This window comes from Amia ocellicauda, chromosome 17 (genome assembly GCF_036373705.1).
Source record: "Amia ocellicauda isolate fAmiCal2 chromosome 17, fAmiCal2.hap1, whole genome shotgun sequence".
In the NCBI taxonomy this organism is placed as follows: domain Eukaryota; kingdom Metazoa; phylum Chordata; class Actinopteri; order Amiiformes; family Amiidae; genus Amia; species Amia ocellicauda.
The window spans coordinates 17,310,182-17,598,539 of NC_089866.1; the positions used below are offsets into that span (position 1 = coordinate 17,310,182).

Consider the following 288,358-nt stretch of genomic DNA (forward strand, 5'->3'; position numbering starts at 1 on the left):
AGTACTTTATTTTATTTAAAATTAGTGCAATAGAGGTTTCAGCAAGACAAAAACAACAATATGTATTGATTTTGATCATCTCAGTGAGGCTGATAACACCTAATTAAATACTTGTCAATTCAAGTAATTTACTTTAATGGTAACAGACAGCATGTTGAATGTACTCTGTGAATCTAGGCAGCAAATACATAATATTTTAGAATAATTATCTTGAGTGGGCAAACGCAACGTTTTCATTATCAACTGCGCGAATTGTACATTTACACCCCACAAATGGTGTTGAAATGATTGCTCAAGGTGAACATTAATACTCAATATGTGTTCAATACAACAGATACAAAATTCAATTGGAAAGAACGACGCCACACTGTGTTACTTGAATAAAACTGTATTTGTACAGGTCTCTTTACACTTTGTTACAAAACTGTATAGTACTAAAATTTAAAAATCAGTTTTTGGTCAGAGAATATTTAATCTTTGTGTGCAATTATCATGTATTTACAAAGTCTCATGTTAGTGATTTCTCAAACAAACAAAAAAAATGATTTCAATAACGTTCATACACTCTCAACATAAGACATGGCTTAAAGATAAATATATTAGTAAATAAATATTCAGAGAACATATTTCCATAAATGAAATGTGCTGCTATACATATACAGAAATATACACAGATTGATTTTCTAGCCTTTTAAAACATTGTAAAATGGTAATGACGGAGAAAATAATTACATTAAAAAATTAAAAATATTACATTTTTATACAATCCTTTTAAGTGCTACAAATAAAAAAAAATTAAATAGTGCCTGAAGTACCCAAAAATGTTATATTTGTAGTACAGATCTCTAAGAAAAGGCAAGATTAGATTCTTATAGTAATCATTAATTACAGCACTGAGTTATAAATAGGGCATTTAAAACTGGTAGTCTTTTAGCAGTATGGATACATTTCATAGAAACAGTATAAAAAGTCTGCAAAACAAACACAAAAGGCATATACACTGACAACATCTGAAAGGTTTATAATGTTAAAAAGTGGAGACACTTTTTCGAAATCCGCCTTTGGGGATTCATCGGTCTTTCAACCATCTCTCTCGACTACTTGACTTTGGCCTTTTTCTGACAATCAGAATTAAGCTGTGCTTCTCTACCTGTATATATTATAATGACTATACAACACAGACTTTAAAAAGGTCTGGGGGCCCAGTAGAAAAAGGCTACGCAAAAGGTCAGAAAGACACTGTAGAGAACGGACTGACACACCCAAACTGTGCTATGAAAGTTAGACTTGCAAAATTAGTCTATTATTTCCCTGTTACGCCACTGCTATAACTATTTGTTACCTCTGTTATACCATTGTTATAACGTAGCTCTATTTGTTACTCATTAGCTCTTTTGTTCATCACAAAGCTACAGTGCTGAAACCAAACTACACGAATCGACGACAAACAACAAACACTATTAAATGCTAGTTTGCTACTAAGGCAGCAGTAGCCCTGAGTGTACGGGAGGGCTGATGCTCCCAAGAGCAAAGCCTGATGTCCTGGTGTCACCTGGTTTTCCTAACTCAAGCAGAGCACATCTGTAAGACTGGTTTTCCTGAAACCCAGACGAATATCAACAAGAACTACAACGTGAAAGGGCACAACAATTCTGGGTTAAAGGAAACGGTGCTAAATTTTGGCATTTCTCCATATTACCACTTTCCTGTGTTTGTCAAAGCTAAAAAATATATATATTCTTTATACATATACATATATACACATATATATATATATATATATATATATATATGTATATTATATAACAAAAATAAAAAAACCCTCAAAAAAGAAGTCTTACACAAACTGGAGTCTTAATATTAATGCATGAAAAAAAAAAAAAAAAAAAACTTCCCGTGTAACCGATCTTGAAGCCTCACAGGCTCGGCTCCACTGTGCAGTCTCTCTCCACAGGGTGTGACGGTCCCGACCCTACACACAGAGGACACTTTGTTAGAGAGGCAGGTCAGAGTGGTTTCAAAGCGTGCAAACTGTTTTCAAAGTCCACTTTAAACACACGCACACACACTCATATCTATCTATCAGTCTATAAACATTTTATAAAAACAAAACAAAAAACGTATGAGCTGTCAGAGAATATGGTTCGATTTGCAGATGAAAAGCTAGAATGGAATTAATAGAAACAGCATGATACACAAAAATTGTTGTCCAGCAAAAGACTCAGATAACTGAGGCAAAAACGATCAATGCAGCACTGCTCTTCCTTGTGAAATGGAATCAAACAGTTGCCTTTTTATTTATTTTGATATATTTATAAATATATGTATAACTAGCTGACAATAAAGTACTTCAATGTAAGTAAAAGTACAGTCAATGTACTGACTGCCTCACAGGCTCATTGCTAATATAGTCTTTCTTTCTGTCCCCTCCAACATGTGTCAGCGTTCGACATTCCAAACATAGCTGTGGTGACATACGGCCCCGGAGTTTATACTTCAGTGTGGCTTGTCATGGGCTCAAATTGGTGGTTGTGTTCTTTCTAGCCACTTCAATTAGCTAATCCATAGCTCCCTTCATCTAGAGTAGAAATATACAACACATTCACACAATAACCACTAGGATACAGACTCCAGTTTCACAGCGTCAGCTCCCAGCATTCGCAGACGTGAGGTAAACGGAAATCAACCAATCGGAAGTGACGATGGTGGAAACTCCTCACCTGCAGCTTTGCTGTTTCCGTGTGCTTCGTGGAAACTGGAGCGATTGTTGTGGAAAAGAGCCCGTGCTTCCTCCTCTTGGGGACATATCTGACCCCCGAACTGCCCAGAGGGGAAGTAGAGTTCACTGGGCTCTTCCCGGTCCCCGGTCAAGCTCTCCCCTTCCTCAGGAAGGTTGGCTGAAAGCAAGCCAGCCTGCAGCCCTGGGGCAAAGCCCAGCTCGCAGTCCACGTCCTCGGGGATGATAGGTATCCGCTGCCCAAGGTCACAGCAGCCCTGCATGGCGTGCGACTCGGCGTTAGTCCGTGTGTACTGTACATTCACCGCATAGTCCTCAGTGTAGCAGCCCCCATTGCTCTGGTGAACATCTGTCTCCTCGTAAAAGCAGCAGGGCATTCCTTCGTAGTTCCCCTGCTCTGCTGGGCACAAGTGGTCCGTGTTAATGCTATACAAGTTCTGGGGGGAGGATCCTAAAGAGGTCCTAGAATCAACGCTGTGGACACAGTGGGTTGTCCCCATGAGCTTGGCCCCACACACCTCCTGCCCTTTGCCCTCCGGGGCAACAGGAGGGATCTCAAAGCAGCAGCTGCAGGCCGCCCCCTGCTCCCCTTCCTCCGGCCCCTTATTCCAGCCCCGAAGGTCCAGTCCAGTGCCCTCGGAGGCCCCGGCTGAGGTAGTGGTATTGGTTTCCCTGGGTTCCAGTGAAGAGTGGCAGCTATAGTTGGGTTCCAGGCTACAGCTGGACAGCTGGTCCCCTGAGATGAAGGAAGCCCCAGCAGGCAGCTGGAGGCAGTCTTGGCCAGGAGGGGCCGGAGACTCGTCGAGGGGGGCGGAAGCGCAGCTGGGTCCGGCCTCGCCCGCTCCCGCACGGCACGGGCTTTTACTCCGGTACACGTAGGGGTCATAGTCACTGCTCAGAGAGCTGCGGAAGGTGGAGCAGCTCCCATACACCCCCTGGTTGCTGACTTCAGTACAGTCCAGCATTGAGTCACTGGAGGAGCAGTGGCACTGGCCCGAGCTGCTGCTGCTGCTGTCGCTGCCAGGACAGTCGGCCAGGTAGCCGCTGCACACAGAGCGGTGGCCATGGTAACAGCTGAAGCTGGAGGAGCTCCCGCTCTCCCCGAGGCGAGAGGAGGAGGCGGGGGCCATGTGGACCACTGTGGGGTACAGCATGCCTTGCGGGAAAGCTCGGGCGTGACCTTTATGGGGCCCAGGGCCTGGCTGACCCTCGGTTTGAGGGTAGGTCAGGCCCTGGAAGAAGTAGTGCTGGTACATGGTCTCATACTGGGAAAAGCAAGCAGCCCGGGAAAAGCTGCGTCCATTGAACTTGGGCCGCTTGAAGGTGTGGTGGGGCTGGGGGTAGGCCGCGGCCCGGTGCTCCATGCTGCAGTGATGGGGGTTTAGAGAATGGTCCAGGTGGATGGGAGGGTAGCTTTGGATGAAAGCAGAGGACTGGGCTGGATACAGGTTCTGGTCGCCGTGCTGATCCACAGTCAGAACGGTGATGGGGTTGCCGTGGGGATCCATGCTGGTGCGGGTGGGGTAGGCGGTCATCTGGCCGGCTCGGTGCACTCGCCCAGGGTAGTGAACAGGGAGAACGACCCTCTGCTGCCGGCTGTGGGCTGGATTCCCTGGATCCATACAGATGGGCCCCGGGTTCCCCTTCTTTTGCTCTGAGAAAGACAGAATAGATGCAAATGCTTATAAACATGGAAAACCTTCACATATTTTGTGTATGAATATATATATGACTGATATTGACAGCCAATATTATGGAGCACTAATTCTGATTTGAAATGATATCTTGAAGTACACTACAGCTGTAGGTCTAAATAGCAGATAAGTTATCTGGCTAACTAGCTCCTCCTTCTCACAAGATGGGTAAACGTATGCCTTTGAAACTGGCGGAGCATCTGCATCCATAAATGAAACGCTCACACAAATTGAAGGCAATACCTGCCTTCATTTGCATAAACTCACCAATTATATTATGCCGGCAGTGAGGACAGGTGTGATGTTGAAGTAACCAAGGATCCACACACTTCTTATGGAATCTATGAGCACAAGGAATCACACGCAGCTCCTGTAAAATAAAAACGAAATGAGGTGAGAAACTAGCTCAGCAAATCAGTAGTGTAGTCTGAACTCAACCAAGCATCGCTGTAAAAGTAGGGTGTAATTCAGAGAGGCTTTTCTAAGCGATCAGACTCTCAGTTTTGCCAGAACAGCAACAAAAACATTCACATGTAATAAGTGCAATATGCAAATTAAACTCTACAAGGCATAAACCAGCACACAAACAACAACAACAAAAATTAAGTCAAGAAAACACATTATTTTCTAAAGAAAACAGGTCCTAAACATTCCAGCTAATTTCCTAGCATGGTTCTGGTTTAAAAAGGCTGGCAGGAAGTATGAAACCATCTGCCATTTCTTAAATTAGAGAGGAGCTTGGGAATGAAAGAAAATTGTTTCCACCTGCCAAGTAATTCTCCACGGGTTAATTCTAGAGCTTTGTATCTCTCTATTCAGGAAAATAACCTGTTCCAACTAGCCCACTCTGTCGCCCTCCCAAACTGCATGCTTTTTATGCTAAGCACAATTGATTGCATGTATCCATTAAACATTCAAGCTTAATTGTGTACCTTAAAATAAAACCCCTTTCAATCTCCGTAGTGAGTTACGCGCTACCCATTTGGAATCCAGCCCAAGACAAATATCACACTATTATTATTATTATTTGTACTATAATTATTGTTATGATCATCATCAACAATAATGTAACTCCATTGCATCTTATTCATAGGAAAAACTAAAAAATATCTTTGGGGGGTTAATTGAATCCAAAATATTTGCCAATAGCAAAGGAATAAAATTCACAAACATGGAATATTAAAATCAGATACTGTTCCACAGTTTAGGGTTGCATCCCTCGGGGAGAAGTCTTTATGTTCACCACAGACATTAACAACTTTCATTCCTGTTTACTTCTTTGAAATTTCTGTATTTTTTTTTTTAAATGCACAATTATTAGAAAACGTGCCTCTGTAGAAAAACACGCAGCTTCACAGTTTGTTTGTGACACTGAATTAATTAAAAGCTGTTGTATTCTGTTTCTAGCCTTTCAGGTTTTAAAGCCTGAACAGAAATCTGCTTACACATGCACTGCTCACTATTTCCTTTGATACTTCATTTTGGGAAGAGTATATTTATTGTTCTGGTACAGTAACTAACATCAATACCCGTATTTACAGAAGAACAGAAGCGCAGACGTGCAGTAATGTGTTTATACAGCAGCGCCAGACTGATGTTCGCTGCATTAGATATTTATTATTGGTGGATTCGGCCCACACTCTCTGTGACTGGCGAAAGATCTGCCTCACCTTTGGAGCAAGAACCACTTGGTCCAATATGAGGCCCTATGATTACCATTAACAATAGATCGAGAGTGCACTTGCGGTTTCCCCTCTAGAGGGCAGTAAAACTATGCACTATATATGCATTGGAAAGGTTTTGTGGACTTGTGAAACAGCCTTCCTGGAGAGCAGAGCACCGTCAAACCAATACAGAAGAAGTCTAATTACATTTTACAGGTGTTTAGTCAGGCTACTCTGGGAAGTTCATGGGTGTGAAGGCAAGGAAAGGAGGATGATGAGAGTGTCCCAGCGTCTGACAGTGAAACATGCCCTCAGCATCCAGTGAATGATGGGCTGACAATACCACTTGACGTGCTTATTGGTCCGTCTAGGGAACATCTGAACTCGTGACCCTTTTCTCTTATTCTGAAGAGTCGAAAAGATCTTTTGAAGCTTAAATTGGTTCAGGGATGTGACTGGTGTCCTTTAAGCTGCTGATAGACGGCAACAGGGCCAACTTTCAGAGATTACAGAGCACCTAGTTAGTAGTCGGAGTGTTATATGAACACACACTCAATCACACACTCTCACACTCTCACACACAATGACTCACCGGATCTTCCTGTGTTTTGTTTCGTTTTCTTTAAAGTCTTTGATGCTATTCATCCTTTTATTTCCCACTTCCTATTTCCAGTCAATGTGACTTCCTTTGCTTTTTCTTGTCCCCAGATGACAACATATAAGCCACACAAGAGCGATCCCTTTGGGCCATGCAGGCGTGCCCTTTACATATCTCGGCACATGGCAGAATGCTTGTCACGTACTGGGCAAAACCTGAATGTGTATGTGAGGCTCGTCAGCTGAATGAAATACTAAAATAAGTAAAAAAATAACATGCATAGTCTTTTGAGATACCTCAGAGTGCAATACAACCAATCTGGACCGGGTCACATTAGCGCAGGTTGCGAGTAGTGAGGAAAGCCTAATTTCTCGCTGAAAAAATCTCAGATTGAAGATTGATGAATACATATTTTGAGCTGCGTTACTCACTCTATTGATCACAGTTCTCATTTTCATGGTTGCAGAGTCACAGAGTAATTAGATGCACCTGCCACAGGCAACGTTTGTCAGGACGCTTTTCTCTCCTACCTCTCCATCGATGTATTTCTCCAGACAGATGGCACAGTCAGACGTGGAGCTGCTGCTCAGAGAGTCTGACATCCCACAGCCGCCCTCCCGGTGACCTTTACTCTTGGACTTGAATTTCCGCGTTTCCATCTTTTCCAGCGCTTGGATGGCCATCCTGTTCATGGAGCTCTGTCAGGAGACAACATTGAGCAACAGATCAGCAGCATTCTTGAATTAAACAAGATGCATATTGAAGGTTGTGCAACATCACAGAACAATAATGACTCTAAATAATGAAAATAATATTTGTATTTTATATAGCGCCTTTCGTGAAAAGATATCTCAAAGGGTTCTCAAAAGTGTATACCGTAACGTCTCGGCATCAGACAACCCACGATTCGGACTAGGTATTGGCTTGTGTGCTAAAGTTCCTCTGCATCACCATGGTTATGCATTTCTTGGTCAAATTCAATGTGTGTCAGTCACATGCCAGAAGTATGGACACACGCCTGTCTGATTAATTTAGCAAAGCAGCTTGAGAGGGAGAAAGTGTATACAAACATCGGTACAGTTATTCGCTCCAATTATTCCTTCACGCCTTCATTGGCGGGAAAAAAAAAATGCTTATGATGTCACCACTCAGGACATGCTGCTTCAGGGAAAGTCATTTGAGAGAATCAATCAAGCGAAACAGGTAAGTCTATTCCCAAAATGTTCTCAATTTTTTAATTGGCTTCATTTTAAACACTGGCGTCTACAGAGATGGTTTGAAGTGTTCTGCATATCAAAATGTATTCACGTGAAGGGATTATAAATCAAGACTCGTGTTTGTTTGAATAAACAAAGCTTGATAGCTTTTTAATAACTTCATTAGCTCTTACCTGACTTCTCCGTTGCTTTAATTTGATCTTAATGAGTAGAACAAGGCACACTAAAGACACCACCACGAAGAAAGCCAGAAAGATCCCCATATCAAAATACTCCGTGGGTTGCTGGTGAAAAGATTAAGAAAAAAAAAAAAATGTCATCAGTATATATTCCATGAATAGTTAATTGATTACAAAATATCTACTTTTGTTATTCTTTTAAATGAGCAATTTAAGACGTACTTCTTTTTCAGATTTTTCACCAGGATACATTTAAGGTTGTGAATCATAACACTTGGATGAAAAAGGGTGCTGGAATAAACATATTTGTTCCCTTCCAACTGAATCTCTTGATTTTAAAATCCTGCTTAGAGTTAAACCCAAATTGCTTATGCATATTGACGGCAATTGGACTCATAATCTGTCTGCTCCGATGTTTGCGAGTATAAGAGCATGGCTGCACATGTTCATATGTATTTCTGTGCATGGCGGAGCCAATCAAAGCGGCGGGAGCAATGTTTTTGTTGTCGCGTTCAAATCTGTTTATCTTGCCGGATTAATATGAAATCCTATATTAGCTGGAAGTCAGTGGGCCAACAAGTAGCTTAGAAATGAAATTGTCCCTTGTGATTAGCAATGGCTGCTCTTCAAAAGGAGATTTGCCCCAGTAATCCAGCTAATTTGCTCTCTGTATGACAAGCTAAAAATTATTCGAACAGTATAACTGTACTCAGAACTGGTGCCTTCTTTTTTTCTTAGATGACTTCAATGTTGCTTTGAAAAACAGTGATAAACTCGCTGTCAAAAGAAAATGTCAGGATTGTAAATTGGCGGCTGTTGTTTTGAGGGGGAGAAGTTATATATATATAAAAAAACAAAACAACCACTGATGTTTCGTAAAAATGGACGCATTCAATTAGCAATGGTCTCCACAAACTGTATGGAAGACAACATCCCATAATACACAGCAAACCTGTCCCTAGTTTCAGGTTTGAAAGTTCCTCCTTTTTTCTGTTTTTTTCTCCCCCTCACAACAAAGGTTTGTGAAGCCTCGTGCCTGCGGCGATCTCAGTGTGTTCCAAACCACTACCTTGCAAAACTATTCTTTTGATCTTCCGCTCCTCTTATCAATCAAACGGGGGCCAACTGAGCCCACGATAAAACAAAACCAAACTACCCAGAGACCAAAAAAGAAAAAAAAAAAAAAGGAAAGAACCAAACAGCAGGATAAAGACTTCAGCACTCTGCCCGCCGTTTCAGGAAGCAGAACTCCGAAGAACAAAGTCGAGCACAAAGCATGATTTACATATAAAAATAAATTCATAAGCAAAAGGAATCAAATCGTGGAAACAAGCCTTCAAAAAGCAGTTCTGTATTCAATATATGGTGGTAAGTAAACGACAGGAGTGGATTGAATTGCCGTGATGTGAATCTAGCGGAGATAATTAGGTGATACTCTATCCAAAGCACCAACATACAAGACTGAAGTTTATTTACCTCATTGCAACACAACCTATAAACAACATCCAGGTAAACTCCTTAGAAACAGCCTTGATTTGTTCAATATCACAGAAAATGAAGACGTTAGTGGATGAATAATATATATATATATATATATATATATATATATAGATAGTTTATTTTATTTAACAATAACGTATTACTATAATTTTTTTTTTTTTTTTCCTCTTCCTTAAAGATACAAACATGCAACACGCAATCTGAATATTGAATGCTTAATAAGTCAAGGAAACAGGCCTGCATTTGTTCCCAGCACTCTGCACCGGATCATTCCAATGTGATAGACTATTAATCCAAACTCAGCCTGCAGGGAATGGAGGCTTTAGCTTAAAACTCAGTTCACACTTTCGTATGGCAGAAAAAGAAAAAAAGGCCCAAAATCGGGCCATTTAAGGATAAAGTCAAATTTCACTGTTACCCGTGGCGGTCTGTGTTGGATCCTGGCTCGCGCCACTTTCTGTTTGTTCACAATGTTCATAAGCTTGACGGCGTCCGCACCCTTCACGTACACAACAGGCCTCTTGAGCGGGTCTTCTGAGCCTTGATTCAGCTGTAGGACAAATGCACAGGAGTTTGAACATTAGAAATGGCTGGCAAACCCCTCCAATGCAGTCTGCACTCGCTTAACCTCATTCACATTGGGATTTCCACGTAACACTTCTGTATAAACGTTTACACTGGCATGGCTTATCTATTAGGATGCTACGTGGGCATTGCATTGCCCTTAAGCATCAGCTCGTTAGCTAGAAGCACAAGTTAATGTAAAGAATCAGGCATTTGTATTCAAGCCAGGGGGAACATGAAACAGTTTTCAAAGCTCCAAAATCTACAAATCTCATTCTCCTTTCTACATTTCCCTAATTAAAGTACACTGAGCCTCAGAATTGTAAGAATAATCACTGTCAATTACTAATACAAATATCAAGAGCAACCTCACATACTGGGCCCATCCTTAAATGAAATTACATCCACAATGTTTTTGTTTTTGGTTCTGTGCTTCGAATTTGGATATATTCTACTTCCACTGTATACATTCTCAGTTGTGTCAGAGTCTGTCATTTAAAAAAAACTATAGGGAACGCCTGAAATTAGTGTATATTTTATCATTTTCCTCTGTCTGTGTAATATCTGTCATGGGTTCTACGCTGCCTTTTGCCTGTTGTGTCGATGCTATACCTGGATAATACATTCAAGATACAAGAATGCCTTTCGGTTAGCAAAACGAGCTCCTCCCAGTAGGAACTTCAAACACGCCTCAGACGGTTAATGGCGTGTTCCCGTGTGTGCCAGATTGAGGTGGGGGTTTTGAAGATATACATCTTTTATTAATGTGGCTTTTAATTTGTGCCCAAGGATTTTAATTATCACTCATTCCAGCGCGTCTCGTTTTCTTTGTCCTCCTACAGTGCCCTAGCCTGGCCTTTCAAGTTATTACTTCCAAAGCAGATGTTCGAAGATAGAAAGTCGATATAAAACAAAGAGGGGGAGAGAAAACGTACTAAGAATCACACATTTTAAACTGTTGTATACGGTTGCTGCAAAAGCCGTGTATCTGCACAGCTCACGGTTTATAAACTGCAGGAAATAGCACGTCAAAGTCTGGGACAGAAAGTATCAAAATAGAATAGGTCTGACGTCTGCTTTGATAGGAAGAAGAACAACAAAAATCACACTTGAAACATATTACTGTATTTGGAGTCACAGAAGTAATGTTCTTTGCTATCGGCGAACAATTCCAGCCCAGTTAAGAGTTCAATTAACTTGTCAAGGACGTTTAGTAATCGTATAGTAAGGCAATCCATTTTTAGGATTGTTATTCATTCCCCAAAATGAGCTGCAGCCAAAACGCACTCTGGAAGCAGCCAAGCTTGCCCACAGGATTTACAGACGCAAATCTGTGAAAGGGAAGATAATTCTTTTTGAGCAATCTCTCTACACGCTGCCTGGATGTTCGCACAGGAATGTCTCTGCTCGGCAAGTAAATGTACCATCTTCCAATAATTGAAGAATCGGGTCTCTCTTGACAAGGAAAAAGGAAAGAAATAATAGAAAATATCCATCACAAATCAGAGGCATCTCTAAAGCACTACTTGATCGGTCAAACAAATCGTTTGCAGCATCAAATTGTAGTTGGTAGCTGTTTAGAAAAGACAAATATCCCGTCACCGCCTTGTGCTTCCTTTCAAATAAAGTACAAGGCTGTGAAGACCTTATACTTCTTGAGTCGGTGCTTTTAAAAGGAAAAGAAAAAACGAACAAGCCAACACACAATCCACACCTGATCAATTGCGTCAGGGTTTTCAGAGACATCAAAGATGACAGCCGTTGCTCCCCTCTGGACCGCGCGTTTTGCCTGTAGGAAAGGAATAGGAAAAAGAGAAAAACTTAACGGAAAACATCAAGCAAAAAGGAAAAAGATGCTTTCATTCTAAAAATACACTTGTAGTGACAGAATGTGTACAAGCAGATTGCCAGGAGCTGTGATGATATTTTGATACTTTGCAAACTGTATAGGTTAAACTTTTAATCTCTGCTAATATAGGAACTGCTCTGGCATAGTCTCGAGGTAAAGTTAGACTCATTAGCCTTCAAAATTGATCTGTTTGTCTTGGAGGTACTTTAATTTCATTGAGAGCTGCAATCTTTATTATTGAGTGACCTCACTAATCAATCCACTGATTCATGCATTTATTTTGAGCTGTAAACATTCCTTCATCCAGCAGTGGATCGATAGAGACTGATGATGATGATACACATACATAAAAACATACATATATATTGATAATAATACAAAACATTTCACGTTCAGTGCTATGTTGTTAAGTCTGTGTACTTCATGTCCTTCTTATGTCCACTAGAGGTCACTCTTTCCTTTTTCATACACATACAAGTTGTCATTCATTCCCTGTAACGCACTTTCCTTTTCCTGAGTTCAACAAAGTTTATCTGAGACTGCTAAGAAAATAACCTGCATAAAAATGATATCTTTTGATCTTATAAAACTACATCAAGGATACAACGTCCGTACAGTTTTAGGTCCAACTTTATTAAATGTTACATTCGATACTACATAGCATGCATCTCGTAAGAAAGAAAACATGACACAAACACACACATACGTATAAATATAAAAAGTATTACTAGGAGCTAAAACAAATAATTAAAACTATAGTGTGGGGTGTCTAACAACACATGACAATAATTCAACAATATTCAAAAGTTATTCATTCATAAACTACAGAAGGTAACACCTATTTATTTTCTTCCTCATTAATATTAACATAATATGTTATTAAATAAGCAGTAAACTGTTGACCTTGCCTGCCTTTGTCAAACACTGGGAGATATTTACCAACATTAAGATCAGAAAGCAATTTTATTCAGAGTAATTTACATAAATGTAACAAATAATAAGCCTAGCATGCACAAAAAAAGCTTTCTATTTATATTCATTTCCACCCTATATTTGTTTAAGGCATTCCTTGACTGTGGAAATGGGATGGGATGGTAAGGATGAAGCTGATCCCTGTATTATTGAGTTTCCTGGTTTCATTCCGGCTTGCTCTGCGTTTAATAAAAATGTTGGGAGATCAAAGTGCCTGTAAGAGACGTGTTTTAATTCCATTATCGCTCGAATGATAAGTTCTGGAGGCCCAATTGGAAGAACTGGAGGACAGAGGGGGAGAGTACAGGGTGTTTGGAGTGGATGTGTTAGAGCAGACGGATGCCTAAAATGTTACATTTATCTGTGCGTGACACCGGATTTCACAGTTCCACAGCAACGTTGTTTGATTTAGTGCCCAGGAGAACGCTTCCAGCTCTGAAATAGATCCCCAGCCATGAGATCTCTCAGTTGTAGAGAAAAGCGCTTTTATTTAATTTGATATATGTTATTTGTTACTGGCACTTATTTTTCTTTTAAAATCCTTCCAGTTTGGTACTGAAGTGAAAATCAGAGGCGTGCAGTTTAGCATAAAAGGGTTTGCATAGCCAAGAAATAAATCCAGAAGCACAGGTTCGGCAAAGGAAAAATGAACCCATTTGATGTGCGTTTCCATCTCTGTGCCACTACTCTGATTCACGCTGGCCTGTGTCCACATGCTCTCACTTCATCACTGGCGAAAGGAAGTCCGTGGTCTGAAAACAAAACTGATAGACCAGGCTTCCCATTATTACAGGGTTCAAGGCGGAAGCAATTTGTGTATAGAAAGGTTTCTGTGACTGTACTAACAGGTTTAAATAAACTGCTGCTAACTCAAGGCGGATGATTCACTTGGCACCGGCGAGGAGGAGTGCATGCATTCTTGCTTCATGCATCGGCTCCTATCTTTAAACCGCTAGCAAGACAATGGTACCCATTGTTGCGATGCAGGCATTCTTTTAATTCCTAGAATTTAAATATTGGGACCTTCCTCAGCCAAAGAATGGGGAGAAGACAATCCTGAACAATTTCATTTTATACATATACATATATATATGTTTTGCAAATAATATGTAAGAAACTAGCATGAATTAACAATAAATGAACATATTAAGTATTGATTCTCAAGCTACTCCATTCTTTGGAAACTTGAGTTGAAGAAGTACAATGGGAGAGGTTCTCGCTCTCAGAAAAGGTAGTTTTCACTTCAGATAGACACTGTCGCTTCCTCCTCTCGCACAGGAACTCAAAACCACTGCAGTTTATATTACCGCCACAACAACGCATGGGAAACCAAGTCAAAATACAAATAAGACACACATGAAGCACAAGCCTTAGAACGGCACTAACCCCCGAAGTTGGAAAAGTCGTGTCCAGCTAAAGTTCAGTGAAAACAAACTAACAGAAAAGTGAAACAAAAATCAAACCGAGTGTAACTGGGCTCTGATATTTGAGCTGCTTTTCAATGTTTTATCTTGCTTTTTTGAATTATGTTTAAAGTGTTCCTCCTTTTAATTTGATATACCTCATGATCAAAAAGAAGCTGAGAGAATTAGCTCCCTCTCTCTCCCTCTCTCTCTGCCAGATCATTCTCGGCTGTAGCCCATTGAGCTCTGTCTGAGTCTGCCCCTTTGATGTTTGCTATCCCAGTTAATAATTAATAGCTCTTGGTAAAAGAGCTTAAAAAAGAAAGAAAGAATCTACATTTAGGCAGCCCCTGCAATGCAGAGACTTGCCTGACGACAGGAAAAATGCACCTTCAGGCACAGTGGGCCACACATAACTTATTTTCCCCCCAACGCTTTCAAAAAAACCTCTTTATTGTAACAAAAAGTCATCAGACTAAAAAGTGAGGAGGTTGTAGAGCAAAGTATGTCAATAATTGTCACAAGCTTACTCAAAGAAGAGCTAATCCCTGCTGCAAATATTAAAGAAAAAACTATGAATTACTGTATTGTCAAGGTTTAGGCGCAGAATTCATGGAATGAAATGTGTTTATCGTCTTTTTTGTGTGTAAGTTCTGTTAAGGAAATGCTGTGTGATCGAAGAAACATTTCTTTTCTACTAAATTAAGAAATAGCTTATGTCCCTTCTTAAAATATCGGACCCCCCGGCCAAAAAAACTATTTTATCTGTTCAACATTCAAAACAAAAATACACAGCATATGGTTTTATTTTTGTAACTGTTTCAGCAGGTTTATCTCACAGAACTTCGCCATAAAACACTGACAAAAGATCAGTCCAGGACTACACATATCCATGCATTTCCATTACGAGTTCCACAGGCTTTGGTGTATTTATAATAATGAAAATAAACAAAAGCCTATTTTCCCTTCCTGCCACCCTTCCATTCCCTCCAAATCACGGCCATTTTTTTTTGGTTCTGCCACGCAGGTAGGTTGGGCTTCACTGGAAACACAGTCCAGGGGGAAGCTTGTACTACCTCCAGATGGAAACTATCTTGTCTGAAATGCGAGCACGGTGAACGGCGAGAGTAGAGGTGGAAGGACCTGCTAGTCCTTACAAAGATCAGAGGAGAGTTCAAAAGGGAGAAGCCCAGGGTCTCTTATAACCGAGAAGCATCTCACAGAGCGAGAGCTATACATGTAAGCAGGAACACACCTGGGCTAACATAACAAACAAACACACAAAAACCCTACCGAACACAGTACACTCTTGTAAGATCAGGGGTCAACAGCGAGGGAAACCGGGGCAGAGAGATTTAGCACTTGGCAGAATGGAAAGGTATAGGTATGGAAAGGAATCCACACACATTTCTCTTCCGAAACAGTCGTATTGAAACTCCTGGCAGACAAAAACACAGCTGTTCAACACGATGAGACTTGGAGGGACCCCGTTTTCTGTCCGCAAGTTCTCGACACGCTTACTACGTCTGTCCAAGGAGAAGACCAGAATGCAACAAGTCGTCTGCGATAAAGTCAGTTTTTCTTTGGCAGAGAGTTCAAACCGCTTTGCTCGGATGCCAGTGCGTGAAGGCCACGACGAAAACAATGGCACAATAAAAGTTAGGTTTATAGTCGGGTGAAATGAGAAACTTGAGCATTACTAAAACGATGGTGTCACCAAGTTCAGTTTGTATACTGTGAATCCTTTGGTGTGTGTGTGTGTGTGGGGGGGGGGGGGAGCCAACTCACATGAAATTGCACGGTTAAAAATTAAACGGTTCAGAACCTACCCTGAAATTATACATAACGTTTACGTTCCTGAATCACAATCCCATTCACCACAAGAGCATTTAAAAAACTAGAATCAGAGGGATCAAAGCTCAGCGATCAGTAACTATGAATTAGTAATGAAATTAGAAGCCGTGTAATCGACAACAACACCCCATAATGACAGATTCCTCGTCAGCCTCTAGACCGAATCTAGACTGGAATGGCAATCCCAAAGACGGTACCTGCGTTGCCTAGTGGTATAGTTAGTTCAGTACAAAGGGAATTCATCCCATGTTTTCTAATCACTGATCTGCTCTCCAGGATTTAACTTAGGCTGACCTTCCAGATTCTCTTGGCAGGAGATCAAAGACTTTGAGCCGCAAGTCGAGCCCCCCCACCCCAACCCCCACCACCTATAATACTTTTTTCTTTTCCCTTGTATTGGCCCTCCTCCCTCCACCGAACAAAACCCCGTTCCCCTGCCTCCTGAATACCCCCGCTCCTACAATCCCCAATACCACCAAAACCATGTGCACGGACGCATATAATCCCTGTTTCACACGTACACACTTACCCACTTTGGTGATTTTTTTTTTTTAACTCCAAAAAAATAAAAGACAACAGTCTACCTTTCAGGGCCACAGCCTGTGCAATGACAAGAGAGAAGAAAAAAAAAAAAAAAGGGTTCGTGTGTTGAAGGAGAGGAGCTTTTTAATTTCGACACACAGCACTACACCTGCACAAAGTGTGTGTGGAGGGGGTGGGGGGGGACATTCGGTAGTGGCTCTGTACACCAAATTCTTTTCACGCTACTATAATAGGATACTCAACCCCCCCCTCAACTTCTGAAGTCAGAGAAGCCTGCTTTTAAGATCCAACTCTCTCACTCTCTCTTTCTCCACTAGTATAATTAAGGCAATTAAGTCTTCAGAAGGTTCTCCTCTACTATTATATTGTAATTTTATGTTGCCTCCTGGCTCTTCAGTTTATTAAAAGATAAAGGCATACTTCTGGTCCTCAATTCCAAGTTACCTGAAAATCTGATTCTTGTTTTCTCTGTCTTTCTTTGCAATTGTGGTGCCTCAGAATTATGTACATTCCCTGAGTAAAAACCAAGAAGGATGGAAGTCCTGGCCTTAACTCTTTTCATGCTGAATCTCCAAACTTAGCGTCATATACGTACATTTAGTGATCTATTTGGATTTGTTCGGTTGACTTCTTAGCCGGGGAAAAACAATAACAATCCAGATTACAGCATTACAAATGTATTGGAATCTTAAGTTAGAAATAGAGTGGAAAACAAAATTAAAAAAAAATCACTTTTAGGTCATACTGTACATGGTGAAAGAGGAAGGGAGGAATGCAATAAAACTTCTAAGCATCTTCGGTCTAGAATCGGGGCATTCGTGTGAAGAGGTTACCCCTAATCCTACACCCCCCACCCACCTTTCCACTGGAGAGGCGTTAATTAAAATATTACCAGTCCAGGCATGAAATTGCATTTGATATTTGAATATGGAAGGACCGTGTTAAGGCTACACAATTAACACCTATTCAAATTAAACTCTTCACAATTGTTTGCATTGATCACTGGGCAGGACCGCAGCGCCGGAGGGTGAATACATTCCACTGAACAGAACTGAAAGCTCCATGAAGATAATGATAATTTTTGAATATTAAAATTACTTTTGCTCACTGTCACCCAAATTTGACGAATACAAAAAAGGACCCACTTGTGATTGCCTTTCTTTTCTAGCGGTCCGGCACAAAATCACACACCAAAAGTTTTTTTTTCGGAAGGTCGCAAGAAAGATGGATTGTCCTTCCGGTGAAGCTTAATGTGTGGATGTGGGGAAAGTAACAGCAAGCTCTAAAAATGGCACAGATCTTTTGCAATTCCTGTAAAAGAGACAAAGGCCCTTCCATCTCCCCGATGGTATATTTACCGTACCGCAAATGTTGTGCCAAGTTGAGCACAAAATGAAGTTTGCCCAGTGATGCAAGAGCAGGTACAAAAGCTGGACTTTGTATGCCCTTTGCTTTAAGAAAGATTAAAAAATAATTTCACTATTTAATTTTGCTTCAGCGGGTCTAACAAGTTGACCAGGAAATTTCCTTAGTGCCAGGAGAAACTATTTCACACATTGAACTCCAACCATATTGACCAGCTTCATTGATCTACTACTGGTTGAGAGGCTTCACAAGAGTTTTCTACGTGTATCGATGTACTTTTCACCAACATAATTTCTTATTTCATCTTCCCATCTTGTATGTGTTTTAACTCTTGGGATCCATTCTATAGCTTCAATTGTCTATCTTTTGCATTTGGTGGCCAGGTAAGCACTGGTAGTATGCATTGATCAAATATTTTTCTATTTTAGGCAAATTGGTAGATTTCATATCTATCTATACTCAAATACACACACACATATATATATATATATATATATATATATATATATATACACACAAACATACAAAATATACAATACAACACTGTATATATAGTATACATACAGGAGCACTAGTAGAGTATTACATCTCAGTGTTTTGGTCTCCTTTGGCCAATGAATACAAATTGGTCACTGGCTCTTTAAAAAGTTGTAAAAGGCAAAAGCTATGACCTAGTTTGATAGTGATTCTTCCTGATCTGTGTATCACAGCAGAAAGGAACAGTATCTCTGTAGGGCAGCCATGTCACTAACAATTGATACAGTGTTGTGACAACCCTTACGAAATGTGACAGAACGCCACCCAGGCCTTTTCTCCACAGGTCAAGAACTGTACACACAGGTAGACTCACAACATCAGTTGGCTTATTCCGTTTTTTTCTTTTCATTGGTAAACAAGGAAGTTAACGATCACAGTTTAACGACGCACACTGCAGTTTGGTAGCCGTCTACCCAAAAGCTGTATACACATGTTCATTCTTTAATAAGATTTGACATTTATAGGAGTTATTTATAATTGTACCCATCCCCTTGGCCTAATACACAGGCAGAGTCTTCCAAATTAGGTGCCAATCACGTTGGTGGCCCTGTGAAGTAGTGCATAATTAACGTACAATAATTTCCGGCTAGGCTTCAGGAGTTTTAACCCTGCAGGGCTTTGCTTCATTTCAAAGTCCTGATACCAACTCGGGCTACAAGCCATCTTGGCAAAAGTATCCATCGAAAAGTAAAATCAAAAGCTTTGTTACCAGCCCCTTCATCTCTGAGAGAGATACTGTACTGTGTAGCAGGCATGTGCTGAACACAACAAAAAAGTCATCGGAAGAGCCCAGAGGGATAAACCAAAACGAGTCCTCTATCAAAGGCCTTTATTAAAGGAAGTTCTCTGCTTCAGCCTTGGTTTGAGAGGGAAAAAAAAAGTAATCTTTTGGGAGAAGAAAGAATGCATTGCGACGACCAAAGAGAAACGGGCTGTTCATCACATCAAGAACTTTTTAGAAGTGCAAGACTTTCTCTTTGACAGGGAGACATGACAAAGTCTTACCAAGTCCTATGAGACATACATTTTTCCAAAGTTTCTTGCTCTTCTTTTCTTAAGTGATCTATTTCCTTTTATATATAACTTAACACTCTCTCTCTCTTACATATACATGTGTGTTACACGTTTTGTTATAAACAACACAGTGCATGTGTGTGTATGCATTTATACACAAATATATTATATATATATATATATATATATATATATATATATATATATATATATATATATATATATATATATATATATATACACACACACACACACACACACACACACACACACACACACACACACACATATATATATATATATATATATATATATATATATATATATATATATATATATATATATATATATATTATAAAATTGTCTGTATTGTGTTACAGGTATTCTCCAAATCATATTACAAAGGCCTTAAACAAGTTAACTAATCAGATCCAGCCAAAGGTAACAACCATATATCCTATTTCTCACAAATGTAATTCAGTTTTCTTTGCTTACATTTTCTTTTAAAAAGTTATATTGATCTCACACACACACACACAGTGAATATATCTCATATATATATTAATATAAACTCCCTGCATTTTTACAAAATACATACATACATACATACATAAATCTCCCAGCTTCTCCTGTAAAATATGTATTCTTAAAACAATCTATAAAGATTCAAAGTGCTTGTTACTATAAAACGGTCTTCCAAGAAACTATTTGGTTGTGCCTTTTCTTTAAGATGTATATTAATACAGGAAGTGCACAGTGTCTTTAAAATAACAATTGGCAAGTTGTGGCGGTTGTGAACAGTCTGTGATCCAAGCTCTGAGACATGTTCTGTGTTTGCGCACAACTGCTTAAGAAAGCTCATGGCAGATTAAAGGGAAAATGTAAGGAATGTCAGAGTAATTATTTACAACTGCACGACTATTTACCCTACATTTGTTTTGGGCAATGGCAGTGCTTCTCCCGAGCAGCACAGTGGACACATGGCTGATTGCGGGAGGGCTATGAAACTGCCTAGAAACCTGGCATGCGTTCTCTCTTCAACAAGCCCCGATGCACAATCTACTGTTGCTATTCAGCTGCAGTTGCATAATCAAAAATTATACAATTGAGTTTCACCCTGCATGTGTGCTGGGGGCACCTCCAAAGGCATGTGAGTGCCACTTGGCAAGCAAAGAGCCCAGTGCGATCACAATCTAAACAACCCCAAATTCCCAGGACTTTGTAAAAAGCAATAATAATAATAATAATAATAATAATAATAATAATAATAATAATAATAATAAAAAAAGTAGTAAAAAAAAAACATTTAAAAAATACATTACTCTGTAATCCCACGCAAAACAAGATAGACAAAAAGTGATCGATCAAATTAATAAATTTACAGTACAACACACTCAATTTACTTTAACATAATATTGAAATATTGCATATTCTAGTTCAAACCTCTTTCTTACACTTTCTTCATTCCGGGCGAATTTAAAAAAAGAGAATTTGGCATTTTCACTTTGTCTTTGTTGTGCTAAAGCCTGCTTTGGTACTCCTGTATAAAAGAAGGCCTTTGTAGGATCCATAGAGGAAGGTTAAGGAACACTTCAGGGCAGAGAGGAGCACAGACTATAAAAAGAAGAGCGGGGTTTTATTAGTCGCATGCCTTGTTATGTAGTTTGCCAGGTTCAAATGCTAGCATGGAAGAGAAAACTACATTTTGAATAGAGGAATATAAGCATCACATGGGTTTTACTCATGCGTTGATTCAATTGGTACACTTTCTTTCCTCCTATACATTCTGGATATACTGTCTTATGTCAATAGGTATGGGTCTCACACCAGACCTCCAATCATCCTACTCTTTTGGAAGTGAGGGATTGTGTGTGTGTACACTATGTGACCGTGTCTCTGGGAAAAGAATGCTTCAAAAAACTAATCAAAGTCATAAAAGGTAGAAACCATGGTATCACCCACACTTTCTTTGCATCCTCTAACCAAGAATCCAAAACAATTGCTAATCAAGCTGGGCAGAGCCTTTGAGCTTGTAACTGATGCAGCCTGACGGAGCCCTGACAGCCGGTAATGGACAACTGCTAATTAAATTTCCGCTCTGTATTTTGGCGGTTCGTTCTTCCAGCACTTGTTTCCATCAAAAACACCCTGGTGTGTACAGAAAGGAACCAAACTTCCTTTCCTGTTGGTTATTGTTTTAAAGATAATGGCCCCTGTATCTGCTCCACATCAACAAGGAATAAAACACTTTTTTTTTTTTTTTTTTACTTTAATTCATAAAATATCTCAACATTTTTTTCCTTTTCTATAATCGCTTTGGAAACCTACAGGGAAGGGTCATGAACTCCTTGCTGAGTAATGTAACTTGAAAAGCAGAAGGAGGCTATAATATTTATTTTCAATTTACTTTGAATGTTGCTTTTATAAGCACAGACACAGAACATATGCCAAAAAAATTTAATATTTTATGTTTTTTCCATATCTCATTGATGCTGTGGATACAGTCCATGTTGTACATTTGTCTGGGATTCAAGAGTTGCTCTTTATGATAAGATAGGAACTATTAACATATCAAACTTAACAGACGGAGAAATAGTAATTGACCTGAAACAGAAAGTCTCAGGTCTAGGAATTTAATAATTAAAGAGAGGAATAAGATATGCAATATTAATAAACTAAGGAATGAGATTGCCCAGCATGTCTAAAATGGGTCTCATGACTCATGTCTCTGAATAGAGTATATATCAACTGTGCCATTCATAAAATAATTAAATACACAGGGAAGGATAATCTATACCGTCTGTTGTCTTGGTCTACATTAATGCAAGGGGTTACTGATTAACAAATCAGAGACTTCAGTCTGTTAATGTACAATTCACCATCTGCTTTCAAAAGTTTTGGATTGCAATTGCCACTCAGTTTTCAATCTACACATCTAAGGCCCAAAATAAATGATTAAACTGACAAATCTATACATCCAGATTTGGTTAATGGCAGGAACATCTCAGATTTACCATAAAGATACTTAGGGAATAATATGGCCTAACCACGATACGACACAAGGCCTGTTTAGTGTCCAGTAAATAAAATGCTGTATGTTTATTGTAGTCGGCAATGCAGTAGAATGCTGCTAATTACAATTTAACGACTGTTCAATAATTTACAACTGGTGTAAACTAAATAAATAGATGACTCACTGGCTCGAATAGATTGGTGAGTATGGAAGAAATGTAAGGTGGCATCTTGGGATGAGGGGAGAAGAAGTTTAAGATTTCTTCCCTTATTTAACATGATTCCATTTACAACCTCAAAACACCAACTTTTTTTTTTAGCCTTTTGAGGTTGCAATGGCCTACAGAGCGGGCAAACATCCTCGGTTAAAAATAAATAAAGATCTTTTGGCGTTTACACAGTACTCCTTGCATCTGGAGAGAAGTCTACATTCCAAGTTCTTCACTGCCGTACTGTACAACAGTAGCCACTTGCAGCCACATCTTTGGAAATGCGGTCGTTTAAAGTGTGTGTGTCGGTGGGGGGGGAGGATATATATGTTCAGGTAGTGGAATTATGGCAGGCATCTGAAGTCGCTAATTAAAGGGGGATACATTCTGCCGCCTTCTTTTCCTAATCTTCTCCCTTGAAGCTGCCAGAGGGACTGTGTCTCTGCTTGCATGAAAGAGGTTCCATGTCCCTTTGTAATGGTATCTGCTTTTGGAAAGGAGTATTCTCTGGGCAAACACAGCAGGCCAGGACAGTGCCTTCAAAACTTTAGAGCCCTGTTCCTCCAGAAGATTTAACCCCTTAGAGACCAGCACAGTCTGAGAAGATGGGGGGTGGGGCAGAAAGCATCCATGTCGCTTATTCATGAAGTTTCCCTCGGATTCTCTCCGCTAAACGCTGCTGTCGGAAGCACTACTACAGGTCAAAATCATAAAAAAGAACAGTGTAATAGCACTTGTATTAGTGAAATGAAAATAAACTGAAACCTGTGAAGTTTGGCTTGCATGACAGGCATCAAAGCCTCGACTGCCACACCTAATTGTTCTTCATAAAGCATCAATCTGGACCCACACCCCTGACCCCCTTTCCCTCCACCTTGTGTTAAAAACAATCCATGAGAGTTTGTTTTTCGGTCTTCTTTAATTTGGCAAGTGCTGGTGGAAGCAACTTCCCCAGCCACGATAATAAAAAGGAAACAGGCCTTCAAGATTAAAGCAGGATGGGTATGATTGTAATTAAAAAATAACTGAAATAACATGTGGCATGCATATCAAAGGTATACATCAAAAACACTGTTCCTCAATCAAATGGGAACACTAGTCGAACTAGGAGCTGTTGGTTTTCCTTCCAATTAGGGAAAGAAAACACCAGAATCAAGAACTGGAACACACCGCACATAATGACTGCACCTGGAATTTCTGAATAATTCAGAATCATTTTTCAGGTTTACTGTATCACAAAAAACTGGTTTTCCAATATAATAAGTTTCTCTCTCTTTTTTATTTATACAATTAGTATATATAATATATATTTATATAATTTATATAATTAGTCACAACAAACCGAGCCTTTACATACTTATTTTTACCAGTATGTAACGTGCAGCTTAATAAAGATGTTTACAGTTCAACGCAATATAGAAAATTGCTTCTTGCTTATACCAATTTATTATGGTAAACAAGAAACATTTCCACAAGGAATCAGCAGGTTTGAATAGTAAAAGCGAAAGCCTGGGGGGATTTTAATTTACTGAACCCTGCCGAGTACTGCACAAAATAATCAGACTGAACAGTAAACTGCCTTGGGATGTAGCAGCATTACTGTTCGGGTTAAGTGGCAATAAAGCAGCATTAATATGGTCTAATTCCAATAGGATAGATCGCATTGACTATAGGGCAAATATTGATGAACGGTTACAAATAAAAATAAGTGAACAATGTTTTCAGTCAATTGATAAGACTTGCTTAACTCTGGATAACTGACTGCAAACCTGTTGATTGTGATACCGTTTGTGGTTTATACACCCACTGGGGACGGGGGGGAAGGATAGACATAACTCATAAGATTTTAATCAGACATTTTACAGAAATCATGAGGTAAAAAAAGTTCAGGTAATTCCTATGAGATGCACTTGACTCTCTCATAGCACCAAACATCCTTCCAGAGGGACACAGAAGTCTGATGTAACTTAGCCCTCATCTCACACACAAACACCCTCGCACACAGTAAATGGGATCTGGAAATAAGCCCAGTTTCCTCCTCTCATCCAGGTGTGTCTGCATCCCATTCTCCCAGGTTCTCGCCTCTCCCTCCATTAGCTCAGCCTCCCCGGTCACAGCTGGTCTGCCCACCCCCTCTGCATCACAAAGGAGGGCTTAAATCATGGGCCACCCTCCCCAGAGGAATCCCCCTGATGTGAGCCTGCACCGAGCGTGAATGGGGTAAGACCCGGCGCGGCAGGGTTTCACAGCGAGGAAGCGAGGGGCAAAACAAAGCTCGGGCTTGTGGTGAAAGCGGCCAGTAAAGATTGATTAACCCCCCACCCCCCACCTCCCACCTCCCACCTCCCTCACTCTCGTTTTTTTTTTATTTTCCTTCTTTATGCCCATCCTAACCTGCTCAACTCTTCAAAGCGCTCCTCGGCTTCCCAGCATGCACAGCCATCCCGGCTCTCAGCTGCACATTCCCGTCTCGCTGTACACCGACCACAAAGTAATGAAAACAGTTCACAACATAAGAGGATCAAAACGGTGCATTTTGTTTTGGTCTGTCGTCCTCCATTTTATAGCGCACCTCCTCTCCTCCAGATCTCAGGTACTCCTAAAGCGTTTTGAAGACACGAGAGTGGAATCTAGAGACGTTTAGAACTGTAAACTAAGTCCTTGTCCGAAGTTGGGTTTAAGTTTACCTCATGCGCTGTGCTTTTTTCCTTTCATTCCGTTTCTCTTTTTCTCCTTAAGTCCCCATGGTTTCTTCTTTTTTCTTCTTCTTCTTCTTCTTCTTCTTCTCCTCCTTCTTCTTCTTTTCTTAATAGAGGCCTGAGCGGCAAAGTATAATAATACTCATTGTGCTTTCTATTGAAAGCAGAGTAATTCTACTCGGGGGACGGCTCACTTTGAGCCACATGACATTGGGCGCTTCCCAGTGACCATGGCAACAGACTCAGTGGGTTCCCAGCTTGTGAACCCGTGATTTCATACACGGGGCCATGTGGACAAAACACGGCCTACGGGGATAGAACTCCGTCTGGCAAGGGGACGTTCGACACCCTGCTAGGAAAATCTGGCAAGATAATATCGGCAAGTCGAGGCAAGCACAAACGTGAAAAGAAAGCCCGCTTCAAAGTTTCGGGATATATCTCCTTTGTCAGCACACCCTATCGACCTATTCAAAAGCTCATCAGATCAATAAATCGTGAGGTCATTTCTCCGACAAAGGCCAAACCGAGGCAAAAGGACCATAAAGATTAGTTGGAGAAAAGAAAAAGACAAATTCCCAGAGTACATTGATGTACTTATCTCTCCGCATGAGAACTTTGATTACTCTTTAAATAAAAAGTTATCTTCCGCTGTCGAAAAAATAAAAAGAAGGAAATCAAAGACGAGAGTGGTTTTTATCCAATGACCAAAAAAGGGAGAATTAAAATAAACCTGCATACTAGGTTATATTATTACTTCCATAACACGTACATGGTTCCAAACTGTAATATGCAAGTACAGGACAATACAGAATATATTTTGGAAAGCTCCTTCACAACAGCAACAACAAAGCAAGCTCTACAGATACTTCAACAACTACACCTTCCTCCACTTGCCCACCAACAATTAACTTTTACACGCAAAACTGAAGAAAAACGCACACTTGACACAGCATTGCGTCTGATTCAACAGTTGATTCTTAGACAATACAGGAACACAAATGCAACGATTCTGTACATGGGGTAATATTATCTCGTCGTGTATTTTTCTTTGTTGTCGTTTAGTTAATGCTGGAACTTTCTCCACTTAATTATATGTAATCATGGCAGACAAATAACCTTTAAACGAGTATGACACAGAATACGGAAATCATTAGGCGTCTAATTTAGGCAGGGAGAAGCCAGCACTAATCATTTGCAGTACCATGTCCCTGTAACAGCAGGAACACTCTTCCACAAATGACCTAACCATCAAAATGACAAACCACCCTCTCATCTTGCTGTCTGAGCATAACACCACACAAAGAATCCCCAGGAACACTAGGATTAATCTTCACAAAGGACAAAATCATTTAAAGTAATGATAAACAGTAAAAGTATTGTGTATTTCCCCTCAATGGGTTATTGAGAACTGAATATGCCCTTATTTCGTGGTATGTAAACCCATCTGTACTGTAGAGCAAAACGCCTAAATAAGAAATGTACTGCATTATGTTTTGCACATAAAATATCAGCACAACAAGTTGTTGTAATAGCACAGAAGTGAATGCACTGACTAGTTGATTTAGGTGAATATAGAAAACATAATTTACACATTGAAGGCTTGATGTTTATATCCTCCCAGCACAGACATAATATTTTTATCAGCTGTATTGATATAAGAGAATTGATTTTATTATGCTTCATAAAAAATAAAAAAAAATAAAAAAATTAAAAGCATAAGAAGTCATTAAAGAGTAAAGTTTTTATGATGCTCTTTATTTATCTTTTCCTCACATTTTTTTATGATAGACTCCTTGGATGGAGAAAAAGATTAGAGATTCAAAGAACAGACTCTGGTTAATTATAGTGTCTGGAAGCCAAGCGTTTTTGTGAAGAGTCCTTTTAACTGTGCTGGTAAGGACAGGGAAGCGAAGCGGAGACTTCTTCGATACAGGTTTTTTGTTTTGGCTACACCAACAATCTGTTTTCAACCTAAATAAGAAGACATCAACACCCTCATTCACATATCTGGTACAAATAATCATTAGCAAAATGGATCACTGTTATAAACTGTTCACCCAAATCAAATGCACCGAACTTCTGGTAGTTTCTTTTCTTCCAATTCCAGAAAAGGACATGCAACTATAATCAAAAGGACAGCATGAGTGCTCTTTTTATACCCGGTACCTATTGAGAAATGCATGGCCTGCAATGCAATTTTCAACACACTCCAGAACAAATTGTTGAACACAAAACTTGCTGTATGTTGAGCTGGCAGTTTTCTACAGAGATAGTCATTAATGCCGAGCACTAATTTGAAAGGCAATTTTACAGTAACTAGTAAGGTACAAGATAAAGAGTTCATAGGCTACACTGTACACCCACATCACATAATTACAGCAAAGTGCTAAAATACATCACAAATTCAAAATAGCCCTACCCACATCTGTAATTAAATCAGAGCTGTAACCACACACGTGATCACTTCAACTGGAAGACACTGTAGGCACCAGCTCCAGGTGGGAAGATTTCCAATGTTTCGTGTCTCCCGCTTTGAACGAGACACGCAGCAAGAGTTATTACTTTGAGTAACGTAACCAGTGCCAGAAACGTATCAAAGACCCATAGAACGTTTGATAAAAGCCATTTATCTCAAAGGCTTTTGATTAGTCTAACCTGGAAAAATAAACTTTAAAGATAAAACTCTGGGGGAGAGCAGGGAAAGAAAGTTTCGAAAAACCTCCAACCCGGCTAAGACGTTGAAAGATATGTAAAGCCAATGTTGACTGCTGTGTTCTTGCTGTATTATTTTTGCTGTGTATGAAACGATACATAGCTGCTGTGTGTGTGTAATGGGAAGTGGCAGTTTCACATCCAGCTAGGCATTCATGGAATTGGTGACATATTGTGCTGTAGGGTTGTGTCCCCGTCTCAATCATATGCTGGTCCAAAATCGACATGGTTTCCCATTAAAACATCATTAGAGAAATAATCTGGAGCTATAGAGGAAGAAGACATTTACCATATTGATCAATACAGGCTTCCTTGAACTAGTACATTGGGAAGGATCTGTCAAGTCAGTTAAGCCACTAAGAAACATATTCAAGTTGAGGAATAAACACCATTTATTTGCAGATTTAAAAAGTACTATATACTTTATCAAAACAAATGTGTTCTTCATACATGGCAGACCCTAATAGCTCTTGTAAAGACTAGGAGCCCACATCCTTTACATCTTAATGATGTAGTGATGTACCAGGATAAGCGGTTTCAAAGATGGATGGATGGAAGTTTCAGTTCCCTTCATATATTTTTGTAAATGCACCTTCTTCCAAGGTGGGGAAATGGGAGCAGCAGACCTAATTTCGGTGTGAAAGCTTTACCTGCATAATGCCTATGGAAAACCTCTCTTTTTTTATTGTCATCTCCCTTTCTAACTGCCCTCTCCCCTTTGCTGTGTGCCAAAAGTGATCTTGATCTGAAAGCCACTTAGGTATGAAAAGGAGCAGCTGTTTGCTTTGCCCCATCATTAGACATGCTAACTTGTCTGTGACATACATCACACTGTACAGGGGCGCTTAACCTCAAAAGAAGGCAAGTACATGATCTATAATTAATAGTGATTGATGAACAGTTTTGGTGGCCTCAGATGGCCCCGGCAGAAAAGCGCAATTCCTCCGGGATCCTGAAAGACATTCTAAACACAGCTGCCTGCCGGCCAGCAAATTCACATGGGAAACGTGGGGTGTGGGGGGGGGGGGCGGGCATCAGGCTTTTCTGATGGCACCCAATCCGATCCTACAGAACCGTCCGCTACGTGCCAGGCAGAGTCTAATTGGGTTCCACTCCCTGCCTACTCTGATAGAGATAAAGTGCCCCCAGCCCACATACTGACACATATCTGCAGACATTGTCGGTCGCCACTGTAATTAGGAGATAGAACATGCGCCCGGGATAAAAAGAGCCCATTTGAGACTCGCCTTATGTGTCAGTTGGACTGCAGTGATGCTTGGAAAGGACGACATCATGCTGGCAAACTACAAAGGGGCCCGGGCCGCTGTAATGATGCCATGATTTAATATTCCAGTCTGACTTCAGGTTCACGGAGGGCCATTTGAGGAAAACAGACGCAAATACAAGATACAGATTTTTAGTTTCTTAATAAGTGAATCCACTGCTTATTAAAATATATTGCATTATTATATTATATACATTTCTTTAAATGCATTGGATTTAGTCACATTTCCTTCAGATTTACAGTAAATTATATAAAGTAAGAAGGGACAGCTGTCAATATTATTACGGCTAGACCAATAAATCCTTAGCACGGAACTGAAATACTTCATCACACATTTCACATTAAAGCAAGACCACAAAAGGGTTATGTCTTGGTAATGGTTTATTACCTCGATGATGATGATTTTTTTATTTGAATTATTCATGAAACTGAGTCCACTTGCTTTCAGGATGCATTCATTTAGATAACATCCTAAATGAGTCAAATGTCCAGTGAGACCTTTATCGTAAAAGAGCTTATTCTTGACTCGTTCTCTTGGTGTGCAAGAGTTGGAAAGGTCGAAGGTTAACAATGATGCAGCTCTTACTGGTCCACAGCAGGATGGTGAGCAGAATAACAGGATTGATATGACACCAGCATCAGTGAAGCACCTTGAAGAGACTCCAACAGCAGCTGTAATTTATTTATGTTTTGTTTGTGAAGGAAATAATTCAAAAGCTAACACTTCATTCACTTGTGATTTTGGGGTGAAAACGGTGAGTATTTTTTGGCTTCAGTTGTCTTTTAGATGCTTGTCGGAATAGAGCGATTAAAGTTAGCTTTTTTTTTTTTCTTCATTTGAGTGCAACGTACTTTTACTTATACTAAAAAAAACTCCAACCTGCAATGCGTCTGTAGTGTGTTTTTTATTTGTATGCATCTTCCTTTGACTCTCCTGTCCCATAAGGGCTTGTGCACACACCACTGCTGTACTGTTTGTCCTCAAAAAGTGGCAGCTAAAGTTCAGGAAAGGGCCACCATCGCTCTCCACACTGGGATGAGAGCTAGAGAAACAAGCTTTATGCAAAGACTGGCAGAGACAGATTAGGACGTCTGGCAAAAGTGGCTGGGAAACTGGCCTCCAGCTGTGCAGGTCCCAAGCAGGGATTGTCAAGATGTGACAATGAATTCCTCTCTAATTATAGCACTGTCCTAAAAAAGGAAGCCGTTTTGTCTGTTCTAATGAGGCTACTGATGTTGTAATGAAGATCATTTTCAAAAGCTTTGAGCAGCAAGCGCTGAACTCGCCTCGCCATACCAGGGAGGCCGTAAGAAAAGAAGGGACACACACACACACACACACACACACACACACACACACACACACACAAAAAAAAACAGTCAGTGTTTTGAAGATTTTGATTCAGAAGATCATGTTAGGGGACCTTCGGTATCAATGCTTAGTAATAGCACCCATCATTACAGGATTAATGGTAACAGTTACTGTAAATCACTACAACCATAGAAACGTGCCTTTAAAGCCATGTGACTTCAGTAGTTCAGTCTATTGTCTCTACTGTCACTAACAGTGTGAGCACTTGCACAAGAACAGTGGAGAACTATACTGTATGCTTGATTAAAGTAACGGTTATAAAGCACCATTCTAACTTTAACTGAGTGTGTGCAGGGTGGAGGTGGATGTAGAATAAAACTATAAAAACTGACTCGTATTTTCCAGCTCTAATAAATACAAATAAATAAAAAATAAAACTGTCTGATCATAAATCAGTCCCCAGGAAGCGAGGGAGGGACGTCAGTGAGATGAAGAGGCAATTAACCAAACGAATGGCTTCCTGAACCACACAAACCAACCTCACCTGCCCACCTGCAGCAAAACAGTATCCAGAGCGGGCGCATTCTTTCATGCTGAATCGCTCGGCTTTTAATTTCTCCTGATTAATTAAGCAGATACCAGCTGTGTACTGAGGCACACGAGGAAGGGAGCTTTTACAGAGCAAAACCTGTCTTTTAGCAGCACCGCTTCAAACGAATGCCTGGAACGGCGGCGGTTTTATCCGACCGGCACCGAAAGTCTCTCCCTGTAAAACAGTCCACAGCGACGGCCCTCTGCCCTGTTTTGTAATAAGCCTCTCGGTTCCATTCTCTTTATGTCGCCCTTGTTTGTTTTATGAAATTGGGAATTATGTGCTTAGGATCGTCCACACAAGAGAACACATTTTCCTCATTGTCTGCAGATTTCATGGCAGCAAACACCGTTAATCCCCCTAAATCGTACTTGACTTCCATCAGCTCTCCCGCCTAATTCTTCCCCGTCTGCTATGAAGCTGATTTGTGCAACCGTACAATAAGTTTAGCTCCACGCGGATGTAAAGAATGGAAACAAATAAAAACAAAGCTCCACAAATGGATAAAAAAAAGTCAAATCGAGAAACCTGTTCTTTCTATTAACCACTTATGATCGTCCGCACTTGTTGCCGGATTTGAAACCCCACAACACCCCAAGTTTTCCTTCATTAATATTTTTGATGTGGATAAGCATTCTTTCCTCTGAAAGAAAAGCAAACCACCAATCCTCCATACTGGTAGTAAAAACCATCTTCTTACCTTTCCCAGGACAGTAAGACAGCTTGGATCCAGTTCAGGCTGTTCCAGTTTGACCACACCAACCCAGCCATATTCATAGAGGTCCTCTTCGTCATTATTGTTACACAGTCCCAAAGGGTGCATCTAAAACGGAAGAAAAGGAGACAAGATTACCCACAAATCGTTCCCTTTAAATGCAGGGTCTCTGAAACGCGTGATCTGCAATATTGTCCTTTGTAAAGTAAAGATAAGTTCTCAATCCTATCATAGAAATTGTCACCCACAAATTTCTCCTCAAACTGAAGTGGTGCAACTCAAGAACTACTTACTGGGGAAAAAAAAAAAATTAAAACTTTGGAAGAGCAGCCAGAGGTACTAACTTTGAAATGTTATTTAGCAACACTATCAACGCTTCACACACAATTGACAATTAAACAGACTCCTCCGCACGGTTTCCAAGTACTCTCGACACACACAAAAACAAATCTCTGTTCTGAACCGGGTTTTAGATGACACGGGCGCCACACAGACTGGACATTAAAGTGGGGGGAAAAAAGCGTATCCCATGTGAATACCTTCAAAATCAGTGGGATTGTGCACTGTCACCGTCTGCAAGAGGCACCTTTCCAACGGTTCTTTAATTAAATAGCTTTTGTGTGTGTGTGTGTGTGTGTTTTTTTTTTTTTAAATGAAGTTAATTAAAGAAAAGCTTTGAGGTTTCCTCATCAAACACATACCAGTCAAACCCTATCAGACTATCTAAAGTTGTGCCCCCTTGGTCCTATTCTAAATTGCCTTTAATTTCTCCACAAAACACATTAAGCGCACAGAGGAGGTTTGCCTGGGAGATTAGCTGCTGGAATGAGAGACAAGACTGATGCTGACTCATTGGGAAGGCTAGAAAATTGGCTGGGTTTACAATCCAAGACAAATTTTATGTGCCAATAAAAATAATTCAATGGGCATCAGAACAGCATGGTCAGAAACAAACTCAGAAACATATGTTACAGTTAAATGATCAATATCAATCAGCTCAAGAAAAACGAGTCACTTCAAAGGAAGCGTATTGTGTCATTGTTCTTCAGCGTACAGAATTGTGATTTTTAAATCGCTTATGAAAAAAAAACTTTGGGTTAAGCGATTGTTTCCTAAAATAAACAGGTGCTTAGTTTGGTTATCCTCTGAATGAATAATATGTATGTCCCCCAAATCCTAGCCTGTGAATATCCATGTATAGAGTAACCAAATAAAGTGTCGTGCTGTTAAGGGGCACAAGATCTTGCCTGAGACACTTCTTAATCACTTCAGGCTTTGAAGAGCACAGTCTTTTTTTTTTTTTTTTAATCAATTATTAAATGGGAGGTTGAGCGGGAACATTCTCAAGGGCAATACTCCAGGCGATGAAAATGCAAAGACGTGAACACAATGCCGGGCTGTTTGCATGACTGGCTGATACTACGGGCTCTTTCAACATACATATTGAACATGCTGCAAAAAAATACTTGATTTCTCACACAAAAAAAGGGAAATGTCCGAGCACTTTTAGAGCTTAAAATAGAATGTGCTTTTCAACCCGCTCGTTCAAATGAACAGGCAGCAATCACCACCCAACATCTGGCAGATAAAAAGCAGGTAATTTTGTCATCTAATAGAAAGAAATGGATTAAAGCCTCAGTTAATTCTAAAGCTGATTAATGGCTAAAGCTGCCTTCTGTTCCACGGCTTCGCTGCACCCTGGCTTAGGAACACAGAGTTACTGAATTTGCATTAAAGTTGCCAAACTGACCTGCTCTCATTTATCCTATTAGCCCAGTGACCAAACAATCCCCCTCCCTCCCAATAAACCAGCTTTGTAGCAGTGGCGCCAGAACAGCTCTGCAGCCTTAGGGCTACGGTTGACCTCTGATGCCCTTTCCATCTCTGACCCCAAGACCCTTGTCTATCACTTTAAAGCTCATTGGGAGTGCAACAAGCCAATTGAAAAGGCATTCAGTGGTCGACCACTTCCAAGGGTCCCTCCTCTCCATGCCTACTATTATGAACTCTTGACTGTGTCCTACTATCTAAGGTGCACATTGTGACGGATTATTTTTCTCCCCCCACGGCAGAGGCAACAGAATGAATTGTTCACATAAAGAGTACTTCACACTTAATACTGAATTGTTATTACAGTGTTATAAGTGTATAAAATGTATAGAACAATCCCAAGTGGGTTTTTTTTCCCCTGTGGCACGCAGTTCAAAGGTTAAAAGACGAATAAATAAATACCACACCTTCAGGTCAGAGAAGAACAACAACAATAACAACAGAACAAATTAAATTCAAACATCCCTTTGCCGAACATCCAAAGGGCCCCAGGAATGACAGCCGATATTATGTGTCGCAGAGTCACAATGAGAATAGGAAGGGGAGTGGTGCCCAGCGCCAATTCACACACAGAGGTTGGCGGCAGACTTCTCTTATTCACTATCCTACTCCTTTGTTCAATCGGGAGCCATATTAAAAACTAAACAACACCCCGGACAATGGCAAGACAAATAAAGGGCTTGCAATATTGATATGTATCGAGGATCGGGCTACAGTTCAGCAACATTCCTGTGCTCTTTCTTGCGTGTGTGTGAATGCCATGACTGGATAAAATCACTCGTATAGTAAAGAAGAATGTCCACCTTAAAGACACTGCTGATACAAATAATAATAACAGAATAACAAGACAAGGGAGGCAAAGTTATTTTACATAATTAGAATTATCTGCTTTACTGAGAAATTCTAATAATCAATACATACGGACTATTTTGCATCACTGACAGTCTGGTTGTAAACTCATGCTTTCTTCAAATGTATAACTGGATCCTGACTTAAAAGCTGCATATCTGAAATTCTTAAACCCGGCGGTTTTTGAACAGATGGTGATAATTAGAGCATAATCTAAATCTTAACTATTCAACACTGAAAACTTCATCATGTACGGCCCGTGATTTATAAACACATATTGAACAGCCCTCTGCAGCAGTCCAGGAGTACAGTCCGAGAGGGAATCTACCCAGCTTCTAACCGAAAGCAGAAACAAATTAACTCCCATATTAAAAAGGCTGGAGATTGATGTCGGCACCCCCAGCTGCAGGGAAAGGAAACGATGCATCTCAAGAGATAGCGGCAATATCTGTTTAATCGCCAATGCTGCATCTTTGAAGTTGACTTTGCAGAATACATGCCTGCATAAGCAGAGCAGCCAAAATGACATTGACCACAAAAAAATGTGCAGAACCTGCTGAATGGGCCATTATGCTCCGTGTATTCTGAGGGAGACGGGCATCTTTTGCAAGTCGATCAAAGATTAGGCCTGTTTCAGAACCCAAATATCAGCCGTGGAGTCGGGGGTGGGTGGTGGGGGTACAAATAAACATTGAGAGGCCCGGACAGGAAGTAAACAGTGCTGTAACCTCTGGCTTAGACTGATAGAGCTCCGCCTGCCTCCATAGTCGGCAAACACTGCCCTATTGTGCTCCCCCTCACTCAGAAAGGGACGTGCTATTGCACTATCATTGGGTGACTGATCTATTTTTCTAAGAGGGCAGGCACCAGGATTCAGAGAGATAAGAGGGAACCATCACCTGAAGCAGCATCCTGAAGGACCCATTTACCCACAAGGTGGCCACTGCTTTTGTTTCAGCAAATGGCTTTCTACTAAACTCCCCGGCTTCCCTACACGACCCCACAGGCAAACGAGTGATGATCGCTGGGTCGCAGGCTTCTCTGGCCTCTTTTACTACGAGGGGTGTCCCGCTGGTCTCTCCAAGTCTCCATTCTTTACATGCCTGAGGGGACATTTCGTACTTTAGAGTCTTTCACATGGCTATCTCATTACACGGGCAACACACTCAATGAAATTGCAGGGAGGGATCTGAACTTGGCTTGTCAATCAACAGGAACCTTAATAAATAAATACATAAATAAAAACTGAATGGTAGGGTACATATTACATTAATAAGTCCTTTCCTCCACTCTCCATCTTCAGTTTTTCAAAGATGCTCATGAAACATAATTGGCAGAGTAATACAATAGCAGAGAAAGTCAGAATTCAGTTGTGCTCTTTGAGATTTGCTTAGAATTAATAAGTAGTAATATAAATTGGATTGGATGAAAGGACAAAATCAGTGTCTAACCCAGTAAAAGATGCCCCCATCACAAAGGATTAACCTGATTTGAATTCTTAACGGGATCCAACCATGTGAACTTTTGGAAAGAGTAGTTTCTCCCCTCTATGAGGAAAATCAAAATGAAAGCCACACCACTCATCCATTATTCTGTGTCACAAATGTTGTTTTTTTGTTCTTCTTCTTGCAACACTCTGAGGTTCTATTGTCTGAAAGAGCTCATCACAAATTCAGAGGGAAATTCTTAGCAGTGAAGCCAACACAAGGAATACAGCATAACAGGGGTTAGAAATGTACTCCAGTATTGATCCTCAAGCAGAGTTGGACCAAATTGATTTAACAGTGGATCCCAGTGAGAAGACAGATTAGAAAAAAAGCTACAATTGTAAAACAGTTTTAGCTGAACAGGGAATACAATTGATTGGTTTACTTCAGTTATTTATGGCAGTCAATTCCAGTCTTGAATGCACCCAAGGCATATTACATTTCTATATTGTGTTATTTATTTCTTCTGCATTATTCTTTCACAAGAAATGGAGTACAATACCAGAAATGAAATAAAGAGATTCATTCACAAAGCTTCTAACTGCTTCTAATCTAATTCTGAATTGAAATGCTATCAGGAGATATTTCATATTTCAACCAAGCATATTCTCTTCACATAAATAAGAATCTACAATGATATGCTTTTGATTCAACAAACTTATTTTCAGCATTTAATTTGCTAAATTGCAAGTGCAACCTCATCTTACTTAAAACACAAAAGCCTGGAGAAATCCCCTAGACCAGTGGCTCCCAACCCTGGTCTTTGATCCAACGGCACTCTCAATGAATTAATTGAAACCTTAACTGAACTTATAATTATCTTAATTTGACTATAAAAATATTTTAACCTAGAAAAAGTTTGAGAATATTGGTGCCTTATATATTTGAATATTTAACGTGACATCTCCAATATTTTAAAATTATTAATAAGCTCTGATTAGGCCAATTTTAAGTTCAGTTAAGGAATTGAGATCTCGGTGGTAACAAAATCTAGCAGGACACTTTGTCCTTGGGACCGGGGTTGGGAACAAGAGGCCTAGACTTTAATGAGTGTTGGCTTTAAGTATCTAAGAAAAAGTACAATAGTCAGTCCCACAAATTTTAAGTTTTAGAAAAAGGTGCAGCATATTCCTCAGCCTGTTATCAGTATAATACACCTTCCTTTGCAAGCTGGCAAATTACTTCTGGATTAACATAAGAAAACTAGTGCACTGTGTGTAAATGATCCCCAGGAGATACTCTGCCAACCAGTATGGCAGCTTATAAATGATATGAGGCTTTCATTTGCATTTGCATTGCACAAATTAAAAATAAGTAGTTTCAAAAAGGGACAACAAAACCTTTTATATTATTAGTTTTCATAACCACAACTAGGTAAGCTTTCAGTACGCATAACAGGGTAAGCACAGAGGGAAAAATGGGGACTTTAATTAAACTATTTCAATCGTGTGTAACAAACAAACGTCAGTGACTTCTCTTTACAGGAAATCTGACGAATAGACATTGGGATAAAGATGCTTTTAGGGAATTGTTACAAATGAGATATGGAAACAACATAGAAGTAATGTTGAGACGCATGCAGAACAAAACAAGACAAAAATAAAAATAAAAATAAACAAAGGGCAGACAAAAATTCAAAGCTCAGAGCTGGTATAATTGTCCTAAAATAAGTTACTATCCTCAAGTAGATAGGAGAGTAGGAGCCATTTATTACAGCGGCTTGCAAATTTCAGACCACTGTACATCGGGTAAAGCCCATGGGTGTACCCTTGGTGCTGAATAGGCATTTTAATACATCTACAGTAATAAATAGGCAGAGTGATTGTGCAGCTTTGTCACATCCATCCTGATAGACCATTTCACAAAACCAATGGACGACATCACACACAACGGACACGCCAACATTGCTCTGCAAGATGAATGAATAAATAAATAAACAAAAGGATTCTGTTAAGTATACCTCAAGATCTCTCTCTCAGGCAACTGTCTCTAAAGAGAAATGTGCCAGCTGTGTGCAATGAGGAGCGGGGAGGGAGAGAGCAAAGTAATTCTCCTCATAGAGGGCACCGTGGATGACACTGAGGAACTGTGGCTTTCAAGCTAAAAACCCTATGAATTACAGTTACAACACACCGCAAACACGGTACTGCTGTGCTGACAAGCTTCAAAATGGAACTGGAAATGTAAATCTGCTGCACTCATATATACTTCTTTAAAACTATTTACACATAAAACCACAAGTAAACTATCCCCAACCGCTCACCCACTAACTCCTACGAGTTCTTCACTGTGGCACGTTCAAAGATAAGCCGAAACAACACAAAGATTCCTTCACTTCCTTTTAATTAAGTGCGATCGCCATGTTTTCAGCCTGCAGTATGTGAGCTGTCCACTCTATCCCCTCATGTTGATAAGCAACTGTATGAACCTGAGAAGTTAAATCACCCTGCTAAGCCCGCTCCTCTCCTCTGACACGAGCACCAGGCAGGCAAGAGCAGATGAATTGTTTCCTGAAATAATAAACTGTCCTGCCAGGAAAGGTTTAAAGAATATTTGATCAAGGCCACAAGTCAGCCCCATGGGCCCTCAGAAACTTGGAAACACAAGTCTTAAACCACAACACCCTCCGCACTCATTTAATCAGGGGAGAATTGGACGACAGTTGCCTAGTGCACTGTGGCATTTGCAATAGTCTGCCACTTTCATGAATTATACTTTGCACATTTTAACCTCCTGCCCTGCACTCACACCTATTCTTTATTCTTTACAGTTCCTATATGGTTAGGTATAAATACCAGACCTCCTGTTCACCAGGATTAGGTAAAGCAGATTTGCAAAGCAGGGGTTAATTATTTAACTGGCTGTTAAATTAGCCCTGTCTTACTTAAAGTTAGTAATTTATTAAACTGTAACCGTAATTATACATTTATAATATCACCATCAGCCTATATCGATCCACTATATGACTCTTTGTCTTCATCAGTCAAGTTGGTAGGCAAAATATTTACTTTTTTATACAAATGAATGAAATAAATTTGGTTTGTTTATTAGTTGGGATTCGATTTGTCTGAAACATTAAATACCGAGCTCCTAAATGCCCCAGACATACTATATAACACAACTTAGAGTCAGCACTTGTACGTAATCCACAGAGAGCTACACAAGCACATGTTTTAACCAATTAAGTCCTTGCCCAAGTGTTGGAATTCATAAGCACTGACCGCATGAATAACTCTTCCCACTAGGACCACCAGTTTTCTGGGGTATAAAAGCCTGCTGACAGATAAAGACTTTAATGCAAGTCATATTACAGATCAGCATTCACCCTTTTTATGTGGTAATATTTTTTGTAAAACAGCCTAAGTCTTAAAAAAAGTAAAAGAAAACTGAACTAATAACAAATATCACACTTCAACTGCCAAGTACCTTTGAAAGAACCCTCTCCAGATGAACACATCAAACTCGCCAATTTCCAAGCTTCGGGATAATCATTTAAATGGGGTTCAAAGCTGCTGACATAACCAAGGCTTTTAGTTTTGTTTCTTTCTTTCGGATTTCTTTGGAATACGTTTTTTTTTTTTTTTTATTCTGTCAATGCACAAAACCTTAATCAAACTATTACCAGCCTTGGTGTGTTTTTTCTTTTCCAATGAGAAGGGAAAACTAAACTCAGGAGTTGCTATGTCTCCCGACAAACTGATTCAGCTACCAGCATTAAGACGACGACACAAAAGTGAAACTCAATTTAAATCATTTTGTCCGAGATTGGGGGGGGGGGGGAGCTGGATCTACATACATATAAAGACACACACACACATTTTTAAAACAATGTCCTCTCCCTGAGCAAGTTCAGAAACAGCAAAGCAGGGTGGAGCATGACTATCTGAGCTTTAGTCTCTCTCTCCCTGGTTCCCGAGCACTCGAAATAACTTCAAAGGCTTTCGCGGCCTTGAACAGCTCAGCTACAGTTACACCAAAGCAGCTGGAGGAGGCCCACAGGTGGAGCGAACATTTACTGTGTAATATTATCTCATAAAGGTTCCGTTGATTTAAAAAAAAAAAAGAAAACTTCCTCTCTTTTGTCCACGCTGCAGAAAAGATAGGATGACACAGTAACAAAACTGAAACTTTTCCCAGTCACTGCTGCCAGGGTCTTTCTTCTCTAAAGAACAAGGTTTAACACTTCTTGTAAACCTAGTAGACACTATTTTTCCCTCATAAAGAGAAAGGAAGTAGAAAGAAAGAGGAAAACAATGAAAAGGGGTATATGGTGGTTGAAGGGAGGAGGGCTGCAGGAGAACAGCTTTGGACTATTTTTAAAAGTCTCGACCTGATCAGAATCACTCAGACTTTATTTTTCTCGACGTCAAGCTTTTTATGCGGTCTCCCTCTTCGAAACCTCCTGTTTATTACATTTATAGAAGGAAAGACCCACATCAAAGACCCACCTTTAGAGGCACTAACTTCATTGTAATGTTGTGGTGCGGTGCTCGGTTCGCATAAAAGACGAGAGGGAAAGAGAGCAGAAAAAATCTGGAATGCTGCTTTCCTTAGCCTAATCTTACAAGTAGCTTGTCAACAGAAAGCTCAGAGCTGCACCAAAGCCTTCCCGTGAAATTACCACCACACGCTGTCCTCATGGCAACCGTGTAAGCAAACACAGCCGCGATGTCAGTGCTGGAAGAAGACACTCGGGACGGTCACTTAATATCATGTAAATATGCCAATATATACCATTCGGCTCGGAGTTGACAGCTTTAAAGCCAAGGCAAGTTTCCCCGAAAGCTTGCAACTCTATTAGCCTTTTTGGAGCCTTGAGTGAAACCGTCAATGGGGTGTAAGTCTGTGAAGCCCCCTATCAATTTCAGCGCAGCCAATAGTTGAAGGAGCACAAGCTGGACAAAAGGCAAGCCGATGCAGTTAATAAATCAGTCAGAATGCTGTTTATCATTGGACTGCAAATTTCCCCTTTACAAAAAGGACGACATCTGATCCCTTCATTCCTTTCTGGGGGGTATCAAAACCCTCATTACACAGCCTCCCGTTTCCCCACCCCAAAATGAACACATTGCTCCAAAAAGTCCAATCCAGCTTGCTCAGAAGAGTCACGCACATGCATACACCAACAAGCACAGATCTATCCGATAGGCTACTTGGAATTGAAGACGCGCTTCTCTTCAGATTCATACAATCGCAAACTGACTGTTTATAGAAGTCGGCAGCAAAAACCACAAACTTTCTCAGAAAAATGTAAAATAAACATTTCACATTAACAAATGAAATCGATTGCTTCCCCCTCCTTAGATTGTTTGTTTCTGTCCGACAAACACATAAGAACCGCATCACTTCAGTATGATATTACCCTGTCTGTGTGTGTGATATAAGATGTGCAAGGAAGTCCCTGCAGGTGTCTATTAGGCTGACTGATGCTTTAAAAAAACTGCACGCCACTGCTGAGATAAAGCAAGGGTAGAAGCTTATAACTCCGGGCAATCATATTACGATATTAATAGCAACATCATCGTTTATAAGCATTGCACATTTTCCATATTATTCCTGTTTTATTGCCTAAAAGGCCTTTTTAGCGGCTTTGTGAAAAAGAAATTCCGTTACAATTCAGCTGCCAGACCTATTTTATTTATTTATTTGAATATCTATTTATTTTTCACCAGTTAGTGTTTTTTTTCTTTCCACGGCTACAGAAAAGCAAATCATTTTGAAGACTAATCCCCTGGTGTAAAACAAAGTTAACGTCTGAGTTAATAGGATATGAGTAATGCCAAAGGAAGGCGCAGGCCGGGAACAGATCTTCAGAATTACTCTTGAAGTCCAGAACGCGCTAAATCGGTACCCTGGAGGATAGGAGTCATCAACACCTTGCTTCTGAAGCTCCTTTGAAGTCCCCCTCCCTTTGAACACTGTAGCTCTGATAAATCCATCCCCTCGTCACTTGGAAAGCCCCCAGAATCCAGGAATGTGCTACAAGCTGCTGCCTGGCCTGTTGGAATGTGATTAGACTACAGCCCCACTAGGAGCTCTGGGCAGAGGAATGAGAAATATGGGCACAGACTCCGAGGCCAAAGTGGCATCGCACAGACACACAGGAGAGTGGAAAATAAGAACTGATTTAGAGAGGGGAAACAACTGTTCGCATACAAGTTTGGATTTGGGGGGTGGGAGTGGGGGAATGGAGTGCTCTCTTCTGTAAATAGTTAGATACACTCTGACATATACATAGTTTGACGTACGAAACAAAAGTTGAAACGGTTATTCTATAAAAATTCATTCCTTCTACAGATTATAGTGCCACCTTGGAAAAACTTGTTTTATTATAATAATAATAATAATAATAATAATATGCATTGCAGTTTCTTTATAGTTTTTTTTAACAAATACTGTACAACTATTTAATTTTGTACTGTGCTTGTTGTTATACTTCTACTAAACAGCAACACAGAAACCAGTACTTGAATCTGTATATTAATACAGATAGATTATGTTTTTTAAAAGCATTGAGAACTAACATGTCGATTCAGGAATTTTATGAATACAAGCAATTTTCTTAATGGTTTAAATGAATGTAATTTGATTCAGTATTCTAGCTTTCAATAAATTACTTTGGATGTTGAGCAACTTATTGGGCATAATTAAATTAATTAAAGCAACAGATCACATGGCGGGAAGCTTTTAATAATCTCCTCCTAACAACCATAGTGTTAAAAGCCATAACTCAACTATTTAAAGAACAAAAAAATACAATTAAATCATTATCGCAAATGCAGCTCCAGACAGATTTTCAAACCCAAACACATTGCGGTCCTTGAAAGACAAGTGTCTAATGTTACATATTCACCCGAGAATTAAATAAGTTGGACATATTTCAGGATCAGATTCAATTATGAAGAACAGTGATGTGACCTCTGCCCTTCTGAAGGAGTTTGGTCACAGTTGGTATTGCCCATCACTGCACCATTCGCTATGGTAGTGTCTACGATTTTCTTCATTCATTTCCTTCACTGGTTTCTTGTCGTTTCATCAATTTACCATCGCATGCACTGAACCAACCAACAGAAAATTAACAGACAATTGCATTAATTCTGGTACATTTCAAAGTCATCTCTTCTATAAGAATGGATCTTAAAGTTCTCCGCATTTTATCAGTACAAAATATACTGTTACTGAATAGTAGATGCTATACTACATGTAAAAAAAACAATCCTAAACTTCAGTACTCATTAATATTTTACCAAGATCTACTGTAACAAACATATTACAAGGTCTGAGATTTTAAACAAAGTTATGAATGAAGTATGTCATTTATTATTACACAAACATGTGGCATAAATCAGCTACAATTATACCTCCAGTCATCAGGTCACGCTGCTATTTTTCTTCCGTTTGCCAAATTCTCCATTGCAACATTATTTAAACAGCAAAAGTTAATGATCAAATCTCAGAACCAGAAATCAACAAAAACCCAATCCGCACTCAGAGAAGCCATGGTGTCGGCTAGTTTCTCATTCCCTGCGGATTTTTACAATCTCAAGAGATGGATTTCTTGGCTCTTACTGTATTAGTAAGAATTAAGCCTTGCTATTGAGAGGGGCAAAGACAAAATGAAAAGTAAACAGTCGTGGCGAGTTGGCACTGGGTGGAAAATGTTTTTTGTGAACAGCTAGCAGTGCACAAAATCAGTCAATTCATTACTAGAACAGAATACTCAATACAGAAGTTGTCCACATGAAGTCCCTGGACGAGAACTGCATTCGTTTTGTTTTGTTTTGTTTTATATCCCACTACTTTTTTTTTTTTTTTGTCTTCTCTTCAAGGAAAACTGGCTTCCAGCTGCCTGGAGCTGAAAGTGAGACGACTGCCTCATTACCTCTCGGCTCGGGTTTCACTGCTCACATGATTGTTTTCTTTGGGAAACACTAACTGGTGTTGGTGTTACAGAGGAAGAAACATTCACCTGCCTCACTTCCAGTCTGGCCCACTAAGGTCATAATGTACTTTTGAAAGTAGACAGGACGGGGGGGGTGTGGGGGGGGGTTCACACAGAGGGTACAATGTCTCCAGAAATCTTGCCATTTCGCACAGTTGCTTATGCTCTGAATGGTTTTCAAGCATCAACAAGCCTTGAGTTTTATGGCAGAATAAGATGCAAAAATGTATGAAAAACAAATACCACAAATGGTGAAATACCATACATTTGTGAAACACACTTCATACTTAACTAAAAAAACAGTGCATCATAAAAACAGAAGAGTATAAACCCCCCAGGGTACTTTGGCACTGTTTTTCTCACATTCCCTCCAAAAGGAGGGAAATTAATATCTCCGCTTCACCTCCCCCCCCAGAAACTTGATAAATACAGGAATACAATCCATTACAAACATGACATGTAACTTAAACAAAAATGTGTAACAAAAAATTGAGGATTTTTTTGTTTTACCTCTGCTATACCTTTGGCCTGCTCTGTTAGATGTGTCCCAATTAGGCATAGAGAACATTTAAGACCAGGTATGTTGCTGAGACCTTCACTGTTTTTTGAAGGAAACAATCTTCAATTTATTTATCATAGAACCCAAACAGAAGATTGCTCTACAATGGAGGTTGTTTTAAAGCACTTTCCATTCCTAATCTGTGTCGTGTTTATCATTTGTACCAGATTGACATGCTGCTCTTGCATGATGCTTGAAATTGCAAGGAATTTGCTTGCACCAAACCATGACAAAGTGAGGGATAAAATTGTTTTGCAAATATTAAAAACATATTTATGAATTCAAATGTGGTCGTGATATGGGAAAAAAAACAAAAAAACAAAAACGCTATTACCATAATGTCAACATCCTCATTTTCATTTTTTAATCAAAATCTTCTCATATGAATGCAGACAGTATTCTAATTGATTAGTAAGGAGAAACACAATAATACGCCTTCCATCCTTCATCCTTCGCTACCTTTTCTCCAAAGCAAAATGCACAAACCTTCAACTCAAATTCAGCACAATCACCAAATCTAAAGCAAATGAACACGAGTACATATGATCCTTTGCACCCAGCTGAATTCATACACAATCTAAACACATCCTACAGCAAGAAATGCACAATATTAGACAGCACCTACTGCAATGTAAATGAACATCGCAACTGGAAGATAAATCACTTCTTATTACTAGAATACAATGAAAGGCATTAGCACAGCAATCTATTGAAAACTTATTTATCCGGGAAGGGCTTACTTTTTCAACCCAATGTCATAAGAGTATTATACGCAACATCCAGTCTTGCGGGATCAGAAAGTATTCGTTTCTTAATAGAGGTACTATATTTCAGTTTGTTAACAGAAGCAGGAAGGTAAAATGTGTATTTTGATGAGATGTAAATTCATAAATAGGTTTAATTATAATATTTGAAAAGTATGAAGTGTCTTAGTATGTTATTAATCAGCCTAGTTCACTTAACTAATTACTAAACCTGGAATCCTGGTAATCAAATTCTCCTGAAGTTCCCTTTTATTGCTCTACTCTGGAAGGAGTAAAACCTTCTTGGATGGCTATCGCCGTTTCTAGAAATAAAAAAAACCCTGGAAGAACCATAAGCCAGGGACTCCAGCTCCCACTAATGATATTTCAGGGGAAATCTGAAAGTGAATAAACAAAGCAAAACTATTTCCTGGAATTACACATTGAAGCAGGCAAGACTGGAAGCAGCTCAGAGCGGCTGGGGTCTCCGGTTATATTCCTTGAGGGAGAACCTTGGACGACACTACCAGGAGCTCCGGAAACTGTTTGGAAGCACTTCAAACCTGGAAGTGCTGTCCCAACGCCACAACATGAGGGGAAGAAAGAACAGCAGCTATCAGATCTGCTGTATTACATCGCAATATGGCAATGAATATTAATGGATATTCTGTGGTGCAGAGATGTGTGCGTCTGGTGGGGGGGGCATGAAGGAGCAGAGGTAAGCTCCCGTGTTGATAAACTGTCAACTGAACGATAACTTGTTGCAAAATAATAAAAATAAAAAAAACAGCAAGAGCCCATGTTCTGTCAAAAATCTGCCATTACTTTTATCACCTAATCTCTGCAGGTTAAACCAGGCAGGCTTATCTGTCATGAAACATGAAAAGCAGGAGACAGCAGCCACAGCCATAACATCACCTTTTCAGCTGCATACAAAGTGCACTAGACTGCATGAATATTAAACATACACACACACAAACACATGCATATATACATAGATACACACACACATTTACCATTGCCAAGATTATTATATGGTGAATTTGTTCTAGAGCATATACACCTTCAGTTAATGCATTTAAAACTATTAGCATACAGTACATCATATATGGAACGTTTATTATTATCTTTATATATTTTTTATAACTGAGAATTGATGCTATACACCCATTAACAGATTACCTACTACATTTAAAACTAACAGCCTGAACACAACCCTAGCCACTTCTAAAAGCTACGCCACAAAAATCTACACGCAATTCGGGTGCAACTCAGTACAAAAGTAGTCCTAACCATAACGCAAGGGGACTTTAACCCTAACCCTCACCTGATCTGTACATTTCATTTCGATGCATAATTTAGACACATTCATCATAATAATGTTGTCAAAACAACCTAAATTTAACCATAAAATCATTCCTGCTTTCAGCTATGCCCCTAATTTATGCTCAGCTTGGTCTAATAACTGAAGGAGCTGTAGAATGGATCCCAAGAGATGAAAAACAAGAAAACGGGACAGTGCGGTGAAAGGAGATCAGATCAGGAGTTTTTTTTTTTTTTTTTGTGTTGCCTGGAAAAGAGTCACTGTAGACCAACACAAGAGGAAACACGTTGGGTAGACATTTATCTACCAGTGGATTGACAAAGGCTGATGATGACGATGATACATACTTATATAGATGCATTTTTATTTTCTTGAAAACAAAACCTTGGTTTATCATTAGTGTTGATTACTTAGAATACATCACTTAAATATGAACAACACAAAAAATATGATATGTTCAGGCTTTTTTAACCACTGGAATGATAGTTAAATTAATCATTTACTTTTCCTACAAAATTAGTCATTTTTTTTATGCTAAGTACCTCCGTCATTGTCCTAACCTTCTTAGAAAGAATTTTGTTTAAATGAAAAGGGGGAAAAAAATAGTATCAAACAGATTAATTCACAGCACCCAACTGAGTCTGTCCTGTGTTCAGTGGCTCAGTAGCCCCTATCTTATCCACCAGCCTCTTGTTCTAAAGTAAAGCATGTCTTTGATACTTGACTGGAAGGAATCTGGGGGCGTTAAATGTTTCTTTTGTACTTTGCGCTGAAAAAGAGAGTTGTGCATGGGTTCATGTGCCAAAGCTGAGATTTCTTTTTATCCTGTTTTTTTTTTTTTTTTTTAAATACAATCACTGAATAGGAAAGCAAACTTATTTTTCCCCTCCCCGGTTTATATTCTACAACTTTTCAGGATGAGTTATTGCTATGTTAAGACAAACCTGGCATCAAGGAAAATACAGAATGTGGATTGCTGGATTAAAAGTGTGTGTGTGTGTGTGTGTGTGTGTGTGTGTGTGAAGGAGGGGGGACACTTAACTTCCTGTAAAGTTGTTTTTTTCTTCTTCTTTTTTAAAGTCATTACATCAGCTTTTTCTCTGCTTCACGAGTTCAAAGACATCGCCTTTTGTGAAATAAGAAAATGACCTAAACTGATATGTGCCAAAATGGTAGCCTTAGCAGCCACTGCATACTTGAGGTTAGGGTTGGATACAAGCAAACATCAGTGAGACAAAAGCCGAGCCAAAACCCAGAACTCTTATCCATTCAGATCAGATTTCTAGATTACACTTTTGAAAACGGTTTAATTAAGGGAACATGTATAGATTTAAACTAGGAACATGTTGGCTATTTACTTTTTTTTATTTCTGTAGAAATTCGGCACACTCTGAGCTTTGTGACCATGACAGAATGGCAGGTGGTTGCCAAAGCCATGTTGTCCCTTTATCTTCTGCATAAAGAAAATCAACTTCAAAGAGCTGTGACCCATGATTACAATACCAATGTTATACACAGCAAGAGAGTAGATGAGACCTAAACTATCAATTAACAGGACAAAATCTGAAATGCTCAAAAGCAAGAACAGAATTTGTTTAGAAAAAGGTATTAGATCACTTTTAGCAACTCTAAATAACACATTATTTGCTTACAAATACCACAAAACATTTACATCTGTGCAGTTTTATAAATTAACAGTTATTGATCACTGTTATTTTTACATTCATATGAATTACATTGACTTCCAAGTGCTAAACTATAGCTAACCAGAGTTAACAAAAAAACGCATTATACATTCAACATATATATTGCAACCACAACACAGAACGGCTTCAGCTATACTTCCAAGATCTCAAACCACTGCAAAATTAACATCCTGTAAAGGAAATGTTAGATCTATTTAGTAGTTTAGTTTAGTTTAATTTAGCAATGCCAAACTGACACACAATCTGTTGCGTTTCACTGCCGTACAAAAACCCAGCACACACCTCCCATGCTTTCTCCCGCTCCTGCCCTGAAATCACGCCCGACGCATTCAGACTCAAAAATAAAATTAAAAAAACAGCATTGTTATGGAAACATGTTTTCGCATAATAGTACGGCTGACATTACTTGGATCTTTGGCTATTGACCTTGCCCACCCTTTCTCTTTTCCATGTACCCTACAGCCCCCCTCACCACAGTAAGCAAACCAGAGGTCAGGAGCAAAACCACAGCTATTCCCAGCAGGAATTTCATCAGAACTCAAGAGAAACCGCCAAGCAGTGTTATATTCCGCTTGCTAATTAGAGAGAGAGGCAGCGAAGGAGAGAAGACCAGAACAGGTCACAGGATTTGCTTCTACGACTGTAAGGATACATTTGGAAGCAGGACTGTGAGACTTCCGAAAAGTAATGGTTCTCATATGTCATAATAATATTAAGAAGACGAATAATAAAAAAAACATAGAACGTTTTAGTGCCTTAAGGGACCATTCTTCAAGTGTGAATTGAGGAGATGGTTGCTATAGTACAAGAAGGTGCTCTAAATACACGTATTTACACTTTTAGTGGAAAACAATCTTATTAGATAGTAGTGAGTACAAGATATGTTTATTTTTGAAAGCGTAATAGTTAAAGTTACCCTTCATACAAACATGCATGGGCCATCCAGCAAAAATACATAATTCTGGTGATTCATACAGTTTCTTAACCACAAACCAGCCCACTGCCATATCATTTGTCTTCCTTTTCAAATAAAGTGTTAAAATATGAACACAACCAGCATCAGCAAAATAAACAATGGGAGGACAAAATAGGATTGTGTTACTTAATATATAAACATCTGGCATGTCTCAATATAAAATACATTTGAAGAAAAAACTAAAAACAAATTACAATGTTGGATTGTCTGAAAGAATTTACAGTAGAGCTTAAGGGATAGAAATATAATATTATACAGAAGATTACTCAATTGCATCCTCCTGATCTGTTATTATTCCCATACTCATGCAAGGCACTGAGCTTATCTAAAATGTCATGTCAGAAGAATTAACCTCACAAATGAGATTCATAACTTCATGCAGATCGAACCTAATGCTGAAGGCAGCACAACTCGGGTTTTTAAATCTCCCTTTGTTACATTCTTAGCCAATATATTCCCGTCCCGGCTCTGCTTATAAGCGAGAGAAGCGATCAACTTGGGTTACATAAAATATTGGTTTTGGAAAGCTCAAGAGAAAGAGGTTATCTGCTGTATTTGAGTCTGTGTGTATACAGTATAAGTGCCAGTACACAGTCTAGTCTATGTTAGTAGATGGGTATGAAATATGATTTGCCCAGCAGTTCTACAATTAGGATTTCAAACCTTGAAGAGATATTCCCCAGGTAGGAAATTTCTGAGTATTAATGTGCAAATTAGTCATTTTTCTCATAAAATACAGAGAAAATTCAAACACAAAGGCTCTTTAAAGAAACATGCATTGTATTACGAGAGATAAAACAAGTAAAAGCCTTTCACAGACAGACAGTTGAACGAAGCATAGTATAATGCACGATACTAATGGAAATGAGAGGTTAGGGGTTACATTCATAATCTAACATGCGATAGTTGTGAGCCGGCATTCTGCTCATATGAAGACCTAAACCTAAAAGCCTGAAATGGATTTGGAACTCATTTCAAACTAAACTATTCTGTCTCTTAAGTGCAGGCAGCACAAAATCGACCATATCAAAAGCAAGGGCCGCAATGCATCACCCTGTGGTGATCAAACAAACTCTCTCCTGAGAAGAGGAGCTCGGGCTGAATGGGGAACTGGGAGCTCCATTGGGGAGCCGCCAGCAACTGGCAAACACTAGACCTCATCCATAACTTGGAAAAGGAAAAGTCTGCAGGCAAACAGCGAGGGGTAGCGGACAAAAGGAGCCGGTTGCCTGGGAGAGGGAGATCCAAGGCAGCAACAATGTCCACATCAAGCACCAGGCCGCTGGCAGAGCTCAGTGGAGGTGCAGTTTCATTGCGCTTGGGGGTCACCGACTGGACAATGAGAAAGCACTGGTGAGCAGCTGGCCAGTAGAATGGAAAGGCTTTGAATTAAGAAGGGGAAAGGAGGGATGGGGGAGGAAGGATAGACTACTAACCATAGCCACCCCTTCATCCCCCTCCAACACCCTTCCCCCCCACCTTTAAAGCTAACCAATATCACCACCACCCTGTCTCCGAAAAAGGGGAGGGGGTTGGGGAGTGTATCTAACAAACACTGCTCTTGGAACTCAGCCGAGTGCAGCTATTGTGCGTCCATGTCACACAAAAGGGGGCAACAATCCCTTGTTCCGCCACGCTGTCAGATAAAAGTGAGAAAGGTGCTTGTGGGAGGATGGGGGGGAGTAGGGGTATATTAATGCCACTTATTCAGCATGGCTTGAGCAACTGAGGAGGAGAAAAGCAATTTTACTCAACGATTTTGTTGGTTAACACATCATTTAAAAAAACAAACCCACTCGGGAAAATATCTGACGCCACCCAACGGAGGGAAGAAAACTTCAGTCACGACACACAAAGACACGTGTCAACATCCTCTATATCTGAAGGGCAAATCGCTTGGAAATCTGTGCCTTTCTGAACTTCGTTTCAATTAGACAATATTCTGGAAACAATATAAACCTCTGAACAGTGCGCTTCAAACATTGTTTTGTTTTTCTTACGTCAAGAACAGGTGGAGCATCATTACGTCTCCAGCATGATTGCTTTTATCCAAATGTAGTGGTAAAGACTCCGAAGCTGCTGAAGATACACGTCACAACGGTCCGGCCTCAGGCCCCACGCTCTCCAACACCCCAGTACAAAACGCACACATTTCATGACACAACCTGACTGGATCTGTGTCAATTTATTAAATTAGCTTCATCTTATGGGCCTCAACTAGTAGCCATAAAGCTGAATCAGTCATAAAAAAATATATATATATATATATATATATCAAAGGCCCTCGATTCCTGTTGTTTAGTTAGCTACATCTATAAATCAGCCTTGGTAGAGAAAGCTCCCCGACTGTGCAGGTCAGATGAGCTGAAATGAAGGGGGAAGGGGGTGTATTTTAATGTGAAACCTGATAAGGGACCTAACCCGTATTCAGTGTACAGGAAAAGAAACCTAGCCTCAGTATTCGTAAGTTGGTCATAGTTAGTTGAGTTTGTGAAAAAATAATGCGCGTTTCAAAATTGCATTTCCATTTCTTCAGAACAAGTGCCTAGACTATTTCTAACAATGTTTCAAAAGACCAGGAGTGTTTCACAAAAGCTGTCAGGCTTTCATGTGCTTATTATTAGTTATTTTACCTTTTTTGTTTTTGTAATTCAGGTTTTAATCACAGCCATATGAGTCATAGTCTGGGAATCATCTGTTACACCAAGTTTATTTCAAGGTTAAATAGGAAGGAGATGTGTAGTGGCTGAGATTAAAAATCCCTTTATTGCTTCTCAAGAGTGCGACTGACTCAGCGTTCTGTCCGGAAACACAACGCATCTGACATCAAGTATAAATGTGACGACAAGCTTCAAAACAACACGTCTTAGTAATGAAAACTATCCCGTCACAAAAACTTGTTACAAACTTCAAATGTCATGAACTCTTTTACGAAATGGTTTTCTGGAACCGAGAGCTCATTGTGACCACTAATAAACAAATCCAGAGTCTGGTTTACCCGATATGTTTAAAGGAAAACTGAATGTGATCATTTTGAACGACACAGTTCCCAAGGGGTGCTGGGAAAACAAAAAGAAATGGAAGTGTGGGCAGAGTGAGAAAATTAAACTCTAATTGGTGTGGAAATAATTCCATTACCATATAGCTCTCCATAAAGACTGATCTGTTCTTTTAAACGCTTAAATGTTTATGAACTCACTGCTATAGAAACCGGTATAATAGCTGCCCAGCAGAACTCCCGACAACATTTATTCAGCGTGTTTATCTGCAAAACCCATACAAGGTGCTATATTGTTCACTTAACTTTAAAGACTTTTCCTAACCTACAGTAAGGAAGGGGGAGTTAAACATTAACCCATTTTACATTTCCAATTTACTCTCACTTAAGTAATTAAACTCAGAATGATACATCTGAAGAGATAGTGGCCAATTCAAGAAAGGAACAACAACAAAGAATTGAGGGCAGGGATTAATTGGGTTGGACAGTTTTGACAGTCCTCCAGAGAAAGCTTGTTTATTTATATGGTTGGTGTCACTGGAAAATTCAAAAGCCATGCAAAAAAACATTCTTACCCGATGATAAAATAGAATATACATTTCATAACACCCAGCAGTTCACAAGTGCACACACAGTCCATTTAAATGCCATAAAATTGTTTGAAGCTTTCGCCTTCTTTCTTTTTTTTTATTAGAAACAAGGAACCATTTAGTGTGCAATATCCTCTTGGGTATTTGGCTTAAGATAAGAGAATGCTTTAAATTGTTCAACACAGAATAATTTCAAGGGAAATGTTAAAAAAAGAAAAGTACAGTTACTGCCCTTATAATGTTGGGAATTTTCAATGTGAAAATTTGCATATTCATTTTTTAGAGGCATGTCGCAACTCCCATGAAATGGAATTGCCAAATACATATAAATGATTACACTATATTACACTATCAGTAGGTAAATCTTGCTCAAATTATTAATGAATCACGTAAGACGTAATCTGTTAGCAGTGAGAATTAATAATATATTTAAAACTTTTTTCCTAGTTTTTAATCTTTCAGAAAATAGCCTTGGATGTTGCAATGCTACATAACAACTCTCTCTTATTTGTTTGGGTACTTGGCCTATCTAACTTCCTTAGTGCTAAAGAGCCCTATTTACACAAGATTGTGCACTGTACAACCCCACTTTAATGAAACTATAACAGGTACATAAAAAAATTACTATTTCAACTAAACTGGGCCAAGAATTCATCATGAAGGAATGGTTACATAGAGACAAGAGATGCATGAATCTTTCAGTGACATTCACACTATTTTAAAAGTAAGTTTAGTGACAAACAAAAAAAAGGGACACAAGCAGATATGGGGGCAGCAAAAAGCAAACTGAATTTAATTTAGGAGTAGAGAAATAGGTGCTACAAGTTTGCCAAAGCACGTCTAGCAAGAACACAAAAAAGAGAGAAGGAATTTAAATTAGAGCTCATTTATTGCTTTCACCTTCCAACAAAGGAACGACAAAATGACATGGTTCAATTAATAAATAGACACACACACACTCAGACACATCACGTAGTTCCTTATGCATATTCAAAAAAATGTTTGACTCGTTTAAAATAACTAATAGGAGAGAGGGAAGAAAAACAACAACAGAGACACCTCAATTAGCATAGCCATTTGCATTTCAACCGCTCAAATGAATTTCAAATAGTACAAATCCATTTACATGTAATGAGGGGAAAGGTTGCTTTGGTGAACAACCTGAAAGCTTTCATTAACCTGTGGCCTACAGTCTGCTGCGGCAGTATTAATGATCAGGTGTTTAACATCTTAACAAGCTAGCCGGGGAATCCAGAGAGTCTCCCTCACTGTGAAGTCTGCAGCGCTTCCACATGAAGAGACACTATTGGAAAACATTCGCTTTGACCCTTTTGACATCTCTCACTTAGACGCAGATTTAAATCCTTCCAGTAAAATCATTCTCCCGCTTCAGCATGAATACCATTTCTATTTTTAATGAATTAATCAAGTCGGCAATTTATTATTATTATTATTATTATTATTATTATAAATTTGAAAGATAATGAGAGCAAGGGCTAGACCAAAGCAAAACGTTCACCTACCCACGAATCGCAAAGTATAAATCGGTTATTAACTGCTAGTTAATACTTCTGAAAAATAATTTATACAGTTTAGCATAATTGCATTCTCATACCAACACATTAACTATCTGCATTCAATCTTTTATTTCTGTCCCTTGAAAGACCTGATGCAGGGAGATCTGTGAAGGTTTTAGAATTGGAGTCAAAACAAAAGAATGCAGAAATGACTTTCAGATGTAATTAACCTGAGGAAGTGTAACGTCCGGCGAGACTGATCAGATGTTTAGACTGAAGAACTTGACTAAAATGCCAAACAGGAACGTACTTCATTAGTCCAGCAGGAGAAGGTGGGGTCCTTCTTCTCTGGCCTATTATGGAAACTAATAGCTATATCCTTTATGAACAGCGGCACGTCTGATTGAGTCGGAAGTGCAGTGTGTGAGGCTCAGGGTGGGTTAGATATTTCCAGGCCCTAGTTCAGGTCCTGGTTACACTAATTATGCAGATATTGGCTTTGGATCCACCATGTATTTTGAAGATGAAGTTCTGAGTTGTTTTTGCGGTCAGCTACATTAGAACAACCAGAGACTTAAGTTGAAAGAAATGCAATGCCCTTCAGACTAGGGCCAACCAATCCTGGATAGATTTACAATCAGTTGCTCTAGAGATTGTGTTCGCCGAGTAGAAGGAAGGTAGTAAGACATGAGGTAGTGAGAACTTGCACTTATATTTGTTTCTTCTTCCTCAAAAATGCTGAGGAGAAACTCAAACTCAGAATAGCTCAAAATACACTGTTTGCTAAACAATGTATATTATACAGACCATACTCTTGGAAAGGATAAGTCTACTATACACAGCTGTTTCTATTGTATTTCTTCCACAAGCAATTTATCACAACCACTGAATGGAGAGTAATCTTTTAGTGTTAAAGTTAGAGAAAAAAAAAAACATTATATATGTTTATTTATTTATATCATATGTATAAGTACATACAACAGCTTCCTTCTCATATAATAGTTTAGATACCATGAATATATACATTTGCTCCATAAATATGTGTATGACTTCATGTTACTTGCACATATAGGCAATTTTCAGACTTGCTATAAAGCGAGTGAGGTACAGCTACAAATATTTCCTGCTTCCACCATTATAGACTCCACCCTGTGCTCCACTGTGCTCTGTATTTAATGTATGTTCAGTCCACAAAAGTGCTGTTTGTTGCCCGAGTTAAAATCACCTTTTTAATGCCACTAACCAGACCATGTACAGATGGAGAGGAAGCCCCAATGATACGGATGCCTACAGTGATAAAAAGTGAGAGGAAAAGCTCAAATTAGATCATAAAAAGAGACCCCCCCACACATACATACACACTCACACACAAAAAAAAAAAAAAAAAAAAAAAAAACACACCACACAACCTTTCAACCACAGACCCCTTCAACATTCAAACAGGAGCGTCTATTCATGCCATGAGACAAAGAGGAAAGTATACACCAACTATCCCAAGTATCCCAAGCATGTATCCAAAGTAGATATTTGCGAGAGATATCATTTTATTCTTTGTGTGCCCCGGCTATCCTGCTCCGGCCTTATCTGGCATCTTCCGATTCCCTTGCTCCGTTTAATTTGGTTTATAATATCAGGGCGCAAGGTGGCATATTGGAGGGGAGGGTTGTTGTTATTGGTGGTGGTGGTGGTAGGGAGGGTGGGGGGAGAAAAAGGCCTTTGTTTGTCCCTCCTCACCCATCCATACCCGCCAGGCCCGGGCCTGCGCTCATGCAGAACGCAGGCAGTGGGGGGAGTCTCCCTTGGCGCCCCTGTGTGTGCCGTGATGCCGGGTGAGGACAGGGCCCTTTGATGTGCCGTGAGCTTCGTGCTCTGCGGCAAATTCCCGGCTCGTGATAGCATCGGTCTCCCAGCTCTGGGCCTGTGTGCAGGGCTGTGATAAAGGAAGTGCAGATAAGAGGAAATACAAACTGTGATGAGAAACACATTTTGCCAGACAGTGAACCAGAGGGGAAAAAAAAGTCATTCTGAAAGGCTGCAGTTCTGGGGCAGAACAAGAACGTGGCATCCAGGGCTCGAGCTCATTTGTTGTGTGTGTATTTATTTTAAATGTGGTTTACTTTAAAATCTTGTTAAAGGACTGTGCTAACAAAAGCAGAGTTTATCCAAAGCTGGAAGTTATTTAAATCAGACTCCCAAACTCTATGAAACAGTGGAATGACATAACTGCTCTCCATATTAAATCGATACCTAAAAGCCACATATTGGCTGCACTCGCTCGCATGTAAACGGGAGTCAACAAAACCATTTTCATGTTGGACAAAAGTTGGAGGCTTAGACCATTTCTAAAACAACATGATGCTCGCTTCAAAAGTACGCTTGAAACAGCTGCATTCCCCGAGAACAAACAACAAAAATATAAATAACTGCTGCTCTGTGCTGTTAACTGACAGAGTGGAAAAGACAGGTGTTATAGTGACAATAGTGCTCTTAAAGAAAAGTATCCATTTATCCCAGTATCAGCTTACAGACGTGAATGAGGAGGCAAACCGATTGAGGGGCGGGAGGAGAGGATTGTCACTCTATACACTGCATTGTTGTTTTGGATCAGATCCCAAAGGCACTGCAAGCCAAGAGCATGTACCCATGTGCTAGTGAATGGACAACGGCATAGTTTCCAGATAAAGTAGGATGTTGCATCGAGATCTAAAATCTCTTCCGGAGGTGAAAGCAAGTAAAAAAACTGCACCGATGCATGCATGCTTTCGGTTTCTTTAGTAAAACGTATTTTTATATCCCATTGTGGTTTACTCTGGTCTCAAATGTCTGATGCACGTTTCGAGGAGACTTCAATTAGGGGTCAAGTGGTTAAACCAAAGAAACAGGTTTAATTTTGCTTGAGATCTCAAAATAAATACCTGTAGGAACCCAAGCACCGAGATCCGAGACTTGTGCCTTGGCAGTGAATTTATGGCTCACCAATGACAATTCAAAGCGATAGTAATTTACAAATGAAGTGTAAAGCTGGCCTCGGGCAGAAGCAATCACATCAGGTTATTGAATTAGCCCTATAATTAAGCTTACCGGATGACAATTAGTTATGCAAACTTCTACAAGATGTATGCAATCCATTTAAATGTGTATGCTGCCAGTTCAATTACAGAATAAATATTGATTTCCAGTGATTCCTGGCATGTGAAGAGTTTGTTTTTGTAATCCCAAATCCCACCAACTCCAGACACCCATGAAAATATCTATATGCCTCTCTGAAAAACATTTTTGGGATATTTATTTGCTTTATATGCTGATGTAACAATGCAGATGAGGATACCCAGCCCTTCCATTTACACCTTTCTTGGGAATAATTGATCAAGGATTTGGATATAAATCCGACCCTGGTTTACTGTTCCTTCCAATTAAATACAATACGAGCAGGTAGTGATCGGAGGGTAAGTCCCTTGTTGCTTACTGCACTTGTTACACGCATGCTGCAAGTCAGGACAGCGTTCTGCCGCGGATTAATCCTCGTGTGTCAAAGTGGCCGAGCTCATCCCTTACAGCTTTGTGCAGGTTCCTGGAAAATGCAATCTGCGAATACACTGTTGCAGATTGCTACAACTGGGACTCGCTCCCTCATCTCTTGAAAGCGATGAGCTACTCGTTGTAAATTACATTTGCGCAGGAGGAAAAAGTTGCATCATAATTATCACCAACATCTAGGGCCTGTTGTTTTTCGATCCAAAGAAGACAAAGCACCTGGGGGGGGTTAGAACAAGTCTGACGTCGGTTTGTGGCCTCAGAGCAGCATGTAACCCTTTGAAGTGCGTAACCAGGTGAAGCTGCAGGTTACGTACAGGTACACAACACAAACACAATCAAACTGCTAAGTAATAGTGGCGTATTCTTTAGCCTTTTGTGTTGTTCTTGTTTGTTGGTTCGTCTTTCCACAACATTCAAATAAAGATTATATTCTCACGTACGTTGCCTCTCTCAGACATAGGAACAAAGGTCAGTTGTTAGTGATAAAAAAAAAACACTATTACACCCAGGTTTGAAAGCTAATACAAATGGAAAGAAAATGAAAAAGGGTCTCTCAAATTCCAGAAAGGAAAGAGTCAAAGCTTCAACTTTTTTATGAAATATCCATTACAGTCTGCGACATAGGCGCATGGGAAAGTAAAACCAAAAACCAGTCTCAAAATCATGGGGTTCTGCTTCTTTAAGAGCATAACAATCCATAGCAACCTAATTACAGGGCCTCGTCTGAACAGAGGCAGTTGTGTGCGTGATACTTTCGTTTTCCACATGCAGCCTCCGGAATTTTAGGATTATACATTCGGTGTTATTTTATTTTCTCTTCAGAATACAGAATGAACGAAAACCCGCCGATTATGGTCGAAACCAAAGGGCCTTTGTAAAGAATTAGCTCGATGATGAGCCGACAGGAAAGGGTGGGAAAGCAGAAAGTGCAGGGATTCGTTGAATGCTACAAGTTAATTCAGACTGAATGTGTGTGTGTGTATGTATCACCTTGAGAGCAACTCTTGACGTCTGTTAAGTGATTTTAAAAGGCACAGAAGCATGAAGGCGCACAAATGCAATCACGCCGTCCCTTCAGTTTGACACGGTTATCCTGCCCTGGCAAGAATTTCATCGCAGCTGCTCTGTCAATAATTTTGTTTCATCCTTTTAAGATGCTCTAACATATTTGTGGGATCTTGCATCCAACAGATTAACATCACGAAAGCAGAAAATCATATTCTGAAATGATGGCTTTGTCTCCTTCAGGCAGAGGATTGTATGGTGATCAGTTTAGCGATATATTGTTGCATCACTAGATAACTAGATCAACACTAAGGTAAGATCATAGCAGGGCAGACACTTATAATGGAAAAAGAGGTTTAAGAAGAAAACAAACAAAACATTAAACACAAATAAACAACACAGTAATTCACGTGTGATTGCAACCAAGTAACAAAAGGAAAGACAGCACCTTCTTGCAGTATATTTAAGATTAAACGAATAGTGCTGACCTTTACATAAGCAGGGTATCAGATCCTGTCTTGGGGATATTAATGTGCACGAGGCATTCAGTTAAGAAAATGTCAGAACTATTCCCATGTCACTTTAATCATAGCCCAAATCGGCACACCAGATTAGCATTCTCCATTTAGGTTCTGCCGACTTAATCCCCAAATTCTTTATACTTAAACCAAGCATCCACAATGGTGATCCATGCGGACCTCACAGACTTTTATCCGAAGCCATAAATGTCTTGCTCGGAATTGAGCTGTAAAGGTCAATACTATATGCCAAAAGCTATATAAAAGACAGTGATTTAAAAGCATCTCACCTGCAAATGTCATAGCTTAGATAAACACCAAATGACTACATAGAGACTTTTTCAATTTCCCTTTCATTATATATATTATTAATAAACAAACACCCTTCAGATGTATAGCCCTGCTGCACAGGAAGAAGAAATACAAAATAAATGTTTTATAGCATTTTCCAAACAAAATCAAGTGCGGGTGAGCGGAAATTCAGCACTATACAAAAAAGCAGCATACCTGTATAAACTTTACACAGAATGGAGTCAACTAGGTTTCACCTGTTGTGTACTTTGGGTTCGCCCATTGGATAAACCTTCTTTAAAAGCAGACAAAAATGTAAGCAAACAACGCCCCCCCCCCCCCCATACACACACACACACAATCCCATTTCACCCCCCTATCCCAGCTTTCAGAACATACCAATTGCCAGTAAGTAAACAGATTAATGAAAAGAAGGGGGTGCAGAAATCAATAGTTTAGAAACAAAAGAAATGAAAAACTCTCCCCTCGCTCAGTGAGCACGAACAGCCTTTGTTTCAGATGTGTTTTGCTTGAAGGACACAATTACATCATCAACAGTTTTTAGCTTTCTGTATCAATCATGCATTACTCAGACGCTACTTTGAAGAGCCTGCGCTTTGCTTTGATCTCGGTGCTCCAAAGCCTAAGAGCCAGGTGATCATATCTACTTATAGTGCACATTCGGGCGGCTCCCCGCGGCAAGATTCCAGCACCCATTCACACCCAGCCCATCCCTAATTGCCTGCTTGTTTAAAACTGGAAATCTATAATGATAGGTAAAGAGAGAGGAGGAAAAGCATTATCCAACTAGAGTTTTCATTTTCGCACTATAAAATGCGGAGTTAATGAATAAGCACTCCCAGTAATCACCAGTATCATCTTAAAGACTTCGCTTGTGGTATATCCCCAACCGTGATCCCTGCGCTTTCCTCGACTGGAGTTTAACTACAGAGGAACAGAGCGCAGGAGGGCAAGCACAAACACATTCTGGAACAGCAGCAGAACAAACACAGGTTCTAAGAAGGTTGGAACTGGAATTAAAAGGAGTTGGATCCATGAAGTCTTGATTACTGGGATTGAGATCATACGATTTCTACTCCCATCTCACCCTAACACTACAATAGACATTTTCCCTGCGCTTGTTTCAAATGAGAAATTCTTCTACATGACAACAAATCAAGAACCACAGACGCAGACTGAAGTGAAGAAAAGTATTAGGACTTTTGTGTGACAAGAACCGTTCCACTTCCCCACAATGATATTACATCCAGATACAGTTAAAGCTTGTGAACTAAAACAGCAGGTATTGTTGCAAACGTTGACCCTTCGGAAGCAGAAACAAAGCTGATCGTATTAAAAGACGTTTTAAAATAATTCTCACGATTTCATATCTTACCAAATTCTCAATTATTAGGAATGATTGATACACATTAAGAGGTATTCAATAATGGAAGTTGATTTTTTTAAGTTCATTTGTTGGAGATGTTGATGACAATGAAAACTGAAAGGTTCAACAAAATAAGAGATCTTGGTTTATTTTATTTTTCTGCAAGTTATCATGAGATTCTCCAAAGCTCTTTGTGACTTTTACAACAATGACATTCATGACAACCAAATAGAGAAATAAATCCTCTCATTCAGCACAATACTAAAGTGTTATGGCAAGCATGTCCCTTCATTATTAATCTGTGATCTGTCCCCTGAATGACTATTATATTCTGATTAGCACATTTTACACTGTAGTGATCTGGAGACCATACTCCCAGAACATAAATGTAAGAAAAACAAAGACACAAAAAGAAATGAAACAAAGTGAAATCACATCCTCAGCTCCTCCAAGTGAAACATGCGAATGCATTGGAAGCAGCAACTCATTTATATGTCATCACCAGGGAATTAAGCACAGAGACAACTTGCCATATTTAAACAGCAAACGCAATTCATCATCCTGCTGCAGCCTCCTCCTCATTAGGAAGAGCCGCCACTGCGCTTCAGACCCTGCAAACGTGTTCGAGAGGGTGAGCGGCAAGATGAACAGCCTGTGCAGAAGAACGCAGCCAGCTGAGCCCAGTGCATCTGGCCGACCTATAAATTACACAGGCAAGCTGTCTATAGGTATCCATCGACACCGGACCACTACCTACAGAAAAAAGAAAAACTTCGTACCAGCTTGGAGTAATAAGCCTAATAATGACAAAATGATGTATATAGATAAGCAGACTGGTCGACAGACAGATTAATAGATAGAGAAGATGTCAGGTGCAGGTAGGAGACCGACTTTAATACTGATCATTATTAATATTGACCTTTGCATTATTTTGATTTAAGAAATGCTTGCCCCGTCCTGGCAGCGAAACGTACATCGAATCCAAGTTTGAGGGAGAACTTATTAAAAAACGCAGCTCATCGTTTTTTAATTTCAGGGACCAGAGGGAGTCGTTGACTTTCTGTCTGGAACAAGGTGCACACACCTGAGATGATAAGTTAAAGTCTGCAACGGCTTACCTAAAATACAGGCAATGTTTCACGTAAAGCATGGCATTATGCTAAACATGGATTGAAGATGCATTCAATCATCCTGTATCTCTCTGAAGAGATTCACAATAAGACCAACCCAGCAAGAAGCAAGAGTGTAATATATCACCAGTTGATACAATTACATTCAATCGTACACGATGCTGGTTAGGCATCAAAAGAAATATGACTAATATAGAGCAATTATTTTCAATTACCATTAGGCAAGAGGAATATGGGTTGATTCAAATGTCAGATGCCCTTTTGAGCGTTGTTTTCTTTTCTTGCATGCGCGTTGTTTTGGTTCAATATCACCAACAAAACATGTCATAGAAACATTCAATGGGTGTATGAGAGACACTCCATTAAAGCAATAGACATTATGACTAAAACACATATGCAATTATGTCAACAATGGAGGCAATTATACACTAAGAAAGGTCGAAACCTGTTGCAGACTCCCCATATGCCTGAACTTAAGCCCAGAAAGTCAGTACTTATAACAGCAAAGAACACAGCAAAACAGCACAAAAAGTACAAAAGAGAGTGGACAAAATAAAACAAACCGGTTACAGAATGCATTTCATTGAGCTACCTTCAACACAGCCAAAAAAAAAGGCCAGCATTTTGGACTGGTACCATTAGTCAGCACATTCCTAACTGACACCAAAGCATGCCTTTCCCTAACATACTATTGAAAGCATTGTTACTTCATAACTCTCTCACATCATTGTGTGTTTTTTTTTTGTTCCACTCGGTGCTGGCGACTGGAAGCAGGGGAGGAGTTGGGTTTTTCATCACTTTTTAATAAAACGATGATGACAGAATAATTCAGTGGAGAAAATATTAGCCTGTCGCTCCTCACAGGACTCAGCCTCCTGGTAAAAACAGCAGCGTGCTAAAGTGGCAGCCCATTTCCAGACCCACGCATTATTGGGAGCGCAATGAGAAGAAGCATCTTTAATCTCGGTTTAGTGCACTGTGTTGCTAGAGCTACAGCAACTCACATCCCATGCAAATTATGAAAATCAAAATCTGTAGGTGAACGTTTCGCATGCTACCGTCATTGACACCTGAACTACGAAGCCACCAAATCGCCAAAGACAAATGTTTGCTAGTGATGTAAAAGCTCAACCGTGTTTCCAGACACACCAGACTGTATTTATTCACATTTAAACACAAGGCAACCAATGCACCTGAAAGAAAGAAACACTATAAAATGTCAATTAAAAAAACAGCTTGCCTTTACGTTCGTACGGAGGCCTTCATTCCAAAGCACTCCAGAGTGCCACACAGAATCAAAAATAAAACAAAGCTCATGAGGGGCACACACTCCAGTTACAAGTCACTTGTGCAAACGGCACATTAAAAAAATATATATTTTCTTCAGCGCACACTTAGACTCTAGAGTTTCAGCATTCCTGACGTCAACTGGACAGGAGTTCTGCAGACAGGCACCGCAGCAGCTGTAGGCCCAGGCCTTGGCCGATTTCTGACGATGTAGCGGGATAACCAACAAATCTGCATTCGTGTGATCTTAGTGGAGGACTTGGACCACATGTGGTTCAGAGCTTCCTTGGATTGGGATTGCCTTTGCCCATGAAGGACTCGCAAAAGAATTATAATCACATCACACTGAAGGAACTGGGAGAGCAGTCTTTATTCCATGAAAAGAACTGTTTGTTGAGTTATGGAGGGAAAAAAAATGATCTTTTGTATATTTCAACCCTAATAAATGATACTCATACAAAACAGTATGGATCTATTTCGCACACGATCCATGTAAATTTAAAAATGTTAAATATCTGAAAGAGATTCACAAAATGGTATATATTATTGAAACCAAAAAGGCTATATTGTCCTGCTTCACTGGCCATTTTCACAACTAAGATTTAAAAAGCATAACCTCCTGACAGTCACATTGTCTTACTGCTACCATTACATGCTGTGAATACCTGACATATACATATAAACTTAATTGAACTTGTGCTTAAGGAACTATACCACACTTTCATTTGAATATGCAACAGATTTTGAATAAGTGCCGGCCAGAAAAGGAATGCTTGGGAGAACGATCAAACGTGTCTTGTGTGAAAAACTAATTAAATGTAAGTGATCAGCACCACCTTACTATGAATAGAAGATTCCACCACAGCTATTCATCACTGGAGCCTAATTACGTTTGTTTTTCATTATGTTGTTTGGTTGCTGTAACACATTGCCAATCGTCCCTGCAAACGATCAGCTTCGGCCACAAAACAGTTTAAAATCATTTTGTACGTCACATTTAGTTGGTTACCTGTATTTAGACACTTCTGTTATGAAATAGCCTTTGCACAATCCATATAATCTTAATCTCAGATGCATGCATTTGACTAATTTGATCAGCTCTCTTACCATAGGACTCAAAATATATAAACATCTAATGCCTATTTTGTCTGGTTATGCTCCATCAGTTTATTTGTCAGACTCAAAAATTGTGAATTCCTTTCTTACCTACTGAAACAATCTACTGACATTAGTAACAAGTACAACAAGAAGCCTGCAAAAAACACCTGAAATAACCTTCACAAGCACTTTGGATTCACCGAGCAACCCGAGTCAAAGTGCCTCCATCACACGGCTCAGGTTGTTGGAGATATTATTTTAATTCACCTTGACAATAAATCAATACGAGTTCAAGGCGAGGGCAACTGGTAGTTCAGGCTTCAAGTGAGGAGACGGCACTTTTCTCATTTCGTATTTTTTAAGGGTGCACAGAGAACTGGAGCTGCCTAAAAATATTTCAGAAACATCAAAGCAGGACCTGTTAAATTAAAAATGCTGTCACACATTTTCAAAAGTAGCCTCCAGCACTGCTAGCTCTGACATGTGTCTCTTCCAGGTTGAACGTAGAGGAGAAGCCGGCGATTGAGTCCCTCTGCTACACAACAGTGCCAATGAAACAGGCAAAATCTAAAATGTTCAGTAGTCGCCTTACACATTAGCAGGGAAATCAGCTTCGAGATGAGCATGTTACGCAAAAGGCGCAGGTGAAATGTGTAAGTTCAACAGGAAAGAAAACTTTTTTTGGGCAGCATACACAGACAGGAGAACAAAGGCCATTTTTTTAAACCCATGTTTGGTTGCCAGAGTAATTCTCCCTTGACTCATAGACGCACTAAAAAAAGAACATCACTTGTACGTTAAAAAAAAAAAAAAAAAAAAAAAAACTGATTTATGAAATAAATAGAGATGACCAACTTACAGTGAGTTTTCCTCCCCCTATCCAAAGAGAAAAAAGACAGCTTCAAATTATGCAGGCTGGAATATGAAAGTCAAAGTGGTGGCGGTTTTAAACGATAGTACTTAAAATGTAACTGAAACCACAAAACCAATAAATGGAAAAAGTAGTCAGGCTCCACTTTAACCTTTTAAAACCATGCTGAATGTGGCTACTGTTGGCTGAGGCTGGGAGTGGCAGGATTATAGTACGTCTTGTCTGGGAAAGGACTGTAATGGATTTATGTACTCCACTGGGGAAATCTGGTGCAGAATCAAGGAGGACACATTACAAGAAACGACCGAGGAATTTATTTTGAGCACCTCTCTACTCTGGGGAATCACGACATTTTAAGCACAACTGCAGACTTCAGTTCATTCTGCCTTCTTCCTAGTACAAAACATGCTTCAATCTAGGAAAATAAGGAAAGCGCTATTGACTTCACGAGTAATCTTTTCTGACAGGGATACTTTGCGTATAGTATTCAGGCTTGAATTAGCCCTCCACTAGATCATCAGCAGCAGGAATAGGCCAAGCCTCCCCTACCAGAGACGTCCTTCAATATTCCCCATCCGTGACATGCACCAGTCTGTGCCTTTGATCGTGTTTGACGGTGAGAATCTGTATATACCTACCCGTATCACAATGCAACTGCTGGGAGCAAAACATTAGTTCAAGGGGAATAAGTGATAAATACATTTTATGGCCTCACCAGACCAGAGTCCTTAATCCCATCAAAAACCTTTGAGATGAAAAGCAAAGGCCAACCAGGAGGAGGTCGCAGAGAGGCACGTTTACAAGAACAGGCTTACTTTTACATGTTGTGTTAATCACTATGTTGTACTGTTCGTTTAATCTGTGTAGTGCTCGGTGGCAACATTGTGAGGGGTGTGATAACAAATAAATGCAATAAGAGGGAATTTAAACTTATCCCACTATAATAGAAAGTATGCACCATGTTATATATAGTGGTCCCAATATCTTTGCAGGTTTATAGCACACTACACCACCGGAAGGGAGAGCATCAGCTGGCACTGATTTAATTGATTTCTCTCCCTTTTTTGACACCTTCACAGCTAAAATTGGCAGCTGGCAGGTAAACAGCGAACCCACTTGCCCACTGCAACACCAGCAACCATTGCTCACACTTCAACAATCCCAACAGAGTCAAAGACAAGTACTGGTTTTCATGGACCTCACAGTGCAAGATACATTTGAGAACACAAACACTAAATTAATTGTCTGACTCAAGGAATTCCTTTCGTTACATATAACTGATCTCTGCATGTCCTGATCGGACAGGCAGAGGGGTATTTTGTTATTGATGTTGTTGTATTTTTCTCCCACGAATTACATCAAACTCTAATAAAAAATGCAAATGATCTGATTACGGTTTAGCACCCTTGTCAGTCGATGCTGCACTTGTACTCTGCTGCTGGAGAAGATCAATACTGATCATGTGATGCTTTATAAAACTTAAAAAAAAAACACAGAAGCAATAATTATCACACTTCCTTATCAGGCAGCACAATGGGCTCTTTTATTTGTTCTGTTTTTTTCAAAATCTATGGTAATACAGATATAAATCCACAATCTGATTTGGCCTTCCAACAAACAGCCATGGTCTGAATGCAGGTTTATAGGCACTACATCAAAGAAATCTAGGAACAGCCTTTAATTTTTATTGAAGAGGCAAATGGGTTAACGCAAATCAATGTATGTGGGTATTAATATCCCTGTAACGGCTCGTCTTAACAGCCTGTAGCAGTGGAATAAATGTGTGACAATCTCCTTTTAATGTATCTAAGTGGCTCAGACAAGCAGCCACTAAATTAAATTGCCCCAAAAGCTTTCACCTCAAACATCAAATTATTACATGCCCGTGTCAAAGTGGACAACCATGAGGAAGTGCCTACATGATACAGCTTTCTGTTTATTAAAATATGTGAATGTATTTAACCATTCGATCTCACACTTAATTTGACATTCGTCTGTATGTACTGGTTATTTAAACAGTATTTAAACACGTAGGCCCACTTTAATTGAAGTAAGTAAGTTTCAAACTTGCTTCGATGCATTTAAAAATATCTCCATAGAAATATCCATTCCATCTAACAAAACAATATCCTTAATCTTTCATTTCCAACGATGCAACAATAATACTTTAAACTGAGCAGCAATATAGGACAGATCTTTCATACAGTAACTTAAGAGTTGCTGAAATCATTATATAAACAGACATCAATTCCCTGGTCATTACGAAGCGGAATTAGAAACAATTAGAGGATTTGCCAGAAAACGTTAGTTTTGTGTATCAGCCAAAATAAGTCATAGATACTTTCATCTAATGGGAAGCAAGTTGAAAATGGAGTTAACTTATTTGTTTTGGCACAGCAGGACCTCCTAAATTTTCACACGTGTGGGTAGGGGTCGTACCAAAAGACTCATCTTCCCTTTCTTAAGACAAAGGACTAGATGTTTGTTTCCACCTCTAAGAGTGCAAAACGAGTTATGAGAAGAGTCATGTAGCAGAGATGGACTTTCTTTGCCGATATATAGATAGGTCACAATATCTAAACACACGGGCTGGACGCTGGCAGATCGACTGAAAACAGTGCCATACAAAAGTGGAGAAAAAGAAACACTAGATTGGTCCGCAATAAAGAAGGACACAGTAAATGAAAGGTCTGAATAAAATAGTGGGGAGAAGCAGCAAACATTCATGGTACAGACAAGGACTCATCCAGCCCAACTGGGTCCCATAATCCCATTTCAATTTGAACTACAAAATATTTAGTTTATTTCTTTCTTATCTCCAAATTAGTGTGACTGTAATTACAATATCATGATAGGGCAGGGACTCTGCTTCCCTTATATAAAAAGTATTAAAAATCTATTTCATATCCACTTGTGCATATAAAATTCATTTACAAATTCAGCTTTAAGAAATATTTCATTTACTACCTTAGCTCTACTAGTGAGAAGCTCTCAGAAGTAATTAAAATAAACAGGTTTACTTTCTACAGCTTTACAACCACAGAAGCTGAAGTACATAAATAATGACTGCAGACAAATCCACAGGTGAAAATACAAAAAGCAAGGCCTGTAATGAGAGTTCAAATACATTCAGCAATGAAAACGCCATGCAAGTCCATATTCCCAGCAATGCTCTTACACAAGGGACTTTTCAGGATAATGGATTATTGCAAACTTGATAATGAGCTTGAAAAAAAGAAACGTGGAAAAAAAGAAAAGAAATCTTCTTTAAATATTGACAGACTAATCAGAAAGGGAAAATACACAAAGCAAGTTCTATGTGCAAAGCAATTACAGCAATCGCAAGTTTGTCAATTATCTGTCATTTATCACTTTTTGAATTTGTTGCGAGATTGCTTGGTTGTGGATTTGATTTTGCACAGTGTAATCCCTGCACAGGGGCCGAGCAACGTTTTCAAGGATTTGCACCAACACGGGCATGTTAAAAAAAAAAAAAAAAAAGACAAAACTACTCCGTGCAACAACAACATTACTAATAATGCTTGCTATGGCATGCACACCATACGAGATGCTGAGATTACAAATGTGAGAAAGTTGCAACTTCAGCCGGGAGGACCGGCATCTCACACAGGAGCCCCAGGGGCCACAGGGCCCGTGAATGGATGCTGTAAGCAGGTCGCATCTGCAGCGGCTCTGCTGCTCAGATAACAAGCTGACCTTGAAAATGCCCAACGCAGGAGCTCGCACACTTCATGCAGTGCACGTCTGCCAGTTAACAATTCAACTTTTATCTCGCAGCAAACGCTTTTGTGAAAGATTGTTCCTCCCGGCACTCCTTTTTAATCACGCCAGACACATTTCACGAATACAATCCGCTTGTTCGTGTCCACCGATCCGGGGGGGGGGGGGGCATTTTTCTATAATAATATGCACATTAGCTCGGGTTTAGCTCAGTGCGCACGGAGAAGCACACATCACACGTGGTTATTGATGTAGCAGAACTGCACACCTGATGATATTAATAAATACATTGTTCTTGCATTGATGCTGGAATTGGGATTACTTTGTAACTCGTCTAGACACACCGGATTTAGCTCCTGCCTTTGAAGGCAAGACAAGATGTTTTAGCTCCACTAAGACACTTAATAAACTCTCCAGAAGGGGGGATCCATCCAAACCATCTGATCAAATCGTTAGGAGAGTATCCCTGAACTGAGCGGCGGCGGTGCTGTAGGACTGCCGACGTCACAATGCACAGTCACCTGTCAAGCTTAACTTTAACCCCCTGACTTTGTCTCAACAGAAACGTCGCTGGTGCCGCAGTAAATGCTCTGCCTGTCCTCCGGCGCGACGCGCACAGAAACCCCTGCCGCAACCTGTGCCGCCTCCTCCCGCATGTGCGCCCGCCGTGCTCACCCCCACCCCCGGTCCAGACGGGGCGAAAACATCCCGACCAGCTTCCCCGACACAGGGCCACACATCTCCCGCAAAACAAAGTTGCACAGAGCTGTTCACTGTGAGGTCCACTCTGCGCTGCACTAGATAGGAGCCATCTTGTGACCACATAACTAGTGCAACCCCCCCCAGCCCCCAACACCTACACCCCCCCCCCCAAACAAAAAAAAGTTACAGAACAGAAGAGTCCACGCATCCCACCCAGGTGAACCCCCCAGCTCAACCCCCGTACCTGCACGATCTCGCCCTCCGCACTGATCGTGGCCCCCGCTCTGGAGAAGCGCCCCTGCAGCCCCGTGGTGTACGTCGTGTAATCTCCATTGGGACTGGACTCGAAGAGCACCACTTCCACAAAGGCAGTATCCTTGGCCAGGATCGGTCCCGGAGACGTGGTGGCCACCAGGAGCACCAGGACCACCGCATCTGCGAAATAAGCCCCCCCTCGCCGTGGTGAAATCATCTTGCCGGCTGGATCAGCGCCGATCGGAACATAATTTCCAGTTTTTTTGGGGGGTAAAGCCCTGGGCTGCTTCTGCAAAGGAGACGTCGGGGAGAAAGTTGGAGCGCACAGGGGAGATCTCTCTCTCTCTCTCTCTCTCGCTCTCTCTCTCTTTCCCTCTTCTTCTGCTTCTGGATTGTGCAACGGGAACTCAATGCCGCAGACTGGACGTGTTTATTTCACCATTGCAGCCTTGTCAATTGCAAGGCTCTCTCTCTCTCTCTCTCTCTCCAGCTCTACAAAGCGGATCTCCTTTGATCTCCAAACACGTGATTTTTTTAGATTTTTTTTTCTCTCTCTCTCTCTCTCTCTCTCTCTCTCTCTCTCTCCCCAAAAGGGTTATCCCCACCCACCAATCTTCCTGACCCTACACTTTCCACTCCCAGATCTCAGCTGCCTTTCTCAGTTAAGGAGGCTCTACGGTGTTTGAGTAGGAGCTGCGTGGAGAGGAGATACAGAAATAGATTTTATTATCCCGATCGGCCCTTTTGTGATAGGATTCACATGCTGTTTCGCATCGCTGCTGTACGCGTTTGGTGCAGCCTATGCAGGATAAACACTTTGCATTGTGTTTGGACTGGATCGGCCTGGATGCACGGTCGACTTCAGCGCTTAAACCAACTCCCATCAACTTATACACGGGAACTACCTTAAACGCCCCTTTCGAAACACTCGTCGGCTCAGGCAGCCTCACTTTGCGAACCCCTTCTCGGCAGCTTAGGTTTTGCATAGCTGACGGCTTTTCATTTTCTGCCAAAATGTCTCCGAGAGTTTCTTTTAGTAAGCGATCTTGCCTTCTCCACGGTCACAATGGGGCCGCCTTTAGATGTAGCCTGCGAGCCCCATAGGAATTAGCCAACTTCAAAGCCTCCGCGCTTTTCCTTCGTTTTCCAGTTCGGAAATCCAGTTTTATTGAACAATCTCTGCAAATTGGATTTGTGCGCGGGAGAGAAAGGAGGCAGCCCAGGATGTGTCACATCTGCAAACGCAAGCCTGTCGCATTAAGTTGAGAAAGTGGCTCACACCGGTCCCAATAGTGCACATGCGCACTATAGAGGCCATGCTCTGGTTTCATATTTGTCACACTGTGATCAATAATAGGTATTGGTCCCGGAGTTGGGTTTTAGCTCCCCATTTGGGAGTGTGTGCCTGAACTTCATTGCCAATAAGAGGTGCAGCAGTGAGTAGGGTTAGGATCAGTGGTGAGGAGGCCAAGTGTTGCTCCGATTTGGTTTCCATACCATCCACATAAATGAAACCCAAAATGAGAAAGTGTTGGTGGTGGGTTCGTTTGAAAGACTGCCTCGGGGGATTGATGGCCGTGCTGCATCCATCATAGGGCGAGATCAGATCACACCAATGGGGAGGGGGATGAAGAACCTTGCTGACACTCAGTGGCAGAAGGCTGGTCTCCAACCTAGACATCCTATATGACGTGGTGTCAGTGTGATGGATAGGGAGCTGATTCTATTATAGTGCGGGTCTGGAAAGAAGCAGGGTGAGATTAAATGATAAAATGACAAAGCTGCCGTTCTTTGTGACCATAGGCATCGTGTGTAGGTGCTACCGACTTCAGTTGCACCGTTTACACTAGCACATGCCTGAAAGCGAATTGTGAATCCAGACACGTGGATTCTGTTTTGTCTGTTAAATTATTGGATAATTATAATATAATAAAAATTATATAATAATAACAAGAATGTACAATATCTGAAGACACACGTGTTGATTATACATAAATATCCCCAAGTCTGTTTTTACATCAAAACCCCTATTATTTTAATATACAAATGCACAAAAAAGGAAAACACAGACAAAGCATTGTACAGGACAGTCAAAAAGTGTCATAAGCAAACAAAATGTAATAGGGCAGCAAAAAAAAAGGCTATAAGGGACCAAAAGGGATCATTGTGATTAAAAAGTAGAATACAACCAAATTAGCATATATTAGGATGTATTAGATGCGCATAAACCATTAATAAAGAGAGCAACAGCAACAAAACTAATCAATTAGGCCTATATGTAGTAGGCAACTAATGAAAAGTTATGGGACAGCCAATGAGTGTCGTATAGGACGTGTCGGTATCAATTATATTTTTCTTCTTCTACAGTACAAACTGCATTAATGACCAACAAGAAACAACTGATTGTAACTTACTCCCATGTAAGCTATTGTTTGTTTGAGCATTGATGTTTATATATGATTTTGGTTTTCTTGGAGGTTTATACTGTTATGTTCGCCGCCTAGCAATGGGAAGTAGTCGTAACTGATCTCATTTCCTTTCGTAAAGTAAAATAAACAAACACATAAAAATAAAACATCCGTGTTTCAAACTGTCTGTGCATGGTTTTTAACCTGTAACCTATTTGTGCAAGTAAATGCCATTTTACATAGTTGTTTGCTTTTTTTTTTCTTCTCATATCCACAAATAAGCAAACTTGATTTTTAAACTTAGATTATTAGATAATTATAATAATAATAACAATACAGTGATTTCATATGGTAGGGTAAACGTATGACCTTTGTAATCATTTCTACTAATATATTTTGTTTGCCTTCACCTTTATGCTGTATGTGTAACTGGAAATACATGAGTGCCCAAACTATCGACAGACTGAAAACAGCAAATACCTTGATGCTCTTCTAACAGCTGCCTCTAGACCGACTGATCAATACTGATCTAGTCTCTGGGGATTTCATCATGTTACTGATTGAAGGGGAATGTTCCCATTTTCTGTTGTCAGTCAACTCAGATACCTTATACATTGTGTAATTGATTTACTTAATCTTCTAGGCGGAAGACTTTTTTGTCATCAGGATAAAAGGCATGACCTTATATTGTCATTATCTTATCAATCACATGTGATGTATGTTTGTTTTATGTTGTTTATTTTCTTACCTACTTTATTAAAAACTATTCAGACCTCAAAAACACCTGGCATATAAATTCAACAGTAGGCCATCAACATTTCTGACAAACGAAAATCAATGCAAGTTAATATTTTCAGAAATAATAGATAGTTAAGTTGTGTCTTATTTGTGTCTTTAAAATGGAAATGAAAAAGACGGCAAATAAAATGGGATGGTATGAAAAAAATCTGAGAGATAGTTACAGTTATTCCCTGGGAGTGTTAACATCCTTTAATAGCTTCCGTACCCTCCACAATTAAACATCACTGCACTTAAATAAAACTAAAATAAACATTTCTTAAGAAACTCATTTGAAAATATTAATTACAACAAAGTATAAAGATGTTTTATTTGAATTTGTTACTGTCTCAGAATTCAGCTGCACCTTTTCCCGTGTGTATTTTTCATTTTTATAATGAATATGTTTTTCATTCAACTGTAGTTATTACATGTGCAACAAAGCGGGTTTTGTGTAACAATCTTTAGAATGGCATCTCTTGTCGACAGTCTTCAACAAAGTCTGTGGGCTTCACTTCTGTGAAAGGCATTTGTTTCTGTGGCCCTGGCACTGCCTGGTCATGGAAATAATGAATCACAGCATCTTTGTCTGAGGAAAAAAAAACAGGCAATAGGATAAGAAAACAAACACTTCAGAACATTGCAGTGTTAGCACTCCATCCATTGGGAGAATGTCTAAGGTTACGTACACTGGAACTCCAACCTGATAAACAAACACAAAAGCAATCACATCCAGGGCTACTTTAGAAATGTTTGATCACAAGATTGGCAAAAGCAGAGTTGGAACAAATTCAGTGCTGAGCGAAGGAAGACATTTCCCTTTGATTCATCTTCACCTTGCAAAAACAGCCTGGGACTGTTGGGAAAGACAAACAGGTTGCATGTTGGTTGATATGTCTATGCTTTCATTCTATTGTAATGTCCGTGTGAAAAAGCTACCAAGATTTGACTGTCGTTATTACGATTTTCTAGGATAAACAGTGACCAATAAATAAATAAAAAATGATGAACACAGTTTTTATTTTCAGAAACACCCAAAAATAAAATTTAATCTGTTTAATGTCAGCTGATGTCTCTTATGAAAAGCAACTGCTGGGCCCTTTCAGGTCAAGAATGCAACTGTCTAAAACAAAAACATAAAAAAAAAGAGTCAAGGAGCTTGAAAATGGTACCCATATGTTTCGATTGAGAATGGTAAGTTAAGCAAAACAAACCGAAGAGGCAAGCTTGCATCTCAAGCAGGGATTTGAGCCTCGAGCACGTCAATTATTAGCAGGTCATGTTTCAGTGATATCATCCAAGTTCTAAATCGTGATCAGCTCCATATGTCCTATCACGCAAAAATCCACCCGCTTTCCGTTGCTGGCTATTGAAGTGCGTCAGAATGGGCAAGAAACGTGTCATGCGGACAGTGCGAGGGAACCTCAATCTGGAAAATAAGTCTTTCACAAATGACGAGGGAGAGAGAAACACAGAAATAGTAGAAGAAATTCATAGTGTTGCATTCCGCCTGCCTTAAATGTTTGTGTTTAAATGTTCAGAGCTGAGCAATATGATATACATGTTCCTTTAGTTCAGTTACTGAGAGAATATTACTGTGCCATCTCTTTGGGAAATATGAAAGTTATTAATAAGAGATTTAGCCTTTGGGTGTGAAAGGGGATGAGCTAATACTCAGAGGAAAACTTTAAAAGCGATGAGAACTGAGACAGGGCAAATTGGATGGACCAAATACACCCTTTCAAGAGACAAAAATAAAATAATTTTCACTGGAGGATGGTACCATTTGAAACGCATAGATCCGGCTTCATTGAAAATGAGTAAAATCTTCACATTTCTGCTGTAATCCACAAGCTTTCTCTCTTCACTTTGAATTTCACGAGTGCTTTTTGAGATTCTAACATCTTGTGCTGCAAGGGGAAGGATGAAAGCCTTCATTACATCAATACTTGTTTTCCACAGCAGTGCAGAATTTGTAAAATAAAATATATATTTCTACATGCATGTCACATTTTCTAGTGTGTTTTATGTGATCTTATCCAATACACCAAGTTATTGTTAAAACATGAAAAAGGTGAGATGTCACCCCCAGCTGCAGATTCCCCGAACAGCTCAATGGAAGAAACTAAAAGGAATCAGCATTAGCATGTCTAAATATGTATATTTATTTTGATAACACATATAGCCTTCTTTGCGCACACAAATATTGTGAGAAGCAGTGCACAGTTTGTTGTTTTTCTGTACAAGATTGAGATAGATGATGTCATAAACATAGGACAGAGATAAGTACTGGTCATATTTCAGAAGAAAAGTTCAAACACATAAGGAAGCCAGGATAAACTCGTAGGCATCCTCTTCTCTAGAATAATTTTATATTGTCTTTGAATCATACGTCTCTGGACTAATTATGATGTTGATATGCAAGCACTGGAAACTTCACAGAGCCATGCAATCATGCTTCGGTAAATGACAGGATGGTGCGGGTAATAAGCAAATACAGAGTTTACCCAGGAGGAGTAGGGCTGGCATAATTGGCACAGTTTGTTCGTAGCAAACTTATGTATTGCTAGGGATATGACCTTCCCTTAGGAAAAATGCTGATTGTCTTTTTACACCGAGAGAATGGTCACATTACGATTGTGTATCACAACAGTAAGAATATAACATGATGCCTTGCACTTATACTAACAAGAACAGGAATAAAGAGGTCATACACACTTACATGTACATAAGATTTCAGAATTCTGCAAAAACAAATATCCTAAAACCAAACAAACATACATTTGTTTAGGTTAGTCTTGCAACATTAGACCAAAAATATGCAAGTTAAGATGGGCCTTCTCCCAACAGCTCTGAGCGGACTGAAGAATATGGTAGATATCCTTCATGATACCTCAATGCATTGTAAAAGGAGTGCTTTAAAACTGACGCTCTTTTAAAAGGGTGTCTTGCTCTCTGGCAATCTTCAGACATCACATTATTAACCTATGGCACCCTTGTATTCCCAGAATTGCCATCGCTGTACGTACAGGGCTTTCGGTGACGATGTGATGCCCAATCCTGCTCGGCTCTGTTTATTTGCTCATCTCATACGTCTTCATTTATTTTATTTTATACGACAGTGTTTTCCCTCAGTACATGCTTTTTGTATTGCCTCAGGGATCAGACCCAAGGTATTTTTAGACATTTTGTTCCCTCCTTTGTAAGAAGAAATAAATATATATTGAAATAGGGGCGCACTCAAGATATTATGTAGGTCACAGTTATTTCAGCATTTAAGGGAAGCAGTAATTCAAATTCACAGTATTAAGAACATTCCATATTGTTATTCCATTATTGTTGAAAGTGTCTGCACTTTGCATGCATAAAAATAAATAAAAGTTGGAGGAGAAGAAAAAATGACTACTTATCACCTCTAATCGTCCTGTTCACTCTAGATGAAAAAACAACAACTTGAATGTAAGGTCTAATTTTATTAATTACCCCTTGGATGGTAGGTCGAGAGATTAGGTGGTTCTGATTCAATATAAAAACAAAACCAGCAAAAAAACTAAACAAAAAAGAAGAACAGAAAAGACTCTCAGGGGGTGATTGCAACAGAGTAATACCCCCCCACGCATGGATGAAACAATCAATTATTTTCATTTTCCCAGCTCAAAGCTTAATATAATAAGAGCCTCTGGAGAGAAAGTAAATGCACTATTGCCTTACAACCAAAAAGAACATTATGATGAAAAACTGAGCTTTTCTATGGGAAAAAAGTGTCTGTAATTCATTAAAAACATGTCCATTTATCTAGGGAGGGAATGCTCTCACATAAAGCTTAAAATAAAGCATCATTTGGTAAGAGAGAAAAAAAAATACTTGTTTGAGAACTTAGTTATGCTCTGCCTACTTTTATAAAATCTTCAAAACGCATGATGCATTAAAAAATGCAATTGATGTGGGCGTACATGAAAAGGAAATTATGAAGTGAAATCCTCTGAGCCTGTTTTTGGTAACTGAATGCCTTTCTCTGGCTTCTATATTTTCAAACAAATTCCATGTCATGCCACAGTGGTGGCTCAGAATGCTGATGCCAGATATCTAGAAGATACCATTTTAGTATCTCTTTCTCTTATAATAACCCACCACATCCTCCTGGCATTAACCCAGCGTGAAGTGGGACACCGATCGGAAAAGACTGGTCAATTTGATTTTAACCAGCTTTCAAAAACCTCTGGCTGACTTCTTGTAACAACTGATCAACTACTGGTCAGAACTTGCCAGTGAAGAATATTAAAAGAGGGTATTTAACTGGCACACTTTTCAATTGCTGATATATTACACTCTGTTGTATAACACACATCAGTTAATTCAGTTAATGCTCTCCCCCTGCATCAGTTTCTTAATACCACTTAATTCAAATGGCATACCCTCTGAAAGAACTGTATATCATTAAGGACTCTTAATTCAATGATGAGATCAATCTTACTACAAAAGAGTATTTTACCTGTTTGACAGCTATTTGATTAAGTAACCTGCGGTGCACCAATTTGTTTAGGAATTGTAGGCTTGTACATGCCTGGCGATATTTAATTTTAATTAGTCCACAGGATAACAGCGATTTCTTTACTTGTTGTGTTGTGCTTTTTCAGTAACCTAAGGGCTCGTGTGCAAAAATTGTACCAGTGCAGTACTTATTATGCCAGGCCAGCAACTCTGAATTGTGCATACAGTAATTATTGCCACAGGTATATAACACAACCCATATTAGATCAAGACATCATGCATTATTTACCAGGAGTTTAATTAATTGAAAGGGCATCACATTTTTCGTCTTATTAACTTTTTCTTCTTTTACTTGCATCTCACATTAGCAATGCCTCAGATTGAGAAATGTGCATTCTTCTTTTGCAAATATTAATACACGAATAGATATATAGACAGACAGGTACTTGTAGGGGATCTGCAGTGTTTCTTTACATTTCTAAATGTAAGAGGTGGGAAGTGGGTTAACCACACTTCAAAATCAATGGTATGAAAGAAACAATCAATAAGTTATCATCGTTGCTGACAATCCCTTCTGTCCGACTCAGTGTACATTCAATTCACCATTGTGTATTTTCAATCTAATCTGCCTATTAAAGCAGACTATTTGTTATTAGAGCTATATACTCTGGTCTATGTAACTAAGGCAGTTACACTAGATTGTACTTTTACACAAAGCAAAGCCTGAAATATTCAATATTAGATACATTTTGTTTTATTTTTCTTACAAATACACAAAGAAAAACATTGATTGTGTAATGGGGCAAATAAAACTGAAAGAAATTCAAGATATTATCGACATCATGGGTGTCACTTATATAGTAGCATCATAGTATTGTGTGAGAGGAATCGATAGCTGAACGCTAAAGGGAACTCAGAGGATTTGGTAGTAACTGTGTGCCAGTGTCAACCGCTTTGACCACCGAACCAAGACAACAGGGTAGTGATTATTCATCTTAATGGGGATCATTCTCTCAGAGCTGTGAGCAATATTTGTTGTTGACAGTAATACATTAGGATTTGGAATCGGGAAGTTGGGATTTGGAAGGGGGTCCATACTTTGCATTCAAAAGAAGTCAACAAAATGGTGCACGTCACAGGAGCTACTCTGTATAATGCAGTCATCATAAAATAACTTCAGCAATACCTTGAACATCGCAGCCCCGACGAAAGATCTTAAACTGCTCACTGGAATATTCACACACCATTCACAGTGTTGACACTGCGTACTCGACGAGGTGATTTCTTTTGTGGCGAGTTTTTGTTCATGTGAGGTAGCTCCTGTTGACTTAACTGACAACTGCAACCGCTGTAAAACCTGGCTCTTTCCAAACAGCTGGGTGGGGAGAATAACCCCCCGCCCGGCTGGCCCTCTTGTGGCAGATATCAGAATAATTTGCATGGATGACACAGAACAACACATTTTTCCTACATTTTGTAGCAGGATTGTCCCATATTTTAGTTTCTTCGGATGACACATCTTCTACCATTTGTATAAAATAAATTATTTCAACCACAAAATGAATACATTGTTTTTCGGTTTTGAACTTATTCTGCATTTTCTCTAAATACATAATTCGTCTGAGCTTCATTCCTAGCATTGTTCTATATACTGAAAAAAGACAACAGGATCTGCTGTATTCTCAAGTTAACCTCATCAAAGATGATATTATTGTGATCAAAGATTTTTCAACTGCCTTGCGTTGTTTGCTGAGAATGTGTTATTTATATAAACAATAATTATTAGTATGTGTCAAAACATACAGCTGATTTAGGAATTAAAAAAAACTTCTATCATTGACTTTTTTATTTTTTCAATTTTTATTCTCTATGGGATTCGTCAATGTCAGATTACAGTGGCGGTAAAAAGAAAGACCGCATGGGATAAGTGTGGCATTAACTTTGGACTACACAAAAATGTTGATCGTTGATGTGGATTTTTGTTTTTTTCGTCCAGTGACATCTGTTTCTCATCACTCGGAGAAACAAACAGAAAAAAAAATGTATAGAAATCAGAGAATTAAATAGACAGCACAAACAGGATTACAAACTGAATTCACACACACACACTGTTTGTCAAACTGGCCTTTCAGCTTTTGCTTCATTTCTAATACATTTTTAATAATGTATTTCCTACACTGTCTACCAGTTAAGCCTTTTGTTTCTTGTTGAAGTGTTTTTAAATTATTAATCATCCCCAAATGTTTTGTAATACACGACTGACAGTCTTAACGACAGTACATCAGCAAGCTCTCAATTAAAATTCCCAATGTACCTACGTCTAATTTTGACACACTCCTTGTGGCTGGGCTCCTGTCCACCCTTCCTGCAGCACTTCCTATAACCATCAATTGATGCTACACGCTCCTGTCAACAGATGAGTATGGGCCAGAAAGTATTCAAAGCAATAGCGAAGTGGCGGCCAACGACACCAAATAAATCTTAACATATGAGTGGTCACCCCTCTGAAATGGAAGACCACCAGATAATCAGTCAACTGGTCCCATATCCTTTTGACATATTATATTTGTTATGTCGGACTCTCCTGCTATGGTAATGATCCATGACTTTGCAATCAAGGTTAGGCTATTTAGAGTCCTGTGATGTGCTGTTGGGCTGGCCTGAATGCAATCTTCTTGTCTTATGAACGCTGAAAAATATCACTGCCCCTTTACCCCCCCGCCTCCACCCAATGGTATATATCCATTGTCTTCTGCTTTTCCCTTGTCCTTCTGGCAGTAGCCCAGGCACTATCCATCAGAGTTTTTATTACCAGGTACAGGACAATATAAGGGTTCTGGGGTCTGCTTCCAGTAATGCCTCCAGTGCAAATCTCTTCCAGCTCAATGGAAAAGACAAGGTCAAGATATTCGCTCAGAGAAGGAAGGGTTCTGATAGCACCTGAAACAAACCCTTAAATGGCAATGGAGCTCAATGACAACTTAATGGCAAAATTTTTTTTTTTTTACAACCACAGGGAGATCACTGTAAAATATGTTTGAAAACAACAATTAATAAAATGTATTGATGTTAGGGTGAAGCTGGGTGTCCTGCACAGCACTTTATCTTGCAAGAGTCACATGTTTGTGACTGATGTTTTTATTTTTACATAATGTACCTTTATATATATTAAAAAACCTGACTATTGGAGAAATCAGCCATTTTCTAGTTCAGTATCAATATATGTCAGTAATAGCTTGAGATAAGCAGGCCTTCTCAATCTAGAATGATTATTTCATCATGTCACAAGGAAAACATTTCCATTTGTAGGTATGGGCCCCTTAATTGCTTTATATAATAATAAAGCGCTGTTTTCCACTGTTTTGGGATCTGTGAATACAAATGCTTCCTCGTCATCTCTTTTCTCCATTAAAGCCTGATCTCATATTTAACCCAGCTGACTGCAACAAAGAAACAATTCACATCCTGGGCTTTTACCCTAAACTGTCCGAGCAATATCTTGTGATGCAAGGATTTCAAATGTTGTAAATGTTCCTTTGTTATTCATCCACTTTTTAAAATTACTTGTAAAAATCATTACAGAATAATAGGGCCATAGGGGTGGATATGACCAATCAATGACCTAGCATGATAAATCACAACTGCAATTTATTAAAGCATGTTACGTCAGTACAGTTAGCTTAAATGATGGCAGGAGACCATCATACAATCTACAGAGAGGTTTTGGGCTGATCAGTGTTGATAAAGCATTTCACTAATACATGTACTTATGAATAACTCCGTGGTAAACAATATTTAGGAGAACAATGGCAGTAGTTGTGTTATTTGGGAAAAATATACCAAAATATGCGGAAGATTATATAATTTGTTGGATATTTCCATTGCTGGAGATGGTGTTTGCAGCAATACCAAGATAGTAAACACACAGTTACATGTGTATATTATTTATTATAAGCCTTATGCTTAACTGCTGCTTTCCACTGAGAAGGAGACCCTGTTGTCACACTTTATGCTGGTATTTTGAGGTTGTAGGAATGTAGGTCAGGTTGAAGAATGATGAGCATCCACACACACACAGAAAACTGCCCGATAGACAAGCGACGAAGACATACTTTAATTTCTGTTTTCATTGGGGTCCAGATTGCTTGCAAGTTCAGCTATTTATCTTCTGTTTTCCCCAGGGTTGCCTATTAAACCACCAGAGAATTTGAGATACAATAATATGTGCTTCTGCTTGGAGAGTTATAGTACTGAGAAGGCAGAGATAAAGTACCACACTGACTGGCTTCATACCCTAAAATCTTGTGTTGTTGTTGTTGCTGTTCAAAGCAATAGGACTCCCAAAAAGGAGGGAGTGGAATGATAAAGGAATAAGGAAGAATAATAAAGTATAAACTGATCTGGAAAGCTGATTTTTGGAGCATTACTCTGAACAGACACAGTGGAACAGATGTACTGCCTTGCAGATACAAATTAACATGGTACAATGGGAACAGTCAAAGTTGCCAGCCAACATTCAAACACAAGATCTTTCAAAGCAATTTGTGGAAATCTTATACTCTAATACTTCTGATTTATGATACATGTTATAGCTTTTTTATTCATTTATTTGATCAATAGTAAATTACAACTTTCCCAAAATTCCACAGGCCTCCTTTTATAGGACTGATGTCTCAGTATATTGGTCAGAACTTTAAGCTTTAAATGTTCTTTTATTGCGTTTATTTCCAAATTCTTTAATTATATTCCAGATCTAAAAGTTGAAAAATGCTAATCTGTCAGAGAATACTCCACCCTCATTAAAGATTTTACCCTGGGGTACTGATGTCTTTGAAGTGTGTATTATAGAGAAGGTTATTTTAATAGGTCTTAATACACTGGGGAGCACAGTCTCTAGCTGTGTCTTGTGAAAAAGAGGGTCTTAAAAGAGCAGCCCTGTAAAGTGGGTGGAGAATTTGGTACTTGCAGCAAGCAAGGGCAGGTATACTTTCAGGGAAAAAAAGAAAAAAGAAAGCTCTGTTCAATTCAATAACCACTTTCCATAATCAGACCCCAGGCTTACAATAATAAGGAAATTTGTATTTGCAACATCAAAAAATATATAAATACAGGGAAAGAAAAGAGAGAGAGACAGAGAGAGAATGACAGAGTTAAATATAAGATCAACAATGAGAGTAAAGCATAATGCACCTCCCCACTAGATGCCAGTACTCAATATAGCTCAATATAATGCAAATCTCAAACTCACTGGAACTGCAAATGACATCAACAAAACAGAACTATCCCCTCCCTCACCAAACACATCCAAAATACATACATTAATAAATAACAAAAGCAGACAACAAAAGCAGTACTGTAGTACAACATCATACAAAAGGAGAACTGCGGTCATCAGAAGGCTATTATTCTGTAAAGATACATTTTACTCATTTATATTTCAGTTTAGACATCCCTACTTCTTTTCTATGTCAATGTAACTTTTCCACATGATTGGTCGATAAATCTGTATTTCAATTCCCCTATGTGTTCAGTGTTGAATTTTACAATAGTTCAAAAGCCTAAAATGGGATCTCTAGGTCTCCCTCTGTTGGTCAATGCCAGAATCAGTACCTGGATTTTATTGCTCGATTGGATATGTTGCTTGAAACTGGAACTTGGGGTGACCATATATGTATTTTATATTTATTCATTCAAAAGATTGGTGTATTTGAAGGGGAAGTTCCTAAGAACTATATCTAAAAAATAAAACATGAATACAAGAAAAAGAGAAGAAAATTAAGACATTTAATTACATTTTAATCAATGCATTCTGCATCCATAATTCAGCCATTACTTTGACAAAACAAACTATTGTTACCTGTGAACAGACAAGTTCTGTTTTTTAACAGAATAGACATTTATTTACTTACTTATTAAACAATTTATTCTACGCCCATTCAAACCTAGGGGACCAATTAAAGCAGGCTAGAGGTGTTGGCTTTGCTATTATGTTTACTTACTAAGCTCATGTTCTTTAAAATAAGTTAAATAATATAAAGATGCAAAGGGGGATGGGATGGGGGGGGAATCATCCTGGGAAAAACAGATCTAAAAGCAACACAACCTGGAGGAGATCTGTGCGTGAGAATAACAGTCAAACTTTCTCCCTTTTAATCCAAATTGCTGTAAAACATGTTACAACACATGTAGCTGGGCCTTACCCCCGTCTTCCATCTCTCTTTAACTCTCTCCTTTGTGTCAGCTCAGCTCCAACGCCACACAAAGAAGCAAAAAAAAAGGAAGGAAGAAAGAAAGAAATACAGATAGAGAAAGAAAGACAGGGAAGCCGGTATTCCCGCCATTGCTATTTAGTAATAACAGTCCCCTCAACAACAGGAACATAGTTGCAGAGACTTATATTCATTTCATCAGTAGTCTAATTCATCGATATCTATTAAATTAGCATCACACACACAAAAATCATATATATCTGAGATCCTAAGCTGTACCTCCAAACAGCACCGATAACTAAAATTCAAGACATCACACTGCAACTCGATAATTGGTCTTCCTACAATATTTGTGCATCTCTGGGGGCTTGTGTTCTCTTAAGTTAAACAGTGCAGCGCATATTATCTGAAGAAAGGACAACATTGCCCCCAGCATTAGAGAGCTTTGTTCATTAGCAGATTTCTGGCTTGGAGTACCATGTTAAACTAATTAGTTTTACTGCACTTTAAATATATACAATACTATGAGAAACATTTACTCAGCGAGGGCGATATACGTCTAAAAGAGCGTTTCGATTAACAATCATGGTTACACAATCACCCCCAAAAAGAAAGCCCGGCACAGTTTGCAATTAAAACTATGTGCTAATGGGGGGATGAAAGCAAATTACTTAAAAGGCATGTTCAAACGAGCATCACCTTAGTCCTGACTTAAAACGTCACTCCCTGGGGAAACCTCCACCAAATCTAAATATGGAACCATAACTCACACATGTCTTGAAGTCACTGGCAGGTTTATAGGTTGATATATTCTCCCCCTTATCGTTCTCAGGATTTACAAGTACTGATTAAGTGCTAAAGAAAAAACAATGAATACTATTAAATTTATCACACATTTGAGGAGCGAATGTGGTGGTTTAAAGAGAAGCACAATTTACTCTTTTAATAATTGATCAGCAGGAACCCAAATAAACCAGAAGAGGTTACAGTGTTGCCATAAAGTAACATAACATAGCTGCTTAAACTTACACACAATAAAGAAGTGTGACTGGACCCCACAGGGAAACGATGCGCTTGTTCTTGGAAACACATCAATGTAGTTTTTGCCTTAATGCCATTAACAGATACTTATTTCAACAGGTCAGAAGATGCCTAGAACTAGCCATCCAGATGATAATAGCTTATTGATTATAGAAGGCAGTAAACCAGCAAATAGTCTTGGGCTGGTGATTTGGTCCATACAACCATCCCTCTGTCTATGAACTCCCTCTTATATTACACTTAATTTCCCAGACAGGGTTATTGTCTCTGCACAAATCAGACAAATTTGATGGCGGGGTTTTGTTTTCAAATCCCCTTGAAAACTGGAAAGACCTCCATTGTTTTAGCTTCTGTGTATGTACACGAGTTATGGCCCGGGACCCAATTTTAAGCTTAGCTGCAGTTAAATTAGAACATCTGTGCATTGTGAATTGCTTTCAATGCGGCCGACTGTAGTCTGAAGCCTGTGAATGCAATGTGAAATGAACTAAATTGTCTGAAAATGTCAATGCCTTATTAGAAACTTGTTTTTTTATTTATTTTTGGACAAAGTCTAATGAAAAAATATAATAATTCTGCTTAATCCTGGCCTGAGGCTACTTGGGACCCTGGCTGAATCATACAGTGGAGCTAAACTAATCCACAGTACAATAAACCATCTGCTCCGAAGTGCTTCTGATAAACAGCATCATCAAATGTCTTTCCCAGACGGAGAACTCTTCCATATGGTGTAACATTCCACAGGTTTAACAAACTTGAATTTCTTCATTATGTTGACAAAATACACAATGTGTATTCCACGGATTTATATGTTTGACTGAGACTTTCTGAAAAGTTCCACCTGGCAGTATTTTTGGTTAAACATTGGATGCGACTCTAAGTAAGACAAAAGCCCGAGAGGTTGGAAGGGAGGTGTTAAAAAGAGTTTAAGCACAAGCAAATCCTGTATTTCTGTCAAAATAGAAGAATGATTCATGCGCGAGATAAAGGCGAGAGTTCTGTGTGCGATTAATCATGTGGAGTACAAGGCAACGGGGATTTAGACCAGCACTCCAAAGTCGATGGAAAATATAAACAATGCGAGTTTCAAGTGAGGTGTCTGTTTAGGCGATCTCTGAGTGAATGTTACATTAACATGCTTGAAGAAACCCTAGACACTTTGAAAAGCCCTCCCGAGTGTTTAATGCAGGCAACGGCAACAAAGGAGAAAGGACAGAACCAAAACAGGGTTGTTGATACACAGACAAAGTCAGAAACACAATAATAAATAAAACCACCCAGAACACTTTTGAACTTTTACTGTTGGGATATTATGAGAAGCTATACAATTTCACTGTATAACACACAGCCTCATCAAGATCCAATTTCCCTGTTCTGTTAGGGCAATGTTTTGACAGCCTGCACAGTTGTATTTATTCGGAATACTGTGAGGTGGGATAAAATCAATTAACTGACTATTTCTTCATTATATGCACCATTTACTCAAATTAGAGACATTGTAAAAAGATACTGTGTAGCCACTTACTTTAATAGATAGCAATTTTTCAGCCATTACATGCATTATTGTTTGTAAATTATGTATCCACAGACATCTTAATATAATCTCCATTTCACTGCTATTATGTAATGTTCAAGTGGAAGAGAACAGATACTACATGACCTCTATTGAGTCGTAGCCCATTACCAGGACCTGCCTTACAAACAATCAGCGGTATATATAGTGCTCATTGGATGTTAATATTAATTGTACTTGCCCAGGTACATTTCATCAGTCTAATATTATGACATGAGAGTACTTGGATGCTTTTCTGTGTTTTCTCTTGGGGTGGGGGGGCACCACTGTTGTACTCTTGAGCAAGGTACTTAACCAGTAAAAAAACAGCTGTAAAAATAGGTAATTGTATGAAAAAAAATTATGTGATATATTGTAAGATGCCCTAAGAAATGTGTAATAATTCCAATCCACACACAACATTAAAACAAACTCTGTTCTAGGAGTCAAATACAAGAGCCCCACAGCACCCCAATGCATATACAGTGACTCTCCACAGCCAAATATCATCAATATACCTTTTACTACGAAGCTGCACTGGCATGAAGCTCACAGACCGTTCATAATTGCTCTCTTAATACCTACACATGCTCACATGCTCTTTGAGACCTGGTCCAAAATTAGCACCAGTGAACAAAGTCCCACTCCTATATGCCTTCAAGCATCTCCCAGCTTTAGCTTGCCAGAATAAACACTCAATTAAATTTACCAACAATTAGTTGTTTCCAACTGTGTTCCATTAGTGTTTTTGTGCTTCTAATGATGAGGACAGTCAGCCGACTGTGAAGGCAGCTGTAGCTAAAGGCTATCATAGGACCTGACCCCACATTTAGGCCCTCTCTCTCCATCTGGGCCTTTTGGAGTGTAGTACACACCCACTCTCTATATTCCCAGCTGTCTATGATACCTTTACAACAACATGGACTATTCCATGTACTGTGGTGCCTTATTATGTTTCTCTTGTGTTCTTAACCATTGATGTTCCTTATAATGGCCACTTTTAATTTGAAGTCACTGTCATACATTCTCAGGTTTTCTGAACACTGCGAGTTATAATTGTATGTGGAATTGAAAATGGATGTATATTTCCTGTCATGAATCAGACCAGGAGTATCGACCGACGCTGTTCTATTTTCAGTTTAGACCATGGCCGTACTAATAGATATTAAAGATCTGTTTTGTCACATATGGCACCTAATGATGAAGGTAATGAACATAGCCAGTCACCATGGTGAGCTATGATCCCAGGTCGATATCCTCACTGTCCTGTGCTGAAAACATGAAAAACTGGACAAACATCTGGTAGAAGGCGATTGTCCTAGATAAGAGTCTCTAAATGCGTTTGTTTGTTTTAATGTTATTTTTCTAATTCTGGTTTTAACCCAGCTTTTGGAACTTTACTAGGTAATTTATGAATTCACACGTTGCGTAGAAACGTCAGTAATTATTCACCATTTATTTTAGTCCAAGCTCAGAAACGAAATTTAATATATAAGTAACTTAACACCGAACAGATATATTATTTTCTTTATTATGCTAGGATCTAGAATCTAGGAATATGTAAAAACGAGCAATAGAATCTTTAGCTACAAATAAATGTGTTATCACTATGCACTTTTATATTCATAATGTACTTTACAGTCAATTTTGTCTTGATGAATAGATGTAATTGACAAATGACTTCCATTACTTAAACTACACAGCCTTGTGTGCCTACGTATGTAGTGCATTTGTGTTGTGAGTAGATGTTACTGAAATGAAAGCCTGAACATAAAAAAAAAATCTAAAAAGCCCCAACAACTTATAAAACAAATAGTTCTGCATATAAAAAGGTCATTAACAGCTTTACATTTACGAACAGCTCTTTTCTTTATCCTTTTTGAAGTACTTGAAGTTTAAAATCACAGTGGTGCAATAATGTAGAACAGGAAATGGCAAAAAAAAAAAAGTATGTGATCAGCCAAATCTTTTATAAAAACAGATTCCTTTGAACAAGGTCTTTCAACGCAAACCGATCTCTGGGAAATTGTCACAAAATTGATGTTTTCTGAGCCTCCGTCGCTTCCTTAGCCAAGCGAGATCAAGCCAAATCTAAATACATTATTACTCTCCATCCATCAAAGTCTGATAAGGGTTCAGCCAAAGCTCCTGAATTTATTTTTATTTCATAATATTATGCATGAACACAAATAAACGTAGTATACTCATCTAATGGTACAATATATATAATGGTATAATAACCACATTATCAAAAATAAAAAATAGAGATAGTTTCCCATATTGCAGCACATCATGTTAGTATTATTATATGCAGTTAGTACTGTCTCGTTTCAGTTTTGTTACATAATATCCCAACTAAAAAAGACAGCTCTGTTGTACAAAGGCAATCAACTGGTTATATCAATAGAATGGAATAAATGCTATAAAATTTCAATTTTGCTGATATCATGTGAAAATGTTGACTCCATTGAGAACTGAGCCTAATTCAGTCAAATACACAATCAAAATATGCCTGTACTTATTGTATAATTATGTATATACATGGGGAATTGCACATCACTTAACATGTTGATCTTTGGAAAAGTGTTTGAAGCCTTTTTAAAAGATTGATTTCATTACAGTGAATGCCAGTTGTCTTGATGGGAGAAGACAAGCGCCACTAAACAGCTTTTTGTTTGTTCCTGTTAAATAATGCAGCTTCACTTACTCCATTAAATGCTGCAGACACACAATTCTCTATGACTCCATGTATAACCAACAAGCACTGGTACTGAGGATTTTAATGATTTTAACCTTTCACAAGGAAATGGGACCCTTCTCTAGTTTATAAAACATGCAACTGCTTTTTCCAAGATGCCACTAGACTTCCCTTTTTTAATGTATCATGTTCATCCCCATATACAGGACATGCTCGTCTTAAGACTCTTTTCTTATGCTTGAGAGTTTGTGAGGGCAGTCTGAAAGTTGTGGATTTACAGATAGATCTTCTTGTCATTAAAACAACAGAAATGACACTGTATAGTTAAAAAGATAAAATAAAAACTCTGGTATTGTAAACAAGTCTTTGGGCTGTTGAGCCACTAATATCGATTTGTTCCTCTTCACACGATTAAAGATCAGTAGAGTGATTTTTAAAAGCTGTCATGGAAATATGCACATTCTTAATTATTATTTTGGCAATAATTGAACAGTTAAACATTGCCGTTGAATGATTTAAAACAGGCTAAAAGGGCAAACTGTAGTCTTACATTTTATTCATGTTCAGGGTGGAATTAGACACATCCTGAATTAAAATAATTCATAAAATGGCAGTGCTGGAAACATGTAGATGTCTAACTCCATCTAGGGGACAGAATTCTCATACGCAAACCAAGATTTCTTCTTCGCAGCCATGTGAAGAAAAGACCCTCTTTATTTGGTGTTCCTGGTGAGGTATTTTAAAGGTATGTATAGCATATCAAGATCTGCAGACAAATACATCAAGCAGCAGGTTAAAAGCTAGCAAGGACAGCATATGTGCAAGCAGGATTCACTCAGAGTGGAGTGGAGGGGGATTGATTCTGTCATTCATTATTGATAGTGATGGGTGCCATACAAAACTGTGGCTGGCTTGTCCTCATGTGCTAGTATTTTCACAGTAAAGAAATTACGAGGTTCAGAAAGAAATGCAATACCACAGAAAACTTAGAACTGACTTGTTAACGATCTCTATTGAATGACAGAAGGCTTTAAGCACCGAATAGGAAACGCAGCAGCATAATTTGCATTTGACTTTCTTTCACAACAGCAAGATGACCCATCTGTATTTACGGCAGCACATCAGAAGCACGAACCATGAGCACAGCATGGCAAACATGGTACGTCAATTAGAATTGAATGAGTGATGGGGGCTTTGAGTTTAAAATATGAGAAGCTTCTCTCCCATTCCCAAGGTTTCAGAAGATTTCATTTGTGTTTTTTTTTTTATTCTTTTTTTTTAAACTTCAGTTTATGGTTTACGCATTTTCCAACTCATTTGAAGGTGTTTACATGATGCTAAACGATGCATTGCCATTTATATACTCATTTTCCTCAGTACATTTGCTGGCATTCATTTATTCTCTGCAAGGGTTCACCGCATTTACATTTGCTGTGAAAGGCATCATGTAATTGTGTCATCTGTCTTAAAAAGACTTGTAGGAGTCATTGCACTTCATGGGTAATTGGCATGGCTGAGTGATTCACATCTGCAAAATGAATTTGAAATTAAAGGTAATGAGATATGTTAATAACAATGAACTTCCATGGAGCCACAGCACTAAAAACTTGCATAGCACAGTGTTTTCAATATTCTCTTTTATCTGCATCTATTCATCTCCCGGGTGGGAAAGGTCGGCTTAAAGATTAGAAAGTAAGTCGGAAACAGAATAAACGCACAGGGACAGATTTAAAAATGATTTTTAAAGACAAATACATTAACATTTAAATCAGGCATTAGGGTTTGCTAAACTGAATACCATGAAAAATAGGCTGATAAGGCATTTGCATCAATATTCATCTGTTTAGGCTACTTATTTTGCCACTTATTACGCTACTAACCTTAATATAATAATTAAAAAATCTGAACACACCAGTTCTATCAGTGTAGTATTAAATACATATTTTATTTTTATTATGAATAGCTGGACAACTTTACACTTTAACATTCAACAGAGGATTTTGTTGTGTCCTTGCCTGCATTAAACATTACAATATAAACTACTCACTGCACACCAATGTCCTGAGGGTAACAATTTTGTGAGTTTTAGAGGGATCTTTACTATTGCTTTAAAATCTTAAACGAATACTTTATTCTATTTATGAATGCCAGTTTCAGGATTTGCCTCAAGAGGGCAGTCTCTGCTTATTATGGTTACACTTCTCATCTGAAAGCATCCACGTTTAGCACTGGGTATTTTTTCCACTTGAAAACAGATTCTCAAAAAAGGAAAGTTAAATTAAACTGGGTACTTTAATGTATTTCTACAGACTCTTTCTTCAGTTTTCAGTTATTAAACATATAGACGATCCCTTAATACCATGTATACCATTTATACCCAGATTCAGCCCATCACTGCTTTCATCATATCGCTGTTCCCGGTGAAAACTGTATGTGAACAGTAGCTGAATCTCAATGAAATCAAACACTGTCCTTAAATCACAAGGTCTGTTGTAATGCTTGCACATTTATACCATATTCTATTGAGTTTTAAATATATATTTTTGGTTGTTTTTTTGTTTTTGTTTTTTGGGGGGGTGGGTTGAAGCAAATCACAAGTGAGTGTAGGATGGAATTGCAATGTCCGTGGAACAATTAAAATGTTACATCAGCCATTTGCACACAAAGCAGGGATTATTCTGTTTACAAAATGTTTTCTTCTTGCTACAGAAGCTCCAACAATCATTTGCTTTGACAGTAACCTCAAACAATAGTTTTATTCGTGTAAATTATTTCCAATTGCAATACATTTACTGCAACACTGCCACAGTATCTTACTGTAAAGCGATTTCTTTAGGTTTCTAGAATATATATGAATATCAGTCCTTGAGCATAACTACAAAAAAAGTGTGTCTTAGCTTAAAAACGCAAGGAAATATGATGAGTGACTACACATGAAAAACCGTTCTGGGTAACTAATCAGTTTGAGGCTTGATGGGAAAACAAACAATGAACAGATGTCTTACTTGAAAACAGACCACTATTTATAAGCAAATCTTGATTGTATATTATTGTGGGACTGTTGCATTACGAAAATGCCCTTTAGAAAAGCTCATCTTTACATTCTGTAAACTAATAATCTAGGAAGGAGACAACTGTATAGCTTTCCGCCCTTTAACATTATTTGTTACAAACAAAGCCACCACATTTTTTTCCAGAATAACTAATACCAAGCATCAGACCATCAAGTCAAAAAGTAAAACAAAGACTAAAGAAGAGATCAGGCTAATGATAGGGAAAAAAAGCCATTATGCAACAATAATTACAAATCAGGTGTACCATACGTGCATTTCATTTTATTTCTACACTTCTAAACTTCATTTCATATTCCATTGGTGAGAAACAACTTATGGTTATGTAACAAGGAATGAATATTCAAATTTTAGTCCACACTTATCTCTGTGCAAACCTGTTTGGGCATTCTACTGAACATTTGCATGAAAAATGTGTTTAAAAGCTAGTGCCTAGTTGAGTCATTAGTAAAAGCACTTGCACCTATCTTCAAAAGATATATATGGTCAAGAGGAGTAAAGGCACCACTGGAAAACAAACAAACAACAAACAAACAACAACAAAACCGATAAAATCACTACTGATGTTTGTAAAAGTCACAATATGTATTGAATGGAGTTCTAAAGTAAAGTTCGGGAGGAGGACAACCCACTATCATAACTACCACGTAATCTTCTCTGCGTCAGTAGCTCACTTGCTCCCTCTCGCTTAAAACATGCAGAACCACATCCCTCCGCCTCCCCAGCCTGGGTCCAATGGCCTCTTCCTCATGGCCAGGCCGTCGTTCCCTCAGCCGAGTGGGTTAAGGCCAAATAAACTTCACTTCATCATTACGATCTTCAACCTGCTTCTACAAGTTGTTGTCTGCACTACTGAACACTGCTATCCTCTAAGCCACCGCTGAGCCACATCTGGAGACAGCTGGACTGCTCAGGGCTACCCAGTTCCCTTCAATAAGCCACACCGTGTAAATCGGATATGGAGACAAATACATAAAATCATATATTTTGAGCTCTCAGCAGCTCTTAATAAGTAGATAGTCTTGCCTAAACCTTGCATTTGTACAGTATCTACTACTTCATATGTCCCGTTTCCATCCCAACCAAATTAGTATCGTTAAGGGTGAGTTACTTATATTTGGTCACCTTGCTTTTATGATCTGAAATTGTACTCTGTGTTATCATTTTTCAGGAATAAAATGGTTGGGAAAGCAGCAGCATGGGAAAACATTAAGGGATCAAGGGAGATCTAGCCTTGAATCAACACAGACCCAGCCCATTTACCTCCTGTAGGCCGGACAGTGCCAGGTGTTTATTCCCACACCCCACTCCACCCAGGGCCATTGTGTCAGTATGATCCCTGCTGTGAGAGTCTCCACCCTTGACATACCGAATGAATGCTTTTCCATGGCTTTGTGTATTGATTGGAGGGGTTGGCAGTAGAACTAAAACAAAATCTAAGAGAAGAGAAGGGAAAAAAGCAGTCAATATTTAATTAATATAACAGGTTAGGATGAATCTTGAAATTACACGGTTTAAAACCTAGCATTTAATAATTCTACATTCATAAATAAGTCTGCACCGTGGGTTTTGTAAGTAATATAATTACTAGTTTTAGGAAGATTAAATTATTGCTGATCCACAAACCGAGCTATGGGCTGGTCCTCTCAAAGACATTGCCTCAAATAACATCCCCGCCTTCATAATTGTAAGACAACATGCGCGTGTAAGTGTGAATTTGAACTTGTAACCCTAAGAGCTGCAAAACTATTAGATTATGATGTGATAGATATTGAGGGAGAATCATGAGATGCACCACCCTACAGTGGAAAAAATAAACCGTTTTAAAAGCTAAAGAAGGGACAGCATTAACCATTAACCATACATAAAAACTATGTCTTATGGGTTTTAGTTTACTCAGTCCTTTAGAACACACAAGCTACTTTATCAGAGACAGCATAACCACAGTTTAGTGGAGGAAATGACTGTTAAACTTCTGCTGGTGTCATATTCACTGTTAACTGCAATGATGTAAACTAGTACGGATAGAGCAGAGACCGAAAAAATGTATGGTTCATATTTTCCAATTTCCATTAATTATATGATTCTTTCTGTTGTCAGATTTATCTGTAGTTCCCTTGTAGATGTAAATGTAGATGAAAAAGCACCAGAAAAAGATATTAGGTATTTTTCTTTCCCTTGTGACAGCCTTGTTGGTGTTTTGATTGGTGTTTGGTGTATGTACAGTGAGGGAAAAAAGTATTTGATCCCCTGCTGATTTTGTACGTTTGCCCACTGACAAAGAAATGATCAGTCTATAATTTTAATGGTAGGTGTATCTTAACAGTGAGAGACAGAATAACAACAAAAAAATCCAGAAAAACGCATTTCAAAAAAGTTATATATTGATTTGCATGTTAATGAGGGAAATAAGTATTTGATCCCCTATCAATCAGCAAGATTTCTGGCTCCCAGGTGTCTTTTATACAGGTAATGAGCTGAGATTACGAGCACTCTCTTAAAGGGACTGCTCCTAATCTCAGCTCGTTACCTGTATAAAGACACCTGTCCACAGAAGCAATCAATCAATCAGATTCCAAACTCTCCACCATGGCCAAGACCAAAGAGCTGTCCAAGGATGTCAGGGACAAGATTGTAGACCTACACAAGGCTGGATCGGGCTACAAGACCATCGCCAAGCATCTTGGCGAGAAGGTGACAACAGTTGTTGCGATTATTCGCAAATGGAAGAAACACAAAATAACTGTCAGTCTCCCTCGGTCTGGGGCTCCATGCAAGATCTCACCTCGTGGAGTTTCAATGATCATGAGAACGGTGAGGAATCAGCCCAGAACTACACGGGAGGATCTTGTTAATGATCTCAAGGCAGCTGGGACCATAGTCACCAAGAAAACAATTGGTAACACACTATGCCGTGAAGGACTGAAATCCTGCAGCGCCCGCAAGGTCCCCCTGCTCAAGAAAGCACATGTACAGGCCCGTCTGAAGATCGCCAACATCTGAATGATTCAGAGGAGAACTGGGTGAAAGTTTTGTGGTCAGATGAGACCAAAATTGAGCTCTTTGGCATCAACTCAACTCACCGTGTTTGGAGGAGGAGGAATGACCCCAATGACCATCAAACATGGAGGTGGAAACATTATGCTTTGGGGGTGTTTTTCTGCTAAGGGGACAGGACAACTGCACTGCATCAAAGGGACGATGGACGGGGCCATGTACTGTCAAATCTTGGGTGAGAACCTCCTTCCCTCAGCCAGGGCACTGAAAATGGGTCGTGGATGGGTATTCCAGCATGACAATGACCCAAAACACACAGCCAAGGCAACAAAGGAGTGGCTCAAGAAGAAGCACATTAAGGTCCTGGAGTGGCCTAGCCAGTCTCCAGACCTTAATCCTATAGAAAATCTGTGGAGGGAGCTGAAGGTTCGAGTTGCCAAATGTCAGCCTCGAAACCTTAATGACTTGGAGAGGATCTGCAAAGAGGAGTGGGACAAAATCCCTCCTGAGATGTGTGCAAACCTGGTGGCCAACTACAAGAAACGTCTGACCTCTGTGATTGCCAACAAGGGTTTTGCCACCAAGTCGAAGGGGTCAAATACTTATTTCCCTCATTAACATGCAAATCAATGTATAACTTTTTTGAAATGCGTTTTTTTTTTTTTTTTTTTTTTGTTATTCTGTCTCTCACTGTTAAAATACACCTACCATTAAAATTATAGACTGATCATTTCTTTGTCAGTGGGCAAACGTACAAAATCAGCAGGGGATCAAATACTTTTTTCCCTCACTGTATTAGATCAAATTATGCAGGATTTAATAGCATGAAAGAAACCCTGTGAAAGGTTTTAATCGAATTATGGCACTGAAAGAATCATGAAAAACAAAGGAGTTTCAAAGCTGCAGACAACAGAGTGGAAAAAAATGCAATTAAACTGACAATGAAGTGATTTGCAAACCTGAAACAAAATAAGTAGGAAACAAAAAAAGTAATTTACTATGAGAGAATACACTGAAATCTGTTAACGGGCTTCTGACTCTTACAAATCCTCTAAAATAATAGGGAAGCAATTTGAATGTTAAGGAGAACAAATTCAAAAGCAGCAATTCTCAGACATGGCCAACATTATAAGCCCTCCGGATTGGCTGACACCATTGTTCCCAAGAAATGAGAGAAGGCATTCAGAAAGGATATCCAGGCACATCCATTGTCATCAGCTTGCGGGAGTTTTCTAGCTATTTGTAAAGGTTCAGTATGAGCCTTGTTTTAAGAATGATAAACCCAGGTGTACATTTCAAGCCACTAAAACATCAAATCTATTAAGATGCTCATACACACTAAAAGGCTAGCTATGATTACTGACAGGAAGTTTAAAAATACCAACCTCTGAGAGCCTTTTTTCCATAGGTGCGTGTAAACCAACACTCCTCCTACAGCCTGTTTTGTGTTACACTAGTGCCCTTATAATTTAATTAGACGAAATATCATCTGTGAGAAATCCACCTCTTATAAGTGTACATCTATTCTGAGCACAGCAGAGATATTAACCCGTCCATGCATAAATTGACCTTTTTCATGTATTTAATGTATCTGCTGTTGAAAGACTTCAAGAACGAATGCTGACTTACTTTCAGTGATAATCTCACCATTTAAACTCGAATGAAGAATGTCTAGAACACAAGACAAGACCTTAAATGTGAATTGGAAACAATCTGGCCCTTAGTTCGAAGACGTCTAAGTAGTCAATACTAAAATTTCAAGCTACACACATACAAATGTACACCCAGTCCAGTTCACTTAGTAGAAACTCAAACCTAGCCTTCATGGGAGCCCAACTTCACTTCACTCTAATCCTAACCTTCATCCAGACCACAATGAAATGCAGCTAAATTACTGTACAAACTATGTAAAAAGTTAAAACATCCTAAATGTAACTGAGACCATTTCTACCTTCATCTGTGTAACACACATATATAAATGTCCATGTCATGGAAGAATAAATGAAGACTTAGACGACAAAGTTGCCACACCCCTATATCACATAATATAAAACCGGTACTTTAGGAAAGCTTTTTGTTTGTGAGAGGATTTTTACCTCGATCTTAATCATACCTACCATCAGATACTCAAATTACAACTTGATGTTGGGGGTGCCGAAGCTAAGGGAGGCCTTTAATTTACTCATTAAGATTAGCCAAATGTTTTGCATCACCCTGAAATTATAGATAATGCAAAACCTTTCCTCCAGGGCATTTACAACTGCACACATAGAAACAGCAATGCGCTACATCCTGTTTCCAGCTAAAACATGTCAATATTGACTGAACAGGCAGCCCTGCTGTTCTGCTCGTCTCTTTTTAAACGTCGACACAGTCTTCCATGGGAATGTAAACAGGCGCTGTTTGCACTTTTCACAGCAGCTGTCCAGATACCAAAAAATAAAAGTAATAATTTGGAAACACATTGAATGAATAAGGATCAGCATTTGTTTCATACTTTAAATTAGAAACCAGTAAGAAAATACAGTATGTTTTGTTATTTTGTTGGACTATAAGGGAAGCTGGCTCATTTAACAAGGCAAGATTCCAGGTTAAATTAGTCACTGACTTAATATATTTTGTTACCGGTGGGTTTCACATTATCTGTTACAGTAACACATGACATAAATCCGTACTGTACAGAGAGTGTGGACTGGACACTGACCTGTAGGGGAATTTGCTGTGCTCTGGCATACTGTTCAACAGAGGGGACTGGGAACGAAATCCCCGCAGATCTAAATGGAGAAAACTCTTAGCTCATTGTTCTTCCTGGCTGAAAAAGTCCAGAATGACTTTCAAGGCAGTTGGCGATGGTGGCGGATTTTAAAACAGTCCTAAAAGATAAAAACAAAATGTTGAACACCTTCAAACAGTGTATGGGGCTATAAATATATCTTTAAAAAACAACCCAGATTTTCACAATCTTTTTATGCACGATGAAAGTTTGAACGACACATGAAAGGAGAAATGTGCTTTTAAAACTGAATTTGCACCTGCGAAAATCGGACTTTCAGTTTGGGGTTTCAGTATGTTGAAAGATAATACCACATCTGAATATGATTTGTTATGATATTATATATATATATATATATATATATATATATATTTTAAAAGTTGCTTATATTTAACTTTGAAACAGGAGTGCTACTACTTAGAAACCTGGGGGAGGGGGAAGGGGATTTAGGCTTCCCACACACACTACTTTGCTGCTTGCTAATCACTACTGTGGCATCTCAGCCGCCTGCATGTGGTTACACTCTTTTAAAAATAAAATGATGAAATTCTGTGTTGAGAAGATAAGGGTTGCAGAAGAGGATGCTGCTGTTATACTCATTTGAACGTGTCGCCACCGGTTTCATGACATTGCATCGAAGAGCATGAAGCAATCGTACACAGAAACCCAGAGTGGCATGGCCCACTGTAGCTCGGGCATTGTCTCACCCAGACGCTCGTCTGGCCTATGTTTTCCCACACATAGAGAGCACAGATCTCATTTTAAAAGAAACCAGCAACATCTAAACTGCATCAAATCACACATTAAAGTCAACAGGCGGGAGAACTGTGAGAGCACTATGTAAATAATATGAAACAGCAACTCAAAACTAAAACTTCAGATGTTTAGTGGGGGGTATTTTTAGTCAGGAAGGGGCTACAGACAGGTTTGTGCAATTAAATGACATAGGGGAACATATAGCCAAGAATCAGAGCACTTCAGACAATGATGAAATGAATATACTATATAATATGCATGTCATGAAAATGAATATATTAAACAGATTTTGATTATGTATTATAACGTTTTTAAGATCTACATTGTGCTGTATGCAGCCTGTATATTTATAATTATATATATATACTGTATACATTTCATATTTCAGTAATTACAACACAACTTAATTATGTATTTCTTAACGGACTCTCAATTTAAGCACAGTCAGACTGTAAAATGATCCTCACACCTACATGATAAATGAAATGTATATTGGAACAGATCCCATTGTACTCACATCTACAAGTTTTTAAACTAAAGGAGTAATTATCTATTAGACCTAGTATTAAAACACACTTAGTAGGATTATAACATCAAAATGTGTATCATTGTGGTGCTGTAATATTTCCATTAAACTTCCATCAAAACTCAAGTGCAATAAAGTATCAAACTCCCTTTTCAGAATATGCATGCAAATGTATTGTGCTTGAATTCTAATGAGACCCACATGGTCAATGATGAAATACAATGCAAGAGTCTAGACAACATCAATTGTATTGATTCAAGTGGGAGGACAGTTTTAATACAAGCCATCTTAGATCAACATGTCATAAAAATATTCACAGCAAATAACACAATAGATAAGGGTGGTGTGTGCTGTGAGCCAAAACCACCATGAAGCCGTCTCATCTGAATGCAGAGCTGGGCCTGGCGTGTGAAGTGTGTCAGTTTACTGATGGTCATTGCCATTGCATTGTCTCTAGTGCAATGTAACACCTTCACTGTTGCACATTATAGAAACAGCCCGTTTACATAATAGTAAGTTAACCAACTTCTTCCCGTCGTTGCACAACGAAAAATAAATGCTAATATGTCACTCAGCAGAAGACAACAAGTGTCAGTTCATGCTGTTTTTGAAAGTCGTGTAGACGTCTTTGCAAAACAAGGATATTAATAACTCTCAGCTGCAACTTACTCGATGCATGTCTGCTTCGGGACACATTAATATTAAAGCTTGTTATCTGGTGACTAAAACAGTTTTAATGTTATTTAATACGTATAGTACCAACATAACCTGGGAAGCACCTCTCTCCTCCTCGGGCAAAAACAACTTCATCCTCAGCCTCGTCAACACGTCTGATGCCACTGTGATGTAAATTTCATCAGCTGCGTAGCCAATCGCTGGCCAGGCCGTGTTGACGTCACCGCGCCTACTGGCCAATCGGGTCGTTACACGACAGTAGAAAGGGCAGGCAACAGGAACTGGCTTTTAATATCGCGTAGCTGTCAGCGGAGGAGGAACTGCGGGGAGAAAGCAAGCCGTGACATTATTTCACCCCCAGTTCATCGACAGCGGCTCTGATTCAGATCCACCGGGGGATACGGCATGGTGGTTGTGACAGCAGGAGCGGGAGGCGCCCACAAGGTGCTGTTAATCTCCGGGAAACAGACAGCACCGTCCGCCGGCTCTCACGGGGGCTTCAGCCGGTCCATTTCGGTCATGTTGCCGTCATCCGGGACTCCGGCTTCCTCCGATTCGGATTCAAACGGATCCGGGCAGCCCCATCGGAAAAGGCAACGGCTCACACACTTGAGCCCCGAAGAAAAAGCACTTCGGAGGTCAGCATAATGTGTATATATACTCTTTTTAAATCCTCCTCCCATTGTATTTTAAACGGTGAATCCTAAAATGTGACGTTCTTAAAGGGGAGGGTGTGCAGCCGCTACTGTATGGTCTACGGTGTTCTTTCAGTCCATCCTATGTGGCAACGCATTTTGTATCGCTAGGATATTGATTATTATTTGCAACTGCTGTCGATCAGTTATTGTTTGCGATCGCATCTCAATTTCCCGTAACGATCTGGCTCTGACTCCCGGCTTACACAGCGGAGGGGTTTGCGGATCCGGCTGTGCCTGCGTGGCAACATGGCGGCGGGTTGCGCAACCGCCCCTTTAAGTGTGATCGGCAGCAGGAGAACAAGGTCTGTCGGCAAAATGAATGACCAACCCCTCTGTTCCCCCTTTGTACAGGAAACTCAAAAACAGAGTAGCCGCCCAGACCGCCAGAGACCGAAAAAAGGCCAAAATGGGTGAATTGGAGCAGCAGGTTTTGGATCTTGAGTTGGAGGTAATTTCAATTTCTAGTTTAAATCAATGCAGAACTGGTGAAACCCTAATGGGTCGAATCCCAATTTGAATTGTTGTATGCATGAATAAAGTTGTTGCAAATGCCAAGTTATGATTGCATATGTGCTAGGTAGAACTGCATAAAAAAAAAAAAAAAAAATCTGAGCATGCACCACATCTTTTGATTGAAGTTTCTAGATCTATAAACTGTGTGGTATCCACTAATGTAAATAAAGGCCAGAATTAGATTGCAGGGAAGGATTCTAAATGGTTTTAATATCCTCCCACAGAATCAGAAACTTCACATTGAAAACAGACTATTGCGTGAAAAGACGCATGGGTTGTTAACCGAAAACGAGGAACTGCGCCAGAGGCTGGGGTTGGACACCCTAGAAGCCAAGGAGAAGGTACAGTCCTTGGCTTAATCTGTTCTGATCAGGGATGTGGTTTAATCCTTTGTGGGGGGGGAAAGGACTTTGAGACTCTGGAGTGTGTATTTAACCCACCTTTCTTTTCTGTGTTGCTCTGCAGGTTCAGGTATTGCAGTCCAGGGTGGATGAGGTCAGTTTGGTGACCGGGTCTTCTGAGTCCGCAGCACTCAGGCTACGTGTGCCTCCGCAGCAGGTGCAGGCCCAGACGTCCCCAAATCTGAAGAACTCCACATGGATACTGACAGTCCTAACTCTACAGACACTGAGGTGAGTTTCCCTGCCTCTGAACCACAGTGTGAAAATGATGCTGAAAGGACAATTTGACGTTCTAATCTTTTAACTAATTTGCAAGACTGTTCAGCAGCAGATAACTAGTAGCTATGGAGGAGGACAGTAATTGAGCCGGCTTGGTCTGGTAACAAAGCTATCTAAGGGTGAGTCAATAAAGAGAATTGGTATCATCCCTGATTGCTGTAGATCAATAGTCTCTCAGCCAGTATGTCTGACTAGCAAAGTAAAGGGACACTATCTTGCATGTGCCCGTTTAAATATCTTGGTCAAGATTACAAGCAATTACATGATCAAGCTTTAATACAATGCCTCGTTTGGTTTTGTTCCTCTCTGCTTCTCCTATTCTGATGCCCCTTCTTTCTCCGCAGTCTGATATCTTGCTTGGCATTCTGGACATCCTTGACCCAGAAATGTTCCTCAAGTGCAGCGACTTGGAATCCAAGGAGCTGCCGCAGCTGGGAGAGGACGGGCTGGATTCAGTACCTGCCTCCCCCTCTCCATCTGTGGGGTCCCCATCAGTTAAGCTGGAAGCCATTAATGAACTGATCCACTTCGACCACATCTATACGAAGCCTTTAGAAGAGGTGGTGTGCGTGGAGCAGAACGAAGAGAGCATCCCCGAAGTGAAGATTGAGGAGGTTTCCTTGGCGGTGGAGGAAGTGGTAGAAGTGGAGCCCGTGGAGGTCAAGGACGAGCCTGAGGAAGTGGAGCTGATCTCGGAGTTGAAGGTCAACGACTTCCTCACCTCGGTGTCTCCCAGCAACCCCGAAAAGTCATCTTGCCTGATAGATGCGTACAGCGACTCCGGATACGAACGATCCCCTTCTCCCTTCAGTAATATGTCCTCCCCTCTGTGCTCAGACAGCCCTTGGGATGATGTCTTTGCCAATGAACTATTTCCCCAACTAATCAGTGTTTGAGACCCTAATGTACAATTTGAATAGTCTTTTATGTGAAGTCTATTTTTGTAAACGATCATAACTACCTATATTTTGCTTTGCTACCACCACCCCATATGATTGGGATTATAGCTGCCCGCTGTAGACGACTGTTCGGATTAGACCAATACTAGCCAAACCATTGCTCTGTGTAATTGCCACAACCTAGTGAATTGGTCTTGGTCGGGTTCTCCTTCTCAGTCGAGTGACCCGCTTTGGGTTCCTATAAATCAGCAATTAAGTGCTGAAAAATGCACCTGCACTTGCTAGTGGTTGTGGGTAGATTCCAAATGTTGGGGATTTTAATATCCAGTATTCTGTAAATCCTGTCCTGTGTGGGGGAAGGGGGACCTTCTCGAGACCACTTTGTAAGAAAAAATAACTATTTATTTCTATTTTTTTTTTTTTTCCACGCCATTGAGTAATCAATTTAAACCTTTATTCCAGCATGTATAAGTGCATACATGTCCTTTGTTTTCCTCCTAATTTACGATGTAAATGTTTCAATTTTCATGATTTAAGTGGTTGCTTTCTTTACGGTATATTTAAAGTTCTGCAAAATTAAAACATGTGCAATGAATGATGTCTCTGTGGATTTATGACTTTTCTCTATTCATTCAAGGCAACTGTAGACTGATTACAGAGGAAGGGTAATTAAATGGTTGCCTAAAGATCTACTCGGAATTGTAGTCCTTGGCTGTCAATGTCTGTAATCTACACTGTAGTTTCTTTAGGGACCCCACCCAATTTAACTTCCCCTTCAAGGCTATAAACATGGCTTTCATGGCTGGCATTCCAGGATTGTTGAATTACATTATTCAAGTTCCCTGCTTAACTAGTGAGCCTTCATCTTGTCAGTCTCTAGGTCGTTTTGGTTTTGCTGGAGTGCTATTTAAAGTGTGATGACAAACGGCTTGAAGGATGGCAGTATGTGTATATAATCCATACTAAAACAGTCTTGCACTCAACCTGTGAAAGTAATCTACAGTTTTGCTTTTGCAGGATTTTTTTTTTTTTTCTTCAAAGGACTATGTGAGATGTCTGTTGAAAGGCTACTCAAGTATAAAATGTAGTGTGATAATTGTTAATGACCAGAAATCTGGAAACTTCCGTAGTGCTGCCCCCTATTTCCATTCAAAGTAGCTCTGTGGTGAGAGCGAATTACTACAGGCCGATGAACTGCAATGCATCAAATACCATCTTTAGAGCATACCTAATGGAAAATGACACCTCCAGTAATTATACCTGGTCAGACAAGGTCCCGACTGCAACCAGCATCTAAGGAAACTGCTCGTATGGTTGTAAATCCACTGTTCCCCATAACATTACATTTTTTACACAACTTCACAATACGTGCTTGTCCTACTCATTGTCAAATGTTAGTATCTAATCTTGTGTGTACTATCAGATAGCTGGTGAATAAGTAGACTATTCTGGCTAATGAACCTAAAACAAGTTCTGTATCTTTTGAAAATGGGTTATTCTAGAACTTCGTTGTGATGTAGAATGTAGTTTCATACGTGTCAATACATGACAAATCATTAAATGAAGTGAAAAGGTCATCTGTATGTGTTCTCCAAGATTTCAACATGTATCAGTGAGGCGCTGCAGTCTGAAACATGAGAATTTAACCACGCATGCTTGCTCTTCATTTCTGGAGCTATGCTTAGCAACTTTATTCCCCTTCTCCAGACCTCAGAAAAATATCTAGCGGGGGGATCCCCTAATCCTCGGTGTCTAACGATACCATTGCGGGAGTAACATTAGTCCGGCACATAATTAGAAATAGCATTCAGAAGAGCAACACCAATATCTTGAAATGACTACATCGTCCAGGATTGACTGTCAAAGCAGTAAGCACAAAATACAAAAACATAACGAAGAAATCAAGACTAAGAATATCCTCGGGGTGTGTATCTAGAGAGCTCTATTGTTCACAGGCCTTCTGTGTGTAAAGAAATCCTTTCTATAGGCATGTTATTGTTTGACCCTTTTTTATTATTATTATTCAACCTTCTAAATCTGTGTACAGCTAGATTTAAAAATAAAGGCTCTACGATGATAATCTATCATCAGAGCTGTTCATTACATGGTGAAACGGTACTAGTCAACAGTTCCTATTTTTCGGTACTGCCTCGAATGGGGGATTTTTACGGTTGTCGTAGTTTTCCATCTCAGCTGGTCTTGGTTTTTTTTCTACTTTATTTTTTTTTCATTCCTCCTATAGTTCTTGACACAATTGTAATGATATGTCCAAATTAAATTTTGAATTGCTGTACCTGTGTACCTTTTTCATTGCTGATTTTTGTGTGTGCAACAATTCTGAAGTGTTTAATGAAGTGTTTTTTGTTTATCATCACCGTCATCATCAGCCTATATCGATCCACTGCTGGATGAAGGCCTCCCCAAGATTTTTCCACTTGCTCTGATCTACAGCTTCTCTTTTCCATATAAATAGATGTAGATAAGTGCCCAGCAGTTTCCATTGTACGCTCAATATGTTGCACCTTCGAAGTTTGCATTCAGTGAGGTTATCATGCAAATGTTCAACCGCCTCACGCATCTGTAAAGTGTCGCTTGTGATCTAGCCTAGAAATATATCAAGGACCCATTTCACATTCACCTTCCAGCTTCTAAAAACACAAAACACAGCCGCTCTGAGCAATACAAGTAATCAAAACTTGGTAGAGGCCTACAGCTGTGGTAAAAAGTGTGACGTACACATTCCACAGATTAGAAATACTGCGATATGAAGTATTGTACTGAACAAAAGAAAAAAATATCTATGGTTTGGATTTCTTGATTTAAAAAAAGTAATTTGTAAACAAAAAAAAAGGGAAGCCCTCCCCCTCAATAGGCACACGCACTGTAACACTGACAGTCTAATAGTGAGGTGGATTAAATTATATCAGACTGAAATCTTTATTTACACAAAGAAAGCAACTACGCCAGGTATGGGAGTCAACAAAATACAGCAGTCTTTACAGGTGGACTCAAATCTACTTTAGGATAGTGAACAAGAGACACCTGAAGCTTGTAAATGGCTTTTGGTGTCAGAAGAAAGGGTTAAGTTAGGCAAAGCAAGACTCTCTCTTATAATCAATTTAAATTAGTGATGTCAAGTGGCAATACCCCCTGTCAACACCCAGGGCAGGATTATAGTAAATCCTGAAGAAGGGATCATGTGACCGTACCACAGCTGAGCAATTCCAGAAGAAGGATTTGTTGCCTGTATTAAGAACTCAATATGAAGGACACATATTTAAAATGTGTTCAACTCTGGTGGCTATTTTAAGAAGTTGAAAAAGGGAAAACACAACAGCAAATATATGCATCTATTTTTTCATCTTCCATGTGAACCCAATAAAGTTGTGACATAGTATCCATAGTAGCCATTCATATATGTAAAATAACTTACAAACCCTTGTCCTACACAATAAGTTAGTTTCACAGAACTCTCTCTCTCTCTTTTTTTTTTTTTTTTTTTTTTTTTTTAAATTATCCTGATTTTAACTTTTCAGTAACTGGAGTGCAAGCATGAAAACCTGATGAAAATCTTATTTCTAAGGCCTTTTCTGATCAGCTGACAGGGGAACTTGTATTTTCCATGCAGTGACATTCAGTAAGACAGTTTAATCTCATCAGGAAACGAGGACAGCCAGTAAATAATTGAGCACCGGGCAATTGAAAACTAAGCACCCTCCTCACCCACTCACACAAGCACGCAGGCACACACTCCTTTTTCCGCTCTTTAAAAAACATGAGATGCACCCGCTCATGCAAATGGATACAATTAACCTGTTGCTTGTGAATGCTTAATGCGTGAACATTGAGAACAACTGCTTTTAGAAGCTAATGTACCTGCCTGGAACAAGCATTTACCACATTTGAACATGTCAACCCATTAAGAGCTATATTTATGAGCTATATTTCTCCACACATCTTATACATTAAACCCCTCCTTTCTTGTCTACTTGACTGTCTAAAAATAACCATTGAGGTAAAGCTCAAATTAACCTTCAGCTGTGACATCCACTTTTAAAAGTGTTTTTGTTGAGCTTTCCTTAATCCTTAATACATAGACATCTCATCCCAGCACTCGCAAATCCTTCAAAGCAACGAACTATATGTTGGAACAACCCTGCCCAGCATATGGAGACTATCAGGTTAACAATTCTGACGTCTGAAATTCCTATTACAGGCTTGAATGCTCTTGACTCATCCCACCCACAACCCTGCATCCACTGACGCAGTTTGATTCTTCACCAATAAAGCACTCCACTTGGGGCTCAGGCAGGAATAACAATAACAACTGGAAGTTCACTTATCTGATGTTTCCACTAGAAACTAAGAGGATTCATTATACGCAGGGCTGAATGACTTGTCACAGTACGAGAGTAGTTACATGCATAAAAATAAGGAGGGTGTGTTTATGCACAGTAGGGACCTTTAAAAATATTTATTAGGTTTGATTCTTGTTTTCCTAATGAGATCAATACACCTTTAAATTCTGTTTGTTATGAAAGTATACACGAAGTGCAAATACTTATAAATTCCCTTTTTCTTAACACTGATGTAACATTCTAGGACTGATACCCTGCTTATACTGTGAGTGGGTGCCTGGGTGGACTGTGTCATGTCTAGACTATAACTGATTAAATTGCCATTCAAAAGAAATGTGAAAAACAGTGCCAGACAGGCCTGTTAACAATGAAGTCAGTGCAGGAACACTTCAAACAGAGATATGAATAAATTAACGACATTTCTGGATGTGTTTTAATTCCCCTGTACTGTACCCTCCTGTTTTAGGACTGCTGCTTTTGAAGCAAGAAAAAGTACAAATGAAAGAAACCAATTACAAATCCCCCCCACCCACCCACCCCGTCCAAGACAAAAAGGGCCGAAAGTACCAGGTGACGGAGTGCTTTAAACAGGTCACCATAGCCTCAGTTTCCCCTTGTGTTCACCAGAAAACAAAAACTGTGACCTCACATCATAAATTACAGGACATCTCCTGGGTTGCTATAGTTTCATTTCCTGCACATGTGGCAATGTGAAGAGATGCTCTGGGTTTTCTATGAAACCTCAACCACTGAAATAAAATTATACATATATGCACATTTCTTTCTTTTCAGTTTCAAGCGAAAAAGCTGGTAGCAGCTATAACAGGTAACAGCTGTGAGTTAAGTCCCTGTAAGTGTTTTGCTGTTTTCATACAAAAGTCAGCCTGTAAACAAAACAAATGTCTGTATGACTGCAAGCCTATATATTATTTACTAAATTATATTGATAGGTAACAAGTTTTCCAATGCCACCACTCCTTTCTCGAGACTCGTACATGGGAAGATTGTGTTTGTTTGTATATGCAGACTTAATAGTGACCATTCAGTAATTTAAAGTCAGATGACCACATTTTTTAATGACTACTTTCACCTAAAAGCAGTACTGAACTAAGCCTTTAATGAAGCACAGTGTGTATCTGATTAAATATGGATTTAATGCAGATGTTATGTAAGGAAATAAGGTACAATTAGTTCCTTGCTGTGAGCGTCACCACGATGCACAGAGAGAAACAGGTTTTTACTGGCTTCACACTCATGATTGGAATCTGGAAATCAAGTAAGAACAATTTAGATATTTCAATAGGCAGGACTGAAAGAACTCTAAAAGCATTTTCCTTTTGATTTCTGACTAAAAGAAGTGAAGAGAGCTTTTTGAGGATCAGACCGACTTCAGTTATAAAACATTTGTTTCTCATTTAAATGGAGGTTGAGTCAAATTAGCAGTTGGAAATGATCGAGGGCCATCAGATCAGAAAAGACGACTTCTTCCCTATGCTTGTATCGTAGTTTTACTAACTAGTGAGATTAGGGATCACACACTGTAACCACAGTGACAATGCAGTGCTTGTGCAACTTGTATAGATGATATTGCACAATAAGTGAACATAAAGGAACAAGTTTTGTTTCCTAGTGGGAATTCCAAACCTCTAATCAAGGAAAGTGGAAAGTTTTGCATGTTGAATTTCCAGTTCTGGTTATCTTAAATTGAAATGTATACATCACACCCATTCTAATTACTGAAATTCTTTACATCTGATTTTGTATCTGGACCAGACCTGCCAGGGCAATATGAATGTTCTCAGCATGTAAAGCAGTAGAGACCATTTTTACTCTAGCTACTTGTGGTCCATGTTAACTACATCAAATATATGACTTATGAACATGTTGAGAGTGTTATATTGCGCCATATAACATGACTTTTTAACTTTCACAAGTTTGAGGGTACTGTGCAAGTAAGCCATGCATAAATAATGGACTCACTTTTAACGGCTCAAAAAAAAAATTAGAACAAATATTGTTACAGTGCAACTAAATCAATGATTATCCTAGCATTACAATAAACAAAACTTTGACTAGTAACATGCTAAGGGCTGTTTTACTGGAATACAGCTTAATAAACAGTTTTTGTTTTTTACCTTTACTAATTTTACGAGCTATAATGTGTGGCCACTTAGCATGAGTATAGCTACCAATCCCAAAAAAAACCTCACGTTAGGACAATCTGAGAGCTACAGGTTGCCTAAAGAAAGTGCACTGAAGACCCGTAGGCCTGTATGCATCTCTCAAGTTCAACTCAAGTCAAATCTCCATCCTACCCCATTCTGCGATTGTCTCCACACATGCAGAACCTCAAGACTTATTTGCTACACTCCCGGCTAATTGGCTTCCCCTCCCCCGATCCGTGAACCCTTACAAACAGACAACATCCCTCTTCTGTAAATGCACTCTTGGCCGCCAACACATGTCACTTTCCCCGAGAACTTCTGCATTCCCCTCGCACTTTTCAATAGATAAACAAGTTCTCAATCCTTGTTGCGGAAGTCGGCAGCTGAAAAACACAAACACAAAAGCAGAGCACAAACCCACACCCTAGACATTCCTCAACACACTATTTCCGTCTTATTTACTGTACCTCTGTTACCTCTCCTTCCCCGAACACACACATTTTCTCTTCCACATTCCACTCCAGCCCTTCCCCCATTCCTGCTCTCTCAATTGGTCTTTGTATCCCCCTCTCCACTATTATTATCATCTGACAGGCCTACTCTATCTTATCACGTTGCCTCTTCAGCCTTCCAGAATTTTCCATATTCAGTCTAGCCTGACCAGAGGTCTGCCGATTTCATTTTTAATTTATGAATCGTTTCCTTTTTTCTTTTGATCACTGTCTTTTGTTCCACATCTGTTTCTATGGTAGACGACTCCACTGGAGAGAGACACCCTGTAAACAACCCCCCGGACGTGTCCAGACAGTAGGGGACATTCAAGTGGAAAGTTACTGTTCTCCATGTTTAATCTGTGTTTCTGTGAAAATGAATACATAAATACATAAAAATGTGCTAAAATTAACTCTAACAGTGATGTACAAGAATGGCTATATTTAAAAGTCTTAAAAATAACACCTTTCCCCCCCACATTGATAAACAAAATATACAAAGTACCACTAATACTAGGTTAAAACTGCATGATTCACTGATGAAAGATTGTAGTATCTTGCCCATTGGCCTCAGGAATGTTAAGAGTAATAACCCAGCAGCCTCTCTGGTGTGAGCAATAGAGACATTTTGCATTCAAGATAATTAAGTGTGACAATTATCTTGTGTTTTTCCAAGATCCAGGTCTCTAGGCAATCGAGTCAGTGATGTGGAAGACGCCTCGGTAAACTAAAGGCAGAATAAGATCACTCACACATTCCTGCCCATACTTGCGCCGACACACACAAGAAGACTCTCTTATCCTTTCATTAACTTTTTCTAGCGAGATGAATCCTTAACAAATCAGTGGGTCCATTTTGATTCTGTCCTGTGAAGTCTTTGAAAATATGATGCAACTCTCCTGCAAACTTTCAGACTTTGTTTGCAGGAGACTTGCATCAGTGTAATTTTCCACCTTTCCTTACGATACAGAGATCTACTTCTACTCTGCAATTCTCAATAGAAGCCAATAGGATATTTTTTTCCCCTGCTTGGGAACAATATAGGCCAAGGTTACATCAACATTTTGGGGTATTGGGTTAAAAAATAAAGTTTAACACAGGTCAAAATCTGATTAAAGAAGTTTACATGTTTTCTAAATACAGTGCTACTGTCAGATGGTTGGTATTATGATTCCTTAGTGAAGTAAAATGGAAATCTGTGAAGAATGTGCAGTTGTGAATATTGCTATCGGAAAGTCTTACGGTCAGCCGTATTATTTGCTCACTAATGGTTTCCTCAGGGACATCTGGGATTAAATGTTTTTGCCCTTTGGGAAGGAAGATCAAAAGACTAGTTTCAAAAGGCAAACAATGCTGTTTTTTAAATATCCCTTTGATTTCCAACACATTTTATTCTCTCCCTTGTGGTACAAATTACTCGCATTGTGGAGATGAAGTTGCAGACCTAATTTAGACAACATATTAACCAAACTGCTGTAAATAACTGGAAAACATTTGCAAAACTCCAAAATATAATGCAGACTATTAATTGCAAGCATGTCTTTTTTTGAGGGACAAATACTCCTTTTGTGCAGATTTTGTATGGATAGATAACTTTAATAAAACGGTACAGCACATTGCACTGCACTGACCTGAAATTACTTCCCCAAAAATATTTGCCACAAACATTGGAAGCATGTTTTTTAAATACAGAAATAGACTTATTCAGATAAAAGTCTCAGAGAAAGACTTTGAACAAGGGTGTGCTTTGAAGAAACTCTAATTATTACCTCAGAATTGTTGCTGGTCATAAATGTCGCATTCATAAAACCAAATAGCTTTGCAATTAACTCCAGGAGAATTCAAAAAAGGCCAAACATGTCTCGGGATTCCAGATCACTTAAACAATCTTTAAACAATATCATTTTTGTTTCTCATTGTGTTAACAAATTGAAAGCAAAAACATTAATAACAAAAAATGTTATAAAGCATGTAAACAGTACAGTACATCATGTACAACTAAGATATACATAGAACATCCAGATATTGTCAGAGAATACCTGTTGCTAATAATGTTGATCTTCAAACAAACCTTCAGTTATTCCCCAAACATCAAATATACCTCTGGGCACCATGTGACTTTTTATAGCTAATATGTAAACTACTCTAAAACCTTCAGGTTGACTTTGTTCATTTTTCTAATCTGCATTTGAAAAAAACATTTTGAAGATATACGGCCATTAAAATTAAAAAGTTTAGATAACCTGGTGTATTTAGTGAAGGTTATATCGAGCTGACAATGTCACTTTGAACAGAAATCGATTGGCTTCTATTCATAACAATGTAGCAATATGCTCTCCAGCTGGGGCACAATTAAATAAACAAATAAATTATTGTGGCTGGTTATTTATTGTTTATTAAATTGCCCCTAAAACGCCTGGACCCGCTCTTGCGATTAAACCAACTGCTTACGAACAGGGAGTCTGTTGTTTTCAGTCTTATGGGAAAGTCATAGTGCTAGACCATAAGTGATTTTGAGTACACTCTGTTGCACTTTATTCTGATTACACAGATAAAGCAGAGCCAAGTCCTGGGAGACTAGCCAGGCATGTTTCTGTGAATTGTAACCTTGTGCGCTTATCACTTTTGGGAAGCACAGGGGTAAAGGTCTGACTACAGTCATGCAGAACACAATGTAACTGCACAGTAATAAATGTTGAATTCAGCACATATTTACAGGCTTATGATGGGATTTACAAATGCTGAAAATGTAAAATAAATATCAATCATTTGCCCATTTCTAAATATTTAGTCAAAATCTTGTTGGTGTGAAACTAAGAACACTAGATTTCCTGTGGGTTCTTCGCATTTACAAATGAAAGGGTCTCTCTCAAAAACATACCTTTGAAGAAATGGGCAAATAAATAATAATAATAATAATAATAATAATAATAATAATAATAATAAAAGAAAGAAAGTGCAATAAAAAACAAATTCAAATATTAGTCTAATAATGTCTGAAAAATAAGTTATTTTATTTTTTGTAAGCAATTACATTAATTAACATATTTCTGGATACTATCAGCTATTACACACAGTCAACACTTTGTATCGTCGTACATTTAACATTTCCAGTAACGTTTTTTTGGTAGTTTTTTGCCATTTCATGATTTCACAACAAGCCCTGCTCACAAACAGGAAACTCTACACCGAACACCGCCAAGTCAGCTTTCACAACTGTCAGCCAATGTGTGTTCTGATAGTAATTGAAAAGCAAATATTGAATTTTCCCCCTACAAACTATTTACATGCTGGGAACATAAAGATACATAAGAAAATTACTTTCCACTTAACATAATCACAAGTTTCCTTTTTATCATACATGTGCAGTTTGGTTTGCTCTTATAAATGTATGCCTTTGTGCCCATTCACTCAGCATGTTTTATATACACAGTAATGCTAAAGCGCCCCCATGTGAGTATACCATAAAATTACACCAAAGGGAGCCTGCCTTCCAAAAGATACCCCTTACACAGAATTTAGCACATACTTCTGGTGTATAGCCATCCCGTTCTTTTAAAATCATCTTTAGACACTTTACTACCATCTTTAAAGAAACAAATGTCTGCTTACATTTATACGGGGGTCAACGTATCAGCAGTGAGGTTTTATGACAGAATAAATAATTATTGAGTGGCATCACTGAAAAGTCTCAGTTAATGTCAGAAGATACTGAAAATTGGACTTGTCAAGTTAACGCTGTGTGAAATAACACTGCAAGAAACGGCTGCCAATTATAAACTGTGAAGCATCCTGGAAATGAAACCTTTTGAAGTCACTTTCAGGTGTAAAAACTGAAATGTTGTCCAGCCTCACAAAATGCCATTTATTTTCGTTTCCCAGAGGCAATGTATACCTATTTGAAGATATCACCTGACTCAAACGTGGGGTTAATCTAAAATTGTCACGTACCCTTGCTAGGACAAAACTCCCCCCCACCCCACCATCCAGAACAATTTTGCCCTCAGAACATAAGCCTTCATCTTTGTCTTCACTTGATCGCTTTAGCCTCCCCCCCACACAAGCACTACTTTAACTGCACTGTCGCTCCTCTGGGCAGCGGCGACCTTTGACCCCCTTGACACATTGCCCTGGAGACTAATCTGCTGCCAACAGCACAGGACAGCTTCTCACTGGGGCAAAGACACACTGCCGGGCGAAATCTTTCACACTAAATTGTATCACTCACCCTGAGATACAACTCATACAAGGGGAAATCACCAGAATGATGAGAGAGAGAGATAGAGAGAGGGGAAGGAAAAAGCGAACTTGAAATCCAATTCTCAATTTCCTCTTTAATGCTTAACAGACTTTACCATATACATAATTGTGTCTCAACTTTTACAAGTTAATTATCTGCGGTTGGAATTGTTAAGTGTTGATTTTGACAATTAACAGAGCAGAAACGAATTTGAAGAAGTTCCAATAGATTACGAAACTACACAAAAGTATATTGGTTATACTGTAGTTTTCTACACAAGATCTTTACGGCAGACCCACATTCACAGATATGTCTGCACTGTTTTTATGAGATATCTTTCACCATCCTAGTGTTACACAAGAAGCAATTTCCATTATCGGTTTCATCATCTTGTGACAAGAAACAGATCCATAGTATCAGAAAGCTGAAACACTGGGAAATTTGCGATTCCCTTTAACAGCTGCACTGAATGCTTCATGTGGGTGTCAGAATCCATGTTCGGAATAAATGTCACCATTTTATCTGTCATTACAATGAAGATCACCAGGTTAGGGTCTATTTTCCCACTTCTAAAGAAATTATAATTTGCATGAGATTCACCAGCATACTGGGGAACACTATCATACAAACAATGCAATGCTTGTGGATTCAATTTAAGATCAAGCCCAGACCAAGCCCTAGGTAAGTTATCTGAGCATATATCAGTGCCAGCTGGCCATGGGATGCAAGGCTGAGGCCAGAAGATACCTTACTCTTGGAATTTGGCTTCTAATCCTTTGATTCATCCTTAAACTGGACCAATCCTGATTGGCAATATACTCCCATGCCCTCCTGAGAGATTTACCTCAGGGCAGGAGCGCTCTGTACTCTCGGAGGCACAGTGACTCGAGACCACAGCCACACCTCGTAGTCCGCTTTCGACATCCGAACAATGTGCTCCCGGACCATCTGAGAACAAAAACAAACCCGTATTTATGCCGGCGGAGTATGAATACTGATATTGTGCACAAGATCTGATGACCTGGAGACGTACTGAAAGCAGGGCAACAATGAAACCCAACTTCTTAATAATGCAATCGTTTTGCATCAGTTGGGACATCAAAGAGTTCATATTTTACTAATGTAAAGGCATCATACGGGTATAGAACGTGGATAAACATCACAGAATAGGTATACAACAATGTAATTATAGCATTCTACACACTGGCTTTGTTTTCCAGATATAAATATTACCCCCCCCCCCCCGAGTGAAGATGAATGGAAGGGAATGTGATAATATTTCATACTGCAGATGCCAAGGCCTTCATTTAGAGAGTGAAAGACAATACAAAAGTCTCCTTTGTTTGAGTGGAGAGTTAGCGGAGTAAATGTGAAAGTGGTCCTCGGCAGATGGAAGTAACTGGATCAGGTTCCTTGAGTAAATCTAAGAGAGATTACAGATTCCACCTTGGCACACACAGGGAACTGCTCCTGTAATATGATTATATAAATCCTAAACACAGACAGTCTTCCTGACAGCTCAAGAGTATTTTAGGCCCGTTTTGCTGTGGTTGTGTAAGTCCAGGAAACTTGAGAGCAGACGAGAAGCTTCGTCGCCAGGGGAGCTGACAGGCAGTTCATCCATCACTACCCTGCCTTCCCGAGATAAGGAAAAGGGACAATATGCTTCTTGTCTCGGCTTTCTCCTGATGGTTTAGTGAGCTAGATATACAGTACTTTTATTCTCAGCTTGATTCTGGTCCTCACAGTGGGGCGAGTAAAAGAAGAATATGCTAGTATTGGAAATTCATGATAATAGCTTTAATGCCTTGAGGGGATACCGTTCCCGACAGTGTGCCGATTGATTCATTGCGCTGATACTAGTTTCTGCAAGATCGCACCAGGAAAGTCCTGTAACGTCAAGCACTCTCTTACTCTTCCCCCGCCAACCACAAGTGGCAAACCCGTTGCTAATTGCAGGCTTATCTAGGAGGAAGTGCAGAAAATAAAGTACTGGGTCTGACATTTCTGGGTCAAAAGACAACAAGGGAAACTGAAAGGTTTATACAAGTTTTATAACGGTTAGTAAAAACCGGAGGGACGAAAGGGATTGTTACCTCAACAGCCACGCAGAAATCGGGGGAACACAGTTCCCACAGGCGCAAGCCACTCAGGACCTTGAGGAATTGGTTGGGCCTGATCCTCAAACTCTGCCCATCGGCGAACCTGACCAACTTGTCCAACACACAGCGAATGCTGCGATCTTCCAGGATGGTTTCCGGGATGCTCGACAACAGCCCTGACATCCTGTAAAAGTACACAATCAAATAAAGCCTTTAAACATTCCAGAAATGACTTGGATAACCCAACTGACAGCGACGTATAAAACCATCAGCAAAACGTATCACATATTTATATATCTGAAGGAGAGGTGAATGGCCAACTGACTTCTGAACCTCAAACATTAAGGAAAGTTTGTGTAGCTAAAGGACTCTCATAAAACACACCCGGCAACCACTCTCACCAGGTGTTACTATCCTGATTTTCTTTGGTTTCGGCGGTTTCGGGTTTGACTGACGGAGTTCGGACTGCATGAAGGTCAGGCTGAATTTGCGGCCAGTGTTCACATGACAGGAATTTACGGACACCGTTTTCCCAGCGTTTCCTAAAAAAATAAAGAGACCGATGGATCAAAACACTCCAGGTACAGCAATATGTGCACACAACTCTATAATCTATTCATGTTATGATGTCTCGTATAGATCCAAGTCTTCGTGACCTGTGAAAAAGCCAGATTAGAGAGATTTGGTAGGACCTGTAGAAATCATTATATTACATGGATAGGGTATTGTAAATTATGTTGTTTCTTCTACAGGATACAATATCACAGTGATTCTTACTTAGCTTTGTTTTCCAAGGTATCATTCAGACTCAAGGCCACTTCCTCTGCCTTCTCCGAGAATCTTGCTCTCATCTCAGACGACAATGAGGATTTACTGGCGATGAACTGACTCACTGCAGAGGGCTGACACATGGGAGAGCTCCAGACATCCATAAAGAAAGCAGGAAAGTGAATGGAAACCCAAATAATACCTTCCATTCTGTAACTGTCAACAACCACTTTCTGGGTACTAATATATCCAGGCTTTACACATTTGTTTTTGTTGCTCTCATTCTTGCAAAAAGTTTGAAGACACATAGTTAACAAGTATATGAGATGCTATTCCTCTTTATTCTTGAGACTTATCTCCTCTCGCAAGTCTTTCAATGGAACCGGGGACACAAATGGAAATTGAGCTTTTTTTCAAGGCATTGAAGACCGAAAACAGGAGACACTTCTTCACACAGAGAGGTGTCATAATCTGGAACAAACTCCCCAGCGATGAGGTTGAAGCCACAATTTGGGAACATTTAAAAATAGACTGGATAGGATCCTCGGATCACTTAGTTATTAATGGACACGAAACGAGCACGATGGCCTCCTCTCGTTTGTAAACTTTCTTATGTTCTTAATTGTTGGACTGTGAAGCTCAGTTACTCAGAAAAACAGAGCATACCTTTTAGGTCTTGGAGTTTGTGTGGCAGATCCGGTTTGTTTTTTCTCATTTCTTCCAGGGATTTGCTTGGCTGGAGACAAGCTGGGAGTTACAGAAATGTCTGTTATCATGGGAGTGCTTAAAAAGTGTAAAACTGGAAACTATTTTCTTCCTGTCACCAGTATAAAAGGTTTTATGTGTGCATTGTTTCTTTATTGTAGGAAAGGCAGTGGCGCACAGCTCTTCAGTCCAGCAGCTTTTATAGGTCATTTTAAATCATCAGAACCCAAGGAAAGGGTCAAACTGGTTCAGTTAAGCAAATGATTGGTTCAATCCAATTCGGCTACAGCAGTAACGCATGGGGACCCTTGGGGACCGTGGCGGCGCACACACTGAATTAAGGTGTTCACTGATTTTCAGGCAGGCGTCTCAGGCAACTCAAACACAGTGTGCCACCCTACCTGTCACTGGGATTCGCACCCGGCTGTCCCGAACTCTGCAGCTCTTTGGCAACACTCTGGTGAACGGCTTCTAGCAGCTTCTCCAGGTCTGCAATCAAACCAATACAAAACACACCATCACTTTCAAATGTTCTTTCAAATCCAAATGCCTTTTTATATACATCAACATTTCTGGAAAAGAAAATATTGCAGTTTGGGAAAAAAACTATTAATTTTCAATTAAAAAACTCAAGTGATAACACACATTGACTGAATCTAAAATACTTTAGGAAGGATGTGTTTTGTTGAAGCTTGAGGAAATATACGTTTTTTTCGTATGATTGCTAGAATTATATATGGATTCATTATCCCTAGGTATCTCCAGAAATTCTTAATGGGTATCTTCAAGTTAGATTTCATAAAAAATATATATACTTGACATGTTCTTCAACACGTAAGCTTTATGAGCAGAAACCTTATGTTCATCTTTAGTTAAATGTTTTATATTACGTAGTACAACCGTGCCCTCTGGTGGCCACCACTGACTTCAACACTATAGCTGGATTCATTTCTATCCAGTCCCACATTATGCATTATTGCGTTCTATTTTATAGTGGTATGAATACAGCACACTGGTGTGTAGCCAAGCACATGATTCTATTAACACAGTACAATTCATAATTTATAATTTATAATAGTTATTTAAGGAAGTCAGTCTTCAGGGTTATGGAATTATATTACATGTATGTTTAACATCTGTAACTCCAAAATTAAGCACATGCTAGTATCACATTAAGGCTGGTTCATTTGCTCATTTGTATATATTAACAAAACACAATCTTGCTAGTTTCAAAACAGTAGAAAAGGGCTTTTATTATTTCTAAATGTTTGGAGGGGTGATATTCCTGCTGTCAGGGATTACTGACAATATGGTTCATTTCTACAACTACTGGGGCAGTTTAAAGAGTTACTCCCTCACAAATAACTAAAAAAAACAAGCAAACAAACACAGATGCACAATTCAATCATTTAAGAAAGTCCTGCCAATGCTGTTAGAGATGGTAGTACTTCCTCATACTCATATCCTTTTTGCAAAGTAAAGTCCTTGAAAAGGCAGTTGTTTAAATCACCTTTGTTCATTGTTCACAAAAACAGCTTAACTCTGTGCCACAAACAGGTATTTTCTATGAACAGATCTTAGCGTACAATGCAATATAAACAAAGGAAGGTCCAGGTTTCTTTCCGTCATTTCAACATCACACTATTCGTAGACGAGTGAAATTTTGCTTTGCTATTCCCAGACGCTCTCAGATGTGAAAACGTATTAAAAAACAAAGTGCAACACATCAGTTCATTCTGTAATAAAACAACACGGGCCAGCAAACCTGCCCCCCCACCTGTCCTTCACTGCTTTAATAGTGTTCCTATGACAACCATCTCTGCTCTTTGGCGTATGCAGGGATGTTCTTGTCCACTAGCATCCGAAATGAGAAGGGAGATGAGAGTCGGATAGGCCATATTCTCTGCTTCAACTGAGTGGAACAGGCTGAGAAAGTGAACATCAGTTCTACAACCACGGCTGAAGGTTATCGTGTGAGCCCGTGTCAGATATATGTACATACGAGATAGGAGGGAAGCATGAGTGTGATTTAAAACTTATAATATGTTGTTGTTGTTGGTTGGGATTACTAATTCGGATTGAGAGAATTCAAAAAGCAGGGCTGTCTTTTTGTTGCAATGCATTGTAGATGTAAGTACTATTCTTTAATTTACTGCATTGCAGTTTTTAATTGTTCATATAGAAGGGATCCCATTCAATCATATTTTGACCTACCTTCTGACCCCTTGACCTCACTTAAAACAATGTAATATTAGGGGTTGCCTAAAAAAGCTTTTAAGGCAGAGTGTTATCTAAAGCAGAAAATGTATTACGGGTCGAATGGGTCGTTTGTCATGGAATTACGCTAGGGAAGAAAAACGCAGAATATGGTACAGAATTATGTACACCTCTACCCCGATATAATACGAAACAATATAATGTGAATATGGACAGAATGCTGTAGAGCAAAAATGGTTTGGAAAGTCAAAACACAAAGCCGAGTGCATTTACAGCATTTTTAAACTTTCCCTGCAATCTTCAGTGCATAAAAAACAATCCTGTCTGCAAGTTTTAAAAGTTATAATGTTGCCAGTTTAAATCAATCGATTTCCTTTTTAGCTTCATTTTAACCTTTTCTATAAGTAAAATCTCCAAAATGTTTCCAGACTCTTTAATAGTTAACAGTTCATATTTCTTAATCTATGTATAGCATAGTTGGCTAAGTGACAAAGTGGCTCATACTCCTCTTAGCTACAATACTCAAATTATTTTTTTAAACCATTTGTAAGGCTGTGTAATTGTGTGATATTTTGTGTGAATTTTACACTTTTCGAAGCATTACACGCAGCCCAAATGATGGATTTTTGATGAAACCTGTCAAATATGGTTGCATTTAGCAGTACTTAGTACCAGTGTTGTTAATACACTGTGTTTTAAGTAAGCTTATAACATAAGCGATATAATTGAAGAAAGGATTTACAATCTAACCACTTTAGAACACATTTATTTACTGCATAAACCCTGTTAGCTTTAACAAAATGATTTGCTCACTATTAATAATGGAAATGCTCGAGGCCAAAGGAAGTTCGATATAACGTGGTTTTAGTTTTTGGCTCCCGAGGACTGTGTTATATCAGGGTACAGGTGTAGTTTTCTGTTGCCAGTCATAGTAATGTGCTCTCCATGTTTATTTCACCCACAGAATACACATCTTTGGAGTCTTATATGCCAATTAATCCGAAAGAAACATGCACTTCAGGATGCACAGTTACTCCACATTGCGACCAAGAGCCCATGAGCATCACTGACATGCTTAGTTTGACCTGTTTTGTGTAGAGGAAATCAAAGTGACGATTCTCTGAAGGAGCCACTCGTGTGCACCACATTTGTTTTGTACGCATCGTACAGGCCAACCTTTTGTACCTACAGTCTGACACCGGAGCCTGGGCCTCGGAGTCGGCTTTGCTGTGGGCAGTACCGGCGCTGGCTGCGGGATCTCCGTCCTCTGAGTGACCGACGCCCCTCGGAGTGACCGGCTCAGCTCCAGCTGGCAGGTCGTCAGAGCCGGGGGGCAGCGATGACATGCTCCCCATCGTAGGGGTAACAGCCGAAGACAGGACACTCAGCCGAGAGCAGCTGAGGAGCGACGTTCTCCAGGGCCTCACAGACAGCTTGCGAAGCGCCCTTGAGGGAGACTTTTTGGGCTAAAAATACAGAGCGTAGTAATTATTCCTTTAATGAAACATGACTTTTTAGGCACAGTGCATTTTAACCCTGTTACAGCTCGATAGCTTGTGACATGGATGTCAGTCTAATGTCTACAGGAAGCAGTGACTCGGTGTCAGCAATCTTCAGAGGCTTTTTCTTTTTTCCCCCATTTGCCCCAGCTGACAACAGCAGTCTTTGTGGTTAACCCTTTCTTGATTGGGAAAAGAAAGAAGAACTGGAAAGCACAACTAAGCAGCTATTTCAAACAAACATCTGAACACGTTACACACGGAAGGAACGAGTTGCAGAATACGGCCATGGTCTGAATTAATATTACACTCCCTATTTCTACAGGCTACTGCAGCGATAAATATAAAACCTGAATTGCCCTCAGGGACCAGCAAAGCTTGGCATAAAAAAGCAAATCAGAACAATACCTTTGGTTGTGTTATAAACTGGTCCCATTTGATCTCAATTGCTTTTTCTTTATTCAGACGCTTTATTGTCATCTTGCTTCTACCAGGATCCCTAAGTGAGGAAAATAATGAACATGTAAGACCAAAGCGACACCTAAATTATTTCTATCCCTCTCACCAAGGCCTCTGTGCCCCCCCGCAAGGTAGCAGGGGCACTAAACTAAATAGGAATGATAATTCATGGCAGGGAAATAGCGGCCGAGTTTACAGCCAACACCACGGCCACAGCAGGACTATAATACCATAATAAAGGTTTACATTTCTCAATAATATTTTCAAGCTCTGATCCAGTCCTATTTTCCCTTCAAGCTTATGATTTAATAGAGAATTTGAGATTGTGCTGGCACTGCTGCATTAAGAGCTTTAGGCCATAATATGGAGCTCACAAAAGTTTCTTCTTTTGTTGCATCTCTTCCCCCCATGTCGCCAATAAGAGTTGTACAGCTCTGCGAAGATTAGGGTTTCATTTCCTGCACTTCTCTAGTGTTTCTTCTATGTGAGGAACAGTTTAATTTATTTTAATGCGTCGGCTTCCCTATGCCTTCCTGTGCCATCCAACCTATTTGATAGCATTACTTTGCCTATTATATTTTTTGCACTAAAAATAAAGATTGTCTGGATTCTTCAGTGGCCTACTTGGAATTTGTGAATGCCTCAACATTTCACAAAACAGGGCCTGAACATTTTCAGTATGATTCTCTTATGAATGTGTTGCCACTCTTTAAAAGAAATATAGTCCATTTGTTAATTTGAGTAATATATGTATATACACATTTTAACCTTTTAGCCATTAGGTTTGTTACATTCAAAGACCATACATGAAAACAAACCAAGCAACAACTTGTATATAAAAGTGTCAACAACTTGGCTTACCATTGGTTGCATTTGTGCAACTTGTGTAACTTGACATTGATATGGTCCTTACACGTGACTTAGGCCAGGTTCAGGCTATTAGTGACTTAATCCTTCCAGGAAGGGTGAGTGTTAAAATCATTATGCCCCCACACCCCCATCAAATTGGTTCCCGGAAACAAAAATGTAATAGCTCGACAATGCCGGGACATTTAGTAGAACATAATTTATTCCAAAGGGCAGTTAAATGTACAATGTCAAGGTACTGTTAATTAGGATTTTTGGATTCTTCAAGCAGACTATAGACCCGGTATACAGCTAGAGTTATAAGGTGAGACCATTAAAGAAGGCCATTAACTTACCGAAACTGTAAGGTCATGTCAAAATACATAACTGAGAAGAGTAATTAAGACTCTCAGTCCCCGAGTTACCTCAGAAGCCCACATCAATACGACATCTTGAAGGGGGGGATTGTTTGGTTTTTTAAAGACATGCCCTAACTCACCTAACCCAGTCTTTCTTTACTTCATAATAAATAACAAAGAAAATTGAAAAAAAATAGAAATCTCTCAACTTACTTTATATTCCAGCAAGATGAGACAGGCCCTGCTCTACCTGCAGGCTCCAGTGTCAAAGCCTCTAAAAGCCAATTCAGACAGCACAGCTGGCGAAAAATGGTTTCCCTGCAATAAAAGGACTTGAAAAGCTGAAACAAATCAGATTTTATTTACCCCTTTTTCCTAACAGTCTTGATACTCAGGAGCAAGGGATTGTGGTAATAAAAGTGAAGCTCCCAGTCACTCAAATATGACATGTTAATGACATCTTAACTACACCCTTTGCTGTAAACACTAGAGTGTCTACAGGGCTTTTCTTGGGTAATTATTCCAATAAATAAATCAATACTTTTATCAAAGGAAACCTCAAGTAAAAATAGGAGGCAGTTAAAATGATGGCTGCTCTCAAGGAACCACTGAAACATAATTCTGACAAAACCTCAACAGCCAAAGGCCTATTGACCCCCTGTCCCCCACCCTGACAATGTATTTATTTATTGTTTTTATGTATCGGAGAGAGACAGAGAGAGAGAAACAAATCTTCTGCAGGTCAATGTCAAGTTGTTCTGACAGGGAGAATGAGTGGCAAAGCGAGGAAATACAAATAACAGTATTGAAAATGAATTGTGGTTCATGTGGAGGCCTTTGATATTTTAACAACAGTGTCAATATATGATTGCAGTTTGTCATCCCGACTATCTTTTAGAGAAAATGAATCACATTATTGTGGACAAGCAAAAAGAGCAAAAGCGATGGATGGTTGTGTTTCCTTGCATGTAAATGCTGGTCTGCAGGGTTTCTCCTAACTGCCTTGTTCGGGCAGTTCTGGATTTGATATGGGTACTTCTAAATTCAAATATGGTGCGTTTGGAAATGTTTGTTTTCTTACTTACTTACTTATGGGTACATACCACGCACAGGTAGTTCAGGCTAATTCCCTCACGTGTTTGCTCAAGTGTTAAAAACAATTCAACATAGAATTTCCAACTTCAGCAAAGTGCGTCAAAAAGCTCCCACTTCAGATCCTCGATATTCCCTAAACACACTGACGCAGTGAGGAGATTAACATTAACATCATTTACAGTTACTAGGAAAATGTTGTGGTTCGTGAGCCACTTTCAAGAGTAAAGATCAACTTTAAATCGATTTTTCTCAGAAGGATCTATAACCTGATGACCTATGAATGCATGCTCACCCCAAAACCATCTCCATTCCATGAAATTAAGGCGCAATCAATCAACATGACACATTTTCTGTCTATGTTGATCCGTGATGAATGCATTTACTCTATTACTCCACTTGATTAACTTGCATGTCTCAAGCATTAGCTATCAGCAGCATTAAAATGCTAATTATACTTCCCTGTTCAGCACGGCTATTCATATTAAATTGAACATTTACCAACCAAGGCAGGCAAAGTATTTCCGATTAAGATCCATCAAAACATGGATAATGACCTTTGAAATTGCTGTTGTTTTCTTGTTTCTTACCAGGGCAACAGTTTTTCATTATACTGGGATAAAGCATTAATTTGTGTGTGCCACAAGGAATAAAGCTATACAACTATCAAACTACATTTGAGTTTGACACTGAATAATGTACACTGCAAGCCCCATCATTCTCTGATTACCATCCGCATTATAAATAGCTGCACACTGTGTGAGGTGTTAAAGGACTATGGCCCCCGCTGGACACACAAGCCAAGGGCACACACAGATTTTAAGCTTTAACAGCCAGCTATAACAAACACCAACATTTGAAAACCAAGCCCTAATCCAATTGGTACCAATCCCAAACCCTAATGGAGGTCAAAGCTTACTGGGAAATCCTAACCCTGGTTCAGACCACTGTGTAACACAACTTTATTTTAGTGCAAATTGTAGCCAAGACTAAGAGTAACTGTAAGACCATTTCTGAGATCTGTATCTCTAATTAAAATGACAACCTTTAATTTTTTTAATCGTGACATTTCTTCTTAAATATTCAATATTTCAACTAATACAGGGACAAATATTAATCGGCCTAATCAGTTCTTTTTTTATTGAAAATGTGGATGTTGAAAACACAAATTAAACACATCAATCAATACACAAGAATAAACTTCCATTACATTTAATATGATTATTCTTTCCATATGATGAGTTCAGGCTTCTCCACAAACATGCTGTTGTAATGTTTATGATATGGTGAGCAAAAGGGATTACTGTGCCACAAAAAACTTTAAAAAATAGGTGTACCCCTGAAAAGGTTGGGAGAGAGGCAAGAGAGGCAACTGGAAAACTATAGGTTATAAATAAATACATTATAGTAACTTGAGTTAACGGAAACAAAATCCTAAAACTGAATTTGACCACAAGAATAAGAGTCGAGGGCCACAATTCACTGTAAACATAAAATAACGCCACATTTCCTTGATTCGTATAGTGGAGACCTTGACGTCATGGCCAGAGAAGGTGTACAAAGTATGTATTTCTTTCTCTGGGGCTAATTATTTTTCATCGGGTCAGATAAGATTAAATGAATAGGTGCTCAACTTTGTGTTACATGCTGTATATTGATACTAAATATCCTTCACAATGGCACTTGGATGGAGAGTGAATGACCGTGAAAGGGCTGTACTCACAGGGGTGTGTCGGCCAGCTGTGGAGAGGTCAGAGAGCGGTGAACAGGGGTGAAAGTTCGCACGGCTGAAATCTTCTCTCTTTTCGAATGTTTCCCAGATAACCGTCTTTGTTCTGCAGGTAACGCGGTTCTGAAAAAGCTAAGCACATTCAAGCAGTTTCTATATTATTGAACACATCTACCAGCAATGTGCATACAGCCTCTCCCATTGAGTCCCATAAACCTAAAACAAACTAAAATGGCCGTGAAGGCATTACTGCTCATTTCACAGCGGGGGCAAGGAGAGCATTGTAAAGTGTCTTGTGCTTCCAACTGCATTCTATTCTTATTTTTTTAAATGAAACTACAACATAGCAATCACAGAAATAGCGAGTCATCCAGAATGGTCAATTTGCGACATCTTTATTTAAAAAGTCTCCGTTTTCAATGTGTGCATATTACACGGACTTGAGGTAGGGAAAGCTCACTTTAAGGTCGTAAAGCATTGAGGTGTAACTTTAGTGTGGGCTGGTAAAGAAACGGACCATTTCTCAGGTAAATCAACAATGATGTTACCTCTGCGTGGGTCCGTCGCTGTCTGAATCCTCCTCTGAGGAGGGCAGGGGGGGCTGGCACTCAGTGCGTTGTCTCTCCGCTAGTCTTCTCTGCTCCTCCTGCTGAGCTCTTTGAAGATCCACGGCCTCCTTCTGCAGCATCTGAAAGTACCCCCGGCCCTGCTTCACCGCAGACACCAGACGCCTGCCGCCACACACAGGAATTTGGGGTGAAATATCATGTTCTGTTGTTGTTTTTTATATATATACACTTCAGCATGGTGCATTGTACATTTCTACTGTTACCTAGAGATAATTACTTTTTGAAGGAGAAAAGGGTGGTTGAATTTATTATAATCAAACTAATCTGGGCTAAGAGCATTATGTAAATACTAACAAATAAATACATTGTGTATTTATTTTTTGTTATTTTACTATGATTTTCATTGCTTTAATGTATTTGAAATGCATTGATTCTTTATGCATCAGCTTAACACAATGCTAAATGTCTAATATTTTTGCAGAGCGGTGTAAATACACACACACACAATTTATAGATTAATCATTACACCAACTGTAAACATCCGCTCTATGGTTCAGTTCGTTTTAATTTTAAAGAATACCAAATTATACAGTACAATTACCATTGCACTTATAGTACTAATTTATGCCAGAGGCACACATCTCGTGCCCAATGCTAAACAACAGAATACATTAATATTCCTTCTCCTACATTGAGAATTACAATGAAGCATTGATTAATAAGCAACTGTTGATGCCGGTAGAATAATTACTTTATTACAGAAATTTAGCTCCAGTCAGTAGTCATCTTCAGATATCTTGTTTGCTGGCATTCTGAGCAGCTTTTCAGAGTCAATATGTAAATTGCTTTAAACTGACATCAATACGAAAATTAAAACGCTGCACAGACTGCTGGCGATGCGCAACAATCATTTGACTTTGCAGGCGAAATTAAGGTGATAAGAGTTGACAGAGGTTTCTTCCCCCTCATTTTCTTATTTTCAAATTAGTTATTAAAAAGAAAGCCGCTACTTTTCCCTGATATGCAGATTGAGTTCTGCTAGGATCAGGCTCGAGAGAACTGTCTGATGGCTGAGACCCCACTTCCAAAGGAAGACGGCTAAGATGTTAAACACTTTACAATACAGAGATACGGAGAAAATGACAACCCCATCTGATTTATTTTTAATGTATTATACTTTCAGAGTATAATAAAAAACACTACACTATATGTATGTTAAGACACGGTACTCTTGTTGGGTTTGTACTTCACTATGGACAATATAAAACACAGAAGGAACCAAGCACAGAAAGATATAGCAATTAGGTAGGCTTTGAAGAGGGGGTTTTAAGAAGGCAGCCTATATGCTGTACTTTGACACCTGTTACTGTAACAGTTTCTGAAACGTGGCTGGTATTTCTTGCCATACTTAAAGAAATCTGGCTGCATAAGAATTACCTATGTGCTTGAAAAATGTACTGGAACCTCTAATTTATTTTTAATCTCAAGAAAGGTACGAAGTATAGTTAAGTGTAAAACAGGATCCCAACAGAGAGTCTCTTCTTTAAAGTAATCCCTCTTGAGGAATGTGCTTGTAGTTAACGCTTCAGAAAAACTCATTCTAGTATGAGCCTAAGGCCCAGCTATTCTATTTGAATCATTAATTGTTATTTATAATAAGCAGCTGGATGGTAATTTTCGCAATAGAAGTCTTGCCAAAAATTAAGTTCATTAATCATGAATGAATTATTTCTCTCGTGCTTTGCCGATTCCGAGAGCTCATACATTTCATTTCCTGAATAAAATGTCTCTCTTCCTTTCTAAGGCGCCGTACCACAGAGATTTCCTTGATTCTCAAACTTCATATGCAAAGCACAGCCTACTTAAATTCCTGGCGTCTGCTTTATCAACCCTCACAAGGTTTTGCAATTTTTTCTCTTTAATAGTTTATTTAATTGCTACCACACAGCTTCTTGTTCTAGATATTAAGAAAAGGTTAACTTATGCCTGGCCATGCATGACACACATAATTCCATTGCAAAAAGGTAGGAATCTGCATAGCATTTCTTTAATGGGTTTCAGTATGACCTGTAACTGAAGACATGTTTTGTTTTTAGTTTATTTGATTGTCACACTGGCTTCAGTTACTACAGTGTTTCTTGTTAACAGTTTTTTTTTTTCTCTTTTTGCATTCAGAAAGCAAGAGAAGGAAAACTTTCGTTTGAAATCCTGCTAGACACAATACTAACCGCGGCTGAGAAATGCCAGCCACTGCAACCTTCTGCTGAAAGTTGGGCAGCAATTGGATACTGATCTCTAGGCAACAAATGGCATGTGTTGGCAACTGGTGCGCAGAATCAACACACAGATAACACTGAGGGACCGGGTCTCAACTGGACTAGTCAGCATTTTGCACAGTATTGCTGAACTTAAAAACAAACATTCTTAAGATCAAACAAATTGTGTTTTTTCGTTATAAAAGTGATGTGATGATGCTACTATTGTATGAAGCCTTACTGGAGCTACAGCCTTTATATAAGTAAGACTTTATAAGCATATTTATAGAGAGAGAATGTCTAATTATTGTTCTCTATTCATACAGTACTTAAAAAGATAGGTTCAGAGGATGAGAAAATATTTTAGTTTTAAGTCTGGTGAATATGAATACTTAAGGACGAACAATTAAGAATAAAAAGGGATAAATAAATAAACAACAATGAGCAGGATAAGCAGTAGTAATTACAATCCTCTGTGGAATGCATCTGACAGTAAACTGATGAATGGGCAATCTCTGCGCAACACTAAATCATTCTTTATTGTTTACTTTACACATGGTGAAGTACAAAGGATGTATAATTGAGATATTGGTCGGGATGTTCTACTGTGGGTTAGCTGCCCATCTAATTCATTTACTGTGGAATAGGCAGTTTGCCCGCGGTGGAAATCTAAGCACCATCCTGATTAATGTTTGTGTTGTTTTCGTAGCAATATTAAAAAATAAGTGATGTATAGCAATGCAGAAATGTTCAAAGAGGTTGACACGTCCCAGGAATAGCGCTTGAAGCTATACGGTTTAGAAGTAATTCAAGCCCAAACGCACCGAGAGATGTGTGTGTCTGTTTACTCCATTAATTTGAAAATTGTAATGAAATTCACATTGCTCTCTCTCAAGGTGACAGAGAGGTCTTTCCAGGCATTATCACCCCAATCTATTAAATGAAATTTCCCAATGATTAGCAAGCATAGTCTCACTGCCAAGCTGTCAGATGCACTCTCTTTCATTTGCAGGAGCGCACTGTCAATCGGCTGACAAGTGTATCATTCTGCAACACGCAGAAGTCTGTCAAGAACGCAGCGCATCTCTGACCTGTGACATCGACGCTACGCAGTGAGAGATCACAGTTTATGGTTTCTGCAAAAATTCTGGGTTTGCCCTGACCACCCCAGCTCTTACAGTTGCTGAAATGGATCTACCTTGTGTAGTTTACTGTAGTTTTAATATAATGGTACAATTATAACCATTTTATGAATTTCAATATTGGGTAAAAACTATTAAAACACCATGTAAACTGCACACATATACTACACACTCTTTATGTTCTAGTCCTGCCATTTTGCAGATCTGTAATTGTATGCATTACACCATGAAGCTACCCAGGACCCTGATTCAGCTAGTTGTTCAGACCCAGAAAAAGAAAGATTGGTGGCCCAGGGAGTGCTGACAGTTGCAGTTCATCACAGTTGGTTTGACGCTGTAAATATTTTTGCAAAACAAAAGCCGCACTGGATATATTTCACAGCAAGAAATACAGCGTATTGCTTGAAAGAAAACAGTCGATGATCAAATCAGTTTTACGTTTGACACTTTAGTTTGATTCATGACACAATCCCTTTTACCCCTCTAATCTCAGAATTGCATGACTAATCTCATGTTCTATTAAAGAAATTAGAAATAAATGTCTTTATAATGGTTCCTCTTGAGAAAAAAATTATATTCAAAGATAGGGCTCCTACAGCCAGTTCATTAGGGGTAATACACCAGTACAGTGAACAGAGGACAACATAGAAAATGTCTGCATTTGTTGCAACAAATTATTTTATATTATCTGTATTTATTGTAGCAGTGAGCTGCCTTCAAAAACAACATGTGATAGTTGGAGGGATTTAAAATTAAATTAAAATCTGCCAAGTCCAAATCAAACCCCTAATTGCATAAGAAAAGACAGATACACAATTAAGCTTCTAAAACACTGTGCATGGAAGCTCTGTGATAAATTATTGTGCAGGAATTTCCCTTGTAAAATCAGCCCAAGGATGCCATGTTTAGAGCTGTTCTGGCTTCGGTTTTTAAATTAAATATGCAAATAAAAAAACATCATACGTTTTGTTCCATCTAAGAACCGAGAAACCACGCAGCGTGATCTCTCTCCATATGCGGATCAAAACCATTAAATAATAAAAGATGCAGCTATTTTACGACTTGTTTCAGTTTCAGATATTATTTATAGACCAACTGACACCCGTGACAAGGGCCAGCACTTAGTAACATGAATCAGCTGTAAATGTTACTATGCTAACCACCCTTTCGACATGTAAACACAATCTTAGACGCATAAAAGCCAAGAGATATTTTTAACTTATCATAATAAACAATGAACCTACCATGCAGAGTTCCTCATCTACGTTCTGTTATATATTGTCTTTCCTTCAAACCACAAAATATATGGATTACTTTTAAGTACCTTACAATCTGTAGCCTAGTATATAGTGCAATATATTTTGATTCCTCACCTTGTGTGAGACAGATGTCTGTGGAGATGTTTCACTTCGTCCTCACTCTTCTTCAGATGAGTCTCATTTGATGTCAAGTTCTTAAAAGAAGAATACCAGCTTTTAAACAAGTTTTGTTAGTTATGGGTCACTATAAAGGGTTATTACCAAGCTATCCAGAGATATGACAGCAATATTTAAATTGAGATACCTTACTCTCCTCTGATGCCTCAGGGAGCGCTGTGTTGGAGTCATATTCTTGATTGTCCTCTAGTCTTCCAGAAGGTTCTTCCACACCAGTCTGCAAAATAATTTCAACACAGAGCTTTTTAACCCACTTACAACAAGACTCCACACATATAAACTGAAAGTAATCGGACAGTTGTGCTGCTTCTTGCAGCTCTTGAGCTGTATGTCAGAGACAGTACATCATTTCCCTTTACAGTCAAACAAATATATGGTGCCCAGATAATGTTTTTATAACAACAAAAGTACAATCATGAACAATCAGTCTGGCTGAAAGGATTAATTGTGGCAGCGCACAGTTGAAAAACATTTGGTCACTGTCATTAATTTCTTAAAGTCAAGAATTTCATAAGCAAAACCATAAGCTTGACAAACCTTTCATTTTTCCCAACAATGTATTACACACAATGGTCACCAATCCTTTCCAGCTTTATTTTATGTTTCCCTCATACTACAGCTGATGGATGATCTAATTTGCAGTAAATCTCTTCACGTTAATCCTAGATTTCATCGGCATTTTTCGGTCCAGTGGTTAAAAAGATTTTTTCCACCTCTTCCCAAAAATACTTTATTGTACAGTATGTTTGTTTGTGTGTATGCGTGTGTGTGTGTGTGTGTTTGTCTGGGCAACTATCCAAATGGTTTTGTTATCTTAAGAAAAATTATACCCTGTACTGTAAATTAATCATATGTATTTACACCCTACATAACATTGTACGTGTGCAAAGAAAGATGAAATGCAGTGCATTCTGGGAACTCCACAATGAAGTTTTACAATAAAACAGAAGTAAGTCTAAAGTCTTAAAACTATACGAGCAGTTATCATTGTCTGACCAGCAGAGGAAATACAGAGAATGATGAACAGTAAAAAAAATCTGACTTTGGAGAATGAGGGCAAACTTCATGCTAAAAATAAAAGCTGCCCAGTGGGTCAACTAGTTAAAATGTGCCCTCAGAGCAGGTTGGCTCTATCATCCAGAGACTGCTGGTTCACAATCTGGGCTATGTTGTTCCCTCCATTATCATTGTCCTGTCAGAAATGGGGCAGATATCATAACCCTCATTAGAAACAAACAAAGCAGTGTACCGAACAGCAATGCAACTCTAGAGGGGCTCATGCATGCATATCTGTTAGTCAGTACAGTTCTTGTATTGCAGTTAGCTGGGTTCACAAGGGCCAGCTCAGAGAAGATACAGAACAAAATAACAAGGCTGAATTAAATCTATTTTCACCTAAAAGGGTGCCACCAATCACAGAGGTGCACGTTATGCCATCATTCTCCATTAATGTAGTTAGTGCCTACGTACTAACGGCAACCTGCTTGCATCAGCCACTTTACAACAGCAGTAATGATGATGAATGCAACGTCCACAGAAATAAACCATCCATTTAACATCAAATCTCCCATGATCCATTAGGTGGTACAATAGCACACACCTGCTACGGCTATTTAAAGCACACTCTCGCGCACAATGATCATTTTCAAATCGAAACATTAATGCCTGCCGACCCCAGGTGTATTCTCTTGTAATCCAGGGAGTAAAAGATTGAGCAACTGAATATTACTGCTGATGCGAGACCGTTTTCCATGGCCTTTTGTTACTCTGAAAGTGTCGGGTAGCATTTGGAGGAGGTTCTTTTGAGTTCACACCAACAGCAGATCAATCCAACATCAGGTCTCAAGATACACAACGATACAGGTTTGAGTACCTTAAAACACTGTTTTTAAAATTAGTTCAATTATGTAACCAAAAGGTAGTAGTTCACGGTTTTGTCCTCGGTATGTTATTGCTCTAAATATTGAGCTTTACTCCCCTCCCTTCAAGGAGAATAATAGGCCTGACTGAAAACAATGAGAATAAAAGATTGATTGAAAATTATGCTGTTGAAATGTTCATTATTCGAGCAATTTACTCCTGGTTTCTGTTTTTCTCTGTGTGAAATACTTAGCCACACTTTTACAGAGGCTCTGCATTTCAGCCCAAGCTGGAAGCCAAATTAAAAGCTGCCAATCTCTACAGTTCCTGATAAAAACCGCTGAATGCAATTTCAAGAAACATATGATTGTGACAGCTGCTCGGTTGAGTGTCAAGGATTTATGCTCGTTAAAACCATAAATGTAGCATCAGTGCCGGCGCCAGATGGAAACATCTTATCCATATCAAAAAGGTACTATGCACTGCTCTGCCACCACGACGGCAAATTAAAGACAGCCCGCCGTGAAATGAAGCTCCCTGCAAGCACGTCCAGCAGGAGGACAGCTCTCTGATATGGCAGCACATTTTATAGGAGAGGGGAACGGCAATGTCAAACTGCCCTGCTTTCCGAGTCTTGTCAGATCTTGGAAGATAGCCAGTGAAGGCCAAATCGGTACAATTATAAAGCGCTTTCAAGGGTGACATATCATATGGATAACATCTTCCCTTGGTAATAATAATAATGATGATGATAATGATACTAATACACATCTCTACTGTAATCTCTCTCTTGTGTTGTTATTGTGGCGCCATGACAAGGGAAACCAAGGAGAACAGAAGAACATGAGAGACCCAAACCCAGAGATTCATTTGAATTAAGAAAATATTAAAAAAAAAAAAAAAAAAAGCCTACTGGGGAAGACAGTGCATATGTGTGGTCGTCATAGTTCAAATACGAACAAAGATGATTGTTCATTGAGCTTTGACTAGTCCACAGAAGGAATTGGCCGAAGGTGAGAAAGAGTTACATTCAGAGGTTACTTTTACATTATTATTGTATTTCATTGAGCCCAGGCAAGACTGTATGCTTTTGACCAGTCAATCCTCTAAACAGCCGCAAATCACCTGCTCTTCTAGTTGTCCCAGGGAGGTGAGGATCAGTTTCTCCGCCTCCAGGTACAGGGGCTCCCCGACCTCCTCGTAGGGCCTCCAGCTGGCCGCCCGGTAGCCCTGCCGGCTCAGCTGCCGCAGTCTGCGCTGGTAGTTGTCCCTGAACACTTGTTCCCGGCTGGGCTCCCGGCTGCTGAACACCGTGGCGCTGCGGGCCTGCAGCTTCTCCCCCACGGGAGGCGCGATGGGCAGCGGCTTGATCAGCACGAAGTTGCGCGGGTCCAGAGCTTTGCTCGCCTGAACGGGCATGGCTGCAATCTCTGAAAACACATACATAATTAAGTAGGGTCTCGTTGCTTTTCACATACCGCAGCAAAGAGCAGTTTATACTTGATGCTTAACAGGGATTGCTGGTGTAGTGTTTGAGGTAGAAGTGTAAAGCATGGAGGTCTGCAGCACAACAGCCCTCTCTGTCGCCGCCTGCGCTCACTTCCCCGGCTCCAGCGTTTTGTTTGGTCGCCCACGGTTACACAGGAATGCAAGAGCCGTGCAAACTTCACAGAAAGGCATTGCTTTTGAACACAGCCTTATGGATTAAAAAAAAGAATAATCAGTGAATGCATCGAGTACCTGTAGGGTCGTTGAGTGCCTGTGTGGAGATGGTCGCACTTTGCCTCTTGTCTCCTGGTTAGAAATGACCTCCTGCTGCTCTGTGCGGTGCCACCCAAGGTAAATGGTCACTAGTGGAAGTCAAGGGTTTAAAATGATCGTTTCCTGTAAGCATACATATCACTTGCGTCTGACGTCATGTTTGATTTTATTAACACCTACTAAACTCAGTGCAAACAGCAATACTTTATATAAAATATGTAAACTGCAGTAATTAGTACACATTCCATTAATATTTGACAAAACCATGCACTTAGTGTGGAGTCTATTTATTATTCATTACTTAACTGAATGTAGAATGGAGCAACGTTTTATAATCTAGGCTGGGTGTATTAGTCAGACTGGCTTTCAATGGACAAACTTCACTTTTGCAAACAAGATTTTTCATAAATACATGACTGCATTATCAAATCAATAAATAATAGAAAAAATATGTATTACAAAATAAAGAATTAACAAATCCTGCATGTGTTTTGTAAGAATTCTATTTATTCATTGTGGGGTACAACCTGCATGTGTGTAAACCTGAGCGTGTCTGTAAATAATAAGACCCTATCAATGGGGCATTTATTCCTCGAAGGCTTTGTAGGAGGTGGTGTGGTCTGATTACCTATCAGCAGATCACTGTCTGAGAACACGAACATTATGATTTGCATAGCATGAGAGTAGGTGTTCCAACGTCATGCGTACTTGAACTCAGCCCTCACCAAAATAATTCATACTTACCTTTACAATAACCTAATGTGATCCATCTGCATGTGAGAACTAGAACATCTGCGTCTCCAACCTCTTATGTGTCTGATGATGTAGATGTATTTCTGCCTGGTACTGATGACTGCAGTGTAATGCTGGCTCCTGGGATCAACATAGTGTGGTCTCCCCAGTGCATCAGCATGACAACCATCTGGACTGAGCTAAGTAGGGTACTTCTCTGGGGTCTTCAAGTGGGCACCTTCTGTCCTTGATGTTTCAACGACTAGCCAACGACACCTCAGAGGGCTCGACTGTCCCCCTCCGTCCCCCACTCAGCTCAGCCCTATATACTCGTGCTTCAGCTTTCTTACTGTGCTCGAGGACCCCAAGTTTATAAGCTACAGTTTACAAGTGCCTGCACTTGATTGATCTTCTTAGATTGCTGCTTGTTAAATTCTGCACTGTGAATGAAACAGTCCAGAGATAAGTTTCCAGTTTTATTAGCCCGCTTAATAAAATCGCACCGTTTCCAACATTTCCACATAAGCACATGATTTGTCAAACGTGCATCACATAATATAAATGTCAAAGTAGAAACAGAAGCGATAGATAAAGAAATTAATGGAAACAAAAACGTGACATAATTGAAAGCTGGAAAATGTTAAAATGGCAATGGGCCGGATACACTGCAAGAAGAACAGATCAAAGATGGACAAAGGGAGCTATGGAATGGACCCCAAGAGATGAAACAAGAAGACCACATAAAATATTAGAAGATTCAATAATAAACTTTTAGAAAGTTGAAAGATCTTGAGGAGGCCTGCTAACAACAAGAAAGAACATTCAAAGTGTGTTGAACATTCATTGTGCAGCTCTTTAAGCAAGAACTTTCGCTGAATCCTGTACAGTGCCGTTCTAAGCGTCACATAAGAGAGCATCATTTCTGTTCTGTTCTCGGAGGGTCAACTCATTCTTATTAGTTCTCCAGGCCATCCATTTCAAAATGCCTTTTATTTGATTGCTTCTCATTACTGTTTCATAGCAGGGCTTTATTAAATTCCTCTAGAATTTGCTAGGATGTGTCTAGTCCATTAATAGTACTCAGAGGAAGCAGTGGCATGAACTAATTAGAAGGAAAGAAATACACGGGGAGGAGATGGCAAGCTCCTTCGTTAGCGAAATTCCTCACAGCCCTCAGAGGAAGACGTTATCGCTTTAATTAGGATCCGGGGTTTGTTTTGCCACTCACACCCCCTGTCCTGTATCGAAGGAAAATAACCTTTCATTGTTATCGTTAAATGGTTTGACTACCTTTCGAAAAGGGCTTATATCAGAGTCATGTGTTTACAAAACTTATTACAGCTTCTTCCACACAAGGAAAAGCTTGAAGAGAAGAAGAAAGCTATTGCCGTGGAGATCACATTTCAGTTGCCATTGGCACCACATCTGTAGAGATTTGTTTTGCTATAAATTGTATTCCTTTCCCTGCTCTCTGTCTCTGTTTTGTTACATAAGCAAAATAATTTATTCTCAATAATTTACATTTCACATTTTGTCCACTATTGTGTCAAGTGTTCTCTCCAAGCTCCAGAGCTGATTTGGTTCTGAAATGGTATAAGGAAGCTATAAAGTCCTTAAATAGACTGTAAAATTAAAAAGTACAGAAGCAATGATTACCAAATTGTTTTACTTCCCATTACAAGTGACTTCATACAGTATATTTTCAGAACAGAGTAGACTCTCAAGCTAGGTCTATGAAGTTAAGAAGATTGGGAGTGGGAATTAAGTGATTGACACCCATTAATAGTGTAGGTAGTCTCAAAAGGTGAAATGACATTGAAATATTTTTATTTTCTGTATACCATGGATAAAAAAACATTTTCTCCAAATGACACATCTAACCTTGGTTTTCTGTTGCAGAATAACACATTTGTCAGCAGTGCTGCCTCACAGTTTTCCTAATAAATGTCATTTTATTCCTCTGTAAGGGAGTGGTTAGACAGGCCTGCTTGAATTTCCAGAGCCCCGAATGAAAGCTGTTATTTCCAATCCCATTTCCCATTTCTCTTTAAGTCTGTCATGATATTTAATATTACACTGCATATCTCTCACACTGGTCTAGTTACCTTAAGGAGCACTTTCAGCAAAACAACTTTCCTAACGCTCCAATTAACTTCCGATTAGTTATCCACTCTGGAGAAAGTGCTTGGTGTAGAGGACTGACAGTGTGTACAGAGCAACAAACACGCAGCCCCATTACAGAGCTGACGGCAGTGGTTACTATGGAGAAAATAAAGAGCACCAAGATGTGACAAGATTGCTGAACCTGTCAGTGAAAACAACCTCACCAGTGTGGCTGTAGTCATCCGCCAACTATTTGCCATTTTCCCTTTAGAGCTATAAATACAGATAATTAGCTTCTCCCTTCCAAGCATGGTCTAACATAAAAGCAAAAGTACTGTCTCCCAGCCCATCACCTGATTCATACCTTCTCATCTCATAGGACAACTATTAGTGCTTAATAAGTGTTAAAAGGGACGGTTGGGATATATAAGAGGGAGAGCAATGTCTCTTAGCTGCACAAAGCTTTAGTAAGATCTAACCTTTCCGATTATTAATCAACTCCCCCAGGGCCTGAAAAATAAGTCACGCCGCTTCTATTGTCTTGCTACTCTTTCTCATTAAAACTGAGACGTGCATTTTAATTGCTTGGGGATTGAACTTTTTAAAAAGTAAGAAATCCAACGAAAACAAAGCGAGGGAACTGGTATCAAACTTAAAAGGGCTGTGGATTTTTTCTTCTTCTTCTTTTTTATCCCCATCTTCTGCTCTTCTCTGTTAACTCTTTGCCAACGATGTCAGAACGCAGTAGGCCTTGTCCCCGACCGCTTTTCCAACGAGACCTGAGCTGGGACCCCTTCCGAGACAGGGTGCAGCCCAGCCGTATTTTTGACCAGGATTTTGGCTTGCCCCCTTTCTTGACGGAGGGAGATCTGCACTGGATTGACTGGACGAGGAGACGGCTCTGTTCTTCCTGGCCAGGCTACTTGCGCTCTCCCCTGTTTGCTCCCTCTTCCCTGCACACACAGGCCGGCCTAGGTCTTCAGAGGCAGCTGACTGGGGGGGTGTCAGAGATTAGAACTGGACCTGACAGCTGGAAAATCACGCTGGACGTCAACCATTTCTCCCCAGACGAAATCTCCATCAAAACAAAGGAGGGCTACCTGGAGATAGAAGGTAGCATTAATCTATGAGTCACTGTTCTTTCCTGTAGATGTGATCTTTACATTTGTTTTACCCGAATGCATTTGAATAAAAAATAAGTTTTGTATTTGTTAGTTTTATGTATCCAAGGAACAAAGGCACTGGGTAGCTTTTTTAAATATGCATTCCCATTCAAATTGAATGAATTTACATTGTAGTTGTTTGGTCAGTTACTCAGTAATGCAAATATGTTTAATATCTTTTTATACAACAATAGTGACCAGACAGATCGTCTTTTTAGCTGAGATATGAACTATTGATTTTCTTTTCCTTTAATCCATTTTCAATTATATATTGTATATTTTGTCTTCATTAATTTACAGGAAAACATGAAGAAAGGCAAGATGAACATGGATTTGTATCCAGATGTTTTACAAGGAAGTATAAGTAAGTGAAGCTTTTTTAATGTTCAAAATCTGAATTTTATAATACATAAACAATGTTCTGTCAGTTCCATCTAGTGCAATAACTTCTGTAATTTTGCTGCATCTGTTTTCCACTCGAAGTTTCTATTCCTTCTGTATTATGCATAATTAGTGGAAATAAAAATGAGATTAAAGATTAAACACAGATTAAACTATTAAGTGTGAATGGAGGTACCCCACTGTGAAATGTATGCTATACTTTCTGTAAGAATAATGTATCCTTGATATTGACGTCTGATTTTGCCTGTCAGCCCAAATTAGTGGTCTTACAAATCAGTTTTAAAGTGGTGTATCAAGCAATACCAGCTGAAGTCAATAACCCAACTTTCTACATATGCTTAAAAGTGATATATAAGAAAATAACTGCTATTGCTCTTCCACAGATGATAAGATTACAGAGTTCACCTTAAATTATTGTCTTCAGTTACTTTCAAGTTGCTATAAAACCTGTATAGTCGAATCTCCTCTGTGTTCTGTGTTCAACTGTCATGAGGAGCAAGAAGCTCTTAGATTTGACTTTTTCTGCTTGGCTTGTTCCCTTGACTATTGAAGGCTTCCTTCTGAGGTTGAAGCTCAGAATATCAGCTCATCTCTGTCCCCTGATGGGATCCTGTCTGTGGAAGCCCCACTCCCAAAGACTGCTTCCGGAGGCCCAGTTGAGATTGTCATCCCTGTTCAGGTCAAGAATTGTTATACATATTATTTACAGTATCCCCTTTTAATGATCCAGAGTGGCATTTTGTGTTTCAACGTGTTGCTCAGAAACAGCCCTTTTATCTGTTCCCTCAATCTAATTCAGATGTCATTCTCATGCATGCATCTTGTTAGACCTGGTGAATTTGCAAGCACTTGCTTATTGATTAATTCTTCATTTTGACAATATTTGTTGTTAACGTTCACTTGGTAAAATTCACTTGGCACCTTAGCAAATGAGGTAAGCAATTACCACGCTACAAATAAAATGTCATGATTGTTTGGTGTTGTAAAAACAGGTCATTTGAGGTAAATCAAGGAGAGAGAGAGAGAGAGAGAGAGAGAGAGAGAGAGAGAGAGAGAGAGAGAGAGAGAGAGAGAGAGAGAGAGAGAGAGAGAGACATAACTGATGCTATTTTTTTCCCTTTAGGATCTGCTTACTTAATTGGGCTTTGTTTGCATCTAAGAATATTGGAGTTGTTGAGAAATCCATTCAGGTCATAGGTAGACTTTCTGAAAGGAGTAATTTCAAGCACATAATCTAGTTTTTCAAATCAAAGTGGTCTCTAGTTAACTTCATACCATTAAAGTGTACTTTCAAACTGTCTTAAATTAGCTTAAACGTTTAATGATGTGTTTTTAAATAAATGTTCTTAAACTAAGTTTTTTTCACTGTAATTGAAAAACATGTAAATGAAAGACAAACCAAATCTCTGTGCAGGTGGAGAACAAGACAGAGACTTTGAAAGAGGAGGAAGAGGAGGAGGAGGGAAAGCACACACAGCAAACTGGAGAGACTGAAGAGCAGCCAGGAGCTGCTGAGGGACAGGAGGACAGGGACCCAGCACCACAAGTCCCTAGCGACGAACCAGCCGACAAAACCACAGGGGAAGAAGGAACTGAGGTAGAAGAACTGCCTGACACCTCAGAGCAACAAGCTGCACCCACTGCCGCTGAGGAGGAGACCCCGGGGCAAGCAGAACAATGTGCAACTGCAGACCCAGTGGAGGAAACCGGTTCTCCACAGGGTTCCAGTGAGAAACCAGCAGCAGAAACTGTACCTGTCCAAGGTGCCAGTGAAGAACCAGTGCTGGAAACTGAACTCCCACAAGACACCAGTGAAGAACTGGTGAAGGAGGGTCCAGCAGCCCCTGAGGAGCCTCCATCAGAGTCCCAGGACACCGAGGAAGAGGTCCCAGAGAAACAGGACTCGGAACAACCCGAGGAAGCTAAGTAATAAGCCTAATATTTCTGGATTGCAGTAGACCTGCTATTTCCATCATCCTGGTTCAAATACCTGTTCATCAGCATCCAACTGCATACGCAATAAACAACAAATATCTATGTATTGTTGACTGAAGTACTAATAAAAGGATTGCACACAAGAAATCAGTTTTTCTTTTCCTTTGATATTTTCATTAAACAAAAATATTAAATGATAGCTTAAGGGTCCCTTTTCTGGGTTTTGCATCATTAATATGTTTGAATAGCCTTGTTTTTCTGAAGTCCACCCCTAGCAAGCTTTAAAAAAAAGTCACTCACTCAATTAGGCTTTGCTGCAGTTTTATGTCAATACATCTTTTGGAAGAAAACTCCTGCGGTCCACAACAAAAGACAAACATGTACCAGCGCTTGTCAAAAGTGACAACAGGTTTTATTGCGTAAACGTTACGAAGACATCCAGCACAGTTCCATCAAAAATAACAGTGTCATTTTTTTTTTAAAATCTCACTTGGCATTAAGGCATTCGTTACTTCAGGAAAACAACCCTGAATCTCATATACAAATAGAAAAGCAAATAACACAATATTGTAAGACCTCTATAAAAAAACAAATATTTAAACTGAACATGTGTGATTTCGTAAAAATATACAATATACAGTCAGAATAACTTCATTACAAGCAGTTCGCACTCCGTGGAATTGAAGGCAGTGTAAAGAGAGCTTCTGTGTGCTTATTTCTATTTGCCTAAACCCATGTAGATCTGAGTACTTCAACGTGGTAGTGATGACTTACATCCTACTTAATAAGAGAAGACAATAGATTTTTCCTACATTTAACTATGCATGGCTTATGCGTTTCAATTGATACTGAATATCCGTTTTATATACATGTACATATTAAGCCAATCCCAAAGGCAGCTGCTGTGTGATGTTCTTCAAACTGTCCAACCAAAATGCCTCCACCTTGTCACACAGGGGCCAGACTAGCGCACTCTGTGTGTCTTCTTTGGCCTCTTGTCTCAAGACTACCTTGATTTGTGCCCAATTTAACCAAACCAGGTGGTGGTATTTTTCAACGGAGTAAACTCCTCTGAGGGTTAGGTGGAGACCAACAAACTCACGTCCAATATGGCTTTGTCTTGACTTCATCCCAACCCTCCAGAGGTGGAAACCTATAAACTACCATACTCTAGCCAGCCCCGTAAATCAGACCCGATATGCTGGTTGCCTAACACTACATGTTGCTGGGTCTGCCATGTTTCCTGGAGACCGGCCCTCACGGACATCACATTAAGCCACAGTTGTTTCCTGAGCTGTAAACTCTGGGTCTTCTCCTTCGTTTCCTGGGAATTCACTGCCAAAGAGGTAATACGGAGGCGTCTGAGGGGCTTCGATTATGAGAACACCTTCAGGGGACAAGGAGGCGAAAACCGTGAGGGGATCGACATCTCCAGGTATTCTACAAAGGAAAAAGAAAATAAAGCTTAACAGTAAGCACAAAATATACTCTCAAATACAAAGAGGCTTTCTTTACACTCAGAGGTCCCAGGGCTCAAAGGGAGTAAAGACTTCGAAAGAACTACATTGAAATGAAGAAGAATGTGTTATATTATAATCTTGAATTCTGAACTGTCTCTCTGTACAACTCTTCTTCCCCTACTGCTATTTCACTTGACTTTGTCAGATAAGACTTGACATAAAAACTCAAATTTTCATGTTTTTTCCCCATGGTAGATGGTGTTGAGTGATCCACTGCCATGGCTCAAACACCAAAAAATAAATAAATAAATCATCCTGGACAGAAACTCTCACAATGGGATATTTTCTGATTGACAGCCAAACCGTGTCTTCTGTTCCAACACTACATTGTTTTCCTCAGATGGGTTATGCCATTAATCAATCCCAGCTCCTATCTTTGAAGTCTGAAGATATATATATATATACAGCTCTGGAAACAATTGAGACCACTAGGTGCATATATACATTATATATTATTTTCATTAAAAACTCACGGAATCATATACATTCCATGCTTATATACAAATATTTAAATATTAATATGCATTTCCTCCTTCTTTTTTAGCACCATGACAATTAGATCATCCAACTCCACAATTTTTTTTTGTCTTTTAAAACAAGACGTGTATGAAATGGAATCTGTATATTCTGAAGGGTAATGAAGTCATACAAAAGACCATGATCAGACAGACAGTTTCTCAGCTCAGCCCTCTTAAAGAACACAGAGTTGCGCTGCCGAGTCCTGCTTTGAAAACAGTCGAAACAGCTGAGCACTGCATGCCAGCGCTTTGTCAAGTGCCATTACCTAATAAGGACTCGCTGGAGTTTCCACAGACGCTGCCAAGTTACCGGGTGCTTAAATAAACTCTCAAGCCCTTTCATAATTCATACCCACACACTAACTCATTAACATGGTCTCTCTAAAATCCACACTGTAGCTGGGAGGCTAGAAAAGGCAGACCACGCTACTCCCTCCGAAATACCACTTTCTTTCTTTCTGCACTTTTAGCAGTGGTGATATTACTTGGAAGAGTCATTATATTTAGAAAGTCACAAACGTCACATATGTTATTATTTCGGACACCAATATGGCCTTATTTGTCCTGGAGTATATTGTGTTTACTATGGGCTACAGCTTTTATAGCTCACATTGATTTTCCAAGACGGCCAGAGGGCTTTCAATATATCAGTGTGTTTTGGTGACAATGAAAATTCAGCGACTGGAGAAAAACACACCACAGAAAAGAGAAACACACCGACTGAAAGTCAGAGAGAGGATTGCTTTACTCAACTTAATACACATCCACTGATTGAGATTAATGTTTAGTGATGTGATCAAGCGATCTGCTGGTATGAATTGATTGCAGAAGACCACTTTTTTAAGATGTGTGGGTTGGAGCTTCCTTCCATGAATATGAATAGTTAAACCACTGGACATCAACCTCTTATTAACCTTTTTCCCATATCTAAATTCAAATACAAATTGTAAACATGCCACTTGTTTTTGGCTTGGATGTTCTTGCTCACACCCAATAGGAAACAACTGCTTGTTTTCCAGTAAAACAAATTGAAATCTTGATTTAAAGCGTTGGTCCTCCTCTGTTTTACCATTGACACCTGACTTCCTATTTGCTTCCGCTCTGATTTGCATTTTCTTCTTATAATATATTTTTTAGGGAATTGTTTAACTCTGGTGTAAGTACTGAAGGCAGTCTACTTTCCTATCTGAATATGCGTTGCTCCAGGAGTACTTTGCTTGATGAGATCTGAAGTATTCTAATTAGCATGATAGAGATATGAAGAATTCTAGTGCGGACCAGATAAGTAGTAATTAGTTGACAGGAAATTAACAGTGTAGAGGAAGTGATACTCTAGGGCAGCCCCTGGATTACTGATTAGCATTGCTTTTCCAAATTCTGTAGACTGCTTGGAAATGAACACACTGACTCATGTGGTTTGCAGTGTATTGGAACAACAGAGAATCACAGCACAGTGTAGCAAAATAAATTGATTTGAACGCCCAGCTAGACCATATCTGAAGCCATTAAATAATACTATGATTGTAAAACAATTTTAGCGTTTTATACGGTTTGACTCAAAGGGAAAATAGATTCACATGGAACACAAAGTACCAGAGGCACTCAGATGCAGCCAGATGTACTGAATCACAAAAGTGTCTTAAGCTCTTCCTTCGGGATCTTTAGGGAAAATAAAGAATACTCACTGGATTTTCTTAGTGAAGTTTTTCGAAACAATGCCTCCTTCTTCTTGCTGTTCTTCATGTTTGCCTATATGCAGAAAACCAAATACGTTAGTTTCACTGCAGAGATTCAAATCGAAGAATTTAAAAGCATTTTCTCTTTCAGAAAACTCTTTTAACTGCGGGTTTTACTTCTCCCGGTTGCTGGCTATATTTACCAGCAGGGAACCTGTTTACAATGACTTATTAGATTAGCTTCCTCCCATAAGCATTACGATGTCTGTCCAGCATGAATGCTCCATGTGGATAATGAAAAGGAATCCAATAGTGAGATCATATATCCAGAGAGGTGACTGAGAAAGAAATTGGTTTACTCCTTTTCACAGCAAACCAGTTAAGGCTGTATTTAGGTTTATGAACTGTGAAGACCTCTTTATAATGCCATCATCATAAGACTTTTAAAACAGCAATTTTACTATGCATATCACATATGGTCAAAAGATGAAAGCAAACATTTATATATATATACTTGGTCATGGATGCTTTACCCCACTCTTTCACCGAGCTCCTACAGTTCGTGTCTAAAGCTACTTAAATCTAGCCAACTTTGAGGATGGGTGGAAGCTGCTGAGCCCCCTTACACCCAACTACACAATCTTTGTTTCAATTAATGGGAAAAGGGGGAGATACAGACAGCAATATACACAATATTGAAACATACATACTAATCTGTTACTCCGAGTCATTTGTACAGGAAGAGGGGCCTGTGCTTGGGTTGCTGTACCATTTAAAAATGAGATAACGGGAATGCACTGCCTCCCCACAATAGCATCGTTCCATCGTGCAGAATTGACTTAACAGCCTTGTCCCACATAGCACTGTGTCATGAAGCCTCTATAAATGGTCCTAGCTTGTGCTAAATACTTTTCTATATATGTGATCCATGTCCGTGCTTTCAATGACAATATTGTGCATTGATGTAATGGCACATCAGGTCACAAATGTGCGAAGTCATATTCCGTTTGTGCGACTGTATTTGAACATGTTTACACAAAAGAAGCACATTGTGATCATATCCTCAATGAAATGTCCCATTCTAAAACGGTAGTTTCTTTACAGTGACAAAACCCATACTATATTCACTGCTATTGTTTTAAGTTCTCCTTAAAAGACCCCCTGATGGAACTGCATATATGCCATTTCGGCAGTGTCTGACAGAACTCCCTGTGCTTTAACACATTTAAAAACTTGGATCAAGAGAGACTGTATGTCTGAAGTCCTCAAGAAGCAAAAAAACCCACACACACTCATTTACATAATTCAATTATGACACGTTCCTTTTTTACAGTCCTATTCTACACCTGCTTCATTAAGCTGACCACAATACCTCAATACAGGGTCTAAAATTGTGAATTAAATGATCAAATGATTACAATTGCCTTGTTACACATTGGTGTCAAATTGACGGTGTAAATGAAACCCCCCTCATGCTTTTGTAGCTCCATGAAGCAGATCACCGTCACGTGATGTTTATTCCTCTTCTTGGAGTGGGCACTTCAGACTACATTTCTATTGGCTGCCCCTGATGAAAACATTTTAATCTGGTGTCAGTAGGTAGGGGCATAAAATGATATGAAACAGTACAGTGCCAGTATTCTGCAGCACAGCAATTGACACCAGACATTAATGTTGTTTAAAACCAATCTCAGAGCTCTGCTGGAAACAAATACAGAAGCCCGCCCTTTCGATTGTTCCAGCTCTTGAACCATTACAAATATGGTTTCCTCTGGTGTGAATTGACTTAGTTGACTAAAAGGCTTTACTAATTGCCCTGACAATGAAGGGGGAAAAACTACAACACTGAAGCTACATATTTAACCCTTGCTGAGCATTTAAGAATTTTCTAAAGGATTCCACGAATACATGAATCCATTCTGGAATCCAGTGCCGTGACCCAGCCTTAAAGTTCAGCTCATGATTTCATTCAGCAGCTGTTTATTTTTTCCATCTGTTGCTCCTAAATGTCAAAGCAGCCCCACCCCTCGGACAGCCAAGTTATTTGCAATCCCAAACTCTCAGCGGCCTCTTGGATTACAGAAAGAACTGGAACGCCGGCTTCCAGAAAGAATGGAGTCATGGACAGAATTCATAATTCCTGTGTGCTTGCAGGGGGGTAGTGCTAGATATTAAAAATACCAAAGCGTGTGTATAACATGTTCTTAGTTTCAGTGTTTGTTAAATTCTTACCCCCTTTCACTTGCAATGAGTAATAGTTATGTTATGGTTTACGTCATTATATCAGCTGTGGTGACTGTGATGAACATTTGAAGAACATGCTTGTGGGAGAACTGGAGATACTACTGGGATTTAAAAAAATAATAAAAAAGGTGAAGTGGGGGATTTAATGTTGGCCAAATGACTCCAATATTTGGGAATACAATTAAATAACTTCAAATAAACACAGGTTTCATGTTCATGCCCCTACAAAAAGCGGAGCCTACACCATAAACAACAAAAGTGCAGACACATGTAATATGATAAAGGCTTATTAATGCATTTCGGACCTTTAGGCTTTCCATAATTCATGTCAGACTTCCAAAACTTGTTTTAATAACATTCTGGTGTAATTAAAAGTGGTAAAGTGGACTTTCAGAGAAGTTGCAGTAATGTACCTGTCATTAAGTCATACAATAAAGATGGTTTAAAATTAAAATCTCAAATAGACTCCATGTAGAGATCTAAAACGTCATTAATCTTACGACAACAACACCATCTTGTTGGCACTGTATGTGGGGAAAGCACTCATTAAATGCAACCCATCCGTGGCACACTCTCCGACAGGGCAGGCTATAGTTATGCGCCTGGATTAAGATGCCTAAAATTGTCTGTTTTAAATAATGCAGACGTTAGTAATCCATGAGGGATCCTGGCAGGTGTTTTTCAATTACCAGAAGTGTCACAAAGCAGACTAAAGTGAGACAACTATATACGCACACATCTATCCAATGTGCGGTATGGATGTAAAGCGCAGTGTATTCCCCATCTATCCCATGTTGTATTCAGTTTCTTTTCCCTACTTACCCGACACTTCCACAAAGCCATCCTTAGTCTTTACATTGAGCTCCTCCGGTTTAAAGCTGTGCACATTGACGCACACTTTCCACGGCTCGCCCGGGACGCTGGCTGCGCCGCGGGGCTCGCTGTACCGGCCGCCGCCGTACCCGGGCGCCGCGACCGGGGAGGAGCGAGAGAAGCCGGAGCGCAGGGTCCCGGGCCAGGCGGAGCTGAGTCGGGGCCTCGCCCAGCCCGGCCAGTCCATGGACAGGTCGTCCGCAAAGGGGGTCATGCCGAAATCATCCTCCAGGAACCGGGAGCCGAGCGACTGATCTCTGAAGGGATCCCGCGGAGTCCTCTGTCTGCCGCCCGTCGTATAAAAGTGTCCATCCGCCATTGTGTAAAGTGTCACACAAGCAAACTTACTTATTCTGCTACACTGGCTGCACCTTCAATATACTCGATCTGATGCTGGTCTAGCTGTATATGGAGTAGGCTAAGGCCACATCAGAGGTGTTATCCGACCCCCTGTATGTGTTCAATCACAGCAACCCACTTTGTGATGTTGAATCTCTGCTGCAATCCCTCCTGCGTCCGGCGACTGAAGCCCGGGACGATCAGGCCGTGTTGTGGGCCGGCGGCGGCGGGGCAGGTTTATATGCCGGGGGTCCCCCAGCAGGTGCGGCTCTCTCGGTCACTGGGGCTTAAACTGGATCATGAAACACCTTGAGCAGAATGTGCGCCGCGCAACAGCTGACGTGTCCCGGGGACCATGGAGGGATGATGAGCATGTGTCCAAGTTTAGCCATCTGCCCAGTGCCGGTCTTTCACAACTCCCGGCGCTCGGCACTTTGGCCAACCCACTTGTAACTCATTAGCTCTCTCTCTCTCTCTCTCTCTCTCTCTCTCTCTCTCTCTCTCTCTCTCGCTTTTATAGAAATGAACTCAAGGCTGCAAAGAAATAGGGAGCCAGAGAGAGAGAGAGAGAGAAAAAGAGAGAGATGATGTCACTGTCCAAATCCAACAGGGTCCATTTATCACACTTACTACACGGCTGTTTGTTGCTGTGTTTGCACTAATTAAGGAGCTAATTTGGAAATATTAAACACACTTATACTTAGCAGGTACCCCTATGTTATTAATAGGACTTATTTGACTGCTGATGCCATCTTTGATCACTGTTTAAAACATGCGATTGGGAATGCTGAGAACCTTAACACTGACAACCCCATACTTGTCACAGTTGTAACTTCAACTGTAGCCAGACCTGGAGAACTAGCAGTCACCGTTCATTTACACTCATACAAATTAACCTAATCTAGAACACTCCTGGGTTTCTGTATCTGAACTGAGTGTGAGTTTGTGTAGGGACCACAAAATGATGTGTAGTTCTTGAACCTATATGCCTCTCAAATGTGTCACATAAGTGTGGCCAGTGGGCGCTGTCACTTCGCTTTCAACCACAGTGACTTGGTAAGTAAATAGGCTGCAGAAAAAAAAGGCACAGAAGGGGGTTTGAGATAATCAGTCTTTATTCAGAGTTTACTTCTTTACAGGCTCACATATTCAATCCAAGAGGAAGACTAATTTAATGGAGGATATCCCATATCTTTTTAATGAACAACAATCAAGGGAAGGGAGATTGTTAAGGACAACCATTTACAATAGAACAGTTTCAAATTCAGTTCAAAATGACACACGCAACAAGTGCACTGGGATTTTGATCAATTGTTTTGTTCCTCTCAGGTTCTTGTTCATAAAATATGTCATGTCTAAATGGCCATGCCAGTAAGCTGCATCCCCCACAAGACAGAAAGAAAAGGTTATTTACAATATTAGTTTTTCTCTTGGGAACAATGCTGTTCTATGCAGATGGCCGTTGGCTCCTTACCCTAAAGCATTGGCCTTCACAACGACTGGTAACTGCAGATTCTTATTCTTGAATCTAATGGATGCCTAGCTTATAATGATCTCATGGTAATGATCACATTCGCCAATAAATAAATATTATTATTTGTATATTTTCCTGGCCCACGAATTCAGAAGCAGTTCACAGCTGCGGAATGGGTGAATCTTTATTTGAAACACTTGAAAGACTGTTACCTCACTAATGTAATCTGAATAAACTGACATTAAACCTATTTTCCAGACAGCCCCTTGCTTTGTCGTATGAAAACAAGAGCGCAGATATCTACAGAGCTACTGAAATGACAAAACTTTCTGGAAAAAGGAAGATGAACCCCAACTTTGTGTAAAAAAAAAAAATTACGGCTGAAGAGAATTTGCTTGACGACTAGTTTAAAGAGGTTTTGCATAAAACCCATAACCACAAAGCCACACCCACTAAACAAAATTTAAAAAGTTGTCTTTCTCTGATTTAGATATACCGATGCATATTTACACAACATTTAATATATTCCAGCATCTTTTATGCCAAATGGCCCTGGAGCATTTTAGAAAATAAAAGTCAATTTCAAAATCATCAAGTGTCCCTTGACATCAATTCAGAATTATATGTTTCTGTTTGCCCCCCACTACATCCCTTAAATAAGTAACAGTAAATACAGTAAAGAAATATTGTCAGAGAATAGCCTTGGCTATGCTCAACATATTTACAATGCATAGAGAACATACCATTATTTCAACTCCTTTGTAACATTTTGGTACATCTCCTTCACATATTAAAACAAGACTTGCACATTCTGGGAAAAGGATACAGTATAAAAAGTGCTGACATTATTTCACAAATACAGGACATGTCCTTTTGTTTTCATTAGAAAGAATAACAGGCAACTTAAACTTCTCCCTTTCTGCATAGCCCGTGGACCAATACACCCACTCAAGCTTTGGGATTTTCACACAACTGTATGGGGTATGTGTCACTGATTTAGATACAGGTACTATTTGTTTTCTTTTTAGGTAAAAAAATAAGAAACCAAAAAACATTTTTGACAAAACTACCCCTTGCTGATCTTTCTTCAACTTAATCAGATGGTCATAGGTACTGCTGTTTTTAAAAACAGGAAGCATTAAACAAATAACAGAATATAAAAATAAATAATTGCTGTATAACAACACCAATGGAATAATCAATCAATCGATCAAATAATAAATAAATAAATAAATAAATAAATAAATAAATAGACATAAATAAGTACATACATTTTCATTGGAAAGGACCCTGCAATGGAGAAAGCAGCGATTCAAACATAAAATAAAAATAAAAGAATTGCATAGTCCTATTTAAGAAACAACAATTAAGATACAATACATACATAAACAAATAATAAATAAATAAATACCTAGCAAAACAGTATTCAAGAACTTTTTCCCCTTAGAAAGAATAGTGCCAATGAAGGGCACACCTTTGTTTCTATAGCTCATTATGTTCTGAAATGAATCAATCATTCAATAATTAAATAAACACATATCCATACATACATACATACATACATACATACATACATACATACATACATACATACATACATATGTGCCGACATAATAACAATACCTGAAGCAACCAACCAGTGTGATACTCATAAACCCAAATGATAAAGACATTCAATCATTTCATTAAATGTGTTACACATAAATTAAATTGGTTCACACAGATTCACATAAAAAAAATATGATCAGGAATGTAAAAACATGGACATACACGAGAAAAGCAAAATAAATTGATGACGATATTCTCTATTCTGTAAGTGCTTTTCTCTAATGCCCCCAGAGTTGTAATTTGGTTTGTCTGATCCTTTTAAAATAATTGAATAGTATTCATTGTCTTAAAATGATGTGTCTTGGTCTAAAAGTGGTCTGGTTCGACTGTTCTGCTGTGCAAAGGGTTAAAAATCCTTGCATACCTCTAAGGGGAACTAATTAGTTGTTTGTAAGGGGTCCATATAATGCACATGGCTTCAATCTGCAAAGAATTCCCGAGCTGCTTGACACATTGTGTACGAGGCAATTACTGCTCCTCACTGCTTCTCATGGCTACATCCATAATTGAATCTGACCGGACAGGTGAAACATTACTTGCTACAAGTAACGCCAGACATAAAAGTTGGAGTTTATGTTAACTTCATTATAAAGCACCTCCTTCTGCTGTTTCAGGCTTTCCTGCTCTATCAACATTGAGTGTTCTTCCCAAAAAGCTACGATCACTTTCCGCCTATAATCGGTAGGGTTTCAATTAAGTTTCAACCAACAGAAACGATGTAAGGGAACTCAAATCTTACTTCAGGCGTATTATCTGCACACAACTCACAAACCGCACCACATGTTGGTGGAATTAAGTGTGCATAGTGATGGAGATGATGCTGAAACTTGACATATTTTGCACCACATGCTATTATCATGAAATGTGAAATTTTTTCCACTTGACAGTTGTCAGATGTCTTTGCTTATTTGGATTTTCTTTTCATTAAAACATCGCATAGCACTTTTTCCACTTTTCAAGTTTTTCTGCTTCTGTAGCGTCAAAATCGATTAACTATTAGAATGCTATTCGTCAGATTTAAAATGCTATGGTTTGGGAGTTAAAACAGATATAAACCACAGTATGCATGATGTGACTGAACTGTATACCCACTATATACCTATAAAACAGCTAAAGCAGTTTCAGAACGTGTTAGCAAATTATCCATTACTCTATGCTGAATGCTGGTTGCAATCACTATCAACTCACATGGAGAAATAAAGGAAATGCTTGAATTTGCTGGTGTTGGCAAAAGCATTTGCCTTTGATATTGAAGTTGGTAGCAAACGATTTATATTGTTAACCGTATCCACATTTTAGGTGCAAAAATAAACGATTGGCAACCTGATAGTGGAGAAATGATCGGAAATGGGAACTGAATTGTAATTAAGTTGCCATCCCTTTTCTCCTTTGCCCTCAATGATGATTTTACATGACTAGGATTCCACTCATACTGACAAGCACTGGAGAGGACGGACAGACACAAAAGGCGGAACAGACTGGCTGGTTTGGAAAAGAAAACTCCGGGATCATTCCTGGATCTGGTCTCATTTTGTTTTGTATGGAAAAGATCTTGGGTAAGATCTCCAGAGAGGCTGGCACCACACCTGAAACACAGCGGCAGGACGGTGGCTTAGACTAGCATGTAAAGGACAGTGAACATTTATACATTCCTTGTTTGTGGTTTGTTTGTTTTTGTTTTTTCGCAAAACACTGACACCATTTTCCTAACACAAGCAATGTTAACAAGAACTTAAGGTACTAGAAAACATTGGTGATTTCTTCTGGTTTGGCTGTCGCCGGCAGAAGCAAATGGACAAATCGGGTTCTGATCTCTCGAGGGCCATGGTGCCGTCCCTCTGGAGCCGGGCCGGACGCTATCCACGACCGATGGGGAGCAGGCTGGTGCTCAGACGGGGAGATTAGCGCCGCACCCGGTTGTAACTGCCCACAGAGTCGTAACTCTGGCTGCGGCTGCTCCGGCTGCTCCGGCTCAGCGTGCTCCAGGTGGGACTGCGGCTGCGGCTGCGGCTGCGGCTGCGGTACGTGGAATAGCTGCGACTGCGGCTGCGGCTTCGGCTCTGGCTCCGGCTCCGGCTGTGCGTGCGGCTGCGGCTGCGAGTGAAGATGCTGTACCAGGAGGTGCAGCTGAGGGAGCGGCTGCTGGAGGAAGGGCTGGGGCGGTAATAGGGGATCGGCCTCTTCCGAGCACTGCGGGGGTTGGGCAAGAGAAACGACAGACTCACAGACAGAGCCCCGACTGACACGGCACCATACGGAAATAAGCAAAATTTTCAGGAAAATTCAATTTTTTGATAGAACCGTATGTTTTAAAAGGTTTATTTTCCAAGAATCCCAATAAAGAAACAAATATGAGTCATAGAAGAACAAATGCCACATGTCAGTTACCTGTAGACAACAGTGTTCAGTGCAAGGGAAGGAAGTGTGTGAACGTAGTAAAGGGCTCATGACAAACCTGGTGATTCTGCGCGCCTCTAGGTGGCTCGGGGAATCTCTCCTCCGTTTCCTCATGGGCGAGTAGGACCTGCGCCTCCGTCGTTCCCTCTCCCATTTAGACTCTTTCTCACACGAGCCGTACTTCTTATGGTCTCTCTCTCTCTCCCTGTCCCTGTTTTGTGAGACACAAGAAAGGGACTTTAAATATGTTATATGTATATATATATATAATTACACTTCTTCGTTCTGTTGTGTATATTCATAGTCATATAGTCTAATATTACTTAAAATGTATATTAAATCAGTCCTGGCTGCACATTAATGGCAAATTTTTCAATTAAGAAGGCATCACATTTTCCTGCCTGCCTTTGTCATAGTTTACAATGAGAATCAATCTGCCCATAAACTAAGGTTTGTCTAGTCGGTTCCTGGGACAGAAGAGGAGTTGCTCTGTACCTCTCTGGGCTGTATCTGGAGTAGCTGGGGCTTCTCCGCGATCGTGAGCTTCTGCTCTCTGAGCTTCTCGGCCTTGATTTCACAGAGTAGCTGGGTGACCTGGAGTACGACCTGCAATCAGAGAATGGCAATCAGGTTAAGTTAATGTTAGGGAAACAGGAAAAAACAGATTAAAGGAAAACATCAAGACTGGTGCACCTGACAATTGAAAAATTGGTAGAATCCTCTGCCATGAAGTACTAGGTTTTCAATTTTGTGATTTGTGTGTTGGGTTGAAATCATGATTTTAAAGAAATGTTATACACTAATGACGCACCTGTTTCCAGAGGAGAGTGATCTACTCCTGGAGTAGTACAGCGAGGGTTTGTGTTCGGGCGAGCGGGAGTAGTGGCTGGAGCTGCGGGAACTGTGGCTGCGACTCCGGCTGCTGCGGGAGCGCGTCCGGGAGCGTCCCCGAGGAGGCAGCGCGCTCCTGACCAGTGACCCCCGAGAGGACTTCTGCTCCTCCGCTGCCGTCCTCACAGGACACGGTGAAATGAAATCCCTACAATGGGCATAGCATTCAAGTTAAAACAACCTGTGACAGGTCACTGTACTCATGCTTAGAGAATAATGTCAAATTCTCGTGCGTGGGGAAAGCACAGGCATTTATTTGGATTCAGCTGTCGCTTTGAAGCACACAAAATTAACCATTTTAGCACTCTAGTCAAAACAGTTATGTAATTTGCCCTCTCGTATCACAGCAAGGGTCAGGTTGTGTACCATAAAAAAATCACAGGGAGAATAATATAATTCTTACTAATGTGTTGCGGTACTGCTTTGCCTAGTAAATAAACATCTTCTTATGAGATATTTTGCTATAGAAGTATTTCATTGTATATGAAAATACCTTATACTACACATCTTGTGGATATTACAAATACCATGCTTTTATGCTACAGCAGTTCTCTGTAATTGTCCTCATAACCTGTTTACTATGTAACACATCTGATTTTACATGTTGGTTTCCACCTGCTAAATGGTAAGAGTGATGGGTTAAGACACCACATACACACAGCACAAGGGTCAGATTGAATCATTGTCTTCGTTCAGCACTACGGTCATAGAGGGCATCAGATTTCAGAAGACATGCCTTTCTTATGGTTTGAAATCATACAGTAAAATGCAGTAAAACTACCTGCAATGTTAAAGCTACTGTTCAAATCTAAAAAGCAATTCTTCCATAAAATCACAAGCATATCAATGTACAGAACATACATTTATATCTACCTTTATGAAACACTTCATTAAACTACTGTAGTGGAAATGTGTGAAATGGCTGGCATGGACTCACCTTTTAATCTTCCTGTTCAAAAGACCGTTAGGTGATGAATTTGCCAAGGGCAATGGCTTACACAGAGATGAGTAACTGGTCACCGAATTCCCTGAATCAGAGGCGTTATCTGCATCTGTGAATCTCAATTTTTCGGGGGAAGGTAACTCTACTTGAAACAAGGCCTTTTTCTCCTCGTTGCCCTTTGACCTTGACAAGCCTGTTTTGGTAGACGGAGGGGAAGATGTATCGTTTCCCGAGTCATAATCCTGTCGCCCCTTATTCTGATTGGACAGAATGTCATGGTTGATTTCCTTTTTGGTAAAAATTTCAGCTCCAGACTCTGACTGCGTAATCTGCAAACAGAAACACAGGGGCTGTTGCTTTACTGGAAACAGACATGATTGACAAGCTTAAGCATCTACCTGCATGATGCACTGAAAAATACTCTAAAAAGGCACGTATTTCCCTACCGAACACAGAAAAAAAATATTTTCGGGACAGGAAAACTTGGAAAGATTAAGACGTCATGCAAATTTGTAGCATGCGAACAATGTAGAAAGAAACAATATATCAAAGGAAAAAGAAAACAACTGAGAGGTCAAATAAATTAATCTGGAATGGGGAAAAAAAGAAGAAAAGGAACAACCAAAGAGAAATGTTTGAAAGGAAAGAAAATATGTGCGTATAAAACTACATACTGCTTAATCTGAGAGAGAGAGAGAGAGAAAAAACAAAATGAAAGAAAAGCCCCAGTAAAGCGTGGTTTTTAAAAGGACATCGAACAAACATCACAAAATGGGTATTATGTACAAATTAAAAGAATCGCAAACAAATATATATTCCATCACTCTAACTAAAAGCCCTCAGAAAGGTACAGCTTTTTGTGCTTTTTTCCCCTGTAAGAAGAAATTTATTTCTCTCCAGCGACCTCAAATAAATCCCTAAGTCTGCGGATAGCATCGACTTACCAATCAAGATTTCCTCCTTAAGTAGGTAAGGTGTAAGAAAAAGGGAAGAGCGGGCAACATAAGTGCATCATTAGAGTCGTAAATTACAAGAAAAAGACAATAACCCTCTCTTCAAAGTCCCTGTGTCACTTTTCTGTTCTGGCACCTTTTCTTTTTAGTGTCTGTGTATCAGTATGAGTTTACAGGGGTTGGGATTGGTTTTGTGGGAACAAAGTGTGGTCCACAAGGCATTCAATAGTTGAAATACACCTTAAGAAATAGGAAACTTGGACATTTTAGGTAGTGAAAATGAAATAAATAATTTCCACAGTTTTGCAGTGGCATTGACTTGGCTTGGTACATCACATTTGTATCTTAAATGGTGTGGAATCACCAACACATGCAGCTGCTATGAAGGCCGAAGAGTATAATGTTTAGGAAAGTTGTGACAGGTAATTAATTAAATCTAGGCTTCTCTTGGTAATAATTCACCGAAGGTCAGGTACGGTCAGTTTCAGTGAATACACATGCGAGATTAAAAACATATAAATATTGTGCAGCACTGATTTATTTAATACTCTTGGCAGGGAAAAACTCAGAGAAGCAGCAACAACTTATACAAATTTGTCTGGAGGTAGATTACAGACGGATAATTTGTATATAATAGTTTCCTGGTACCATATGAGATCCTTTTGCAGGTAAATGACTGCACTACCAGCATTAGCATGCCATAAAATGTGCTTCTACAGATGATTCAGAGTCACTATTGTACTGTATAGCTATGGATGTATCAGGTTCCTCACAACAGATTTAGTTTAGACCGTGAAACTGACACCTTAAGTAGTATAAAGGAACTAAAAGTGCAAAAATACTTGAAGAAAGAAAACAGGGTTCTGGGACCAAGTGACTTGGCGGACTTCTCACCAAGAAATAATTGATTGCTTTCACTTACATATCCTTGCAATTAAGCATGCACCCTTTAAGGAGACGCTAAGGAAAAGATGATGATGCTTCCCCAATTGGTATTTTTTAGTCATTTATTATGATAATCTTTTGATCAAAGCTTTTTGTAGTTTTAAATTTAGATTTAAAATAACATAAAAAATGCATAGACCGATAGACTGATCTGATCGTTTATCTGACTGAAAAATACACAATTGTACCAGTGAATATCTTTTCCTTAGTCATTTTTTGATTTGGTTTCTGGGCAGACTTTATTTATTCACATACACACATACACACACACACACACACAAGTAAATTTTATAAAATAAACAAACAAATAAATAACGTTTCCTCAGTTCAGTTAAATGCATTCATTTATAGGTGGTCTCCTGCTGAAATATGATCTACATAAATACAGACCACCTCAATCCTCCCAGGGTAGTCACAACCAAAACTACATTTTACAACATTTACAAATGAACACTTTGAAGCAATATAACCTAATTCTATTGAATTAATTCAGACTACAACTGCAATAAATGTCTCACAGCTAAGTGGGCAAAATTCTACTGAAGTGCAAATTTCTAATTTGTAATCATACTTGCGTTAAACCTGTATCTGTTTTGATTTAATTTAGAACAATACCCACCTTTGCCTTATTCATGTGGAATGCTTTATCAGAAAGGAAATATAAACAAAATACCTAATTTGGATTGAACATACCAAAAAGCATGAATATGAAAAAAATTGATTCTGCTACGTTACACATTTAGATTTACTTGAAAAAGAGTATTTCAACGACTGACAATTGCTGACACTTGATACACATGGGAAGTAACCAGAATTGAAATCAAAGATGATTTCAATGCAAAATGTGCTTTTTGGGGGCTAATTCTGCACAAGGTTTAGAGATCTTTGACTAGAGATCTTGAACTATCCCTGTGAGGTCTGAGAGATAATGGATTTTAGGTGATTGGCACACTTGAGGTGAAGCAATGAAGATGCAGAGATATTGATAATAAATGACATTTATGAACAGTCTTTACTGAGCACTGCCTCACAGGCCACTAATGTGGGAAAGTAGGTCAGATAATTTACAGCAATGATACTTATTTTATGTTGGTTTTCAAAGTGGAATATAAGCACAAAACACCTGTAGCTTTTAATTATATACATATATTTAAATTAATACCCATAAACTTTGTTTTTGTCAAATGTCAATACAACTAAAATCAATTTTACATGTTAAAGACTGGTATCAACATTTTGGCTGATCGTGTTACTAATCCACATAGTGCTTCAAATGCTATAGTGAAAGTTGGGATTCTTGGTTGCACAACCAATAAAGCCTAAATGTCATGCTCTGTTGTTTGTGATTATATTAGGCATCTGAAGGAAAAAATCAAATAAAAATCACATAACTTAATAAGTGCTGTAAATGGTCTCTCATGCTTCTCCAAGCACGCCCAGCACAGCACTTCACTGGAGAATACAGTTTAAATGGCAAGTCTCCAGTAACAAAAGACGCCACAATTATAAAAAATAAATGATCTACTGTTTACCTAATAAAAGGACGCATGACTGAGAACTATACAGAGGAGTATAAATCCTTTATTCTTTTATTTTTATTACTTATAGAAATCTGCTTATCGTTCAGCTCATTTTTTCAAAAAGCTCCCAACTGCTCCCAACAGATTTTGAGGTTGTAAGTCAACATTACATCCAAAAGTCAAGAGATATAACTGCAGCAGGCAGTTCCTACAGTTTGTTGGCGTAAGCCGTTAAAACACGATATTGAAATTCGGAAGCAACAGTTTATTTCTTTTGGAACAATGGGACAAAAGCCAAAAATGTTACTGCTGCTCATTCATGGCATTGTTGTTGGTTGGCAAAATAGCACTCTGCATGTTATTAAAGAGTGTAGATCACTACAGTATTGTTTTAATTATCCTATTGGTGTCCGAGCTGGTTATCCTGTTTGGGTTTTACCTGGACTGGCTAATGAAATGTCTGTGTATGAATGCATATTTAATCACAGATTTACATTTGTATCTCCTCTAAATGTCAATCAGTTTGTTTCCTGACAATGCGGGGAATTCTATAATTAATGATGATATATAAGAACAGATGATTTTTACTGGAAATAAACAATAATAGAAAAGGGATAAGGAAACACAGGTTAGGCCATGTAAAATGTATCAAACTACCACACCATTGCATGGACACCTCCACTCGAAACCAACAACGTGAATCTATGTGTCATGTAATGTACGTCTTTATAGTCATTTGACAGGAAGAGAATATGTTTGTGTGTAAACCGCTCTGGTGTTCAATATAAAAAATTTCATCCTTCCAGTGATTTCAATTTAAAAACAAAAAACACAGCTTTGAATAACAATAGCTGTGCCATGCGGTCTGTCAGAGGCATTTTGTGAAATGTATGTTCGTTGATCAGAGGTATAACAAAAAAGTAATGATGAAAATATAAAAATGCTGCAGTAATAGAAATCTTATAGCCACTTAAAAGAAAAGAAAAGTTTCGCTCTGCTTCCGTTTTGGTTTGATGTATTTTGCTCTGTTTTTGTTCACTTGTTTTAAATTCTAGAGCTCAGTTTTGGATGACTGATGAATACACCAATGTGTCTGCATCATATTCAGAAGTGCACGCTCCCATAGTTCACCTCTAGCCTCTCTCTCGCTCTGGGGGTGCACTGATCTGTCTAGAGTGGAAGTTGCCAAACCTTTATGTAGAGACACACTTTTGCATATTTATAGCTCTTTGGAAAATGTGCCCCCAATCATAAAATTGGACGAGCCACAGGGGACGTGAATGAAGAAACTGAGTGACAAGTAATGATATTGCATTATTTTCAGGTGGGCATAAGAATGTTAAGTACTAAAAAGAATTTCAAAACCAGCTTTGACCTTTGCTATCCTTATTAACTTATGAACCCAAATCCAGTGTAGGCTTGAAGTCTATAAAGCTGCACTACATCTCAACAAGAGTTTATGTAGATTCTGGATTCATTCTTTCAGAGCAATTATCGGCCCAGATGGAGGTTACAGCTGTACATCTTATTAGTCCATTTTTTGTTTTTAAATCAGCTGCAGGATACGGAAAAAACGCAGTCTTCATTTCACTTTCTTTCTTTCTTTTTTGCCGCTAATAGATGACCTTTCGTTCTTGTGTAAGGTTAACATGAATATGTAATACCGAGATTAACCAGCTTTGTTTTACATGGCCTTAATAGATATTATAAAAATGCCATTAACACATTAGTGACCTATGAATAATCTGAGGAACACTTACGATGGCGTCAGTGGAGATGGAGCAATGGTTCGGGGGAGTTTTGGAAGCGGATTTGGCGGTCTGCACCCACTCGGAGCTGCCCTGGGCTGTGGGGATTTGTGTGGTCTCTGCGGAGCTGCTGTGGGCGGCCGGACCCCTGGACAGCGCTTGCTCAGCAGACTGGCATTTGTATCTGCAGGAACCGAAAAACAAAACAAAACCCTTTTTATACAGCTGGACAAACATAAAACAATGATCAGTGTTGGTTTTGAAATTAACGTACTAGAATTATGCTCTGTAATTTCTGATTTGGAACGGCTACATTATTTTTCTTTTCATCCCCATCAGCTCCGGAATTGCTAATTGTTAATTAACTTGACTGGCAAGTACAGCTAACATATCACTACAGGAGAAGCGACAGTAGAAGACAACAGACGCACATCCTCTGAAATGTACCGTCAGGCCATCTTCTTCCTCTCACAGTGAGAGACCCCTCAGTGGACACAACAGAGCTAAGGTGCAGAAAAGAGAGCACAAATCCCCCAAGCTCAGTGGTCCGACCACGAACGGCACATGCAGTATACTACAGTAGCCTTGAATACCCAACAAATAAAAGTAACAGCTGTTCTGCCCAAGCGTCCCCAGAGCTGGTTCGACCCCTTGATATTCCTAAAGACTATCCTTGCCTGGAAACACGATCACTTCCTACGTTGTAAGACAAATGTAGTGAAGTGATTACTGATGCCCCCAGGGGATCTGTCAATCATAACGACTTCCAATATAAAAAAAAAAATGATGCCGTGAGGAAGAAGCGTTTTACCCAACAGCAAGGGATTCTTTCTTGTCCCCTCAGGAATAAAAAGAGCAAGCGCCTTTTCACATTAAAAAATATATATAAATATGAGATGTTCATAGTGCGTGCCCTGGGCAGCCAGACTGGCACAATTATGATACTGACCCCATCCTTGTAAATGAGTGGGACAAAACAACAACCTTTAGCAACAGCCAGTAGCGTTGACTGCATCTTGAATCAACTTAATGCCATATTCTGCATATAACTGATTTCATAATTTAATAAAGCTATAATTTGATTGAAACTGGACTTAATAAATATGAACAAATCCGGGATTATCTGAAGATTATTGAGCCCATGAGCCTATATTCCTAGTGGTAATTCTTCCAGTTACTTTTCCATATCCTGCCTCATCATCGATGCAGTCCATTACTATAGTGTTAAGCCACGCAGTATACATTTATACAATGCTTTCTTGTGCCGGCTGTCCCATTGAAATTCCAAATAATAGAATGATCAAGGGGGATTTAAAAGCAATCGTTTGCAGCTTTAGATCTCTCAGATCAGTTATGAAAGCCACCCTCTCATTCAGACAGTAAAAAGGCAAACAGTTCTCTATATGAGGCTGGTATATTGCTTTAAACCTGATAAGTAAAATCGTAATTAGTGAATTCCTTGATTTAGACTCTTTCTGAATTCACTTCATGCCTTCTTGATAAAAAAGACTCGCAGTTTCAGACATATTGAGCTACAATCACACAGAAACGTCTCGGTATGCTCTATTTATTCTGCATGTATTTTAACTTCTTCTCCAGTTGATTTAGGACTTCGAACTTCATACAGCAACCTTCTTTGTAGCTGATTAAAGGTTATGGACATTATAATTCTTCTTCTCCTTTCAGAATGTGACCTTTTCCATATCAGTCATCGATGGAGCACAAATGAACTGTCTAAAGATAAGAGACAGGGTTCATTCTTCTCCTACCTGCTATCATTGCTGGAGGAACGCCAGACGGAGCTCTCCGACTCTGACCTCCGATAGCGATGCCTCCGGTGTGAATGACTCCGAGACCTGACCGTGACATGAGACACAAGAGTGGGTGATGAACTAACAGTTTCTGCAGTAGGTGTGGGAGCGCTAGCTTGCTCTAGTTTGAAATATGTCTGCACAATCTTCACCAGCACCTCAATATCGTCTCCATTCTGAGCGTATATTTTCGTTCCATACTGTGTTGTGTGTCCCTTAAACACAGGCAAACTTGTCATCATCTTACAAAACCATACAGTTCACCCTGTGTACGACATACAATACACAACTTGAAAAGAAATACAGCAGCTAAAACAAAGTCAGTGCAAATTTAAGCAAACAAGATGTCTTTCATAATAAATATTATTTAATAATATTTGCAAACTATAAACATAAAGAATATTGTTTTGCTTTGCTTAAAACTGTAGTTTCTACAAATGTTTCTGCACAGTTCAGCTCAGAGGAATATAAACGTTGCAGTTTGCAGTGTGAAATTGCTTTCTTCCTCTCTCAGAGTGGTCTCGTGGTGCTTGCTGGCATCTCGCCACCGAGTTGGCTGAGCTAAGCTGCCCCACATCTGTACCGTACAATGTCTCTCTAAGGAATACCAGCCACATCACGCAGCCACACAACTATTTACAGCCAGATCCACTGGGGGGAGCTTTGGCTGAGAGCAAAACAGGGAATAGCTCCCCAGACACGACTGCCAGCAAAATATCCGGCTGCTGCTACTGTTCCTTAACGGAAAAGAGGTCAACCATCTTTTCTCACCAACAATCCACACCTACTGCCGATTCTATATAAGATGACCTTGTGTTCCTTAAGTCTGCAACAGATGGAAGTGTGTAAATGTGCACCCCCTGGCAGGCAGCTTCCCTTGTGGATACTGCTTATCTGCAGTTTCAATCATAATTAGTATCCGAATCAGTATAGTAAGATTCCCAATTGCCTTATCTTTGTGCAGCTACATATTAAAGTATTTTTTCACCCTATCAATGACTCCTGTGATTGCCTGAAGATGATGAGACACCTTGTTGGTGTTGTAAGTGGAGGTGGGAGATGAGGCTTGTGGTAATTAAGTTTTCTTGTGCAGAAAATGTACTGATCACGGAAAAAAGAAAATGCATGTATGCATAATTTGTTTTTCTGCTTATTTTTTCCGGTGGGATCTCCAGTGATGGGGTTGTGGACTATATTTCATCAGGATTACAGTAGTACGTTCAGAAAAGAAGTGAACGAGTGGCCATTTAAAATGCAAGGAAAAAAATCAATTCATTAAAAGTAACCACATTGTTTAGGAGTGGTGATTCAAACAGTATTAATGTACTCTTTTTAAATTGAAAACATAGATATATCCCTTCGATGACTTGAGCTGCCATGTAACAGAGGGATCTATGTGTAATTACCCACATGTAATCCTATTAAGAATTGATTTTCAAATCCTTCTATAAACCTCATGAATTCATTAGTAACAGGTCCTGTGAATGACAAGAGTGAGCCAAGAAAGAAGCACAGGTATAAACAATATAAAAATGAACAGAAAACCTTATACAATATGCATGTTTTTCACCGCCCATTTCTTTTGCTGTTGGACTTGAGACAATGTTGATTTTCAAAGCCCTGATATGTTAAATGGAAACCATAGGCTAATGAAGAGTGCTGCAGAAGCCCATACATATCCATAATTGAGCATTTTATAACGAGAATGAAGTGTGGCTATGTATTCCCAGACCACACAATTAAACTGACAGCATGTCTCATGAAAGGCAATAATATAGTCATTTTGTGTTTATGGTACACCAATCCTGCAGTTAAGAGTCAGCAGATGGAAAGAGAGAAACAATGGCTGGATGCCTCCCTAGACACTTTGTACCGGGTTAGTATAGGCTGAAGCCTGCTTAGTACTTTTCACACAGGGCTTTTGGAACCAAGCTTCACTGGAAATCGAATCACTTGGGTTGCACATGTTTACTGTTGGATTCCTGCTTTTATTTGTACTTTGTAATCAAATAATTGACAGCAGGGCTTTTAAAAAAATCAGCCCAAGTCACCTTCCAAAATTAAGAAGCGAATGCCAAGCTGGAATAAAGTTAAGGATTATATGCTGTTTTATATATACATATTCATATTTGACATGGATTACTTATACTGGAATATATCATGTGCAGGAAGTGTGTCAATTCATCTTGCCTACAAAAATATACACATTGTTTAATAATGACAATGATTTCTATAAACATATTTCTCACTCACTAACAACCATAAAAGGCAGTTTAGACACGTTTGAAAGGACCTAATCCAACTGATGCTTTTTTGCGCCACTGTAAGGTCTAACCTAACTCGATTTCTGGGAATTAAATATATGGCTGTTAACAAAGCTTTTCTCAGGGGTGAAGATTTGAATATGTGCAATAAAATAACTGCAGTGACATACCTTTTCTTGTGCTTTCTCTCGTCTTTTCTTTTACTTTTTGGGCTTGATGAGCTAGGCAAAAGAAAAGAAGAAACTTGAGATGATAATACTGAGAAAACAAAAAGGCTGGCATTTCATTATTGTAAATCACTTATACAAAACTTACCCATGCCTTCTTTTTTTTGACGCAGACCTGCAGAACAGAAACAAAAGTCTTCATTAGAAATAGAAGAAATACAGAAGCAATACTATGAAGCTGGGAATGATGTAATAGACTAATTTATGTGAGCAATTTATGGTTTATGATTTTCAAATATCTGTTTTAATACAGACAAATATTATTTACTAATTTACTATTTAGTAATCCTACAAACACAGAAATCAAGTTGAAAGGACATTATTATTATTATTTGTATATATTTGTTTTAATCATAAATTGCAGTTGAATGTGTTACACAGCATAAAAATAAAATTAGTACTTTTCAGTCTGCATGCACCACAGTAATGTATATCAATCAACAATAATCACATTTACAATAGACTCAATTTACTTGAATAAAATACCTATTCCTTTTTCTTTTCTTTGAGCTCTTCTTTTTCTTCTTCCTCACAGGTGATAGACTGTATGAAGGAGACCTAAAAAAGCAATTAAGATGAAGTAGTGTTTTTGAAACCTGGCTTATAAAAATAATGAAATTAATCTGCACTTTCTTTGAAATAAACTGACACGTCAAAAAAAAAAAAAAAACACTTTTAAAAAGCACTGACAAAAACCACACTTGATGCGCTATGTTTAATTTATAATTCATGTTTCTTTTCTGTAGTTCATGTTTTTCCTCTACCTTAGAAAGCAATTTTCTCTCGACAATACAATCATTGTAATAGACCTACAAAGGACACGTTTATAAATATTTTAGAAACTGACCTTTTTCTTCTCTTTCGATCGGATTTCTTCTTCTTTTTTTTCCCTTTAGGTGCAGGTCGAGGTGAGAGATCCTCATCAAAGGATTGGCTGCAATAAGAAATGAATGTAGTGGTATTTATTTCATGGCTGTTTTGGAATGGCAACAGCATCTGTTTGTAGTCTATAAACATTGACACTGTGTCACCAGATATAAAAATGAATTGAATGGTGATAACATGGCAAATGTGCTACTCAATTAACCCTATCCTGCTGTAATAAAGTTATAACATAACTGGTACAACTGCACAAAACACAGCAATATATATGTTATATATAGATATGTAGTGGCTTATTATTTCTTCCAAATGTCTGTAGCAATATTTTCTTTAGCGGGCTGTGGCTTTATTCTGAATGGAACAAACTTCATATTTCTTATTATTTCCAAACCTCATTTTGTATCAATACATCTTATCCCACAGTGATGGTCTGAGCTGAACTTCCAATTGTGACATTATTTTCAATTACATTTTGAGAAATAACATGAGGATTGATTAACTATATCTGCTCTGTGAGGCCACCACATAAGCAAACAATGACTTTCAAGGTTTAGGTGTCACAGCTGAGATTTATAGTTGACAGGAGGGGTGAAGTAACATTTTGTACAGCTGGTTTATACTTTAATATTTCTTTATAGCTTAAAAAAAATAAGGTAAGATTGTACTTCAATAGGAATCCACAACACTCCTGATTTTGTGGATGAGAGTTGGGGTGTTTAATTATTATGCGAAGGATAAATAAAACAAGAGAATATAAATGTGTCGACGCTGAGGGAAAGCACGGCCACACGAACACACAATGTGACACCCTAGGCATGGAGGTAAATGAATCAACTGCCATGGAGGTTCACTGGATTTTATTGTTGTTCTTGTTGCTTCCTTCACTGTCATGCTGTCATGGCTTCACAGTTACTGGGTTTTTCCACAGACAAAAGTGCATGCTAATTCTTTTCCTCTTCAGAGTCACTACGATATCGAAACACCCCAGTCTGTGAGCAATGCAATCCTAACAGAGACCCCCCTCGCACTTTTTTTCCCCTTTGCCAAAACAGCAGCATTGTTTGTTCACCGTGCTAATATGCTAATACAGCTCTGTGTATTTAAATGTGTCCATATTTAAATGAGTCTCTTGTCTAATTCCAACTGTTCGGCTGGATCTGCGATCTCCAAAGGTCCACTTAATTTGCACCCGGTGAATGTCTGGTGCAGAGAAAGCCCTTTGAAGCAGTTCAGCTTTATTAAATTGGCCTTTCAGGTAGGAGGGTATGCAAGAACGGGACTTTAGCCGCAATTCATTTGGACAGCATCACTCAGGCAATAATGAGGTAGAAAATGAGAGTTATCATGAAAATTCGAGAGGGTGTTTTGAAAAGATTAAATTAGATGCTCTGAATTAGGTAGGAGTCACTGAACATTTATAGAGGTGCTGTGCAGTAAATATATCTGTAAATGTGAAGACGTCAAGAGGGGAACGGCAATGACTGTGGAGCCACTATTAAAAAAACACGGCAGCAACACAACACATCCAGAGTTCCAAAGGCTGCCAGTTTATGGGCTCATTATAAAAAGTCATGGTGAGAAATATATATTCTTAAACAGCACTTTCTGAAACACGCCGTCTTCTTTATTTCCGTTATTTCAGCCCTCGATACTAATTTGTTATTTTGTATAAAGTTCTCTTGGGATTGGCATGGTTTTCAGACATAAAAATACAAATCTTGTTCTCATAAAAGTAAACTGTATATTGTATGCAGTGTAATCGATGCCGGTCATTTGAAGTCTATAAAACAAAACATAAAACAGATACTAGCAAAATGCAGCGGTTATTTGAAACGAGAGAAATCCTTCTGGTTGTAGAAACTCTTTTGATTAAACCACAAGGCACTGTTTAGTGCGTACAATTTGTGCAATTTGTGGCGTAGAGAAGGCATATTTGTGGACGGTTGAGGTTGTTATCTCAGCCAAAGAGCCAAGCAAGAGCAGGGGACGGAGGACAGAGACAAAAAAAAATTTAAACTAAAAAAAGTGCTTTGCAACCTTTAGCTGGACTCAATCAAAAGGTTCTTTTACTCATTTTTTAAGACTTGGATCGTTGTAAGCCACCAGATATGTAACATTCCTAGAACTCCTTCACACAACCTTTAGCTGAGTCTCTGGAGCCCTTTTCCCTTCAAGAGATTCTTTTTGGATTCTTGTCTTGCCAGGATACATCAAATAACAATTTAGAGGATTATGGTAACAATTATAACCAAGTTGGGAGGAATAGATGTAATTAAATATTGTAGAATATAAATAACCTACGCACACTATACATAGTTTGTAAAGACATATACATACAAATAATACATAAATAAATACACATTGGTAATACAGAGATAATGATAAAAAACAAGAAAAAGATTAGCACCCCGCAGCAATGCCTACTGTTATGTGAAACTTATTGAAACACCTTATACTAGTGGTCTATTGCAATCAATGTTTGTTAGTGATATTGGCTGTTCTAAAGATGCCATTATATGTGATTGCAGCAATAGGGTGCACTGTTATTGAATCTGGATATGGCCATTTCACAGTGTAATAAATGGGGCTAGTACAAGTAACAAAGGAAATGACATTAACAGCTGAAATGCATTATAGTTGATTAGTGGCAAATTAAACACAGCTCCTTGTTATTGGGAATGCATTATTGTTACTCATTAAAACGTTTTTCTCGGTTAATCACATGGAACAATTATGCTCAGTTTCTTTCACAGACTACAAAATGTCATTTATCCTCCATTTATTGTTGTTAATTATTGTTCCAAATAGGAAAGAGACCTTACAAGTTCTATGCCTGAAACTACCTACAATGAGAAACAGTTTTAGTGATGGGATTTTCATGATCTGTTCACACGACTGTAATAATGTATTGAAATATATACCTGATTTAGTTCAAATGGAGTTGAGCCCACAGTAGACTTGCTTAACTTATATTTATTTACAGAAGATGACTGAGTCCCCTTGAATTTGGCATCGTTCAAGCTTTTTATACAGTCTGTAATATATCAGAGCACCAGAGCTTTGTATTTCATTTCTAAATGTATTTTCCTGATAATAGGCTTAAAATCACACTCTTAAACAGCAGGTGCCCCTTTTCCAGGAACAAAGGTATTCCAGTGTTTTTGGAATTCACAGATAAGGAAGAGTGTGCTTTATTGTGGCAGAAACAGATTGTATTCAGCGCAAGTAGTGGAAGTAACTTCAGCGAATACACCATTCACCTCCCGTGGAGCACGTTAAGGCTTTGCTTAATCCGCTGTTTATTAGACTACTATATTAAGTCAAGCTAGTCACTGACAGTTATACTATAGTTGAGTCCTGAGTGCAGGAGCTATCAGGGTCAATACTGCAGGGGGCAGTACTGTTGCCATCTTAAAGCAGTAAACAATAAAAAAAAAAGTATTATTTGCAGTGAGGCGTTGTGAAGATTTAGCAATTGTTAGAAGTTGGCGAGTGATGCATCTTAAATGCATAGTACGCTGCCACCAGCAACTCTTCTCATGCGTTAGTCCTTTAACTATAATGGGCTTGTGTCAGAAATGCTCCAGCTTTAGTCTTCTGTATTCAGTAGTTTGACCTTGAAGGCAATGCTCTAGCAAACACACTTCTAATGGATGCCATTACTTTTTCTGTCTCTGGTTGACACACACGGGGAGCTTGGTAACGGATTTCAGAAGGGTGTGCTGCTTCACTGCATCCAACCACTTGTTGGGGTCCTTGTATTTAGAAACAGAGAGTCAAAGTCTTATGCCAGTTTTGTTTCACTGGTTTCAGACAGTAGACGTGCACAATGACTAAATTGCATGGTTTGCACATGACAGCAAACTGCAAAACAACACAAGAAAGGTCTTAAACAAGAGGAGACCTTTTGGCACCTCTTGCTGGTTTAGTTTTCTAGTAGCTACTCAATGCCAGAATCCAATCCATATTTTAAATGCAAACGTTTGCTGTATTATCCAAAATGTTGCTGTCTAAACACTGAAATGTAGCCCTTGATCTTGATTGCTTAGTTTTCTGGTTTGCAGTTCTTCAGTTAATACAGATATGGTAATAAATTAGCCTAACAGCTCCATAGTATTGAAAATCTTCATGCTGAACTGTGATACTGCATTGCACGGCAGAAAAGAGAGACATTTCAGTATAACCCTTTGTAATACAAGAGTAGGTTACCTGCCCCAATTTAAAGCCAAACTTAATCCTGAACCCAAACCCCAGCTAACACCAAAATATCGAGCAATCTCTATCCGTACCCCTAAGCAAATCATAATTTAGGCAATATTTTTCGTATTTTTAATCGTAATATTTTTTCTAAACATCCAAATCTTTAGTTAATACAGAAATGGCAATTAGTTTGCCTAACATCTAAATAATATTCATGCTTTATGCTGAAAAAGATGACAATATCTCATATTTCGCAAACATGTCTACCAGCTTATTCATCATGCAAACCAGGGGGCACTGTCTAAATGATAAGTTAGTCCTTAATCTATCTTTGAGAATCCTGAATGAAATGTCTCTCTCCTGTGGAATACAAACACAGCTGCTCAGCATGTTTGCACCAGAATCTATCACAAGGCAGATCTGAGCACTGCCTTGCAGGGGTCTTTACTTCTAAAATTGTTAAGATCCCCAAGGCAAAAACAATCTCCATTCCCTGTGAAGACATTTGGTGAACTTCTCTCTGAAATTTGCTTCTCCACCATTCGGAAACATTCAGTCCTAATTCGGTCCTGTCAGAGTTTGAGGAAATGGGAGCCGTCGCCCACTAGATCGTTAAGGCAAAAATATATGTGCTGCTTCACTTCATAGTGCATCTCATTTTGGATTTTTTTTTTTTTCAATTTTTGCCAGGGAAATAAAAACAGCATTTAGAGAAATAATGCTCATCCTTTCAGAAATTTCAAGAGGCAACAATGATTTCCATTTTATTCCAGATCAGCCCTTTTTGGCAGAGGTACCTGCTGTGTAAGAGTGAAGATGCTCAAGGTAACAGAATGATACTGTTTTGAAAATCCTGAGATTGGAAGGACTGTCGAGACATTTCAAGCTAAAAGCATGAATTCATTAATCAGAGTTATAGTATAGTAGGTGCTCAGCAAAGGAAATGATCAAATACTCACCTTGAAATGTACTATTAAATGTTCAACTAACAAGATCCCATTACACAATACTGAAAATACAAGGTAAGAATAATTATGTTATAACACAATATGTATATGTTATAACATGATATATAAAGGTGCACTAAAGGTGCATATATACACTAAATTTCACCCAGTGTATGTGGATTGCCCTGAACATGCCACCGTTCTCACAGTCACTGCCATCTTTGTTCTTACACAGCTGCCTCTTCATAAACAGTAAGAAAGTCATTCTGTTTTGTTTTTTTCTATTGTTTTATATAACATGATAAATGGCGAAGCTCTCCGAGATGATGGTTGCCCTGAAAAGGCACTCAGTTAAATCAAAACTGACTCATTGATTTTAAAATGTAAGAAAGTTTTATGCTTTTACTTCCAGAAGGCCTGGGCTGCGATATCGATTCACTTTCAAATAGGAAAAGTTAATACAGTGACAAGGGAGTGCCTCGGAGTGCTTTAGTATTCTGGCATGGTGCTTCTTTTGGGAGCCACTCACCTGCGTGATCGGCGATGGCTGCTGTGCTTGTGTTCCCTGGCTTTGATACATCCGTTCCTGTCTGAGGTTTTTTCTGGCGGGTCTACAGGCTCGGGTTTCCTCTCTTCGGCTTTGTAGGCTTGGTAATTTGATGTGTCGGCACTATAGAGAGATAAGAGAGTCAGTGAGTTGTGCGGCCGGCACAACAGAAAGTCTTCCCTGTCACAAAATACTCCAGGGGACAAAGGTTTATGCTCAGCAAAACAATATCTAATCTTTTCATATTACATGTACAGTGGGGGAAAAAAGTATTTGATCCCCTGCTGATCTTGTACGTTTGCCCACTGACAAAGAAATGATCAGTCTATAATTTTAATGGTAGGTGCATTTTAACAGTGAGAGACAGAATAACAACAAAAAAATCCAGAAAAACGCATTTCAAAAAAGTTATAAATTGATTTGCATGTTAATGAGGGAAATAAGTATTTGACCCCTTCGACTTAGTACTTGGTGGCAAAACCCTTGTTGGCAATCACAGAGGTCAGACGTTTCTTGTAGTTGGCCAGCAGGTTTGCACACATCTCAGGAGGGATTTTGTCCCACTCCTCTTTGCAGATCCTCTCCAAGTCATTAAGGTTTCGAGGCTGACGTTTGGCAACTCGAACCTTCAGCTCCCTCCACAGATTTTCTATGGGATTAAGGTCTGGAGACTGGCTAGGCCACTCCAGGACCTTAATGTGCTTCTTCTTGAGCCACTCCTTTGTTGCCTTGGCTGTGTGTTTTGGGTCATTATCATGCTGGAATACCCATCCACGACCCATTTTCAATGCCCTGGCTGAGGGAAGGAGGTTCTCACCCAAGATTTGACGGTACATGGCCCCGTCCATCGTCCCTTTGATGCGGTGCAGTTGTCCTGTCCCCTTAGCAGAAAACACCCCCAAAGTATAATGTTTCCACCTCCATGTTTGACGGTGGGGATGGTGTTCTTGGGGTCATTCCTCCTCCTCCAAACACTGCGAGTTGAGTTGATGCCAAAGAGCTCGATTTTGGTCTCATCTGACCACAACACTTTCACCCAGTTCTCCTCTGAATCATTCAGATGTTCATTGGCAAACTTCAGACGGGCCTGTACATGTGCTTTCTTGAGCAGGGGGACCTTGCGGGCGCTGCAGGATTTCAGTCCTTCACGGCGTAGTGTGTTACCAATTGTTTTTTTGGTGACTATGGTCCCAGCTGCCTTGAGATCATTAACAAGATCCTCCCGTGTAGTTCTGGGCTGATTCCTCACCGTTCTCACGATCATTGAAACTCCACGAGGTGAGATCTTGCATGGAGCCCCAGACCGAGGGAGACTGACAGTTATTTTGTGTTTCTTCCATTTGCGAATAATCGCACCAACTGTTGTCACCTTCTCACCAAGCTGCTTGGCGATGGTCTTGTAGCCCATTCCAGCCTTGTGTAGGTCTACAATCTTGTCCCTGACATCCTTGGACAGCTCTTTGGTCTTGGCCATGGTGGAGAGTTTGGAATCTGATTGATTGATTGCTTCTGTGGACAGGTGTCTTTTATATACAGGTAACGAGCTGAGATTAGGAGCACTCCCTTTAAGAGAGTGCTCCTAATCTCAGGTCGTTACCTGTATAAAAGACACCTGGGAGCCAGAAATCTTGCTGATTGATAGGGGATCAAATACTTATTTCCCTCATTAACATGCCAATCAATTTATAACTTTTTTGAAATGCATTTTTCTGGATTTTTTTGCTGTTATTCTGTCTCTCACTGTTAAAATACACCTACCATTAAAATTATAGACTGATCATTTCTTTGTCAGTGGGCAAACGTACAAGATCAGCAGGGGATCAAATACTTTTTTCCCTCACTGTATATTTCTAAAAGAAGGAGGGGCCACCATGTCAACACTATCTTACTCTTTTTCTGTCCATCCATCTATCTATCTATCTATCTATCTATCCATATAGATGGTTAAATGTATATGTATGAAAACAGTTAATCACAAACACAGTATTCCAACCACTGCTTGATGACACTCAGTATTTTATATGTAGAACACGAAACATTTTCTCTGTGATAGAGGTATTCAATTAGTACAGATTTATGCTCAGCCTTCAATACCATTATCTTTATTCTTATTATCTTGATAACGGGGAATCACGACAGCACAACAAACTTCTGTCCCCCGAGTATGGTTGATGTAATCCCGCTCCAAAGCCAACTAGATCCCCCTCCATTCATTTTTGATTTATCCAGTGTAATACATTGAGAGGATTGACCTAAAAGATCTTGTAATCCTGATTTAGGTTACACAATAAAACATGATTAAAAACATCTACAAGGTACAGCTTTCTGAAGTCTATTGTTTTTCTGTTATTTTATACTATTTTGTTGTTGTTGACTTTCTGTTAATTCTTATATAATACACTTAGCATGTAATTCTAGTTACAAAAATCACAGACATCATCTCAACTGGATTTATGCTCCCCCTCCTCAGAAAACAGTCAAATATACTGTACCTTAACCATGAAAAATCACCATGGCAATACATATGAAATGCCCATTACCGAGCAGTTTAATACATAAAGATACTAAAAGAAAAAGTATACTTAGTTTAATGACCTGTACATGAGATATCTGTGACAGATTTCACAATCAAAAAGTGCATTGCATTGCATTCAGCGGCAAGTCTGCAGAATCACAGAATTTCTGCCTTTATTCTCTAAATAGTATGCACCTCCATGCTTTTCGCTAGGTGTTCTGCCTTTCACATATTCCTTTCAAGACCCCGATAAAATGTGAAGCCTTAGCATTCAAATGAGCTGTCAATTTAAAAGCTCCCATTTACATGCTTCAATTGCTCTGACATTCTCAGAATAATTTTAGCATCCCAAGGTTGTCAGGCACAGTGCTAGGGCTCTAAGAAGGGAGCTTCACAAGGGGAATGATCTGGTTCAAGCAAAAAGCTTAGAAACATCACTTAGAAGGTACTTTTAAAAGCATGAAAACTGAAAATCATGGGTGTTCTCTGTTGCTGTGAGAAGAGCAGAGGACAAAAGTCCTTCAATTCCTGTTTTTAATCCTCACTCATATTCTGAGCACCAGTATCACCACTTTCTATCCAAACACATGCAAGGTGTACATTTTAGGAAAAGAGAAAAGTGTTGTTTATCCTCTCTAGTCGCTTTTTTCGATTAATTATTTACCGAAGCCTAGCTTATACACTGAGCCCTGCCTGCTGCAGATATTAAATGTTAATAATCATAACTCCTTTTCAAAAACCTGGCAGAGATGTTGTTCTGGCTCTACCTGTCATGTTTGCATTTTATCTTTCCTTTTGCAAGGACATGTTAACTCTCAGATTCAAAGGCAGAATCAAAACAGTTCCTTTTAATAAATAAAAACAAATGTGTTTTTAAATGATACGTTTTAAATTCCAAAAGGCTTACACTAGACAAAGGAAGAATACGATGAGACGTACACGCAATAAAATGGGTTATTGTTAACCTGAAACAAAACTGATATACTAGCAGAATTCTCTCTCTTTCTTTCTTCAGTCACCTGTATTGAAAATGAGATGTGAATGTAAGTATGGAAGTATCATAATAAGGACATTTATACTTGGGTAAGGTCTTACAGGGTGGCTAATTTCCAAGTGAAGGCACATAAATGTCAATTTATGCATATTGACCTCAGTGTGCTACATTGTAACCCCCTGTTTTTGTCCTTGGGGATTTCAATGCAATTATATATCCGCCACCTTCTTTCGAGTGTCTGTGGCTGACTGTCGTGAAATGTTAATCAGCTAAACAGATTAAAACCTGATTGCAGCCCCTACCTACTGAATTCAAAATGTATTTAATGTAATACATTAGCAAAATACCTGGTGTCGATGTCCACCCTGTAATTAAAGACTCAAGTAATTTCAGTCTAATCATCTGAAGCGCAGCTGAAACTTTCACTGGCTAAGAAATAGTGTTCAGTATTTAATAAAACTGGTTAAATATGCAAATTAATTGTGCTGTTGGCTATAGATGTGCATTCGGATGTCAATGATAAAATAAGGAGAAGTCATGAAGCAAAACTATATAAGAAACATACATTCGCAGCCAGTACAAAGGTTTTCCATAAGTTACCTTCTTGAAAAGTCGCCTCACAAGCCTTTTATGAACTGCTCAGACACAACATAATGACAGGAGGAGGCAAGGGGGAAGTATTGCTCTGAAACATTATTGAAGCTAAAGAACCCCTTAAAAATATTAAAGAAGGGTCCTAGATAGTTTTTTTTTCATACTTTCTTTAGACATTTCTTCTTCCTTAATCCCAGATTTCATTCAGTAGCTACACACGCTCATTGCAAAGCTTTATGGCTCTTTGTGACTCAGTGTCAGCTTGAAAGCTCTGTTGATGAGAGTTCTAAATGAAATCGATTCCTCCATCAGAGATGCACTTTCCCTGGATCAAACTGGGAATTTATGGTGGAACTTTCAAAGCAATAAGCACCTCAATTTATTGTAGACAGTTTATATCTGTCAGGGCCCTGCGACTTTCCTGGCAGGTAAAATCTGCCGTAATTGTAATCTATAACCACAAACTCCAAGAAGGGATTGTGAGGACTAAATGGACTATTCAAGCCTTAACACTCCTTTTTGTAGCGTGCTAGAAAAGGTATATAAAGTGCATTTCCACTGAAGAAAAGAAAGGTCTGGGTGTAGTAAATCTCTGGCGAAAGAAAATAGTTTCTTTAAGAAGTTCACTTCAATGTTTTTTTTCTTTACTTTTTCTTTTTGTGTTTCTGTCTGAAAACACATTAAAAGCAAACAGTGTTTTTCAATGCAAAATTGCAGTGGCATTTAAATTACGGGCTGAAAAATACATAAATACTGGATTTAAGGCTAGAAACTAAGAGGTCATCGATAGTGCTATGTTTACCCCCCCCTCCTGACAGAAACAAGACAAAGATCTATTTTTAATGTCCACAATAGAGGTTTAAAACAAGCCCTATTATTCTGAAACTGAAAATGATTACCAGTTTTACTGCTGTGCCTTTTATCACCAGAAGTACACTTATAAAACTGATTGAAGTTTATGTCAGGTACAATCGCAGACAGCAACTACGTGGAGGCCGTGAGTGCTTTCAACATCTCATCTGAAAGCCTCCATTATTACAATAAATAGATAAATGTATGTATTTCTACATAGTAAAATACATGTAATCCCATGGATTTGCAATACTGCTTTACATTTTCCACGATATTCTAATCTGTTTGGAAACCTTTGGACGTTTCCTTTTCTTCTCCTTACATTACACTAAATGCTGTGAATTGCTTGACAGTGTAATGGAAATTGAAGTCCCACCTCAAGTATTTGAAACAGGCAATGTTTAGCATGAAATATTTATATTAAGGGATGGAATATTACCCTGCATCTTCATGCATTTTTAAATAATTCACTTTCTACCAAAGTGAAGTGTTTTCTTTTAATCTTAATTCATTTTTTCTCTTCCTCCTTCCATATTAGCAGAGAAGGCCAAGCAGTAATATTGTTGTAACTTGTAACTGATAATTATTTTAAAATGATGTACAAATCTAAATGAATACGGTTCATGAAAGCACACAATCAATTTGCTCGGAGATTTTGCAATCATTTGGAATCTGTGCCTAGAATTACCCTGATTCAGGAGTACTCAGAATGATGGCAGACAACCAACAATATATTGGTGCCCTTCCAGAACTGGCACATTTTATATTTCTCATCGCTCGCAAGTCTTGTTCTATATTCATAATTTAATAGATTCCTACTGAAATTATGAAACTAAGCTAACCCTCTTAATGCATTAAAAAAAACTGTCAGTTAGTATAACATGTCAAAAATGCAAATTCACCACAAACAACAACAATAAATCAAAATGGAAGCACTGCACAATGTACAATACATATGTATTGCAAAGGTGACTTTCACAGTTCTATCTCGCATGTTTAACTGACAGATTTTTAAAGCACTGGGTTCTTCAAATAAAGCTTAGATTTTATCATGGCAAATATACACATTTTTCTGGAATTCAACAAGGCCGCCCTGATCTCTGTTCACTGTCCAGTTCAGCTATCCTGCATAAATAGGACGCAACTATTTTGTGAAACACTGTTCTGCTGCCGGAGGAGAGCTGCCTCCACACTTGCCAAGAGTTCCTGCCTTTCTGCTTGTTGACACCCTGTTGTACTCCTCCTGTGGCAGAACAGTGACAGATGGCCTCAGATTTGTGGAACAAACAATAGGCTTGGGCTATAAGGGATGCAATGTTATTTTCCATAAGGCTTCCAAAACAAGACAGGAAATATACTAACAACAAGGACAAGCCTGTTCTATTCAAATTAGTTCTGGTTTGTTGCATGTTTGTTAGCGAAGTAAAACTCTCATATTAACTTACATGCATATTCAATTTTCTATTTCCATATTTACCTGAAGAATGACAGAGTAACTACAGTTATAAAGAAAAGCTAAGTATCTAGAAACATGCAATTCTTTAAAATTCAAATCATATAATCAGGCATCTGGCAGTGTGTGGCATTGATAGGGATGTTGCTTGTGGGACTATATCATTTCATATTCAGAAACTGAAACCAGAAAATTAATCCCAGGAGATTCAAATCTTATGGCATCAAATGATATATTTTAGAAGAATGAAAAAACACTGAATGTTAATTTTCTTAAAAAAAAAAACACAAGAAGAAATACATTTTTAATTTATTCAAAAGATTATGGAAAACTTGAAAAAAAAAAAAACCTATTTTAAAACAGGAAGCTCCATCTTTATAATCCCACAATTGCTCTTAGGATATTTGCCATCTGTACGTTTCCAACACAGGATTTAATTTGAATTCTCCCAGCATAGGAAGATGCGGGAAGCAGGAGGTAACAAAATATCACCTTGGGGAATTAAAGACAAATGCAGACAAACTTGTAAACCAAAACCCAGCTGACAATATGAAAAGCACAATCATATTAAATGGAAGCTTTGTTTTGGTTTTCTTCAAAAGCTAACATAATTGCTTCTAATATATATAGTTTCCCTCTATTTACAAATGGTGTGTTTATCCCAGATATACAGTAAAAAGCTTGGAGATTTACATTTAATTTGCAAAATCATCTGGGGAGAAGGTACCGGCAAAGGACGGATCCGCAAGAACCAAAATAAGGTAATTCTGAAATGGCCTTTTAGCTTCAGAGTTTGTTGACAGATATGCCATTCTTTCCTTCTCTTTGAATACGGTTCAACTGTAAAACTATGAGAAAGTAATTGTTTGGTTTTAATTGTTTGCTGCTGGGATTTACCATCAGAATCTACCTAAGCGGTTATCATGAGCATTCTCATGTTTATGGTGTGTTTGTTTGTTTGTTTGTGTATGCGTTTGTTGGTAGTTCAAATCACACAAAGCAGATGTAGGAATATTCCTGCCTGAGTCAAATATGTAATAGATGCAACAAATGAAAATTGATTTCCCCGGAATCCCAAACTGCAATAAAAATGAGAGTTGTTGATTCACATCTTTAACCTATAAAAGGGCAAAACAACGATTCTCCCTTGGAAACCAATATTAAAACTATGCTACGCCTGCAGCTGCTAGATAAATGCAACTGGAATCTTGCACATTTTTTTGTTTGCTTGGCAATCTGTTAACAATTGATTTTAACAATGGTCGGTGGTGGGGTCCAGAGTGGCTAATCTGGTAGAAAGCCTGTGTTAGGAGAGGATGATTGGTTTCATAGCTAGGAGGTCGCCGGCTAAAGCCTGCCTCTGCTTCTGGCCACGAGCTTTGGGTCTCAGAGAGCTGGAGATGATTGGTTGCTTTAAAACAATATAGCTGCTGTGTATATAGAACATGTGATGGAATAAATGGAGTTCACTGTAAAATGAAAATGCCTCTGAGGGCAATATAGCATGTACGGTCCTCATAACAGGGTGTTTTGGGCACATTTTTCTGTTATTGTTGTCTTTTATATCATGCACGGTGGGAAAAAAACAAATCCATGCTGGCCAGTCAAGTCTTAAGGATGCTGCCACTTGGACCCCATGCAGGGAAGTTAGAACTAATTTTCGTTGCCATGCCAGCATCATGTGAACTAATGATCGTTACCCTTTACAAAAGCTGCACAGAGCACGGTGGCACATCACCTCAATTAGTGTTCAGAATGGCAATCCGAGGTGGGAAAGTAAATATCAATACCGTTAATGCAACGAGCAGTGAGTGGGACAAGAACAGTGCAATACACACACAGAATCTTCATTTAGAAATTCGGCTACTTGCAAGTCATTGGTATTGTGATTTTATCTGGAGTAGGAATAGGTTTATATAGTTAACACTGAAGGAGGTCGATTCCAAACTTCAAAAGTTCTGATATACAAGAGTACAATAATTAATTATGCACTTGAATATCATCATGAGTGATTATGAAGTCTCCCAAAATTACCAGGCATTGTGTAGCTTTGCATCAACTCAAAATGAAATGAAAACAATAATGATTTGAAATGAATAAGCTCGTCTTCTGCTTTGCTGCTTACAGGAAATTGACACTGATACAACAATATCTCTAAGCAGGTGGAACTGTTTTATGTATGTGCATAACGATTTGTGTTTTGTGTTTCAACCTCTCAGGCTTAGCCAAGAAACGAGTTTCTGGAATAAATCGAATAAGCCACCAAACTCACATGCTATAGATTTATTGATTGCAGAGTCTCATACATTTGTATGTTACATGGATACATGGATAACTAGTGCTTATTGTTATGAAATTACTTAAATTAATTTGATGAGTTTAATAAAAATAAAAAAAGCAATAAAATAAAATACTTTAGGTAAGCTCTGAATGCTAAAATGTTTGTCATTTCCTGGAACTAACCTGCAGAGATTACCATTAATGTGCGAAATACAGGACACAAAAACTGCTGTTGAAATCAGTGTGACCCCTTCTGGGACACTCTGTTATTTTACTCAATCTCAGACTTTTTGTCTTCTTTTATAAAAGATTTCCTTTCCTTTTCTTTTGAATAATCAAGTAAGAGAGGAGAGAAATCGGCATGAAACAGCCAATTGTTTTTATGTTGTTGTTTTTTTTTTATGAATAAATAACTGATTAATACCACTGTGTGCTCTGTGGTGGTTGGGATGTTTTGAGAGAAAAGAGAGAAGGGAATAGAAATGCATCTTGAATACAAACCAGAAATGTGCAGGATTAGAAAACAATCACTCCAAGCTCTTAAGCCTTGGGACTGACTGCGAGCTGATAAACACATCATCCTGTTGAAATGATTAGTGACAACAGAAGAGCGGAGAATTACCAGTGTCATCTGTCCCTACATTCAGGGAGCATCAAGAGAAGGGAGAAAAATTCCCCTTTAGTGTGTCTTCAGTTATGCTACAGATGTGATCTAAGAATTAGCTAATTGTCCATCAAGAGGGGAATATGCATCTCATTAGCCACATGTAAGCAGTATTCAAAAATTGAACAAATAATTAACAATTAAATCAAATAAATAACATTATTTAAGATTAAGATTTCAATCCTCTAATTCAGTAGCACAGTTAGAAATCTGAAGAGTTATAAAGAACCCACTTTCAAGAGCTCAAAGCGTATCTCCAAATCTTAACACCTCAGGTAAAAAAACAACCCTTGCCTTTATTTCCCCTTCCTTAAATCAGCCATTCCTTTCACTTGGTTTAGACAAACTCAATCTCTGTTTGAGGGAATGCTGCATATATGTGTAATCATCACAACACAATGAAAATGAACCGGGTTTAACTTCTATGGAGTACTATAGGGCTTTGTTACCCTGACAACAGGAAATCAGGCACATTCCTTACAGTAACTGTTGCAGTTACCCCCCCCCTCCCCATTGTCCTCAGTCAAACCTCCCCAGCTCCAAATGTGTCTGTTATCACACATGAACCATTTTGTTTTGCTGGTAATCTGGGTGTACAATCTCCAGCTCAGTAAAAGTAATTTTAATTTTTTAATGAAAGATAAATGTTCTGCACGTGGCAATTAGTCCGGTTTCAAATACGAATTAGCTTGTAACTCCAACTCCAAGCCTCATTGCGCTAATTAGTAGCACCATTCTTCCGCAGAAACACACCTTTTCAATCAACATACAACATGCCCAGCAGACATAAGGGACTCACGAGTTATTTAATATTTGATGGTGATTGTTTTGTGCTTGTTGTATAACATCAAAATGGTGCTGCCTGCTGCTCTGTTCTGGCTTTAATCGTTTCTTCTTGCAGCTTAATCAGTGATACGGTTTAGAGAAAGAAAAAATATACGATGTATATATATTTTTATTGCTGACACGAACTCCTTACAAACCCTTACCAGAAACTGAAATAAAATCATAGAGCTCTGAAGCTTTCTGCTCAGCTTTTCTCTGGAGTTTACAGCTAGGCTATTGAGAGAAAAGTCTCCACTGAAGGCAAATAAAAAGACTGAGAAATGTCCAGCTACACAAAGCAAAACAACAACAGGCAGCAATGAAAACCATTGTGAAACCCAGTTGTGTTCCTGACAGATAAAAGCAGTTTAATACCTGACCTTTTGTCAACCTAATGACAGAAATTATACAAATTGGATGAGCATATCCAAGAAAGCAATGGTCACAGTATGTATTTGAATGAATTTGTCAAATAAATGTCACACTAATTAACCTCCTCTTCACTTGTTTGTTGCTGTTGTTGTGTTGTTTGTTTGTTTTTCTTGTTGGGTTATTATCCATGTATTTCAAATGCCATGTCCTCATTTTCCTCTCTTCTTTCCTTTTCCCCTTTCCTTCCCACAGTGGCGATTTGGCTGAAATAGATACTTCCAGATTAGCCCTGACATACACTACGAGCAATGGTGAAGTAATGAAGTTATCACTGCCAGACTGTTACACTATTTATCACATTGCCAAAAGGCACATTCTACTGATGTGAAGCAACTGCTAACTAGTACATCAGGAATACACACAGTGCTGGTAGAACGAATTTGAATCACATTTAAACATGCTGAGAATGAAAGCACATTCAATTCAGTGGGGCCCAAAAGGTACAGTGGTCATAAATAACAGTAACATAAAAAAATGCATACATACATACATACATACATACATACATACATACATACATACATAGAGGGACAGTCATCCCTATGTTTCTTATTTACATGCAAGGACATTTTGGCTTTTCTGTAACACTCTCTAGATGAATAACTAATGTGACACCTCGCCACAGTGATGTCACTCTTTAACGAATTTCCACTGACAGCAGCTGTCTGCTTCTATGTTCTTTGGTAACCAACTGTAATTGTTCAGAAACAAGTCTTACATGCTACCCTACTGCACAGCACATACAAGTCAAAATGTGCTCTCCCTTTGAATTGCATCCTCTGCCTCTTCAAAAGGCAGCTTCCAACAAATTTTGCCCCCGATATCCCCAATGCACCAAGGACTGTAATTGATTCTTAGAGACACTCCTGCTTCACTGGATTGTCTAGTAAGATGCAAATAATTTTCGGCAGCCCAGGCAGACGCACATTCTCTTCTGTCCTGCAGCTCTGGGTGATGCTGCTCCAGGCTGATAGGAGAGGACAGACAAAATTTAAAGGCAATTTGCCTGGAATAGGTCACTTAATTTTGGGGGGCTGGCATTTTACTTTGCTCTCTTGTTTTTTAGACCAAAAGTTTTAACCTAATCACGAACCACAAATTACAAACTTGCTGCTATTGCATTTTAATTAATAAGTAGTACCTTCTGATGATGAATGAAACCATGCTAGGGCACAGGTTTGTGCTCTGCAATTCAGAGATAGGTCAAACTTTTTATTTGGTCTAGCCAATAAATTATATTACTATGTCTAAGCAACATAGGTTTATGCAAAGAACAACTTGATGTATATATATTGAACGTCATTGTGAAAATGTTTCCTTTACCCTCCAAAAGAAGTAAACGTTCTGCTTTGTGGAAAGTTTATTACATCTGTGTATAACTATTAACACTGAAATTATAATTCGACACTGTGTTATCATAAACATTGGTGTTACCACTAATTTAAACCAACAGGAAGCACTTTTAATTTGGCAGGATTGCAGAATAGGTGTTTTTTCAAGGACCTTCACTTGAATGAAAGTATCATTTGAAAAGGATGCTGATACTCCCTTGCAACATTCTTCCCAACGAAATCACGTGAGCTCAATCCAAAAGGCTTCTCACCTAGAAATTGCCAAGTACAAGCTGAACTGCTTTGAAGACAAGTGAGGTTGGTTTATTTAATTATTACTGCCTGATGATAAAATGCGGTGGCATAATGGTTTGATTAATTTCCTTATCACGGAAAGCACCGAGTGTAATTACAACAATGTACGCTGCTCTGTGAACCAGACATCAATCAAGTTACACCCAACCTCTCTCAGAAATCACTTCCCTCCAAACAAAATGAATTAGCCGTGTTGCCTGGACTTCTCACTTGGTCATGGCTGTAATTATGAAAGGAAGCAGCTGTGGATGTAGTCCGAAACCTCAGAAAGGCTTGTTCTTGCCTGCAAAACAATTATGTTGATTTGGAGTTCAACAAAAATAGATCCGGGAGCAATATGAACACTTAGCTATAATTTACCAGTCGCACAGCCACAGCCAAACCGTATTAATGAGAATGATCACAGGGCAACTTCTATGGCTCTTGAAATTCTCCTTCTGAAGGCGTACCTGATGACACCTCTCACTCAGTAAGATGTGGTTCCTCTCTCTTCTGTGGTGTTAACATCAGTAAAGAAGAATAAGAAAAAAGCTCTGCCTGCACTACGACTCAAGACTCGGGAAGAGGCACACTTGAAGTGCGTTGAATTCGCCTTTTGCTAATTATAACAAGCACTCCAAAGCCTGTGGTCGAATGTATTGAGTGTGCAGTCTCTGTGTTCAAATCCTACACAACAAGGGCTCCCTTTGAACAAGCGTGTGTGGGTTTAATCGAATCAATATGGCGAGCTACCTGTTGGTCCTCTTCTTGGTTTTTCAGGGAGTCTGCATCATTAAAGCTTGAGCAGACTCCAACGTTCAATTGTGTGATTTAAATCAGACAAATGCAATCAATTAAAAAAGTGTATTTGCAGATTTACTAGAATTCCTCCTCCTTATAAACAATAACTTTATAAAACGTGAAATATAAAAAGACAATTAAATGTAGGGGTTAAAAAGAAACATTTTGTAAATGTGTAATAAACAAGCCACCGACACTTTATAACACAGTAATGAAGTGCTTATAACTATACAACTAAGTAATTAACTTGTGTTAATTTGACTGTTTTTAAACTAATTTCATAAAAATCCATATGACACTATATATAAACTTAGTATCACATCACCGTGTCGAAAGGCAGGAAAAAGGTATTTGTAATGTCTGGTAGAGAGATAAATTATCTCCTCTTGCTGTTTCAATGTAGGAATTACCTGAATACAAGCATGTGTCAAACTCAGAATTCCCTCAGGACCATCTGCTGTGTAAAGTCAGCCCTGTGTAATTCTCGCTTTCTAAATGCACAGCCCGAGGGTTAGAATAGATGCTTACAAATTCAGGATATGCCACTGGGATATATTATGACTGAATCACAATGCTCTGGATACTATCAAATACATAACACGCATATTTCACTTGCATTCATATCAACAGTTTATACGAATTCTAATTACAAGATTTCTGAGATCAGAAAGCAGGGGGAGATGATCCCAAAAGGTCTATTGAACCCCTTCTGGGTACAGTCAACATAAACACAATTATATACAGTTTACAGTTTATCCCAAGTCTTCCGAAAAATAAAGATAAATCATAGTGATGTTGATAGTTTGGCTGCATCTTAAAAAACAAATAAAAACTACATATCTGTTGGGGGAAATCTTGTGATCACCACTCTCAGTGTGCATTATAAACTTTTATTTTCTTACTATTTTATTGTCAGCTAAATGACAACTCTGCTTGGGGAAATTGCAACTTTCTATTATTCATGCAGACCTCAATATGAGTGAATATGTTTCTATATAGTTACTGCACACACACACACACACACACACACACACACATACACATAGATGGATAGATATAGATAAATATCTTTATATATTTAGTCCTTTTAATATGCAAGGTCACCACAATAAATGATAATTAATCATCAGGTGTCCTTGGATATCCAAATACATTTTCACAATCAGCCTCTCTTTTAATGTCAGACAAAATGGGTTTATCGGTTTTCTGTAACATTTATTGCTTTACATTTTTTAACTAACAATAGCTATTCAGGACTGGACTTTGTTTTCGCATGATGCTGATAATTATCATCAATGAAGAAGCTAACGAGGAAATTTCCTTTGATTAAAATTCTTAATGATTGAAAGTAGCAACTGTTGAACAAGGCCACATAATACAACTAAACAGGCTAAACTCCAACCATAGTTATTGAGTCCATGACAAAGGTGATGTAAGGAAAATCAATTAAAGTACACACAAAAGTGAAGTTTCTCTCTCTCTCTCTCTATCTATTTTTACTCTGTGTCTTCTGTATTGAGGTTTTCCTACATTTTCCTACAGCTTCAGAAATTAAACCAGGAAACAGTTATTAGAACACACCTGTTACAATGTTGTGTGTTATTTATTTGTTTGTTTGTTTGCTTGTTTATTTGAAACAGTACCTCGATTTAATTTTTAGGCCTTCCAATCAGAATGCATTTTACATCTCTCACGGCTTATTTTCCTGGAGGTCTTAAAAGGAACAGAGAAGAGGGAAAATGAAATCAACCTTGAAGCAGTCAATTACCTTTGTCTTTTGAGTGCCAGGACTCTAATATAGTCACTCACTACCAGCGTGATATTAGAAACGTACACAGTTAACCTCTGGGAAGAAGAAAGTGCCCAGAGGTTGCGCATCGCTTTGTTTTCAGAGCCTGGAGGAGATTAACCTCACCAGAGCTCCAGTAATTCTTGTAAATGGATGCTTCCCTTCCTCAGATAGACTTTAAATTCCATTACTGTTACAAGCTGCCAGGAATTATAAGCCAATTTATTTAATTTTTCTACCACCTATCTAAACAGCTCATAATAGCAGGCAAGAGAAGGGAGCTAGTCCAGGATTACAAGCAACTGTGATTCCGGTACAAGTTTCAGGATCAAAAGAAAAAATATTTTCACTCTAATCAAGCTTTCTATTTTATGTATTTATCTATCGAGCTATCGAGATATATTTTTAGATGTTCTTCATCCTACAAAATTAAATGAATCTGCTTAGCCAAATGCACATTTTAAACACGATCCAATGAAATTACATTCAGCTCACTTTCCCACTTATCCTCTACCCACCATCTCCCTATGAGTCCTGTCACAGAAGAAGCGTAAATCAAGTTGTTTATCACACATGTGCGTCCCATATGCTACCCCACACACCTGCAAAATACAGAATAACAGATGGGTGTCGATCCGCAACAAGGCTGGGTTGCATGTAAAGATGAGAAGCTGAGAAACAGACCCCGAGAGCAAAATCAGGAGACCTCACTTTCTTACTCACTCAAAATAGCAACTAACCTCGCTGGAATGCCATGACCAAAACAGCTCTCGATCCAAGATTGAAATCCTTGCATGATCTTTTCTCCCATACATAAAACAATTTGCTACTGCCCACAGCCACACAAATTAGGTTGAAATCCATACAGAACTATGCCAAACCACATGAAATGAAATCATAGTCAATAATAATGGGACACTTCTTGGGGAGAATTTATACCACGCCATTCTGTGGTGAAATCCTTGTAAATTGCCAATCAAATGTCATAAGCCTGGTCTTCTTAACTGCACAGCTAACAATACTATTCTATATATACTATATACAATACTATATAATAACTATGTGACAGAATTTGGCTTGTGTGGTCAGTCTGTGCTTTGAATCGACAATGTCTCACTGTTCCCGGTGCTTTAAACTATAGTTCGCTGGCAAATGACACTACAAACTTCTTATTTTCAATCAACCCAAAATTCACTAAATGTGTTTGTCGCTCCAGGGGAGAATCATGCACTTTAATCAGATGATTTTAATATGCACGATATTTCCTGTCTACACCATCAAAAGACCAAAAATAATGAGGCCCAATCAAAGAACAACCTGACGCTAATTGTAAGGTTGTTAAATAAGAAAGAGAGCGCAAAAAAATATATAATCAGCTTGCAAAAGGAGTTCTATAAGATTAAAGGCTGTCATCACGCAGGCTAGTGGGGGGGGGATACTTGCCGTTTTGGAATTAGCTATCATATGTTTAAATTATTCAGCTTTTAATCGCAGAATTAATGCCGAATGTATTTAGCTGCAGGTTGATGCAATTTAGATGCAATGCACAATTGCCTTGGTAATTGGATTGGAAAGGTTTGAATGTTTTACCTCGGCAGGTTTTCAGTCTCATCAGTGGGCTGAAAACGATCAAGCAGAGGTGCCCCAGTACCGGTCTTGTTGTGATGAAAAAAGCCTGTCCTCTGACACGCATCATTTGAAGGTGATTGGAGAAATAATTTTAGGGATGAGAAAGAGGAGTGTATGGAAGAGGGCATCCAGTTAATTGTCTCTGCAAATATTTTGGTTTGCGAATATCTTTATTTTTCTTTCTTTCACCACCATAATGTATTGTTGTAATAATGTGTTGATCCCATAACAAGAGTTAAAACCAAAGCACTGGTGTTGTACCATGAGCTATTGTAGTAACATGGCTTACAGTCAGTTTTATTGTTTAGCTGCAAGATCCAGATCGGTCATTACATTTTATTGCTGAAGACTCCTGCAGTGGAATGGATACTAAATTAATTTAGCCTCATGACCGCTTAAAAGCAGAGCAATGCATTTTAAATTACACTGAAGAACTCCTTGTCACCGTCACCTTGAAAGCTGCCCTCAGTTGTGAAATTCGATCACGGTTTCCATCTCCTTTTTTACCCACAAAAATGCAAAAGAGACCCATGAGAGCTCAGTTAATCTATTTCAATAAAACTAGCATGGAGACCTGAATGAAGGATGTGGATCTTTGCTTCGACAATGTCTGTAGGTGAACTAATTGGTCAGAAGTATAGTATCCTTTAGTTTTCAGGATATTGTGACAAATTGGAAGGATTTCTGACTCAATCTGATCAGTCACAGCTGTTGTTTACAATCCCTGGTGAAGCCAATCCGACCTCCACCGGGGATTGTTTGGCTGCAAGTGTAGTAATGGTGACAGTGGCCAACTCAGGTTAAAATCAAATTGTAAATTAGCAAACTACAATACAACAAAGTCATAAACTACAATACTGTGACACAAAACCACCAGCTGGTTAAAACTAAAACAAATCCGCCCTACAGTGTTGAAATGTGAACATGCTTTGATTGGCAACTGATTTTTTCATCTTCAAGACTCACAGTCTATCTTTTCTCATTTTTTAAAAGAGTTTGGAAGCAAACAAGAAAGAACATCTTCGAAAACGTATTTATTGACAGAAGTGAGAATGAAAAACTGAAACCGAGAGTGTTTTCAGCCATCTGTTGTAGCAGTTCTGTCACTGCAAGGTGAGAACGACGGCATTGTGAGCATTACCAGTAGTTCCCACTAGATATCAGTAAAAGTCATGTGGAGCTGTGCAACAGAGCTTAAGTTAATTAGCGAGACTTAATTATATATATTATATTTAGCCTTTTATGTTCATCGTGTTTGAGTCTAAATACAGTGCATTTTCAGTCCAGATTTCTAGGTTGCTTTTTAAGTCAATATGTTTATTACATGTGCTTTAATAAGAGGATGCACTTTAAACAGAACAAAATGCAATGAAAATATCCCAAATGATCTGCCAGAACACATTGTCAACACACCCACAGTCTAGACATGTGCAGCTGTATTTATAGTGCTGTGATTTGCACCACAAAAGTAATTAATAACAGGAAACAGTTTCTCATTAAAAAATAAACACTAAGGAAAAAGCTGGGAATTTACGAACATAAATCATGTATAAATAATTGTGACATTACATTGACAGATGATAAATTGATCAAAACTAAACCAAAGCAAGCTTTCTAATGACTGTAAATGGTTCTGTGACCCTGTAATTTACTGATATTTAAAAGCCTTGTCTTTCTTTTCAGGACCCCTTCTTTACAACAGGACATTCTATAAAACAAAACAAAAGAACCTTGTCTATATTATTTCTTTCCAAGATACAGAAGGATGGAGTCGAAACCTCATGGACCAGCAAGTCACTTGATTCTCAGCGCAGAGAGTATTTCACTCTCCAAAACATTGGCAGACCACCACCACCACCCCACCCCCACAGCAGCTGTGTTTGCCAATCCACCAGAGCAGTGAGGGGTGGGCAACGGAAAGGGTGTCTTGTTATCAGCGCACCACGCGGCCAGGCACTCTGACACCCTTTGTTTGTACATCGCTGCAGTTCCTTGGCAGGTTAATGACGTGCCGAGGTACCGACTGCCAGCAGATGGTGGCCACCATAAACAAAGCCTTATCAGCAAAGACCGCTGTAGCCCTGTGCACTGGGGCAGCAAGCATGGCACTGTGTCCCCTGTGCCCCCTTGCCCTCACTCAGCGACCGTCTAACCAAACCCCCCTCAATTACAGGACCTATGACTTTACGTTGGGTCTGTAAAACTCTCTCTCTCTCTCTTCGGGCTGAAGATAAAAAAAAAAAGCTAAAGAAATAGCAATTTCCAATTATGTTTTGAGAGAATGAAGATAATATCCACAGCCCCTGCCTGCTGGAGGTGTAAACAACAGTGTAACCGATTGACTCTGGGAGAAACAAAGTGGCACAGAACAGAAAAGGCTCAAGGCCAGCCTGGGCTCCTGAATATGTACCTGCCTTTGGAGAATCTACGCATGCAAGACAGTGAGACACTTGCAGTTTATTGTAAGAGAGGACAGAATGAAAAATGAATGTATTAAGACTTTTAAGTAGCATGAAATTAATGTTCCTACTTGAGCAAAACAAGTTTAGTTTATTTTCTATAATGAAAACCAATTCAACAGACTGCGTTTTATTGCAGCCTTTTGTATAAAATGTTTTCTAATGCAAAATATTGAAATTTCCAGCTGAGCTGGGCCACATTAAAAGCTACAAACAGAAGTGGATGAGGATTGAGGATCGATACAAATTCAAGACACTCCAATAAAAATAAATACATAAGTACACAGCATTATTTTACTGTGCATTTTGTAAATCTGGGTGGACTAGTAATCAACAACATGAAACCACATGCCTGACTTTCCTTTTCTTTTTTTTTTCTTCTTTCATACCTCATAGCCCTCTGATGTTAGTTTGACATCATGTGGCAGCAATTAGATAAATGGCCATTTCAGCCCTTTCACACTTAGAAATGCCATCCATTGTCCACAAAGGATACAGCTTCAATGTAAATAGAATGACCTCCTGTCATCCTGTGGTGGATACTGCTTAAAGGGTAACCATAAAGGATTGATATACAAAGGTGGATATTATTTAAATATTATATTAGTTCACAAGTACATCGAGGAAGAAAAACATTCTCCAGATGTTTCCACCAGACCAGAGTCTATCAACGGTCACGGAGTTCCTAGAGAAGAGAGGCACGGCAAAGCAGCACCGCGAGAGACTGTGAGATTGAAAGAGCCCTGCCGTATCCCAGTGTTCTCAACGCCTCTACTATGCTAAACACATCTTTGAATAATTCATGAAACATAAGTTACAGCTACAGTACACAGGGCAAAGACTTCAAAAAACAGCAATAATAATAATAATAATAAAACAACAACCTTTCAGCAAATATTTATGGATTCTCATGAAAGGGGTAAGCAAACGCAGTGACTGAACTGAGGAGCGTGGATGATGTGACAGGAGGGGTGTGCAAATCTAGGAGCCGGGAAGAGCACATCTCGTCTTCCTTTCATACGAGGCTGACTAATGCCCTGGAAAATAAAGTTTCCAATGGGCGATACTTCTTGCTTTTCTCTCTCACCTGATGAAATAGGGTCTGTCATTTATTCTGCTGTATTTACAATGGTGAAGTAATACCAATTATTCAGTTCTTCAGTTTTAAATAAGAGTATCTTCAGTCGGTGTGAGTTTATTCCCCTCCCCTGAAAATACCTTTGAATTTAATTGTTTTAGGCATCTCTAGGATTAGCAGCATTTTTTAGTTTGAAAACGGATCCTTACCCATATGCTGAATTGCCAGTAAAGCAAGATTAACATCTACCTTTTATTCAAACTCTGGCATCACAGTCTCTTAGGCGCAATAACTTCACAGATGTCAAGTATAATTGAAGCACAATGCGGTCAATGAGTGTAACTGATAATTAACCAGCAAACATGCCATCATTTGTGTTGGATGGCCTATTTTTTTAACAATGAACAATTCTATTTTTATTATTATTATTATTTTTGACAGCCTTTTGCCCTTTTATCATAACGGAATTCAGACACTAAAATCACCATATGTTTCTGCCAGTCATGCCAAGCTAAGTTTAAGCTTTCACAGGTTGACTGTCCTTGTTCCAAGTCTTGGGGGCCTCAGTGAATTTATATCATCGTTCACACCTGTGCTTTTGAAGGCATTATTCAGCATCTGCGACTTCCACACTGGGATTACTTTTAACCAGCTTGTCTGCACAGGTGAGCGCTCACTAGGCGATTTGGTCCCCTGGCAAACTTGAAGTTAATCCCAACCTACAGGCTACTGAGCTCTTCTTGCCACCTGTTTGGCTTACAGAGGCAGAAGGAAACACATTATTATATAGGTGACACACAACAGATTCTCTCTGCTTCACCGGAAAGCATAAATGGAAAGAGTTAAACAACATTTCACCCTATGAGGGGAAAAATCATAGCAACCAAATCCCACCTCGGTTGGCTGTGCAATAAATGGCTGGAAATGAAGGTGAAACCATTTTAACAAACATCAGCACCATCATCACACACATCGTAATTGATTCCCTGATTTGTTTTCTCTCAGACCATAATTATGCTGTAACGCCACAAATGTAGAGAACAGGTGTTTGAGAGGAGCACAAGGAGAAGGACCCTCTGCCATCGAAAATGTTAATTACGGAGTCCTTTTCAATATGCCAGCGATATCCCAGCTCTGCCTAAACATTGGCGAAGAGGCTTCATTGATTGTGTGACAGCTGCAGGCAGGAATAGAGGCTCTTGTCTTGATAACTTGAATTAATAGCAACTGAACTTTAAAACCAGAGAACATCTTGCTCTGCTGAATAGGTTGCAGATTAGCCCTGCCTCCCATACATGCTTAATATGGATTTGAACACACCAGAAAAAGTAAGCACTCCAAACACAGCAACTAAAAAAGCAAGCAAGGATTGAATTGGGATAAATAATTAAGCTTGCCAAAGAAAAACATATATTGCAAACACTTAGGTGTTAGTGTAATGAACAATTGCAAGAAGATTACGCCTCTTTATATCTCTATCGGTCTGCCTTCGGGCAAGTTGCTGCCTTTAACTTTAGGGAACAGCCTTCAGACGCAGTATGGATTTTCTTATTTTCTTTATTTTCTCAGAAAGAAAATCATTTTGCTGCAGCTCTTGTAAATGGTCACTAGAGAAAGCACTAAACAATTGCGTCTCAAACCCAATCTCTGCTATGGATTATGGGTTTGCCTCACATAACCCACTGCTATCCCGGCTTTCTAGACCGGACAAGGGCAACAACCAAGGTCAGTGGATCCACACTTCAATTAATGTCTTATTGTAGAAGTAAAGATATAAGAAACTATGACCTTCAACATTAAAAGGCAGCAAGAACAATGCTGGGACAATGTCTAATAAACCCTCCCCACATATCTCCCTCCCCTCACCTTCAGAATTATTTAATGCCCACTCACGCTGAGACCCATTACATTTTATGTGTAGGAGTTTTTATTAAGTTGTAAGAGAGCAGAATGAAAAGTTCTCTTCTGAACCAACTGCTACAGTCTGCTGCATCTACCAACACGTCAATTAAATTAATATATTATCTGCAGCGCTTCAGATGAAAAGTGATGGAAAAGCAGCATGTATAAATTTACTGAATGCAGATTTATCCATTCTGCTTATGGCTGCTTTTTTGCTCTTTTGTTGCTGAGTCTGTTGTGTGGAGAATCATGAATATCAAGCTGGCTATCAGGTTTTTTTTTGTATTTAGGATTTAATCAGTGTGGTCGTATAGATTTCCCTCAACTTGTACATTTAATAAAGATGGCTTTATGATTTTAAGAGAATGAAACAGATGAGGGGATACAAAAAACCTGATTTTAATTTTGCATGAGATTTTTTTTTGCAAGGATATACAAAAGATTATATATACATATTATTATACTAAATAATGTGCACACATTCATTAAACGTGTATCTGTATTTAAATGCAGATAGGGTAATACAATATGCTGCTATAAAGAGTCTTAAATATATACTATAACCCATATTTACAGCTTGTGCATTGAGTAAGCATAAGGTGGAATGAAAACAGTTCAGCTCACAGTCTCTTGCAAAAGCTTTCCCTATATTTCTATATTTTCTGGCCATCACATATATTTAAGTCTAGAAGCACTAACCCAAGCTCTACATGTAGTGTAATCATCAAATAGACAAGATAAGGTCCCCTGCAATAGATAAACTGTTCTTCTCCAACCTGTAAGGGGCAAAATAAACACCTGTAATATTAAATTTCTTTTGATTGAGAAACTGTAATATACGAGAGAGTTTGACTCGGGCCACATCTCCTTGGACTGCGACCAGATGGTTCTTGTCTTCAACTAATTGGCAAATGTTCGAGTGATTCCTGTACACCCCTTCCTTTTCAAACACATCTGTGGTCCCGACTACAGCTGCAGTTTCGCCGCAGTACAGTGCATGTCTACACAGCATCCTTGCGCACAGAGATTTCCACCCACATTCTCAAGAACAGCTGTTTATTCTGAACACACATTGCATGGCCAAGCTGGTCTACAAGACTGCAGTCCATTTTTGACACAAAATCTGACCAGAGCTGACCTCTGTAGTGGCCTTAACTAGAATCATGTGGTAATGGTTAAGGTTAGCCCACACATGTTCAACGGGGTTTACATCTGGTCTCCTGCTATGTCTGATTAAGGCTGTGATGCCATTTTCACTATGTGATCTAATTCTTCATTAGATTTTATTGATCTAAACTTGTTATATACAGAAACGTAAGTGCTACTGTACCTTATGGCCACAACATAGATGCCAAGACATTACTTTCCAACCCTAATCTCCTGACTCAAGGTTTAATTCCTTCTCTGTATTCTTTAGGAGACCCAGAGGATATCTGTTCAAAGAGATCATTTTCTGTCGGCATGGGATTGTATCCTCAATGAACACTCAATCTGTGTAGTCCTAAAAGATTTGCACTGCCTGGGGATGGCTCGTCTTCTCTGCAGTGGAAAAAAATTGAGGACAGTGCTTCTATGGCAACATTAATCTGTTTATGATGTATTATAGCTACAGGTATCTTTTAAGGTATCCTAGATGTGGAAATGGAGAGCCACAACTTCTTTGATAACTGGCCAAAGCATTATCATCATCTTTGTAAATGATATATGTTGAAGTTTGCATTACCACCAAAGGTACAACAAATGAAACCCGTTAGGAAACATCTTCAGATTTCACCTGCAGCCACAATGCGGTGTGCTTTGTACACTTACCACAAACTGTATGGCTAGGAACAAGGTTTCCACTTAACAAAATCCATTTGATAAGCCTTTTGCTAATACAGCTGTCCCCATACCCACCAGGCAATTTTCCAATTCTCCATTCACCTCAAGCAAGAACATAACACCAATCCCAAACCCAGTGAGCAGACTGTGGATGTAAACCTCAGATTGAAAGTTGTCATTACAGTGATCTGCTTGCACCACTGGGAAATTAAATCAAATCTGAGAAAAACAACAACAAAGAATATATACATACGTGTGTGTGTGTGTGTGTGTGTGTGTGTGTGTGTGTGTGTGTGTGTGTGTATTCCATTTCATACAGGTATTGGAGAGAGTGCACTAGGAAGGGGGGTCTGCCTTTCTGTCTTCCAGGGATATTGTGTGGATTGTAGGAGATAATAAAATAAATAACAGTAATGAAGAGGCAACATTTGGTCAATGAAAAGTGATAGCTGATGCGGCATTCCCAAGCTCCTCTGCTTCAAACACCATGCAGGATGTCTTCATTCTATTCATGAGTAACCTTGAGCTGTTACCAGCCCATCTTTACACTCAATCACTGGGAGTTGTCAAGGGCGACACCTGAGACTGCCATCTCAGTGCTACACAGTGGAAGTGGCAAGATCTGCCTGCAAGATTAACCCCCTTTTTCATAGTTGTGAATGAAATAAGCCTTTGTCTGTAGGGCAGAGCCAATCTTTCATCCTAGTCAGGGGAGATCGTTTATAAAAATGAAAAAGAGACAGACGACGAAAGTAAACACCTGCCAAACTAACAGTTTTATTCTGTAGTTATATATACATATATATAGGATTTGTTTTTTGTTTTCTTATTTAAGTCGGCTTTGATCAGACAACACTAGTAGTACAGCAAATGTAATCAATGTTTCAATAATCCACAATTTCAGACGACATGAAGGATTATACAGCAAGTACGGCTTTTGAAACAAAGAAAACATCTAAGAGGAAACAGTAGTCTTTGAAAAGAGGAAAAATGTTTTGCAAATAGAGAAATGCAAAAAAGATTGACACCTTTTTTCTCAAATAGTTCAATTTATCAAGCAACTTTTGCATATATATACCAGATTAATCAGAAAATTAAATATATTCCAAGGACAACACCCTGTAAAGAAGAATGCTACATCTCTGCCTAAATAATGCACAGAAGTCTTAGTCAAATCGAAACTCATTAAAATAGGACAAAAGCATCAGTATATTTCTGAGAAATGATCAAAGGCACAATCATTATTTCTAAGCCTTTCCACTTATCCTAATCTTTAGTTTTATTACTGCTGAATTTCAGAAACAATATATTTCTCACACTCACACTGAGAGAAGAACTCGAAACAAAGCCAGGCAGCTTGAAAAGACATTTCTAATCAGGACTCCGTAAAGACTATTTCATTAATACTTTAAATGAAATGCTTAATTATATGGCTATTGGAAAGGCTATACCAATTCCCAAATGAATGGAAGGGAATGATATCTGATGCATGAAACACAATAGGACGCATCTTCGGGAAAGTTTCAAAATGAGAAAACTTCATTATTTTTCTTCTTAGAAAATCTGCGAAGTATTTCAAAAGCGAGTCACTTTTTCACGAATGACCTGCTGTCTGACCGTAGTTAAGCACCGCTCTTATCTTAATTAAACTTGAATAATAACCAAAAAATCTATCAAGTATTAGTCTTCTTTATTTCACATTTAGGGAGATGTATACCAAAACAGTCCTTTCAGTTCCATATATCCTAATAGTAATACCAGCACTTAATGAATAATGAAGATGACAATAACTGCATCCTCTCTACTGATCTATAGCTCTTGTCTTAAAATCGCCACTTTCAAGGTATACTTAAAGACCAAAGAGTTTTGAAAAATACAAGGGGACAGGTACTGAACCCCCTCCCCATATGTTTACCTTTGAGAAAGAAAACTTAAAAAGGAAAATGAAAATCTCCTTAAAAACCCATTAAACCTGCCCAGAAGCATATTACTACTAAACGAATGGGGCCGTTAAAAACAAATTAGGCTATTATATCTCACAGCTAGGAGTAAAACTATAAGTACATAAGAATAAGGTGGGGGGAGTTGAGGTTTAACATTACTAATGGAAATAGAAAGGGGCAAGCAGTCAACTTTCATCACAGCAGTCCTTCGGCATTTTGTACAATCCTTATAATGAAAAGGAAACATAATTTGGCTGTCCCTGGCAGAAACAAAACCACGTTGTGTTGATCACCTCAGACCTACTTCAATGGGCATGGTCTTAGGGCACACAGTAATGCATCCTATGTGTCTGTGCTGATAAGCTGGAACTCGCCTGTGCTGGGGTGTGCAGGCCGAGCATACAACAGCCCTGAAAGGCAAGGTCTCGATCTGTAACTCTCTATGAAACAATATCATTTGTATCTCATGATTCTTCACCTCTGAATCCCTTGGAAGCAGACTGATACAACTGACCACAGGAGATGAGATAAATTGGTCTGACACAATCATTGCTGTACTTTACTCATTGTTCTGTGCCTAAACATAAGAACTGGTCAATTTATATAGAAACATCCATTTAAGTCATTGGCAGGATAGCTTGGGAAAAAATGTGCCCTTATGCAAAATAAAGGAATCTTAACTTTTTTTGGTAACACTTTACAATAAGTCTAGTAGGTAATCAATAACTATATTTGTAGTTACTCAAAAGAACAGTGCAATTATGCATTATTACAATGTACTTAATGTGTAATAATGATTAATGGAATATATAAGTACACAATTGTCTTGTAAGGATGCCCACCGGCGGGGTTAATTTTGGAGCTATACTGGGCATGGCCCACTTTTTACACATTAACTACATTGTAATAAAGCATAGTTACACTGTAATTATGAGTAAGAAGTGATGTAGTTACTGAGTACCTACTATGTAAATACACTGTAACTAGGGAGACTTCTTGTAAAGTGTTACCCTGTTTTTTCAGGTGAAGATTAATATCAATACAACTAACAAACAATACAAACAACATTGATATTACAGTTTTGAATTTCAGTGGTGAGTTCTTGGGGTGGTGGGAACCACATTGTAATAATATTACATACACTTGCAAACGTATTGAAAACATTCTTTCTGTGGGCAAACCTGTGATAGGAAGAACACTCATGGTTAAAATGCCTGTGGAAAAAAAAAATCATCACAATTGGAAAGATATGTGTATGAAAATACCCCTAATCCACTTTACAATGCACCCAGGCAGCTAGAGGAGACAGTCAATCTGTCAGTTCAGTTTTTGCTAATCAGCACTCAGCAGAAACTGCTGGCTACTTAAACGTCAGCCACAATAACAGTCTTCCTGAAGGGTCATCAGAATTTAACGCATGTCTCTGCACATTCTACACTTGATTTTTTTTTCTTTCTAGGCAATACTAGGAAACTCTCCTTAATATCATCACCAGACAAGTCTATTACGCTCAGCACGTGACCTTTAGTGTGTATTTGTTAGTTTGTGGTTTCATTTTCCCAACAGAAAGAGGCCAATGTGGTTTGTTCTTTGATTTTAATTATACTGATATACCATAACAAGAAAAAATGATTCAGACCAAATGCAATTCAGTCTAATCAGTCTATCCAAGCATTCAGAAAGAGAGAGGTTCAGAAGGACATGAAATAGACAGTAAACAGCATATGAAATGCAGATACTGTAGGCTGTGCTCATGACCAGGCTGCCAATGAAATGATTAGCTCCAGAATAGCTTTGAACCTATGTACCTACCATAGTCTATAATGAAATGTACAAGTACATTGCAAAAATGCATATTTACAGAAGACATGAATGTAAAACCAATTCAAGTTTTCAAGATTATTACCATAATAAATAATAAACATTAAAAATATATATATATTTAGATTTTTAAATGATATGTATTTGGGGGTTGGGTGGCTCAAAAATAGCATCTTAAAGGAATTTGTGGATTTAAATTTAGTATCACCCAGACCGCAACTAACTGTCATTCTCATTGGCTCTGGTAATTCTGGGGTGAAGATGGAAAATGCGAACATACCTGGCCACCAAAACAATCTCTCTTCCTTCTCCATCAACATTTCTACCACATTAGTATGTAATACCTACACTGCAATGGTCTCCAAAGAGCAGAAGCAAAGACACTATGCAGATTAAAACCCTTTCAAATTAACGACAGATCACATTCCTTCAATGAATAAGGGAGTGAGTGAGAGAGAGAAGAAGAGGAGGAGAGGAGTGGAGGCCAGTCAGGCTTGAAATGATTTGATTTAGTTGATGAGTGTTTGACTTTGATAAGTTTGCATTTTAATAATGAAATGCAATGCCTACAGGGTTCAGTCATCCTGAAAAAACTGACAAATGGTTTACGGAAGAAGACCTGAAATGGCGGGGTGGAAAGAAGAAAGCACAAGAAACTCTCCTCCGTGTGACGATCACTTCTGTAGAGCAGCAAATTAACAAAGTACATTGTTGGGAAGTGACTTCCAGATGACAGGTCCACAGTATGATACACAAACTACATAGTTTATTAATTGACACAAGATATCTAATGTATGTAGAAAACATTGTATCAGCTTCAGGTTGTCCCCTACAGGGAAGATAAAGAAAAAAACAAATCTTCGTCTATGGTCTACTGAAACGCTAAAAATCCTATAATAAAAATAATAATAACCTGAGCTCAGCAAACCAAACAATTAGAAAATTCAATTACCATGCAAAATCGTATTAAAAAAATAAAAAATAAAACAAGTTTTGCTGATTTTGCAGTCTAGCAAGGAAGTAAGCCATCAACTAACTATAAGAGTTTTAATGTTTTCTTTGCTCTCCTACTTCTGTTTTATTATTAAGTGGATACAACACTTCCATTCACGCACTGAAAATGTCTCCTGCTTAATTACTATATACCTATTACAGAGTTTTTATGAACCTTCTCCCATATGCGTATTTAGTTTTATACATATTTTATGAAACCCAAGTGTTGAAGAAAGATACCGCCTAATAGTTTTATTATGTCTTCACGCGGCCATTAAATCGTGTTTTGGTGCACCACGGAGTGTTTAAATCGCTGGATGCGTTTCACACAATCCTTCAGATTAAATTATTAATGACTACAATAATTTCAGATTAAAAATACATCACATTCATAACAGAAGTAGGTACCCTAAGCACTTAATCCTTAAAATCATTCAAAATCTATCAAATTAATGGATTACTAGTCAGTCTAGAAAGCTGTAGATAGAAACACAACATGGTAGGAGTCACTTAATGTATTTGCTTATCCATGTGATGATGTGCGTATACACTGCTTAAAGACGTATGCTGAGACATAACCTTTCGTCCTTTAAGGTGTAAACATGCATCCGAACCCATAGGATTGTGTTAAACGCAATTAAGGTCCTGGCAAAATTCAATCTGGTTAGTGCTTGTTCCTCTTTCCATTCCAGTTGGAATCACTTTCTCTTCCAATGCTGTCTATCTTTCCTTGACTGAACAAATCAAGATTTAATTTTTTAACTCAGACAAACCTTCATAATCGTACTTTCCTGAAAGTGCAAAAGTACAGCAAAGGTTTTCTTTTCCCTCCCCAGAATGGCAAGCGACGCAAAACGCTCCCATTCTAAACAAATGTCATCTCTTTGGTGAATTAAGGAAGAGAAACTGACAGCGATTCCCCTCTGCATGGTTCACTTTTCTTGTCTACCAGCTGGCTTTCATGGTTTCACTTGTAATCTTACCAGTTTGGAATACACTGATTGGGAAAATATGTTAACCCATCTTCAAGACTGGGAAAAGCTGTCTGTTGTATTTTCTGTGAAGTATAGGGTGCCAGGGCATTGTGTCTAATGATTTAGTACAATGTCAGCAGTCTGTCCTCCTGGCAGGCGCAGGGCTGTATGCAAGCTCTCTCTCGGTTTGGGTCACACCATCTGTTTCATGGCTCCCCGGTGAGTGATCATTGGAAACCCACTGTGACCCACAACAGCAGGCGAGCCGATAAAAATAGTGCACTGCTGCAACTAACTCTGATTATTCCGTTTGCTCTTAACTTCCTTCCTGTGATTCTTTCTTTTAATGCCCTACCAGCAGAACATCTAATTATCTCTTGCTCAAATCCCCTGCTTCTTGCAAAAGGGAATCATTTTGCTTCCGACAAAGTTTCCATCCAGCAGGAGCAATGGCGTCTTTGTGACACTGCTCTCCGCTTTGGGACTTGTGCAATTTCCACATCCAGCAGTAATTATGCAGATACAAACACAAGTGCGTGACAGCCTACAGGCATGGATAATTGCTAAGAAAAGGGTCAATGAAATTCTGTGAAGATTCAGTAAAATACTGCTGAAGGTGGGGTGACTTACCGTAATGGCTGTATCTATTTACATACAATTACTGAAGACTCATGCTTGACATCCAGCGTCTTTAATCCTCATTCATGATTCATATGAATATAAAATTAATCCGGTGGTGAAGGGTCAAAGCATCAGTGTATTTAGTTAAGGTCATTCCTTTGTTAATGTGTATGCATTAATTTACAGTTATCGTGAGTTCTTTGTAATAGACATTGTAGTAATTTAGTTTCTGTTCTGTATTACCGCAGTAGTACTTACAGAGAGTATGGTAATAGATTTGCACGGAAACAAAAAATAGTTTTGGTAGTTCCTAATCTGCAAAGGCTTACTTTATACCCTCCAGTATTTTATTAAGCTAATGGCATAGTCTTGAACAAGAACAGGCCCAACTAGACTGTCTCTGCAGATAATGACCACCTGAAAATATACCTTTGTTTGAAAATAATCTCCTTTCTTCCATCCAATGCTACATTTCATAATATACTCCAGAAAGCTGAATATATTTAATGTTACAATTTTTGCTCACAGTACACCTGTGTAACACCTTGCACTTGGTACCATCTGGGCATTTTTAAGAATGGTATAATTATCTGTTTTTTTTTTATGAAAAAACGTTTTCTTCCAACGGCCACCTACCCAAGAGCCATATGCACCAGAGGTCTGTCAGATTCCTTCAACATGCAGAGCAGAAACTCGCCAAGCAGGACTGGCCTTGTTCCAGCACTGGGTACACAGGGATGCACTTGCATCCAGCGCGCGTCCCTTTGGAGGCTTTTTGTTCATTATTCTCGTCTGGAAGCCTTTAGACTCTATAATGTTGACATTAAACATATTGATCTCACAGCTACTATATAAAAGTCTAATGTGCTTAGGTCTGTGGATTGCCTTGAATTCCTAATCTGAGTGTTAGTTAATTTGAACTGGATTTAAAGAAAATGAGCCCACTTTTGAATTACCCTTTTTTTTGCTTTATTTTCTAACTGCATAGCTTTTAGTGTTGCTCCCTTCCACCCTTCCACAATTGATGTATATTTACGTGCTAAGTGTACAATTTGTATGCATGAATGTAGCCCAAATCTGTGTGTGATGAGTGTATAGATTTGCTCTGTGTTTACGAAAACAATCCCCAGTTTCTATAATGTGATGCTAACTCCCTCAAGCCTTTTTTGTGGAACCATTAGTTCATTCATCAATAGTGTCTGTGTTTTGTTTTAATCTCTGTGTTTTTGTTGTGCCACAGTCATAACTCATAATATAATAAACGATAGATGTATATCATTTGATAGTCTATCAGTAAGTTACTGTCCCACTGTCTCCTAAAACATGTGCCCTTTTTCATAAAATTAGTATTGTAGCAGAATGCAAAGTTGTAATGTAGCATTGAAATCCATAACCTTAGCCTGCAGTCAGCAGAAAGTAGCATACTAATCAAGTTGTTTTTTAATTACAGGTCAAAAAGATTACTTCTTCCAAGCAATTTTAAATATCATCATATCCGGGACAAATGTTTCTGGTGTGATGGCAGCTTCTAAACAGCAGGAAAAATGGACACAATTACTTAATTTCAATTACTTATCTTCCATTAAATAAAGACAAATGCTCTCTTCACTTTGTAGTAGAGCTTGTTTGCTGTTCCATTTACTCTTTTAAGGACAAAATGTTTCATTAATATAACAAGTAATGCTGCATTGTACACATTTTATAAAAAAGGCACAGAAAATCCCAACAGTGCCCTGATATTTTATCAAAGTAGGACGACAACTTTGCAGCAGGATCCAGTTAAAATCTGTGCCCGATACCCAAATTAGTCTCACTGGCAAAGGTTACAGCTGATATTTCAAAGCAGGATCATGAGAGAGTAGATTTAACTGAGATCTGAAGCCTCACTGGATAGTTCAGTTACTCGACAGATAACTCAGCTAAAGAATCTGCTTTTTCAGTTTTCAAATTCTGAATAAGTAGAATTGATTCAATCAGAGACTTCTTCTTCAAACCCTTTCTGCATTGCTAATGTAATTCACCACCCTTTCATACTGATGTGAAAAATATACATTAGTGAATCAAAAGGGGAAACAGTTTCCAAAGGAAAAAACAATTGTTGAGTATGGAAGAGCAAACCGTTTCCGTGTGCCGGTTCTGCGACTGAAAGAGAGATCTGTATGACACCAAAATCAGCATTTCATATTTTATTATTGGGAATTCGTGGGGCCAATTCTCGTTATTAAAGTTGTAGAACACTTTACAATAATGTTAAAATTAATTTGGGATACTGAGTGATTCAAATGTGAAACAGGGCTGCTATGAATATGTGATGAAGGAATATGCAACTGCTGTGTCTGAAAATTAAACATCGTAAATCCAGTTTCTAAACCTTTACGATGTGTTCTAATAAAATGGTGCAATTATCAGGAACTCTGTCCCATTAATGAAACATGTAATTTGTTGTTTTTGTGTGTTTTTTTTCCAGTGAGAAATAAAATCTTAGATGATCATATTGTGTAGGGGAGATAACAGTTTCGAATAGCCGATGGAGGAATGTTATACTTATGGGCAGCCAGCAAATCACAATTTAAAGCCATAGAAGTGTGAAATACAACACCATCAACATAATAGGTGTGAAGAAACTATAATGTATTAATTTATGTTACTTATGGTATTGATTGTAACATTTATGGGCATTTAAAAGTGCTTTGCAACCTTAATCTAATACTACAGTGTAATAAGTACATTACAGTTAAATGCAATCCATTACAACTTCACTTACCAAGAGACTAATAAAAAAGACCCATGAAGTCCCTGTAAAAGCAGGGCTGTGTTGCCATCAAATTTCTGTAATTTCACATTGTATGATTTTAAATAAGCATTTCCTTTCTTAATAGATTGGGTCTGCCTGAAGTCCAGTAGCTTTGCCAGACAGAAATAATGCTTCTTTAAAGAGCACACAACTAAGAACGGATGCCAATTATTCTTAATTAGGCAATACACTGAGAGAGCATTTCAAGAAGGAAAAAAGGCAGTGTCACTTAAGAATAAAACTGCTGATACCATATGTGCAACACTATAGCTTAAAGAAGGATCATAAATAATATATTTATATTATCACATATAAAACCCATACACTTAAGCCACTTTTCAATTAAAAGAGCCATTACCATCATACAATTCAACAATTCAATGTTGTTTTTGAAACTATATTCAATTATTATTCCTACCATTCTTGTTATTCCTAGGAATTAAATTATCTTCAAGCAACACAATCAACAAGTAACACCGTTCCTCAACCTGCTATCTTAAAACTGGCTACTCCACCCGAATCTCCACCTACAAGAAGACAGGAAAACAATATGAAGAAACCGACTGAAAAACTGCACATCTCTTCCCCACAGTACTTTCTTAATATAAGGACAAATAAAACACACATCCCCTCCTCTCCGTTTCACTATTAGCACCTGCGTTGTGATTTCTATTGAGACATTCCTGACTTCTTGTTTCACTATCTAGCCATGCAGCCGCCTTGTTCTTCGCCGGCCTTTCGTGTGTTGTTGTGATAAAGCGGTCTCCTGGGACAACAGCACAGCTTTCTTTCTATCTCCGGCATGTCTACGCAGTTAGGTTGTTGTGGAATTATTGTTAAGCCTCTAAAGGCTAGTCTATCAGCTGTTCAGTGCTGTAATAGCATAAGACCCGCATGATGACACTGAACATCTGCAGTACTCTCACGCGTTTATTTGTTTTTGTTTTGAAGTGTAGGTTGTACTACAGAAAGCAGTCTTTGTGGGACATCCATTTTCTTTACAGTTCCTAAAATAAAACTTGAATATGTACATATGTGTCCATATATATGTATAAACATCTTGGGGAGGCCTTCATCCAGCAGTGGATCAATAGGCTGAAGATGACATATATGTTCATCACACAAAGCAATTAAGTTTTAGTTTATGATTCTTCTGATGCACTTTCATCATTGCCTAGTATCTACTTTCATTACACCTATCTACATCAGTAAAAAAAAAGTAAAAAACTTTTTCTCTTGTTTTCTGATACATGTTCCATCATTAAACTGGTTCAATGTGTCCCATTCTCCACATTAAACCTCCACCTTATGTCCCAAGGTATGTAGGTATGTTATATTTTCTGTGTAATGTTACAGTAATGTTATAATAATGAGAATGGGTTGTATTTTTACCCTTTTTCTGTTAATAATATTAAACGACACTATTTTGATTCGGGTCATTCTGAAGTGTCATGTCTCATACAGCAACGCTGGTCATTGAACTAGCAATGGGGTCCACTTTTATGTCAATTGCGTTGAAATGCAACGCTGCATAAAAAGCAGTGTAGGTGGAAACTAATCACTTCAAACTTAAAAGTGATTTTTAAGGGTGGCCAACAGCTTTTCAAAATATCTTCGTAATTGCATTGAATAAACAGCCACCGGAACGGAATATGTTTTAAGGCAAAATGGCAAAGAAAAAAATGTGATTTGAGGAAAACTGTATGTACCCAAGGCCTTCAATCAGCTATAATACAGCCATGTCGTTAATTAGACTGCACTTGACAGCGTATGCAATCAGACATCGCCGGCCTTCTGACTGCTTATTTATTCAGGCTGCTGAACACTACACTACCTGGACTAACACTTAGACATTTGGAAAGGCAGGGGTAATTTTGCTCGGCAGTCACCTCAGCTGTCTGCTACTGAAATGTATTACTACTCAACTACTGCATGTCAAAGAAATAAACGACTCCAAAGAAATATCCAACTCATTGAATTAAAAAATATATATAATAGAAAAAATCTAATACTGTATAAGATCTTAAGAAACAGCCTAAAGCACAGCAATTTTCTTGGCACTGCACTTTCTCTGCATTTGTTAAAGACATTGCTTGCTTCAGTCATGTTTTATTATTGCAAACCAGGTCTATGTGTGATGGCATAGAAGCAGCATTGGGACCATTTTTATACAACTGAAAGTCAATTATATTTTGTGTTAATTCTATTTGTGTATTATTTTGTAGGATTTGGATACACTTAATATCTGGTATTTATATAAAAACATAACCTTATCCAATAGGCATCACAAGAAGCTGAAATGGACCCTGGAAGTGGAACAGTTTAACCTCAATGAACAGGAGGTTTAGATCAACTGGTGGTCAAATACAAAATATCAAGCAAATCACTGAAGCTTTAGTTAATGGATGACTTTGCAAGCCCTGATAATGCAGAATCATTAAATGTGTACGGTTTATAAAAGGGAAAATCTATTTGCAGTCTATAACAGTAAAGTGAGGCCAGAGAATGAGAACTGTTAGTGGGAAAACTGTAACCGAATCAAGGAGGGTATATGTGAAAGGAGCAGATTAGTAAAATGCATTTTCCACAGTTAGCACACAGTCACCCAAGACAGAGGGTATGAGCAATTTATGGTTGAAAACCTATGTGGAACAAAGCACAGCCCCACGAAGCGCCGAGCAGCGGCAAATCATGTTGAGTGTTCCCATTCAGAAGTGCCTGCATTGTTTGAGTTACTCAGATTACAAGCCAAATGGACATTGTTGCTGACAAAATCCTAGTGGGCTGCATCTGGGACCCATTAAAACCAATACCTATCAACCAACCTCCACACCACCCCCAGCTACCTACCACAATATAGTGTGAATGATACTCTAGAGTCCAGCCAGTGTACACACACACATACACACCACAGGCACACAACATCACACAATGAAAAAGAAAGATGCATTATTTAGTTTGGAGTAAGATAATTCCTTCACGGTGTATGTTGGTCCAATCAACATGTAATCCCCCGTCTTTACGATGGGGCTGATACTGAGCCCCCTTATAATCCCCGCACTCCCTTCCTCATTAAGCTAGCATCTGCTGGGGAAGAGGCTCCCACTAACCATCCCTCTGCCTCCCCTTCCTACACTCCCTGCCTGCCATCTGCCTCATCGGTGGTCAAGTCTTTTCCCTCCCCCACCCCGTACTCCCCCTTTCAAGCATGCTGCATTTTTAATGAACCTCGCCATGGTACAAAACAGCTTGCAGGATATAATGGCCCAGAGAGGAGCCCTCCAGCTGGAGTGCCACTGAACATATCGCTTTTTTGCTTTGAGTTGTGTGTGTGTGTTGTGTGTGTGTGTGGGGGGGGGTGGACATCTCTAATTACCCAACTGCAGGCAGCAGGGGAGCCTGCAGCCAGCTCCAGTGACGTTTAAAGAAAAGCACAATAAAGAGAAAATGAAAGGGCAATAATTACACATCCCCATTCTGTACTTTTCTTTCTTTCAGCTATCAAGCGCTGCACAGCCCCAGTGTTTACTAAAATAGCCCATCATTCAACGTTTATCCATATTGAATAATGATGTCACTCCAAAAAACAAGGGGCCTGAGGCCTACAGACCCAATGGGAAATGAACAGTTTCTAAGCTGTTGTTTCAGCTCCGACAACATCTGTAGAAAGAGACATCTCCCTTAAATGAAAACTGTGCTTTTCCCTGACATTTTCACAATACGCAGACCTTGTGATCGCATGCTCTCTATAAGTGTTTTTCTGTATTTTAATGGATATATAAACAAGCCTGAATGAACTGCAAAGCTAAATGGTATGTTTTCACTTGCGCTGCATTTTAAATGTTCTTTAATTTGATTCCTGGGGGAAGCATTGCTGTAATTTTCCCCTGTGTGTTGCATGTGTCGTGTCAATGTCATCTCAGCCCTCAAGAAGTGAGATGGAAACAAAACAAGCTTTTCATCAAACCAAACGCAGGAATAAAAAAGTGAACTGTTCTGCTACTGGAATGCATATGAAAGGTATTATACTTTATCCCTCAACATTGTGCTATAGAGAAAAGATCGGAGGTTGAAATATGTTACTGTAATAACATTTTTTTTAAGCTGCAAAATAAGCTTGAATGAACAAAGAAGGACCTGTAGCTTATATTCTTGGCATTGGGAAACATACTTTGTATATATTCAGCTCTAGAAGGCCATACAATAGTAATTGAGATGTTTTCCTTTGTAATGAATTCTGGCCATACGGCTCTCTTTGTATTTGGAATAACATGAGTTATTATAAAATAAGCAGCTTACTGCAGGAAAACTGTTATTTTCAAAAAGAATGAAAATAAAGACACTGCCAAATATATTATAGCCATCCTTTCTTGGTATACAGCATATATACACAGGACCAGTTTTAAATATAACTATAATCAAGCTAGAAAAGTCCACATCTTTAAGTTTTGTCATCATTAAGTGTTTGCTCTTCTGATTATAATATATTAGTGGAAAAAGTCTTTAACCTTCTCTTCAGAAATGCAAACATTTAACGTGATAAAGAAGCCTCCTCGGAATTCATTCAACACTCAGGAGCTGTAACTACTGATAATTAGTGCCTCACAAACTGCTGAATTAGGACAGACCATGATAAGAAATAGAGTTGTCAGCGCTGGATCTTAACTGAATACTAAGACAGACAGGTTTTGATAAGAGATGCTGATATAATACAGTGGCGTTTTGGAAAAGGAATAACAAACTGCTTTTCACTTGCCTGCTGCTGATAACGCCAAGAGTAACCTTTGAGATACTGGAGTAAAAAACAAAACATGAACTAACATAGTTCATGACAGACAAAGGCACCAGACAAATCTTCTCTCCTGGGGCTGTCTGACACTAAAGGCAGAGAAGTCAGTTGCCTGTGCTATGGGTTAATGCACATTTTACTTCATGTTCCTTTATTTTTCTCTGTCATGTTGACTTTTCCATACTGATCGATTACTCACTGCCAGTGTTTTGGAAGAAGGAGCAAATGTGGGGCAAGATTTTAAAGCTGGACTACTACTTGTGTATTTTTTTTCCCAAAGATGCAGTTCTAATAATAATAATACTAATACTATATAAACTAACTCAATAACTATATATATTAGTAAATGAATATTCTATACATCTATGTGGAATAAACCACCTTGGAATACATTCACATATGAAGAGTGAGATTTAACCACCTGAATGCAAACGAAAGTATCTGAACTTCTTTCTCAAAGCTAACCAAATAAATGTATTGGCTTTAAAATGTAACAAATAGAACACAAAAGGAGAGGTACAGAGACACAGAAAGTGGGCGGGTAAAGAAAAAAAGCAGCACTTACTTATTCAAAGTCCTTCTGGCTGTGATACTGGCTACAATGATGCTTTCTGGTCTCGGAGTGGCCACGGCTTTGAAGGTTCCCTTCCAAAACTTTTCGAAGAGCTGCTTCTCTCCCTGCTGCACGCTGGCCATGGCTCGTGGTTCTTCCGACAGGGCTGTAGCCACGGGCTGGCCGGGTTCGCAGGCGGCTGCTGAAACCGCTGCTGCTGAGACTGCTGCCACCGTTGCTGTTGCTGCTTCTGCTGCTCAAAGCCTCCCGTCTCTCACACACCACGCCTGAGCGGAGGAGCTGTCCAAATACTGAAACCCAACAAGCGCTCGCAAAAACCCTTTCGGTCTCTTCGGTTGCCACGGACCAATCAGCCACTGCCTTCCCCTCGTCTTTCAGTCCATGTGATGACTCCCGCTCCACCGGAGTCAATGTGATGTAACAAAGGTTACGTGCAGCAACATATAGAGGGATTTCTCGCTTTATGCATTGGGATTATTTCCCAGCCCCTGGTGAATTCATTTGCTCACCAATGTATTTCTTTGAGAGTGTCTCCTTGACTTGACTCGATGGCGGCAGGCGCTCGTCCACTCCACTCTCCAGGAGTTCAGTCTACAACCGCGCTGTGCCCATGCCGGTGGATGACGGCTTTGAAGTGAGAGCACACCAGGACGGGTGAAGTCTGAGTGCTGTGTGCCTGGGAGAGCGTGTGTGTGTGTGTAAGTATATGCACAGCTGACGATCTGTTGTTTTGTCTCATTCAGACTGTGACGTTGAGACTGGGGTTGGGTCAGCAGAGTAGGACGTCTTCTCTCTCTCTCTCTCTCTCGCTCTCTCTCTCGCTCTCTCTCGCTCTCTCTCTCTCTCCCCCCACCCTTCTCTCCTCTTTCTGTGTCTCTGTGTCTTTGACAAAAGGCAAAGCCTGCTGCCTCCATCAGCATAACAAAAGGCTGCAGGTCTCAGACAGTAGGCATTGCATGTGCCTGACACAATACCCCGGGGGCAGTCATTTCTCCTGACCCACAGCCACTCATGAATGGAAGCAGAAGCAGAATCGTCACCTCTTTCCAAATATGCTGCAAACTCCTTAGACCATTTCAACAGATTATATCTGCCACTATTCCATCACAACCTAGTTATCCGGTCTATCCATACAATTTAACAGCTTAAATTCCATTTAAAACAAGCATGATCTTCCAATTTATCTCTTGCTCCTGGCTGTTTTAAACGATCAAGTCTGTTATGCTGTGTATATGAATGTCAGTAGTGTCTCGATTTGAAACAGAACAGAAAAGGAGAGGGGGAAGAAATCACCCTAAAACAAACAGAATTACAGAAGCATTTTTAATAGAAAAAAACATGTTATATGTTAAATGTTATAAATGCTAATAAATACATAATATAATAATAATAAATGTTATACCAAACACAAATTTGTACATTTAATGTTCCAGAAAGGCAGTGAAAACTTTTGTAAATATCGCAAATAAATGTATTTGTTCCTTTTATAACCCATATCATTTTCAGTACCACAAAATCATCTAAATATTTATCAAAACTAAATCTGTTCAGGATTCAATGAAAGCAAAATATATTTTTCCTAATAAAAAAGGGGGGTTTCAAACATGCTGCACAATTCTTGAACCTTTATATTAAGATAGCCGGGAGTAGTCGATTGCAAAAATGCCAAACCAGTGAATTACAGCCCCAGTCATGTTGCCTCCCCCAGATTAGCTGTTCCGCTACTCCATCTCTGAAGCAAATGACCTTGCTTAACAAGCTTCTCCGTGTCACATTTGGGACGTACGTAATGAAATTGATTTTTAATGGGATTTACTGTAGTTGGGTGCCCATGTTCTCATTACTATCATTGCAAATCCTGGAAATTGGATTAGGACAAGTTCTGGTTCAGTAGCCGCTCACAGAATTTGGATCGCAATCTAGGTGTGCAGGAGCCGAGTTCAGACTCAGACTGGAACGATGAATATGCGCATATATCAGCTGCCTAGAACAAACTGACAGAGATGCAGAGATGGAAGCTTTTCTGCCATGACTAATTAACTAATAAAAGCAGCATAAATAACTCAATGCAATGAATTACCATTATTTTTATCATGATGATGATTGTTAAAGATACAGGTTATTTAGAAATTAGAAATGACTTTTATTTGGTGTATTAAGTGTCCACTCTTTTGTATTTAGTTTTTATACATGCTTTCATATTACTCTACATGCATACAGGCACAAGCAAACAGATTGTCTGGGACAAAACCTAAGACTGGGCAGCACAAACAGATTGGTTTTGGGTGAAGTTAGCCTGCACTCTGCTTGACCCATCTGTGCAATGGCAGCTGTAGTGTAGCAGTAAATCTTTCTTTTTGTGAGGATACGGTATAGCAGGATTAGAATATAAGGGTGATACATCTTAATATAGGTGTACAGGTTTAATAATAAGTTTAATGTCCATGTTAACAAAGACTCCAAATTAGACTCCTTCCCTTCCCAATGCTTTCTCATTCACATTTCTTTAGCAAGTATTAAACAAAACCCCATTCTACTGAAATGCATACATTATGCTAATAAAACTCATTCAGGTGTCAGAAGTGACCGCTGCTTCCTGAGAAATTGGTGATTATTAGTATTTTTGCACTCCCATTTCCCTACCTACATCAACATCAACATTTTTTGACGTATATTCAGGTTGAGTCATGACTAAGTGGGATCTAAACCCTCAGATTTCTAATCTCAAAGTGCTAACTATCGGGCTCTGTATATGTTTTACAGCCCTTTTGTGCAATCACTCCAACCACAAACACGATGAGGATTGTGCCAAATTGAGAGCTTCCGTAAATCCCGGCATAATGAGAATTTTATTTTATACGAGTTCAGCCATCCATATAACTCGTCGAGTTTATAAAGCCCTGAAATAATGAGGTGAGAGGGGGGTCGCATGTTGTTCTCTCAGAAAAGTCAAACGGAATGCTGAAAGCTAGCACAACACCACTGGATCCACTAACTCAACAACTGCCTTCAACAACCGATGCATGACAGTTAAATGACAGATTCAAATAAGACGCTGTAAAAGGCTGACAACACGATCTATGTTCGTGACTCACAGGACAGAGGACACTTAAATATGTACTACAGATATTTTACAAATGAGTGATTAAATGTGGTCATCCTTGAGGTTGGGGGTAGATGGATCTAGATTATGTCTAAAGAGTAGACACTGTTGTGAAAAAAAGAACTACAAATTATGGGGTTTAAAATAGTTAATTGTTTGGTTATTAATACTTTACTGTAGTCTTAATTTTTTAAATAAATACATAAATATATGTTATAGTTTGCCTCTGACTACAATTATGATCTTGAAATGCACTTTGTGAGCTCTCTACCTATCCCATAAACATAGCTCTGTAGAAATATTTGCAATATGGTCTTTGCATCATGAAAATAAAGCAGTGAAGTATTCATCTAAATGACACATTCTATTAGTCAAAGTTCATGCTGGCTTTCCACACTACTTGCCACTGTTCTCATGTATTTAAACTGTATCTCACGGTTTTCTCTTGAGTCAAACGGATATGAGGGGAGCATTTTGTGGATGTGGACACAGAGTATGGGCAACACAGCATGACAGCACATAACACACAAAAAGTTGGGATATTATAACGTGAAAAACGTCCAGATAAAAAAAAAAACAACCTAGAGAATTAGCCTCATTTTTTTGTAGAGCAGGTCCTGTAATAACAGAATCTTGATCAGCTCTTTGATCAGATAATGTGGTGAATCTTAAGGCCTTTTTAAGTTTAATGAAAAGATTCATGAATGTGGTATGTCTGTCATTAATGGCACTTATTCTAGCCAAGAGGGAGACGGGGCTAAAGGCTACTGGTGTTGGGAAGACCACTACATCCATTAGAAAGCTGTGTTCAAACCTCTTGAAAGGGGTGGGCAGCCTACACGTCCAACACCAATAGGAGAGAAGTGGTTATGCGAGTGTATTAGCCAGTTTATTTTCACCGCCATTGACTGCCGTTTAGTTTCCATGACAAAGCATGGCAGCCTGTCAGGAAGAAGACAGATTAGTTCTGGAAATTAACCCGCAAAAGAATGGTACAGTAGCCATTTGTGTTCCCCCTGTAATAGGATCAAGTAATCTACTTTGTTATATGTTTTATTGTAACAATGTTGCTACAGTGCATGAAAGAACATAGACTAGCACCAAAACTACAGGGAGAATACATATCCAAATAAATGAAAAAAGGCATAGAAGAAGATCAAATAAAAGATGGGAAGATGAACTAATAAACGTTCCAGGCATGACACGGAAAAGAGAAGCCATTAATCAAAACAAGTGGAACATCTATGATAATATATATTTATTTATATTCATTTTATTATTTTCTTCCTTTTTTACAGCAATTTTGAAACTCAAAAAACTCTATTTTGCATGGAAAAGTGTAGGAGTTCTATAGCACTTTCTGAATATAATTTTCAATTATATTATACATTTTGGTATTCTGCATTGATCATACTAATATTCACAGTGGCAGCCGGTGGGTTTGTGAACTGGTAGGGCACGAAAAGACCTTTGAATACGTGTAATATAATGTATATTTGAACCCCAGTCGTTAAACTTTATAGTTTAAAGGGTAAGTGGTCTCTGAGTGAAGATGATGTTGCCGCACGGTCAATGATACAATTCAGTTTTGGAGTTTTGTGAGCACCAATAATCATGAGAAAGAATATTAAAATGATAAATAACAATAAATTGTGATTTGGAAGAATGCTGTTCGTTGTAAAATAAATACAAATGATGTTACATAATCATAACAAAAACCCACTATCAATTGTAAATGATGTGCTGAGGTGCCTTGTGTGTGTGTATATATATATATACACACACACACACACACACATACACCGATCAGCCATAACATTATGACCACCTGCCTAATATTGTGTAGCTTCCCCTTTTGCCACCAAAACAGTCCTGACCCTGTCGAGGCATGGACTCCACTAGACCTCTGAAGGTGTGCTGTGGTATCTGGCAGCAAGACGTTAGCAGCAGATCCTTTAAGACCTGTAAGTTGAGGTGGGGCCTCCATGGATCGGACTTGTTTGTCCAGCACATCCCACAGATGCTCGATTGGATTGAGATCTGGGGAATATGGAGGCCAAGTCAACACCTTGAACTCGTGATTCATCACACCAGGCCACCTTCTCCATTGCTCTGTGGTCCAGTTCTGATGCTCACGTGCCCATTGTAGGCGCTTTCGGCAGTGGACAGGGGTCAGCATGGGCACCCTGACTGGTCTGCGGCTACGCAGCCCCATACGCAACAAACTGCGATGCACTGTGTGTTCGGACACCTTTCTATCAGAACCAGCATAAACTTTTTCAGCAATTTGAGCTACAGTAGCTTGTCTGTTGGATCGGACCACACGGGCCAGCCTTCGCTCCCCACGTGCATCAATGAGCCTTGGCCGCCCATGACCCTGTCGCCGGTTCACCGTTTTTCCTTCCTTGGAGCACTTTTGATCGGTACTGACCACTGCAGACCGGGAACACCCCACAAGAGCTGCAGTTTTGGAGATGCTCTGACCCAGTCATCAAGCCATCACAATTTGGCCCTTGTCAAAGTCGCTCAGATCCTTACGCTTGTCCATTTTTCCTGCTTCTAACACATCAACTTTGAGGACAAAATGTTCACTTGCTGCCTAATATATCCCACCCACTGACAGGTGCCATGATAACGAGATTATCAGTGTTATTCACTTCACCTGTCAGTGGTCATAATGTTATGGCTGATCGGTGTGTATATATATATATATATATATATATATATATATATATATATATAGTAACGGGTTGGGGGGCCCATCACAAGAAAAGGCTCTATGTAGGTGGGGTCTGGTCTTGAAACACACAGTAGGAAGGCAGGCAAAGGGTACAAAACAGGCTTGCTGTTGTTTTGTTGCTTCCCTAAATGGCAGGCACAGTGTCAAAAAGCAGAACAAAACCTAGCTCTGTCCGAGCACTAATTAAACGTCAACAATCCCTAACTACAAAACAAACAATAACAATAACAGTAAATGCCCGGGTCGGTGGAGCCGAACACCGGGCAAACAGAAGCACGACAGGGGCAAGGCAGGTTCGTAGTCACAGTCCGTAATCAAAGTTCGTTACCAGTGGGAGGTTGTCAGACAGTCTGGGGTTTAAGAGGGAGAATGGTCCAGGTCCAGAAAAAGGGTCGTAAGCCAGTGAATCCGTCAACTGTGAACTTATCCCTTCTTTCTCCTGCTCTTCCACTCTCCCTCTCCCGCTCCTGCTCCCTCTGCCTCTGCCTCTCCCGCTCCCGCTCCCGCTCCCGCTCCATCGTCTTCTCGCCCTCCTGTGCACCTTGCTGCCCCAGCCAAGCATGCACACACTGGTTCGCTTCCTTCTTCCTTTTATAGGGGAAGTGCTATGGCCATCAGGAGCCCTGCTGGCTTCTGGGGTTTGGAGTCTTAAAGGAGGGGTTTTGTAGTCTCCTCCACTGAAAGACCCGCCCTGACCCCAGCCTTGCCTCTGACACTGCCACATAGCCTCCCCCTCAAGAGTGAAGCCATGGGCGCACACGATGACGGCCATACCACGGCCAGGCCCCCCTCCAAAAGACACAAGGGGCGGGCGGGAGGGCCGAAGAGCCAGATGGGGTTTCCATGTGCTGGGTCATCCTTGCGGTGGATGTGCCATTCCCCCATGTCCTGTCCTTCTCCGTATCGCACCCATCTGGTCCTCGGGGTGGACTGGCATGTCCCCGGTTTCATTGAAGGTGGCTCCCCCCCCCCGTCAAGTCCAGGGTAAGGACCTGTTGCTCCCTGGTCCCTCCAGAAACCAGGCTTGTCTGGCGGAGACCTCTCTGCTGCCACAGCATCCCTTGGCTCCCCTCCAGTCTCTGCTCCAGCCTGGAGACACAGTGGGTCCTGGGCAAGCTGAGGTGTCTCCATCTCCTTTGCTGCAGCCAGGAACTCAGGTCGAGGACAGGAACTCTGGATGTCCAGGAGACCTGATGGAGGAAGCACAAGAGTCTCACCCTCTGGTTGCTGCGACTCCTCTGTCTTCCTGGATCCCGACTGAGTTAACTGCAGCGTCTGCGGGTGCTGTTCCTTTTCCGGCTGCTCCGGCTGCTCCGGCTGCTCCAGCTGTTCCGGCTGCTCCGGCTGCTCCGGCTGCTCCGGCTGCTCCGGCTGCTCCCCACATTCAGGGCCTGGTATATTCTTCCCCTCTGATTCAGTACAGGGGACAACAGGTCGATGCCTTCTCCTGGATTGTAGGCACCTCCTGTCCTGGTGTGGCCTCTGAGGAGACAGACGGCGACTCCTTCCTGAAGTCATCTTCTCCTGGTAGCTCCTCAGTGCTCAGGGGCAGACTCTCTTCTGCCAGATATGGTGGCGGATACTCTCCACCAGGTATGGTGGCAGACACTCATCCTTGGATTGGGACGAAGAAGGCAGCACCTCTTCCTCATCTTCAGGATTCTTGGGCTCCTCCCTCCGGGGTGCTGGACACTCGGGTTCCTCCCTCTTTGACACAGGAGACTCGGGTTCCTCCCTCCAGGGCTCTGGACAATCGGGCTCCTCCCTCTCCGACACGGGATACTCGGGTTCCTCCCTCCGGGGCTCTGGACACTCGGGCTTCTCCCTCTCCGACACGGGAGACTCGGGTTCCTCCCTCCAGGGCTCTGGACAATCGGGCTCCTCCCTCCGGGGCTCTGGACACTCGGGCTCCTCCCTCTCTGACACGGGATACTCCTCTGGCTGCACGGCCTTGTCCTCCTGCTGTTGCTGGCTCCATTTCTCCATGAAATCCAGCAACTCCTGCACAGCTGTCTTCATGTCAGACTGACCTCCTTAGATAACCTCCAGCTTGTCAGGAATAGACAGGTTTAGAAACTCCAACAGGAAGGTGCAAGTGGTTAGGTGCAGGTATTTGAGGCCTTCTGTCTTCAGCCACAATAACAATAACAGTAAATGCCCGGGTCGGTGGAGCCGAACACCGGGCAAACAGAAGCACGACAGGGGCAAGGCAGGTTCGTAGTCACAGTCCGTAATCAAAGTTCGTTACCAGTGGGAGGTTGTCAGACAGTCCGGGGTTTAAGAGGGAGAATGGTCCAGGTCCAGAAAAAGGGTCGTAAGCCAGTGAATCCGTCAACTGTGAACTTATCCCTTCTTTCTCCTGCTCTTCCACTCTCGGTCTTCCACTCTCACTCTCACTCTCCCGCTCCCGCTCCCGCTCTCGCTCCCGCTCCCGCTCCCGATCCCGATCCCGATCCCGATCCCGCTCTGTCGTCTTCTCGCCCTCCTGTGCACCTTGCTACCCCCAGCCAAGCATGCACACACTGGTTCGCTTCCTTCTTCCTTTTATAGGGGAAGTGGTGGGCGGGGCTATGGCCATCAGGAGCCCTGCTGGCTTCTGGGGTTTGGAGTCTTGGAGGAGGGGTTTTGTAGTCTCCTCCACTGAAAGACCCACCCTGACCCCAGCCTTGCCTCTGACACTGCCACAATATACACTCACCTAAAGGATTATTAGGAACACCATACTAATACTGTGTTTGACCCCCTTTCGCCTTCAGAACTGCCTTAATTCTATGTGGCATTGATTCAACAAGGTGCTGAAAGCATTCTTTAGAAATGTTGGCCCATATTGATAGGATAGCATCTTGCAGTTGATGGAGATTTGTGGGATGCACATCCAGGGCACGAAGCTCCCGTTCCACCACATCCCAAAGATGCTCTATTGGGTTGAGATCTGGTGACTGTGGGGGCCAGTTTAGTACAGTGAACTCATTGTCATGTTCAAGAAACCAATTTGAAATGATTCGACCTTTGTGACATGGTGCATTATCCTGCTGGAAGTAGCCATCAGAGGATGGGTACATGGTGGTCATAAAGGGATGGACATGGTCAGAAACAATGCTCAGGTAGGCCGTGGCATTTAAACGATGCCCAATTGGCACTAAGGGCCAAAAGTGTGCCAAGAAAACATCCCCCACACCATTACACCACCACCACCAGCCTGCACAGTGGTAACAAGGCATGATGGATCCATGTTCTCATTCTATTTACGCCAAATTCTGACTCTACCATCTGAATGTCTCAACAGAAATCGAGACTCATCAGACCAGGCAACATTTTTCCAGTCTTCAACTGTCCAATTTTGGTGAGCTTGTGCAAATTGTAGCCTCTTTTTCCTATTTGTAGTGGAGATGAGTGGTACCCGGTGGGGTCTTCTGCTGTTGTAGCCCATCCGCCTCAAGGTTGTACGTGTTGTGGCTTCACAAATGCTTTGCTGCATACCTCGGTTGTAACGAGTGGTTATTTCAGTCAAAGTTGCTCTTCTATCAGCTTGAATCAGTCGGCCCATTCTCCTCTGACCTCTAGCATCAACAAGGCATTTTCGCCCACAGGACTGCCGCATACTGGATGTTTTTCCCTTTTCACACCATTCTTTGTAAACCCTAGAAACGGTTGTGCGTGAAAATCCCAGTAACTGAGCAGATTGTGAAATACTCAGACCGGCCCGTCTGGCACCAACAACCATGCCACGCTCAAAATTGCTTAAATCACCTTTCTTTCCCATTCAGACATTCAGTTTGGAGTTCAGGAGATTGTCTTGACCAGGACCACACCCCTAAATGCATTGAAGCAACTGCCATGTGATTGGTTGGTTAGATAATTGCATTAATGAGAAATTGAACAGGTGTTCCTAATAATCCTTTAGGTGAGTGTATACATACACCGATCAGCCATAACATTATGACCACCTGCCTAATATTGTATATATTAATTATTAATTCGAATTTACCTTAAATCTACCATATATATATATATATATATATATATATAGGTAGATTTAAGGTAAATTCGAATTAATAAACCTGCAATTCTATGAATAATAATTATATCACACCCCATGTAACACAAAAATACCAATACGAATATAACTTAGAATACAAATAAACGTGTCAAAAACAAATATGTCCATGATTGTAATACAAACACATGCTCCCCTGATTCTTCTCTAGCTAATTATATAGCTGTATAATAATTAATTCAAAATAACTCACCGATAGCTGACAATTTTTTCAAACATGTTTTTTGTCTGCCTGCACAGCAGCACATGTGCTTTAATGTCCTCCTGTACACTTGACACACCCAGTCGAACTGCTCTTTCTGGATTGTTCTAGATTTCCCTTTCAATACGTTCATGTTTTCCTGGTCTCTCTGACAAGTGTTTTAAGTCCTTGTAGACAGAGTTTGTCCATATGGTCTCTCCCACGGATAAAAGACAAAGAAAACAAAAAAGCATCAGCTAGTCCCGCACAAATCTACACCCAATTCAACTTGGTAAAAAAGCAATCCTAGTCTTCACAGCAGTCTACATTTACTGTGACCTCTAACCCTAACCCTAGCCTAGAGTAAAATATAACACTTCTTTGATCACCAAAATCTAATTTGATGCTAAATTGAGCTGAATTAATGAAAACATTAATGAAAAAATGAATGGAATCCATTGTAATGCTTTATTTAAATCTACCCTACAAGTCCTCCTCCATATTGAAGCCAGAAAGCCAAACTGCCCCATAATTTGTCAACTCCCTCTATTAGCGTTCAGTGTTTTTACTCACTCTCATTGAAGCAGAGGCAGTTTATTTTCAAACAAATACCATTCTGGAGTGTAAAGCTTATTTGGTTCTATGAGCAACAATTTATGATACATTAGAAAAACATTCCACAGTGTGGGCATAATATCGATTAAATTTCCTGATAGGCACAGCAGGGCATTTTGATTGGGTGCTGTGTGTTTAACTTCAAACCCCTTCATTAAAATGCAAACTACACTAGGCCGGAGCACTCTATGATTCCAGTTTGCCCAGTCTGAAATATGCTGATAAGCTATTCCATTTACATTTGTTCATTTTCTTTTCTTTTTTTTTCAGTTGCTTTTTTTGAACCCCTTTTTCAATCTACAACCATGCCATACCTCAGCCAAATCAGCTCTGCCCAAGGGTGGAAACTTCCCATCAAATCTTTTACATTCAGGGGGAACTAGGTCATTGAGTTAACACATAATGAAATGGAAGAAAATGGGGAAACTTTACTCCTTTTCCTACCTAAAATTAAATAAACTAGGTTCATCTGCTTTTCTAAACAAGCCTCATTTTATACAATAATGGTTCCAGTAACCTTTGCCATTTAATACTGCGAAGGCTAAAAAAAATATAATGCACACCAAATACATTTACACTCAAAAGAGGGTTTCATTTACAGTTTAAATCCAGAACAGAATACTTAATTATTTATTTTTTAAATGCTTGGGTATATTTTTTTGCTTTCAATTGCAGTTACTTGCACAGCTTTTCCCATAGATTTTGGCAAATTTAGTTTCTTTGAATGATTGCTGTGCCCACATAACCCGAAGTTCGGGGGTTGTGAAGCAATCCCGGAAGCGGGGCATTGTGTGGAGACTGGAGGTGAGATCTGTGAGGTGGGAGCTGTGGTGAAATTCACACACAACACATGCTAATAAATTCAGATGTTCGGACAAACTTAACTCACACTGCATTAGATTACCGTTAGATTTGACATGAATGCTCATAAGCAGCTTTTTGGTTCCTCATTCTCTGCTGCATATTATACTGCTCAACCCAAAATAATAATTAAAAATCTGCAAATAGTAACGTGTTTGGTGAGAGCTGCCTTTTGCTCTTCAATCTTGAAAAGCGAGGCCTAATCAGATGCTATGGTTTTGAAGGTCTGAGCTGTAACATAACTTTGAACCCAGATGTATTGAAGTCTCAGCTTCTGACTGCCTGAAGAGATGTCTGTTCACAGGCTACCGTTTTGGATTTCAGTCATGGCAGATGGTTTTTGACTTGTCTATTTCACATTAACACCAGGGAAGACCAGACTTCACATCGTTATTAAATATTTTACGTGTGGTTACGTTATAGAATTTTGTATAACTGTAACACTTCAAGGAAATGGAAGAATGAATTCCCTAAACAACAGATGAGCATTAAGCAATGGCATCAGCAAGAATCATTGTACTCCATTAGCCTTTTCTCTGTGGTTTCAGTGTGATGATTTTCACTCACATCTGCTCTCGAGTTTTTAGTCACACTTCAAAATGAGTCTGTGTGAGCCATAGTAGAGGCAGTCTTTTAAAGTACACTTAAATTTAAATTATATTAATTTAAATTAGAGTTGCTGTAACAGAGGTATTTTGCAAAGATATACTGTACAATCTCCTTGTGTAATTACACTGTGCAGTGTAGCTCTTCACAAAACTGGGCTTCTTCTGCCTCCCAGTAACAGAGATAGATGAGATATAGATGATTTCTGTCATTAACTATATTCTTTACAGTTTCCTCTATGAGCTCGAAAACTCAATAGCCAAGCAGTGCCAATTCATGTTTTTTTCAAATGTGTGTGAGCATAATTTGGAAATACAAATTTAGCTTGACTATTTTTAAGTCCAGCATTTGTCTGACATCAGAGAATCAAAGCAAATTTAATGTGCAGCCATTTATGTTTTTCAAGAGCAGAACTAAAACATTTCTCCTCTATTTGGTCCTTTTGGTCTTCTGCCAAGGATAACACTGGATGAAGAACTTTGAACACGGTCTTGAAATGATCTAAATATAACTTGTCATTCTGCAATGAAAGGAAGACGCACATTTTTTTCTCAGCCTTTTACATTGTGGCCTAGTTTAGTATGCAACACCACAGGCCACACTTTCCCTTTTTTTCAATTAGAGGGAGTCTTGTAAGAACCTCACAATCCTCTTGCGATCTTGGGGTTTCATGACATTGTACCTGGAATCAATATACTTTATCCTCTGACAACTAATGATTATTATCAACATGAGCAAATTAAACAGAAGCCAGAAGCTATTAGGCAATGACATTAGGAGAATATTCGATTCCTTTGCTTGACATTGTTTAACCTTCATTAGGAAAAATTCCAAGTTCACACTTAAATTAACTGCCACAAATAAGCCTGAGGGTGGCTTTTGTTGGATGTTGTGTGCTTGCTTTTCAGGCCAGTTCGAAAGGCTTGGTACAACATGATGTGCTGAGGTTCAGTGCTAAAGCTTGGATAGAAATATGCAAAAATTCTCTCTCCAAGTGGAACACTGAGTTCATATCTGGAAATCAGTCCCCAAGCTGACACTCGCTGGCATCCAATTCTGCGGTTTCAGCTCAAACAGACCCAAAGAAGAAGCCTGATAACTCTTTGCTGAAGCAGCAGAGACGGATGTATAGATTTTGTAATTGAGATGCTTTTGGAGACTCTGAAGGAGAGGTCTTGTCTTCCTACCCCATCTTCAAAAGCAGGTCACTCGTACCCAGCTGAGTGATACTCAATATGAAAACACAGTTAATATAATCACCACGAGTCACGCGGCTTTGAAAGTCATTATTCCTCCAACGATATTTCCCTGTTGTACGTTTTCTCCTTCTGCTTCCGAACGAGAGTTCAAGCGGAGGTTCCTTTGCATTTACAGTTCCCATTTTTTTACACTTGCATTTCATCGAGAACATTCAGCACCTTGGGACTGGAAACCTGTGAGCGAAACATTTACATTGAAAGAAAATTTAATGTATCCATTTTATTGATTTCAAATAACACAGGGCAAATGCATTTGAATAATTTATCTTCATGCGATTACATTAAACCGGCTCTGAGTGCAATTGACGATACAGCTGTTAGTTAATACACTGTTAAAGTAATTGTAGAGTAAACTGAGGAATAAGTGATATTTCTTGGCGACTCGTGGTGAATATTAGACCAAAAAGGCCCTTGACACTCTCCCTACATTACGGCTATATTTATGTTTTATAACTATTAGTCTTACTTGTCCAAACTTATAAATTGTTCCATGAGCTCTGCAGCGCACGATTATTACTCTATTTCTGAGTAAACCCACCGCAGTCATTTCAGGGCAATTTTCAGCCTGCCTTTTGGGGTTAAAATCCTGTGGAGTGTGGTGCTCTCTCAGTTGCAATAGTTCTTGTCCAATAATGATCTATTAGACCCCATTCCCATCCTAAACATAGCACAGAGACCATGTTAGTCAAAGCCAACACTGACTTATCAATCTCTGTGAGCTCTGGCTCAACTGCTAACTTGCATTACTTCCTGTAAGTGCTCCTTTTGATACAGTTGATCATAACAGTCTTTCTAAGTACCTCAGGGGGCTCGGAGTCATTACCAGCACTACACCTTGTTGGTCTGAATCATATTTTTTGTAACATAACTCAGTTTGTGTGAAGCTGGCTTAAATGGTGACCCCTGGGAGTAATATTGGGGGTGCTGTGTTTTGGGCTATCGATAGGTTATTATCATAACCCCGGTTCTCTGAAAAAGAAAGACAGACATTACCTAATGGGAAGAATCTTCTGACCCGCCAATCATTGAAAGCATGTACCAAAGCTGCCCAATAGGGGTCCTGCTGGCAGGAGGAAGACCCGCCCCCGGCGTCTGTGAAAAGTGTCCTCCTGACTGCAGCTCCCTGCCATTTCTTCATCAGGAAGGTCGCCTGGGTGAGTGACCCCTGAAGAGTAATGGCTGTCTGTCTTTTTCAGGGAACCGGGGTTATGATAATAACCTATCGTTCCCTTTCAAATCGAAAGACAGCCATTACAGAATAGGAAGACAATACCAGAGCTGTCGCGAGTCCAGACACCTGACTAAGCCTAAGCCCACAATGACAAGGATAGCAGAGCCTCGCGGCGTCTGAGGACTAGCAGCTCGGAGTACCTGGGAGCCCAAGCTTGGGCACAGCCGGTCTGCCACGTTGAGGCGGTAGAACCTTGTGAAGGTCCGTTGACCAGACCAGGTCACAGGATTGCACAGATTTTCAAGTGTGGCACCGTGAAAGAGAGCCCACGACGTGGCTTGTCCCCTCGTTGATTTCGCTGAGACAGGGCAAAGTGTGTGTAGTTTGTGGTCCTCATCCGATGAATGTGGAGGGGGATGGAAAGACTCCAGGACAATAGGTTGGTTTATATGGAACGCCGACACGACCTTGGGCAGGAAGGCCGGGTTTGTCCTGAGAGTAACTCTGTCACTGCTTCACGAGAAGATCAGACAGGCTTTATCCACAGACAAGGCATGAATTTCACTAATTCTCCTTGTCGACGTTATCGCTACAAGGAAAGCCACCTTGAGCGAGAGGAAGCGGAGCTCCATTGTGCAGATGGGATGAGCACCGCTCAGTCCTTTCAGCACTAATTCCAAGTCCCAGGCTGGAATTGTGTCCCTTATCGGTGGTCTCAAGCATCTCGCACCCTTCAGAAACTGGATTGTCAGGAAATGCGCTCCTGGGGAGAGATTGTCAATTTTATCGTGGCATGTTGAGATGGCAGCCAGATAAACTTTCAGCGTGGATGCAGATTTCCCGTCTTCAAGCAGCTGTTGCAGGAAGCACAGGATTGTCGATATGGGGCACGACACGGAATCCACACGTCTCTCTAGACACCAGTTCTGGAAAGCTGACCACTTTAAAGTACACTCACCTAAAGGATTATTAGGAACACCATACTAATACTGTGTTTGACCACCTTTCGCCTTCAGAACTGCCTTAATTCTACGTGGCATTGATTCAACAAGGTGCTGAAAGCATTCTTTAGAAATGTTGGCCCATATTGATAGGATAGCATCTTGCAGTTGATGGAGATTTGTGGGATGCACATCCAGGGCACGAAGCTCCCGTTCCACCACATCCCAAAGATGCTCTATTGGGTTGAGATCTGGTGACTGTGGGGGCCAGTTTAGTACAGTGAACTCATTGTCATGTTCAAGAAACCAATTTGAAATGATTCGACCTTGGTGACATGGTGCATTATCCTTCTGGAAGTAGCCATCATAGGATGGGTACATGGTGGTCATAAAGGGATGGACATGGTCAGAAACAATGCTCAGGTAGGCCGTGGCATTTAAACGATGCCCAATTGGCACTAAGGGGCCTAAAGTGTGCCAAGAAAACATCCCCCACACCATTACACCACCACCACCAGCCTGCACAGTGGTAACAAGGCATGATGGATCCATGTTCTCATTCTGTTTACGCCAAATTCTGACTCTACCATCTGAATGTCTCAACAGAAATGGAGACTCATCAGACCAGGCAACATTTTTCCAGTCTTCAACTGTCCAATTTTGGTGAGCTTGTGCAAATTGTAGCCTCTTTTTCCTATTTGTAGTGGAGATGAGTGGTACCCGGTGGGGTCTTCTGCTGTTGTAGCCCATCCGCCTCAAGGTTGTACTTGTTGTGACTTCACAAATGCTTTGCTGCATATCTCGGTTGTAACGAGTGGTTATTTCAGTCAAAGTTGCTCTTCTATCAGCTTGAATCAGTCGGCCCATTCTCCTCTGACCTCTAGCATCAACAAGGCATTTTCGCCCACAGGACTGCCGCATACTGGATGTTTTTCCCTTTTCACACCATTCTTTGTAATCCCTAGAAATGGTTGTGCGTGAAAATCCCAGTAACTGAGCAGATTGTGAAATACTCAGACCGGCCCGTCTGGCACCAACAACCATGCCACGCTCAAAATTGCTTAAATCACCTTTCTTTCCCATTCAGACATTCAGTTTGGAGTTCAGGAGATTGTCTTGACCAGGACCACACCCCTAAATGCATTGAAGCAACTGCCATGTGATTGGTTGGTTAGATAATTGCATTAATGAGAAATTGAACAGGTGTTCCTAATAATCCTTTAGGTGAGTGTATATTGGACCATGGGTGAGCAAAGGCGTCCACACCCAGAGGGCCGCCTCCTGTCTCCAGGGAGAACCAAAGAGGACAGTGGGTCATCGCCTGTGTAGCGAAGAGATAGACCCGAGCTCCTCCCAGCCTCTTTCATATCTACTCCACCACCTGAGGATTCAGTCTCCACTCTGAGCTGTCCGTACCTCCCCTGGAGAGACTGTCCGCCGCTGTATTGGACACACCCAGCAGGTGTATTGCCTGTATGGAGCAGAGATTGTCTTGCACCCACAGGAGAAGTCTGCATGCCGCACGATGTAGTCTGGGGGAGTGTAGACCTCCCTGGTGGTGGATGTAGACGTGTTGTCCGTCCGAACCAGGACATGTCTGTCTGCCAGACCATGGCGAAAGTAGTGCAGTGCCAGTTGCACCACTTGCAGCTCCTGTACGTTGATGTGTGCGACTGACCAGAGGCCGCTCCACACTCCTTGGACTCCCATCCCATTCCAGGCAGCACCCCAGCCTGTCCTGGAGGTGTCTGTGGTGATGACTTTCCATCTGTGCGGGCATCTGAGGGGGAAACCGAGGTGCAGATTGTTTTGGTCAGGTAACCCATGTACAAGATAAAGATGGCCTGTGCGTTATTGGCCCTGACCGCTGAAGTTTCTGCAGAATACACTTTCTTCAGCATAGCGTCCGTGGTTCTGCATTGTTTATTAGGGCAAAGCGGTTCTTTGCCTAATATTGCATTCACCTGTACCAGCCTGGACACCGAGTCCCCTATCGGTGGCAAAGATCCCAGTCCCTTCTTTTCCACCCCCGCCATTGCGTACATGGCATCTGCCTGCCTAGAAGTCGCAGGAGCAGATGCCGGCTGGCTCCAAGTGGATTGCACAATGTCTACGTAATCATCAAGGAGAGGAAGGGTCTCCGCAGGCTTAGCTGTCTTCTCCCTCACAAGCCAGTTTTTCGGTACCTCTTCCTGGGGGCACCAGGCCTTAAATTCCATGCTCGGCCCTTGAAAGTGCTCCGACACCGAATTCACTGCCTCGGTATCCTCTGTGAAATATGGAGGAGCCAATATGTCCATGTGCGATGCCATGTGGTAGAGCGCTTCTTCCACTGGGGGTGGTAGCGGTGGTGGCAGCTGAGGGAGGTAGTGAGCGTCCTCTTCCAGCAGAAGTTGCGCCACCACAGAGTTTAGCATCTGCTGCTGGGAGTCAAGCCTGTGTGTTATCTCCCCAAACCGCTTAAGCAGTGTTGCAATCCCTTCCGCTTCCTGTCTCCTGCAGCGTGGAGGAGTCCATGGAGAAGCTCAAGAGGAAGTCGAGTGTCGCCTGTTTTGCCTTCGCGGAGAGACACTCGCAGGGGGTCCGCACGGAGCCAAGCCCACAGAAGAGCGGTGGGCGGAGTGTATGCTGCCCCCTTCTCCCGTCAGTGCGTTCTGAGCATGCTCCTCACCCAGACAGTGCACGCATTGGTCATGTCCATCATCCAAGGCAGCTTGCCCTGGCACCCAGAACAGTGGTAGAACACCCCCGTCGGTTTCATCCCAGTTAGAAGATCCATCTCCAAGTTGTCTACATCCAAACCCTCTAAGTAAATTGACAGCTCTTGTGGCAGGTGGACTTCACCGAATCCTCTGCTCTGATACTGTCCCCCTCGATGTTTATGTCGAGGTTGTTGACGTCAAGGTCCGAGATGTCGACATGGGTGTCCAGAGGTCGAGAGCAGGTCGATGCGATGACTTCGGCGAGAGGTCGATAGAGCACAAAGCTTGACAGATGTGGTCGAGCAGTCAACAAAGTCGGTCGAGGTTGACAAGGGATGGACGAGGGGTGGAATTCCATGATCGATGTCGACAGAAAGGTCAGCATCAATAGGATTGGTCGATATCGACAGAAGAGTCGAGGGATTGACAAGGTTGGTCGAGGTCGACAGAGTTGGTTTGGTTTGTCGAGAGGTTTAAAGTCCACCATCAGAGACCGAGACAATCCGGAGGAATAGAGCGGGAAGGTCAACCGACCAGCTGCGGGGAGGCTGCTACAGTGGAGTAGTCTCTTTCCTCTTTTCTCTCCTTACGCCACTCGAATCTGTAAAAGAAGAATAAATGGTACAGGAGGTAAAATCCTGCAGCAGATCTCAGTGGAGGGACCGAGGCCAGCTCCAGTCAAGACTCCCACCACACACTTACCTCCGAAGAGAAGCAATAATAGTAATAAAAAGACTGTGGTCTGAGCTCCAAAGAGGCAAACATTTGATAATACTCCGAAGAGGATAGCAAAAATTTGAATCAAACTCCGAAGAGCGGTGAGCACACTTCTCAAAGCTTTAAAGCAAATCACAAGCAAAATGCAATAAAGCACAATCACAGGCAGGTGAAAGAAGAGATGGCAGGGAGCTGCAGTCAGGAGGACACATTTCATAGATGCCAGGGGCGGGTCTTCCTCCTGCCAGCAGGACCCCTATTGGGCAGCTTTGGTACATGCCTTCAATGATTGGCAGGTCAGAAGGCTCTTCCCATTAGGTAATGGCTATATTTTGATTTGAAAGGGAACTGTATGTTACCTTGGGGTAGAATCACCATAAATAAATAAATAAATAAATAAATAAATAAATAATCACTTTCAGGTCAATGATGCCTACATTTCTCTTGCTACCAATTAGATTACGAAATGACCTGCTACTGTATGGACATCATGTTATTCAGAGAAAATCCTGGATGCAGCAGAATGTTATTCTTTCTAAATCTGACAACATGGATGAGATCAGATTACCAAACACAAGGCTATCAAAACTATAATCATGATACTCAAACCTCAAATTTCAGTAAGATCTCGTCTATTAATTTGAGTAATATGCTCTATATTAGAATCGGCCTCCCGTTTCCAAATACAAAGCCAAATATTCTACATTCCTGTGTCTCCTCCACATTTGACCAATGTAAACACTTTTATGTTGGTGTCTCTAAACCCCCCCAAAAATATTGACCAATTTCAGTTTGTTCAAAACAATGCAGCTTGAAATCTAAGCTGTGTGACACGTGAGCCTTCATGCATTTGGACTAAACAAGCTAATATCATCTCAGTGTCAGACTTCTCTGTTGCCAATTTGCTGACTATTCCTCAGACTCTGGAATATGAAAGATGGAAAACAGCTTTTTCTGCTCAGCTGCCAATATTACGGAACATCCTGTTCCTCTGTAACAGATATTCAGGGTCTTTGTAATTTAGAAATTCAGATAAAGACCGGGCTTATACTTGTAAGTTACTATCTGTAGACATTTTAAATGGAAATGTCATTAATCATTAACTGCTTTTTAACCTTTTTTCTTCTTTATTGTAAATTCAGCAATATAGTGCATTTAGATGCAAGTCATAAAACTGCACTTTCAAAATGAACTTACATAACAAATTACACCTGCAGTCTGATTAAAGGCAGTTGTACAGGGAGTGCTTTGATCTGAGAGAGAATCGTCTGTGTTTTGATTAAGCGATCATTTGGCAATTTAAACTCGGGCATTCTCAACGCATATGTTTAACAAATGCTTTTGAATAATCAATAAAATGCATTTGCATTTGTGAGGTGCAACTGGCATGAATGTACTGAGATTTACACGTGTAAGATTTACATTTGGATATTCATTTGAACACAGTTGCAGACAACCCTGCTTACAATGCAACTGTTATTAAGTATAGAAATATATTTGTGAAGGTGATAGGCCTTCATTAAGAACAATACACATTTGTATGATTATAATATGATTCTAGATGTTGTGTTTTAACTGCATCTTGCAGCAAACTTTAGAGTATTAATGTTTCTAAATAGCCAAATATTAAATAATGTATATAAAAAATACATTTTTTTTAAAGTTGAACGTTGTAAGAAGGGAAATGTTAATTGAGGTCATTTTACAGTTATGTCACATTGCAGCTTTCACCATCTCTATTGCCACAAGTGAAAATAAAATATTTTCTCCAGGTTCATTACACTCGGAGCAAATGGCATATGCTGACAGAATATAAAATATTCCTTTTACTTTCCAATACAAACTAGAGCTATTTCAATATATGAAAACAGGAAAGGAAAGTAAAGAAACCCCACTCATCGTATAATCGAAATCAATAGGTTTGTATAGTAAAAATATCCCAATGCACAGTGAATTATAAAAAACATTACCTAGCCATGAACACAAACAGGTGCTATATTTCAATCGACTGAAAATGTTGTTCTGCAGTAATAGGAATCTGCAGCTTTAATGTTTTAATTTGCAATACTGGATATCACAGAAGTAAAATCAACTTGTGCGACGATACAGTGGCAATTTAAAATCAGAATTACCAATTCTTTCTGTTATGTAACTTTGCGAAAGGCACATTGAAACAGTAAACCCCTCAGCCTTATATACTATTCACATAGCATATAGCATAGTTAAGACACAAACACTCTTGAATATCTTTAGCAGGGGAACAATGAGCTAAATCAGCTAAATATCAGGTGAATCAAAATACTTAAGTGATATACTGTGTTAAGCAAGATAAGAAGTTGGTAACAAAGGATTTTTAGAGTCTGATTTATACAGTCAAATAATGTCATTTATATTCTGAAAGGTGCAGAGGGTGCATACATGATATACACTATATATGAACCTGTCACAAATAATTCACTAAGTGATGCGAATGAGGTTACAGAAATAACTTTGTAAACAGCCTCTTATTTTGCTCATTCTGAAAATCAAACTGGTAGCATCTCCTGTAGCATCCTGTTATTATGATAAAAAGATATGATGAGACCATTGTAATATATTTAGCAATTAAATCCCATGACGCTATTAGAATTTAATAAAACAATTTATACACAATTGAATAAAACCTAATACATTTGCATTGCTGTGCTGGGCTAACAAGACATGATTCACCCTTCCTGTCTGTGCACCTTTAATTGCTTGCAAAATCTAACAGCAATGTTAATAGCCTACGAAGTACTGGAGTAGGGTCAGCCCAAGTCGGCTGTGGTCTAGGAGACGTGACAGTGATAAGTATTGGTTTGGAACACAGGAGTTTATTCCCTTGCTCTTCGAAAGCCAAAGGCACAACCCTGCTGACTGAACAAGCGGAAGGTGAGTGATTCTTTCGCTGCATATTAAATTAGACTATCATCACTGTCACTCACCTTTCACCCATACAGAAACAAGGGATGTTTACGGCACACACTCTGCTTACGTCCAAAACTCCCTGCTTAGACATTCATCTCTTATTAACTGTGTCTTATTTCTTAACATTGTTAGAGGACAATAGGAATGCATTCTCTCAAATTCATAACAGGCCATGCATGCATTGTGCTGAAAATCTTCATCCACACTTATCGAGGTAACAGAGCACAAATCTACAGGTAAATCTAACATTGCTAGACTTCATTCTGATACACCAGATGCAGCACATTTTCTACCAAGCACTTGCAGTCGGCACAATAATTATACAGATGCACTTCTGAAAAGGCTAGGCAAAATGCTTAAGATTATATATATTATATATCTATATCCTCCTGTAAAAAGGATGCCAGTTGCTTGTATTGCAATTCAATAGCATTCAACATTGTTTATATATATTTATAATAATGTGATTATCTAACATTCCTTGCTGATATTCTGCAAAATAAAAGAATGTGAGCTTTGACGAGAAAACGAAGTAAACACATTTCTCCACAAAAGAAGACCCAACATGACGCTGGTTTTTATTGCCATTATTTAACTTATGTGTCTGGCTACTTTCATGACTGAAAGAATGTACTCTATATATGCACTTGATGAGAGTCCAGACCAAACGACACTATGGCAACACAAAGCTATAAATATGCGGTTTAAAAAAAATAGATCTGGTGGGCCTGTATGATAGTTCATTTATAGACTGTCTGCCTTTGTACAAACAGATTTAAGTGAACACAGGAGACTGAATTTCACTCTTCTGAGACAGCGGGAAGAGTAGATAATTGACCCAGGGCATTCTATTTATTTCGGGCAAATTGATTCTGCCCGTCACAGGAGCTTTTCCTTTCATTCCCAGTCTCTGTACTTTGCAGCAGGTGGTACACATTTAATTGGTATATGTACCCAATGCATAAAGAACAACAACGGTACTCAAACAAGGAATAAATACGGAAAGTTGTCAAACTTTTTTCCAGAAGCAAGGACTTAGCCAAAAAAACACCAAAGATAAACAAAATTGAACTTAAATATAAACATGAAAAAAATCCCTTTTTTGATGGATTTATTTTTCTGAAATGACACACCGTGAGCTGCAGAATTAAAATTACAGATAGCTATAACACAGAGTCAGGTTGCAATCACAAAAAGTATGTTTCTTCTAAGGCACTATATTGGCAGTGTGGCGGTAGTGTGATAAACGCTTAGACTGAGTCTGGGAGATAGTTTGTTACTCCTGTCATAAAAAAATAAGGAATTACATATATTTAAGGGAACCATTACAAAAAGTGAGTTACATCTCTGGACTGGCATTAAAGTTAGTTAAAACACTGATGTGTAAGAAAGTACACCATCAAGTTATAGACTGTGATAAGCAGTACAGTATAATTTAATACAATGTACAGCACTGGGTAGCAAGCATTATTTTCTTGCTCATTCCTGGACCAAATCATATCTTTGGTTTATCCACCAATCAGAAATCATAATCCAGACCTTGTTCAACAACGGACGTTTCTTTCTATTCAAGGTAATGCAAAACTGTGAAGACCTGTTTTTTTAATGTTGTTGTTGTTTATGATTGCCAAGTGGACAAACATTTTGATATGGTCATTACTATATATATATATATATATATATATATATATATAGCTCTGGAAAAATTAAGAGACCACTTAACATTGATTTCTGAACTTGGAGTGGTCTCTTAATTTTTTCCAGAGCTGTATATATATATATACACCGATCAGCCATAACATTATGACCACTTTTGTACATATTACATATTGTGTAGCTCCCCCTTTTGCCCCCAAAACAGCCCTGACCCGTCGAGGCATGGACTCCACTAGACCTCTGAAGGTGTGCTGTGGTATCTGCCACCAAGACGTTAGCAGCAGATCCTTTAAGTCCTGTAAGTTGAGGTGGGGCCTCCATGGATCGGACTTGTTTGTCCAGCACATCCCACAGATGCTCGATTGGATTGAGATCTGGGGAATTTGGAGGCCAAGTCAACACCTTGAACTCGTGATTCATCAGACCAGGCCACCTTCTTCCATTGCTCCGTGGTCCAGTTCTGATGCTCACGTGTCCATTGTAGGCGCTTTCGGCAGTGGACAGGGGTCAGCATGGCCAACCTGACTGGTCTGCGGCTACGCAGCCCCATACGCAACAAACTGCGATGCACTGTGTGTTCTGACACCTTTCTATCAGAACCAGCATTCACTTTTTCAGCAATTTGAGCTACAGTAGCTCGTCTGTTGGATCGGACCACACGGGCCAGCCTTCGCTCCCCACGTGCATCAATGAGCCTTGGCCGCCCATGACCCTGTCGCCGGTTCACCGCTTTTCCTTCCTTGGACCACTTTTGATAGGTACTGACCGCTGCAGACCGGGAACACCCCACAAGAGCTGCAGTTTTGGAGATGCTCTGACCCAGTCATCTAGCCATCACAATTTGGCCCTTGTCAAAGTCGCTCAGATCCTTACGCTTGTCCATTTTTCCTGCTTCTAACACATCAACTTTGAGGACAAAATGTTCACTTGCTGCCTAATATATCCCACCCACTGACAGGTGCCATGACAACGAGATTATCAGTGTTATTCACTTCACCTGTCAGTGGTCATAATGTTATGGCTGATCGGTGTATATATATATATACACTCACCTAAAGGATTATTAGGAACACCATACTAATACTGTGTTTGACCCCCTTTCGCCTTCAGAACTGCCTTAATTTTACGTGGCATTGATTCAACAAGGTGCTGAAAGCATTCTTTAGAAATGTTGGCCCATATTGATAGGATAGCATCTTGCAGTTGATGGAGATTTGTGGGATGCACATCCAGGGCACGAAGCTCCCATTCCACCACATCCCAAAGATGCTCTATTGGGTTGAGATCTGGTGACTGTGGGGGCCAGTTTAGTACAGTGAACTCATTGTCATGTTCAAGAAACCAATTTGAAATGATTGGACCTTTGTGACATGGTGCATTATCCTGCTGGAAGTAGCCATCAGAGGATGGGTACATGGTGGTCATAAAGGGATGGACATGGTCAGAAACAATGCTCAGGTAGGCCGTGGCATTTAAATGATGCCCAATTGGCACTAAGGGGCCTAAAGTGTGCCAAGAAAACATCCCCCACACCATTACACCACCACCACCAGCCTGCACAGTGGTAACAAGGCATGATGGATCCATGTTCTCATTCTGTTTACGCCAAATTCTGACTCTACCATCTGAATGTCTCAACAGAAATCGAGACTCATCAGACCAGGCAACATTTTTCCAGTCTTCAACTGTCCAATTTTGGTGAGCTTGTGCAAATTGTAGCCTCTTTTTCCTATTTGTAGTGGAGATGAGTGGTACCCGGTGGGGTCTTCTGCTGTTGTAGCCCATCTGCCTCAAGGTTGTATGTGTTGTGGCTTCACAAATGCTTTGCTGCATACCTCGGTTGTAACGAGTGGTTATTTCAGTCAAAGTTGCTCTTCTATCAGCTTGAATCAGTCGGCCCATTCTCCTCTGACCTCTAGCATCAACAAGGCATTTTCGCCCACAGGACTGCCGCATACTGGATGTTTTTCCCTTTTCACACCATTCTTTGTAATCCCTAGAAATGGTTGTGCGTGAAAATCCCAGTAACTGAGCAGATTGTGAAATACTCAGACCGGCCCGTCTGGCACCAACAACCATGCCACGCTCAAAATTGCTTAAATCACCTTTCTTTCCCATTCAGACATTCAGTTTGGAGTTCAGGAGATTGTCTTGACCAGGACCACACCCCTAAATGCATTGAAGCAACTGCCATGTGATTGGTTGGTTAGATAATTGCATTTATGAGAAATTGAACAGGTGTTCCTAATAATCCTTTAGGTGAGTGTATATATATATATATATATATATATATATATATGTATGTGTATGTAAACATTTTCAGGTTTTCAATGTGTTTAAGTCTAATTTATGAAACTGTCCGATGTCACCCAAAGGGACAAGATAAACACCTACTGCAGAAGACAAAATGTTTTAGCTGCTTTGAGTGAATGGAGATCAAAAACCACAAGGATACACCCTCTGCACATGTGCGAATGTAAGTGGGTGCATCAATACTACAATAAAACTTATGTAACCTATACAGCAGGTTAAATATTATTTTTGATCTTTCCTGCTGCAAAAACATCCCACCCAGTAAACCTGCAGCTGCGGACATCTCTGCAGGCTCCTCCATTGACAAAATGTTTAACCTCAAAATAAATAAAGTTTGGCCGAGTGTTTGCCTTATTGCCTATGGTTTACTGTTGGGAGGCAGTTTGTTAAGGTTTAAACATGTGAAGCCCAAGATTAAAAATAAAGATTGATTTTCTGCCATAATCAAATCAATTACACTGATGCATGGAGTTGGAGTTGACAAACAGAGATTGAAAACGCGCTGACTTTTCTTTGTGTGTATTTCAATCTTAATTATATGTTGATTTTTTGTCTTCTGTCTGCTTGAGGTCTTCCCTCATCCTGTTCGGCCGTTGCCTGGTTACCTGCCACATTATGGATAGAAATTATTTCTAACCAGTCTGCAGCTGAGATAAAAAATAAAAATAAATGAATACATACATACACAAATGCAGCTATATGTTCATAAATATATATGCCTTCTAGTGATTTAAAAATGAAAACATTGCTCCATCATCTCATTAAAGATTAGGTGCAATCAACACCGAACACGTACTCTTGCAGTGCAGTAGTGTAGCTGGTATCCCTCATTATTCAAATGTGCCTGTTTTGCCAGCAATGTATTTTTTAAATAACTACTTGAAGGGGTCTACTAGTGAACTGTTCAGTGAATGATGCACAGAAACCTTTTGCTTTGAATGCTATTTAACAAAACAACTGCAGGACCCACTGCCTCCTGGGAGCACTCAATTTAACAGCTTGATATTTCCCTGGGAAGTGAAAAGTCAGCTTGCATGCGCTGTTACCTTAAGGTTTTCCTGTTTTTCACCTGGCACACAGAGGTGGCTTTCAGCTATATCTAACAGTAAAAGAAAGGAATTAATCTTCACGCTCTTGTTTTTACTTGAGTCTTGGGACTTGAAGGTCTGCCAGCAAATAAGCGATACACCTATAGTCTCATTCATAGTTCTGTTACTTTTCATCCAGTACCAAGCAAACAACTTTGTTAAGACTTCAAAGAATCTGCAACTCCTCTTACACTTTTAAACATGTTATATTGATTTTAAGCACAGAACCCTGTCCAATAGAGGTTTGTGTTTGTTTTTTGTGTGGTTGTTACTTTATTTTAAAATTTTGCCCAGTCAAATGGCAAATTGTACTTGTTTTTGTGTAACGTACTAATTAATATTAATAATACCATATAATTGCTTCTGTTAATAAAGTAATCTGAACCATATGTAGCTGTCACAATATCACAGGCAACATATCCACACTGAACCCAGAACAAAGCTAAGAGTACTTCAGATATTCTGCCCACTTGGATATGATTTGGTGATTTTGTTTGTAAGTCACATGATCACATTCATTATTGACAACTTGTGCCTTCAATGTACTTTACTGAGGTGTTACCTTTTTTGTTGTTTGTTTTGTTTTCTTTTAACACACAATCATACTTCATACATGGTTTTATGTTGTAGAAACAAGAAAGGCTGATACAAACAAGTGTGAATATTCTCATGAATACAAAAAAATAGACCTGAAGTATGGCATCCTAAATTTTATTATATATTATATATATTACTATATTATATTAACTTTTTTTTGTCCACAGTCTTAGCTATGGTGATTTAGCTACAGTCACGTTTGTACATTTGGAAATAAAACAAAAGACACATACTTTGAGACTATGCTTCTGTGAATGTGAACTACACATTTTAAAAAAGAAGAAGAAAATTATTTTCTAGATTACATTTAATCTTCCTTGGTCCCACTTGTAATATCCAAGACCTGAGCTATTTTTGTTCTACTACTATTAATACATGACCAGAATGTCTTTCCTGTGCTTTCATAATAATTGCGCTGGGCTCCCAGATTGGAACAGCAATTACCATTGAAATCTGGGACATTGCTTATTAATTTCAAGTAATCAAGCAATTCATTTACATTCTATGATTAGCTTGATTCTATTAACTGGTAATTATGCCCAAAAAAGTAACCGCAATAGAACAGATTATAGAAGAAATACCTTTGCATAAATGTATTGTTACAAAAATTAAAATAAAATGAGTAGATAGAAAAAAGTACCTGTTCCAGAATTCAGATTCAAAGGGCAGGTAATGTGGTTAAAGAATAAATATCAGTAAAGAAGATCCTTTATGGAGGTAAAGCATCAATTGCATGTAATCTAGCATATATTCAGAATGGAAATGTCCAGTACTATGTTTAGTTTTTGTACTGTATTGTTTGTAGAGTATTTGTGGAATGTGGCATTCTGAACATAAACATGAAATAAATAAATGTATCTTCTGATTTTTAAAGCAATTCAGTGTGCTTCATTTAGCATAGCTTTTAATGGACACACAAGATTATCTCACTGATAGCTGAGGCAAACTGTTCTCAAAAATTCAAAATGCAACTTAAAATGTGCCATGTGCCGCTTTTAATTACAAGCATTTGAAGGGAAAAAAAAAAAAAAAGTTGAATATATCTGTGTATTATGTAAAAGCTTAATTTTCCAGAATAAGTGGATGGAATTCAAGAAAAGTGCTGATCCGGGGTGGTGTATGAAAACAGCAACGCAACTTTGTATTCGTATTAATATTAAATAGTACTGCAAAGCTGTATTACTTATTAACCTACTGTCCCTACACTGACTTGCAATGGATCTCTCTAATGCCGGCTGTTCAAGGTACACTGGCTGCGTTTACAAATCACGGGCGAATGTGCTGAAGGAAAACGGAGTGTGGGAAAACAATTACATTTCCTCCGATGCTGTTACAAGCACAATAATAACGTGAACTGTGGGAACTAAATATTGTTTTTTTATTACCACAAAAAGCTCTAATACTTGAGTGAGTCAATCGTGACATTCTTTTAGTTAAATATCTAGATCAGTGCCTGTGCGACACAAAGAAACCAGTATAGTCTTGTTCTTCAGAGCCGCAGCTCCTTTGTGCTCAATTAATTTAACTACTTCCTCACCTGGACACATCTGTGTTTTCCAGCTGCTGTTAAAGATGCCCCTGATTGATATATCTTTTAAACACTCTGAATCTTCCCAGTTAAGCAACTAAGAACCACACGGGGTTGAGGAACTGTGGCTTCACTGACACAAACCATGAGCTGGACAATCGGTCACCTCTCGATCCATTTGTTGCAGACAGAGGCGCTTCAGGCTATATAATTAGGGTCATCTTTTAGATCTAATTTACTGGTGATATGTTTCTAATAGATTGATCGATTGAGTTGATAATGTGAGGAATGTGACTCTCCCGAGTGGCCAATCAAATCACTTTGTTGTCTCATCAGGCAGACAGGAGCTGAATGAATGGCCGGTGATTTCATTGCTTTTTCGTTTGGGGTGACTGTTCCTATTTGGGTCTGATTGCCACCTGCCTTTATTCCTGCCTGTATTATTTCCCTAGCTCCTAACACTCCTAAGTAGTCTGCCCTTCTACCAACTAAAGAAAAACCCTAAACACTATAATACGTACTATTTTTAGACTGTCTTACAACACTGTGTATTTAATGTGTACATATACATGTAGAATTCTTATAGCATTCCAGAAAGGTAGGATTCTACCATTCTCTCAGAACGAATGAGCTGAATCTGAAGGTTTTCACACATCTATAGATATAAGCTGTGCCAGTAGCGTATTCTTATGTTGTCACTGCACTGCTCAGATTGCTAGACCATTCACTGCTTTATTCTTCTGAATCCATTCCATGACAGCTTTTTTCCTCATTAGGTTATGTAATACAAAACACACTATAGCATTTCTTATCACCGAGACGATGCTTTAAGGGACCTGTAATACAGGATTATACAAATTCATAAAGTTTGATATTAATACAGCACTTTGTTTTCAGGTTATTTCAGCAAATTAAGTCAGCTTTGATTTCCCTTTCTTATCTTGTGCCATATACCGCATGAATGTTTCATACCGTATATATAGACTTTAGTTTTGCCTATGCTAAATAGCGTTCCCAAAGGAATAGCCTTCCATGAACATCAAAGTAATGCTGTGTAGTACCAGGCACTGAAAGAACAACATCTGGGTTGACAGACTTTATATTTTTCTTTCAACCATTTCCATAAACCTCATACCCATATTTTTGAAGCAAGCTCATATACTGACATATATCAATGTGTGTAGCTATGGGAAGCTTAAGGAATGCAAAATCTAAGAGTTGGTATCGTACGTGTAAAAGGGACGTGATATTCCCACAGGAAATGTCTGCTTTTATTGAAAAATTGCAAAAGTGTCTCATACTGGTGCCATCTTTGCTTGCAATCCCATCTTTGCTTGCATGCATTGAGAGACGGACAATTCCACAATACTCAAAACAGAACTATACATCCTGCTACTTTTACATGCAAATAGAGTGTCTTTTCACTTACATAATGTATGGCCTAATTCTATTATTTCATTAAGATCAGTTTGTCGGAAGCATAGAGAGAAATATGTATAAACCAACCCCATTATTCAATACAAAACCAAGTCAATGTATGGTTAGCCATCAATTATCTATTTTAGAGATAATCTAGAGATAATCAAACCACCACCATATTCAGATATCCTTTGTAGCTTGTATGTTCTTGTTTGAATGGCCACATTGAATCAGGGGGAAATAATAAGCAGATATAATACTTGTTGGTCCCAAATTACGTCTGATCTGTAAACAACTTGGTCTTCCTTACTAGGATATTTAAGTAAAACATCTTAATTAGTCCTGGGAGGTATTTCCACTTTATGATTAGTTATTATGATCAATTACAATAATAATAATAATAATAATAATAATAATAATAATAATAATAATAATAATAGATTAACATTATTATTACTGTTCTTAATGTTGACTCGAACAGTAGATTGAACTTGACAAATCCAAGCCCACACCACATTAGTAACATTAAAACCAAACTATTTCCATTTTCCTACAGACATCTAAAAAGATTCAGGTTTGGACATCTTCTTATAGTGGGATGCAATAAATGAACATGAAAATTATATATTTAGCTTCCCCATTTAATAGAGCAATAACTGATGGAAATATTTCCCCTGTGATTTGCAGGCTTGATTAAGGGACCCCTAGTGGGGCATTCCAGTACTGCATTGTTGATTTATTTTAAAGATCAAACAACTTTTGAATAGCAAACAGTTAACCTTGTATTCTTCTTAATCTTCTACATTTCCTACAGTACATTTAAACACACACACACGCACACACATATATGTGTGTGCGTGTGTGTGCATGTGTGTGTGTGTGTGTGTGCTCTTTATAAGGTCTGTCACTTCTTTGGGCAGGTAACATACACCATACACCGCTAACAGAGACCACTGCAAATGTTTCTTAAATCAGCATCTCTACATTGCAGCCATTCCATTCATATTTTTATTTGGAATTCGGGAGAAATGTTGTCAGTAGTTTATAGAATAAAACACAATTGTTCATTTTACCCAAACACATACCTATAAATATAGAAACTGATAATTTTGCAGTGGTCTCTTAATTTGTTCCAGAGCTGTATCTATTCGTGCCAGAATAGTTCATTAAACCTACAACCCTTGCTTATTAATTTGCAACACGCTGTACTTGAAAGCATGCCCTTTTCAAAAGATACTTTCAGTCCCTTGTCTCAAAATGTATTGTGTTCTCATAGTAAGGAGTTCACAATTGAACAGTGTGTTATTGAAAACCCTCTCTCACTATCTGAATCCTTTAAGTGCTCTGCTAATGGCAGTCTTCATTAACAAGCTTTGTACAGGCATATCACAGTTATATATGAATTGGTTCTATATATATATATATATATATGTCTAAAATATGTTATTCCCCATATAGAAAATGTTGATGTATATTGTGTTTTAAATATATTACAAATATATAATATGTATAATAATATGTATATAGCACATATATGAATTTTCCATATGGGTCATTAAGGCCTCTTTGAATGGATTACTGAACAACAGTGATATGTTTAATTAATTGTCATTGTCTATACAAACTGGGTTAAATACGTCACATATTGACCCCAGCCACTGCTCTGTACTATAATACAGTAAATCTCACCTTGTTTAATGAATCATTCACATATATGTAGAATGCAATAGATTCTATACAGTAGTAAATGTCTAAAAATGTTTTTTTTCTGTTGTTTAGGTTCTTTATCAGGATAACAACATTGTAGCAAAAATACATCACTTATAGTACAGATAAGAAATTGCTTTTATCAGTAGCATTTTTCCTTTTTCTTTTCCTTTTTTTAACTTATAAACCAATAGATGTTGTTTATGTCCAATAAAAACGTGCAAAGAGGAAACCAATATTGATATCTTCAGCGCGTATTACAGCATCAAAACATTAATCTTGGATTTATTGCTTTACAAACTTTAAATCACAGAATGATCACTTTGCAATTTCAATGCCTTGGACTCATTTCATGCCTTTTGTATCAAACGTTTTTTTCCATACATCATTTGGGCTGATTATGTTTACCATTCTTTCCATAAGCAGAGTCACAAATCAATTCGGGAAGCAATTTCACTTTTTATTTTATTTTTATATGTGTTACTTTTTTCCAGGCATTAATGAAAGTCTCCTCCATCCTTTTTTTCACATTCAAGTGATTCCTCTTTTATTGATTTACAAAGAGGTTTAGCAATCAATCATACAGAGAAAGCAACTGTATTACTATCCCAGGAAAGATATGAATTTTCTGTCTGGCTAAAGGCCATGAAAATAAAGTAGTTAACCCAAATGTGACACAAAGACCTAGCATAACTTGATTGCCTTGGGTTCTTGCTGACCCACAATTTTTTTTAAATCTGTAAGATTCTCTATTCTGACTCACTTGCATGCTGTGAATCAGACACCGTGGTGATTCATTTTGAGTGGAGACTTTTTCCACTTGTACCTAGGGTGGCCCACATATCCCCTTCTAATAATACAGACCTATTATAACAGAAAGCAGGAGAAAAAATCCTATTAGGTCTCCACATCATTGTCTCCAGATTCACATCTCCAAATCCTATGTGATGGATGCTTATGCAAGCGCTCCACTTTCTTTTTATCTGTCAAACAACTGTGTGCTTTTCTTTTCTTTCCCCCGCCCCTCACTCTCTGTAGTGTTTGCAACCCTTAAAAGCATGTAGGCTGATGGGTTACTTTAATTGATAAAGCAGGTGGCCCCAGGCTTATGTGTTTTTATTGTCCTGTGGTTTCTACAATGAGCATCAAAAGGAAGCTTTGAAAAATAATACAGATCTGAGATTTCAGGTCTTTATTAAAATATCTGCAGCTGAACAACATCCTATTCCCAGACCACTGTGGCCTATTACACAAATCAAGCACAGATGGTGCGTGTTTGATTGCTTGGTGCCAGTGGTACTGGCCTTTGGATTCCACGCAGAGACAAGCAGATGACTTCTTTACATGATAAAAGCTTTGATGTAGCAACACACCAGTCGTCACTTTTAATCTGGTGAAAATAGTAAATTGACTTATTATGTTCCTCTTTGGGCAGCCTCCTGGTATTCTTTGACTACATACTTTTGACCTTTATCTAGTGTATTTCTTAGAAAAGCTTAACTTTAGCAAAGGCTTTCTTCCATTCACATACCGAAAACACATATTCTTTGCTTTGCATATGCTTTATGTATGCGGTACGGCAAAGTAATCTGGGAAGGAGCACATCATGTATTAAATATAGAGAGAGTATATAACAGCAGACAATAATTACAACATAAATATATAGATTGAAATGCATGTATATGTATTTGGACATATTTTCTCATGGAGCTATGCGTCGTTTTGGGTGTCTGTGAGGTATAAATGAACCATACAATACACCCTAGAAGTGTGTTGTGAAGCGAGAGGCTTATTTGCTACTGCCACTCAGAAACTTTCAACTGCTGTTTTGCTGCTTATTATTGAAATATGGTAACCACATACTGACTAAATTGTCACCCCTGGCTACATTCATTAGCACAGTAAACCAGTAACTGTACAAGACGCGGCAGGATAGTTTTGTCTCTGTGGTGCATTAATCATGAAAGGAACAAAATATAACACACACTGAATACCTCATTAAGCACTGCATTGATATATTTACCTTAAGAAAAGTGTTAAACTCTTTTTCAGAAGAGAGGAGTTACACAAGGAAAAGTTTTGAAGGATACAGTGGCGACAGTTTTGGGTTGCATTTATGAATAGTCATGAACATTTAACAGGCTTATCTTGGCAGAATGTCATGATGTTAGGGTTACCTCTACATGGCCGGTTCATACACTGTTTGCATAAAGCACCATGAGTTTGTGTGCAAAGTAACCTCCCTGTAGACATTTGTCAGCAAATACAGACTAATCCGATTTGACACCATTTGATAGTCTCACTTGAGGAATGTCCCACTGGGCTGAATAGCAGGGGGTATCATTTCTAAACTGATGTAACAAGCACAGAGCTATAAGAAGCTTTAACGGTGCCCATACAGAGGCTGTTCTTTAAAATATATATTTATTATGATGAATGATTTTATATAGCACCTTTCGGATATCACAAAGTGCTTCACAGAAAGGATATGCATACAGCAAACCAACAATAAAACACTAAAAATAAAAGGAAAAACAAAATAACACAGAGAACAAACCAGTTTAAAAGCCATGGAGATTTAAAAATATCTAGCGATGGAGCTAGGTGCAAAACTAGCAAAAAAACATGATTGCCCAATGATCGCAGACTTGTCTTTGGAACAACCAGCAGATTTTGGTCACCTTATCTTAAGGTGCGTACAGGAGCATACAACACAACGTTATTTTAAAGAATCTGGTGCTATTATTTAGGGCTGTGCACGTAAGTAAAATTCAATTCTATACCTTACTGGAAGCCAGTGGAGGGATGCTGTAACAGGAGTGATGTGAGCAGAGAGTGGGGCTCCATAGGCAGCTGTAAGCGAGGATCTTAGTCCGGCTATATGGCAGAAATGTAAAATGGCAATCTTGCGGGTACTCTTAAGAGTAGACACTTCTTCACACAAAGAGTCATCACAATCTGGAACAAACCCCCAGCGATGTGGTTGAAGCCACAATTTGGGAACATTTAAAAATAGACTGGATAGGATCCTTGGATCACTTAGTTATTAATGGACACCAAACGAGCACGATGGGGTGAATGGCCTCCTCTCGACTGGACACTTTCTTATGTTCTTATGACACTAAATCTAAAACTGCTCATTATGATTCCACCTTATTTTACTCTGTATCAACATCCTGAACTAAAACAACTAAAAACACACCACGTATGCCTGTGAGAGACTCATCTTGTAGTCTGGGGGTTTATATTAATGGAGCTCTCTCTTGAATTAATACAAAATGATGCAACTCCATGTAGCAGGGTGTAAACAATGTTCAAAGCAAACAAGTATTCAGTAGGCCGTGCAAGTCATTCTAGCCAATTGAAAGCTGATTTGTTTGAATTATTTCGAGTATCACAGATATGTAAATGTAGTGAAATCTTGCAGTCTCTTCTAGAATATTAAGCAATATTGGGACTGCTTTCACTACGCAACGCAATTGCACATTCAATGCATTTACCACATACAAGGGCCATTAAATAGTAATAGCTTATTTAAACGTGAACAGTTTTTCCCTTAGGTGCCCTGAATGAGACGTTATTGGTCTAGCATCTGCCTTTGATTATCAGGTTGTCCTTTTCAATGATTAATAAAGATCCTTAAGCCAAGTCCATCACAATGTACTGAGGGAATCACTGTTTGCAAGGCTATCTAATAAGACAACGAACTCTTTTGGCTCGCGGTGCAAATTAAGTGCAGTCCTTGAAGACAATCTTATTTTGGACATTAAGCCTGATTAGCTGTGACACTTAAAATAAACAACACAGGGGCTTTTTGTGGAATAAAATGGCCTTGCTTTTTTAACCTTTCTGTATTTGAGGCCTTTTTTATTTAATTCAGGTAAATGTGTTTTTAAGCTGGACTGAGAGCTCACTAAATCTCGCAGAGAGACTGTTGGAGGGAGAACCCATGCAGACTCCAGCCAGGATTTACAATGGCACTTTTATTAACCACATCTTGACATGGTGTCTATTTAACAAACAATTTACAGTTAGGCTGAGCTTTTCAGCCACAAGTTGATTCAACTGAACCAGACCATTTCACTCATCTTTGAAACACAATATGGGGTCTAAGGAGAACCACCATGAAAAGAGAAAAGTTGTGCTTTATTTCAGTGGAGAATAGTAGCAAGCCACAATAATATATTTGACCTCCCTGGTAAAATAAAAAACATTCTAAAAAATGTATGTTATTGTCCGTCTTTTACAGGTTACCAAATATTTCACAGGTGTCATGCTAAGAAAAAAACATCTTCCACCTACTGTGACAGACTCTAGATTTCTATCTGTGTTTGTGTCAGTGATTGCTGTGATACTGCACATCACCAGTGAATATTTACACTGCCTGCCAAGGAATGGTAAAACTCTCATTCAGTGTATTCCCAGTCCTGCAAGATATAATTGGCAATATAGTTAAGGTTTTTCCACCTACTCTATAATGTACATTACTATCTGTTTTCATATCATGCTATTTCAATACAATATGTTCTAAGCTGTATGGGTTCCAATTAAAACATTTTAAATGACTAAAATAACTTGAAACGCTAGCTTGACTTTAATGTAGATTTTTTTTATTACTCTGACTGTCAGTTCATACCGATTCCTCACACTGTAACAGCCTGCCTGACTCTCTCTTTTATTGAGAGATGATAATATACACGCAGGTAACCTCTGGTGAGGATTACAGTAACACGGTTTTGGAGCTATAGTGTAGGTGGAAGGTCACTACCTTTTCTGCCTCCGTTATCATATTGGTTGCTATGGGATTAATAATAGAGTAGCCTCCAGAAATATCATCCTATTGTTACATACTGCTCATTATAATGGCCTCTCTTTTGACTGCCCTCCCCCTAAAGGTTAAGCAAGCACCGAAAGCACAGCTGTGCAGCTCTACCCTCTGAGCTGGAGCGCTCTCTGTGTGGCTCATTTGGCCCTGCTTTATCACCAGTGTGTGGACAGAGCGGGTTGTGAAGTGTTGCTTGTGGCAGAAAATAACTTTAATCACTGGGAATAGTACACTACACCATTAAAATCACACATTAAACATTTCACTAGTAATTATGCAATTAAGGGAACTTATACCAGTGTCTTAGAAACAACCAAGTTACATTTAATTAATGTGAGAGGTGTCTGAAACAATTTTTAAAGGGCAAACAGGAATCAGTACTTTTATTCTGTACAATTTAAATAATCTCCAAAATGTATACTGAACAAAATATACGAGCAACATGTAAAGTGTTGGTCCCATGTTTCATGAGCTGAAGTGAAAGATCCCATACATTTTCCATATGCACAAAAAGCTTATTTTAGTTTACATCGCTGTTAGTGAGCATTTTTCCTTTGCCAAGATAATCCATCCACCTGACAGGTGTGGCAGATCAATAAGCAGTTTACACAGCAGGATCATTACACAGGTGCACCTTGTGCTGGGGACAGTAAAAGACCACTCTAAAATGTGCAGTTTTGTCACAACACAATGCCACAGATGTCTCGAGTTTTGAGGGAGCGTGCGATTGGCATGATGACCGTAGAAATGTGCGCCAGAGCTGTTCCCAGAGAACTGAATGCTCATTGAGAATTGAATGTTCACTTCTCTAACATAAGCCGCCTCCAACGTCGTTTTAGAGAATTTGGCAGTACGTCCAACCGCAGACCAGGTGTAACCAGGCCAGCCCAGGACTCCACATCCGGCTTCTTCAGCCACGGGAGCGTCGGAGACCAGCCACCCGGACAGCTGATGACACTGTGGGTTTGCACCACTGACGAATTTCTGCACAAACTGTCAGAAACGTCTCAGGGAAGCTCGTCTGCGGCTCGTCGTGCTCACCAGGGTCTTGACCTGCCTGCAGCTCTGGAGGACATTCATGCAGTCAGCAGACAATCACATGCTCTCTCAAAACCTGAGACTTGAAATTCACAGATTAGGGCCTAATTAATGTATTTCAATTTAATTCCTTATAGGAACTGTAACTCAGTAAAATCTTATATAATTTTTTTAAATAATACAATAAATTAATGTAAGTCTGAATCATACAACTGGTTAATTTAATACCATTTACATTGTTATTATATTTTTTGTCAGCTGTTCGTGCAAAACCGCAATGTTAATAATAGCCCTATAGACTTTGATTCCAAAATCAGTGCCTTGCCCACACGCCATCCCTTCATCACATTATTCAAGAAGCACATTTGAAAATTAAATTGATTTTTTTCTGCCTGATTTGCTGTTCCACTCTTCTTACTGAGATATAAAAATAGAAAGTGGTACTTTGGGTGAGGTTTGCTGCTAGAGACTTTCAACCTGATAATTTGACTGATCTTGAAGCACGGGCTAGTCTCACACTTCCTCTGTAATTTCTCCCTCTCAAATATAATTTGCTATAGAGACTATTGAGTAGTATTGCAGAACAAAAAGACTGGACTCTGACCTAGTGGGCATATCCTGATTTTACATGGGTAATTATGCTCAGAGCTTATAAAGCAGCAGAAAAAAAATAAGAAATTCTGCACGCAGGAAGCATGCCTTTCTGTCTTAGGAGTTCACAGTTCATAATGAGCACTTATCTGGTTCTGAAAAACATAATTTTTCACACTGCAATTAAGACTCGGACAGAATTCCAATTGTATCAGTGCAGATAATTATAATTTCAAGACATTAGTTAAATTGTGATTGGCTAAATGATTGTAAGAAAACCAGAAGGGACAGGACTATGGTGTCAGAAAACTCTCATTTGCCATCACTGTACAAACAACTGTCTTAGCTTTTAAGTCTTAGCTTTCCCAAACCTCTGCAACATCATCATCAGGTAATGTTATTTTTAAACACAAAAACTCAAAACTTCTACCACTAGGGTGGATCGCTACAGAATGTACCATTTGGGAGGAAAAATGTATTCCAAACACTTATTGGAACCTAAGTTGGTGACACCTCTTGCTTGGTCTCTGTCAGAAATCAGTGGCGTGGACCAATTTTTCTGCTTCACGGGTTTCTCCACGAGATGGAAGCTAGTGCACCTCGGGGAACTGTATCCAGCCAAGACGCTTTCAGAAGCACGCATTTTCATCTAAATATTTGTATCTCTGTCAGGTCGGTTTATACTTTACAGACTATTGATCAGGTTAACTGGTGCGCAGTTATGCCTTTAAGGACTCCGTTCTCCCAGTGTAGAATTTGTTTTCCATTAGCCACAGAGCTGCAGTCCGATCAGCACGCTCTGGTAAGTATGAAAGGGAGAGATTCCTATCAAGTCGCCTACCGAGTTGTCGTTTTTTCAATTTAATTTTCATAACATTTACAACAAGGTCAAAATCTCCAGAAAGAAGAATCCTTAAATATCTGGAGGTCTAATTGCTTGCCAAAACCCTTTTGAGTCACCGTGGTGGATTAAACTGACATCTTTCCAGAACTTTGCTTGAGTGTGTAGAATCATGCAGTACCATTTCTCGCTGTATCAAAAAGTATAACCTGCTTTCATACGATGTCCAGATTAATCTGACCTTAGCCTCATGTTTAATTCAAAGCAGAATCCTGTGTAAAATCAAATCAAACAATATAAATAGTTAACCTCAGACTGAGGCAGAGACAAGGAAACTAATGCTGTAATTATTCTCTATGGAATTTTTTTTTTACAGTCAATTAGGATATAGTAAAAGGGGAAAATGCAGCTGTGAGCGTTGGACAGTGTCTCCATGTTCACAGCTCAGTATTAAACTGCATGTATTGTTGGCCTGGATTACATCACAACTTTATAATTCAACTGTAATGTGCTTTTGGTTGGCTGGGTTAAGGTTTTGATTTAATCTAGGAAAGGAGGACAGGAAGATAGAAAATAAATGCTTGCATGTGACTCAAGCATTACTCCAATTTGTTTTTGCAAGTCAGTCAGGGCAAGTCAGCTGAAGTAAATCCCAATCTCCTGTCTGAAATAACTCAAATTTAAAGTTGAATGTATGTATTTAAGTACGTATGTATGAATGTATGTACATCATTATTTCTGTTTGTTTATACGTGTGTTTTTAATTACGTCTGTATGTGTGCATGCATGCATTTATTTATTATTGGGATTTTGTGTTGCTCCACAGGTTTCCAGCACAGAGCGATGATGGAGACCGCCTGCGTGCATCTCTCAGTGCCACCACGGAGATAAACCCAGGTGTTGTTATTAACGGCCACAAGAATAAAAAGGGAGATGGTTCTGTTTGTCTATACCACAGGGAGGCTTCACACAGCAAGGAATAAATTAATGAGCAAGCTGTGTGTTGGCTTGTGTTTATTTGACTTTGTAGCTTTTTTAAGACACGATATATATATCTGCGTGCTTATGCTAGTCAAAAATCTGGTTTGAACACATACAGGTATACAGAAGTGTCACTCTTTTTTCACATAAGTAAATTAAAATGTTTTTCCATTGCATCACAAACATGCTGTAATTAAGGCCTAATGCACAATTTCAGGTTTGTAAAATATTTTAAAATGCAAACCCTTCTTGATTCTGGCAATTGCACATGAAATATAACAATTATTCACAATATATTACAGCTGGACTTACACAGTATACCTTTTCTGTGCGAGCTATATGGTAGTTGGGTCGTTGGGTTATCTTCCAATTTTATCTCAAAAAGGAATTAGAAGAAACGTACAGAGGATGTCTTATCGCTCTTCGCATTCACAGGAGTAACTTCGTGGCTGATGTTATCTCTGCTCGGAGAGTCTGGATGCAGGAATGCCGCGATTCACTGCTTTTCACCTTTGAAAAAGAGACATCTCTCAGAGACCCTGGATAGTGAAGTCAAAGAAATGCGCTATAGGTCTCCAAAGTGGGTTCTATACTTAGCCGTTTTCAATTTGGTTTATTTTTTGATTATCATCAATAAATGCCAGGAGTTTGGACACCACTAACTGTGTGGAATGAAGACGGGGACATGTTACTACACCAAACTTCATAAACAAAAAATTGTTTAGGCCTTTGTTTTTTACTCAGTCAAGATTTACTATCAGAAAATATGATTCCAATGACAGTCAAAAGCTTTGAAAATAATTTTTTCCTTCAGACCAGCCCCATCGATACAAAAGCCTAAAACACATTTAAGCTGTTTTCCATTTTTTAAGTTTTAGTCTCAATTGAGGGGAAAACACAGCATCAATGAAAATGATAAATTACCAGACTGGGTAATACCGACCCCTGCAGCTAAATGGAAGTAATAAGATAACAAATGCTATACTATTGATTAAATTGACCTTGAGGGGTTATGGTATATGCTGGATATCTGTAAGTAAGCACCTTTTCAAGTGTTTTCTTGTTTCATGTTGTTTTGTGCTTCTTTGATTTACTTGGAAGGCATCTGTGCACCTTCTGGTATAGAACATGCTAGAAATCTTTATAACTTCATCCATAAATCGTCTTTATTGTTAGTCATTGTTCTGTCGATTACACACACATTCCTCTTTTTATTCCCCCCTTACTCCTTTTCGTTTTTTAATAAGCAAAACAGTTAACCTGCACCAGCTGAAGAGCCAATATGTTATATGACTCTGACAGCATCTCAAATCTCAGCAGCGTGAGTCATTTGGATTTTTCCTTTTCTTTACACATTGACGATCCTAAATATGTAAGCAGCAAAATCTCGGCATCATCTGCCAGAATGGCTCCGCTGGTGATGTGCAATTTATTTTATAAGATTATTTTCATTAGTTGCAGATCCATAGTTGCGAATCCTGCTGCAGGACGTGAAATAATTAAACAGATTCTTATTTAACAGAATCATCCGCCGAACATGAATGCACTAATACATAGAAAAATAAATGGCCTGTTTGAAAATACATAAGCTTCATTAATATGCTCATTTGGTGAGCTCGCATGCAGCGGAATCACAATGAATGTTAATAAAATAAACGAAAGCCGCAAAATGATAATATTAAGACCAATGCTTAAATGTTTGAAGTCATAACTGTCGATTTCAAGGATTGAGGAGCATATCTAAGTAGGCTTTCATTACAGCAGCAGATAGCACAGTACTAATCATTAGCCAAACTCCTCAATGGAGACTAGAAGAAGCTGGTTCATTTACTCAGGAACTGCCTTTGCATGAATTAGTGAACAGTGTTATACAGTAAAATGAAATTACATTAAGAAGACGATTAAAAGTTTTACTGTTGCAACAAAGCAGGTCTGTTAAAAAGGTCCCATTGAAAACACTGTAACCGCCATGTTTCGTGGCACTTGCAAAGTAAATGAAACTATTATTTTGCAGGTGTACTAGGGTGCATTAAATAGAACCAATCAATAATGTTATGACGATAGAATAACCCTGCAGAGTCCAATTACATTAAAGTAATGAAACAATGAATCCGCTCCAAATTCCCATTGCAAGTCATCAAACATTCAAAAGGGCATCCGTGGCATTCGCTTTGGCCAGGAACAAGTCAATTAATACAGCTTAACATAACTCACTTGATAGTTGGTCTTAGATTGGGGGAGACAGCGTATTTAAAGGCTGTTGGAAGAGGTCGGGCTGCTCACTTCAGGGAATTGAGTTCCGGGAATACAGTGAGTCATTCTGATCTGAAGGCAAATCACATAATAGGAGCCTTGCAATGATCAGTCACCATTTAGGCTGCTGTCTAAAGATGTCAAGACTCTGAAAAAAGCAACACAAAAAATGCTGGAGAAATGTGACAGTCCAGAAATTAAACCAAAAGTTTGCGACCCTTCTATGGAAGAAACACTCCAAGCTGCAACAGCTGACAATGTTTTCGTAGACTTAAAGTATAATGCCTGAGTGGCAGGTATAACACAGTCAGCGTCCTTAATATACTGGGTTGTAGGAGCACTCTGTACTCTGACAAAATTATATAAGAGACAAGAACAGGTAAGCACTGTTTTTTCCCTCCTCTAAGACAAAGCCAAAGGTAACATTTCTGACTTCTCTTTGAGCACACCTGGCAGCTTGTTCCAGAATTGACATCTGAAATGTCGAATTTACTGCCTCATTCACTGTGTCATACATTGAATATTTTAAAAAGAAGTGATGTCTCTCAGGATATTTACAACTTAATTTTTCTGGGTAGTCCATTTCACCATCATTCATTCCCTTTTCACAGGCAATATGTGGCTCAGAATTAGTCATATATTATCAAATTCCAGGTCTTTGCTAGTATTAAGCTTCTCAACTAATTATTATGATTATATATTTATGAAGTACAATATAAATTCATATTCCTACTTTTAGACAGCGTAATATTTGGGAAAATATATCTGTCATACTGTATATTACTAAGGGGAAGAAGTGTTTTCAGAGACAGTGAATGGGTCTTTTCTTTCTCTGCACTGCCTTGAAAAAGGTAAGTCTGCACTTGGAGGCCGTTGTCTGACTTGGACTACAAGTGGAATTACAAGGCGAACAAACCGCAGATTGTGACTTACTACTGTCTACAAGTGTCGGAAATCAAAGCCAAGGATATTTCAGAGCCCAATCAATCTTCTTTTTCCTCTCTCTCATCATTTTTCCGAAGCGTTGTTCATCAGGAGTCATGACACAAAGTCAAATACTTGTTCAAATGTGAAAGCAATAGACCATTACTGTCTAGTCTTGTAGTTCACAACTACGGAGTACTCATGTGCAGTCAGGATCAAGTTGTTGTGCTGAGAGCATTGTATTGACACCTGTCTGCTTGGGATCGTGCTGTGCCTGCGAGAAACAAGAGCCACAGATCTTGACATGCGTTTGAACAAAATGGAAGTGACACCGGGTTTGGCGGGTTAGTTTTTCCACTGTATGTTGGCGTTCCAAACCCAGAACTAAATCATGAGCCCAACTACCCACATGTAGCATAATAAAATGAACTTCTTTAATACATTGTGACTACTGCTTCTATCAGGGAAACACATTATAAATCAGTGCAAATACAAAGTGTTTTACTAAAAGTTTTTGTCTCCTTAATAGGAGAATCTGTACTCTGTTCCTTTATCTGCGTACGCACGATTTTGATTATCTGCATCATAATAGTACGAGTCCATGATTTGATCCCGGCCCCAGTCTTGTTAACTGTCTGTCAGGTTGTCTTCAGAGATGTTCTTATACAACATGAACGTTTTAATGAGTTCCCAATTCTTTAATCCAAATAACTGTCAAGGAGTTCGGCGATATAAGGTCTCGTCACCCTGTCTCTATCAGGGATGAAACTTCAAAAGAATCCAAGATGGAATAAATCAATGCTCATCAATGCCAGCCACTATTCTCAGTCGCTGACGGATGGTGGCGGAAAACTAAGACTAATGATCAGCTGTTTGTTTCCATTTTCGCTTGTGTTTAGGCAGATGGAAAAACAAATAGAGCTACTCCTTCATTTCCAGGGATGCCTGTCAGAATATTTCATAAAAGACTAAGTCCATTAGCATCTGGTTTGTTTGTTTTGCTCAGTTTTTTGTTTATCAGTGAGGACACAGTGATCTCTAAAAGCTGCATACAGTATTTGTAATTTACTTGTATGTATGAACAAATACAAGGATGCCCGGTTGCTTTTAATGCAGATTGAGTGTTAGCCCAGTGTGGGTTTCTCACTGGGAAAAAGTCAATACCATCTGAGGTATTCTGATTAGGTAAATTCCCATAAATCCCAGGGTTTGTATATTGCCTATGTAGGACTCACTCTCAGAAACACCCCTGCTGAGGACATCCCTGTAGTGGGAAGCAAAAGAGGTCTTGAAATGTCTCTTTGGCTCAATAAATGAAGTGCAGAAGTGCAGCATACCGATGTCTTTAAAAAGTAGATGTAAAGGAAGGGAAAACAAGTGGGGGGGTGCTTGAATTATAATATAATGGATCTTGATGACATTTGATGACTTGAAGCAAGACAACCATTTACAGTAAGCTAATGTGACCCGCCTGGAGCATTAATACGTTCAAAGCTTATGGCATAGAAACACATTGTAGACTACATCAGGAACTCATGATTGTAATAATAACTATATGAAAAAAAAGGGGAAGGGGAATGTGAAAATATACATTAATATATGATATAATATAGGCACTCTTGTTAACAAATAATATATAAGCTGAATTAGCAAAGAATGGTCTGAGTGTTAATTACACGTTTAGATTAAAAGGGTCCAGTTTAATTACACTGGGGACCTGCTGGAGGAATTAACTAGTCACACAGGGTGAATATATGGAGACATACAACAGTATATATTCTCAGGACTAGCTTATTTGCTTCTTAAGCTGAGGCAATTAAGAAATGAAATTGGACATGCTTGCTTATTATCATCGGCCATTTGTTCCTGATTTAATGGTAACTTAAAACACCAGGTCCATTCCAGGGTGCAGCCAGGTTGGAAAACACAGATTCAAACCGTAGTACTAACTGTAATTCAACAATAAATATGTTATATTGTTCAGGATAGAGATTCATTTATGTATCTGTTTGATTATTTATTTATTTGGATGTTCACTTTATTTTCCCCAAACTGCTTTAGAAATGCAAGACACAGTATGCAGTACTACATGCAGTGAAGTGTAGTACAGCAAAGATTATATATAAATATATATTTTATATGAATGTGCTACTGTTTCCAGTACTTTCAGCACACATGGTGCAGAGAGGCAAACACAGGCAATGCACTCTTTGGAGGGCAAGCTGATTGAAGGGGACATGGGAAAATGAGGGAAAGAAGCCAAATTGAAAAATAAATAGTATGTCATGCAAAACTGCACACAAACTTTGACTGCTGATGGAGAAATCCATTTATGCACACCCTGCCAACAGCTGCATCTGTAACTTGAGCAAATTTGTTTTGGATGATTGGGGTTCTCTTGAAAAATTAGGTTCTGGCATATGTGCCACGTTTCCCAAACTGCGTTGCCCTTTAAGGGTCGACTTACGGAAGATTTGTGCTCACGGTTTGTTACGTCCAAATGATGCCAAGTGGATACTCACCAAAAAGCACCTCACATCCAGACCAGTACACACATTTTTCATTTATGTAAGTTACTTAATACCACTTTAATCCTAAAAACAGAGAAAGTATTTGTTTATGTTATTACTTCATTAATAATTTACTTATGTGTTCAATCAATTAAGTCTGACAGCCTACCCCCAGAATCATAATCCTTTTAGAATTAAAACATCCTTGATAATTCTGTGGCAAAGATGCATTTGCATTTATCTTTTCTATATATATATTGAAATTATTATTATTATTATCGGAATAATGTCCTTCAACTTTGTCAGAAGATAAAGACTATATGGCATATACACAAACACACACACACACATACAAGAGTGCACTAATGAATTACGATGGGAAAGTAATAGATCAAAACACTTCAATCTCAAATAAAACGTGGGCTACATTTTAAATAATTAGAAAAAATATATTTGTGTAATATCTGAAGCATTTTTTTTATTTCATTTTGTATTTGGTTATCATCTGATATTTACTGTATTAAGTCAGAATCAGAATTACATTTTCCCTTTGAAAGGTGTTCCTGTCAATAGCTTTGGTCAGACAGATAGTGAGCTAGGCATAAATAAACTGAGAAGTGAAAGATGTGACAGGTTACTCAGTGCATAAAAATAAATAAATAATAAAAGATCTGAACAAATTTATTGCCAAAGGCAGAAACAAATTGGTTAAACATGTCTTGCAATTGTGGGCTGAATTCTTTTTTCCCCTTTACCTTCATCTTCTGAAAGTGTAAATCAATGTGCTCAAAGCTCTTAAGGCGTAGTTTGGTTTAATTAATGGTGTGGACTGTGCGAAGGCATTTATAATTAAGAAATGTCCTTCCCTACAGCCTATGCAGACTTAGAAGGCAGCCATGACTACAGATGTTGTGTAAGACACCTACATGTAAAAAAAATATATTTCTTGCCACTATCGCAACAGCCACCTTACACCTTTTTAATTTAATTGTACGTCTTATCCAAAGGCCGTTCCAGTGAGTTCCCTTTGAGTCATTGTTAATTTAGTGCTTGCAAAAAACAATCCTTATGACCTTTCTAATTTATTTTTCACTGAAGTATTCTCACAAGGAGTTCCTTGGATTGTTGACTCAGAATTATAATCACACAGCCTAGAGGACAGCTATTCCCTTTCTGAAATAAACACCTTGCTATTCCTAAAGAGATTTGCAGCCGAGTCAGGTTGACACGACATTAGCCCTTCATGGTTCGACATAAGAGACCGCAGGAAAGCGTTACCATATGTCATTGCGGCTGATTTGTTTACATCGGAAATGGACATGTGATCTATGTCTTTTCTGATGACCATGTTAGGCACTCGGCAGTCTGCGTTACACTTCAACTGTAATGGAAGAATGTGGGATTTAACACGAACCCTAGTTAGAAAGTAACCCAAGTGTCAAAATGAAGCCGTAATTGTATCCTTGAATTTAATGACTGAGCTCTACTTGTAGTAATATTCAAAACAGATAGCAAGAACAAGACAGGAAGAGAGAAACTACCTGTTCCACAGAAACTGTGATCGCTTGAAAGAAATACTATTCTTAACATCTTACAATCTAGACTAGGAAGATATTTGAGTTATTTTAAATTATTTTACAAGCTTCCACCTACATATTACTCATCAATTACTGAAATATTTATATAAAAATGAAATTTGACTTTGAAGCAAAAAGCTCTTGCAAAGTTAAAGTCAGAGTGGACATTCAGTATTCTGGACATCTCCTCTGCAATCTGAAACGTCTGATGTGATGCCACAGTGTGTATATGTCTGCTTTTGAATTATTTAACCATCTCCATTAAATAATGGATTAACTACTATATTTATGCCTAATTAGATTTTAATTAATGGAACACTTAAGCTACACAGAACTGTCCGGCACAGCAGCGATAACAGGGAAGGAAATGTATTTTAGAAGAGTCTCATTATGCCTTAAATCAAAAGTCAGGAAACTAAATCAAATGGTAGTCTAACAGATTCATGCTTCAATCACTTTGTGTCATGCTTGAAACTTCCTTAATTAGCAGAATATCATGCACTTGTTAATGCTACAGTAGTTATGCTAATTGAACTCTTCCTGAAGCAGTGCTTTTAATAGATTAAAAGTGTGGAAGTCTAGAATATGTAAAGAGTATTAATACTACTGTACAAGTGTGAAGAGTTCCCCACACCAAAAATCACAAAAAGCTTTGCAGACTATAGTACCCAATTTGGGAAAAAGTGGGAAGGACATATTCCCATTCACTTGATCTGCAACATTATATCTTAAGCATGTCCTTTAATGTCATTTCTGTTTTTTATTTATCTGTGTAAAGCCTTTTTGAGGAATAACACTAATAATTACTCAGGAACACTGAACTCCCCTCTCTCTGTGCTACCGGTGATAGCTCTTTAAGATCCTTTCATGATACACTAACAATATAACTATGGCATAGGCCTAAAGTACCGGGGAAAACTATGATTGTACTCAAGCAATCCACTTCTGTCAACATAGTGATTAATACACTATGAAACAGTGTAAATTTGGTGATTATTTAATTTCAATCATTCCAGTGGCTCGACCTTGATATTTGTACATGTCCACAGCATTGTGTAAATACAAGCAAAAGAACGTTACCCCAGCAAGGAAAATAGAGCTACTTTGATTTAGCGGCTCTCTGCTCAATACAAAAAATAATCATTTTTTTTAGGTGGAGAGATAAATGAATAATTCTATACCTACCGTTACAGAAAAGAGACGGGTCTCAGAAATTCTATTTTCTGCAAAAACAAGAACAGAAGGAATTGGGTCAATATTTGAAATAGCCTCTGCCATCCTCAAATAAAGAGATGAATGCACTATTAAGCAGGCAATTTATATTTAAATCATCACAAATATCTGCCAAATAAATTTGAATCCATGCCGCATAAAGCCTAGCAATGTTACAAATGTGGACTGTAGTGAGCTAGGGGTTACATGATCAAAGTACGGCAATGTTTATTAAATCCAAACTTTTGTGACGAGAATGGAAGTATCCAAGTTATGGGCTGTAAAGCCTGCAGCAAAAGAATTACTGAGGATAATGGTCTGTTTTTAATGCACTGAGCATCATGATTGATGCAATTTATATTTTGTATTTCAGCTATTGTTTTCCTTGCCATAAATGCTATGAGAGATTAGAAGGATTATGTCTGCAGACATAAAACAATCTTTATTTTTTATATAGCTGAAATGTAATATACAAAAAATGCTATTAGTAGACAACAAGCCCATTAACACCTAATAAGCATGCTAACACAATCTATAAATTCTATACAATTGATCTGCATGGTATACTTTTCCCTTAGCTTACATCTTACCATTTGTAATGGGTTTTTATTTCCATTTGTTTTCCAACAAAATTCCCATTACTGCTTTTTAGTTTTTAAATGTTCTGTCTCTTTGGAATTGTATCAATTCTTATTTGAATTTTCTTTTTTTCTTTTCCTTTTCTTGCAACACCTTTCAGTGCTTGCAAGTTATTAAAAAGCATGTGAACGTGTGACCACATATTCATTTTACTACATTTATTTTTCATGACTGTGAAAATCCATGGAGAAATCCTTTTAATTTAAAATTAAGTCCCAGAGGCTACATCCAGGCTCAGTTCCAACTGGCTCTCAGACATTTATATATTGAAATGCGAACAGGCAATTAACACAGGGCAGTCACATTATTTTTGGCAATTACAAATTTATTTTCCAAACAAAGAGATTGAACAATAAGCCAGAAACATTCCTATACAGCTTGAGTCTATGGGCAGAGTTTTTGTAGTAACTGGATTTTAGTATATTCTCTCTGTGAAAGGTAATTAAGGAGTAAAATATGCATGTACCTGATTTAGAAATCTACATGGTCCCATTGTGCTCTCTCTATCTCTCCTTCCCTCTGCCACCGCCATGCCTGTACATATATGCAGATAAAAACATGGACACAGCCAATCACCGGTGGCCCAGATGGTATTGATAACACAGACTTTCCAGCCAGTTCATCCAAGAGTGGATTGGCAATGTGTGAAAATGAAAGGTTCATTAAAAGAAACTAAATATGTTAGCGTGAACATTGTATTTAAACCATGACGACTCATATGCCCTTATAAGTGCCAATATCCCTGTCTGTCTTCTGTGTTCTTGTTTTGTTTTTCCAGAAATGTCCAGCTGCCGAGTCAGGGAGGGTATGGAAGTTTAAAATAAGGAATGCAACCTTGGGAATATGTGTGAATGTCCAGTTAGTCTCTACGTTCATAACATTCATCAAGGGGAATGAATCTGGACTTGATTTGGTAAACTGTTGCATATCATCTGTTTTACCTAGGTGATTCACTTCAAATTCAAGCTTCATTCACTGGGCCATATCCCATGATACTTGAGTTAATCACCGACTTCCAGAAAGTCCACATCCTCCGCATTTCAGCTACTATGCAATTTCCCAGTAAGTAGTGGCACTTCATTCTGGCTTAACTTTCCCAGTGAAATTATTTTACTTCTACTTTTTTTTTCAACCACATACAAAGGAATAATTTCTCTATCATGAGATTTCTCACTGAGATTTTTTTTTTCTCTCTCCCATAAAGCTGAGCACATTTTGAAACTAATTAGATAACTGCCATCACCTCGGGGGGAGAGAGGGGGAAAAAATGAAAATAGAAAAGCTTCTGCTGCTTAGACTGTCACCACCCTCACATTCATATGCGTTCTGCATTGCCCAACTTTCTCTCTATTGTCCTTCATTAATTTTGATGATGAGATGAGCAATACCTCCTCATTAAACAAAGTGTCTTCCAAATGCAAAGCCTCAGCTGACCTCGTTTAATGAGGGGGGTATCGCCTGGAAAATTTCTCCACTTTTGACTTTTGTTGTTATTTTCACATTTTCACTCTGAAATCAATGGAAATGATTCATTATTAAATTGAATATTCTGTCTGTAATTTAGTTTTCAAACATAAGGAAGAATATTCTGTAGTTTTATACATGGACTAAGTTTACAAAACAATAAATTGAGAAGATAATTAATAATGAACATGTTCTAGTGACATTACTAGACGTCCGTGGCCTGGTTATTGCATCACTCTCAAGGAATACAGAGCAAACAAACGCAAAGGCCAAGGCAACACCCTGAGGAACGGACCGCGCTTGATGACCACATCAGACCCTCCAGATGCCCCCCCAGCAGCAGAGGATAAGCTTCATAAAAGCCATCAGTGAACCCATTCAAAATGTCTGCCCATTTAAATGGAAAACATGCCTTATTAGATATCAATTAGTATCGTCAAGTCCCTGGGCAATGTTCAAAAGCGGCCATAAATTAACAAAGCTTGTCTGCCGCAGCCCTCTAATTGAATATTAGAATTTTCCATTCAGAACAGCAGAGACCAGGGAGCCATTTTGCAACCAGTGACTGATGGCTTTGTCACAAAAGACCATGAAACTACTGAAGAGAAACCTGAAGCTAAGCGCTTTAAATCCACAGCACAGGAGCCACTTTTATCAGTTAACTGAAGCAAAGCAGAACCTGTATGCCGAGTGCACTTCCCATGAAGCACTGACGCGTTGAGCACTATTAATCATAAGAATGAATACTTAAATAAAGTTAAAGGGGAAATCAAAGGGTAGAAAGGGAGCCTGTTCAAAAAAAACAAATGCCTCCTTTTGTTCAGACTGTGAAGGCATAAGGTAAGAAGCATAGCAGGAATTTAAAAGCGGTTCTGCTTGAAAATCTTTCTAACCGTGACATGTCCTGTCCTCGTAGGACATTTTTATGATTTAAATCCAGTTTTCAAAGCATGACTTAAACAAATGGAATTTACATTTTATGCTGAGGTAATTGCAGAGCGATTTCTGTCCTCAAAATACCACTCTTTGCTGCACACATATGTGTGTTTCCTTTGCACAAGACAGTTACAGAGTTTTTAATCCACCTTGTCAAAGATAATCCTAATAATCAAGTAAATTGCTATTGGTCTTTTACTTTCCAATAGCTATAGTGTCAGCTTTCCATACAGTTCCTTGAGGTAAGCATAGTATAACCAATGCAATACACAGAGATATCATCACCTTTCAAAGTATTACTCTACAGACCACCAATTATATTATATTTACCTTTTACCATTTGTCCTCATCCAATCTCCTGATGTATACAAGTGTGTGGAAAAAAATATTTTGTTTCACAGTATCATTCTCAGGAAGTCCTGCATGTGAGAAGCAATCCCAAATCCCAAATTTATAAAGTCACAGACACTGAATCTCCGAAAGTAAGAATGACAGACCTGTTTTTCCATTACAGCATCATGTGCTATGAAGAGGTTTCTCTTTGTGAAAGATACTATGTACATATTGTTTGTGCTTTCATCTGTGTGTTTTGTTTATGGGCCCCTGACAGTATTTCTTCAATGCAACATAGCCCACTTGATTTCCCTTAGTTATTGAAACAACATCAAATCAATTTGTACTTGTCCCCCTCAATCCCACTCTGCCTGGCATTGTGTTTACAGCATGGTTCTTAATTATTCTACGTGTGAAGCCATAAGTGGCAATGTCTGGCCCAAGGAAAACTAGGCCCAATCAATCTGACAGGTTCGTATTCCAGCTAATAAAACAAAAATAATGATCGTGCCCTGCAATTTTCACATACATTTACCCCACCCCACCCCCACCCACACAATGAATAGCCTGGCAGAAATCCAATACACTTCTCTAAAGGAGCTCACAGCTGTACTCTGTATGTGAAAGAATCTGCACTACAGTAATGTTAGAACAGCTGTCTGACATTGGAGAGCAATACTTCTGGCCTTATTGCTAAATTTTCAAGCACACACACAAACACACAAAGAATTTTGTTTTGACCCCAAATATAGTGGTATTAATTAAGGATTTAACTTCGGAACAAACCAACAAACAAAGCAACTGAAACATGTTGGCTGTATGATATAATGTATAAACTGAATTGTATCCTTAAACAGCTTTCTCTGCTGCCTCAAAAAGTAGTTTGAACAGATGAATATTTGCTTCACATAGGCAACTGTCTCTGAGAAGGCAGTGACAATTTTGTTACAATCAAAGAAGTTTGTGCTTTGTGTTCACAATGTCCTTTAGTTCTTATGACTTTGGAAGCAATACGGATTCTGAGGATTTACAACAGCTGGCGATTAAAGCCACTACTTTCACTAAATGAGTTGCTTAAGCTTAAAACATGAGTTAGAAGTACTATATCATCCAATGAACTATTTGTTCAGAGTTCTTTTAGTTTCTAATGCAGTGCCGTGCCTCCCAGAGCTTAGTTTATATATTTCATTGTTATTATTTTACCTCAAGTGCTCACTAGTTAAATGTGCAGCAAGTGAATAAGGACACAAGGCCCAGTGTCTTCATTATTCCTTTGACACTTCACTTTTCGTCGTGCTGCACACTGTATGCAAAGCATTGCGGTAGCCAAAGCAGGTTTTACACACCGGTTGAGATGAAAATTCACACCGCCCTGTAGTTCTTAAAACATGATTCTTCAGAGTTATCTCTTTGCTGTACGCTCCTGGATGTGTTGTGGGAGTGGAATACTGGCGCCACCCTGATTTATTTCTTTTGAAGCTTTTTTCTTGATTTCCTATCATATCGTATTCCTTTTCTAACCTGATGTAGCATCACTGTATCTGACAACACCAGCTGCGTTTTTAACAACGCTGCGACCACGTACACCAATCTGCTGAGGATTTCAGGCCTTAAAAAATCTATAAAAATCCACATACAGAAGTAGTTATATATTTTGCAGGGCAATTGAATAACTCTTGGCTATCGTTTGCAATGATGCAAATATGTGCAAATATGGGCCAAGAAACCGAATGTTATTCTGCCTCTGCTTAGCATTACTAATAGAAATTGATTCGGCATCGTTTCAAGTCTGCATGTTTAAAAGTATATTCCAAATTTCAGTGTCATATTTATTGGAAATGAATAAAAAACAGAAGATATGGAAAACTGTTTCTGTCAGGATATTGTGGAACAGGTAAAAAATATATAATTATATTTTAAAAATTACTTTCTAAATCAACTGCGCTGTCTAAAATTAGCCTGCCAATTCAGGTAACAGGTTTTTTTTTAAGGTTTCATCTTTCATTGCACTCCCCTTCAGCTTTAAGGTACTTGTTGCATATAATGTCATCTGTGGGGATTCCTGATATTGTTTCAGCTTAGACTGCTATGTGCCTCGATGATCAATTGTTACAGGAAATGATACAGGGCAGAACCTGATTGCTACACGTGCATTCAATTCTAAGTACATAAAACTTCACAAATGGGCAAGATCTCTTTCTTTTCTTTTTTTTCTTTGCTGTTCACTTCAGGGCCACACTTTAACTTGTTTCATAGTAATTGGGTTGCTTTTCTTTTCTAAATTAAAAAAAGGGTTTCAAATAAAAGCAATCATTAGTGAAAGTAGGGCAATCAAAAATAGAAAACGATACTTAGGAGTTCAGGGGATGGTAAATGGTAAAGTAGACTGTCTAATCACTTGCACCCATAATTACTTTGACTGGGAATAAATCTTTATTTTATTTTTGAATTACAAGAAAAGCAAATAATGAATCACAAATGACAGATCTTTTTAGTAGCAATATAAGCTACTAAAAAGACATCAGTAATATTGGTTTAGCTGATGTTTAATGATTAACATTGGAAACTCTTTGAGACTGTAAAGCCAACTACATTTTCATAAATAAAGAAAAGAAAAAGAAACTTGCATGAATATCTGGAACATTATACCATGGTCTTTAACCTAGCGTTTCATATCCGTGCTGTGAATAATGGCAAATAAATATTTCTGTACAAGGATTATAAACAGAATCAGAAAATTACTGTAGTTGATTTAGTAAAAATGTTGTGGGTGTATATCATCACCCTCACTATCATCATCAGCCCGTATCGATCCACGGCTGGATGAAGGCTCCCCAAGATGTTTCCACTTGGTTCGATCTACAGCTTCTCTTTTCCATGTCACGCCTGCAAAGTTTATTATTCCCTCTTCCCATCTTCTATGAGGTCGTCTTCTAGTTCTTTTTTCATCTCTTGGGACCCATTCAATAACTTAATTTGTCCATCTTTGAACTTCAATCCGTTTGATCTTGCAATGTGTCCAGCACACATATACACATAGCTTCCATATATTCAACATTTACATCTCAAGAAATGTTAATGTGCAAAAAGTAGATCAATACAGAAACAATCATTCCTAGAAGATGAAAGAAATCCAATGCAATTATCCATTATCCATATATGCTGTGCTTCAGTACATCAATCTCTATGCAAGCATTCATTAGGGTTTTGTAACAGTTTGGAATTGTTTTGTTGCTCTGGAATGGATGAAAGTGAGATGAATGCCACTAATTGTACTATTTCCTTTCAGTGTTTTAAGAACAAATTGAAACAAATTTTTCCTATGAAAATAACTTCATAAGATAATGAACTGTATTGCACTAGTTGGACTATTCATGTGACATCATAGAAAGTTTGAATCCCATTGTACCTTTTAACTTTGCTCATGAATTACCTTATTTTACACTGTAGAACTGTACTTTGAGGGTCAAACATTATAGACACCGACATCTTTAGCAATGAAAATTAAACATGTAACTCAAAGCAGTGCTCAAGTATCAAGTGGACAATGAACTTGATTGATTGGATGATAACCAATAACTAATGTCAATACATAATACCAAAAAAAGTGAGAAGCATTACATATCACAAAGCTCTTTATAAAAGGTAATGATTTGAATTTCTGTTGTCCCTTTAAGCACTGCTATGAGCCCAGACTGCAAATCTAGATTAGTTCTTTAAGAATCTTCTTTAGTAATTCAATTATAATGTATCTCTGGTTTACAGTTCGACTTTTAAAAGTCAACACAGAATGACTCTCTGTGAAAACAAGTCGATTCTGATGTTATTCTTATTACATTGCAGAATTATGTATGTTTTGCGCAATACAGTGTAAAAAGAAATGCTAGACAAAATGTCATCATCATCAATCATTTGCATGAAAGTGCACAACAACAGTGATCTGTACTTAATTGTTAATTAGTATGGTAATAGATTCATTTTGGTTTCGGAGAACAGCAAATTAGTTTTAATTATGCGAGTAATGCGTCAGGTTAAAAAGATGAGTGAGTTCAGCGCAGAAGACAGATAAAAATAGAGTTCTTCAGTGCGAGATTGGGCAGTGCAATAACATCTCTCATCTCTGGAGCAAGAACTTCTCAAGTCCCAAAATGAAATGGTTTATTACAGGTTCCAGCAGTGGAGAGCAGTCCAAAGCATTTCGCATTTGACAGAAGTCTGAAAGCTTTTGCTGCTCGAGCGAGAAAAAGGGAATGCGAAGAGCAGATCAGGGCTGAAGTGCCAAGGTAGGCGAGTCGATTACATATCAAATATATGTGACATAATCCAAATCACAAAGCAATATTCATAAAGGGTCTTGCACACAAAGTTACCATTAATGTGGATTCAATTACAGATACACAAGGTTTTCCAACCCTGGTCCTGAAGGACCCCTGTCTCTTCTGGTTTTCGTTCTAAACTAGCTCTTGCTTGTTAATACAGTTTGGCAATATAGAATAGCATTAACCCTCTACCAAGCAATGGGTCTTGGGATTCCTTTGACATGTGTCTGTGCATTATTAATTGGTAACCTGTTAAGAGTTGGTTAAATACGCTCCTAACAGAATTAAACAAAGACGTACTGTACTGTATGCCTTACTGTATTACATCAAGTAGTTACCTTAAACATACAAACCTTCACTTCATATCTTCATAACACCTGAATAATGAATCATGCTGAACTGCATTGTGGTGGCAAATGGAGAGACAGGAAGCAATACACAACTACTTGACATCAGTACATTTCCTGCTCTATTTGAGGGCCAAACAAACAGCTTGAACCCCCAATAGCCAACACCAGAATTTCAAGCTAGGCCCAAACAAATCTACACCCAATTCAGATCAATAGAATAGCAACCCTCTGCTTCACAAAAACCTAAATGCACTGCACATGATTGTACATTATAAACACACACCTCAAGCAAGTCCTGGCCAGGGAGCTTAATGCCGCCATTTAATGACTAATGCCTTAATGCCACCACGGCTACCCATGCAAACATCTCAAACAAAGAAACACAAGAATCTAAATATATTTTTAGGTTTGACATATTGATGTTTAAATTCCCAGGACTGGCATTTTCAATTGATTTTGAGTCTGAGGTTTCAAAGATATGGGAGCAGTGCAATATTGATGGATCTTACAATTACTAACCCTACGCACAAGGGTCAAATCTGACGCATTGCAATGTTATCCAAGTAAAGCTGCTTCAAACCACTTAAGAGGCCACGAAGACCATTTACTAAAGGTCACACATGTACCCTGACAGCGGTTTCAAGGAGACAAATAACATCCATATATCTCTGTGAAGAATCATATTTTCTGTGAAGTTTTAATCACTAATCGCATCATTTCAGATATGTACAAACCTGTGCAGCTTATATAAAAATGTTTATTGGAGCCCCATTCTACGTTCCACAGATTAATTGCCAAATGTTTATTTCTTTATACCCTGTTAAACGCAGCTGTTCTAAAGCTATTCCATATATATTGACCTCAGTGGGTATTTTATATGAAAGTGGACTTATTTATTATTCACAGTGTGGCCCTTCCATGACTTTTTATTGTGAATATACAAAACAGGGAACCCTTCACACTCGAATGCTTTCAATGAAGGGCAAAAATAATGGGATCAACCTTTACACCACCGAAAGGACAGGACATAATACACCTAACAGGTATGATGATAAAATAACTAATAAACTTGTAAAGACAGCATATCTTCCGTAGATTTATTGCATTTCAAAAACCATAAATTGGTTGACAGAACAACTGTTAGCTAGATCAGAGGTTAATAAAAAGCATACTGCTGCACCCTCAAAGGAGCATCTTTACAAAAAGTACATTTTCATCTGTTATACTTACTAGATGTGTGTAAAATAAATACAATATATACACAAATCTGTTGTCTAGAAAAATGAATACATATACTCAAACATACTTAGCGTTAAAAAGAGATAGTGAAAGATGTCCAAATTAAATCCTGTGCTAGATTTTATACATTAAAACTGGTTGTTCTTTAGACGAATTTCCAAGCTTTGCTAAAGTCCAATTTTGCACAACGCAATTAGTTTTGGTCCAGACCTGCAGGACTCATCCTTTCAGTGCCCTTGTTTTGTATCCCCCAGCTATGATGAAGAGCAAACAGTGTATTCCTAGAGCACTTAAGCTGAGATAAGGTCCTATATGACAGGGAAACAGCAAAACACATCCTTCCTACTGCTCGGCTTGTTCCCGAGGGGGATAGCATTATCTGCACAACCACTGGAGTTGTATCTCAATCCAGCCAGAAGCTTCAGAGTAATAAACAGCGTTGAGAATAAATCCGTTATACTATATCATATTTTCCTAATTCCTTATGCTTTAAACCTGAAGCTTAAAGCGTTTCAATATAGGTTGTACTTTTTCTGGGTCTTTTTTTAGGTTCTTAGGAAGCTTTTGACAGCTCAGAGCAGGTCTTGAAGGCCACAGTACAGTATTACTGAAAACAACAGTTACTTGCCTATAATCGCAGTAACGGGACAGGTCCAGCCTTTAACAATTGTCTATGAGTCAGCACCATGGTCAGCATATTGTGATGTATGCTGTAATGCTTGTGAGGAATTTGAGCTGGAGGTTTTCAGCATTGCATTGGAAAGTCACTAAACTGCAACCCAGAGTAATTAAACTGAGATTAATGCTGTGCTAGATGATGAATCTTTAGTGCCGACATCACATTCATTCATGAATTCATTCGCTAATTCAGTCATTCACTCACTCACTCGTCCATTCAATCATTCATTCATACAAAGAGAGGGAAAAAATAGTGCTCCGATTTCTTCTTTTTCATGGATTTCTTATTTCACAGAAAATGGTTCACAGCTGTTATTTCAAACAGAAACCATGCCTGAGGGATACCATCAAAGTATGGTTTACAACTTCATACCACATGCAATATTTAAGATTATGATCTTTCACCATACAGAAACTCCTTGCACACTTTCATATACTTCAAATGTGCTGCGTGTGCACAGGTTTACTTTTTAAACCCATTTTACAAAGCAGAAGATGTTGTCTCACTGTCCCTTGAGGTTGTATTAGGTCCAAGGACATTTTTGCACATGCTCTCTTGCTAGTTACAGATACTACTAAGGAAGAGTTAAAGATAATTCAGGGTCTTTTCACAGGGAAATGTTGGGGATGGATACTCAAAATCGTTCAGCCTTATTCCACCAAGATATGAACTTCAGAGCAAGGACACACTGAATTACATATATATAAATATAGGCTATATATGTCAAAAAATCTAAAGTTTAAAGTACTTGAGCAAGATGTGCTGAAAGCCTGAACTTCTAAATATATGAAAAAGTTAAACCAGTAAATAAGTACTGGTACCTAAAAAGCTGCAGCGCGTAAGTTAAATTAAAACGGGATTAATTTAAGACCAAAATATCATGGAAAGTCTTTTATGTGGAACCAGAAAGCAGGAGACAGAGTAGGAGAATGAGAAAGAAGATGGGAGTTTTCTGTGGCTAACATCTGATGAGTCTCACCACTGCAACACATTGCACTTTTTCTATTGCAGTTTTCAAACAGCAAACAGGATTACCAAGCTCCAAAATGATAACAGACCACTACGGTTGGGAATGAGGGGTTAGGCTTAAATCACTGATTTTTAGCCCTTTTCAATGTTTTTATCTTTGAGTGCCATATGCCTCTCGTCGAATGCCATTCTTATCAATCCCTGCTCAGATTTCTACTTGTCCCCCTAGGGGAGGGAATGATCTTTTCAGTAAATTCAGTCTGACTTGACTTTTAAGGTCTATGCGGTGTCATGTGATGCCACCTCAGGTAAACTGCTGCCACGGGGGTGGCGGTCAGGGATTTTGCCAATCTGCAAAACAACGTTAGTCAACAGCTGCACCTACGCACAAAGCTTCTCACACAGGTCCCTAGTCCCTAGTGAGTTAGCACAGTATTTCAATTACGTCACTTGCTTTTCTGTTATCCCCCCTCCACTGCTTTCCTTCCTGTTTCACAAGAGCCTGACTGAACATTGAAATTTGATAGGGAAGCATTACATGTACATAACACAGAAAACTACACACAAAAAAAATAAATAACTCAAATCCTGTATGATTTTTCTTCTATATGAAGAATACCAATATTATGGTTTCTCAAACCCTGATTGGTATTAAACAAGGTAAAAACAAAGTACAACCACATACCATTCAACAGCACATACAAAGAAATGCATGCCTGTATGTGGTTTATTTCTTTATGGCGACAACTCCTTGTTGCCTGATTTTATTGTTCCCAAATAAAAAATTAAAGCACAATTAAAGCAAAGGACAACAAGGGCTAGAGAAAACAAACTCCTGTTGCTGAAGGTCAGTGTAAAACAGTGTCTTAAAAACGGAGAACCAGACGATAAATTGGCACAGAGACGTTCTCACATTCATACATACACATTCATATACATTGAGTGAAGTCACTGAAGTCATGAAACATTGGTTAACAAGCCAACAACAAAAACTTTTTATTCTCAGTTTTCACTGCTCATTCTTTAGTCATACTTGTGATGAACTGTCATAGATGAAAGTCAAAAGCATTTTTTATTTTTAACACAAACTATGTGTCTATATATGCGTGTGTCATGTTTTCGGAGGACACTGCTCACATACACATTTTCACAACCTTTGCACGTCTCGGTTTTATTGAGTGTGATGAATTCAAACCGTGTAAGTTCTATGACGAATTCTTAACACATTCTATTACCACCCCCTTTACTGTTGATTATAAAATAAAATAAATTAATTAGTTAAATGCATTTTAATTGTGGTTATTTTTCGGTATAGTATAGTAGAAACAAGATCCAACAGAATAAAACCATTAATTCATAATTGTATATCACGCTGCCACTATTTGGTTGATTATGAACGCATCATATCAAAACTGAATTGATGAAAAAAGCAGCCGTTCAGCCACCGATTCATTTTCTTGATTGTACACTGCTCTCCTGTAATTACGACACAATATCAACTTCAGAATTGGAAATGGTCGCTCTCTCTCCTTCCTTCCCGTGCAGAATTCTTCGGGGAAGGAATAAAGCAGCAGTAATAGTGTTGGGAAGGGAAAGCATCTAATCTAAATGCCACATATAAACATGATCTTCAATTTCAAAAGGTCAGGCAACCATAATTGAACTTACAAAGAATAATAACATTAATAGGACGTGCACGTCAGGCCCCAATCAGGCACTTCAGACCCTAATTGCATAATAAAGAAATTCATCACATTCAAATAGAATCACATTGCAGGCAGAAATCATGGGATTCTTTTAACCTTTTTGTGTTGATTTCCTCAAGGGTAAGTCAGCTCTAGACTACTGAATGTTTTCCGTCTTTCTCTCTCCCTCTCTGTCTCTCTCTCTCTCTTTTCCAACAGCTTATGTGAAAAAAGGTAGGTTTAAATCCCCTTGGGGGTTACAGAGAGGACAACATTTGAGGTTTTATATAAGAAACGCACAGCAGAGGACAAAGAGTGCCATTTGAAGAGTTTTAAGCTACTCAAACAATGGTACATGATTTGCAGAACTACACAAAGTGCTACGGGTCAGTGAATCTGTTTACGTTTAACCAAATTAGACAATGCTTTTCAAAATCATTTCAGACTAAATTTTGTCATTTCTCAAGTATAGCAATTTAACGGGCTGCACAAAAGCTCTGCAGTGACGCTCTTAACATGAACAGAATACAAGTCCTAAATAGTCAGCAGAGACTAATATTCTTTGCAACATTTTCCTGATTAGACAGATGAAGCACCAAAATCCTGCTGGCTTTTTTTGGCAGCCAGGCTTCACAAAGGATATAACAAAACAGTATTACACATTAAACTTCTGCAATTCGTTTAAATAAAAGGAAGCAGCAAATGAAAACCAAAAACAAGCATCACCCAAAAGGCTGATGGGAATTCTAAAGTGGTGGCAGGAATTGGGACTTCAAAACGTAACTGAAGAAAGATACATTGCATTGCACTGTGGGTGAAAGAGCCATCTGGGACACTGAAAGCTTCCAGTGCGATCAACTATTGACACATTAATCAATATATCCTTGATGCCAGATTTTCAGATTCTATCAGGGAAGACAGATGTCACACCAATATTATTCTAGGTCAATAACATTTTCACTGCTTTTAAAGCTACCTCAAATGCCTTAAGCAAGATTTAAAACTAAATAAAAACATTTAGTGCTAGGAGGATATCTGTCAATTCAGAATTTGGATTGGTTCTCCAAAAAAAGATATAAACTTCCAAAAAGTAAATGATCGTTTCTGAATATAAATTAAAATGATTTGCAAGATGCATTATTTCTTGCCGCGTGTAGAACTGTGACGACATTCAAATCCACATTCGCAGATGTCGAACTTCGCACGTGTTTAGCTAATCCGAACTCCGTCGAATACTAAACCAAAATATTTGTGTCTACCATTGCAACACACGCATGCATAAAGTCAGTCCACTCATTCACTCCAGGTCCAGATGTTTTTTTACAGAGAGAAGGGATGATGTGATTGTTACAGATAGGGCTGTAATGCTGTCGGAGCACATTTAGCCCGTTTATTAACGTAACAATTCATATAAAAACTGCGTGCAGCACCCGCTCCTTTCTATTATACATCTACACCACTGGAGTTGACGACATATTTTGGCGAAACTATAATTCAACGAAAGGAAAGCCCGTTGTTGTGGAAAATGAACCAGTATCGACTACCTGTCCTTGCAAGATAGGCTGAAGTGAATCTTTCTGTACCAGCCTACACAGTGAATGTGTTTTCAGTGTTGGTGGCATCTATGGCAGAGTTGGTGTGTGTGTTTAACTCACTCACTCTTCAGCACTAGTGCGGCTCTCAGGCGGGTTTTGCAGGACAATGCCAGAAAGGCTGGTTTACACGTGGGAGTATAACACTTAAACACTTAATCCATGGCTGTCATGTGATAACGTGTTCAGTATCTACCGGGTGCACAAAGGACCCACAAGATAGAAATCATACTGATAATAGAAAAAAAATCTGTGCACATTATTATTAACATAAAATACAACATTGCTAAGAATGAAATGTCCATCGGCAACTTAGTTTACCTTAAAATCTTACACTTGTATACTGCGGTCATTTAAGGATATAGAAGATTAATACTATTTATATTTGGAATGTGTGAGCTTTTTTGTTTCTCCTCATTTTTACATCATTTACTCGAGTATTTGGGTTTGACCCTGTCCTTCTCTGGATGTTTGTTCGTGACCACTTAACTGATGCCCGACGTGCCAGCGCATCATCACTTCACTGTTAAACCCCTGCATGTCACCCCCTGTGATGCTCATCACAGCAGCTACTGCCCAACAAAACAGAGGGGCTTGTGTTTTTGAAATGTAATGTACAGCTACTAGCCTAAACTACATGTAAATAGTAAAGTGACAAGTAATAGTAGTAGTAGATACTGTACTATTAGTACTATCACTAACTACTATAAGATGTTAAGAACTTAAGAAACCATGTTGAATTGTAACTTTTGCATCTGAACAGGTAATTCAAAATGTCCAAAGACTCATGCAATTGATCATTTGAACAGTGAAATAATAGTAATAAGTACTCCATTACATTCAATTTTAGGAATATGAGCTGACGTTTTTTCAGCTCTATTTCATATTTACAGCATTATAATGTTAAACATTTCATTTTTTAAATAAAACCTGTAGCAAACTGATTTTACAGTAATACTGGCAAATACAAACTGCAACCTACAACTAATTACGCTAAGTCCGCATCTGCATTCGCATTCGACGGATTTAACACTTTAAAATTGCTGTCAGCTCCATCACATCCCTAATAATGACAAGATTTATTTCAGGTGAAAACTTTATAGCTTTCAAATAATGCAAGATTAATTCACAAAATGTACAGATAATGCACATAACTTCTTTATTATTTCAGAACTAATACATTTTCATTGATCAATTTAGTCAACTTTAGGGAACTAAGCATTTAAAAGTTATCTCATTACCAAGAAACAACTTGTTTATTTATTTGGGTAATAATTTACATGGAGCCAGAGTTAACCAAAGCACATTTGAATACATCAAACCAGAGGAGCTTTTCCAGATCACCAGATTTAGAACATTTAAATATAGATTGGATAGGATCCTTGGATCACTTATAATTGGGTTGAGTCCCAAAAATATACTTTGTTCTCCTTTTCTGCCACACCTGAGCAGTGAGGACGCAGCCGCAGATTGATGGCAGGTTTCTAGGGCATCAATGATGATGTTTGATTCCACGATGCCCGAGAGCGCGACTCGCTCATGAATACAAACGGCTCTGCGTGAAGAAAAACACTCCAGCAGCAAACTCTGTGGTTCCACACGTTTATTTACACATGAGGCCTCGTCCCGTCTTGTGCTGAAGGTTTGACTCGTGTCACGTTCCCACCGCTGGCGTGCTTTTTGCCCTAGTGGGGGGATTCTCCTTGTTAGGGGGTTTGGTCTTCACCACCGGAGGGGGCGGCACCAGCAGTCAAGGCTGTGGAGTCTGTCTCTCTCAGGGCTCTCGCTCGCTCGGGCACCACTCTCAGCTTCTCTTTGTAGTGTCTCCACCTCTTGGCCGCCACCAGCCAGACAACCCTGCACTCGTCACGGGACTGACGGTGGCCACGACCCCCAGATGCGCCATTGGATTACAACGTTCCGATGTTGGAACCGGCACAGACGGCGCACACTTACCGTGCACGCTGGCCCCCGAACGGGCTGCACTCTGGATGCCCAGGTTTTGCTTCAGAGGCGTATCTCCAGTGTGAGATTGTGGAATGCTTGGGTGGGGCAGACAGGGGGTCTCCAACCTGACCGGCCCCTCTGCCCCACCCCCTGGCCTGTTCTCCTTCACTGGCGAGACTTGGGTCTCCTCACCTACCTGGGGTCACTGGCAGCATCCACATCTTCCTCACTGGTCAGCTTGTGGGTCAATGACATCCCCAACAACTGGCCTCTTACCTGTTTTTAAAGCACAAAATCATCCTAGCAATGTGGCCCAATTTCATTAGAGACATTCCCCTTTAAGAAATAAATAACATCCCTTTAACTGTTCCTTAACTTTAAGACAAGATGGCTTCAGCAGCTGAAGACATTTAACTGAACAGCCCTGTTAGAATAAAAACTTTAATTGACTGAGTTAATCTGAGCTGCAATCTTGGGGGGTTATACCTGACTCTGACTCCACAGAGACTTCCAGGAAAAATCCAGATATTAAAACTAACAAATTGTCAAACACATAATTGTGTTTCCACAGGCCAGGAACTGACAAGTTTAAGTTCACAGACACTCTTTCTCACACACACAGACACAGTCACAGACCCAGACACACATCTATGACTACACACTTATACATATAAAATACATAAACAAAATGACCTGTTACATTACTTCTCAATACAGTACACAATACACAACTGGAAGAGACAAAACTACCACGACCAATTATATGAATCACTAGACAGACTTCAGTCGATCCACATGACTTGATAGAAGCGTTAAAAGGTCGCAGCCTGAAAACTCACCTGGGACAAACGACAGATAGGCCTGAGTCCGGGGACCGGGGACTCACGCACGCCGCCTCCTCACCCGGCACAGCTGGAAGGAGATGGCGGCCAGGATCCGCGAGAAGAAGCCGCGGACCCTCTGCCACCTGGAGGGGTTTCTGGCTGTGGCCGGCACCTCGGCAGCCCCTGAAACACAGAGCGAAACCCGCGTCACTGTTTTTGTCCCTCATCATCGCCTCCCCACACTGTCTGCTCACCCTGGCTTCTGGTGCAGGACACGACGGGAACAACCATTTCTACGCCTGTGAGATACGTTTTCAAGCAGCCCATATGAAAACAATATAACAATAAAACAATATAACGTGGACTCGTCTGTCAAGGGCCGCGCAGCTCTGGGCTGGGTCTGTGGAGAGCCAAGGTCTGGGAGCTGGGAGCCGGACTGGGAGCGGGGCTGGGAGCGGGGCAGGGAGCGGGGCTGGGAGCCGGGATGGGTGCCGGGAACCGTGCTGGCATGGTGTCCTCCAGCCCTGAACTGCCCGACTTCGCCAACTGCAATGATGCTGCCTTCCAGGGAGTCAGGCTGGAAAGTCAATGAACACACATATAATGCATTAATACACACACAGAGCACATGAACACAGTTCAGTTAATATTGCAAAATGAGGGTAAAGATGATTGAGTAATTCAGGGTGAGGGGTCTGGGGGTCCTCCCCAAGAAGATTTTGAAAATTGGAGACCTGAAATGTGTGATTCTGAGTCATGAAATCAGGCAGATTTGGACTCAAACATATCTTTGCTTCACAACCACATATCACCAGCGCAAAATCACGTCATCCGAGACTATACATGCAAACTAGACGTGGTTTCTGGTGCTTGTCAATCACAGATCTATTTTGGTGGAGCTCTGTAATTGTATGGGTGAGGATGAATACAAGCTATGGCACCGTGAGCCCCCCAAACCTCCATAACAATACATTCAAGAAAAAATCAATCATGATAATAAGTTAATTAAAATTATTCTTGCGGTCCATTCAAAAGTGTCTGGTGGTCTGGATTTGGCCCACGGTCTGCCTATTGACTACCCCTGCAGTTCTAGAGAATCTGTACTGGCCCGCAGCAATCTGCACTAGCCATTAGCCATTAGCTAGTGGGCTAGCGTTAAGATCGACCCCTGAAATGTGTTAAATATTTCATTAAAAAAAAAAAACTGTAGCAAACTGATTTAACAGTAATAATGGCAAATACAAACTGCCCCTCAGCCTACAACTAATTATGCTATGTCCGCTTTCACATCCGCATTCGACGGATTTAATGCTTTAAAATTTCTGTCAACTCCGTCACATCCCTAGCCGCATGTTTTTTTTTTTTTCATTTTTTATGGATTTTAAAGTATTCACTTCATTTAAACCAAAAATCATCAGTCTCATTAGTATGTAAAATTATCCTGCAAGCAACCAGAACTTTTATTGAAGTTGATGCATCATTTATTTTTAATTATAACGCAAAAAGTATGGAATATGGAAAACCATCAGACCCTTTTTTTATAAGTATAGGAAGTAGATTGTTAACCCTTATAAAACTGGATCCATAATAACATCAATTTTACAAACGTTCACACAGGAAGGGAGTTTGTTGCAATCATACAATATTTTGCCAATAAAATTATATGAAAATAATATACTTATCTCTGCAGGTAAAAAGTAACAATGCACGAACTGTTGTAACAAAGAATATTCCCAGGGAAATACAATGATATAGCTCTTATGTTAACACAGGCAGCTTAAATAAAACCAAAACGGATACAAAAGTGTTTGTAACAGAAGATACAGAACTGTTTGATTCCTGACTTCCTGTCCTACTTATCTCCATTTGCCAGTATGTGACATTCAAAAAATCCATGAACTATTAGAGAAGATAAGCAGAAGAAGAAAGAAACGTAGACTTCAGTGTTGGGAAAAATGGGTTCTGTAATATTTTATGTGTTTAAAAGATAGCGATTTCTTTCATCCAGTGAACAACGATTAGAGGTACAGTAACTGTAACTTTAGAGGTGAAGTTGCTGCATAAAGAAGAGGAGAGTCTAGTGTTGCTTACAAAAATCTCCTCCGGAGTATTACTTGTGACAGAAATATCACCTAAACAAACTGCAACAAATGTCACGACTTTCTGTATATTAGAATCATGTGTATAGATACACACTGTCAAAATACCAATGAATAAATAAAACTCACAAGCCCAGAAAGCAGTCTGTCTTTTTTTGTTGTTTCGTTTTCCTAGAAGTGGAAACTTGACCTGGTGACTCTAATTGAAATGAAAACCTGATACAGGATCTGCGAATGTCAAGGACCGGCCACTGAGGGATGCTGACAGATGACACTGGTCCCAGGCACTGGGAAGGTTAATGCTAAGAAAGCAGCATTTTGTTCCTAAGAGTATCCAATACATACTCACACCTTACTGTCACCAAGTTATTGCATGTCAGTTTTTAAACTGCAGTAGTGCGTGACTGCTACCTCATTGTAGTCAATGTATTAGCTTGAGTCTGAGAGAAAAAACGTAGATGCAGTGCAAATCATCCCACAGCTTTCCGACATCTGTCATTCTTCATAACTTTCCGTGTCTTCACCTTTCCCTCCATGAAAAATGGTGCTGGGCCACCAAAATTACCTGTGCACTTTTCATTTGTATTTATTTTATTTGATTGTATTAAACTCTCTGGCTATTTGCACAGAAACTGTGATTTATGCTAGGGCACACAAGGAAAGTATTGATCCTTTTACATCTGTTTGCGCTAAATGAAAATCGCTTTGCAGAACTGGATGATAAATGTCTGGTGAAATTATTGCTGACAGGCCCAGCACAGCCAAAGTATCCCCCTTTTTTCGTGTGAAGTGCTTCTGCGCTTGCCGTTTGCTCGAAAATGATGACATTTACTTTTGTCTGGCTGCAGCTGTTATTATGACACATACCACGTAGAAATCGATAGCTTTTCTTCCTTCACTGCACACACCTGTAGATGAAAAATGTTAATGTGCTCTGTTCCCTGATAAAAGTCATTTGGCAATGCAGTACCCTCATATGAAGCAAGGTGAGACTGAGACTGCAGCCAACACTGTATCGGTTATTTATCTCTATAGGCTGCTGTTGGAGGCAGATCATTTTAAAGGGACAAGTTACATATCTGTAAGTAATTAGATATTCACGTGAACTTTTTTGAAGGATGACTTGTTTTGAATTTCCCCTTAATGGGAAACACAGCAAACTAACTAACACAGCAAAATAATGGAGAATGTATTACCTACAGCTACAGCAATCAATGTGATTATAAAAATTATAATAACAAAATCCATGTATGCTACTATCCTATAAGAACAGATAAAAGAAAATGCCATGAACATATTATATATATATATAATAAATATTACGGATAGACAGATTTGAAAAATTTTAAAAATATATATTTTAAAGCTATATTTGCTATATTTACTGCTAATAAAATCAGATTTTTTTGTTTTTTGTTTGACACAGACTGAAATTGACTATTTAGAATCACAGAGGGCAAAAGTTAGCTGCCTTTGTGGGATGACAGTGCCATATAAATAACCTCCTAGTTCAACAGTTTCAAGTGGTTCCTCTGGCAGGAAGCACATTGAGCCTCTCTGATGGGGCTCTGATTGCCATGTGTGTAATGAATCGCTCCAAGGATGCAGAGGAACGTGTAGTCGGATGTTACTTTGGTTTCGTCCCAAAGAGGCAAATGTGTTTCTTTGCTGCCTGGATTAATGCAGCTGTCATCTGTGCGAGACGCCTAGATGCAGTGAACAGGCTTCCAATAAAAATGTCCACTGAAGATTTCCTTCAATTGCCTTTATGATACAAATCTTATTTTATAACCTCCATTTCCTTTTCTTTTAACCACGGGACAATTTGCTCCACTTTGGACATAAGAAGAAATGCACAACATATAAACAAGTGAAACTGGCTGGTCAGTGCATTTTTCCTTCATTCAGAGCTTCATTAAAATGTCAGAGCATATAAGGATATTATAGCAAAGGGTGAGAGCAAAGCAAGAGCTGTATTCCCTAACAATATACTTGTGATTCTCATCTTAAAATCAATATGCATTATGTTCCTATTGTGGGTGAGAGGTGGTTGACAATCCACAGCGTCGCAGAATTTGAATTGAACACCTGTGAGACATGGAGAAATTGCAAAACAAAAATGGCCATGGATAATGAGAGACACAGATGCCACAGCTCATCTTCAACCTTTGTAATTAGATTCTATTAAAATGACCCTGGCCAAATAACACATTTAACCTAGCCAGGCTGGTGTTAAACAGTATACCGTGGATGTATATGATTGACAGCTAGAAGATAAGAACGTCACGGCATGCGCCGGCCTTCCGATTACAATAAAGAAGGGTCAGAGAAGTTCAGATGACCATGATGCTTTTTAGAAAATATATCTGTGAGGAGATTTCTGGATAAAGGGGCAGACAGATAGAGGAAAAAAGGGCAAAGAGACAATAAGGAGTCTGCACTTTATAATCCCCCCTGAAAGCAAACAAATAAAGCACAAGCAGGTTGCCTGCCCGAAGGAGAGACTCTTTATTTATTTTTATCAAAGGTTAGGGTTAGGTTCATGAAACGGATTACTTTGTTAGTGAAAGACCCACATATCTAATGCTTTTAATTTTCCACTTCAGCTGTTTCAAAGATGCATTGTGTTTAAAGCCTTTCGGCCAACGTCAGAAGATGGAATATCGTTTCATAACATGTTCATCAGTAAAACAACAAATATACGATGCAAAAAACAATGCGTCCAATCCCACTGTAGCCAAACATACATAAGGACTGACTCACCTTCGACCTACAATGCTGTGTTTGCAAGATGTTTGGAGAAATGTATATTAGATACCAAAAAAATAAGGAAAATATTTAACACATATCTTTAGTGCTTTGTATGGATTAGAAATACACTGTATTTTCACAAGACTATCAGCTCTATGAGGAAATGAATGTAAGATAATTAAAATGCTAGACATGCTCCTTCACACCGAACATTTCCTTGGGCCATATTTTCCAAAGATACAGCAGATCGTATACAAGGTCCACTGACTTGCAGAGGTGCCTTGTGTTTTGACAGCTCAGGCGCAATCGCTGAGATGCTTAGTGGCATGCCGAATGCAGCTCTCTTTTCCAGTCACATTTGCTTATGATTTGACAGGAGGGTTTCAGAAGAAAATAAATGCTTTATTGTCAAACGCATCGCAGTTATCTGATTTGGGGAAGGAAGACAAAGAAAGAGAGTTTTTAATCAACCTGGACATGTGCTAGTCACTAAAATATTGGGGATCTCACTGTGCCGCATCACCGATACACTTTGGGCTCTCATAGAAACTGCCAGAGCAAGGAAAAAGCCAGCTGTTTCTACTAAATCATAGTCTTAGGAGCAGTGATGTTAAATTCCATCTGCTAGGCTTGTCTATAGTGATTTTAGTCAAGGTGGCGTGTGCCATCTCAGACTGGGGTGAAAATAAGTGCCTGTTTTGCATGCATTAAAACTTTCTCTCAGAGCTAGGATTGAGAAGTTTCCCGTAAGAACGCAAATGGGATGCTGGCAAAATCACAATGGAATTGGACCAGCTACAAACTAATCCATGCATAAGATGGTGCTCAGTTCTTTTTTGAGTATTTGAAAGGCACATGAGAATCCGTAGAAAGAGGGATAAAACAGTCTCCCTTCTTCAGACAATTTAAACAAAAAGAAAGTTTTGTTCGGAGTTAAAAGGATCAGTTAAATTGGGCTACTTCCAGTGCGAACGACAAGGGAAGCAAGTCATTCAGCAGCTTGCATAAAAATTAACAAGCATGTTAAATTGGAGCATATTGTCATTGTAACTTAGTTCAAGGTTTTAGTGCTAATTTTCTGCTCATTTGTCTTGGTTTGCTGCCATTGGAGCACGGGAACGTGTCAGCCCTCCACCTTCGGAGCCAAAACTCAACGTCCATGAACTTCACGAAAACATAAGATGACCGCATTTGTCTCTTCCACAGGATGAAGGAGGAATTTGATTATCTATCCTGTGCTACATTTGGAAAAAACATGTCTTTTGTTTTTTTAAGTTGTGTTGACATCTCTTTTCGACTACGCTACGAGGACAATCGGTGACTCTTCTCTGGAACATTGTACAAGTCTAATGGGACAATCACACTTGTTTCTCCATTTACAGCTGAAGCGTTGAACAACTGCCCTTAACTATCTGAGCATGAAGGTGTTCTACAACTGGATATAAAAACATAAAATGATCTACAATGAAATACGAGTGCCACATAGGAGAGCGAAGAAAAGAGGGGGGAAACAATCTTTAGATCATTTTAAAGGCGGCCATGCAGATAGTGGCTCACCCTGCGTTTCACAACCAATTACTGTATTTACCCCTTTTTGTTTTTTTGCATAACAACACTTAAATATCCTCCCAACTGTTTGACCTAAAGACATATTACGTTTTATTTTCTGTGGGACTCATTTCCATGTCGATACAAATTAAATAACGACACCGCTTTTACAGCTTCTCGGCCTCAGTTGGTATGGGGCAGCTTGTTTTGAAAGGCAATTCTTGTATCTCGGCATGTGGGTGGTTCAGCAATGTATGAATTTGCCTTAGGTGGTGCTTTTCAAAGCAAATTCATGTTTTATAATTGCATTGATATAAATATATATTTTTTAAGAAGTTCGCTAAAGGATTCACTTGAGTCTGACCACCCACAGATCTCGGTTGTGTGTTAGCAGACTGCAAATTACCACTGCTCTTATTTTGGGAACAGTGCCTTTAACACCTCCTGTGTGCATCCAAGGGGTATGAAACAGACCAATCATCTATGCTGTCTTGGCCATCGCTGAGTTTTCTTTTATGTCAAAGTTCAATTATGTGGGAGTGCATAAATCTGAGAGGTCAATACTTCAGCACAAATATTGACACATAAAGCAGTGGTTCAGAAGCTTTTATGTGTTTAAACCATTTCTTTATCGACCACATTTTTTAAATTTAGCCTCATAGTCTAGATATTGAACTTGATTGTAGCTAATAGAGGCAATGAGGCCACAAAAAATGTTACAATATAACTTGATAAGAAATAGGCTAAAATAGATTACTGAGCTTATCATTATCTCATAGTTACTTTAGACATGCCTTAATCTAAACTTTCTCTGTCACAGTATCTATTAGAATCTAGTCTACTTGTATATATTGAACTGCTTTAGCGAGATTCATTCTTGATTACATTTTAAATTTGTTTGAATGAGGCAGTTATGCTTAGCACTTTCCACTATCATATTCCCAACCAAATGATGACCATACTCTCAAAATAGGCTTATCTTTAATTTGCAAATACATCTAATGGTGGGCAAGATAAAAAAATAAAAACAATTGTATGAATACAAAATATCTTTATCAACCTTCAGGCTGCAAAGATAACAGGCTTATCACCACAATCAAATTAAGAAGGTAAATTATAATTTCATATGATGCACTTAGAAGGGGATAAAAAGGCCTTAATTCATTATGACAGATGCCATCCGTTCTCGTCTCACAGCTGGGCTAAGGATTGCAGAAGACATCATCGAAGCTGAAAAATGACGCACAACAGAAATGAATATAGTTTAATAAAATCACTGCACTGTAATAAACATTACCTTGCAAAGGCAATCTCACTTAGACCATTTCATGAGGCTAATCCATCCTGAACTGGCAGTATTAGACAAGTACAAACACACTGGGTTGTACTTGGTAGCTATTGAATATAAAAACTAGTCCCACAACATAGTTTTTGAAACCTTACATACTTGTGTGACATGACAATCCATGCAATATGCTTAAATAAAATAAATACTTATTGCAATGCTCAATGGCTCCCACAGGGGAACATGAATAGAGAACCGAACAAAACAGAAAACAAAACAAAAATGAATACGCTTTTTCAATTGCCTGCAAAGCATCTCCAGGCTGTCAGGTGTCAGAAATAAAATTAAAATAAAAAAGAGCACCCAGAATGAAAACAATAAATGGGATTTTGTTGAGCAGCATCCCATGCACCTGTCTGCATATGCAGATCAGTCATCTCCATAATTGGACAGCATTGTCAGGCAGGGAGCAGTACATGTGAGCTTCCAAGCAAATCGGAAGCAGCCGCCAACTCTGGCAGGGGAGAGCACATCTGCCCTGTAGCAGATATCTCAGCACCACCATACTGAAATTGTTCCATTTCAATTTGTTTGTTTAATCAGGTAGGACTGCCACGGCACAGTTTCTTTGGCCTACACAGTTGACCAGAAAAGATGGGGAAACAGACACCCCCTTCCCATAAGCCCTTGCAACATTCATGAACATGTCAAACAGATCAACTCGAACAAATGATTTGAAGTCGATTTGAAGTCCTAAACCTCAAATACACTGCTCTAAATAATTAATTAAAGCAATGGACTCATCATCTACATGTTAATAAAAGGTTTATCCTAACATATGGACAAGTAAGGCCATTCAACGAGAAGATTTTAAAGATAAAGCTTCACTTCAGAAGGGTGATATTTCATATATCAAAATCACAGCAGTGGAAGATTAGCATAAACAATTACAACTGTCAAAAGCAAAATCTATTTTTCCAGGCTTCTTTGTTTTCTTTCCTCTCTCATCTCCTCAGTATTGTGAATGTTTTTTTATTTCACTGTATTTGATTATTTATGTCAAAGACAAAGCATTAACAATATGTATTGTTTTATAAAATATGACACAGGATATCTTGATTTGTACAGAATTTGTTTTGGTATTTATGTTACTCGTTGTGTCATAAAATCAGTAGCTACCCAGAAGCTGCAGATGGTGTCAAACAATCTCTTTTCCAGGGCTTTATGTTTTAATCCAATAGGAAACCAATTATCCCTGACAGATTTCATATGAATTCTACAGGGACTGAACCCAATCCACAGTCTCAAATTAACAGCTTCTGGTGAAATGTAACAGTAAACATGTTTGTCACTTCATTCAAACCCTTCCACTGTTGCAAAGCAATCACAATTGGTTCCAATAAAACTTTGGGTGGAAATTAGAAAAGCCCTTAATAACAATGAGTTGCATGTTTTCAAGCCTGCAGTAATGGGTAAGAATTATTTAAATAAATACATGTATTCTATATTTTCTCTTTGAAAAGAACATTCATTTTTTCCCAGCAGTCATCTTCAAAGGGTTGTTTTTTTATTTAGAAAAAACTGCACAAAAATGGAAAAAAGGGACCCAAAAAAAAAAAAAAGTGGAACGGATTGAGATTAATGAAGAAGCCTTCTGACTTCAAAGGCCTTCTAAGTTGAGTACAAATAAACAGGAATGGGTGAGGTAGAAAAAAAAAAAAAGAATAGTTTCCTTCTATCCCGATACCGTTTGTTGCTAGGTTACCATTGTCTACCTGGTTGTGTGGCAGTAATACGTACACAGTGGGCATTTAAACAAGACCCACTTCGAATGTTATAATCCAGATTACAGCCCAACATTTAAGACCACTAGCATAGTTGTTATGCCACACGATTTCCAAAGAGTAGTTTATAAATATAAAGAGTGAAAGGTACGTGTATGCCTTTGTGTATATTGGCATTGGAACATCATTCTGTCTTCTGTGATAGCTGTAAGAAGAAGGTTATTTTTTCATTCGCTTGACTGGTACTTCAGGGTGAGATGCCTTATTTTCATGAAAAATAGTTCAGATGCAAGAGACGCGAGTACATGTTGCATCAACAGAGGGCTACCTGCGTTTTCCACCCATGCTAAGTGTCCTTCACACTTCAAGAGGAGCCCTCCCTTCATTTGTCAAAGGCTGAACTGAATAAGATTTAACTTCTGTTTTAGAGAATTCGTTTCGTATCCAGGAGAGATTATAGCTCATTCTCATCCTGAAGCTGCTTCACTTCTTCACACCTCAACGATAATTTGTTCTGGGGTTGTCTGACATAAGTTTCTTGTATTGATTGTGGTTTTGTTTGGTTTGGTTTTGACTGCAATTTCAGGTTTACCTTTATTTAATCTCTCTGTCAACTATTACGATTCAGGTTTACAGAAAAGCACCCAATTATTGGTCTTTAATACGCTCTTCAATAGTCTATAACCCAGCATCCACCAGATTAAAGCCGAAGACTAGATGATAATGGTATGCTAGAGGAGCATGGATGAAGACAGATCTTTTCTAACTGATGCATCGACACCAATGGATACCAGTGGAGTGTTTAATGTATAAACATATAAAAGCTACAACAAAACTCCAATGATCCATCAGAACAAAGTGCTTACAATAAGCACTTTACTTTATAATTGCAACAGATTTTCCAACTCAGTTGTTACAGTTATACTGTATAGTGTGTTAATTTACAACCTTTACAGTTCTACTAGTAGTTCAGATGGATTATCAAATGATGTTTTGCATGTCAATTACATAATGTAACCAAAGCTACAAAATACATAAAAATGTAACTATATAATTCTAACATGTCTCTCTCTTGCAGCCCTGTAAATTATTTTTTCCAGGTCATTTTCCACTAGATGTTATGATAAACTTTCATAATCTCTTGTATAATAGAAGTATAGTATACATTTCATAGTTCCATTATTTTTGGCGGCCAAACATAGGTGTCCTAGTCTGTTTTCTTCACCATCCATCTATCATGCCATTGAGAAAACAACAACAACCTTTCAGGCGGCAATAGGTACGGTCTGAAAAAACAAATAAAAGAAGCGTAATTTTTAAAATCGGTCCGCCTCAGAATTTTTATGATCCAAGAATAACTTAGAGAAATAGAGTTGCAAAGAGATAGGTCTATCAGTAATAAAATGCATCAGAGAAACCATCTAGGGTGTTAAAAAAAAAAAAACACAACACACAAACATGTTGACAACAGGGATGCAGGCATTCTCTGACAGAATATGAAAGCTTGATGTCCAAACATCATCCAATTAAGATGCCCAAGGCCAGGATTTGCTATGATGTTGTCGAAGAAAGACAACAAAATCAGAATAGGAGGATGATAAAAGAAATGAGCTTATGGCAGAATCAGTGAAGTGTTTTAAGAACATGCATCTGTAGGAGAGCCCAAAATGTCAGGAACAACTGCATGCGAACAGAATTAAAGATGCACAATTTAGGGAACTATCGAAGGGCATACGAAAAGATTAAAAGGCTAGCCTTTGCATCTGAGGTGGCATACTTATATATATCCAAAATAAATGAATGGATCTGAGAACAAACAAAAATATGTGACATCGCTGAAAGCATTAAAATGTTAAAATGGCAACGGGCCAGAAACATTGTGAGACGAACAGATCAAAGATGGACAAAGGAAGCTTTTGAATGGATTCCAAAAAATGAAAAAAGACTGGAAGACAACCACAAAAAGATAAGATGAAATAGTACATTTTGCTGTCATGACATGGAAAAGGAAAGCGATAGATCCTTGCAAATGGAAACATCTTAGGGAGGCCTTCATCTAGCATAGGCTGATGATGATGTATATCATGTTATATATTGTGACACTGTGTGGGGTTGGACACAGCACCTAGGTACACATTTATATACAAAAATGGACTGAGATAATGATACAAAGTGGCTCTAAGTGTAGAGGATATACAGTACTGTGCAAAGGTTTTAGGCAGGTGTGAAAAAATGCTGTAAAGCAAGATTGCTTTCAAAAATAGACATGTTAATAGATTATATTTATCAATTAACTAAATGCAAAGTGCGTGAACAGAAGAAAAATCTACATCAAATCCATATTTGGTGTGACCACCCTTTGCCTTCAAAACAGCATCAGTTCTTCTAGGTACACTTGCACACAGTTTTTGAAGGAATTCGACAGGTAGGTTGGCCCAAACATCTTGGAGAACTAACCACAGCTCTTCTGTGGATTTAGGCAGCCT

The 288,358-nt window shown here is 39.1% G+C and overlaps 6 protein-coding genes and 1 long non-coding RNA gene across 11 annotated transcripts; 2 read left to right on the forward strand and 5 right to left on the reverse strand.

Moving 5' to 3' along the window:
- Nucleotides 1-372: 372 nt before the first annotated feature.
- Nucleotides 373-71,109, reverse strand: znrf3 (zinc and ring finger 3). The gene is made up of 9 exons (XM_066689326.1): nt 70,559-71,109; nt 32,212-32,334; nt 11,868-11,942; nt 10,008-10,139; nt 8,084-8,194; nt 7,224-7,391; nt 4,699-4,801; nt 2,721-4,391; nt 373-1,972 (listed from the first exon to the last, which is right to left on the reverse strand). Exons 1-9 carry the CDS (start codon nt 70,784-70,786, stop codon nt 1,917-1,919), a joined length of 2,667 nt encoding a protein of 888 aa, XP_066545423.1. The 5' UTR covers nt 70,787-71,109; the 3' UTR covers nt 373-1,916.
- Nucleotides 71,110-72,579: 1,470 nt separating this feature from the next.
- Nucleotides 72,580-100,748, reverse strand: LOC136712265 (uncharacterized). 4 transcript variants are annotated; one of them, XR_010804814.1, is made up of 4 exons: nt 100,648-100,748; nt 98,518-98,686; nt 94,080-94,252; nt 72,580-74,343 (listed from the first exon to the last, which is right to left on the reverse strand). It is a non-coding gene; the product is annotated as an uncharacterized LOC136712265 (long non-coding RNA). The 4 variants fall into 4 exon arrangements; XR_010804813.1 differs by having other exon boundaries at nt 100,637-100,748; XR_010804812.1 differs by having other exon boundaries at nt 100,628-100,748.
- Nucleotides 100,749-100,836: 88 nt separating this feature from the next.
- On the forward strand, nt 100,837-103,928 carry xbp1 (X-box binding protein 1). The gene is given in 6 exon segments (XM_066688719.1): nt 100,837-101,181; nt 101,593-101,689; nt 101,979-102,095; nt 102,220-102,276; nt 102,279-102,386; nt 102,779-103,928. Coding segments are annotated over 6 exon segments (1,164 nt in total). The 5' UTR covers nt 100,837-100,948; the 3' UTR covers nt 103,331-103,928.
- Nucleotides 103,929-113,340: 9,412 nt separating this feature from the next.
- LOC136712896 (coiled-coil domain-containing protein 60) lies at nt 113,341-135,452 on the reverse strand. 2 transcript variants are annotated; one of them, XM_066689718.1, is made up of 15 exons: nt 135,366-135,452; nt 134,751-135,055; nt 131,893-131,982; nt 131,703-131,782; nt 126,912-127,094; nt 126,358-126,495; nt 123,756-123,860; nt 122,287-122,377; nt 121,569-121,845; nt 118,564-118,651; nt 118,124-118,204; nt 117,467-117,607; nt 117,091-117,231; nt 116,684-116,873; nt 113,341-115,535 (listed from the first exon to the last, which is right to left on the reverse strand). In XM_066689718.1, the coding sequence occupies exons 2-15, from the start codon at nt 135,042-135,044 to the stop codon at nt 115,428-115,430; spliced, it is 2,007 nt and encodes a 668-aa protein (XP_066545815.1). In that variant the 5' UTR covers nt 135,045-135,055; nt 135,366-135,452; the 3' UTR covers nt 113,341-115,427. The 2 variants fall into 2 exon arrangements, with proteins under 2 accessions (XP_066545815.1, XP_066545816.1); XM_066689719.1 differs by lacking the exon at nt 117,467-117,607.
- A 3,210-nt stretch (nt 135,453-138,662) lies between these two features.
- LOC136712656 (heat shock protein beta-1) lies at nt 138,663-141,868 on the forward strand. The gene is made up of 4 exons (XM_066689342.1): nt 138,663-139,334; nt 139,685-139,748; nt 140,339-140,465; nt 141,201-141,868. The coding sequence occupies exons 1-4, from the start codon at nt 138,953-138,955 to the stop codon at nt 141,714-141,716; spliced, it is 1,089 nt and encodes a 362-aa protein (XP_066545439.1). The 5' UTR covers nt 138,663-138,952; the 3' UTR covers nt 141,717-141,868.
- A 243-nt stretch (nt 141,869-142,111) lies between these two features.
- Nucleotides 142,112-149,327, reverse strand: hspb8 (heat shock protein b8). The gene is made up of 3 exons (XM_066689344.1): nt 148,502-149,327; nt 145,445-145,508; nt 142,112-143,161 (listed from the first exon to the last, which is right to left on the reverse strand). The coding sequence occupies exons 1-3, from the start codon at nt 148,869-148,871 to the stop codon at nt 142,993-142,995; spliced, it is 603 nt and encodes a 200-aa protein (XP_066545441.1). The 5' UTR covers nt 148,872-149,327; the 3' UTR covers nt 142,112-142,992.
- A 680-nt stretch (nt 149,328-150,007) lies between these two features.
- Nucleotides 150,008-211,161, reverse strand: srrm4 (serine/arginine repetitive matrix 4). The gene is made up of 13 exons (XM_066689574.1): nt 210,462-211,161; nt 172,231-172,371; nt 166,520-166,606; nt 166,159-166,230; nt 165,761-165,787; nt 165,616-165,666; nt 163,140-163,226; nt 161,383-161,554; nt 156,199-156,533; nt 155,182-155,409; nt 154,866-154,976; nt 154,429-154,581; nt 150,008-154,163 (listed from the first exon to the last, which is right to left on the reverse strand). The coding sequence occupies exons 1-13, from the start codon at nt 210,590-210,592 to the stop codon at nt 153,875-153,877; spliced, it is 1,884 nt and encodes a 627-aa protein (XP_066545671.1). The 5' UTR covers nt 210,593-211,161; the 3' UTR covers nt 150,008-153,874.
- Between the last annotated feature and the right edge of the window lie 77,197 nt (nt 211,162-288,358).

Bases quoted from the DNA above. Each gene is read 5' to 3' on its own strand.
- srrm4 (XM_066689574.1), bottom strand. From the start codon at position 210,592: ATGGCCAGCGTGCAGCAGGGAGAGAAGCAGCTCTTCGAAAAGTTTTGG. The intron at 166,607-172,230 runs GTGAGTGGCTCC...TTCTTATTGCAG, and splicing joins AGCCATCGCCGATCACGCAG to CCAATCCTTTGATGAGGATC. The intron at 166,231-166,519 runs GTCAGTTTCTAA...TTGCTTTTTTAG, and splicing joins GATCGAAAGAGAAGAAAAAG to GTCTCCTTCATACAGTCTAT.
- LOC136712896 (XM_066689718.1), bottom strand. From the start codon at position 135,044: ATGCCCGTTCAGGCGAGCAAAGCTCTGGACCCGCGCAACTTCGTGCTG. The intron at 122,378-123,755 runs GTAAGTTGAGAG...TTCCTCACTTAG, and splicing joins TCATCTTGCTGGAATATAAA to GGATCCTGGTAGAAGCAAGA. The intron at 115,536-116,683 runs GTAACAATCCCT...TTTTGTTCTCAG, and splicing joins ATTTCTGCGTGGCTGTTGAG to ATGGTCCGGGAGCACATTGT.
- hspb8 (XM_066689344.1), bottom strand. From the start codon at position 148,871: ATGGCGGATGGACACTTTTATACGACGGGCGGCAGACAGAGGACTCCG. The intron at 145,509-148,501 runs GTAAGTAGGGAA...TTCTGCATATAG, and splicing joins TGGCTTTGTGGAAGTGTCGG to GCAAACATGAAGAACAGCAA. The intron at 143,162-145,444 runs GTGAGTATTCTT...TTTCCTTTGTAG, and splicing joins AACTTCACTAAGAAAATCCA to AATACCTGGAGATGTCGATC.
- LOC136712656 (XM_066689342.1), top strand. From the start codon at position 138,953: ATGTCAGAACGCAGTAGGCCTTGTCCCCGACCGCTTTTCCAACGAGAC. The intron at 139,335-139,684 runs GTAGCATTAATC...ATTAATTTACAG, and splicing joins GGGCTACCTGGAGATAGAAG to GAAAACATGAAGAAAGGCAA. The intron at 140,466-141,200 runs GTCAAGAATTGT...ATCTCTGTGCAG, and splicing joins AGATTGTCATCCCTGTTCAG to GTGGAGAACAAGACAGAGAC.
- znrf3 (XM_066689326.1), bottom strand. From the start codon at position 70,786: ATGATTTCACCACGGCGAGGGGGGGCTTATTTCGCAGATGCGGTGGTC. The intron at 7,392-8,083 runs GTAAGAGCTAAT...GTCTCCTGACAG, and splicing joins TAAAGCAACGGAGAAGTCAG to AGCTCCATGAACAGGATGGC. The intron at 1,973-2,720 runs GTGAGGAGTTTC...CTCTGTGTGTAG, and splicing joins CGGAAACAGCAAAGCTGCAG to GGTCGGGACCGTCACACCCT.